General features: G+C 40.7%; 23 protein-coding genes, 1 long non-coding RNA gene and 1 other non-coding gene across 33 annotated transcripts; 16 read left to right on the top strand and 9 right to left on the bottom strand.

The window, feature by feature from the left end:
• The first annotated feature begins 1,521 nt into the window (after window positions 1–1,521).
• On the top strand, window positions 1,522–36,490 carry LOC133017886 (sodium channel protein type 4 subunit alpha B-like). Of its 2 annotated transcripts, none has more exons than XM_061084130.1 (26): window positions 1,522–1,788; window positions 3,035–3,153; window positions 4,190–4,279; window positions 5,826–5,954; window positions 7,547–7,638; window positions 7,725–7,967; window positions 8,385–8,448; window positions 14,379–14,520; window positions 15,781–15,978; window positions 16,086–16,271; window positions 16,356–16,727; window positions 16,890–17,001; window positions 18,015–18,253; window positions 19,458–19,631; window positions 19,918–20,274; window positions 23,165–23,575; window positions 28,172–28,289; window positions 28,392–28,546; window positions 29,296–29,469; window positions 31,282–31,404; window positions 32,335–32,607; window positions 32,763–32,816; window positions 32,900–33,041; window positions 33,679–33,779; window positions 33,991–34,261; window positions 35,268–36,490. In XM_061084130.1, the coding sequence occupies exons 1-26, from the start codon at window positions 1,522–1,524 to the stop codon at window positions 36,488–36,490; spliced, it is 5,829 nt and encodes a 1,942-aa protein (XP_060940113.1). The 2 variants fall into 2 exon arrangements, with proteins under 2 accessions (XP_060940113.1, XP_060940112.1); XM_061084129.1 differs by having other exon boundaries at window positions 16,872–17,001.
• A 6,183-nt stretch (window positions 36,491–42,673) lies between these two features.
• Window positions 42,674–46,624, top strand: LOC133017889 (zinc finger protein ZFMSA12A-like). The gene is made up of 6 exons (XM_061084135.1): window positions 42,674–42,873; window positions 44,210–44,302; window positions 44,391–44,483; window positions 44,590–44,700; window positions 44,806–44,938; window positions 45,112–46,624. The coding sequence occupies exons 1-6, from the start codon at window positions 42,724–42,726 to the stop codon at window positions 46,464–46,466; spliced, it is 1,935 nt and encodes a 644-aa protein (XP_060940118.1). The 5' UTR covers window positions 42,674–42,723; the 3' UTR covers window positions 46,467–46,624.
• A 536-nt stretch (window positions 46,625–47,160) lies between these two features.
• Window positions 47,161–52,058, top strand: LOC133017887 (zinc finger protein 420-like). The gene is made up of 7 exons (XM_061084131.1): window positions 47,161–47,280; window positions 48,361–48,563; window positions 48,676–48,768; window positions 49,014–49,109; window positions 49,305–49,415; window positions 49,497–49,626; window positions 49,726–52,058. Exons 1-7 carry the CDS (start codon window positions 47,268–47,270, stop codon window positions 51,600–51,602), a joined length of 2,523 nt encoding a protein of 840 aa, XP_060940114.1. The 5' UTR covers window positions 47,161–47,267; the 3' UTR covers window positions 51,603–52,058.
• A 2,371-nt stretch (window positions 52,059–54,429) lies between these two features.
• col6a1 (collagen, type VI, alpha 1) lies at window positions 54,430–78,284 on the top strand. The gene is made up of 35 exons (XM_061084502.1): window positions 54,430–54,712; window positions 55,427–55,556; window positions 56,109–56,309; window positions 56,406–56,565; window positions 60,212–60,325; window positions 60,410–60,430; window positions 60,824–60,844; window positions 60,940–60,984; window positions 61,106–61,159; window positions 61,291–61,335; window positions 62,311–62,337; window positions 62,436–62,462; window positions 62,583–62,627; window positions 62,738–62,791; window positions 63,335–63,397; window positions 63,486–63,548; window positions 63,636–63,689; window positions 63,772–63,807; window positions 63,907–63,969; window positions 64,215–64,277; window positions 65,736–65,798; window positions 66,901–66,963; window positions 67,101–67,151; window positions 67,246–67,281; window positions 67,485–67,547; window positions 71,492–71,557; window positions 73,791–73,826; window positions 74,177–74,213; window positions 74,438–74,446; window positions 74,554–74,687; window positions 75,094–75,194; window positions 75,687–75,873; window positions 75,960–76,131; window positions 76,247–76,276; window positions 76,414–78,284. Exons 1-35 carry the CDS (start codon window positions 54,628–54,630, stop codon window positions 77,016–77,018), a joined length of 3,024 nt encoding a protein of 1,007 aa, XP_060940485.1. The 5' UTR covers window positions 54,430–54,627; the 3' UTR covers window positions 77,019–78,284.
• A 5,348-nt stretch (window positions 78,285–83,632) lies between these two features.
• On the top strand, window positions 83,633–97,750 carry LOC133018183 (collagen alpha-2(VI) chain-like). Of its 2 annotated transcripts, XM_061084500.1 has the most exons (32): window positions 83,633–83,808; window positions 85,540–85,631; window positions 85,720–85,820; window positions 85,927–86,070; window positions 87,773–88,135; window positions 88,239–88,259; window positions 88,358–88,423; window positions 88,801–88,899; window positions 89,000–89,026; window positions 89,144–89,170; window positions 89,281–89,325; window positions 89,474–89,527; window positions 89,613–89,675; window positions 89,758–89,820; window positions 89,921–89,974; window positions 90,060–90,095; window positions 90,188–90,250; window positions 90,403–90,465; window positions 90,578–90,640; window positions 90,718–90,780; window positions 91,165–91,215; window positions 91,304–91,402; window positions 91,503–91,565; window positions 91,745–91,780; window positions 91,882–91,927; window positions 92,019–92,171; window positions 92,292–92,386; window positions 93,207–93,388; window positions 93,491–93,669; window positions 93,776–93,814; window positions 95,763–96,097; window positions 96,853–97,750. In XM_061084500.1, the coding sequence occupies exons 2-32, from the start codon at window positions 85,556–85,558 to the stop codon at window positions 97,120–97,122; spliced, it is 3,039 nt and encodes a 1,012-aa protein (XP_060940483.1). In that variant the 5' UTR covers window positions 83,633–83,808; window positions 85,540–85,555; the 3' UTR covers window positions 97,123–97,750. The 2 variants fall into 2 exon arrangements, with proteins under 2 accessions (XP_060940483.1, XP_060940484.1); XM_061084501.1 differs by lacking the exons at window positions 95,763–96,097; window positions 96,853–97,750 and adding an exon at window positions 94,372–95,664.
• An 861-nt stretch (window positions 97,751–98,611) lies between these two features.
• Window positions 98,612–104,450, top strand: zgc:162816 (uncharacterized protein LOC571260 homolog). 4 transcript variants are annotated; one of them, XM_061084694.1, is made up of 10 exons: window positions 98,612–98,728; window positions 99,854–100,010; window positions 100,102–100,231; window positions 101,500–101,650; window positions 101,725–101,905; window positions 102,412–102,530; window positions 102,977–103,103; window positions 103,632–103,694; window positions 103,778–103,883; window positions 103,998–104,450. In XM_061084694.1, exons 2-10 carry the CDS (start codon window positions 99,865–99,867, stop codon window positions 104,085–104,087), a joined length of 1,113 nt encoding a protein of 370 aa, XP_060940677.1. In that variant the 5' UTR covers window positions 98,612–98,728; window positions 99,854–99,864; the 3' UTR covers window positions 104,088–104,450. The 4 variants fall into 4 exon arrangements, with proteins under 4 accessions (XP_060940677.1, XP_060940678.1, XP_060940679.1 ...); XM_061084695.1 differs by having other exon boundaries at window positions 98,612–98,754; XM_061084696.1 differs by having other exon boundaries at window positions 98,612–98,764.
• A 736-nt stretch (window positions 104,451–105,186) lies between these two features.
• On the top strand, window positions 105,187–111,656 carry orc2 (origin recognition complex, subunit 2). The gene is made up of 16 exons (XM_061084368.1): window positions 105,187–105,252; window positions 106,481–106,552; window positions 106,652–106,804; window positions 107,561–107,647; window positions 107,765–107,854; window positions 107,952–107,983; window positions 108,092–108,149; window positions 108,508–108,815; window positions 108,909–109,018; window positions 109,117–109,249; window positions 109,408–109,504; window positions 110,301–110,447; window positions 110,530–110,701; window positions 110,792–110,853; window positions 111,133–111,251; window positions 111,341–111,656. Exons 2-16 carry the CDS (start codon window positions 106,483–106,485, stop codon window positions 111,422–111,424), a joined length of 1,722 nt encoding a protein of 573 aa, XP_060940351.1. The 5' UTR covers window positions 105,187–105,252; window positions 106,481–106,482; the 3' UTR covers window positions 111,425–111,656.
• A 55-nt stretch (window positions 111,657–111,711) lies between these two features.
• Window positions 111,712–114,550, bottom strand: cfap410 (cilia and flagella associated protein 410). Its single transcript, XM_061084367.1, has 7 exons — window positions 114,364–114,550; window positions 114,233–114,251; window positions 113,613–113,659; window positions 113,280–113,509; window positions 112,816–112,966; window positions 112,272–112,371; window positions 111,712–112,182 (listed from the first exon to the last, which is right to left on the bottom strand). The coding sequence occupies exons 1-7, from the start codon at window positions 114,438–114,440 to the stop codon at window positions 112,018–112,020; spliced, it is 789 nt and encodes a 262-aa protein (XP_060940350.1). The 5' UTR covers window positions 114,441–114,550; the 3' UTR covers window positions 111,712–112,017.
• Window positions 114,551–114,814: 264 nt separating this feature from the next.
• On the top strand, window positions 114,815–116,866 carry rpl37a (ribosomal protein L37a). The gene is made up of 4 exons (XM_061083996.1): window positions 114,815–114,851; window positions 115,513–115,641; window positions 116,033–116,115; window positions 116,700–116,866. Exons 1-4 carry the CDS (start codon window positions 114,849–114,851, stop codon window positions 116,761–116,763), a joined length of 279 nt encoding a protein of 92 aa, XP_060939979.1. The 5' UTR covers window positions 114,815–114,848; the 3' UTR covers window positions 116,764–116,866.
• Window positions 116,867–119,076: 2,210 nt separating this feature from the next.
• pecr (peroxisomal trans-2-enoyl-CoA reductase) lies at window positions 119,077–125,365 on the top strand. The gene is made up of 8 exons (XM_061084178.1): window positions 119,077–119,234; window positions 122,698–122,831; window positions 122,915–123,080; window positions 123,161–123,242; window positions 123,333–123,429; window positions 123,524–123,634; window positions 124,425–124,536; window positions 124,636–125,365. Exons 1-8 carry the CDS (start codon window positions 119,123–119,125, stop codon window positions 124,716–124,718), a joined length of 897 nt encoding a protein of 298 aa, XP_060940161.1. The 5' UTR covers window positions 119,077–119,122; the 3' UTR covers window positions 124,719–125,365.
• A 316-nt stretch (window positions 125,366–125,681) lies between these two features.
• On the top strand, window positions 125,682–128,773 carry ndufb3 (NADH:ubiquinone oxidoreductase subunit B3). The gene is made up of 3 exons (XM_061083779.1): window positions 125,682–125,747; window positions 128,314–128,442; window positions 128,539–128,773. Exons 2-3 carry the CDS (start codon window positions 128,315–128,317, stop codon window positions 128,687–128,689), a joined length of 279 nt encoding a protein of 92 aa, XP_060939762.1. The 5' UTR covers window positions 125,682–125,747; window position 128,314; the 3' UTR covers window positions 128,690–128,773.
• On the bottom strand, window positions 128,249–134,601 carry LOC133017643 (UDP-glucuronosyltransferase 1A1-like). The gene is made up of 9 exons (XM_061083778.1): window positions 133,928–134,601; window positions 133,407–133,470; window positions 132,962–133,110; window positions 130,924–131,051; window positions 130,646–130,739; window positions 129,697–129,822; window positions 129,517–129,604; window positions 129,208–129,427; window positions 128,249–129,097 (listed from the first exon to the last, which is right to left on the bottom strand). Exons 1-9 carry the CDS (start codon window positions 134,432–134,434, stop codon window positions 128,827–128,829), a joined length of 1,647 nt encoding a protein of 548 aa, XP_060939761.1. The 5' UTR covers window positions 134,435–134,601; the 3' UTR covers window positions 128,249–128,826.
• Window positions 134,602–144,867: 10,266 nt separating this feature from the next.
• On the top strand, window positions 144,868–146,559 carry LOC133018371 (C-X-C chemokine receptor type 4-like). The gene is made up of 4 exons (XM_061084727.1): window positions 144,868–144,905; window positions 145,020–145,234; window positions 145,346–145,629; window positions 145,740–146,559. The coding sequence occupies exons 1-4, from the start codon at window positions 144,891–144,893 to the stop codon at window positions 146,333–146,335; spliced, it is 1,110 nt and encodes a 369-aa protein (XP_060940710.1). The 5' UTR covers window positions 144,868–144,890; the 3' UTR covers window positions 146,336–146,559.
• Window positions 146,560–152,900: 6,341 nt separating this feature from the next.
• Window positions 152,901–159,926, top strand: mcm6 (minichromosome maintenance complex component 6). The gene is made up of 18 exons (XM_061084402.1): window positions 152,901–153,086; window positions 153,202–153,348; window positions 153,975–154,085; window positions 154,241–154,328; window positions 154,780–154,941; window positions 155,033–155,198; window positions 155,305–155,453; window positions 155,599–155,749; window positions 155,831–155,972; window positions 156,435–156,576; window positions 156,662–156,769; window positions 157,460–157,615; window positions 157,751–157,879; window positions 157,980–158,144; window positions 158,610–158,733; window positions 158,921–159,124; window positions 159,218–159,357; window positions 159,453–159,926. The coding sequence occupies exons 1-18, from the start codon at window positions 152,989–152,991 to the stop codon at window positions 159,561–159,563; spliced, it is 2,493 nt and encodes an 830-aa protein (XP_060940385.1). The 5' UTR covers window positions 152,901–152,988; the 3' UTR covers window positions 159,564–159,926.
• Window positions 159,927–160,983: 1,057 nt separating this feature from the next.
• Window positions 160,984–162,432, top strand: si:ch73-71c20.5 (DUF4748 domain-containing protein). Its single transcript, XM_061084409.1, has 3 exons — window positions 160,984–161,038; window positions 161,193–161,460; window positions 161,892–162,432. Exons 1-3 carry the CDS (start codon window positions 160,996–160,998, stop codon window positions 162,061–162,063), a joined length of 483 nt encoding a protein of 160 aa, XP_060940392.1. The 5' UTR covers window positions 160,984–160,995; the 3' UTR covers window positions 162,064–162,432.
• A 44-nt stretch (window positions 162,433–162,476) lies between these two features.
• Window positions 162,477–171,441, bottom strand: LOC133018101 (protein lifeguard 3-like). The gene is made up of 12 exons (XM_061084407.1): window positions 171,232–171,441; window positions 168,590–168,907; window positions 167,483–167,550; window positions 166,979–167,043; window positions 166,844–166,897; window positions 166,707–166,757; window positions 166,540–166,579; window positions 165,766–165,803; window positions 165,587–165,674; window positions 165,326–165,421; window positions 165,182–165,235; window positions 162,477–164,591 (listed from the first exon to the last, which is right to left on the bottom strand). Exons 2-12 carry the CDS (start codon window positions 168,900–168,902, stop codon window positions 164,442–164,444), a joined length of 1,017 nt encoding a protein of 338 aa, XP_060940390.1. The 5' UTR covers window positions 168,903–168,907; window positions 171,232–171,441; the 3' UTR covers window positions 162,477–164,441.
• Window positions 171,442–171,968: 527 nt separating this feature from the next.
• On the bottom strand, window positions 171,969–179,681 carry casp8 (caspase 8, apoptosis-related cysteine peptidase). The gene is made up of 12 exons (XM_061084406.1): window positions 179,515–179,681; window positions 177,833–177,992; window positions 176,605–176,780; window positions 176,357–176,462; window positions 175,463–175,592; window positions 175,328–175,383; window positions 175,180–175,237; window positions 174,967–175,031; window positions 174,749–174,860; window positions 174,482–174,609; window positions 173,633–174,024; window positions 171,969–172,781 (listed from the first exon to the last, which is right to left on the bottom strand). Exons 2-12 carry the CDS (start codon window positions 177,938–177,940, stop codon window positions 172,646–172,648), a joined length of 1,467 nt encoding a protein of 488 aa, XP_060940389.1. The 5' UTR covers window positions 177,941–177,992; window positions 179,515–179,681; the 3' UTR covers window positions 171,969–172,645.
• Window positions 179,682–180,522: 841 nt separating this feature from the next.
• catip (ciliogenesis associated TTC17 interacting protein) lies at window positions 180,523–184,339 on the bottom strand. Its single transcript, XM_061083819.1, has 9 exons — window positions 184,052–184,339; window positions 183,631–183,816; window positions 182,735–182,790; window positions 182,517–182,603; window positions 182,076–182,243; window positions 181,871–181,995; window positions 181,509–181,585; window positions 180,974–181,041; window positions 180,523–180,859 (listed from the first exon to the last, which is right to left on the bottom strand). Exons 1-9 carry the CDS (start codon window positions 184,155–184,157, stop codon window positions 180,671–180,673), a joined length of 1,062 nt encoding a protein of 353 aa, XP_060939802.1. The 5' UTR covers window positions 184,158–184,339; the 3' UTR covers window positions 180,523–180,670.
• Window positions 184,340–185,536: 1,197 nt separating this feature from the next.
• LOC133017673 (major histocompatibility complex class I-related gene protein-like) lies at window positions 185,537–191,910 on the top strand. Of its 3 annotated transcripts, none has more exons than XM_061083817.1 (8): window positions 185,537–185,650; window positions 187,673–187,933; window positions 188,356–188,634; window positions 188,919–189,221; window positions 190,328–190,429; window positions 190,766–190,783; window positions 191,278–191,316; window positions 191,736–191,910. In XM_061083817.1, exons 1-8 carry the CDS (start codon window positions 185,596–185,598, stop codon window positions 191,774–191,776), a joined length of 1,098 nt encoding a protein of 365 aa, XP_060939800.1. In that variant the 5' UTR covers window positions 185,537–185,595; the 3' UTR covers window positions 191,777–191,910. The 3 variants fall into 3 exon arrangements, with proteins under 3 accessions (XP_060939800.1, XP_060939798.1, XP_060939799.1); XM_061083815.1 differs by having other exon boundaries at window positions 191,278–191,340; XM_061083816.1 differs by having other exon boundaries at window positions 191,278–191,362.
• Window positions 191,911–195,047: 3,137 nt separating this feature from the next.
• casp20 (caspase 20, apoptosis-related cysteine peptidase) lies at window positions 195,048–198,020 on the bottom strand. The gene is made up of 6 exons (XM_061083814.1): window positions 197,957–198,020; window positions 197,001–197,341; window positions 196,853–196,887; window positions 196,230–196,335; window positions 195,575–196,124; window positions 195,048–195,450 (listed from the first exon to the last, which is right to left on the bottom strand). The coding sequence occupies exons 2-6, from the start codon at window positions 197,332–197,334 to the stop codon at window positions 195,303–195,305; spliced, it is 1,173 nt and encodes a 390-aa protein (XP_060939797.1). The 5' UTR covers window positions 197,335–197,341; window positions 197,957–198,020; the 3' UTR covers window positions 195,048–195,302.
• Window positions 198,021–198,230: 210 nt separating this feature from the next.
• trnae-cuc (transfer RNA glutamic acid (anticodon CUC)) lies at window positions 198,231–198,302 on the top strand. Its single transcript has one exon. It is a non-coding gene; the product is annotated as a tRNA-Glu (tRNA).
• A 185-nt stretch (window positions 198,303–198,487) lies between these two features.
• Window positions 198,488–206,833, top strand: LOC133017675 (interleukin-13 receptor subunit alpha-1-like). Its single transcript, XM_061083820.1, has 10 exons — window positions 198,488–198,536; window positions 199,093–199,157; window positions 200,013–200,065; window positions 200,158–200,321; window positions 200,504–200,679; window positions 201,353–201,468; window positions 202,564–202,705; window positions 202,863–202,974; window positions 206,102–206,183; window positions 206,297–206,833. Exons 2-10 carry the CDS (start codon window positions 199,103–199,105, stop codon window positions 206,378–206,380), a joined length of 984 nt encoding a protein of 327 aa, XP_060939803.1. The 5' UTR covers window positions 198,488–198,536; window positions 199,093–199,102; the 3' UTR covers window positions 206,381–206,833.
• On the bottom strand, window positions 203,745–204,422 carry LOC133018448 (uncharacterized). The gene is made up of 3 exons (XR_009682811.1): window positions 204,318–204,422; window positions 204,105–204,198; window positions 203,745–204,013 (listed from the first exon to the last, which is right to left on the bottom strand). It is a non-coding gene; the product is annotated as an uncharacterized LOC133018448 (long non-coding RNA).
• A 143-nt stretch (window positions 206,834–206,976) lies between the features above and the next one.
• LOC133018635 (SH2 domain-containing protein 1A-like) lies at window positions 206,977–210,769 on the bottom strand. Its single transcript, XM_061085045.1, has 4 exons — window positions 210,394–210,769; window positions 208,749–208,809; window positions 208,508–208,652; window positions 206,977–208,051 (listed from the first exon to the last, which is right to left on the bottom strand). The coding sequence occupies exons 1-4, from the start codon at window positions 210,630–210,632 to the stop codon at window positions 207,960–207,962; spliced, it is 537 nt and encodes a 178-aa protein (XP_060941028.1). The 5' UTR covers window positions 210,633–210,769; the 3' UTR covers window positions 206,977–207,959.
• An 838-nt stretch (window positions 210,770–211,607) lies between these two features.
• On the bottom strand, window positions 211,608–215,398 carry LOC133018634 (uncharacterized protein CXorf38 homolog). 2 transcript variants are annotated; one of them, XM_061085042.1, is made up of 6 exons: window positions 215,110–215,393; window positions 214,311–214,445; window positions 213,860–213,982; window positions 212,247–212,396; window positions 211,945–212,139; window positions 211,608–211,833 (listed from the first exon to the last, which is right to left on the bottom strand). In XM_061085042.1, the coding sequence occupies exons 1-6, from the start codon at window positions 215,308–215,310 to the stop codon at window positions 211,723–211,725; spliced, it is 915 nt and encodes a 304-aa protein (XP_060941025.1). In that variant the 5' UTR covers window positions 215,311–215,393; the 3' UTR covers window positions 211,608–211,722. The 2 variants fall into 2 exon arrangements, with proteins under 2 accessions (XP_060941025.1, XP_060941027.1); XM_061085044.1 differs by lacking the exon at window positions 212,247–212,396 and having other exon boundaries at window positions 215,110–215,398.
• Between the last annotated feature and the right edge of the window lie 15,845 nt (window positions 215,399–231,243).

Here is a 231,243-nt window from a genome sequence, read left to right as displayed (position 1 = left end):
GATCAAGTGATAACTAGCGTCTGGCTGGACGTGTGAAAGGATCAATGCATTTCAGGACAGGAGGAGATGGAAAAGTCCGAGCCTAGTCGATATGAAAAGGATACAGTGTTTTTTCTCTATTAAAGGGGGAACATAGCAATGTAATCCTCTCTTTGAAAAGCTTTTTCGCTTATTAAAATATCACTCCGTCACTGGCTAGATTGAGGGAGTGAATATTTGGTTGTGGAAATGCCTTTGGTATTGTCTTTATTTAGATTGTGGCTTTGGTCTCTGATCAGAATACCTGCTAACTGCCTTTATATTTTGATATAGTCCACATAAGGATAGTTTGAAAAGAAAAACAAATCAGATGTGCTCTTTTAGACAGATATCCGTCACATTGCATTTCTTTTCTTTTTTTAAACAAAATTTCTAAATGTTGTTGACTAAATTAAAATGCAGAAACAATAAATTATTTGTACAGCATAAGTTTCACAGTTTTTTTTTTTTTTTTTTTACTATTTGGTGAACTGAACATAGTGGAGCTTTGGGAGATGGTGGAGACCAAAACAGAGCTAAAAGGAGAATAAAGGTTGGACATTTCTCAGTTGGCTGAAACATGACTCCAAAATACTGGTAATCTGACCTCAGTTTGGCTTGATATCAAAATAGACAATTGGATGTGAATATGTTCACCATCCACAGCTTTTATAAGGCATTACAATTTCATTGTGGTATTTTCAGCTTGGTGCGCTGATTCGAAGTGGCTAGAGAACTGAAAGCCCAAAAGAAAATGTATGTTATTTTAAGTTCATCAGTATCATCAGCATGTCCTTCTATAATAAGAAAAAAAATAAAAAATAAAAAATAAATCTCCTTCTTCTTGCTGGTGATTTTGTCGTAGAGCTCACACGTTGGCTCACTTCACAGTTGAGATTTTAAAACCCTGGTTCATTGTTTTAGGACATCAACATAGGAACAGGGAGACATTTTGGCATTTGTGGTTGCTATTAAGGGGGACCATAGAGATCACAGAGTACTACTTTCAGGTTTTTTTGCAGGTTGACATCCAGGCCCGGCCGTTTCCCTCAGTTCAGCAGAGGCAAACAAGTGATCACCATGCTAAATCATGGCTGGTGAAAGCCGCTGGTCAGGGCCACAGACCTAATCCCTCTGATTCCGAGCTATGGCTGCCCTAGTTTGACAGAGTTGGATAACAGAAATCTAGTGGTCAGTGGGAAGGGTGAAGAATTCATATCTTGTCCTGCGGCCCCATCTTACAATAAGAAAATCCAGGTTTTGACTTTTGATATTGCAACTACACAATATTTGAAATAGAGAACATGAGCCATATTTTCAAACCTCCAAAGTGCTAACTTCAAGTTTGTATGTATGCAGCATAATAGATGAATGAGCACAACATTTTCATTGCTGTGAAATAGATATCTATTTTTCTCACACCTCCTTTCCTCTGTCATTTTCCCATGTCTTTGCTCCTGTAGCTGTAAATAAATTATAGTACAGGAGAATCAGGATGAAAAGATGGCAGCCATGCTGTTACCAACGGGTCCTGATGGCTTGCGGCGGTTCACTCGCGAATCCTTGGCTGCCATGGAGCAGCGGATTGCAGCGGAGCAGGCCAGGAACACCAAGGTTTGCCAGGAGGCTCACAGGAACGCAGAGCCACTCAAACCCAGGCCCGACCTGGAGGCAGGCAAGCAGCTGCCTCGCATCTTCGGTGAAATCCCTCCAAAACTTATCGGGATGCCACTGGAAGACATTGATCCGTTTTACTACAAGAACCAGAGGGTGAGAGTCTCCGTCTATGTGATCGAGTAGTAGCTACACATGTCTTACCATGGATGGGTTTATAGTTGTATTCACATACAATACATATATATACATTTGTACAAGTTGTTATATCAGGACAATAACTAACCACTATGTTATGTGTGTCTATTAGTATATCTTTCTTTTTTCTACACCATGAAACAAGTTACAAATTTAAAATCAATTATGACAAAGCGGCCATTTCCCCCCCTAACTTTATAAAGTGATCTTTGGTAGCTTGAAAGGCACTATATAAATTCAAGTTGTCATTATACAATTAAAGACAACATTATAGTCTCAGGGTACTTTTCTTGAAACTTTCTGGGTTAGGGTTAGTGAAATTCTCACATTCATCTTTTCAACCAAAAAGAACCAGAAGTTAAAGAAAAGTTGTTTTACTCAATTCGTGACATCGACAATTAAAATTGATATTAACTGTGATGCTCTTGCGTAAAGCGCTGTTCTTTCTCGTTCTAAACATACCACGGATTTGGACGAGCTGTATATTAAATGATAAATACAACTCTCATCTGTACTTGTAAACATGATATGGTAGCGATGTTTTCACTGGAGTGGTGTTTTAGAGCAGCTTGCTGAGGCGCAGCAGTGACTGCATCTCTTTAGATCTCTTGTGGATGCAGAAATAGGATTAGCAAGTTTTGATTTGCAGAGTTGGTAGATCAGGCTGCTACCCATTAATGGGCCGCTTATGGAGAGATGAAAAAGGTCGTGGCAGTCATTCTCAGGGTCTCTTTGTTTTGGCATGTGATGCGCTGCTGGATGGGAGGATTATCCAAAGAAGAAAAAATATTTAAATAAATGTCACATCTGTTGGGGAGAGGTTCAGCTTGCTTGGAGTTGCCTCCATTAACTCAACTGGCCTCGCGGGCTGTGCGTGTATCGGTGCTCGCCGCTTTCTTGGGAGCAGAAGTGCTTATGGTGGAAGGCAACACAGATGGTAGACAAAGATGCAGTCTCAACACAGAAGCTATAAAATCCTGGCTGCTGGGTAAAGAAAAAGGCCAAACTGCTGCTCTTAGCTGCTGTCGAGTTTCTCTGCAGATGTAACACAAATGTTCCTGTGATTGGACTATTGGTTTTGGAAAAATATATCTATAATTTTACAGGTCCTGTTATAATTTATTTTATGTACAAATTGTAAACACAAATATTGAAACATGTTTTTCCGATGAATGATTTCTGTTTGTTTCTCTCTCTTTTTCAGACTTTTATAGTAGTTAACAAAGGGAAGGTCATCTTCAGATTCAGTGCCACGTCTGCAGTTTACATATTTACTCCATTTCACTTCATCAGATCGATTGCCATGAAAATTTTGGTCCATTCATATCCTTTTGCCTTGCTTATGTTTATTGATGCCACAGCCATTTAAAATAACCATGGTTGGTTACTTCTACATTTGTGAGTTAGTTTGTGTTTTTAAGGGTGATGTAAAATCAAATTTGAAATGTAGCAATAATGGGTCAACATCTTCTTTGGGTAAAATGACTGACATATAAATAAAATTAATATATTTAATTATAATAATCTGTCAGTCTTTCCAGAACAAAATCCTGTGAAAAATGTCCACCAAAATATAAATTGAATGTCCTAGTTAATTCTCCTAACACACCTCTTTGCATCTCAAACTGGCACATAAGCCAATTTCTAATATTTACTGATTCCCCCCGCTAGATTTCTATTGGATTTTTCCATAGTCCCATTTTGGAAACAGCTTTGTATTGGTCATCTCTGGCTTCACAAAACAAATCCTCTCATATCCCTCTTTTAATCTCTGAAATGAAATAAGAGCAAGGCGATTTCACGGCATGTGACTGCTGCCTATTAGTTTCCAGATAGCTGATTTGCACTTTACATGCAGGGGGAGGTCTTTCCTCTGCATCTCATGCAATGTCATAGATTAAACAGCACCAATTGATCAAATGATCTGTTAATTATTCTCTTAAACATAATATAAATAACTAAAAGTTGCAATTAAATAGTCTAAGAGTCCAAATATCAAAACTGTATAATCGTTTTGCAATAAAATTCACATTGCGGAATTTAGTTTATGAAGGACAATTTGATTATTCTTATTAATTTCCAGTTATTTCTCCAGATTCAAAAGAACATATATGTTTTAAAGTTGGCTGTTTTTTATGGTTTTATTTATCCATAGGAGAGAATGATATCATTTTCTATAATCTGCTTGTCCTGTCGTTATAATGCCATTGGCACGCAAAGTATATCCTAATGGATGTGTGTCATAGGATTATGGCAAACATTGTGATTGTGTTACTGTGTTGGTGACAGTTACACATGTTTTTTAGTGACTGACTGTAAATGATTTTTTTTTGTAAACTTTCCTTAACTTCTCCTCCACATTGTTTAGCCTGTTCATAATGTTCACTATACTGACCAACTGTTGCTTCATGGCCATGTCCGACCCGGCACCATGGACCAAGCACCTAGAGTAAGTACATACAGTAAAGTCTGCTGTGAGTGTGGGACAGAAACTGTGATACGTGTTCTAATGTCGAGCTTTGCTGGGATTTGTTGCTTTAACAGCGATGACTGAAGAATCAGTTCACATGTAAGTAAGATGAAGCATGTAATATTTCCTGTAGCCCCCAAACAAAAGCATGAAATGTGGACTGACCTGTGAAAAGTCTCCAGGAATATTGTGCTTTGCATGATGTGGAAGGTGCAACTCATCGTCACCATCATCAGTGGGTCAGAGGAATGTATAGCATGTAGCATAGCATGCTATCTGCACTCACAAAGATTGTTTCTTTCTTTTAATTTTTGCATCAACGCAGCGTTAGTTTAGCTCAAAATGTGAAAAGAGCTCGCCCTGTTCTGTCTGAAGGTCACCATGAGGTTACCAACCAGCAAAGACTACAGGAAGTTCCTGATATAGATAAAGAAATACTGCCGCATATAAACCCCCATAAAACCATAAATGGTCTTTCACATCAGTTATAGTATATACAATTCAGATTGAATAAACAAGTTATACAATGTTCATTTTGAGCAGTAGAGGTCATACTCAGCAGATTTCTTTACCTTCAGAGCAAACTGGTTACTGACAGATTTATATTTTTACTATACCTGAGAAAGAAACTGTAAACAAGCACAAATCAGTTCATACTCTATGTTTTGGTATATGAATGAATCACTGGAGTCTTCACCATGTCCTTTTTGCCGTGCAAAGCTGAATTTTAACTAGTATATATATTTTTTAGGTTATAATATTATTTATATAGTCTGACTAATATGTTGTTTTTTCTGAGAGCTTATGCTAAAGATAAGAAATGTAATTAAGTTTTGGTATTTTGCAGTTGAACCATAAACTTTATATAAATAACTATACATTCTTATTCAGCTCTCTGTTCTGTCGTAATGCTTTTTACAGATTGGTAATATTGAGCCTGAAATGCATTTGCATGCAGTTTTTTTTTTAAGCCTAATACAAAGTGACCTGTCCCAGCTGAAATTCAGGCATAATTTTCCTTTTTGACACAAAGAACACTAAAGGCTGAGTCATGTCTCCTCTAAAGATGCTTTCTCCATCCTTTCTTATGGTGTGGTTAGAAAACATCTTAAGAATTACACAAAGGTAGATTAAATTGATCTCATATGTAAAACAGATATTGGCCAGATAAGTCAAAATTGCAATTTCAGAAACGTCTATGATTTGCCGAACTTCATCATTGAAATGTCTGTGAAATGATCGATTTGGCCGATAAATGAGTCGGGCTCTAGTTTTTTATGACAAACTGTTTTTAACCTTGAACATTTATGTCATGCACAGTCAGCGATACTTCTCAGTTATTCAATCCTACAAATCATTTGTATTATCCAATGAATTTTGAGTTGATAGTGTTTGTCTTCCATTGTCAATTCAGTTTAATTTCTCATAGTATGTTATGTTGTGGTTTATTTGAATGCTCAAATCTGTGCATCGTTGTACTGAGTGTTAACTTTGATTTGCTTCCTCCTCCATGAATATTCTCTAGGTATACGTTCACTGCCATTTACACCTTTGAGTCAGGGATAAAGATATTGGCTAGAGGATTCTGCTTGTTGCCGTTTACCTTCTTGAGAGACCCATGGAACTGGCTGGACTTCAGCGTCATTCTCATGGCGTAAGTAACAATGTCATAACTGATTGTTAATCTCATCTGACATTTATTTTCCATTAGCTGTGGCTACATTGTGCAGATGAGGGAAATCTAATTTAAAAAGTCATGTTTTGTGGGATAGTTTTTGTGCTGTAATATTATGCAGAACCAAAACCTGTCCCATCTTTCAGTGTTTTTTAGTAATGTCAAAGTGACCGTAGTCAGTCAGTCATCCTGAGTGCTGATTTGAAACACCATGAGCGATAAGCCTATTGTGGGGGTCGTAGGTAAGTGTGCCATGATCCCATGATGCAGGTAGACGATTAGACAGGTGACCTCTCCATGCTGCTGCATTGTCTGAGACCAATCATCCTGATAGGACGTTTGCTTTGTTTAGAAACAGGGAGACAAAATCACTTGTACTGGTTATTCTCTGAAAGCTGTCACTACCTGAAGTGATTAATCTGTTTTTGATTAATTATGGTTCATTCAGCTAATTCCTCTGTCATCTCCTCTCATAGATTCAGAGCACATGTTAATAAAAGTTAATAGCACTACTGTGCTGTTTGAACTCTCAATGATACTATAAACAATGTTTTTATCTTAACAATGGATCTCACAACTACATGCATGTGTAAAAAGTTGTTAGGTTATTATAGTTATCAACTAATAACCCTCTTACGACACGAGTAGCATTGTTTCCAACCACAGCCGTTATCTACTATTTGGCAAAAGCACATTAAATTAAGACATTTTCACTTTGTCCCTTGTACCAAACAAAAGTCAGACAAACAAAGAACCTTTTTGGTGAATTAAGCGTTACAAAAAAACTGAGCTAAAAGAAGAGTGAATATTGATCTTTGTCAAGAACATTTGCCAGGTGGATAGAGACATAATAGCAACTAAGTACTAATGTTCTGGATATATTAATAGGCCACTGTTAGCCTCATCAAATAATGTGTCAGTGTACTATTTACAGCTTGTTGCTTTTACCCTCAGTGTCGAGAAAAACATGGAAGATTAGTTGGTGTAGATTTATTTAAAGCCACCAACTCATTCTATAAGATCTTTACATTATTTGTGTATATATGTAAGTCAATGATTGATTGAAACCAAGACTTTAACCTCTTTTAAATCAAAAATGATACCCAGATTATTAAGAAGTAAACTGGGTAAAATGGGTGATTGACTCTTTTTCCATTACCAGGAGATGAGTTTACGTTTACGTTTTTTCCCCTTTGTGGGTTTTGTTTGACATCACGAGCGCACCAACAACTGATGTTCTCTCTTACCTTGTTGTCTTGCCAATGTAGCATATTCACCTGTGTGTCACATTTCCATCACCGCTGATCGGATACAAACCTGTGTCTACTGTTATCTTTTGACCCTGGACTGAATACAGATTGTATCCATTCCCATTGCAGACAAAAGCCAGATAATACTGGATGTTAATAGGTTATTTGATCATTGGAAAATAGGCTTTATTTATTTGATTGAAATGTATTGATGAAGATATGATGAAGTGTTTTAAAGATATGTTGTTATGCTGGTGTTGCTGCTGGTCATATAGAAGACCTTCTTTATTTAATCCTCTTACTGTTCAAACAAATTTACAGATATGTGACAGAATTTGTAGATCTTGGAAACGTCTCTGCATTGAGAACCTTCAGAGTTCTACGAGCTTTGAAAACCATCTCAGTTATCCCAGGTAAGATGCCCATCACATTAACCCTCCATGTTCCTGTGTCCGTTTAAAACCAAAGTTGAACATATTGTCTTGTGTCCTCCCTGAAGGTCTCAAGACCATCGTTGGTGCCCTGATCCAGTCTGTGAGGAAGCTGGCAGATGTGATGATCCTAACCGTCTTCTGTCTCAGCGTGTTCGCCCTCATTGGGCTGCAGCTCTTCATGGGGCTCTTGAAACAAAAATGTGTCCGTAATCTTGCACACTGCGTCAACTCCTCCTACAGCGCCAACACCTCCTTCTTCTGTAACAACAGAACCTGGAGCTCCAGGGATGACTTCCTTAGCAGTGAAGGTCAGCGGAAACAAAACACACATCAGACCTTTTCAGACAGAAAGTTTGCCTTTCAAATTTGAAGAAAGCAGCAGGAGATTGTACGGGTCAGACCCTTTCACAACTACAACATTCAGGGGAGGGGTGGAACTTGGGTAGATACCGCAGGGGGAAGGACATAATGTATAAATTCTGTTAATTTATTTTGTTGACAGCACATCCATACTTCCGTTAGCCCTTATAACCAAAAGCTCTTGAATCTTGCTTATTAGCATTGTCACATTTAACTCCTTTCAAAAATGTCTGGAGTTCAGTGCATGTCTGAAAGCAGCTTTATATTTCCCACATGTACAATGTGTAGTGCCAGTATTATCAAATTACGTTAAATGAAAAAAATTCTACTGTTTCTTTAAAGTTCCTATTTCCTTTTTTTTCTAGATAATTTCTACAAAGTTGAAGGAGAAAAGGATGCCTTAATATGTGGATATGGAAGTGATGCAGGGTAAGTGAGTGTCCTTCTTACTGCTTGTAAATCATCTGTGAGCTATCACGTAATATCACAATGTTTAACGTCTAATGGCTTTTTATACTACGCACGTCATGTGTACAATTGGATTTAGCAGCTTGAGCATCAGGCTCGGTGCTAAAATAGTTTTCACAGACCTACAAAAAACAGACACAACAACACATGATACACTTTCGGCCTCATATTTTCAATCTGGGACTTAATGTATAGAGCAATGATCCCACCAGAGGGAGGGGTGGGGGTAGCGTGAGAGAGGGCACACAAGACGACATGTGGTGTGGATAATCACCCAGTGGAACTGGAACCCTTTACTGAGAAACATGGAGTTGCCAGCTGGAGAGAGGGGGGGTCTGTAGAGATTTCGTAGTCTCAAAAGCTCTATGACATGATTAGGTGAAACAGGGCGAACTGGATCACTTCAGATTGATATTCTGTTATTGTTGAGAGGAGAGGGTGCACCCGTTTCTTCACGTTTAAAGCACCATAAACACTTGGACACTAACAAATTCTTAAAAGCTTTTCCTGATTAAAAAAAACTGATTTTAACAGAAGAAAGTTAAATATTAAGCCTCAGTATCTTTCTCAGATGCAGTGTCTGTAAATGTTCACATTTTATGTGTAAATTGTTGCACTTTGTTCCCAATCAAAGGCACAGTGTGGAACCATCCAAATATTGCTACTCAGCCTTACGCGCTGAATAATCCTATAAATCCAAATGCTTTTGAAACAAGCACAACAGGATGACTCTGCCCCTGCCAGGCCCAGTTCAAAGGTTATAGTGAACTAAATACCCATCTGTGTGAATCTGAAATCCTGCAGCTTCAACAAATGGCTTCCATTAGGTGCTCCAGTTAATGATACATGATAATGCCTCAATGACAGCAAAGGTAGTGGTGTTTTTGCAGGGATTTTATTCCTTCATTCTTAAAAGGTTGTTCTATATAGAACCTGATTATGTTTTTATATTTTGGTAAATAGTAACACCTACAAAATAATACATTACGGAAACATTTAACACAGTTAAACCCTGGGATTCTTTAAAAGCAGAGGGACAGTTATATTATATATTATAGTACCTAGTTTTAATAAATTAACAGAGAAGGTGAAGACACCGTGGAGGTTGTTACTTATTTTTATTGGCTTCACAGTGCGGCCAACCCTTTATTTTTTTTCATATCCCTCTGCAACCTGTCCTGCAAAAATACAGGGATTTAATCCACAAAGAGGTAAAAAAATTGGTTCAGTAATTTGTGTTCAACTCAGGGCAAAAGTGGATGCGCTCGTGGGCATTCAAGGAGAAACGATGTCATTACACTCCCTTAAATAGTGGGTCAGTAAGATTTTACCTGTACCAATATTACCTATCCAGCTGTCCCAGAGTTTACATACATGTCAATGTCATTTAATTTTAGATTTGTGGGATGTTTCTGTGTTCCTGCCAGTTCTCTAACTGGTGTGATAATTGTAATGACTGGGACACGGTTTGGACTTAGATGCATGACTCGAAAACAGATCAGTTTCACAAAATCACAGTCCACCAAACAATTTGGTAACAGGCAGGCAGTCAGCCCGAGAAAAAAACAAATTCAGAGTGCAGAGGCAAAAGGCAGAGTCCAAAAGATGAGCAAAGGTCAAAAACACACAAAGGAAGAATGCTCTAACTCGAGATACAAAGAAACCAAGATGTACTGGAGACAAACTGAGTAGCGACACAGACTGTGTCTAAAATCACTCACTAATCACTATATTGTGCACTATATAGTGAGTTCGCCATTTTGTATGGTGTCTGAATGCTAAGTGAACCCTATAGTGCCCTCATTGTTTCCCACAATGCATCATAAAAAGTAGTGCACAACCGGTGATCACTAACCGAGCAACACAAACCATCATGCATTGCACTCATGGTGGAGAGACGAGAGGAGTGAGAGCAGCAGGAACAACCGGACCTGTCGTATAAATGTAAATATAAGCAGTGCAGCACAGCAAAGCAGTGAGGCAAACAAGTTTATTTATACGTTTATATCTATGTTTTTTTTTTACCTTAAAGTATAAATAGTAAGTGCAAAATAAACACTTACAATTTAATGAGGGATTTTCATATGTCATAATCCTATGTCATTACTGGCGCAGAGAAAATGCACTGAGTTGTGTCCATATGCGTTTTCTTCTTTTCCCAATGAGCTCACTTTGTTGTGCTCTATATAGTTATCACTATATCATGGAGTAGGGAGTAGTGAATGAGTGGGGGAGTTTGGACACTGCTACAGAATATGTACTCTAGGAGCAGTTGAATACCAAGACACAGGTGTAGACAACTTGGGGCGGGGGAAAAAATCACAAAGGTGGGAAACACATGAGGACCAGAGGGGAAGTTATCTGAAACAAGAAGAGAGGTGAGGTACTTATCAAAATAAAACAGGAAGGGACAAAAACAGAAAAAAACATGACCTGATATTGGACAATATGTGATATTAATAGCTATTTAGATAATAAGAGAATGAGGATTTGTTTCATCATTGTTCTGTTGTGTCAAACAAAGTGGTATTTATTGCATTTATAGGGTTTTTCTTTTGAAATTCTTTGCCTTTGGCCAATTGATAAGAGCTCAAAACCCGGATGACGCAGAATGGCATTGCTGCCAGGTTAAAGGCCAAAGGAGCCATAGGGTAGCTTATGTTTTCGCTGTCAAAATGAGGCCGCCTTTTAACTTGAGTGACATTTCAGATGGAAGTTTCTGAGGCTGGCTGTGGAGATGGGCAAGATATTAAGCAGGTCAGGATGGAGGACGTAAAACATAGAGGATGCTTAATCTTTTGAGTGTATTCCAACAAGTAATCCCTGAGTAGATTTCCAAATTAAAGCTTTGGATACATTATGATGACACATACTCACACACAGTCACACAGATGCACACGAACACACCCAAGACACAAGTGGGGATGCATGCACACGCACATTTATGAAAAGATGTTTTGTGACTAGATGGTTAACAAGTTTGTGATAAATGATTTGCTCAAAGGTCCCAGCTGTTTCTCATTACGCCTACTGGGGAGTTCAGGCCAATACTGATCCCCTCACGTCTTAAAGCCACTGTGCATCCAGGATTATGACTGATTGTATAGACAGTTTCAACTTTTACCCTTTACTACTGTGGGCTTGGAAACCCTCCACCTCAGACCTTCCCAGGGTCGAAAGAAAACACTTTGTTGAGCTTGACAGATGTTGATTGTGCACTATTAAAGCATGAATACAATTATAAACATGTTAAAGAGCTTCAGTAGAGCTCACACAGACTGTGTTAGTTTGGTTACATAAGATGACCTTTATGGGTATGTCAACGATAATACTTTATTATTTGGCTATTTATATCTTTAACTCTCATAAGGCTGGACGATAAAGCCAACAATTATATTAACATAAACATTTTCATGTCAGTCAATCAATTGGTCGATTATCAGCATAAATTTCCTATTATTATTTCTGTAAACACAGATTTTTGGGTTGGGGTTTCAAAATCTTTGTGTTTTTAAATTCTTTTACCATTTTACAAATCTGAAGTAGAACAAATATGTGTTATACCTCCTCTCTAGGGCTTTGCAATTAACAGAAAATGTATTGAAACTGACATTTATAACCTAATCTTGCTCATGTTGGTTAATTCAGTTAAGACTTTGCCCAATATGTGCATTCATGAACTGTCGGGTTTCCACTACGTTCTGTGTCGTGTTCCTCTGCCACATGTCCTCCCTCCTCCCTCCCATGCTGACCAATACTTTTTTATATTGTTTTATCGTCCAGCCCTGTTTTAGTTTTTTTTACTTTGTGTTTTTGAGTGTTGATTTCAGTTCATTAATGTACAGTATGAAATGACTTAGCAAACTCTGTGTAACTTTTCTGGCTTGATTATTCTGTGTTTTTGTCAGTTACATTACAATTATGAGGCAATGCATTCAACAATGCACCAATTTGATGACTTAAGAACAGGTTCTAAGAGTCTGAGAACACAGTCTGAGTATTGGAGCTGACTGCATTCTGTAACTGCCACAATTAAACATCCTCCAGCTTGATAATGTAAAACAAAACAAAAGTTGTCTAAAACTGGCACCTGGAACTTGACAGTAAGTTGCATTTCAGTGCTATATTCCCAGCCACAAGACATTTGAACAAAGAATACTTGACATGTGGTAGAACAGGGAATTTACTACATGAATGTGCAGCCTTGCAGAAATTATGTAATGCAAACACGTTAACGTGGAGCAGATATTGTCCTCCTCTACGCCACAAAGAATTGATAATGTTTGAGAGCAGGACGTGCTCAGTATTAGTGTGGTGTAATAATATTTTTAGCGAGTGTAGTTTGTCTTATTTGTAGTTTCAGATTGAATTGGCTCAAATGAATTAATCCTGAGTGATACACATGTAGTATATATTATTCCGGGAACAATTTAATACACTGTGGGTGATGTTATGCATCCGTCACCGCTTGATGCTGTGGATGTTTTCAGTGTGGAGACTCATCAGATCCCACAGTGGGTTCATGCGGCTCAGCAGTTCTCCTTGACGACTGTTCTCAGGAAAAACCAATGCAGTCTCCAGGGCAGTTACCATAGAAACCTGTGAGACATTAGCCAAATGGGTGTTTGGTTTTTTACATCAGCATCTAATTGCTTGAGAAGGCTCAAGTTAATATAGTTGTTAAAGTGACAGCATTGGCTAACGAATAAGATTAGCAACCATGACGCTGGATGTATGCTTTATGTTTTCATTGCATGTTAGGCAGTCGAGGGTGAATTAATTTATGCCTGAGAGAATGAACTTAAACCCGACATTCTGAATAAAAGGAACAATAATGTTTAAAAAAGTGCAGAAAATAGGAAGTCGATTAAGGTTTAATGCTGTAGATAATCATTTTGAATTAAAGACTTAATTTAAACTGATCCCCATGCAGTCGTTGTTTTCCATTGGATAGCAATTATGTTGAACTCCTGAAGTTCAAGGTGACGTCACTTCTATAAGCTTTTTTGTTTATTGTAACATAGGACAAAAAGAAAAGCAGCAAATCCTCATAGCTGATGAGTTTGAACTAGAGGAGGTTGTTGTATTTGTTCATATTAAATTACTCTGTACGTTAATCAGTAAATGTGGGCAGATTATTACTCAGTTGATCAACTGAATATCAATCAATCTGGATGTGATTTTTGCCTAATGTTTTGTCATGTTGATTGAAAGAGGGGAACAGATAGATGACAGGCAGTGCTGCAAAGGGGAAGGGGGGGGGGGGTAGAGGGGGGTAGGGGGGGGGCAGCCTGACAGGAAGATGGCGCTGGCCTCACGCAGCCTCCTCTATCCTCACTCCTGCACATTACTGAGCATTCCCACTCAGCTGGCCGCTCGGTGAGATCTACAGCTGTTCCCACAGCAGCGCTCTCCTGTCCAGCTGTTTCCCAGCCATTATGAAATTATTCTGCACTCAGACTGACATGGCAGCCCAGCTTGTTCTCAGCTGTGGGACCAAAATATTTGCTGTAATGCCACTATGCTGACAATGAAGATCAGAAACGAAGGCATCGAGCTGAAATTTTTTAGAACTGCAATTTGATACCCATCTGGCTCGGTGTAATCCCTGTTTCCACCAGTGCATTATAGTGCTCCTGCCTGGAGTGAGTTTCAAGTGCCCTCTTCAGTTGGAGTAATGCTGATGGTGGCAGTGTATGTACTTACTGACTCATCCGCTTCTCTCTCCTGTGGAGTCAAATGCCACGGGGCTACATGTAGATACTGGAGATGTATTTAACTCTGGTAAAGCAGCCTGCACGCCACCACAGCCATATCTGTCCCAGTTTTTGTTTATCAGTCCTGTCTCAAAAGCATCTGTCTTCTGCATTTAAATTCTTTGTGCTTAACAGGAAGTGTCCTGATGGATTTGACTGCCTAAAAGTAGGAAGAAATCCAAACTATGGCTACACCAGTTTCGATTCCTTCGGCTGGGCTTTTCTGGCCCTGTTCCGACTAATGACGCAAGACTACTGGGAAAAACTCTTCCATCAGGTGCAATTCAGTTTTAATCTATGATATTCTGTGATGTTTTTTGCTTGCCTAGAAAAATAATGTATACATTTTTCATTGGCCCACAAGTTTTTACTCAACCATGTATAATGAATCTTGTTTCAAGGAAATGTCATGTTGTTTACCTGGTTAATTGGAGAGAAACAAATGGGACACAGCGGATTACCATAATCTTGCAGTGTAGTACATACAGGCAAACAACTCTCTAATCCAACCAGGCCATTTAAAGAAGCTACTGTAAGAGTGAACAAATGCAGAATTTCAAAGCTGATCTACTCATTATTTTTGAATATTTTGTGTGAGAAAATTCAATCCTAGTGACAAACCCACAGATAACTATCATCTGCAGGTGAGAGTTTTAGCATCTTGTTTTGAGTCAAAAGCTTTACTCTCTCATTAGGGTCTTTGTTTTGGCTGTAATGACCACAGGTTAGACATTTCAGCTAACTCTCACAGCTCTCAACCTCACCTCTAACAGTAGGAATCTGTTGCCAGCGAAAGGACGCAAATAGTTGAGGAACATAATGGAGAATTTAGCCAGATATTTTCCTCAAGAATTATTCAGGACCGAAAGTCTAAATAATTAAAGGTAAGGTTCGTAAATTTAACACTTCAACATTTTTTATCTTGTTTGTTGAAATACGGGATTGGTTGCATATTGTTGCCTACTCTTGCTATCTGTTGCAGGACTGGGATTAGGTATAGGCCACTACCCCTATCTTTAAGTGTTACATGACATTTTCACCATAATTACTTCAAATAGTAAATACTGTGAGAATGTTGAGTATACAGCTTTTTCCGCTGTGTCCAGGGATTAACTAAATAATCCAGCAGTTTAGGCATTAACTCTCTATACTTGTACAACATAGTACATGTACATTATGTTTGCCTGAGCAACACAGTCCAGCAAAATATAACAAGGTCCCAATATTATCTATATCACTTGCTGTAGCTGTAAAAATGTGTAAAGTTTTTAGCTTAACTCTCTGAATTCTAAATTGATAATTAAATTTAACATTGGCTATATCATATATTTTCTTCTAATACAGAATAACTAGTTCATATAAATATTGTAAAACTGGAGGATTTCTTTACCTTTAATTGTTAGTGTCTGAAATTATGGAGTAAACAGTTTTCCATCATAACCATACACTATATTGTGTCAACAAATATGTCAGCTTTTCAGAAGAATTGTATTTTCCTTTTCCTTCAGCTTGACTGACTTTATGTCTGTTTCCTCAGACCCTGCGCTCAGCAGGGAAGACCTATATGATTTTCTTTGTGCTGGTAATCTTCCTGGGGTCCTTCTACCTGGTCAACCTGATCCTGGCCGTGGTGGCAATGGCCTACGAGGAGCAGAATCAGGCAACCATCGCTGAGGCCTGGCTGAAAGAGAGAGAGTTTCAGCTGGCAATGGAGCACCTTCGACGAGAGCAAAGAGTCAGTGCATCACAACCAGTCACCAATTTCCTTGTTTATTTTCAACTTTGGACAAACAAAAACATACATTACAATATCCTCTAACACATTTCATTTTCTCTTTGCAGTTGGCGGCAAGGAGACAAGCCCAGGAGACGGATTCAGTGTTGTCCCCAGAGTTGTCTCCATTCTGTCTGAAGACAGGAAGTATACGACGAAACAGCAGCAGAAGAAGAAGATCACACAGGACCTTGTCAGAGGAAACAGAAGAGGAAGCTGCAGAGGAGAAGTTTGAACCAATGGACGAGCTAATGGTACCTCACTCAACACGCAGCACTCCTGATTGTCTTTTACATTTTTTGGACAATCGAGCTAATGTGTCCTCTGTGTCTCCTCAGCCACCTCTGTCTCCCGTGCCCGTCCACCCTCTGCTGGCCACGCTCTCATCTCACCCCCTCAGCACGAGGAGAGAAAGCCAGATCAGCATGTTCAGCACCTTCCGTGCACGCAACAACTCGGAGGCAGACTTTGGGGACGACGAGTATAGCATTCATGGGGAGGCCTTCAGGAGTCGGGCCGGTTCCACAGCAACACCCTGGAAGAAGAGAGCTGGCAGTGTGAGGAGTCACTGTTCACAAGTCTTCACCCCGAGCCTCACCATCAATGGTCGTCTCAACATTTCCCTGGACCAAAATGGAGTCACCGCTGTCGGCTTGCACACTCCCACCTCCATCCCTGCGTACAGCATGGAGAGGCTCAGAGAAGACACAGTGAGTGATAGATGCTAATGTGTAATTAGGACAACTCAATTAGCATTTTAAAACTTAACTTAACATTGATCTCAAATAACAGCTCACTAAATAAAAGGGAGATGGAGGCTTTGTGTAAAATGTTCTCTGTTCTCTGTGTGCCAGAAACCCACCAATGCAGAGGACCCAGTTCCCAGACATCTCCTCCAGCCTTCTCCAACTGTGGCTGAGCCTCCTCCAGTGCACAGGAAACGAGGCCTGAGCTCTGTCAGCTTCTTCAGTGATGCCATCGATGGTGAGTCCTTTTCAATATCAAGATAATTATTTGGCATCTGTGGAAATTACGCCTATTTGCTTTCTTGCTAGATGAGCAGATTGGTGTAGCACTCTCATAACTGTTTGTTAAATATGAGGCTCTAACCAGCAGTTTTCAGACATGCACTGAACTATGAACACTTAAATGAGAGAACGCAGCTGTCGGAGTCAGTTGCTCAGGACATTTCTCAGAACTTTTTCTGCCAGCCCTTTGGAAAAATGTCTGTGTGTGTGCCCATCTGAGAATACAGTAGGAACATGTTTGAAAATTCACAGTGAGGGAGTGGAGTTGTCGATGACCCCAACAAAAAGATGTCTACTTGGAAAGTCAATGAGATTCAAGAACTTTTGGCGATAAGGACGGCATTGGTAAAGATGTACTGTAAAGAAAGTGAACTCTGCAGTGGAATTTAAACATCCTACTCTGCCTACTGCATGCTCTACTCAGGTGCTACCCCTCACCTGAAGGTTATTGACAGTTCCCTGTTCAACGTTGTGAACTTACCAATCGCCTGCTGAATTCTCCATGTGTGAAAGGCAAACATTTTAAACTGTCCGGATCCAATTTTCCAGACATTTTCTGGAGTTCATGTCTGAAAATAGTAGCAAAAGTATCATTAGGTCAGCAAATACTGGGAAGGAATGGCAAGGTAATCAAATCCGCTCACCAGAACCCCTAAAGCCTAATAAATATTATTCTTGATTTTGTTATTTTAATTGTTTGTAGTATATAAACATCAGCCATAAAACTGGTATCATCTTCTCATCCAACTCTCCACAAGAACCCAAACTATTCCTTTAAACTTTGTTCTTTTGATTGTCACTAAGTTGAGACCCAGAGACCAATTACAGTTTGAGGCAAGTTGATGCTTGGGCTTCAGATCATGACCACTGGTATTTACAAATGAATTCAAATCAGCATTAGGGTAGGTTTTAGAGGAAATTTAACAAAAATTCTGAGGATGAAACCTTCATCTTGGTTTCTCTTTGCAGAGCTGGAGGTATCGAGGCAAAAGTGCCATCCCTGCTGGGTAAAGTTCGCTAAGAAATATCTGATATGGGACTGCTGCTCCTCGTGGCTGATGATGAAGGAGTGGGTGAAGTTCATGGTGATGGATCCTTTCCTGGATCTAGGCATCACCATTTGCATCGTGCTGAACACCCTCTTCATGGCCCTGGAGCACTACCCCATGACTGAAGAGTTCAACACCATGCTCTCAGTGGGCAATCTGGTAAGAGGGGCTTTTAATGATAGGGGCTGAAAGATATCCAGGTTTTAACACACCTAATGCTAAGTGTTGTGAGGTGTTAGATGAGCAGTCAAGAGGGCCGACTTATTATATTCAGATAATGTATTTCTATTTGAGACAGCTGTGTTTTTATAGCCTGTGACCCTGAGCTGGAAACATTCTGTCCCTTTGTCAAATGCTCTACTTGTGATTAACATCGGTAAGTGCAAGTATTTTTAGACGGAGGAGGGCTCCCTCATTGCTTTTTGTCATCTCCCCCTACTGGCAAATAATAGACCTTGCCATTGTCCAAGTTCACAAACTTACAAAAAGAAACATAGAATAAATACTTTGTATTTCTTTTCTTCCACCAAGCAGATTGTTTTTTCACTCCTGAATGCCTGTTTGTTAGCTTCTGCATTTCCTCAAAATCTGTTGACATCTGTTTCATGGATTTGGTCGGAAGTGATTACTTTTTGTTACTCAGTCAGGATATGTTTTGGTGTTTTGTTTTGATTTCCATCCAGCCATTTTCTGCTCTAGAGCTATCGAGATGCCACCTCCTCTCTCCTCCTGTTTTTTTTTTCCTTTTTATTGTCATAGGGATTGTTCCTTGGATTATTTTCATGAACTATTTGTTACATTAATCTGTTATGCAGTCAACCATCAGCCCAATTTTTCACTCTAGTGCTCTATAGTTTTATGCCTCTGCATTATGTGTCCAGGTTGTTTGTCCAGCTCTGCCTATTTTGTGAACAAAATATCTCAGGAATGCCTCAACGTTATTTCTTGGGTGAACCGTTTCAATTTTTGTAGTCAAAAATTACAGATCAAAGGTTGCTGTGATGTCACATACACAAACACTAATTAATGCAAATGTTCAAACAAATGTCTGATTGGATAATGTGACGAAGTGACATAATTTCATATCCAAAAGGCCAAAGGTCAACTCAGTCACATTTCAGTAAAATGAACTGTTGCTCAATATGTTCTTGTTCAAATTTTGATCCGATCTCCTCAGTTTCATTGTTTCAAATACACACAGTGACATAGAAACCCCACCATTACCTATCGTTTTAGTGGTGTAACTGCAGTGTGATACACACACACCAGTGCACAATTGTAAATGCTCACATCAGTGTAGGTCACTTGTTTAGTAGTCAGTCCTACACAGAAGTATAACCCAGAATTTATTTGTGTTTTACAGGTGTTTACAGGGATCTTTACAGCAGAGATGGTGCTGAAGCTGATCGCCATGGACCCTTACTACTATTTCCAACAGGGCTGGAACATCTTTGATGGCGTCATCGTTTGCCTCAGTCTGATGGAGCTCGGTCTTTCCAATGTTGAGGGGCTGTCTGTCCTCAGATCCTTTAGACTGGTAAAATAAGATTTTATATCTCACTAATGCATTAAAAAAACAGTTTTTAGCTCTTAAACATCTCAATTCGTATTTCTGTTATCAATATGTAATTTTCCTGTTTCTTTTTGCATTCGTTTTATAAAAAGGCTACATGAATTAATCATATTGTTAAGACTGAGGATTGGTTGAGAATTCAATAGGACTGAACTTTTGCACCTCTAAAACATTTTAAAATCAAGCATCAGACACAGTTTCCTGTAAAGATGCAACGTCATTCAACTTCTTCACCTTGTTTGCTTCTCAGTTACGGGTCTTTAAACTGGCAAAGTCCTGGCCCACTCTCAACACTCTCATCAAGATCATCGGAAACTCTGTGGGCGCTCTGGGAAACTTGACGTTGGTGTTGGCCATCATCGTCTTCATCTTCGCCGTGGTTGGCATGCAGCTGTTTGGCAAAAACTATCAGGATTTTGTGTGCAAGATCTCCATTGACTGTCAGTTGCCACGCTGGCACATGAAGGACTTCTTCCACTCGTTCCTAATCGTGTTCCGGGTTCTTTGCGGCGAGTGGATTGAAACCATGTGGGATTGTATGGAAGTGGCGGGGCAGCCCCTGTGCATCCTGGTCTTCATGTTGGTCATGGTCATTGGGAACTTGGTGGTGAGTATTAAATTGGATATTTTTATTGATTTAAGTTGTAATAACTAGGGCTTGGCAATAAAGCCAAAAAATATATAAGAAAAAAGTTGTCATATTAGTCGATATTGATACATTTCACAATAATTGACTGATTTTTTGCTACTGAGTGATGGTTGTAGTTTTAAACTCTTCTTTATGAGCTGAGAATGACAAATGCTTGATAAACAGAAAAATACTTAACAAATCTGATGTAAATGAATTATGTTTTACCTCTTCACTGTGTTTGCACAATACATAAGCATAATATAATGTTAACCTACAACTTTTGTTATATTGCTAAATTATTCTGCGATACTTATTGAACTGTTTTATTGTCCAGCCCTAGAAATGAGAATAAATCTGGTGATGAATTTTTCTCAATGTCAAAAAATCCCATGAAAAGACCAAAAACTTGTTTGATTTTGCATTGCCCCAGTGAGATCTGGTGATTCCATATAAGGACGATGGGACCTACTTAAAAGGTGTTTGGTGCCTCATTGTGACAAAACTTGCAAACCCTGCTACCGTGTAGCTACAATGGTTTTAAACACACACTAATCACAGAGGATGTGGTTATGTCACAGCATCATGCTAGATTAGCATTAGCAGACAGATCAAGTCTGGACGACATATAAACCATCTGTTGTCCCTTCTTAGTCATACATGTGTTATCTCGATTGTTGTCGTGCAAAGTTTAGCCACAATATACACATTGTACGTCAGCGGCAGTATTGCTGAAGTCTCATTTCAACAGGGCTGGATATTTTATCCACAGCACAAGAATTAAGCCTCTCAGGGTTAAATTGTGACATAAGTATTGTGGAAAAGATCAGCCAAGGTCACTGAGTGTTCTCAATGTAGCTCCAGGTATAGGTTTTTTATACACTGGACAAAACGCAGCCAGTACATCATTGCATGCAGCCATTTCTGTAAAAAAAAAAAAAGGATAAGAAAGAAAAAACGATTAATCTGTTTGACAATTCTGTTTGTACACAACAGCCGTCAATCAGTCACATAGCAAGGATACGTATTGGTCCACCCATATGGTGATTTGTTGTCCAGCTGTGTCATGTAAGCTAACGTTAATGAGAACAGATCCCGGAAGAGTCAGCGATTGCAGACTGTATTTAAAGTCAATGTCTTCTACTTCAAATGTGGCATTGTTTTAGCGCTCATTGATGAAATATATTAAATCACATATAGTAGGTTTTTATTTGAATATTGTTACTATCATTTTTGATAATTTCCTTTTGAATTAATTCAGATTTTTTTCTTTCTAACAGGAAATAGCCAGAGATTGATATGTGTAGTTTTGTACATTATCTAAATCCAAACAAGAGAAACATTAGAATACTACAATACACTGAAATATGAGCATTCTCTACACCACAATCAATTCAGTTCTAAAATCACGATCATTTCAACTCAGTTTTAAAACCTTGGTGGAGCAACAAGGCTTTGAGTGTGTAGTTAATGTCGGATATTGTTTAAACACCTGTTAGCAGGACAGCATGCCCTCGGCATATAAATGCTTAATATTTTGAATGGTCTTTGTGCAGATGATGACTGTCATTGTCTCGAATGCACATCTACTGACAGATATATTTGAACTGCAATGTGGAAGCAGAGAAGCGGGTTCTAATAGGTTCTGTATCTCCTGATAATTAGCAGCATATGGTAACAACATTTGGTGGTGGTGTCATATTACATTTTAGGTTTTCTTCCTCGCACACACACACACACACAAACACACACACATTAGCTCAACCCTATAGCTGAGACTGACTCATGATTGGTCGAGCACACGACAGGACCTCACTATCCCCCGATTGTTTCTGCGCAGTTTCTAGCTCCAAATGTGCAAGATGTGGCATTCGTATCCAGGTTGTTTTAGCTTAATTTCTGCAAAATGGCAGGAAGTGGAGATGCATTGTCCATCTTTATATGAGCAACAGTCATCTTTTCAGCTGACAACATCCATGTCCATTGTTTGAAAAATTACGTTAAATGTGTTACATCTCCCATTTTTTGTAAAAATGCGTTATGACTGATGTCAGGGCCTAAACTGGACAGGAGGAGCTGCAATCCCTAAAGTGATGGCACTTAGTGAATGGTGAAGTGGAATATCACCTTTCTACCTCCAGTACCACTGTAGATTTAACTTTAACTATCTTTTCAGCAGCAATGACAATTTAATGCGATGGGTGATGATATGACCTTAACAGCAGGTCTTGTTATACACCTGCATGACACAGACACATTCATTGACCGTATTGCCTTATTAGGGCAAACACCAGATCACAACAGTACTCCTTATGGAGTTAAAGGACAGAAACCTTCTCTGCACATGTATCGTGGGGAAGCTGTTTATCCAAGGGATTATCCAGGATGCTTAGGGGCGAGAAGGTCGGAGGGCATTCATCACTAATCATCTGCTCATGCTCTCCTTCTCTGACTGGCTCAGTGGCTAAAGATGATCCTTAGCAACTGTACCACATCACACATGCACACGGGTAATGAGCACACAGACCACACATATACAGAGTATCACATGGGAGTTGAAAACTGGAATACTTGATTTCATTGTCGCTGAAAGCACCAGTGTCACAGCTTGGTAGAATATCCTCTTGAATTTACAATGCAGGATTTTCTAGTGTTGACAAAACATGTGGGATATCATGTGAAGGTGTCATGCATTGGTGCACTTATACTTCAGACTATGGGTTAAACATTCTCAGTTTTGTGAAGAAAGGTGACTGTTGACATACGCCCAATGTTAACACAGTCAGATGAGGTGGTCATAAGTTATAACAATCATCTGATCATTCCTCCAAATCCAATGTAATGTAACAAAACATATGTCTGTAAACAGGTGCTGAATCTCTTTCTGGCCTTGCTGCTCAGCTCCTTCAGCTCCGACAACCTCTCTGCACCAGATGAAGATGGCGATTTGAATAACATCCAGATCGCCATCGCCCGTATCCATTCCGGTGTCTCCTGGCTGGCCACAAGTGTTGGCAGACTCTGTAACCGCAGCTCGAAGCGTGACAAGCAGAAGGATAGGGAAGCCAGTCAGGCCATCAAACTGGTTGGCAATCACGTGGAGAGCAATGGGGGAATTTTTGTATGCTATGGAGATAAATATATCATCCCAGAGGAGGACAGCTACATGACCAACCCAAACCTGACCGTCATTGTTCCCATCGCACCCGGAGAGTCAGATGTGGAGTTTCCTGAAGATGAGGAGATTTCTGAGTCGTCAGAAGATGAAGACAACAAGCCCGTGAGTTTTGTCACCTGTAGAACACATACTGGCTTTTGTAGGTTATCTATCAACACAGTCACAAGCTGCTCTACATGTTGCATTTCTGGATTGTGGCCACAGGTGCAACATGGACATACCATGTGTGTTTCCTTTGACCACTGATGTAAAACACATGCTGTGATATTACTGCTTTTGATGAGGCAATATAAGGCCTTCACAGAAATATCAACAGCAAGAGGAATCCAACTTTGAATGTCCTTGTTGTTTTTCATGTAGGTCTTCAAAAACTGGAAACTCAAAATAAACCTTGCCTCTCCTGCTTTCTGCCCAGAACCAGCTGCGATAATTCCATGTGCTGGCAACAACTACATAAATGATCAATTACTTATATATATATATATTTATATATATTTTTTCTAATAATTTAGTATTAATTATACGTTTCCTGAAAATGAATACTGTAGGTAAGGGATATGGTACGAATAGCATGAGAAATCCCTTAAAGAAACAACTACATCCAAACCAAGTAAATATTCCTTCCTTGTACGTTTATTAGTGGAAAGTTTATTTTTCATATATTTTAAATTAAAAGTTCCTTGCTGTGGATTTGCTAAAAAACTATCCCATTTAGAACCAAATGACATTTGACCTTTCATGAAATATCGAGGAAATTATTTGGTAGATATTAGAAAGCTATCGGCGTATAAAAGTGTTGAATAGTGTTTTGTGACTTGTTTGAGTGGCTGATGAGTGGTTTGTTTTTACAGCTGCACTGTAGCTACAGGGGATTTTTAAAGCAATGCAGTGTATTTTTAAGCTTAATTCTTTTAATTGTTATCGTGAACATGGTCACGGTACATGTATGTATCAAAAGAAAGGTAGCGCTGATTGTTTAAGAAATCTAACCCTAACCCTAACCCTTGTTGAGGACCCACATGGTATTAGAGACAGGTCGTTTACATCTCTGTGAAGATATTGTCAGAAGAAAGTTTTCTTAAAGGATTCATCAGTTCAGCTCTGTTTGTTTTGGCTCCTAGTCTTAAGTGAAATAACATCCAGCAACAATATCACCAGTTTCCAGTCCGCAGTATCTGATTGGCTGCTCCTCATGTCAATCAAAAGTGGAGCTTATTGAGGGGTTGATGAGATGACAGGGGGGAGGGACATTAGGTGTAGCAGGGGTGGGGGTGGGCTGTGAAGTGTACGCAGATGTGGAGGCTTTCCGGACGCATAAGCTGTTAATCTGTCAGGCAGACAAGGTGAACTCTGATGGAGACTAGTGCCCGGGTGGGACAAATAGAAGTTGGAAATCCAGATGTTTTATTTCAGTTTAAGTTATTAATAGTTAATGTAGCATCACGCATTGAACATCTGGCAACATTTTCTCAGAAAGCTGAATTATGTGGAGAAAGGATGACCATCGAACAAAATATAAGTTTAATATATTTGCAATTGTACTAACTGGCCAAACGATAGAGAGAATATTGTTTACATAAAATGCCTGGAGAAGATGATGTGGGGATGGTTCATCTGGAGTTATATAAACGTAATCATTGAAAAAGAAACCACCTTGAACCAGTTGTGGTCTCAGAGTCTCCTACCTCAGCTTTTTTGACAGTAATATCAAGTTATTACGCTGATCAAATGTTCAAGGAGGTGTTTCGCTGACTCAGAATTCATTCTGTGAACCCTGACTCGATCAAATAGTCTGACAAACGTGTAGATTAATGACTTCTTTATTAAAGATCTCTTTTTAGTGTAAACACTCAAATGATGGTTGAATTCCATTTCGCTGCTCCATGCTGGTGTTGTGCTTACAACCATGATTTACTGGGACTTTAAAGACACAGTAAATGTTAATCCTATTGTTAATGGTGCCTGTAGTATTCATGGAGTGGCAGGTTGGTCAGCACTTCTTCTAATCACAGTAACACACACGTTAACAGTGTAATTTATACAGAAGTCAGTCCAGCAAAGCTGGTTCTTCCCCACACACCTGTGAGAATATGTCTAAACCTGTGTAGGTGGACCATGGATGTATAAGGGCTATCAGGGGCTTGGGACCACAACACCAGTAATAATTAAGTATTATTTGTAGATTATTATTAGACATTTAGCTTACAGATGACCACTGGCGGAAACAACCTATAATTGACAATATAGAATTAAAATTGTGGATATTCATTTGTAAGATTATCTGGTAAGACCAGGAGATCTATTTTACTCTCATGTGCGTACTGTGAATATTAAGTTTATTTTAGCACAAACACAGGAAAGCACTTAGCTTTGCTCTGTGAACAGGAAACATAATCCACCCACCTCAGCTCTGAAGCTCTCTAATTAACATCTTATATCCTGTTTGTTAAATCTGTACTAAAATGGCCAAGTAAAAACAACAGGTTATGGTTTTGTGCTGGACTATGAGGCACAATTAGTCTGGTTGTCAAAGTCGGATTGTGTTGATATGTTGAGATAATTAGTGAACTTTACAGGCACAGCTGTATAAATATGAATGGTGCAATATGATTGGTTATGAGTATCAGATATAATTATCACCATAACCAGATTATAGGGGAACCTGTATGAGAACTCATTGGTGGAGGTAATGTTTTCCCTTATCTGTTTATTTGTTGGTTTATACATTTGTTTGTTTGTTTGTAAGTAAGATTACATTAAAACAACTGGACGGATTACCACAAAACCAGGTGGAGGGTGCAGTATGGGTCAGGGTAGAACACATCATATTTTGGTGCAGATCTAGGAATTTGTATCACTTTCTTTAACATTGTGAGATCTAGATGTTAAATTAGGAGCACATTGAATTTAAGTCTATGTGAGAATATACAATATAATTCTACGCGTAACGGAACTGAAGGAGGTCAGCCCCGCTCAGCAAACATCTTAGACCTTACAATCCCTCTGCCTTTCCTCCAAGTCATCCTTTATCAAACTCCCTGTTTCTCCCTCTTGCCTCACGCTCATCCCCCCCCCTCGTGTTTCTCCTGTATTGCTCCACCACTGGGTGTAGAGTCGGATGGGGCTTTATTGAGGTGGAGGGTGTGTTGCTCCTGTCCTCTCTGGCAGGAGGACAAGAGCAGGCCAGATGTGGAGCCAGGCCCTGCAGAGCAGATTAAACTGACATAGCTGAACAGAGCCAGGCAGGGCCAGGCTGAGATGAGCAGGCTGCAGTCTGGCGCTCTCCCTCCCTCTTTGCCTGCCATGCTCCACTCTACACCACACCAGAATTAGGCATCAGAGAAAATGGAAATGAAAAAAAAAAACCTCTCCTACAGCCCTCTATCAGCTTAACAGGACATCAACAGCTGCTCAGCAGTCTGGGAGGTTACATTTTACATTTGAAGAGCTTTAAACACAAGAAAAATGACAAGACTGTAATTATTATTTTGACAATTATTGCTCAATTTTATTACAGATATATTGAGCCACTTTACAGCAAAGAGTAATCAGCCGATTGTTTGCATGTGTTACAGTCACAAACATGGGGCAGGCACCAGTGATCCTGCTTTGATATTCTCTGATCAGTCATAACATTCTACCAGTTTTAATGTTGTTGCTGATCTTTGTTTAATCCTGACTCATCAAAATGTGCTGAGCGCCTGTTCTCTTCACTCTGTCTTTAAACACTAAGATGGTAATGCTGGTAATCTTGTTTCCAGTTCCCGCGAATGCTCTGTAATGCTGGATTAGACCTCATACCATTTAAAGGATTGAAACTGCACCTGCCGTCCTATGAATCATGTTAAATATGTTGCTGGTATAACATAAGAAAATCTCGTCAGAATTGTATTAAGGCTCAGGAGAGATTGAAAGGCAAATACAGAGGAGAACTAGAAGGACACGCTGAGAGCAGGTACCTCAGCTACGGCTAATGCTCATGTTAAAGGAAGTGAAAACAAAATCCTGTATCTGCCTGTTTATTGTGTTTATCTACTACAAAATTGAATAGTTTCTCTCTTGGCCCCACACCTCCACCAAATGTCCTAGAAATGTGTTCAATAGTTTTTTTTATTTATTCCTTAACAGACAAACAGCAATGCATGGTACTAAGGCCCAAGGCTCAACAGTCCCAATAGATTTAGCAAAGATGTCCCTTCCCTCAATATGTCTGATTGTTTTTCATCAAGACCCATGAATTATTCTCTAATGTTAAAGAAAGTAATTCCTGGATCGACCCCTTGTCCTGATCTATGCTAACATTTAGTGTTGTTGTTTTATTACCCATGTCCTATCCCTCCACCAAGTTTCATAGAAATCATTTCAGTGTTTTTTCGAAAATCCTGCAGACCAGACACAAAAAACAAAAATAAAAAAACAGAGGGTGAAAACATAATATCCTTGGCAGAGGTAAGAATGCTGCTGCACCGCTCAGCTCATGTGGAAACTTGAAAGCACATCGGACGTCTGGTAACAACCCAATCAGAGATGTCACAGCAGGTGTTTGTAGCTCTACATTTTGTGCTGTATGTGAATATCATCTTTGTATCGGTGCATAAACAATCTCCATGTGCAGCAGACAGGTCCAGTTGGGTATAGATAACAGATCTACTACTAAACAGAACATGGTTGGTAACAGTGAGACTTGTCATTTCTCAGGAGATGGTCAGCCTGTCAGAGGGCAGCACAGTGGACCTGAGGAAGCCTGGAGAAGAGAAAGACAACATATCAGAGCTGGCTGAGGAGAGCATGGAGCCAGAGGAGTGCTTCCCTGAATGTGAATATAACATTTTGTAACCATACGACAACTGCTAACATACTTTGCTGTGCTTTGGTGTTCACCTTCATGTGACTGGTTTGTTTTCACTCTAACCCTCAGTGTGCATGAGGTACTGTCAGTGCTGTGAGATCGACACCAGCCACGGTCTTGGCGAGGCCTGGTGCAAGCTGAGAAAGACCTGCTACCAGATCGTAGAACATAGCTGGTTTGAGACCTTCATCATCTTCATGATCCTGCTCAGCAGCGGAGCTTTGGTAAGGCTGATAGATAGACTAATAAAATTAACGTAAACTTTATGTATTTTCTTTTAATTCCAAGCACAGTTTTACAAAATGTGATATCCTTAAGATTTCAGGCCAGTTTGATAAGGCAGAACCAGCAGCTCCTGTTATCAACAGCAGGTTTTATACAACAAGTCCCAGAGTTGTGTAGGCAAACGCTCTTTGAGGAGCTACTTTGTCAGAAAGGGCGACTAGTGTATCTGTTTACAGTGCAGTTGTAACTCAATACATACTTTCATACAGCTGTATGAGGGTGGACAATAAAGTGAGGCTGTTATCAATGCCATGAAATGACAAACAGTAAAAATGGTGTATTCTGCCACTAACAATGAAAACTCTTATACTAAGAGATTATTACATATAGATGTAGACATTTTATAACTTTTGCTTGCATAATAAAAGCATATGATTGCTAACATATTAGTTGTTGATCTAAATCATAATAGTGCGCCCTTACTACTGAAGCTTTACAGCTGAGGTTTGATAACAACATTCCTGTAGTAGTCCCCTGCAGTAACTATTTTCAATGAGTGATATGGAAGTTGTATAACAACTGTAATACTAAGTTCATATATCTAAAATACATGACTTCTTAATCATCATTGCACTTAAAGATCAAAACACAAAACTTTCCAGACACATGTTTTTTTTTTATGTTAAACTAACAGCGATAGTGTATTGAAGTTGTGTTTTCTCACACTGCTCCTCCTGAACTGCTACAGGCCTTCGAGGACATCTACATCGAGAAGAGAAAAGTCGTGAAGGTGGTGCTGGAGTACGCTGACAAGGTCTTCTCCTACATCTTTGTGCTGGAGATGTTCCTCAAATGGATCGCGTACGGTTTCAAGAAATATTTCACCAACTACTGGTGTTGGCTCGACTTTCTCATCGTGGACGTAAGTGAACATTGATCTGTGCCTCCTGTGTTTTTTTTTGCACTACACGAGAAGAGGCCTTCGATGGAGAATCGCATGTTGAAAATTCAAGTTGAACTATAATCTGTGTCATTGTAGCAAAATAGTTTTCATGTTTGTAGGATTCAAGTGTCATCACATACAGGAAAGCACTTGACAGTTCATCTGTACTTTACAGAAACTGGCCATCTTTCTTTACTGATACTGTTCTAAACCCATCTCTTACTCCTACCGCTGAACCACCCAGACTAGAACATCACACACAAAACAGTTGTCAAATCGTACATTTGCTTTTATGCCAGGATTTTACTTGACATTTGAAAATTAATTTAAAAGTCATCAGAGTCACGTAACACTCTGGGAACATGTTTGGCTAAAATGGATGTGGCCCCGAAGCGTATAGTCATCCAAAGTGCCCGAGGCGCTCAGCCCGAGGCCTGACTTCTCCTCTGATCTCACCTGCTGTTACACAGATCGCCACTGACCGCTCTATTGTTAGGGTAAGTTCTAGTGAGCAGGTCTCAGGTGAGTATGGGCTGGAGTGGGGATTGGAAACTCGCATCTGCATCTCAATTGCTTTCTGTGTTTCTTCACTCGTAAATGCTTTCTGTTGTGATATCAGAAGCCACCGTCTTGATCCCAAACAAACGTGTATCTTATGAGATTTCTGTCTTTGAATCAGTTACTTCAGGACCTTGGCTTTTATATCAGAAACAAATGCAGTGCCATGTGCTCTGAGGTCTATCTACAGAAGATCTGGTGTAGCCTATTCCGTATATTGAACCTACAAATACATAATTTCTTATTTGCAATTTAGAAAAGCACTGGTTGAGTTTATGTCTTAAATTCTGTGTCTTATCCATGCACTGAGTGTTATTTGTTATGTCTGTTCTTAAAGAAATTATAGATCTTGTTGATTTTTGCAGCTACAGTATCTTTTCTTTTCTTACTTTCTTTTAATGTGCTTTTTGTATTTTTGCGTCTACCAGAGCCAAACACTTCTTTAGTCCTGAGAATAAACTTTGAGTATCTTCTTTAGATATATTGGACAAACACCTGTGTAAATAGACTTTTATAAAGAAATACAGACTATCGGGACCTTATTAGTCCAAATTGTTTTTTATGAACTTGTTGGATCAATCAGATGCAAATTGGGATATCAATTTGGCAAAGACAGATACAAATTCTTTATAAAACTCACTCTATTTGATATATATACATAGTTCATATGCATATATAGCTGAGTATGCCTGCATGGACTCCATTTGACCATGTGTGCATACTTGTCTGTGTTTTGTCATCATCGATCATGACATGGATTTCTCGTTTCTTCCATTTATATCATCTCATTTTCATTCATAGCTGTCACCCAAGGGTCATTCAACAGCGGAATACCATTTTGTTTTGTTTGTTTTGGATGTAGAATAGAGTGGAAATCTAAATTTGCGTAAAGATGATACAAGAACCATACCAAATCTAAACCTCAAAAGTAAAGTAGTTGTGTTCCAAACTGTGGAATGTCCCAAAATACAAAGACAATCAAATATGGCTCATGAAATGTTTTTTTAACTAGTCTTTTATTATCTTTTATCGAGCTTTCTTTTCTTTAAAATGTATATTACAGGTTAGAAAATATGTGCAGTTCCTTCGCTTATGCGTTCTACTGTGTTATGTACTGTAAAAAATATTGCGAAATTTTCTCCAAAGGTTTAAACCAGGATTATTAACATACACACACATTTATGTTCATTTTCTGATTCTCCCAGTCTACTTGTCTTCCTGTGCTCCCTGCAGGTGTCCTTGATTAGCCTGGTGGCAAACTCACTGGGATATTCCGACTTCACTGCCATCAAGTCCCTGAGGACCCTCCGGGCTCTGAGACCTCTCAGAGCTCTGTCCAGATTCGAGGGCATGAGGGTGAGAATTGTCACACATTCTATTTTCCGCAATGATTCGGTTGACTGCTGACTAACCCTGATTAATATCAGGAGTATTTCCTCCTCCAAAGAGGGTTTCATTTTATAATCTTCTTTAAACAATTCTCATTTAATAGGTTACACCAAGAATACGGAATTTCAACTGTACATACAGTCCATGATGGTGACACACCAACTTTAGCATTTAGCTTGAAACACCACAGAGGTGCTTAAATGGCTTAAGATTGGACTTGTTATGTCTTGGCTTGTAACTTAGAAACATAAGAAACAGCACACGTTGGACATGTAGCATGATTGTTTCTCTGTGACTGGAATCTTCCTTAAAATGTAGGTGATTTGTATTATTTCTTGAGTAAGTTTGACAAAAGTGGAGTCACATTTCAACGTTAAGGAACCCAGTTAACACAAAGCTATTACATTCATGCTTTAATCATAGATGTTTAATTATGTTATTGAGGTAAAATTGTGTTTCATTCAGTCAACAATCTTAAAATTAGCCCAATAAATAATATGGAAAGAGCTTGAGAATCAGACAGTATTTCCATGAATCACTAAAGAAATCAAAGATTTATCAAGTGATTCAGAGGTTGTGAAAAGGGTGAAAGGTAAGTGGCTATAGAATGAAGAGTACTCATGGGTAAGGCCAGTACCTGGAAGTGCTTATGGCTTTCAAACTTGAGACAATGGGGGTGGCGCTGGAGTCGAACCAGAGTCGAACAAACATACACAAATGGTGTTTTCACTTTTTGTGTGTATTTCAACCACAATATTGGTCTTAAATTTAACTTTAAGTGGTATTAAATGGTCTTAAAGTCTTAAATTAAAACTGTTTATGGCTGTAGACTCCCTGCAACTATTAGGATAACTCCTGCCTGTGCGCCTAAACTGCGTCTTGTCTGTTGCTCACCAGGTGGTCGTGAACGCTCTTATTGGAGCCATTCCCTCCATCATGAACGTGCTGCTCGTGTGTCTCATCTTCTGGCTCATCTTCAGCATCATGGGAGTTAACCTGTTCGCCGGCAAGTTCGGCAAGTGCGTGAACAGAACGGGCTTCATCCACAGTATCACCTTGGTCAACAACAAGTCCGAGTGCCTCGCCATGAACGACACCCAGTTCTACTGGACTAAAGTGAAGGTTAACTTCGACAATGTGGGACTCGGGTACCTGTCCCTGCTGCAAGTGGTGGGTTTCTCTGGTTTTTCATCAGGAATCATGTCAGTCAGAGTGACATTAATATAGGTTGAGTAGAGCATGTTGTTTTTCAATAGATAGAGGCAATGTTCCACAGTGTTAAGCAGTTCTAAAACCCTAACATTGTGTAATGTATTTCATTATAGGCCACGTTTAAAGGCTGGATGGAGATAATGCATGCAGCTGTTGACTCAAGAGGAGTAAGTGTATCTTTGTTATTGTACAGCTGACCGCATATCATCTAAATGTTGGTGTAATAACTTATACAACTGCTTGTTTTCAGGTGGAGGAGCAGCCCATCAGAGAAATCAACCTCTACATGTACCTTTACTTTGTCATCTTCATCATTTTCGGCTCCTTCTTCACCCTCAATCTCTTCATTGGTGTCATTATTGACAATTTCAATCAGCAGAAGAGAAAGATGAGTATTTACAACGCAGATGTTAGACCTGGATCACATGTTTTTTATGTTTACTTAATCAGGAATTCATTGAGTTTAGGAGACACCTCAGAGAAAGGAGAAAAGTTTTGTTAAAGTTGCTCAGGCCAATAGAAAAATATACAGACCAAAAAAATGACAATAGATGGAAATACAATACATAATTTAGGGTACAAGATTAAGAGTTTGTACAAAAAAATGTGTGTTATAATACAGTACATAAAAAGAAGTCAAGTAGGAAAGAAAACGGTATATACAATAATACAGTGTATACCATGGAAGATAACCTATTTTAAATAAAGTTTAATGTGCTGACAGGGTGAAATAAGTCTAGGGCTGTTCTATTGACTCAGTGTATTACACAGACCCATAGGGCATCCTCCAATTGAGAAAAGAGACACTGCAATTATACAAAACTTGGGACCTACTTCTGAAAGTAAAAATAATTCTTGACTTTTTTGTAGCCTGCACCACAAGTAATTCCTCTTCATCTGGCACAGGAATATTTACCACATAAACATAGCCTAGATCTGGATGCCACAGGTTGTTTTAACTAACTACATTGACCAATATAAAAGTTATTACTGTCAAAATAATGTACGTTTTTTTTGGTTTATACTTAGGTGGACAGGATATCTTCATGACTGAAGAACAGAAAAAGTACTATAACGCCATGAAGAAGTTGGGATCGAAAAAGCCACAAAAGCCAATACCAAGACCTGGGGTAAAATGACATAATCCTCAAAAAGAAATTAAATATTTTACTGTTTTTTGGATGTTTAGAACATATTTTGACTTCCATAATTAGTTTAATATTGTATATTACTTTAATAGCCCCTAACCCTGCACATCAACTTGTCCACTAACATTGTTGATAATGTATTAACGTTTCTATGTCCTCTGACTGAATCACTGTTTGTTTTTCTGATCCACAGAACGCTCTCCAAGCCTTCTTCTTCGATCTCGTTGCCAAGCAAGCCTTTGACATCATGATCATGATGCTCATTATCGTCAACATGGTGACCATGATGGTGGAAACAGATGAGCAGTCCGAGCGCACAGAGTCCATCCTCAACAAGATCAACCTGGGCTTCATTGTGATCTTCACCACCGAATGCCTGATCAAGATCTTTGCCCTCCGTTGTTATTTCTTCACAGTTGCATGGAACATCTTTGACTTTGTGGTGATCATTCTCTCTATTGTGGGTACGTATGAAAGTGAAAGAGGGCAGATCGTTTTTCAGTATCATTGGTTAAACTGTTTGCTGTGAGCAGAATATCATTTTAATATTTAGAGAAACTCTACGAGTTTTCTCGTGGAGTACATCTCAAAATATGTCAGAACATTTCCTGCTGTTTATATAACACATCATGAACTAGACTCAGAGCAGTGCATACTACTGCCAAGGCCCAAAAGTCCCCTTAAATTCAATCAAGCTGCACCAAATTCCACACTCGTAGATATCAGTTCCCCAAATAAGATTTTTGTGGTATTGATCTTGCTTTCAAACAAACAAACAAACAGACAGGGGTAAACGTTACCTCCTTAGCAGAGATTAAGATTAAAATCTTGCTCTTGTTCAACGAATGAAAGCTTTAGCACTTCATGGTTCAGGCCTTACCGATGAGTCCTCTTCATTCTAAAGCCACTTACATTTCCCCATATTCACAACCTATATTTCTATAGTGATACATGGAGAGACAGTCTCCGTTTTCATTAACTGCTAAAAGAAATATCTGGCTTTTAGGTTTTACTGCTTCATTATATTCATGAACCTGAGCACACTTTGTTTGTCTGTCGTTTAGTGCTGAACAGGAAGCCTACATCGGGTTATTAGAGCTTTTTCCATGAAAAATGAGAAAAGCAATTTTATAGTTGTGTTTAAGGAGGTTATGTTTGCATCTGCATTTGTTGTCTGCATTATAGATTTTTAACTAAAATGTTGAATAATGCCCTATCTGTCAATGTTAAGGAAAGTGGGAAATAATTCCCAGATCTGCTTCCTAATTTGGATCCGAACAGAAAATGTAATGGGTTCTTCCCTGACCCACAGCAAATCCTTCCACTAAATTCTGTGGTAATCCGTTGAGTAGTTATTGCGTAATCCAGCAAACAAATAGAAAAAAACAAATGCAGATGAAAAAAATAAACTCCTTGGTGGAGCTGTTAAGACAAACCTGATATTGTCTTTGTGTTTCTCTCTCCTTTCAGGGATTGTTCTTGCAGACATCATTGAGAAGTACTTTGTATCTCCGACCCTGTTTCGAGTCATCAGACTGGCGAGGATAGGACGCGTACTTCGACTTATACGTGCAGCCAAAGGAATACGAACTTTACTGTTTGCCTTAATGATGTCCATGCCAGCACTGTTCAACATTGGCCTCCTGCTTTTCCTCGTCATGTTCATCTATGCTATCTTCGGAATGGCAAACTTCGCCTATGTGAAAAAACAAGATGGGGTCGACGACATGTTTAATTTTGAGACTTTTGGAAATAGCATGATCTGCCTTTTTCAGATCAGCACCTCCGCAGGCTGGGACAACCTCCTGAGTCCGATCATGGCCAACTCGCCAGAAGAGTGTGACGTTAATTTTGTCAACACCGGCACCAACACCCGGGGAAACTGTGGCAGCCCGTCAGTGGGCATTGCCTTCTTTGTCAGTTACATTATCATCTCTTTCCTCATTGTGGTAAATATGTACATAGCTATTATTCTGGAGAACTTCAGTGTTGCCACGGAGGAAAGCACAGAGCCCCTGAGCGAGGACGACTTTGAGATGTTTTATGAGGTTTGGGAGAAGTTTGATTCTGAGGCGACACAGTTCATTGAGTTTTCGATGCTGTCAAGCTTCGCCGACAATTTGTCTGAGCCGCTGCGCATCGCCAAGCCCAACAGGATCAAGTTGATCTCCATGGACCTTCCCATGGTCAGCGGGGACAGGATCCACTGCCTGGACATCCTGTTCGCCTTCACGAAGCGTGTCCTCGGTGAGTCGGGCGAGATGGACGCGCTCAAGCAGCAAATGGAGGAGAAGTTCATGGTGACAAACCCTTCCAAGGTTTCCCACGAGCCCATCACCTCCACGCTGCGCCGCAAGCTGGAGGAGGTGTCTGTGATCATCATCCAGAGGTGTTACAGGAGGCACCTGGTCCGCCGGCATATCAAACAGGCGTCCTACCTCTACAGACAAGTAAACTACGAGACTGTGGTGGATGTGGAGAACGCTCCAGAAACAGAGGGGCTGATAGCCTCCATGATACAGCACTATGGGCTTGAGATTGTACAGACAACAGAGGACGCTCTCATGTCCTCACCACCATCATATGACAGCGTTACAATGGCAGCCAGCGACCTCTCGGAGGTCATCAGATCAATATCCAGAGACTCTGATCTTGTAGAGCCAGGTGAAAACTATGAAGAAACTTTTCTTTGAGACTCGACTGTGTGGAAAGAGATAGTGTGGTTTTATATAGCTCAAAATATCTCATGGTCAAAGAGATAACATTTTATATACACATATATTTATATGTCGAGGAAATAGGCTTTATTTTTAAGTAACTCGCAGCCTCTGTTTAAACTGAACAACCCACAATTACAGTTAATACCTTCATCCATTAAAGGAGAACAGCTCTATCCTCACTCACCAGAAAATAAAGAAATCTCTGTTTTTAATGTCTATTTATATTATACATGAATAACAGGGGATTACATACGTTACCTGCATATGGAGTATTTCCCCCTCTTTAGTCGAGAGTGTGGTCAGTAGGACTTTTTGATTTCATGTTCAGAGTTTGTAATACTTTATCTCAAAACCCTGCGCTCGCACTCAAATAGTCCCTGCTTCTACTCAGATTCACTCTGCTTGTGCTCAAACTTTGCGCATACACTCAGATTTCCTGTGCTCCAGCTTCAGCCCTTCCCCTCACGCTGCTTCAGTGCACGAGTGAGACGTTTGCTCTCAGAGCGATTTCTTTATATCTTTCCGTTGGTTTGTTGGTTGGTTTCTTTGTAAATAAGTTCGTTTGTAAGCAAGATTAAACAAAAACTACTGGAAACTTGGTGGAAGGACATGTTGTAGGTTAGGAAGAATCCATACAATTTTGGTGTGAATACAGATCAGAGGAAGGATCCAGAATTTTTGGTCACTTTCTTTGCAAGATCAGGTGAGTTTTAAAAGTTTTATTCATTTCTCTTAGAATAATTTATGCATCTTAAGCAGCAACAATGTATTATTCCTTTTGAATAACGCCCTATCTTCCAATGTTTATAATTCCTGAAACTGCCACCTGATCTGTATCAGCATAAACATATAATGGGTTCTTCCCTGATGCAAACTATGTCCTAGTTTAATGGAAATCTGTTCAGTCGTTTGTGTGTAATCTTGCTTACAAACAAACGAACATACGAACCAATCAAAAGACAGCGGTGAAAACATGACCTCCTTGGCAGAGGTAATGATAGAGACACGGGCTCAAAAGGATTAAATGTATTCATTCCATCACACAGAAACATGAACAAAACCTACTTTCCAGTTATTACTCAATATGTATCGCTCCATACATGAAGAAATTATATATATATTGAAAAGGTATAACTTGCCATTTTCTGGTCAAACATAGCACAAGTTTAGCTTTAACATATTTAATAAAATGAAAGGTTGTGTGAACTAATGATCCCTGAATTATGTGCCTGATATTGATTGTCGTCCGCACACTTCTCTCAACCTCTTAAGACCATTGAATTTGATCTGATGGATGTGGAGTGGAGAAGAATGAATGCACTGAAAGCTCATTTTGTTACTGACTGTATAAAGGGGCTGTGTAATGTACGTAAAGCTAATTTCTACCTGTTTTTTTGTAATGTATTTATATTGAAAGACAATGTCAGTGATTCATGATAACACAATATGATGAAATTATATAAATATACTGTGTTAATTTTGATATAAAAAACTTTCCTTCAGAACCGGATGGTCTGTATTTGTATTTAGATTGATCACTTCATGGGCTCTTTATTAAATGGTAAAAAAAACAGACTATTTTTTGGTTTTCCAACTGTCAATGTAGCTCAAATAGTTGATGTGTGGATTATTCTGAAAAGTAAAGTTAAGGATATTCATCTTAAAAATAACAAAGCGAGGCAAAACTGTGCATTGTCTCTCTCATTTTCACATGAGGAACCAGTTAGCTTATTTGACCTCATTACCAGGCAGGGCACCGTTAAATCTCTTTCTGAGTACATGTGTATAAAAAACAGGACAGATGTGCACAAACCTCTGCATCTCCATGGCTGTCTGTCCTTGCCCTTTAAAGGTTGAGTTTGTTTATAATGCCTGATCTGTGCCATTAATGAGTCCGTCTATTCCTTGAAATATTCATTGAAGATCAGGTGCTCACACACACACACACACACAGAGAGAGAGAGAGAGAGAGAGAGAGAGTATTACACAGTTATTCTGCTGCATGATCTATCACCAAAAACTCTACTGTAATCGTGGAAAATTGAAAAGTAGATAATGACCAGCCATTAAAGAATATAATAAATCTAAGGATTGGCAGATAAATATTTAGGACATTTGTGTGTATTGAGCAGGACTGTTGCTTTCTCTAACTTAATAGCTGAGCACTCCAACATTTTCAGTTTGGAAAAAAAAATCATCAAGGGTGCCAATTCGGATTTATCCCCAAAGAGATTTCCTCTCTCTGGTTGTCGGGGTGGTCAAATCCAACTCTGACCAGCTGGGATAGAGGGATAATCTGTGTGTAAAAAAAAAAAAATCACTTGTTTTAATTACACACTCTCAGACACACAAATGCACGCACTCTCTCTCTCTCTTTTACCCTCACCCACACACATGTACACACATGTCCATACATTTAACATGTGGTCATTCATGCATTAACACGGCTACTATGCCAACACGCACCACACTATGGTCATCCATCCCCACGGCAGGCAGATGCTTATTTAACTCGGTTTGTGAGGGTAGTGGCAGAAAAATGTGACTTGAATGAATGTGACTTGGTAATTGATCTGATTTTTAAGCGTTTGGACATGTGGTGGAGATTAAAGCTTCATCAGAGATAGAAACATTTTTTTAAAAGATTAACAAGGCACTATATCTAATTGTAAAATGCACCAGCACACAGTAAAACACAGGGCAATGTCAAAGTAATGCATTACAAACCGTCTTCATGTAATGTGGATATGGTGAACGCTAATACAAAAAGGTTTTTGATGAATTGCATGCTCCATATATGTATTAATTTATTCACATACCATTTAGTTAAATAAAGGTCATGAGTCACGTCTAGTCTCGTCGTCTGTCAGTCAGAGGACAGTGAGATTGTTATTTTTCAATACAATAGCATTTGTGTCTAATTTATTCATATATTTATATGGGCAGGTCATTTTTATGGAAGCCCATTTCTACCAAGAGAAGAAAATATAAATAATTACTATAACGTAAATCTAAATATGACAAAATCTTAATTCTGATGATTTTGTATGTCAAAATGTTTACTATTGTTTTGAGTTACACCTGCAATAACTTGGGGACAGTATTGCAGACCCATACAGACATTTTACAGAGTTTGAAATTTACCAAAGTGGTTGCAAAACAGTTGCACAACCAACAAAGCCCCATCATCATTCATTTTGAATCATGTGTCTGTGAAGAAGTCCAATATTCACTCTGCTCTTTGCTCCGTTTTGTTCTCCACCAACTCCAGAAAGGAAAGATCTGTCTCTTTAGCTGCTCAGTGCTTCACACTTTTCAGACAACCAGCTGCTATCATTGCCTTGTCTGCAGTTTGATGCTGTGTTCAAAGTCCACAGTGAGTTTTTAGAGCCGCACAGTCGAACAACTGCTGCCTTAAAGTCTGGTGCAGCTCCTGCTCAGCTCAGCTCAAATTCTTCTTGACTATGCTGGAAATTAACTGGTGTTTCTGCTTATTAAGTTTTTCCAATGGAATTAAAATGGTTATTGGGGCAAAATAAAACACTTTCACATTTTTAAAAAGGAGCCATAGAGGTTTTAAACATTCAAAATAAAAGGTAAACCTGGACAAGGTATTTGGCGGCTGGTTGCCTTGTTGTCATGACAACATAAAAACCGAGCCTGGCCTCACTCAAGGGCTGTGAATCCCAAAAAAAGGGGAGAAATAGGAAGCAGCCTTTTTAGGTACAAAAGGCAGCATCTGTCAATCACCATGCATTGCAGGGATTTACTTAGTCATGGTGGCTGACACTGCACAGATGGTCTGATGAGGCACTATCTAATTACTTCTGTAGTTCTGATGAATACTCAGCAGGCCATCGCGGTCAGAGATCCGTCACTGCCACCACCAGGGCTTTCATGCATATACAGATCAGTATATATATGGACTACGTCTACGTGTTTGCAGCAGGGGATTTTGTGCGAGTATGTAAATCAGGAGACGGAAGAAAATACGTCAGGGGCACAGAAAGGCCAACAGCATGTACTATTTATGTGTTAATGAAACACATGTGGTAAAGATTTCTTTGTTGATTTATTATCTCTAGGATTTCCCGTGTTTTATTCTTCCCCTTGAAGCTCAGGTTTAACATCAGGATGAAACGACAGACACTCCTAAAAACAAGCGTTTTTCCTAAGGTGCAAAATTAAAAATGTATGCCGCAACTACAACCAAGCATATGCAGTGATCACAACTTCAAAAGCTTTCATATGTTTTTTACACTGTTCCATTTGCTTCAACATGGGCATCATAATATGGAAAACATGGTTTGTAAAAACCAAGACTTGTGGAAAGCACCTTCAGAGGTTATATAAATCCAGTGCATTTATCATTTCACCAGGTTTCTGTCGATTCAGTGCAGGAAGACAACAGGTTGGTTAACTGGTATTTTGCAAAAAAATTGATGAGGAAAAGTATTTGTAGTGTGAAAACCAAAAGTAAAGGCTCTTTAGAGGGAAAGACACCAGAATCTGGAAGGTAATTGTGAGATATACCTTTGTTATGACAACCGTCTGGGAGTAGAATTTCATATTTAGTTTGAAAATAGGAATGTAAGCATTATGAATTACAGAGAGAGGTATCTGCCAAAGCTCTAATGAAACTGCCTATCCATGTTTAAATGATTTATTTTACACTAAGTGCGTTTTGAGGAACGTCCTGCCTTTGTTTGAGCAACATTTGTTCAGCCATGTTTGCCGTGTGCCATTTTTCTGTTTGTGCGCCACAGCATACTGGACGAAGTGTGGCAGTCACCTTGCTCCAGTAGAGGGCAGTGGTGCAGCAGTCTGGGTGCAACGCTGCCTTTTCCTCAGATGAAGAAGTGATGTCCAGCTGCATTTAGCATCGGGAAGAAAGTGTCGAGGAGTGAGAGTAAAACTTTGGTTTCTCTGCTGGTCGCTGCAGGAGGAAGATCTTTCTAATAAGGACACGCTCCTCTGTTGAAGCTCAGCTGGCACAGCTCCTCTTGAGGGAAATGGGTAAAGTTGAGTGTTTTCCTGATGTCACCATCGGTTTGTTCTGAAGATAGCATGCCTGCTAACATTACCGTTATAATATAATAATAATCATTATTACTGCAGGTTATTAATTAAGATATAAAAAATACATAATATGGTTTAAAAATATATATTTGGCTTTATAATAATATAAAATAAATAAATACAAGGAAAAAATTCCAGTAAAACAGTATTTTTAACAAAAAATAACGAAATAATACTGTTGACATCATAAGGATTTATTCCTACATTCATTTTATATCATATTGAGATGATTTCTGAAGATATCACCAAAGACTGCAAACATGCATCAACAGGTTCTCCCACTAAAAGAGAGAAAACTACACCCACACACTATCAAAATTAATCACTTTGCCTCTTTTCTTATATTTGGCCTATGACACGAACTATCTTGCAGAAAGGTGAGTCTTTTTACTTTGTCTCTGTGTTTGATGTGTAGTCTACAGTGGAGAATCAACAAAAAATTTTCATTGGAAAAATAAACAAGGACGATCTCATCTCCTGGAGTCTCACTCCTGGAACCCAAATCATGAAGTAATCTTATTATAAAACTATGCAACTCCTTCAAACAACACACAGATGTAACCAACGATTTACTGTCGCCCACTACCAAACATTTCCTCCTCCAAAAGAACGCCCTTTCCTGTGTCTGTTTGATTCTTTTCTTAAGAATAGGCGGTTTATTGCAGGAAAAATTCTGATACTTGTGATAATGTGGTGCTGATGTGTATTATGTTATTTGTGAGACCTTAAGTAAAGTAAATTAGGTTATAACCTAATGAAGTTACTCCACATTCCTCATTTTAATGCAGGCAACAGACTTTTTTATCATTATATTGCAACTTCTTTGATGTCTAATTGCAACTTTACTCACATGATATTACGACATTATTCTAGAAATCTAGCAATTGTTTTATTCAACTTTCCTCACATACCCAGTTGTAGTAATCCTTGTCACTGAAGGGAGCTCATGTTTTCTCCGCACAGCTTTGTGGCACTGATTATAATTTTTTTTGCTTCATTTTTTGTAACAGAGAGATGTGTGTGAATGGATCAGTTTAATGTTCTAATGCTGCCTCTGTCTCTCTCCCCTGGCAGTGGGTGCCCTGCCCCTGTCCTCACTGAGGCTCCTGGCTCCACCTCTGCGGGTGATGCTGGCTGTGATGTGGAAGGTGGTTCGTCAGAAGAGTGTAAAGCATTACATGAAGGTGGTGGAGTTTGTGTCCTTGGTAGCTGAGGCCATCCCTGACATATTGACTGACAGACAGAGGAGACTGCTCACTCTGGGATTAAGAGCAAAGGTAGGAAATACATATCCACTATACTGTTTATCATTAAAGGGTTAAGGTTTGGGTAAGGCTGATATCAGTCCAGTGTTATCTTCTAGTGATACAACTTATTTTGAAAGATTTCAACCAGATATCTGATATCCATCTTGTAGCTTTTCTTCTTTAATACACATCTTGGGAGAACAAAACTTTATTGAAAGAACACAAAGGTATTAACAGGAACATGTAAAATGTTGCAGAGGAGGGGAAATGTATTTACAGACAGTTTTTTTCAACCCAAAATAAAACATTAGAAAATGAAATAGTATTATGCTCTACCATACTAAAAGACACCATGACCAATGCGCATTTTGTTTTAGTGAGGAGTTTTCTGTTCAATCTAAAATGTGATCAAAGGGCGTTATCCTCACCACCATGGTTTATCAGTGATTTCATAAAAAAAAAAAAAAAAAAAGGTCAAGTGGAGTCAAGTTTCATTTTTTTATTAGTCAACATAACAGAATATATGTATTATTGTTGTTACAGATGTCAAAAAAACAGTTGCCTTGTGATTTTAACCTGCATTTAATAGTATAGTCCAGAAAATCTCCCAATTATCAGCTTCCTAGTCTACATCCGTCTTAGGTTTTCTCTTGTTAGAACTGTCCACAACAACTTTACATTGAAAGTTTAAACTGGTGTAAACTTCCTTAAAGATGTACAGTATCTGTAATTATCACCTTCATTGTTGATACATTCGGTGGATTAAAACCAAATCAATCATATATATACTAATTGAGTGGACCCTGAAGGCATTATCTATCACTATATTCTTTTGTCTGGCAGTTAAGGCCAATTTATGTCTCTCCGTTTTTTCTATTACGGACAGATAAGACCGCCCTATCCGTCATGGAACGCCCTCTCCGAGCGCCTCGGAGAGCTTTTCGTACACCTCTGATTTTTCTAACTGTCCGTGTTTATGTCGGAGAGCCCACGGACAGCTCTTGGCTGTGATTGGTCCGCGAACTACATCATTTCCGTATGACGTCATTTCCGTATTTTCCGGACCTCAAACTTCCTGGGAGACAAGCTAACAGAGGTAAACAGAGACACTTGGACTTCTTCTTCCCAAATGGGGTAGGCTTCTCTGAGCTCGTCTTCCGTTGCGCCACCTATGGGTTTGGCGGTGAATTTTTTTCGACGTACAGTGGTCGGAGAGGTAAAAATCTAAAAGACTCTTCGCCCTCCGTGGAGCCCTCTCCGAGAAACGGATACTCAGTAGCATACTGGAGCCTTAACGCTATCACTGGGCTGGTTGCAGCTACCGAGAAGGAGTATTTAGTTTATTTATTTTCAGTGTCTTTTCCAGATGACTTTACAGATGCTACGTTCTGAACAATCAGAAGATCTCAGACATGTTACAACACACTTAAACAGCCTCCTGCCAACCAGCTCAAAACAGGTGTGTGACGTCTTCCTTCGTGGACATTAAATATTGACTTGTTTTCTCTGGTCCTGCTTATTTTAAATATGCATATTGTACTTGACAGCTTCAGCCCCAAACTGAAGCCCTCGAAGACAACTTTGTCCGACTCATTCAGAGACTTCTAGATGACTCAAAGGGGAGAGAACACTTTCTCGAGGTACTTGTTTGCTTTAACATGAAAAGGGGCAGTTTTTTTGTTTGTTTGTCAAATGAGGCAGTGCTTTGAGACTTCATATATATGATTTAAATGTTCTGCCTGACAGAATGTGTTTCCCGTGGAGTACGGCCCCAACTTTGATACAGCACTGGAGACGATGGTTTGTGATTTCTTCACCCGGCTGGAAGAGCTTCTGCATATACCAAACTTTAAACAGGTAAAGAGACTAAATTCTGCTTTAAAAATGTATTAAATTCCCTAATGAATGTTCATATTTCCTGGTCCAGTCCCTCATAATAATAGTTTTATTAATTTGGTAAAGACCGCAGTATGGATCGGTGATACATCCTCTGTGCTAGAAGAGCACATGCAGTGTGTGACCACTACAGATGACCTCAAAGTTTTGCTCAGAAGCAAGGTGCATCATGGTGAAATGGCCAAGATGGATTCCATTGGTAAGTTTGTTTGATCATTTATAGACAAAATGGATCGATTGACAAAATATCATCAGCTCACTTTGTAATGACAGTAATTATTTGTTGCAGCTCTCGTGTCGATATGTTCCATCCCTTTGAAAAAGTAAATATACAAGCAGTAAAGTTGTTTTCTCTTTTCTGTTTTCAAAAAGGGCCCTCTCCGTCAGAGCAGCAGCTCTTCTTATCGTTATCTCTCCCTCCTTCACTGAGGGCAACCAAGGACATGGAATCAAAAACACAGACATTTGAAAACCAAAGAGAGTCTGAGGCGACTTCTCCTCAGGCGGTGGGAGACACGATGGAAAAGGATAGAAGATGGTCGTATGAGAATGAGACTCCGCAGAGCAGCACAGAACACACAACAGGAGAGAAATGCAGTGACCGGGTTCCTGATGTTCACATTGTGGAGCAGTGTGATGACAGAGCTACCTCTACATCTGCTCAGAGCCCTGTAATGTCTGGATCTTTAATCGGCCACCCTCGGCTCAGAGTTGCACAGAAATGCAGTCAGTGTGCGAAGTGCTTCATTTACCGTTATGAGCTCCTGGAGCATCAAAGACTGCACACTGGAGAAAACCCCTACAAGTGCTCTCAGTGCGGAAAGGCCTTCAGGAGGACGTCTGCCCTGTCCTCTCACAGACGGACACAGTGCACGAAGGCCGCTTATATTTGCATCAAATGTGGAAATAGCTTTCAGTCTATACAGGACCGATTTAGACACCAGTGTATTGAAAGTGTCCCGAAGTTTGACTGTTCTCAGTGTGGAAAAGGCTTTAAGAAAATGTACCTGCTGGATAAGCATGAGCTGACTCACAGCCAGGACCGCATCTTCAGGTGCAAACAGTGCAGTGAGGTGTACCCCAACATGGGCGAGCTGCGATCCCATCAGAGGAATCATCCTCCCAAGCTGTCCCATCAGTGCGTGCAGTGTGGGAAGGTCTTCAGCTCGGCTGCGTGTCTCACAGCTCACGAGCTGCGCCACAGACAGCAGAAAACGCAGATGTGCATGCGCTGCGGCAAGGCCTTTAAGAGCAAGCATGACCTGAGTCTGCACATGCGCAGTCACACAGGTGAGAGGCCTTTCCAGTGCACGTACTGTGGGAAATGTTTCTCGGTGTCCGGAAATCTCACCGTACACATTCGAACTCACACCGGAGAGAAACCATATCTGTGCTCTGACTGCGGAAAGGCGTTTGTTTCAACCGGCGAGCTGCAGATACACAGACGCACCCACACGGGGGAGAAGCCGTACAAGTGCACTGTGTGCGAAAGAGGATTCACCATGGCCAGTAAACTGACACTTCACATGCGTGTTCACACCAGGGAGCGCCCGTATGTCTGCTCTGTGTGTGGGAAAGGTTTTTCACGTGGCGGCGAACTGAAGAAACATACCATGAACCACACGGGGGTTAGACCCTACGCCTGTCAGCTTTGTGCAAAGACTTACACATGTCTCAATCACCTGAGGAGACACGTAAAGACTCACAGTGGGCTCCAGACCGCCTGATCATCATAAAGCATTTCTTTCAAATAAATGTTTTGACTTCATGCACTGTGCGGATTTTATGTATTGGCTTTATTATTTATCACACTTATTTATTCATCATTGGAGTGAACATCATTTGCAATCATATCTGCTGTTAAACAACAGTATTTTGAAGTAACCTATTTGTTCCTGACTTTCTGATTCAAATTATTATTATTAATTATTATTAATTATCAAATTAAAAATCTTGCAGTGGCCTTCACAATATCAGTATTGGAAGTGAGGGAAAAATGTATAATTTAAATAAATAAAAACTCATACATTTCAAAAATATGCATATGTATATCGTGTTTGAATTTTTTCTGAACGTTTCTGGAAAATAAATTTAGATTTTTTTTCTGAAATAAAATACAAATTTTGTACAGAAATGTTATTTCGTTTTCTCTTATTTTTAAATGAAGCCATCAACATTTATTTTAAACCTTTCATTTTTAAGTTCTCTGTATGATTAAAATCTCATGAGCCATCAGAAAATAGAGTTGATCAAGTAGCTGATCAGATTTAGTTATTTGATCGTCTGGCGAGGAGGTGCAACTTACATTGACATCAGATGAGACCGGAGTCCCTGTATCCGGGCTAACCCGCACAACAAAACGAGCGCTCCTGTTACTATCTGACACTGGCTGGACCAACGCTCTTATTATGAACAGCGTGTTTCAGGAAGAAGTTGGCGCCTGTAGCCCCGCCTGCTGCTAGCCTGCGAGCTAACGAGACATCTCGTTGTCACGCTTCATCTTCCCGTCGTTATTGAAGGGGAGCAGAATGAACGACATAGGTATGGATCAGCTCGCCAAGCCTTACACGAATATGTATTTTATTTGCTCCTTTTACAGCTAGCCGAATAGCTAGAGCAAAGGATTAGCTGTGGCTCAGCAGGCCTCGACTAATCCCTGGAACAAGAATTGTTTTGCCCAGTACTGAGCCGGTTCTCACACTAGCGACCTTGCAGCTAGTATCTTAACGTGGATGCTTTGTTGTGAGCACAACTCGTAGATAAAAGCTTTAAAATGTTATCAGACGCAGCGGAGCTGATGGGTGTTTTCAACAGACCGTAGCTTCATTTATAGTGAAGTGACTGATGTTATGCTAAATGCTAACGCTAGCAAACAGGTCACGTCCACGTCCCATCCGTGAATTGGCCCTTCGCTGGGACTCCTGTGCAATGCAACATCAGCACATATGCGTTCGTTTTAGTATACAACTATTCGAGCTGGAGACATTACTCGAGCAAGCTGCTCTGTGGGACGCCTGGTGCTTCAGAGAGCGGAACATCATCTGCTGTGTTTGTAGCGTTAGCATCACAGATGCAGTGTTTACCAGAGAGTGAAGGGTCACTCACTCCTAACCCCAGAGGATGGACTGGCTTTATAGAAAGGTGCTGTAGCAATAACATAATCCTGTCTGGTCTTCCACTAGCACTGGATTCTTCACCACTGTTCTCCTCAAAATAAATTCCATGTTTTGAAGAGTTGCAATGAAAGACGGTTCCTACATATAACATTTAATCCAGACTGCACTGTCAAAACATATTCCATCACCAGTGATCTCTGGGCTCGGGTTGTGTAGCTTTAAACATAAAAAGTTGTTCATTCTCTTTGAATGGACATGCATGTAAATATTTTCCAGTTTTTTGGGTTATATATTTTGCCTTTCACCTGATTCCGGATGTTTTTTTCTTCATTATACTGTATCAATCTAATATACCCCTTGTGATTTCAACATTTGTGAAGATTTTTCATTGTTGGGAAAAGATAATAAGTTATAAAAGCCTCTGGGTTTCTTCAACAGCAGCTGCACTGAACACGTTTCCGATATTGTTTAGTTGTGCTTAAGCCAATCTAATTTCTCTCTGAAGAATTCAGCGTCCCCCTGTCCTCACTGGCACTTCTGGTCCCACCGCTACGACTGATGTCAGCAGTGATGTGGGAAGTTGTTCGCCAGCGCAACATAAAGCACTATGGCAAACTGGAGGAGTTTGTGTCCATGGTAACAGATGCAGTTCCTGAGCTGATGAGTAAAAGAGAAGGGAGGCTGCTTTCACTGGGCCTGAGGGCTAGGGTAAGTCATTAGTGATGTATTTGTGTTTGATAAATCGTAAGTGAATAAGACTTCAGCAGTGTTGGAAACAATTTCATGTGAATTTTGAAAATGGAAATTGCATTTTCTACAGACAACTCTTGAACTGTTGCGTTCTGAACATCCTGAGGACCTCAAGGCTGTAGAGACCCACCTTAACAGAATCCGGTCTTCTTGCATTGAGGAGGTGAGCAAAGAATGTCTTTATTGACCAACTATTAAGTGATTAAGCAATTACCATAACACTTTAATAGATTGATAATTGTTTTAATACATTTATAAGAAACGATGGTAACAAGTTAACAGGTTCCAATTTGTGAGATTTCCTGATTTGCTGCTGTTTTGTCTCATGTGTTAGTTAATAAAACACTAAATTGATCAGCAAATTGGTGGTTTTATATTTTATTCTGACTGGTGTTTTTGTTTTCCCAGACAAATGATCCTATTATTGAAGCACCAGAGGCTAACTTTATGAAGCTGGTACAAGGGCTTATTGAAGACACTGACGGCAGAGAACATTTCCTCAAGGTAAGATTCATATTTGCCTTTTATTATTGTGTTGTAATAAAATGTATGATTCCCCCGAATTTCAAATCTCATAAGACGATTCATCTCAAATTTAAATATTTAAAATCTGAAATATGTAATTTTGATATTGTGTGACTGATCATTCCAATCACATCTTATTCTGAATGTGTAAAACTATATTCCCCCCCCCCACAGAACGTGTTTCCTGTGGAGTATGGCCCCGACTTTGACACAGCACTGGAGACTTTAGTTTGTGAATTCTTCACAAGACTCGAGGAGCTGCTGCCAATACCAGATTTCAAACAGGTAGAGAGAGGATCGCTACAAAGTGACCAAACTTTTTGAGTGCTTTGAATTTGAATTTCAAAATCTCTTACTTCTGTACAGACTGCCTCCTGGATAAGTGCTGCCCCCTCTGTCTTAGAGGAGTACATGCAGTGTGTCTCAAATGGAGATGACCTTAAGTTTCTCCTCCAGAGCAAACAGTGCCATGGAAAACTGGCAAAGAGCAGCATTGGTATGTGCACATCCACTATAAACTACTCAATGACAATGACATAAGCTGAAGAAATACGAGACCAATATGACTAATTCTCTTTTCTTATTTTCCACATAGCTCCGTTCCAGTCAGATGATCTGCTCATTCCCTCTCTGTCTCTCCCTCCATCGCTGGAAGTAGCCATCGCCTCCCACCCCGGTGCTTGTGACGATGAAAATAATGACGTTCCTCAGATTGTTATGTTCGATGAGGAATTGTCCACAAACCCTTCCACCTCAACGGACTTTCCTGAATCACCAAAACCGACTGACGTCCCATCGTCTCCTCACAGAAGACTGCAGTCCGCGATGCACAAATGCACCGAGTGTGACAAGTGTTTCAAGCATCACTCGGTCCTCATCGAGCACCAGCGAGTTCACACCGGGCTGCAGCCTTACAACTGCTCAGAGTGTGGGAGGGCTTTCAGGACCGCCACCCTGCTGGCCGGACACAGGCTGCGCAAATGCAAAAATGCTGCATATCTGTGTATTAAATGTGGGAACAGTTTTCCAACCTCGCTGGACAAATTCAGACACCACTGCCCAAAACGGGGCCGTAACTATGACTGTGGGCATTGTGGAAAGAGATTTCAAAAGTCCAACAGCTTGAAGGAGCATCTGCTGACTCACGTTCAAAACCGGCTTTTCAAGTGCAGCCATTGTGGGGTGGGGTTTTCAGGGATTGGTGACCTGAAGTATCATCAGCAGGTAGATCATGATAAGCCATACCAGTGTAAACAGTGCGGAAAGAGCTTCATCACCTCCAAGTGTCTGACCAAACATCAACAACGGCATCAAGAGGTTGTTGAAATGGAGACGGGCAAATTAACGAGTGGAGGTAAACATAGAAAAGGCGGCTCAGGTCATCGCTCTTCTTTAGCCTCTCTGTCGTCCAGGAAGACGTCCAACAAATCCGTCTACCCTCGCGGACGAGTCATCCATAACTGTCCTCTGTGTGGGAGGAGCTTTAAGTATCGCTTTGAATTCCTGGAACACCAGAGGTTCCACACGGCGGTGAAGCCATATAAATGCTCCCAGTGTGGCAAATCCTTCCGCACTGAGGTCCACCTGTCCGGTCACAGGAGGAGAAAGTGTAAAAATGCTGCCCACATCTGTACCAAATGTGGCTGTCAGTTCAGGTCTCTACACGATCGCCTCCGACACCAGTGTGTGCAGCTGCTGACAAAATACGAGTGTTCTCACTGCGGGAAGACGTTCAAGATGGCCCACCTGCTCAGGAACCATCAGATGAGTGATCACCAGCTTCCCTACAGTCCCAACCATCGCTTCAGGTGCAGATACTGTGAGGAGACTTTCCCTGGGATCAGCGAACTGAAGTACCATCAGAGAGTTGACCACGAGAAACCCTACCAGTGTCAGCAATGTGGCAAGTGTTTCCTGTCTGAAAAATGCCTAGCCAATCACGAGCTGCGCCACAACAATGACAGACCGGAGAGCTGCATGGTCTGTGGCCGCGGCTTTAGGAACCGCTATGACCTGAAGCAGCACATGCGCACCCACACAGGAGAGCGACCTTACCAGTGCACCCACTGTTCCCAGTGTTTCTCCACTGCAGGAGGACTGAGGAGTCACACCCGGGTTCACACGGGCGAGAAGCCGCACGTTTGTCCAGATTGTGGGAAGGGCTTCTCCCAGATTGGTGCAATGCGCACGCACAGGCTCACCCACACAGGTGAACGGCCATTCAAGTGCACGGTATGTGGCAAAGGTTTCACGATGGCACACAAGGTAACGGTTCACATGCGCGTCCATACTGGGGAGCGGCCGTACGTGTGCACTCAGTGCGGGAAAGCCTTCTCAGATGGAAGTGTGCTGAAGCAGCATATGCTGAACCACTCAGGAGTGAGACCGTACCACTGCCAGATCTGTCCCAAGACGTACACGTGTCTGAACCACCTGAGGAGGCATCTGAAAAGCCACTCCAACATGAACTGAGCCACACAAGAAGAAAAGCTGGAGCAGAATCCAATGACATTTTACAAATATACTGAAACACTGCCTTTGACCGGGTGGCTCATGAAACTGCAATGTACTGACGTACCCAACCAAGCAATACCTGAAGGACTATAAAGATGTTGTACAGTTTCTGTTCAAATTGACAAAAAGTTTCATTTTGCAGTTCTTGTCTAACTTTGACTGTTGAAAAGTATCACGTGAACAATTTGGCTCTGTGTAAATAAGATGATAGACAAATAATGTGAGTTCAAAGTTAAAATTGTGACACTGTCAATTCAAAATGACATCACTTTATTCCTCTTGGCCTTTTATATCCCAACTGTGGTTTGTGGATTTCAGATTAAATGACCTTGTTACACCTTGTGCATGTTAACTGATTTAATTAATTCAAGACAAAACACTGCAATAAAAAGTATTCATCCCTCTGAGTGGAAAGTGGAGGTGGAAGTTGCATTTTCAATCAGAATAAAACGTTTCACTAGAGGGCAGTAGGTGACCATTAACCATTTCCCCTTGATCCTCTATTAGGCGGAGCTGTGACCATCTCTGACGGTGACCTTAATTGAAACTTCATGCAGCAAATTACTGCTTATTTAAGTCATATGCTCTGTACTGCAGCCAAGTAGACAAAGGACCTTTGGGGACACGAGATTGATGAGGGACTAATGAAGCGGAAGTTAATCTGACTCATTTCCTGTCATTAAGTTTATTTTTGGCGTGGCTCGGGAATCTTGATTACGCTGCAATTTTCTTGTTTTTCCAGGCGCCCATCAGACTCCGGTTTAACTGATAATAAAGAGCCTTTACTTTAAAACAGTGTTTTTCCCCAACAGTGTGTAGACGCCACAAAAATACAGTAAATTCATCTAATTAAAAACCATAGAGTAAAAGTTCAGTTTTGTATTTTCAAAATTATGTTTTAAAATACAAATGCATAGTTTTTCTCACTATTACTTTGTTTTATTTACTGTAATTTGACAAAGGGTTTCGCGTTGTCAGTTGTTTTATACTTGTTTTTTATACAGTGGTTCTCTTTCCCATTTTTTGAAACCTGTTTGCAAGATTCCACTGAAGCTCAGATCCCTGAACCGTACAAACAAACTCTTGAGTCATAGTGTAACGGCCTCATTGGGATTAATCTCTTCCATCTGTGCTGACTTTTTTGTTTTTGCTGGAAAAGCGAAGCCTGTTCTTTTTTCTTTTCACCCAGTCTTTCCCATGTTTAACGCTCTTGTTTGGCTCACATGCTTAGGGACTATTGAATCAGATTCTCTGAAACAAACTTGAATCGTCTGCCATTTACCAGGGAAGCACAGCTCCAGAAATGAATGTGGTTGTTTGTCAAATGTTGAAACCCCCCCCACAAACTAATAATCCTCAGTCTGGACACTGGCTGCTCTCCGCAGTATTTCTTCAGTATTTCATCTGTGTCTCTGACTCAGAAATGCTGCTAATCTTCTCCAGCGAACATCAGAATCCTGCGGAAACTCCTGCTGCGTCCTGTCTGCCATCAGGCAGGGCCCGGGACATTATGCAGAACCCCTCTGTTGTAGAGACAGTCTGGGTTACTGCTGTTCTCTTGTCGTCGAGATCTGTTTTAAGTTGTCAAGGACATGACCTGTGTCTGTGTCTCCTCAGGCTGAAAGAATCTAACTTCTCAGTGATCTCAGGCCCACCTGCCTACACGATGTAAAAAGCTGTAAAAAAGTCCACTGCAGTAAAACTTAGTGGTGAACCTGAAAACACCTCCAGCTGCGTCTCCTGATGGAATCCCATACGACTTCAATGGAGTATGGAGCAATGTATTTGTGATTAAGGTTGCTATTGAGACATCTTGCAGAATGCATGTTTCTAGATTTAACACACCCGCACAGCTGCCAATAAGCCAACAGATTTACTATGAGAGCCTGCTAATAAACAGAGATCATTACCAGATGTACCCCCTCCTCATCCCTCCTCCCTCTCTCCAACACTGAAACAGTGATCTCACTGGAAACTCTGAGTCCAGGCCCAGAGCTTCCCTACAGCCAGGAGCACATGTCCACAGCAGCCTGCAGAAACATCCACCCCCATTTATACTTTGCCAGAATAGTGCACCTCCCTGCCTCGCACAAACTTCCAGACAACTCCTTTTCCCGAAGGCCTCTCCAAGAGCTGCACACAAGGAGCAGTAGATGGCACTGTGTCTCTTCCTGAGGAGAGGGGAGTGAAGACCCCCTCCACCTCCTCTTCCTCCCCCCTTCCCCTCCTCTTTTATGTTCACGTCTGAACACAGAAGTGGTCCAGATGTATTGAAATTCCACAGAAAAGCGATTTTCTACAGAAAAGAAAGAGGATACAAGAGTTGCCTCAGCTGCTTTTCATTAGGCCTGATGGAATTACTCCAGTTAGAATCTATTTTCATTGCTTAATTGTCTACATGGAAAAATTGAGATACAACTGTGAAAATGACACACAAGTAGCTTTTTTCTGGTTTCTGCAGACATTTTCTGAAATTATTAAAACACAGTCGAGATCCTTTGTGCATGTACTCTCTCCTGCAAAGAGACAAACATCATCTGTTCATGTCGGGGACTCATTTACTCTCAGGCTTGTTTATTCCTGTTGTTCCCCTCTTCCTCTCTCCCTTGGAGCCCTTTTAAGGAAGCAAACATATCTTGGGTTTTGTGTAAACTCCAGGTCCGTGCGCGCTCCCGTGTAGTATTCCTGCTCACCATCTCAGAGAATGCGCGTGAGCTTTTCCTCTTCCTCCTCCTCCCTCCCTCCCTCCCTCCCCCTCCCTCCCTCCTTCCCTCCCTCCCCTCAGCACCGCGCGCTCTGGTCCTCCTCTGCGCGCTCTGGGTCTCGCCTCGGAGAAACTGCGACGGAGAAGCTGGAATCGACAAAAAGTTTTTTTTTAAGAAGGAGCGGACTTTAGGGGGGTCCGGTGTGTTCGTGTTGTCGGGGGGAACTGGTTGGCTCTGCTGTGTATCGTTGAGTTCTCCGTTTTAATCTCAGTTTGATCATGGAGACTCTCAGGGTGCTCCTTGCGCTGCTCTGCGTCCTCCTGGCTGGAGCGCAGACGAATAACCAAAGAAACAGGTTTTCGGGTAAGTTTGCTTCACCTCTAATGTACCTTTAAGTGTGTTTTTTGTTTCTAGCATGTGGTGTTCATGTCATTTCTTTGCCCGTAAGGGGATCTGTGTGTGCTTGAATATACTGTAGTGATGTTTAATGCAAGAGCGCATCCAGATGTTCGTTGTCTTTGGGTTGCATAGTTGCAAATCAGCAGCAGAGCCGCAGCATTAGGATCAGGTATGATGTGATGATGACAGTAGCCTAGCCCACCCTGAGCAGGCCCAGGGTCTGTCCTGTGGTTTTTCCTAATGAACCTGAGTATAGAATAGTCTCTGGGTGTGATGCAGAAGAAAAAACAACGGTGTGGATGCCAAAAATTCATGTGGAGAAGAATCAAAGCAGCTTATGAAATGGCAGTCATGCATCCCCACTAAGGTGATGTTACAGTTCAAGTGTATATGCAACCTAACAGTGTACAGTCCTGCAATTGTCATAAACCTACATGTGTGAGGATGGATCAGGTAGAGCGAACCTATGACACCCACTGTAACTGTAGGGTGCTGTGGGCCTGTAGGCCTCCAATACTACAGTACTACAGCAGTGACACCCATGCTGACGTCACTTGAGTTGATGGGTAGACGGATGTGCACCCATTTTGGATTCACTGGTTCTTGAAGAGAAAAGAGATTTAAATTGATCAATGAATTTTGTTGACAGCCATCTTTGTGTGTTTCCTCTGTGAGCAGACTGTCCGGTGGATCTTTACTTCGTGTTGGACACGTCTGAGAGTGTTGCGCTCAGACAGAAACCTCCCAACTATTATATCGACCAGATCAAGAGTTTCACCAAGGACTTCATAGATCAACTCCAGGAAATGTAAGACATAAACACACACACACACACACACACACACACACACACACAAGTTTTTACTCTTCTAAATGTGAAGATCCTTTTTGGCATAAAGACCATAACCTTAACCATTAAAGTTAATTGCATAAAACCAACCCAAAGCTACTCCATTTCAAAGTCGGCAATTATTCAATCAATTAGTTAAATGATAACACCTCCATTCCTATTGTCCAGGTGCATTCTGGGACATCACTGATGATGACTATGACATTTAAACAGTATTTTTCAGCCTGGTGTAAAGTTAATACAAATTACAAATATGATCAGCGAAATACAAATGTACCCCGGTTAAAGGTACTCCCTGTACAGCAACACATCACAGCTGCTATGTGTTAAACCTTAATTTACAAAGTATTTAGTAACTGCAACTGTCAATTGTACTGGAGTGAAAGTGTATTAAGTAGTATTTGCCTCTGACATTACAACTACATGTACCATAGTACCTTAGATGGGGCCATGTTGCATAGTAATGTTGTATTAATGTGTTGACTGTACTTAATACTTCTATGTGTCCAGGCGCCACCGATGTGACCGAGTCCTGACTTGGAACTCAGGAGCGCTGCACTACAGTGACGAAGTCGTCATCGTGCGAGAGCTGAGTGAATTGGCCACGCATCGTCAGGCCTTGAAGAACGACATCGACACCATCAAATACATCGGCAAGGGCACGTACACCGACTGTGCCATCAAGAGAGGCCTGGCTGAGCTGCTCGTTGAGTAATAATAACACAAAATGGTACATTTTGGCAGATTAAATGACGAGAGCACAGATATCATCGTCAAGTGTTTTTTTGTGTGTGTTCCTGCATTCAGGGGCTCCCACCACTACGACAACAAGTACATTGTGGTGGTGACTGATGGTCATCCCATCACTGGGTACAAAGAGCCGTGTGGAGGCGTGCAGGAGGCGGCTAATGAAGCCAAGCAACATGGAGTCAAAGTGTTCGCTGTCGCCATCTCACCTGACCAGGAGGTAAAAACTTGCACCTTTGATTCTACCCTCATGAGGACCCACATACCCTCGGCCCCTAACCTCAGATTAACCAGCACAACTACATGCACAATTCCTGTAAACATTAAATGATAAGACCTGCTTTTATCAATCACTTTCTGAAAATGATTAATGGGTTCCTACTAGGGCTGGGCAACGATTAAAAAGTAGTGTATAGCGCAATTTTATTTTCAATGTTCTGCTATATGAACGAAAGTGCCATAACATTTGTTGTGCAAACACTTTTAACATCAGCATTTAATACAGTAGCAGTTAAATAAAATATTCAGTGTAAATCTCAACTTAACAATGTTATCAAAGCAAATACAAAATTAAAGGTCAATGCCACTGCCAGGGCATTAATGTTATCCTTTTCGTTATGAAAAATGTATACTCCTCCCTGCGTCTAACGTAGTCTGCCGAAGCTGTTTCGTTGAGTGATTTGCTGATATCAACTGTGTGTTTTGCATTTAGGTGATATTTTAGACTGGAAGTACTCCGGTGATAAGAAATTTCACCTTGGCAGTGGCTACAAATAACTTTGGTTCTGTCGACTCCGCCGTCTGGAAGAACTTTAAAATGAAAATGGCCATGTAAAAGCTCTGCACCCTTATCCATGGTTGTTTATCCGCCAATTATTTTCTTTTTTCCTGTTCCGCAGCAGTCAGCAACAGACTTTCACAAAATAAAAGCCTGACTTTCACAATAAAACAATAAATAATCAAACCTGAGTTAAAGGGACTCTTACCTTTGTTGCATTTTTACACTTTTTTTGGAGAAGGTTAAATTGGTATTAATAAGGTAATGACACTCTAAAATGCAAGACAGACCCACCAGGAGTAAAAACAAACAATTATTTCACTCTCATAATATTTAGTGAAAACTTCAACCAATAAAATTCTTCGGACCGAAGGACCTTATTGGCCGACAGACCTGTATGTTTGCTGCATGGACATGCAGGTTTTCCGTCTGCTTCTTGTGGCGCATTCGGGCCCGCGTCATCAAGGCATGTGAATGTAAATGTATATAACTTACCGAATCCATTGCTTTGGTAAACAAAAACTCACGTGCGTGCGCGGAGGCAGTAGCTTGTAAGTCTGCTTGTAAATAAAGTTTCTTCAAAAAAACAGCGCGGATGGGAACGAGGGGGTGGGGCATTGGAGGAAGGCGGGATGATTTGAATGTGCTGTAATTCTCAAATGCAACAAAGGTAAGAGTCCCTTTAATGCGAGATAAAATAATTAATCGAGTTAACTGAACATGAACTTGGTCATACAGTTGTGAGTTTTTTGCAGACAGAGTTCTGTCTTTGTTTTTCTTTTGACAAGGGTATGGTGATGTCATATACTTTCATGCATGAATCAGAAATCAGAATTTAATGACAGTTGATGGACTTTTCTAGGCGCAATCAAATGCGACCAAACCATAACCTACACAGTATGGCGGAAGTTGCTTTGCTGTATGGGAAAATTAACTCTTCATAAATAAAACCTTAGGATGTTCAGATGAGGTTATTATTATTTCATTTTGCCATCAAAGTTGACATATGAAGTTATTAGAAACTTTTAAGATTTGTATATACATATTACATTATCTGTTGTCTACTTGTGTTAATTGTCCAGAGTGGCTGGACAGTGGACACATTTAACCTGAATGTAAAAGATGTTGTACAAAGTCATGTGTAAAAATCTATTTCAAATTTCCGAAACACAAAGGCATTTCAAATAACTCAGCCCCCTGACAACCTATTATTTGCTTCAGCCAAACTTTGAAATGTATTTAGCAGTATATATATATTAGGGCTGTCAGTTTAACGCGTTATTAACGGCGTTAACGCAAACCCATTTTAACGCCGTCAATTGTTTTAACTCGAGTTAAAGCAGAGCTGCAGCTGCAGCTTCAGTATCTGTGTTCGCCTCCAGTCTGACCTGCTCTCGCTTTTTGTTTTAATATTTCGCCACCTAAAATATATATTTTAAAGCTATTGTAGCGTCCCACAGGACACGGAACTTCTTCGTGGTTTAGTAACTGGTATTTTCCTCTACACGAACATGTGCACCTCTCGCTGTTACTCCGTCTCTCGCAGACATCAACACTTCACTTCCTCATTGATCCCCGATCCCCCCATCCTATTGGTTAAAACAGTCACATGTCCCACCCAGACCCCTTCATGACCGTCAGACATCAGAGCGCTCCTTCAACAGTGTTTTACTGAGCATACGTCAAAACCAAACATAAACATAAACCCAGTCCGTTACACTATTAGGCTGCAGCTATATGTTTTTATTTATTTAAAAATAGGGTACTTCTTATTTCATACATTTTCCACAAATAAGGGGAGGACTCAAATAGCCCTACAAAGTTGTGTGTTTCATTTATTTCAAAGTAGGCCGACACCTGCCTGTGTATTTTGTTTGTTTGTTATTTGTTGCTTGTCTGTTTGAGTAGCTAGCTTAAAGCAAAGAAGTAGTAGGCTTACCTTTTATTGGTAACCTAACTGTTATGGTTCATTGTTTCTGAAATAAGAGGACTGACTGCTATGTTCACAGCAAACTTGAAAAAAAGAAAATATTAAGCCATGGTTTAACTGCACTATAGGGAGAGTCCTTGTTAACCTGAAATGTGCACTTTATAATTTTATTTTGTACCGCCCTGTTTGGCAATGTTGTTTTTCAATAATATAAAACATTTGCATAAAGCAAGCCAATCCACTTTTCCATGTTGATAAGAGCATTAAAACGAAAGTAAAATTATGGAAAAATAATAAATGAAGGAACATTCAGAATAGATACAAATTTGCGATTAATTGCGATTAATCGCGAGTTAACTATGACAAAATGCGATTAATCACGATTAAATATTTTAATCGTTTGACAGCTCTAATATATATATATATATATTGAACTAAACCAAATGTCAAACTGCCCTGTGAGTTGCAGTTCCCTGAAGGACAGCCATGTGTGGTGAAGTGCAGTGAGGCGATAAATAAATAAAGTAAATTGAAGTGCGATTATGTAAAGTGCAGTGTGAAGTGAGTTGACATTAAATGAAGTAAGTAACGGGAAATGTAGCTCTGTGAAGTGTAATGTAGTGAAGTGAGGTAACATTAAATTAAGTAAGCAAAGGAAAACGTAGTTATGTAAAGTGCAGTGAAGTGAGGCAGCATTGAATTAATTGAGTAAAGTCAAGTGCAGTGATGTGAAGTGAGGGGAGGTAGAAATTAAGTGAAAAACCTTCACTTTCCAAAATAAAACTTGATTTAAAGATTAAAGTATTGTTACAGTCATTGAAAATAATACAATATTTGAACACATTTAATGATTGTTGCTTATGTCTGAACTGAGGGAAAAAAAGGAGGTGATCTAAATTTTAGTCTGATGCTCAGAGAGCAACTAAACAATCACTGTTCTTGATGTTCTATGTGGAAATCTAACTATAAATAGTCCGTTATATCTAACACAAACAGGACTAGTGACAACATTGGCTGAAGCTAAGTGAGAACCTACAAAGAAATCTGTCACAGGATAAAGCTTTTAGAGATCAGTTTTAACAATCTGAAAACATAAACGTGTTGGTGTAGGTGCTACTTTTAGGCCAGTAGCTGATAGTATGTTTTGTGATCCACCAGGAAACCAGGCTGTCAATCATCGCCACAGACCAGGACTACAGACAGAACTTCACCGCTGCAGACGACTCCAGATCCACCAAGATGGAAACCATTCGAACCATCATCGATATGATTGTATGTATATTCTCTTCTCTCTTGTGGACAGAATTATTGTGTTTTTATTTTAAAGTAACCTTTATTTTCTTTCCTTCTTTTCAGACAAACAAGACAGAGGATGTGGTATGTGATTTTCACATGTTTCTAAGGAAATATTTTCATGTTTGTTTGCTTACTGCTGTTGAATATATAGTAGAATGTCCACAGTAATTGTGCGAACATAAAAATTATGGATTTTTTTTTTACAAGTCACAGGAAGCTGAAATTATCACTTAAACAAATTAAAAGTGCTGTGACGTTCAGGACTCTTGCTGCGTCCGAATCTCCCATGAAATTATTGCAGTTTGAAGTTAAATATTAGTCTTGTGGAATTATCCCTACTGTCATCTTTCTGCTGTTAGGTTCAGAAGACTCCACTGTCTCAGAAAACAGGATCGTCTCATGTTTCCTTCTTTGATTTCCAAGATAAAGACAATTTTCTGCGTTAATAATCTTTCTTTTCTATTTTTTTTCTAGTGTTGCTCTTTTGACTGCAATGTAAGTATGCCCTACTACATCTATGCAAATTCAAACCATTCTCGGAGCAATCAGAAATCGGGTCATTGGTTGTGTCTGCTCTGTTTTGTATGCAGGCTAAAGGAGGGGTCAAAGGACCAGCCGGACCTCTTGGCGGAAAGGTGTGATTATCATTTGAATGCATTTGATGTCAGAAACTCAAAACAGTCAGTGCATTCTGTTACACAGGTAAATATTGAAAACTCAATTAATAAACTCTTGTTTCCTTTATTTTCTCAAAAGGGAGAAACAGGTAGACCAGGAATGCCAGGAGAGAAAGGAGATATTGGTGCGAAGGTAAGTGATTTCCACAATTAGCCTCATACACAACACAAACACAAAGAAATACACAACAGTCACCATATCTGCTCGGATTTATCATGGAGCACAACCTCACGATAATGCTGAACTCTTCTGTTGTGTTACAGGGTAACTACGGAGATTCTGGTCCTCCCGGTTACAATGGAGAGAAGGTAACGTGCACTTCTACCACTAACACATCATGGGGTACATATCTGAAAGGATAGAATCATGAATGAATCATTGTATGCTAAGGAGATTTAGCAGTTGCATCTATCATGAAGCTGCGAGTAACAGATGATACAACATAATTATATCATGTCACAGTGGGATTTAATGGGGATATCGCACTGAATTTATCCAGCCAGGTGAATGGACTGACATGGTCGGCACTTAACCTGCAGGGGAACAGTGTCTTTGATTTATCATACCTGTGTCATGCATCCTATCTTATAGACAAGCAAATGTGTACTGACAGGTGTTTCACATTGATCATAATATGAAGTATGCAGAATTTTCACAAATGATTGTATATTGCTAATTACCCAACCCCCACAACCCAGAAAAATGCAACAACGTGGCAATGTAACTACATATTTTTATTATTAGCCAATTTAAGTTTATTTGGCAGGATTTTTTTGTGTGAATGATCGTAGGTATTGCATGAAACAATAACTACAATCTCAGGTTTCAGTGGAAAGAATGAACCTTACCCACACTCCCTCCCTATCTCCCCTAGGTCACAAACTGAAACTAGAGTGCCCACTTAAAAAATGTCTATTGACCCACAAGGTCACTTCATCCACACTTCATGTCAATGAGCGATAGAAAACCTATTGTGTGAATTTAAGCATTTGACGCCATCCCGGCAAGAAGCAGTTCTATGCAGCTGCCATGTCTCCATCCTCCACTGTGCCACAAATTTGAAAAAAGTTTTTTTTTAGCTTCACATATTTATTAGCCAGACATTTAAGAGTCCAATTGATTTATGTCTCCAAGGTCTGGTCACTCTGAATGTATTTCTGATTATTTGATGTTGTTTATCTCATGATGATCACGGACTCTTTGTCAGACTGTACTCACCTTATCAGTCACCACCATGCTATTTATTCTGATGATGGTAATAATGTGTGTATTTCTGTTAACAGGGAGACCGCGGTTCCATAGGATGGAAGGTACGAACACATCAAACTCAAATATTTACTCAAAGATTCAGTAAATGTTGGGTCCTGTATGATTCATGATTCACTAATGTGGTCTGTGTTTGTTGCAGGGTGATAGAGGAAACAAAGGCTACAAGGTGAGCTCTTCCTGATCAGCGGATCCTCAGATGGATACTCTTTCAAATGAATGGTTCATTTCTTCTTCCATCACTTTTATCCTCATTCATTCTGCTTCTGTTTTTGATTTTTCTTCTCAGGGAGACAAAGGTCATAGGGGAAATGATGGAGTAGATGGACGCAAGGTGAGTAACAAACCTCAACATCTGATCAGTGCAGCTCTTGCTATCAGTCTTTCTTTGGTAAAGTTAATGAGTTTCATTATCTTCCATGTTCCTGTGACTTTCGTCCTCAGGGTGAAGCTGGTTTCCCTGGTCTTGCCGGCTGTAAAGGATCTCCCGGATCAGACGTGAGTCATGTATCTCAAACAGAGGATAATCCCACTGTTATGGTCTTGCATTTTGTCTGAGACAGGAGTGACACTCACACCGTCACACAGTGTCGACAGTAAAACTCCAGATGGAAACCAGTCATTAGATGTTTACACAAATTGACATCAGGTTTAAGGGCTGCAAATATACAGTAATTCAGAGCTACAGGTGTTAGGAAACAAACTCACATTCTAATTTTGTGTCCTGATTTCTCTCTTGAACACCTCAGCACACTCAGACGAGTCACTTCTGTATCTGCCTCGGGCTCGTCTTCATTGTTTACACATAAGTCATTTGCCAAAGTTGCGGTGAGGCAGACAGACTGAGGCTCTGGCTCTTTAATCACCAGTTCGTTTACATTCTCTGCTGTCAGGTTGTTTAGATGAAGCCCTATAGTCACACTGTAAACAAACACACTCGCATACATGAGCATACATGCGCAGCGACCTCTGAGATGGAGTGTTGGGCTTCAGCTGGTTGCGATCGTGCACCAAAGCTGTTTCTGTGTTTTATGTTTGCAGGGTCTGCAAGGAGAGCCAGGACCAAAGGGAGACCCCGGTCCGTACGGACAGAAAGGAGGAAAGGTAAGATTAAGGAAAATCTTTGCACTGTCAATGATTGTTAGAATCTGCCTTTTGTGCTGTGTGATCAGACCTTTTGTGCTTATTTCAGGGAGATGGTGGAAAAGACGGCGAATCAGGAAGGCCTGGAAACTATGGACCTCTGGGAGCTCAGGTAAATCAGTGCAAAGACAAACAGAGGAAAATGACGGGCAGCTGAGAAGAGATATGACTCCAGTTTTCTATCTCTGTATTGTGACAGGGTGACCAGGGCCCTCGCGGAGCTGATGGGGACAAAGGAGAGCGTGGAGATGATGTAAGCAATTATTCTACCTGACAACATCAAAAAATCAGCCTTGTGACCTTTCATGACCCATCTAATATCTGGTGTGTTTCAGGGCGCGCCTGGAACGGATGGAACACGCGGCGAGAGAGTAAGTATGGAAGAAATGAATTAATATTGACTTTAAATGAATTTGTTTGTGTGTGAGAGCTGCCAAAGTATACATTTACATCTTTAAAATGTCTTGTAGGGACAAGTCGGAGAGAAGGGGGAGCAAGGTTCCCGTGGAAACAGAGGGACTAGAGGAGAAGCTGTAAGTGATGATACTGATGATGAGGAGGGAGGAAGAGTCTGTGGTCTTTCTAATTTCTGTTCCCTTCCTTAGAAATTCATGGGAAAAGCAGTTTGGCACTCGTACTGACTAGACTGCAACCACACTGTTCTTAATGGAACCCATACGATTGTTTTTTCTCTCGGCTCTTACTGAGCTCTGTGTGCGCTGCTCTGTCTGTTGTTGGACTTTTTGTCGCCTGAAACCTTTGGTGTTCTTCTTTCCAGGGGGAGCCAGGACCCCGTGGAGAGCAGGGAAGGGAGGGCTCAACTGGCCCTAACGGAGACCCTGTAAGACACACACACACAAATTTAAATATAACACACACAAATTTAAATAGGTACAAACAGGAGCTACGGCTTCCTGTTTCAAGACAGCCATGAAAACGACCCACCCACTTTTCTCTCTGGCAGCATCCTTTTTTCCAGTCGGAGAGGTAACGTGCACGCTGCATCCATACTTCATTTTGAGGGGTAGCACAGTGAGCAGAGGCGAACCTGGCCCGTGCCCCAGAATTACGCCCACTCCCAAATGCTCCAGCTCCCCTCTCCTCTCTTATTCTCATTTTTTTTACCTCACATGGGAACATCGACACTCACTCTTTCCCCTCTGACTCAGTTATTCTCTCCGTTCGCTGCAGCCAAAGCCTCAGTAGGGTTTTTCTTAATAAGGCTCCGAGCACTGTAATAATAATAATACGTTACAAGCGTTAGTTGTGGTAACCTCCGTGATGTCAGTGGTTTCAATGGCTCTTTTGTGCTCTCGACTGGGCCTCCGTTCCTCATCAGAACTGAATAGTACAGAAAACATGGAATAAGTGACTTGTTGGGTCGACCTCATACACTCAGGAAAAACTGTATCCTCACATGCACTTATAAACTACACATCGTTTGCTGTCATGCTTTTACTGCCATTAAAAAATAGCGCTTAATTGCAATTTGCCCGCAATTTTTCAAACTATCTTTGAAACTTTTGCAAACGTTAACTCTTTCTTTATTGCTGTGCCAGGCTCAGCTCGGTCCATCCAGGACATAGACAGGTCCGGCTGTGATTAAGCCTGGTTGTGCTCAAAAACAGGAAACAAAGAAACATTAACCCTCAGACAAAACAGAAAAAACATTCTCACAAGAGCTCCTTTACTTTGACCATAGCCAACAATACATTAATGAGATTTGTTCTGTTTCAGCAGTGTGCAAAGAGTGACCGTCGGACTGAGCTTCTACATGTAGCAGCTGGGTCCAGCTGTTGTCAGGACTTGGCAGCAATTCTATATAAAAATTCAGATCATAGGTCAAATTCACAAGATATATTGTGTAAATCAGGCACAATTGGATGTTTAAAAGAGATGCATAATTGCTTTTTTCCTGAGATTACTTCCACTTCTAACAGTTAAACCTTCTGTGTCCACTCTTTGTTTTGAGCGAGGCAACATCACTACAATAGAGCCGATCTAGCCATTATTCTTAAATGTTGGGGTTTTGCATTTATCTTTTACTAACTGTGTGAGATGAAATACTCTAAGCAGCCGCTGATAAGTGTCATTATGCTAGTTGCAGTACTTTGTGGACACTATTTTTTTTACTGAATCAGCATTTTACATTTTAGATGGAAGATTGCTATAAATACTTGAAAATAATTACTTTAACACAATGAGAATCACTTCAGATCATCAAATCTTAGCCATCACATTGACAGCGGAGGATTCAGTCAATGAAGAAACTTTAATTAACGTCATCACTGTTTTGCAGGGTGAGTCTGGCAGGGCCGGATCTCCTGGCTACAGAGGAGATGAAGGCGCCCCTGGACCTGAGGTGAGTCCAACAGCAAACCCACAAGTTAATGATTGGTGGCTTGTCTGGTCACTGTCAATCAAACTGTCCTGAGGAAGCAGTTCAAGGTTGGATTATTAAACTTTTCATGAATAATACCACTATATTAAATACCATTTTCTTATGTACTCCTAGATATTTATTAGTTCTATCATTATTAATAAATGTTTGTTTATTATAGAAAAAGGGACACTGTTCCTCTCCTCTTTTCTAATCACTCACACTTAGAACTGACGTTTATAAATAACCTGCTGAATTCATATTTATGTTCATGGATACATGGGGTGTTGCTTCTTCTGCAACAATAAAGTTCAAACACTGCATTGCGTCATAATCGGGGGAAAGAACATCTCTTCTGTCTGCAAGAGTGTGGGAGTGTGTGTTTGTGTGTCTGCCCGTCTCCGTCGGTCTTCACACAAACAAAAACGATCACGTTTATTTGAAGTCGGATCATGAATCCGGTCACTCTAACCCTGATGTCCTGACTGTGCACGTCACGTCTTTTTGTAAACTTCAGTACTGTACTTATCCATATAACTTCTAATAGGTGATGGTGTTAATTGTTAATGTGTGAAGTGGGCGCAGGTCAGCGGGGGGGGGGTGCAAGAGGACATGTAGCGGGGTAACACAGAACAGTACAAGGATACCGGATTCATAATGTGCGTCTGCCCTGATTGTGAGGCAGTGGTGGTAATAATGCTGCAAAATGATATAATTATGGCCTTTAGGGGACTTAAAACTATAAAGCAATTTAACCTGAAACCCACCGATTTAGCTCCATAGTGAATACAAAAGTAAAGTTTTGTGCATGAGTCACAGTCAAAAACCTATTATCATCATTATCCATGTATAATAAAAGAATAAGCAATCATTACTACAACATATTTAATTGGCTTATGCAGTGTAGTATTGCGTAAGGAGTTAAAAGTCAGTTTGCAACATTTAGAATTCAGTTTAGAGTTTTTATTCCCACACACGACACAGACACACACACACACACACACACACACACATGCTACTTTGACAACACATGTTGTGTAATATGTCATATGTTTCTAATCTTATCTTTCTTTTTGTCTTCAAGGGACCCAAAGGACCGAGAGGAATCAAAGGAGCTCCGGGAGACAGAGGCCAGCTGGGGGAGAGGGTGAGTGTGGGAGACAGAGAAGGGAACTGAGGAGAAGAGAGACAGATGTGTGTCATCCATCATAAGCCCTGTCATGAGGTTTGCATGTGTGTGTTTGTGCGATTGGATCTCTAAGTGTCTCTCTTTCTTTGTTTCAGGGAGAAGATGGTGTCGCAGGAAATGGCACTGCAGGTTGTCCTGGTTTCCAGGTGTGTGGTGGTAGTTAGTTAATGGTCTGTAGGTCTGTAGGTCATGTATGATACATTTACGATTTTACATGTTGAAAATGTTTGTCTCTTTTAGGGTTATCCTGGGCCTCGCGGAGATGCTGGTGAGCCGGTAGGTCATCTTAAAATTTCCTTAAACTTAGGAATCAAGCTGTTAATGAACTATAAGTAAAGATCAGACACTGAATATGGGCCTGTTTAGTACTGGTACTTAAGTGTAACATCAGGACTGAATATAAGTTTTCTTGCTATAAGTTAATTAAAACCAAGCTCATATTCCCTCATGACTCCTCACATTTTCTGTGTGACCTTCAGGGTGGCAAAGGAACCCCTGGACCCAAAGGAGATGACGGAGAGTCCGGAGACCCAGGCCCCGATGTGAGTCTCCATTTTGAGTTGCTCCTCTCATTTTATCTTTTCCTCACTCCGTTCTTGGCAGACAGCGCAGACAGGATGTGAATCACGTGTCTCGTTTTATTTGCACATTTACATATTTCATTTTTTTATGGTCTTTGTACTTGATGTAAAAAATAATCATATGTTTCTACTTTTAAATTCTGTCTTTCATTTTGTTTTTCGGTGTTAGACCCTCACATGCTTTACTGCTCTTTTTTTTTTTTATCCATGCTCTCACACTCTCCTTCTGTTCTGCAGCTGGAAATGCTTTCTTGAGTAGATCTGAACACATTTTGTGTGTGTGTGTGTGGGTGTGTGTGCGTGTGTGTGTGTGTTACTCGGGAAGAGGGCTGTGATGTGATGCAGCTGTGTATATGTCGTTGTCAAGGATACCAGGAAATGAGTACAGCGATGAAGGAACTGCATTACTCTCTCTTTTAATGTGTCCATGAGTGAATGTGTCCGTATGTGTGTGTGTGTATGTTTGTGTGCGTGCGTGCGTGCGTGCTTGCGTGCGTGTGTGTGTGCTTGCTTGCGTGCGTGTGTGTGTGGCGACAGTACTGTGTCCGTGCAGCGTGCCAACTCTAATTCTTTAACCCCCGGTTCAACTTGGTCGTGTTTATGTTAAAATTATTTGCGTTTCATGACTGAAACCTGAACCTGAGCTGATTCTACAGATGTGTGCTGCCATATCCCAAACTGAAAAGGTGTTGCATCATTTTTGAAGAAACTGTTTTGGAAACCTAAACCTTGATTTTAAACTTGTAAGAGAAACTTTTTTGTGACTTTTTCAAAGACTGGTTCTTTTAGTGAAATATAAATAATCAACACCAAGCCTTAATCAGTCTGCACACTTGGGGTAGTATTTGGGAAGTGGGTTGGCAGGAAAATGGACTAAAACTAAAAATATTATATTCAGCCAACTAACACCTTTAGAGCTAACATATTTAATTTATGTCTCAATAATCCTTGGAAAAAGAGTATTACGCAAGCAGCAGTTTTATGTGAGTGACTGTAGGTGCCAGACTATTCTCCTGGCTGGCAGCAGCAGTCACATTGGCCGAACTACAGACATAGTTTGTCAAAAACATCTCCATAAAACCGCAATTCTTCTTTTTTATATTAAAAATGTTGCACTGATTAAATTTGATAGACTTTATAGGGGGCCAGTCTAGGTTTGTCAGGTTGTGCCCAGTTTTTGTACAATGCTAAGCTAACCTGCTGCTAGCTATAGCCTCGTATTTAGCTGAGAGATATATATCTAATGCTTGGCAAGTAACTGAAAAAGCAAATAGCCCGAAATTGTTCTTAACTTCAGCTTTAAACATGATATCATTGTTCATCCTTCATCGGCTGCTGTTTCATTGTCCATAACCAAGCCTTAAACAAAAATACACAAAGCCATATTTAATGGATCTCTATGGAAAAAGTGAATCCATTACATTCCATGTATCCCTCATCTCTTGTCATATTTTTTTCTCTCAGAACAGTCGCTTGTTTGTTTCCACAGCTTTCACTCTGAGCCGTTCACTATTTTTGGACAGTTCAGTGGAATCAGTTTGGCTCAAGTTCACAAGAAATTAAACTGGTTAACAACGTTTTCAGAGAATAAAACTCGCCTCATTTTGATTTTTGAACAACTGGATGTCTAATTCAAATTGTTTGAAAATGTCACACTGTGCAGACATGTGTGTTTACACCTGTCCTGTCTCTCTCTGGCCAGAGGGGCATTGGGGAACACATCTGTGTGTCAGAGAAGATAATGGTGTTTGACTTGTTAACTAACATACTTAAGAATGATAATACACACAGTTACAAGGTTCGACTCTGACCTTTGGCTGCGATGTGAAATGAGACGCTGTGACATCAAGGTCATCACATGTGCGAATATAATGTGTATGTGTGTGTGTGTGTGTGTGTGTGTTTGTGTGTGTTTGTGTGTGTGTGTGTGTGTGTGTGTGGATGATATGACCCAGGTTTTTTACATCCTAGGGTTCGATGTTGAGTGTGCAGTAATTGGAAACGTGTGTGTTTGTAACTCTGTGTGTCTGTGCCTGCGTGCGTGTGAATGCGTGTGTGTGTATGGTTGACATTACCTTCGCTCTCTCTCCCACTCTATTCTATCTTCCACGTAGTTGAGCAGCAGAAGTGTAGATCTTCTCCTCAGCTTCCAACTGAAATGTCAGAGAAAGATTTATTTTTAGGATTTGTGTCCTCACTGCATCCAATTCTGTCTGACTGTAAAAAAAAAAAAGAATTATGAGACAACAAATCAGAATAAACTTGGAGCAGGTTAAAGTTGGTCAAATAATTTGAATTAGTAGTTTAAGACATTGGGCTCTACTTGAATGAAATTGGCACATGGTATAAAGTGCATGGAGAAAATGCATTTACGTCCATATCCATCCAACTTTGTTAGTTTAACAGCGGAAAAAAAGGTAATTTTACCAGGCGCATGGTTCACAAACGTTGTACTTCTCTGTACTTCTCTTAATCAATCATGGGTGTTTTTTGGGCGTGACATGCAATAAACCAATCAGAGTGCCAATGCCAATTCCCTATAAAAGCCAGGTGGCTATTATTAATAATGGAAAATTGAAATAGAGAATGTTTCTCTGCACAAGAAACACTTTAAATGTGCACAGTGGAGTGTACAATGCAGAATGTACTTAGAATGTACTTTGGATACCTGACTTTGTAGACTCATGTTAGTATCTAGTTAATACACCCTTGAAGTTTCATTTTCAGTGCATTCCTAACACTAGCAAGGGACCTCTGACATTCTTATGAAGAGATGAAGAGAATACATGCATTTAAAAACCAAGTCCTGAATGTGTCCGTTTGCATTACTTCTGAAATTCTCCAAAGCTGCCGACAGTCTTCCTCAAACCAAACTGCCCATATTAGTTAAAAGTGTGACACAGTATCTGTGGGAACAAGGACCTTAAAGATGAGATAATTCTCCTAAATTGATTTACAGTGTTACAGCACTTCATTTTCCATAGTTGTGGTCTGAGCTATAATCTCACTGTGATCAGCAGCAGGTCACAGAGGAGCAGCTGCAGGGGCTGTAGCTGCTCTCTGTTCCTGCAGCTGCATTGATGTGGCAGATAGCTGGACAGAAAAGAGTCAGATCTGGTAACTATTAAGATTTGAAATGGGTTTAGAGTCTTTCCACTGAATGGCTTTACATGTTGGCAATACCCCTTCAAAAATGTATATGTGTTGAGTGGGATGAAATACAGCAGGATATTGAGTGACATTTTATAAGTAAAAATACAAATAAATAAGTGTGAAATCCAGAGTAAAAGTTTTCATAGTGTTGAAAAGACGACTTTTCCAAATGTTTTTTCTTGGATGAGCTGAAAAAAAGACCAAACAGATCACTGTTTATTTGCAAAGTAATTTGGAAAGTAACTAAATGAAAATTATATTTTTTACATTATTATTCTATTCTTATTCTCCTCTCAAGCTCACCTTTAATTCATTTGAAAGCCTGATTACCATCTTATTCTTGCTTCTGTGTAATTCACAATGTCATATTATTTCCAATGGGAGTATATCAAGGCTCCATATTAAGGCAATTTGTTTCTAACTGTAGATGCTAGTTGGTAACCTCCTCAAATTTGATGTCGATTTTTATATTTTAATAAGTTTTCTCTAACCTATCATCCAGACTAGACTTCTGTGTCATTTGTTGTCTAGTATTCCAAATTCCATAGCTGCAGAAACTGTAATGTTGCCCAAAACACTGCAGCATCAATGCAAATCAGAATATATATATATTTTTTTTTTTCTGTCATATGTATAACTAACACATTTGTTTCTCCTGTAGTTTCAAAAAGTGTATCCATTTATTTAAGAAGAAAATTGTATACAGGCGTGGCCCCCTCTCTTAATCTCCATGTCATTTTCTCTTTTAACAGAACAACCAACCAGGACCTCCAGGATCCAAAGGGGCCAAAGGTCACAGAGGACCTGAGGGCAATCCGGTAAGAGTACCGTGTGTGTGTGTGTATGTGCATGAGTGCGTGTGTATGTATGTATGCGTGTGTCTGTATGCGTGCGTGTCTATGTATGTGTGTGTGTGTGTGTGTGTGTTAAAGGCTTGTCTCCAGATGTAAGCAAGCTAAGACACCGAATGTGCTGCAGCTCACATTCTGTATGAAAAGAATGTAAAGAAACCCCTGCCAGTAGTTTTTGCGGCACCAGGACATGAAATAGATTAAACCACAACGTCCTTTTGTTCTTGGTAATGAGGGAACATGTTACTTACTATGCTGTTGTGGCTCACTATTTGGCTGCAAATCAATTCATTGTCGACTTTGGTCTTTTTGGTGGATTTGTTGATGATAAGAAGAAGAAAAGAAAAGGAAAATCACCAAACTAATATTTTACAGGCCTTTGCCCATCAATACGAATAAACAGCACGAAATAGTGAATAGTTTGGTGCAGAATTTCAATGTGCCTGACTATTCACATAAAGGGCGATAAGATTTAGCTTAAAAATCAATCTCGATTTATTTGTTAATAGAGCATAGAAAGGAAATTGCATCTCGGAAAAAGAAAGATGTAATCTACATGAAGGGGTGATGGTTTGGTGCTCCTTTTACTAAATAACAAGAAAAAAGATGAAATACCTAGTTACACAATAAAGAAATTCCCAGCTTGGTTTAGAAGCATAAACTGTGCCACATCAGCCTCAGTCCATATTTCCGGATGTTCCTGAGAGAACTGCTGCAACAGCTGGAACCAAGATCATATTTTTTTTTTATATAATTTGAGGCAGATTCTGTTTTGGTTTTTCAACACTCCGAACTGTGCATATTTGGTTAATTTATTCTCTCCAACCTGAGTTGAGTTGCATGTTGCTTGAACCTAGCTTCAATCTGACTACATGTCATTTTAAAGACAAAAATAACAGGGAGCAGTGGCTAAAGACAAATGTGTTGAATAAAAAGACAAATAAACTTTACCAGACTGAGGAGGAAGTCTTTCTTCTTCTATTATACTGTACTGTACTATACTTCAATGTGACTTTGTCAACAACGGTTATCTGATTAGTTAGATGTGTACACGTCAGAAGTGAAACCTTGTGAAAATATGGCCTTGGTCTGAAAAAAAAAAGCTGCAATATCGCTCTGCAAAAGTCAGTCACTGATGTGAAAAATTGTAATGACTGGACGCATGTTTGAAAAAACTAATAACTTGAAAGATTATCGTAGGAAAAAAACGTGTCTAGTGTGCGAACGCCTTAACAGATTAGGCAAGGAAAACCTTGAGCACTGTATATTTCACTACTTGTGGGCAGAGGTTGCTTCAGATCCCATAGAGATCCAGTAACTGAGCTTAGATTACCACTCATCATAACAACAAACCACATGCCAAGACCTAACAAAATGGCATCCCTGTGTTTGGCTCAGTGTAAGAAGGAAAGATGGTGTAATTCACAAATTGGCAAGTGAAGCTTTTGGTATTGGATCGTGTGAAAAAATGAACAGAGAGAGGATCTAAATATAACTTGTGTATAAAGGCTTGTTCTCTGAGAATCAAACTCAACATCCGAACTCCCCCCCCTCCTCGTCCTCCTCCTCCTCCTCCTCCTCCTCCTCCGCCTCCTCCTCTTTCTCCTCCTCACCTCTTCTTTCTGTTCCTCTGTCTTAGATCTGTGCTGCATATTTTTTTATGAAAACTTTGCATCATATGATTCTCAGGACAGTTTCTCTCAGTCTACAATTAACGTCTATCCCTCTATTTTTCTCCCTCTCTTTCTTTCTTTTCTTTCTCTCCCTCTCTCTTATGCAAGCTACACTGGCGTCTTAGTCAAAGAAAAGAATGCTCTTAAACTGAGTTTAATGTCTGTTAAACCAAAACAGATGGTTTTCCTGCAGTTGAGCAAAAGAGAACTTTAATGCTGTGGCAATGAACTTTTGGAGGATCCACATGTTGTTGCAGAAAGATAGCGGCTAACACAGAATGTGTGGGTGTGGATGTGGGTTTTGTGACTGAGGGATTCTTGTTTGCAGTCAAAAGAGGAATAGTTTTCCAAAGAGTCACCATGTCTTCCCAGTTAAAATAAAAGACTCCAGGAGTCAGTCACCCTGAAGTCAGACCAGATCAACTTTTGTTTGGCCAGTATTTCCGCAAAAAGATAAACATGCACATCTATCAGGGAGATGAATCAGTTTCCCTTTGCTCATATGCATTCTCTCTCTCTCCATTCAGGGACCTTCTGGGCCTCCTGGACCACCAGGAACTGATGTGAGTATAAATGAATTAAATCAGTCTGTTAATCTGAACCCCTGCCCTCATTTGAGCCACAGACCCAAACCAGTTAATGCACGGCAGAATAAATTCCCCCTTTAGGTCGCGCTAGTTTTGAACCTGAAACTGATACTGTATGTTTAATCGAATGCAATTTCCTGGAACTGAAGCCCATAGCCACTCGTCAACCTGACGTCATAGTAAATCATCACCTCAGTCATAATCTCTTTTTCTTTTGGAGCAGCTTGAAACCGTCTGGGTCCGGGCTTTGTGTTGTCTTTGAAAGTTATGTAAGGTGATTTACCAGAGCTTTGCAATGGTCCAACGTTCTCCACCTCTCTCTGCAGGAATGTGAAATTCTGGATATCATCATGAAGCTCTGCTGTAAGTTAGACACTCACGCTTTAACAAACAAAGAAATAAAGCCACATGCAGCCTTCATTAAACGCTTTGCCCTCTTGATGGGCGATTAGCCAAACATGTAATCGCAACCAGAAGAATGTGAGGTTTAAGTAGGTGACTTCTTATTATGTCTTCCTTTTTTTTGGTATAGTCAATTAACTTTGATTTGTGATTTTTTTCCCCATCCTCTGCCAATCACTTGGCAGCTTGTTGTGGTAAGTTTGAACTTAATCTACAACACACTCATTATCACAATTATTGACTCTACTCCATGGCTAATCTGATCCTTTGTGATTTTATTTGTTTATTTCTCTCCTTTTAGAGTGTAAGTGTGCACCTCTGGACCTGGCGTTCATTGTGGACAGCTCAGAGAGTATCGGTTCCACAAACTTTGCTCTTGCCAAAGACTTCATCATCACAGTCATAGACAGACTGGTTAAAGACCAGCAAGTCAAGGTACAATAAATTCCTTCCCTGAATTTGTTCTGGTTCTTGACATTTGACTACGCCATATTCATCCCATATCTTTGCCTGACATCTGCAGGATAACCCATGTTTGACCCTGTGCACGGTGTCATTTACACAAATTGATATCAATGATGTTGCGAAAACTATTTTTCTGAGATGTTATGGAACTTCTCTCCTTGAGAACAGACCTCAAAATAGAAAGTGTGAATGAGAGAGATTGTCTCTGGTTTTGGAACTTACTTTAATGTCTGTCTTGTGACTCTTTTCTTCCAGTTTGGATATAATTAGTCAGGATGGGTGGGGACGCAGAAATGTTGACAGAAGAAAACACGTGGTTTTGGACATAACGCACAGACCAAAACACATGGTCACCATGCACTGTTTTTCTTTCCAGTTTACAGGCAACGAGTCCAGGGTGAGCGTAGTCCAGTACAGTGGATCAGACGCTCAAGAAGCTGTTACCACCGTCTCCAACAGCCTCGCCACATTTAAACAGTGAGTTCACTTGCATGCGGTCACAGTCCCATCTGCCTCAATGCTTTTGCTGTGGCTTGCTCTTTGAATGTTTAGCATAAAGGTGATTCATAATGAGTCAGCATAGCCACAGGTTTGGTGTTAATGTTTCAGTTCAGGCTAAATCCTCTCCAAATTCCAAAGACATAATTTTTAGAAATACATGATGCTCATAATCAGATGAATCTACCCCGCCATCTGAGATCCACAATTACAGGACGGGACACAGCACTGCGACATCTTGATGCCAGATCTTAGACCCAGAAACAGATATCACACGTGACAACCTAACCAAAATAGCTTAGCTTAGCACTACATCTAAGGCTGATTTCTTTCCCCAACAAGTTTCTCTTTCATTCTAGATAAGGCTGTAATTAAGCTTATTGTGTATGTTGGCGTGCTTGTTTTCAATGTCATGACTTTTCCCAAAAAATCGATTATTGTGACATCCAATGTCTCTCTGTATGTGCGCAGGAAGGTGAGAGAATTGAAGTGGCTGGCCGAGGCCACATACACAGGCGAGGCCCTTGATTATGCTCTGACCAACACAATCAAATTGATGAAGACAGAGAACCGAGTTGTTCTCGTCCTCACTGACGGACGCTCTGATACTTCCAGGGACAATGTTCCCCTTAACGTACTCTGTGGTAAAAACATCCAGGTGAGTAACTTGATAAACACTATGGATAACAGTGCCACATCCTTCGCCCTTGAATTGACCTAAGAACCTCCTTCCTCAACATCTAGGTGGGTGGTTTAGGAGTGAAGGACTACTCAGGTCGTCAGCCCAACAGTGAGCAGCTCGGATCTGTGATTTGTAAAAATGACCCCAAACCAGGCTTCTCTTTCGTCCTGGATAACTTTGCTGAGCTCCTAGATGACACTTTCTTGCAGAACCTTACATCCAGAATCTGTCAAGGTTAACCCACACACATATCTGCACACAAATGCACATCCTCAGAAATTTGCATCAACTGAATAGTTTGTAGCACCCCAAAATAAACTGACTAAATGTCTGTTGTTCCCTCATCCAGATAAGAAATGCCCAGACTACAAATGTCCCAGTAAGTCTGTTTTTCTTTAACAAGTGAATTGAAAATGTATTAATGCTATTTGGCTGTGTTGCACCTTGTTAGCTCTCTTGTCTGTCACTAACCAGCAGACACTGATATATCGTTGTCTGTTTGTGTGAATATTGCAGTCACTTTTGCTAAATCAGCTGAAATTTTGGTGATGATGGACAGCTCAGCCAGTGTGGGCCAGAAGAACTTCGAGACAAGCAAGACCTTTGTCCGTCGCCTGGCCGATCGTTTCCTGACCGCACAGAGAAACGCGGGTGCTACTGTCAGAGTGGCTGTGGCCCAGTATAGCCGAAGTGCCCGCATGGAGCAGGGGCTGACCAACAATTTCACCCTGCTGTCTCATAAAGTTGAAGAGGCCGCCTACCAAAGTGATGGCACCAATCTCTTAGAGGCCATGCAATTTGCTGTTAGGAGTTTACAAGGCCGTGGGGATGGATCGGGAGGCATCAAGAAGCTGGTGCTGTTCTCTGATGGCAGGTCTCAGGCCATCACCGGGCCTCAGCTGGAGAAGCGTGTCAAGGAGGTGGCAGACGCAGGGCTGGAGCTCTATGTTATTGCTGTTGGCAGCCAGGTCAATGAAGTCAACTTGCGCACACTGGCAAGCAGGGGGCGGCTGGACGACATCAGCTACGCCCAGCGCCACATGATCCGTGTCCCAGATTACCCCTCTCTGCTCCGGGGTGTCTTCGCCCAGACCGTCTCCCGCAGGGTGTCCATGCCCTAAATGCAGTGCCCCAAACAACAGGACCAACATTAGATTTTTAGTCCCATTACGAATAATCAGTCTCACTCATTTACTTTACACTGTGTTCAAGTACTAGAAAAATGTCACAAAGACAAATGATTGTGTGGCAGACAAATGGAAATGTCTTCATCAAATCTCCATGGGACTTTTTTACCCTGAGTTGAGCCTCCAGTGAAGACCATCTCAGGCCGTGTACCAATTCAACCATCTATGTTTAAATAATTATCCATAACCCTAGTGATTCTACGATTTAAGAGTTTTAGAGGTTGACATGACAACACACAGTTGAAGGGAACTATTGGGAGGTAAAGGTCAGGGTGAAAATGTCCCATAAAGGATTACTTCAGTCCTGAGGTCTCTCCAGGACTGGAGCTCCTTCCAATTGAAGGCTTGTGTTTAGGGTCTAATGTGGAGTTATTTTCGTGGCTCATACCACTCTTTCAAGAGGTGCCTGATGTGTAGTCTCACACTTTTCCATCTTAAGAACACAAATGAACGTAAAAAAATTCAAGATACAAATCCTTTGGTGAGTGACTGCTCTAACTAAATGTCAGCTATATTTTGGGTTTTGCTGTCATGAACCTTATGGACAGATGAGTTAGAAACGTCATGACATGGGTCACGACTGGGGAAACCGGATGTGACATCAGGCAGACACAAACAAAAAATCCATCAGAACTTCAACCAGGTAGTGATTAGGATGCAACAGCTGGATTCAACATGTGTGAGTCTGTTCGAGTGTGTGTCTGCGTGTGTGACATAGGTGTTTGGTGCTGAGGTGATTTTTTTATATGTAGCCCCGGGCGACTGTTCTATAAACAGTTGTGCAGGGGTCAATGGTTCAAAAGAGAGAATGACAGAAACCTGTTCTTTAGTTGTCTGTGCAACACATCAGCCTCTGTCAAACACACACACACGTACACACACATCTTAGTACTTAATCAGTAAGGTAGGAAAACATCTGTCATAGTTGTAGACTGGAAAACAAATCTAAATGGACTGATGCTGCGAGTCCCTCACACCCGCAAACACACACACACAATTTAGTTCCTCTAAACTGTAAATTCTAGACCTTAAAAGTTGTCATCAGCGGCCCAGGGCTGCTGTACTGTTGTTATTATCTGTGGTGCTATTAGTCTCAGTGTATCAACCTCTACCCATGATGTAAAAGAAGATATTTGTCCTGAGGATACATAGCCTCAGTAGTGTTGTAAGAGCTCCTTCAATAAAGGTTGCTACACCAAACTGTCTCGATTCACTTTTGTCCAAACTCACACGCATCAACACATTGAAATCTCCATTTTATAAACCCGTTTAAGTTCCATTTTCATGTGTACATAATGATCTCCCTTTGACATTGAGTTACTTTCTTTGATTCACTCTATGAATTGCTTCCTGTGGCAAATCGCAGCGTGGCTTTGCTTGGCCTTCAACTTAGGTGAACTTTGACCTGAGACTTTTGCTTCTCATTCATGCTCTTGTGGCGGGTACACACCAAACGCGAGGCAAGTTCTTCTCTTGATGGGATCATATACAAAGTCAATACAGAGACACAATCAAGTTGAAATACCTAAACACTAGCAAAAAACTTGTGTGATGCAATTTGTGAAAGCCAATCGGCGTCGAGAATGAAACTCACTTAAGACAGGTCCTGGCACCGATCCAAGCAAGCAAATGATCAAACTGCAGTAACTGCCAATGTTTCTTGTTAAATCAAAATCGATATTCAACTCTAGAAATATAAAATTTACGATTTTCACCTACAAACTAGAGCTAATCTAAGTGAGTTAACCTTTATAAAAACATCTGGCTTGACGACAAGTTAGCTTTAGGTCTCTATACTTATAGCCTCTTGGAAAATGTTTTCTATTTTCTAAAAATGTTCCTTTTACTGCTAAAAGATTAGTCTCAAGTAACCTTTTTCTCAGTATTATGATGCTCATGTAATTTATATGTAGCGTCATGTCTTTTTAAAAGAAAATGGATGTAGTTAATCATAGTACGATGAAGTCTGTAACTGGTGAGGTCATACACATCATTGTAACTTATATGTCTAACTTATGTTTCCTAATGGTCTTCACTGACTCCAAAGAGAAAACCCTTTTTTTTGTATAATTTCAAAAAAACATTACAATGTCAATTACCGCACGGAATATCTACTTTACTGGCATGTTGCTCCAACACCTCTAACATTAGATCATCAGAGGAAATTCATCTCGAGGTCCCAGCAACCTGAGAAGTGCTGCATGCTAAATCTGCCTTTTCACCTCTTGGAGCGCAAGCTTGGATTGAGCTGTAAATTCATTTTTAATTTATTATTATTTCATGATTTTTCTTTTTAGACTGTTTTGTCTGTTTGTCGAGCTTCAGGCACTTGTACTTTTATTTGAAACTATTTTATCTCATTTTCTGCCCATCCTGACTAGCGCACCCTGGCACAAGAGATATTGTATCTCAATGGGACCATCAATAAGGGATAAATAAAATAAAATAAAATACTATTAAAAGTTAGACCCTGGCTATAAAGAAAATCAATACTTTACATCATCGGGGAAATTCACTAGTGACAGCAGCAGGCAGGTAAAAATGAGGTAGATATTTTTCGAAGGTTATCTTGCCCCTTAAAACGAAGTCACAAGGGGAAGTGGTTGAAGTCTTCCCCTACGAATTGGGACAGTCATTCAAGAAGCCGTTACATCATGAGTAGTCCTCATGAAAACCCAACACTTCATCAGTGGACGTCGATGTTATCAGACGAGACAAAAGCTTTTGCCAGGGATGGCATTGTAATAACATTGTTGAGATCTTAAATAAACCAATGCTATTGTTTGCAGTTACTAAAGTGACGAACCTATAATATCCAAATAGCATCTATGCTAATGCGGGTGAATCAATGACATTTGAAGATTGGAAAGCTTGGATACTCTTCATTATTTCACATATGAATCAAAAGCACACCGGCTGCTAGCAGTGGTCTGTAGGCAACCATGCCAGGATGCTTTGCTATTAGCAGTTAAATTCAGTAACATCACTGCTGTACATAATTTGAATCAAGTGCATTGTGTTTCTTCAAAGAGGGGGGATGGGACATGAAATTATGTGAAAAGACGGGATTATCACGCAAACAAAGATCGCTAGCATGCTAGCGCTAGTGCGTTCTCAATGTTTTGTTTTACAGTTCTTGTGAAAAAAGTGACCATAATACATTGAAACTAAGATATTACAATCATTCTCGCAATTTTTAAATCCTTATTAAGGGAGAAAATAATATATTTGTGGGTCTCTCTCCCAGCTTTCCGGTGATTCGTAAGGCATTCCGGGTACCCCTAGGTTTGAGGTGTGTATAATCTTAGTTTTTGAAGGCTATAAAGCCCTACACCTTAGCCCTTCCCTTCCGTCCCAACAGGTATTGGGAAAACCTACTACTACACGTGAACGCACAAAACAAAGGGGAAGGGCTAAGCGGTAAGGTCAAAGGGTTATGTGAGTTGGACCGTAGTCTGTGACAGATATGGATGGAGCAGAGTGATTGTCTATAGACAGACTCCCTCCAACACATATCCCAAGTCCTACCCATTGTTTTTGCAAGAATCTGCCTGTTAACGTGCCCTTGAGCAACACTCGACCTGTACCAGTATCTGACATTTCACCTCGCTGATGAAGCCAGACAAGAGAAGAAAGAATTCCTCTGTCAGGGGTCAATGGTGTATCTCTACAAACATCTTTTTTATTGTATTTTACTCTTCATTAGTGCATGTATGAAACAATACACACAGTTCACGGACATGCAAAAGTTAAATTCTCTTCCTGTGCCTCAATGAGAGCCAGAGGTTTTATATTAAAGCTTCACACTCAGACTGCAGCTGAATTCAGTAGATCTGTCTCAGTTTAGAGTTTTTTTCCTCCTTTTTTTCCTTTGGTCCAGATTTTGAGTCACTGTTTAAATCTTGACTCAATGCATTTGTGTGTGCACGTACATGCACAATATTTGTCTGATGTATTTCTTCCTCTGTTTCAGCCATTTTTGAAGGTTGTGCATGTGTGTTTGTTTGTTTGTATATGTGTGCATGGGTGTGCCCGCTTGCATGGTGACGCATTTTTCCATGGATGATTTGCAGCATGTCGGTGTGTGGAGTGTGTGTCTAAATCTGTGAGATTTATGTGTGAGTGTGTGTGCGTGTGTGTGTGTGTGCATGTGTGTGTAGGAGACTCTTCGTACGAAATTTATCTTGGCTTTAGACTCTACTTCCTCCTTCCTCCTGTTTTTTGGAAACGCGGCAATCAGAACTTTCGCTGCCATCTTATTCTCAAACCTCAGCACAACATTTCCACCGAAATTCACTGGCAATGACATAACTTTCACACAAGGGCTTGACCATGTGTGTACATGACCTTGTGTGTGCATGTGTGTGTGAGTGTGTGTGTGCACATGTTCATGATGCACTGGAATAACTACTCCCAGCTGCCTTGTCTGAACACGGCGCACATCTGGTCAAAAGGAGGGAAAATAACTCCGAAAAGAAGCAAAGGAAAAGGGCAATTAATGTGAGCTTACGTTAAGTTTCATGCAATATCCTCTTTGTTCTTCAAAAAAGAATTTCTGATTCAGGAGCTGCACGTCAGAACATCTGGAAGAAGCAGATCTGTTGCACACAGTCACTGCGGTTAGCACAGCCTTGCAACTAACCTTCAGGGCCATGACTTTGCATACTTGCATGTTAAAGAAAGAATGAACATGAAATCTGCCGTTTGACGATGCTGATTGGTGCATTTACATCTGGATGCACACGCTTGATTTGCTTTTGTGTTTCCATTGTCATACAGTCTGTGTCTTTGTTTGCAGGTGAAGTTGACTGAGTCGTTTTCTGTGCGTTCACTGTGGAACACTGGGAGAAAGGCTGCAGCAATGTTGAGCTGTTTTTTATAATGGAACTGATTATGCGGAAATCCCCCCAGACTGAAAAACTCTTTTCGTCCATGTGAAAGAAGTACAGAAAAAAAAATAAAGTTAGAGAAAGTGTGTGTGAGAAAGAGAGAGGGAGGCAGAGACTGGTTTACTCTTATTGGGGAGGGATGTCATTCCGATTCTATGAGTCACAGTTTTAAGAGAGACCAGAACTCCCCCTGCTTGACTCCCTCCACCTCCACATCTCTCCATCACGTACACACACACAGAAAGAGAGAGAGAGGGGAGAGACATATTGCTACGCTCCTCTCTTCTTCTCTTTTTAAGGAAAAACTCTTTCCTGGCTAAGACAGAGCGAAGAACTCCACAGTAATAACTCTGGTCAGCAGCTGGCCTCCTCCTCTTCTTTTCTTTCTCATCCCCTCTCCTACTTGGTTCCCTAAGCAAAATGCTGATTGCTGCCTCATCCCCAACCACCTTTAGATGAAACGTAACCCCACTGTACCATCATATAAAGGGACGAAAACAATCTCTAATGACTGTAAAGGTCAGATCTGGGTTCTTAATTTTAGTAAGAAACCTTCTTGAGTTTCTTGAAGATATACTCGCAAATTGATCTATGGTCCATTTCTGGTCATTCACATCAACATCTTTCAGACTGGTCGACCCAAATGACCTCTTAATCTCCTTCTCCAACCTGATCCTATCATATAACGGATGTATACTTGGATGAAACCCCTGTTCCATGACATGGCCTCCTGTGTACTGGGCTGCATAACACATTAGTGACTGTGTTACTGATGAATGCACTGGGAGCTGTGCGAGCCCACTTCAGAAAATCTCAGCAAATCTGACTCTCTGATAAGTTCTCGTTGCTGCAGCTGCTGAGACAGGCGGAGTTCCACCAACAATGAAATTAAGTGAAACTGCTTTACATTGACAGGATAAAATATGGCTAAATATGAAATGCAGAAGTGTACTGGTAGATCCTCCGGAATGGAGACCTCCCACTATGTTGCACTGACTTTAACACATACAAATAGGCAAACGGGCGGCTGAGGCACCTACATGCATATAAACATTGTGAGCAGACTCATGGACAGCCTGTCCATGTTTACCCTGAGTATAAACTCCTCTTACTTGGCCTACTAATTGCAACCAGACCACCAGACCAAGCAAGGGCCTTTTGTGAGTGTGTGCGTGTGCGTGTGTGTGTGTGGGTGGGTGTATGTGTGTGTGTTGCTTTTCATCCTGTTCTTTTTCATTCTGGCTTAAAAAATGTAGGAGAATAACTGTAAAGCCTCCCAAATGTACTATCCCAGGGACATGAAAGCTCAGTGGGGCCCCCAGGCGTGGTGCCATGCATGTTGTTCTGCTGGGGGGGGGCCACATCCATACTATTGTCATGTCCTGATGCTAAACAGGCATTAAAATCTATTGGTGGGGTTTAAGGCGCCTCCGAGGGCTGGGTGAGTCAGTTCAAAACCCCAGCTGCGCTTTGGCATCTGTTTCCACTGGTGCATGGCATCAATACTGGTACAATACATTATCTGTGCACGCGCAAGCGCTTAAACACGGGTTCCGGCAGAACCACGGCGCCTCCAAGCGGACAGTGGTGGGCACTGGGGGTTCGCCCTGCGCGTACAGGAGGAGGGATCACAGAACTGCTGCTGGGGCTGGACCGGGACAGGACAGCGAGCGCACGGGTCTTCTGCTTGAAGTCAACGCGCATCCGAGGCTTTATTTCCCATTTTTCTCATCCCGGGTGCCCTTTTCTTCCTGTTCTGTCCCTCGTGCTGAGATGAGATAATCTGCACAACATCAACTGCCCACGAAGTGTTTCAGCTGTTGGAAAGAGTTGAGGTATGTACAGCTTTTACGCACAACTTTGCGCAGCAGTCTGTTCTCCGCTGTCCTTCGCATGTATCTCTCTCTCCGTCGTTCACTCTGTTTCTCCTCATTCTCTTTGCATGTCCTGAATCTAACTCTCATCCACTTTATTGGCGTTTTTTTCAGCCAAACCAAACTTTTGATGCATAAATTATTTTAAATCTAAAACTACTTGCTTATGGAGGTTGTGAATGCTACAAGTATGCCCATTATAGTGTGTGGGGGGGGGGGGGGTCAATACAACTTTTCATGATGTGAACCTGTGATGTGTTGCAATAAAAAACTATGGGGACTTGCCACTCAAATCTTCAGGCCTGGGCAGAGGTAGAAGAGTGGGGCAACTGCAGGAGCGACTCCACCGCAGATCACAGCTTTTTGTCCGCTAGAGGGAGCCACAGCAAACCAAAAGTTTGCCTTAATGGAGGACGTTTGGCATATGGTCCGGTGACATGTTGCCTGTAGTGTCAAGTGTTACCTGGGTGTAAGGGCAAGTCATCTGTTCTCCAGAGGCCTCCCCCCAAAGGCCTTGTATTCAATGTCAGTTGATTGTTTTTTGGTGATTTTATTGATTACACTTTTTTCTTGGGATACTCAAATGATAAATGGTCTAAGAGGCAAAGTACCAGAAATTACAAACATGGATAAATGCACTAAGACACTCCTTGTGGGATAATCGACCATGACGTCCAAGGAAACCTGGCGTAGTGTGAGTGCAGGGAAATCCTCTAGGGGGCAGCACTCTGTTGCCTTGTGAAATCTTGTGGCTTCAAACTGAGAGGTAAGACTAACTTCGTCCTGTCTGGGAAAACGTCATCATGCGCCAAAATGTCGTCATAGTCATTCTTTTATGTCATCAACCAGTAATATTTGAATAGAGGTGTTGTGTTATGTTTTGACAATTTGTCCCAGTTTTGGTCTTATACATTTTATTTGGTCAAACAGCAAGTCTGTTGATTACTCATGTATAGATTCATTGGTTGTGTTGAGTGTCTATAGTGGCTCATAGGCCTTTGTCCTGGTTTCAACATGAATAAGCTATAATGTAGCAGATGTCATGTATGTTGATATCGAGTCACTTATTCTACTTTCGTTGTTAACATTTGTACGCATGCTCCAAAAAAAAGGAGCCATGTTCGACTCATGGGATGGCCCCAAAACCCATTACGTAACTGTGGCAGCCATTTTGTTCCCTTGGCAACAGTCAGTAGACATTTGTTTTTATGTCTTCGCTCAACTGATGGCCGGTGCAGAATATAGATGAATGAATTTGTTATTTGGGAATTGTCTCAGAAGTTAACAAATGCTACATGACAGTAATAGTTGTTTTGCTTTATTTAATTTTTGGTGCATTATTATTTGCAATTGTACTGCATCTTTTTTCAGTTTGTATTACTATGAAGAACTTTGTATTTGTGTGTTGTTTTGGAGTAGTGCAAGATTATCAAAGTTAATCGTTTTTTTCTTCTTCTTCTTCTTCTTTTTCTATTATTTTTATATATTATCATTATTTCTTTTTATTATTGTAGGTGAAATGATGAGGAAATTCCCCAAGTCAGACTATATTACTGTATAAGGTTACAACAATAATGTTATTTTCTTGATTGATTTCCTTTCCATTTTTCTTTGACATTTCCCCACATTTAATAGAAAAACAAACAAAGTTATTGTTGGCTCAAGCATGACCTTGTTCCTTTTTTGTGTCAGACAGGAGAAGGGGAAGATGCTGGGGTTAGAGGTCATTGTGCTCTGTCTGCTGTTTGGAGAACTGGCTCACGGCCAGAAACCAGAGTGCAGCAGTAAGTGTCCCGAACCTGAACTGTAGTTTACAGACATAGTAACGTGTCAACACAACTTTATTGACATATGTGTGTGTGTTCCCTTCAGAAAAGAATGAATGTCCCATAGACGTGTACTTCACTATCGACACATCTGAGACTATCGCCCTGCAAGAGCCGCCCCCTGGATCACTAGTGGAGAGCATCAAGGTTACTCGTTTATTGAAATTTTATTGAACATCTACACAAAATATCCTGTTTGTGTTGGACCAAACTGTATTTGACTTGATGTGTAAGGCCTTGTGTCTTGTTGTAGCAATTCACAGAGCAGTTCGTTCAAGGTTTAGAAGATGCTGAGTTCAAAGGTGCCGTGCAGCTCAACTGGAATGTCGGCGGGCTGCACTTCTCCCAGAACCAGTCAATAATCAGTTCCATCGGACCCAAGAATGCTTTCATCACTGTGAGTGACGCACCATCACATACACATACTGTACATATCACATGCACCAAGGTCAGACTTAATTTTTAGTTCTATGTGCATAAATAAGTCATTAAGTACTCAAATAGAGGTATTTGAGTTTGACCAACATTTTTATCACTGGTTCATCTTGTGTTGGCAGCTCTTAATGGAGGGAAATGTTAAAATGACAAAACTCAATAACTACAGAGTTTTGCATCTTCTTGGATATTTATGAACTGTGACCCAATAACAGTCTGATAGGGGAAAATGTGTTGCCTTTGGGAAACTTTGCTTAACCACCGATTCCAAACTAAGAAGCTATATTTCTTTTTAAACTAGCAATAACAATTGACACGACTGTGGCTGGGTTCAACTACTGAGCGGCCCCGGGGCAAATATCTACAATTAGCTGTGGCTCCACTAAAATAAGTAATTTAAAACTATTACTACTAACAAATAGGGTCAAAGCTATTTGTACTGCAAGATGGACATATTGAGACAATCCTCAACTAGGCAGAGACTCAGTAGCAAAGGAAGCACGAGAGGCAGAAAAATAAAGTATTAAATAAAACTTTACTTAAACAGTCCAAAGCAACAAATCCATACAGGAAGCAGGCAGAAATCAAATGTCATAAATCCAGGCAGAGTCCAAAAACCAGGTAATCCAAACACGGAAGAAATCGCTGGAGAGCATGTACGCACACAGGAGACAATGACAATCTGGCAGAGGGTGAGGGGAAACACAGGGTATAAATAGGGAATGCTTAATGACAACAAGGTACAGGTGTGTCATATGTACAAACATATGTGTGATGAGAACTACAGGAAATGACACAGACTATCTTCTAAAAAAATTAATATTTAACTTGACCATAGTTTTGTCCATGTCCACCAACATGGAGGAGGCAAGGTTTGTGACCGACACTGCAGCCAGCCACCATAAGGGGGAACAAAATGATTTGGATTCCCCAAAAGTGAAGTACTTGTTGCCTAGTCGTTTAAGATGTGTACTATGAAACTGGAGGTTTCCCAATTTGATTCCATCTATGAACCTTCCCTCATCTAGTGTTTCTTGTCTCACTGCACTGGCTTCATTACTATAATCGTGACTAAAGACTCAGCCTCAAGCAAAATGTTTTGTACATGACAGCGTTAAGAAAATGCCGTTTACATTAATAAATTAGAATTACATTTTTCTTCAATATAGGTTTCAGACCATTTTTGGTCCTGGGAAAGGTACTGATGAGTAAATCAGTTCTCTTCTCAGAGCTGTCCATTTAGAATTAGTCTACAGCCACTAATGTTTAAAGGACAATATTGCATTTTATACAACTCTTTCTTTGCGGGGAGCAGTAATTTCCTAAAAAGTTCACATGTTGTTCTCTTGGCAACCGCACCCTGCCTGGAAATCATAATCTAGCACGCAGCCCCCTTCGAAAATGCAAATGTTTTTTTTGCACTTGGGATTTGTGTACAGATTAAAAAGGGTTGTGGTAGACAGGGTTCCTTTCCCGTAGACACAGCTAGGCTAGCTTTAGCCACTGTTTATGCTAGGATAAGCAAACCTGCTGCTGGCTATAGTCACATATTTCACAGACAGACATGTGTATTACTTCTCTCATCTATCTCCAATCATACAAGCATACTTCTCAACTTATAAGATATCCCGCCTTGAAGACAACTAATTTACCACTATTTCCAGGGTGTCAGAAATATCGTCTACCTGGGTAAAGGCACCTACATCGACTGTGCCCTCACCCGCATGACCAAGGAAATGCAAAGTCGAACCTCGGCCAACCCGTCTCTCCGATTTGCTGTGGTCATCACTGACGGCCATGTGACCGGAGAACTATGTGGAGGCATCAAGGTGGCAGCAGAGAGGGCACGTGACGAGCGTATCCGCTTATTTGTAGTAGCAGCCACGAAGAACGTTGATGAAACAGGTCTGAGGGAGATCGCCAACTCTCCTGCGACGGTCTACAGGAGGGACTTCATGGCCGTGGACCTGAGCCAGGGGAGAGCCATTATACATAAGGAAACCATCGACCGCATCATTAAGACTATGGTAACACACAGACACGCACACACACAAACACAAAGGCACACGGATAACTATTAAACATGATCTGTAACTCTATATTTAAGCCTTTTCTCTTTTTTCTTCACAGAAACAAATGGCCTATGCAGAGGTAAGACTGCAGTTTGAGCAAATAATCAGAATTGTGAATATTCATTTTTCAGACAGTTTCATTACAGACTGTTTCTCTTCATTACTTATTTAACACAGTGCTACAAAGTTCCTTGTCTGGAGACAGAAGGGCCTCCAGGTCCAGCAGGCCACAGTGGACAAAAAGTGAGTTTCATACACACACACACAAACACACACACACACATACTCGCACACACACACAACCTTGCACTTCTGTTTAGTGAAGATACTCATTGGCATAATGCATTCCCTAGCCCCTTACTCTAACCTTTATCATCACAACTTAATACATAACCCTTATTCCAACCCTAATCTAACCCTCAAATGGCCTACTGAAAAGGTGAGGACCGGCCATAATGTCTTCACTCCATAAATTCTAGGCTATGGTCCTCACAAAGATATTTGTACAAGTACACACATACACTCATATACACACACACAAACAGTCACCTCTGTGTTTTCTATGCATCAGTCGCTTTTGTCCTCACAGACATTTTCTCCTTTGAACTCATTGACTGCAGGGGGCTAAAGGAGACAACGGCGACCCAGGTCAGAAAGGACAGAGTGGTCGCCAAGGAGACCCAGGAATCGAGGGTCCAATTGGACAGCCCGGTGTCAAAGTAAGACTCAAAATTGTTACTAACCCACCATTCACTGCAAAACATGATGTATACATAAATAAATTGTGTTGAATTATTTTCCTTTTTTCCCTCTCTATAGGGAGAATCAGGTCTTAAAGGCGACAAGGTCAGACATCAATTCATGTTTATTTGGATCATCATTTGTCTTAGTAGCTGAGATTTTGATTAAATGACTTTGACTCATTGCACATGAAATGACTGTTGATCTTCTGTTTGCACACAGGGAGAGATAGGAGCTCAGGGTAAGAAGGTACGTCTTGTATTGTCTATGTCTAATTTACGAACAAATATGTCAGTTATCCCTCGTCCTGGATAGTGATTGTCTTTTCTGCTCTAATTGTCTCTTTCTTTGTTTTTTAGGGTGTGGCTGGTATCGGAGGACGCAACGGGACTGATGGACAGAAGGTAGGACATTTAAAAGACAGAATTTTGAAGACCAGCTTATGTTGAACAGTACTAATATTCTTATCTGAAATTCCAAACAGTGGATGTCTGATATTGACATCTAATTTCGGTTTTATGAACAAATCTTTCGCCTTTTCCTATTTTTTAGGGTAAAATTGGACGGATCGGTGCTCCCGGCTGCAAAGGAGACCCAGGCGACAGAGTATGACATTGAACCAAATTTAACATAATTGTTACATCCATACTGTGTCATGGCGTATTTATGATTTGTATTTGATGCTTTGCAGGGTCCTGATGGTCACCCCGGAGATGTTGGTGACCGCGGTCTTTCTGGAACTGATGGAGATAAGGTAAACTGTCTTGTCTCCACTCAAAACACAAACCATCATCTGTCCAACATATGATTCAATTGTGTTTGTGTCCTGTCTTCAGGGAGATCCCGGACGTCCTGGTAGACCTGGGCCTCTTGGCACGTCTGGAGAGCCTGGCCCAAAGGTAAACCAGATCCTTTCCTGTGACAGAGTAGAAGGCCAAAAGTCCTGTTTCGTTGTCAGTGGTGGACATAAAAGGCTAACATATGATCTTTCTTCTACAGGGGGAGAGGGGAAGTCCTGGATCACCTGGCATGCCTGGAAAGAAAGGAACCCCAGTAAGACTAAGTCCATCACAATGAACAGAAATATATCACACACGTTTGTATGTTGAGTGGCTCACCTGTGTGCATTATTCTTCAGGGAACAGGTGGAATTGCAGGAACCAAGGGAGAACCGGTAAGAAAACATGACTCACCCAAAGACCCATTCTTCTGTTTTTGTCTGTCTTTGTGTTGCCTGATTGTTCTCTGTTGGCTTTTCTGTTCTAGGGGAGGAGAGGGGACTATGGGCCAAAGGGTGGTCTAGGGCCAGATGGAACTTCAGGAGACAAGGTATAATTTCATGGACACAGTTACAGTCAGTGTAAACCTTTTCTGCACTGTGAAGTTTTTGCATTGGCTTAAATGATTTCTATTCAGATGTACTTGAAAAAAAACATGAATCCACCCCAAGAAGGCTCATTGCTCATTGTACTTTGTTTTAGGGTGAAATGGGGTCAGAGGGCTTGAGAGGGCTTGCAGGTGAATTAGGAAACAAAGGTACAAAGGTAAGAAGAATTAAATTACAATCTCTACAATCTGTATATGTTCATATGGATGTCATGATTTTTCCACCCTTCCACTGCTCATCTTGTCAATACTCTTCTCTGCTCTGAAAAGGGAGACAGTGGTCTGCCAGGCCCCAGAGGATCACCAGGAGCACCAGGAGAGTCTGGGAGAAATGTAGGTTAAAGATAACAGGTGGCCATCATATCCAAAAGTGCCTTAATTAACTTGTTTTAACACTGTTTGTATGGTAGGGTACCAGAGGTGACCCTGGTGATGCTGGCGCTAGAGGAGAGTCCGGACAGGCTGGACCGAAGGTGGGTTTCTGTGTTCAGCTCAGTTCAGTACTTTATTGTTCCGTTCGGGAAATTCAGCTTACAACATAGCCCAGATAAATCAATTACAATATTTGCATACACACATTACAGCAATAACACAGCAACAAATGGATGGATGGATATATACAGCAAAATGACATATGTGACAACACCAATTAAAAAAGTATATAGTGTGCAATAAAATAGTGCAGCATTCAAAAGTGCATTGTACAGGTGGCAGCAAGGTGTATAAATAAATTATTAAATGCTACCAAAGAATATGCCAAATCTTAAAGTGGGTATGTGTGGCAGTATGTTCCTTGGGCTGTTTTTTTTTTTATCTATTTGGCTCCAATTCTTAGTCTTTATTTCATCTCAATTCAGGGAGACAATGGAAGACCTGGCTTTAGCTATCCTGGAACGAGAGGACCATCGGTAACATACACACGCACTTCATCACCTTAAATTTTGCCATTTGAAATAACACATTTTGCTAACAAAGCTTCCCACTGCTCTTCTACAGGGTGACAGAGGAGAGAAGGGTAACCGTGGACCTCGCGGCGGCAGGGGAGATTGTGGCCAAAAAGGCGGGCCTGGAAGTAAAGCAGGTCCAGGAGAAGCAGTGAGTAATCTGATGTATTTTGATGTACTGTGTGTTATAACTTAAGGAAATATATGTGTTGGATTAGTTACATTTTTCTGAATGTCTTTGTATATAATAGGGTGAGCCAGGGGTCCAGGGTGAACCTGGAACGAGAGGACCAAGAGGACAGATTGGGCGTGACGTAAGTACTGCACATACTATGCATACATGTGCTTTCCCGCTCACTGACTGTCAAAAATCCAGTTGCATCCACACAGAAAAAAGCTGACTTGTTTGTATGTTTAAAGTCATGAGCATTATCAGTTTTCAGACATAAGCTGAGAGACAGGATGTGATTTTGTGTGTTCTCCTCCTCTACAGGGAGATCCCGGTCCTGAGGGAGACCCTGGCCTGACTGTGAGAACTTCTCCTCTAACCCCTGATTCATCACTGGCACATCAACAGAAACACAGAGATGATACAGTGAATATAATGATGTGTTTGGTTTTTCCCTGCAGGAATGTGACGTCATGAACTACATCAGGGAGACATGTGGCTGCTGTGGTGAGTTTATCCACCATTGTATTCCCACTCTTGATTTGAGCACATTCTGATAGGCCGACAGATATTTACAGTTTATGTTCCTTGTCTCCAGACTGTGAGAAACGCTGCGGAGCCTTGGACATTGTGTTTGTGATTGACAGCTCAGAGTCTGTGGGCCTCACCAACTTCACCCTGGAGAAGAACTTTGTCATCAACACCATCAACAGACTGGGATCTCTTGCCAAAGACCCTCAGTCAGACACAGGTGAGCACGCAACAATAATCATGAACATGTTCCCTTCCCTTTTATGTGGTATCAGAGTCTATCCTAAAACTGTCAAATTGGCTGCCAGCTCAAATGCGTAAACGTGGCTTGTGTTCCCAGGTACAAGAGTAGGAGTTGTTCAGTACAGTCACAATGGGACATTCCAGGCCATCCAACTCGATGACCCCAAGATCGACTCAATGTCTGCTTTCAAGGTCTCACACACAACAAGAACCCAACATACGCAAACAGCTTTGAAGTTTATTTTGAGGACGTATCACAGACTGTTCTTTCATCTCTTTTGTCCAGATGTTTCATAATCAATCAGGTCAGATCAGACCACATGTGCAGTCCTCACACATGAAGCAGATGGAAGTCATAGAAGTTGCATATGTGTCTGAATATATATTTCTTACATTTACGAAAATGTATAGGCTATGTAATCTGGGATGCAAAAGGTAGACCCAACTAGAAAGATAACTGGTGATTTTTCTAACTTTTTACTTACTTTTAAAGAAATATAAGCACATATAGGTTTATTTGGAATCTCCTACATTCTCTTTTTACTCAGGAGCAGAAAATGTGTATTAAGCCACTGATGAAAGTTCATATCTACCCTTTGCTTATTGGTATAAACTTTCTAAGTTAAATATGTTCTCTTACACTATGTTTAACCTTTTTTGCCAACAATGTATCTTTAATAGCTGGAAGACCATGTATGCTAGCCACAGGTATGCTAGCTACACAGCTATAGAACTATACATGTATGCTAGCTGTGTAGCTGCAAACCTGGTGAAATTAGAATGCTAACCAAGCTACTCACCATTTATATCTTTTTGGAGGCCAATAATGCTTACTGTAGCACATAGAAAGATTACCCTTTTCATGGAGTCTCTATGAAAAACAGCTGTTAGTTGTTGGTTGCTCCTCTTTCCCAACATATCCTGCTCTAGTTCGGGTCCACACTAGTTAATAACATGATATTAAAGCACACAGTGAACAAATCGCTCACTCACTGCCTTCTCCTCCATTCAGGATGCAGTGAAGCGTCTGGAGTGGATCGCTGGTGGAACGTGGACTCCATCTGCTCTGAAATTTGCCTACGACAGCCTGATCAGGGACGGCCGCAGAGCCAAAGCCAATGTCACTGTCGTGGTCATCACCGATGGACGCTTTGACCCTAGAGATGACGACTCACTGCTCACCTACCTCTGCAGGTGCCTGACATCTTGGCTGTAGCCTGTAATAGCATTTTTGGAGGAGACGAAAGTTTTTATCTCATTACTTATTTTATTTATATGTTGGGTGTATGTGAGCAGTGATGCCAGTATTGATGTGAGTGCCATCGGTATCGGAGACATGTTCGACCAGATCGAGGAGAATGAGAGTCTGAAGAGTATCGCCTGCCAGAGGAGTGGCAGGGTGATGGGCATGAAGCGCTTTGCAGACCTTGTGGCCGAGGAGTTCATTGACCAGATCGAACACTTGGTCTGCCCAGGTACTTTTTTAAGAAACACATTGTGCATTGAGTTCAGATTCATCTCGAGGACTTATTTTGGCTTTGACCCTATTGTCTGACATTGTGTCTCTGTCTTTGGTTTCAGAACCCACCATCGTGTGCCCTGATCTCCCGTGTAAATCAGGTAAGAGTTTGAATCATTGTCCATCCATACGTTTTGGCTTTGCTCTTCAAAGTTCATACACATTGCATCATAATTTTATGCCTGGTTTACCAGCATTATAATGGCGTCAGTATTCTTTAATCAAAGTGCTTGAAATCAGACAGTGTATGCACACTTAGGTATGTGGAAGTGAGAAAGGATTTAGGTTTTCTCTCTTTACACGACTTCTTCCATCACAACCAAGTGTATAAAGATGAACGAGTAAAGATTGTCTCCTCTTTTGTATGATTCATCACATCTTATCCCTCTCTATGATGGCAGGTAAAAATGTTTTGCCTTTATACATGTCCATCCATTTGAAGCATATGGATGCCTTTAATCCATGTTAAGTATTAGAAGCATTGCGTATTTAGCTGAGGTCAATATATCTAATCAATTATCCGGCTATAAAATCAACAGACACAATCACACTTGCCTTTTTGTGCACCTCGACATACGTTTGGCATCATAGTTGGCTGTGTTGATGCGTCGTGTCTGTGGGACCCCGCCCACAATGTTATTCCGCCCACTTGTTGCAGGAGGGGGCAGCACTGTGGGGCAAGCCCCTCCCCCCTGGAAGCCACTGGCCGAGGAAGGCAGCCCCTCGTTGGTCCCCACCTCTTTGGAGGGTGTGGCCAGCCTGCTGAGCGGCCTGAGCGAGCAGCAGTATGGGGTTGGCGTGGCGACCATGGCATACACAGCCCAGAGAGCCAAACTTTCCCAGGGAGCGGACAGGCAGGAGTGGACCCAGCTGTTCATCAAATCCTTCAAATATATCTACGGGGACATTATGGGAGATCCAGAGAAAGCAATAGGACTCTGCTAATGCTAATATGCTAACCATGCTACCTCGCAAAGATGGATGCCAATGACTAATAAGCTTAATGCTGGACATAGAATATATTTTATTAAAACTTTGGGCATTTCTTTTAACTCTGTGGGTGCAATACACACCTGGGCTAATGCAAAAATAATTGCATGATATGAAGCAGGCCTCATAACGCTATAAAGGAGCCGTATGTCTAGTTGCTCCAAATGATCGGCCAAAAGTCAAAATGTGGATTCAATATCTCCTCACCGAGTATTTCTCAATTAACTTACTGTACGTAGGTGGTGCTGTCTCTCAGAAAAGTAACTGTTAATTATATGATACATATCATTTCGTCCACCTTAGTGGATGAACATATTCCATTCACATGGAAAGCGGATGTCATCCATTTGTTGGAGACCAATTCCTCTATAGAGCCATTCATGTTGCTCCTGTAGAGAACAGTAGCTCTTTGATGAAACCTCATTTCCACTGTGAATCATCAGCTTCGCTGACTCACTCTTACTTTTTTTTGCTGTTTTGCACATATCCATGGTTACGGCCTCAATGTTTTTTTCTTGTGTTCTGTGAATGACTCATGTTGATGAAAAGGCCATTACATGTGGAAAATATCTGTTTTTATACATGTCACCGTATACTGTATATGAGTCAGAAGTTGGTATTTGTGGTTGGTTGGATGGTTAATTTACTTGGCACTGACAATGAAGGAACTATTGTATGTTATGCCCTAATTGGCGCATGTTTTGTTTCTTGCATGTGGCTTAGCTGGATAGTAAGGTGACTAGTGGAAAATTACTACAGAGCTGCCATAACCAAATATAAGCTCTTTGACTGCAACTTGCTGATGTGAATTCTATTTTCTTGTATAAAATGGAGTGTATTCTTGTACTGTTGTCTCAAGATAATAAAATGGCAGAACAAACCAAAAGAGCTTTCTTAATGAGACCACAAGAGACCTGAGAAATATAGTAATTCACTGGGACTAGCATGTTTGAAAGATTAGCATGTTTCATGATATTTTTGCTGACTTCTACTATTCCAGCTGTATCTCACTGAACAGTGTCTTTGATTTAAAAAATTTCATCCTTTTGTCTGTTCCAGAGCCTGCTGTGGCCAGCTGTGTTCAGAGACCAGTAGATGTGGTGTTCATGCTGGACGGTTCTGAGAGGATGGGACTGGAGAACCACCGCAGAGCCAAAGAGTTCATTGAAAACGTTGCCCGTCGCCTCACCCTGGCCAACGGCCCGTCCGATGAGAGGAACGCCCGCGTGGCTCTGCTGCAGTATGGCAACCCCACAGAACAGAGGGTGGAGTTCCCGCTCACACACAATCTCACTGTGATCTCTGATTCACTGGGATCTGTGACCTACATGGACTCCTCTTCTGCTCTGGGCAGCGCCATCATCCATGCTGTCAACAATGTGTTGATTTTACAGGTACGTGTATAACGAACACACTAGCACACAATCTAGCCTGGCTCTGTCCAAAAGTAAAAAATATATCCACACGAAACTCACAAATTTAAGTGTCATTTTGTTTTAACCAGACAAAAAATTATATGTTTAGAACTGATGAGTTAAGGATTTCTTGGGGATTTCATGTGGAATTATTTCTTGGCCAGACATAGGGACTTCCCACTAGTCCCTGCTATCAGCCAAGAATTACTGTGCATTTAAGTGCTACTCGGAAGGTCTTTGAAATACTTTGTCGGAATATAGAAAAAACATTGAATTGAACAACATCTTGACACAGCTTATCCAATTTGCATAATAATGAAAAGCAAATAACTTAATGTATACACGTTAAATATGAAAACGTCTGTATTGGCTAAACAGAATGGGGTAAGGGGCTGGTGAGAGCCAGACATTCAGTTTGTAGTGTAACATTTGACAAGTTAACATTAGAAGCTACACTTTAGCTTTTTAGTGTAGCTTAGTTAAGTTTAGCTTAGCTTAAAGATTGGAATCAGTTAGCATGTTCTCTCCAAACAGTTAGCATGTTCTCTCCAAAGTTCAAAAATACACCTATCAATACATTTCGTTACCTCACTGTATTTCTTTGTTTAATCTGTAAAAGTAAAATCACAGTTAGTAGTTCTGCTGCTATGTGTCTTGATTAAAAGAAAGAAAATAAGTGTAGTTTCTAAAAATGTTCTGACTTGTTCTATAAACATGGCATGTTGTGTTTGTAGAGGGGAGAGCGCAAGACTCGCCGCAACGCTGAGGTGGCCTTTGTGTTCATCACTGATGGCATCACATCAGCTGAGCAGCTGGATGAGGGCGTAACCGCCATGAGACGAGCGGAAGGCGTTCCAACGGTGATCGCCATGGGAACCGACACAGACGAAGAGGTGCTGCAGAAGGTGTCGCTAGGGGACATGTCGGCCGTCTTTAGAGGAGATGACTACACCATTATGAACAAGCCTACATTCTTTGAGCGCTTCATCCGCTGGATATGCTAGTGAGGAACTGTAATGCTCTTCACCATAGACTTAGAATCTATAGAGTGAAAGAAAGACCTTCAGTGTAAACACACACAGAGGCATCAAACAACCTCTGCCGTCATTATCAGGTTAATTTACTGAAGGCAAAACAATCCACGTAGGAGTAGCACACACAGAATCAAAAATATAGGCTTGCAATATCATTTGTAACTTGGTTGTATTTGTTCTTAAACCATGGTCAGCCTTCCGACCGAAGAGACTCATACGTATAGTGGAGAGGTGTATGATTATTGAATGTGTACGAAACAAATTGTATTCTTTATTTTGTAGTGATTTTCAGTTTGCAGAAAAGAGTCTCTCTTTCTTTCTCTCTCTCTCTCTCTCTCTCTCTCTCTCTCTCTTCACAGTAACATTATTTTCATTAAAGGTGCTAAAACAGAAAAAAGGACAAAGCCATCTGAAACTTTTTTTGTACATCATGTTAATGCTGTAATAACTGTAGTTTGTTCAGGGGAAACAAAAGCACACATTAATGCCACAAAGGAATCACACATAAACACACACATATAGTGTAGTTAATTAGACAAACAAAAGAACCCGTTCTGTAAAAATGAAGTCCAAATAAAGTCTAATGTGGTCACCCCAACACTGTGTTTTGTGTTTGCAAGATGTACATATGTATATGGGTTTTTGATCAATGTGCAATTTGTAATTTAATCACTGTAACATTCACAGCAAATATGTGCCTTTAGTAGTGACTTAAATCAAAGACATAAAAAAATAGAAAGAAAAAACGTAGGAAGAAATGCACATTTCCCGCTTTTCCTTGCTACGGTGTAATGTTTATCCTCTCCCCATTAGAGAAATATGTTTTTAAAATGTTGATCCCAGTAGAGATCTTTCCTTCAATGCTTCCTATAACGTTGGCACTCAGTAGATTGCTTACTTCTGCTAAGGCCCAACAGTCCCCTCAAATTCAATGAAGTTAAACTTAAATTCCATTTTCAGATCTCAGTTACCTAAATGTACCTGATGTTTTTTCTTCAAGATCCTCAATTATTCCCTCAGTATCGCAGTGAATCTGTTGACAAATTCCCTGTCTAACAATGTTTGGCACCCTCTGCTGGACAGAGGAATTCAAAACAGTGTGCTGACATGTCTGTTGCATTTAATTTAAACGCAAAGGAATGAACTAAAACAGGAACAGCTGGAGGTAAAATAAAGTGAGATAAAAACTTAAATTGAGTTGAGCTTTAGTTTTCCATATGTTACATGTACATGTTATGTGGCGTTATTGTGCTATATAAATGACCTAGATTTTAAATTAGATTTGACTTATTATTGCCATTGCTTTTTATGTTCTGTGCAATGTAATGCTCGTTTTACACTTCGTCCTTTTTGGTTGCTCCCAGCACCTGTACCGTAGCACATGTAATAGAGGAGCCTCGCATTTGAAGCGGCGGCTCATTTGTTTGACCACCATGACTCTGGCCCTTTATACAGTCTATGCTCTGGTCATAGGTTCAGTCTATGGTCCAGACCAGTTCAGACACGTGACTGCTCACTGGTTCACAGTCTGCAGCCTGTGCAGGGAAGCGAAGGAAAGAAGCAAGAGACAGTTACAGTGAGTAACTTAAACCCGCAGTGAAGGTCTTGTCGTGTGAGTCAATTAAGAAAAGTAAGAGCATTGTTTTAGTTCAAGTTGGGTTTGTATCCTTTGTGGGATTTTGGACTCCACCCCCTCAGCCGCCTGCAGACCACGTCGGCGGATCTTATCGAACGAGCAGTTTGTTTACTGTTTACTTTAGTTGTTATATTCTGCAATTAATTCATATTTCTGATAAGGTAAACAAATGCTCCATATATATATATATATATATATATATATAAATGGAATCAAATCAGAGTATTTATAGTGGGGTGTTACTTTGGGAGTATTTATATGGCATGTTGTGGTGACTGATATTTTGTAATGTAGCTTCACTCATAGTCTACTACAATATTAATGATTGCTAAAAGAAAGAAAGATCTAGACTAGACTAGAGCATTCAAAATCTGGTTTGTTTGTGGATACTTTTGTAACTTGCTCATTCTAATATAGTTTAAAGTAGGGCTGAGTGATATGGCCAAAAATATCAAGATAAAAATGTTCATATCAGTCGATATTGATAATTATCAGGATAAGTGTCACATTACCAATATTCCTTTTAAGTTTAAAGGCCGTTCTTTGCTCCTAAATGAAGGCTTGGGTTTTAAACTCTTCTTTATGAGCAGATGATGACAAACACTTGATAAACAACAAAACATTTTAGAAATCTGAGGTTGATTGTTTATGTGTTATACCTCCTTACATCACTATATATTGAACCTTTGTCATACCGCCATTGATGGAAATTACATCGAGATAATCATTGATATTGTTTCATTGCCCAGCCCTGGTTTAATTTTTTATTCTAATCTTTTTTGGTTACTTAATTGTTTATTTATGCCATTCAAAGGTTGTAAGTATGTGGTGAAAAATTCTTGAAAAATCTTGGTGGTTAGTATTCAAAGATTAAAGTTCTTACACAACCTAAAGCATTGCAATAGGACTATATATAAATGCTGATGATGAAACAGTGTATTTATTTATTCATGTTTGTTAATATAACAATAGTGTCATTATGGGACAAGGATAAGAGTTGAAGCCAGTCATGCACTCAAATTTAATTGCAAGAGAATTGTACTGTATTGTGTGTTTGTGCTCCAGTTGCTGCCAGTATGAATGGGGAGCCCCTCTCAGCCCTGTGTACCCCTGCTCTGGTGGTGGATGTGGACAAAGTGAAGAGAAATGCCCAGAGGATGATTGAAAGTTGTCAGAAGCTGGGGGTCCAGCTTCGGCCTCACATGAAGACTCACAAGACTCTGTACGTGTACACACTCTCACACTCATACAATACTTCATATAGCTCAGTCATATTGAGTCTTGAGTGTGTGTGGGTTTCTGTTCATGTCTAGTGAGTGTGCCGACATCATGACAGGCGGATCACGGAGGTGCATCGTGGTATCCACACTTGCAGAGGCCTGTTTCTATGCCGACCATGGATATGATGACATCCTATATGCTTACTCTGTTCCCTTTGATAAGGTTCTCTCAACTCGCCTAATATTACAACTATCATGTAGCACATCCTTTATATGTTGGATATAGAGATTGGAATTGGACACTGCAGACATTACTCATCATAGCAGGAGCACAGTTGTATGAGGTCTTTACCCCTATTTGTATTCAAGAGCATGGTCTTTCAGTGTGAGAGCCGGACTTCAGCTCCTCCCCTTGCGCTCCGGTTTTATTCTGTGCATGTGTGCAACGTCTTCTCTAGGATTTCTCTTCTGCTCTCTGATTTTTTCTGCAACATGTCTCTCAAAATGTCCCAACCTGTACAAAGCCAGGTGTAGTTTTCAAAAGTGAAATCGTCCTCCCCTCGTTGTGGTTGGGTTGCCTTTATGCCTTTGAGAGAGCCTGTAAGAGCAGCTACTTTAACTGGGTTCATGCACTTGCACACTCCACAGCTTTATTATTACATTGGCTTCCCATTGGTGCGCTTGAAGGTAGAAGGACGACACCTTCATGGAGCAGGAGTCCAGTAGGTCCCTGGTCATCCTGGGGCCGCAAAAAATCAAGGATCCTAATAAAAAAAAAGTTACATGATAGAAACCCTGTTGCTAGCAGCTTTAAAAGCAAAATAGATGCCACCCTGTGTTTTTATTTTACTCCTATATTTTATCGAAACAGGACCAACAGCAAAATTAACCAAAACAAGGGCGGGGCAATTTCATATACCTGGGATTCTATTACTCTGAATTCAAAATACTTTTTACCCCCAAAAAATCCAAAAGCAGAGGAAGAAAATCGCAAGAGCAGAAGTTTCAAGTGCGCACGGAAGCAGCATGAGCACGAGAAGAAGAGCTGAGGCTGGAGCACAGGAAATCTGTCCAAGCTCCAAAATATCTGAGTGAAAGCAGACTTTTAGTTTAAACATGAGCAAAGCATGTCTAAGCACAAGCAGAGTGTATTTGAGTGAAAACATGACAGAATCTGAATGTGAAATCAAGGAATCCTGCTTTCACACTGAAGGACCACGCTCTTGAATAAAGATGGGAAAGAACCCATACCGGGGGAACTATTGAATTTATTGAACTAAGCAACTATCAAAACTGCTGTTTTTTTCTGCCAATCAATCAGTCAATTATGTATATGAGTATCAACATGCAGGTCAGAGCAATCAACATTAGTTTGACAGAGTGTCTTATTATTATACTTGTTTATTGTAATGTTCTAGCCTTAGTCAAATTTCTTGTAATCGTAGTGATTAATGTGTGTGTGTGTGTGTGTGTGTGTGTGTGTGTGCGTAGGTAGAGCGTTGTGCGGCCCTGTCAGAGAGGCTGGAACTCTTCCAGGTTTTGCTGGATCACCCCGATGCTCTAGAAAAGCTCAGAGAGAGACCGCTGAAAGACGGTCGGCAGTGGCACGTCTGGCTGAAGCTGGACTGTGGCAATGGGAGAGGTAGGGGAACCACAACTCAGCCGGTCATCTTTGACTGAGCGCCTGCTGATTGTACTTTCGCTCTTTTGTCGTAGCTGGTGCACTGCACTCAGATCCCGCTGCGTTCAGATTGGCTCAGGCCATCGCTGAGACTGAGGGGGTGCAGCTAACAGGAGTGTACGCGCACTGTGGGAACACCTACTACTGCAGGGGAGAGGAGCAAATACAGGCTGTTGCCCGGGAAACCACCAGCTTGACTGTACAGTTTGTGGAAAAGTAAGAATCCTGTAAACTGGTGCTGATGTGTACCACTGTTTTTGAGGCATTTTTAGAAACAAGATATTATTTTTATTTATCTATAGAGACCTTTTTTGGCAGCATAGGTTGTAATGTCTCTGGGTGTTTTAGTTCCCTCTCAGTGATACAAATATTAGAAGCCTTTAATAAAACTACAAACAAGACCAATGTGGCACTCATGACAGTCTGCAAACACCCCGGTTATAATTTAATCTCAGTCCTCCTGGCTTGGCTGTCGTTTTAATAAAAATGAACATTTCAAGGATTACTCTCTACTAGGCTACTTCACTGTATTTTCAATTATCTCATTATTCCGACACCACATGATCGCACAATAAATGTTGTGTTTACAGCTTGTCGGGTCTAAATTGCATTACCTTGTGATAGTTATTGGCCTCAGTACTTATTTAGGTAAATACGTTTTTAGATTTATGCCTTATTGAATGCTGTATTGATACAATCATTAATGAGCTTGTTTCTGGCAGACTGAAGGCCATCGGCATCACCTGTAAATCCAGCATTGGCTCCACCCCCTCCTGCAGTCGCCCAATCAAAGACATGGCGCTGCTCAGTGAGGTGCATCCTGGAAACTACGTCTTCTTTGGTGTGTGGCTGGATCTAAACGTTGTTGTATCGGTGTACGAGTTCATTTTATGTAGGTTTCAAATTGAGATTACCATAATGACCAAAAAGAAGCTGCTCACAAACATGCAGTGAACCATTAATAATCTCCTGAAATCATCCAGAGGGTAAGTATGTGAGAACGTTGATGTCAGAGTCAGTTGCTCCGGACATTCTCTGGAGTTTTTCCTGCCAGTCACCTAGTGAAAACTCTGCCCCCTGAATGATATGCCCAGGTGCAACCCCTCGACTGAACAATCTGAAGATTTTCCTGTTCATAAGAATGTGTCTAACTTGGAGAATCACCTGCTGCATTCTGCATATGTGAAAGGCAACCTCCAGAAAATATCCAGGCAAAGAATTTCCAGAGCTCACATCTGAAAATGCTTAGTGTCACTAAACAGCAGTTGTCGTTTTGGTGTTTTTCAGATGTGCAGCAGTCTGTGATTGGCTCGTGCAGTCTGGAGGACGTGGCTGTGAGGGTTTTGACACGAGTCATTGGACACAGTCCTCACAGGAACCAGCTCCTGGTCGACTGTGGATGGTCTGGACTCAGGTACTGTCATTAGTATTGTTTACCCTGTTTGAATTTGAAGATTAAACAGATAAACCGTTAAATCATATAGAGTTGACAAAATAATTTGTGTAGATCAATAGTATCTATAGCAAGTGAAGCTAATACAGTCAATTGGAGCTACACTGGTCTAATCATGTGGCATGTCTCACCCCACACAATCTTCTAACACACACACCCTCCCAATTTCATGTTTTTTTTTTTAAGCTGCAAAGATTTCCCATCTCTGCCTATATGCTTGTCAATGCCTCTGCTGCCTTGTGCCAGTATTAATGTCCGTGGATTCATCCCCTCCACCACCCCAGCATCCACCTGTAGGTTTTGAGAGGGGGGTTAAACATTTTGGCACACCACTCCCTGTCATATCTATGTAATCATATCTGGGGGAATGATGAATTTAGAGCCTCGATGCCAAAACTCTAAACTTTAGTTAACTGAGTGTTAGCTCTGTATTTGATGAACATGTCAACATGACATGACCTTTCACCTGCTGTTTCCCACCACTCTCAGTCTGGATGGAGCTGGAAACCTTCCCACTGGATATGCTGTGATTGAAGGACATCCAAACCTCAAGTAATAATATCACTCTTACCTTTGATCTGAGCACTAAGCTAACGTGTGACTGAAGTTCTTACAAGGGACTTTTGTCCCTCCAGGTTGTTGTCTATGACCCAGGAGCACGGTAGAGTGGAGCCCATCTCAGGAGAGCTAGACTACAGCAAACACCCCCTCGGCTCGCTGCTCACGCTGATCCCCTACCATGTTAGTAGTGATTAATGGTTTTTGTTTACTGCTTTGACTTATTCTTATTGACTTATTCGACAGTTTGATTTGGGCCATTTTCTCTTGTCTGACCATCTCTGTTCATCTCTTTAGTCTTGTGCAACAGCCATGATGCACCCTGTGTACCACGTGCACTCTGAGGGCCGTCTGCTGCAGACGTGGACACCTACCCGTGGCTGGTGAACGACTTCTTGGATCAACTTGTGATACCTGTGTTTGAATTCACAACTAGTATATGACTGAAGAATATTCACCCCCTCTTTCTCTGCCCCTCTTGGGGTAATCGAGACATATGAGAAGTAGAATGTAATTCCTATTCCCCAGAAGTCTCTGAAGTGATGTGGGAGAAGAAATGTCTGAATAAATCAAGGCTTTAGGACGTATTGTCTCCTCATCATTCCATCAGTATAACTTTAAAGGATTCTTGAAGTGTGTTGGTTTGTGGATTTAAACAAAACATTGTGTTGTGGCAAGGACAGAGTATAATGCTCCGGCCATTTTGCTGCATGTTCCCACTTAATGTTGAATAAAAATAGTTAATGATCATGCAGTTTTATGTCTACTTCTTACATATTACTGATAACACCCTTAGTCATTTCACATACTTCTAATAGAAACCCTTTTTTCAGAAACAAGCTATTTTTTATTTAATGTTAATTTCTATTATTATTATTGCGGTTATTACCATTTATAATAATACCATGAAATGTTTCAATAATAGTAATTCTACTATTTTATTATTGTCATTATTAAGATTATTATCACTTAATATGATCTTACTCTTAGTATTATTGTTATTCTTATTAAGATTAAGAATAAAAACTAGAAGAGATTTTTTTCAAAGTATAAACAATAAATGGTAATCATCAAAAAGAATAGTAATAATTAGTATTATTTCTATCATTATTATTTATTATTATTAACTCGATAACTAATAATATTAATAACTACGCACTGTTTCGATTTTTTATGAATAAATGAAAGTTCATCAACAATAATTATTTCCATATTACTATTACTGTTTTATTATTATAAGTAGCAGTAGTAATAATGTTTTTATTTGTGTTTATATTGGTTTTGATAATAAAAGTGGATTTATTCTAAATTCGTTTGGAAAAAATCTCTGCAGTGAATAATGCTGGGCTGGCGCGTCTGCCGAAGAGCATTCTGGGAAATGCTGTTTCACCAAAGCGGCCGCTCTGATTGGCCGCCGGTTGACCTTTCACTGGGCACGTGGTTTAAAATCATCAGGAGGAGGCGCGGGAAGTTGTCACGTCGTCCTCCCGTGTCCCTGTCAGGCTGTGGAGCTTCTGTTGACGTTCCTCCGGACTGTTCCTGACATCCTCCAGTAAGTTTGATTACACTTCCGCATGTTCTATAGTTTACAGTCGCTGTGTTGTTGTTGTTGTTGACTGCTCACGGCTCCTCTCCCCTGAACACACTGTGTTACGATGTGCGGCCGCTTTCACAAACTCTCCCAGTAAACCTGACTGAGTCACTGCTTTTATACAGGGGATTCAGGTTCGTTTACTCGAGTCTGAGTTGAATTAAATAGAAGTGGAGATAAAAAAGCCCTCATCAATCGAACACAGACAACGTGTCATCATGGCAACCAGGGGGAGTCTGCAGCCTCCTTGTGGGATTTAGTTTTTTGCACAATGCACCTTATGACATGTTGGAGTAATATTCCTACTGTTTTACACCAAATACGTAAGTGTAGGCAAAAGACAGGCAAATAGAAAATGCCCTCTGTAAAAGTGTTTAAGGTGCTACAGGTGGATTATTTTGACATTATCGAAAATAAAAACACATTAACTACTTTAAAGTATTTACACTTGCAGGAAATAAAGACTTAAAAGAGAGAAATATGCATTTATGTGAGGTGATGGGTCAATCAGAAAGTGTTGTAGCATATCATGTCTCTGACTGCGAACATCACACCATAGATGTGTCTCAAATCAGGGGCTGCATCCTGAGACCGCCTCCTTCATGGGCCAAGTAGATCGAACCAAAATGAGATGGACTGGTCTACAGAGGATTTCCGTGGTCAGCTCGTTCTGCCCCAATTGCTGTTACTTTGTGTTGGACATGCCGAGAATGTTTTAATGCTCCTTTTTATGCTCTTGTATACCATGTGCTGTTCAGTTGAGTTGACGCATGATATTCAAGTGTTGGACGTCTCGTTGCTTACCAGCACCATTACCTCTTTGGAAAAAGGTTCTTCCCTGAAGTGCAATGAATCCCTGGATTAGTTAGGGTGGGAAGGATCCACCATTTGGAGCCATGATGCTGTGATGCATTTGTCAACCACATTTGTCAGCCGCATTTGAACGAGTCTTTGAAATAGGACAGTCTAGTGTGGCAATCGGTCTGAATTAGGATACTGCTTATATCGGACACCTCCTTCAGTCTGAATGCTGAGGAGAAATGGAAGGTTACTGCTAGAGAATGTTGCTATTGTAACTGACTCAGAGTTTGCATCAAACGGATAACATGATCAAATTAAAAAACCTTATAAGTTCTGGAGTGTGTGTTTGTTGTGTTCATAACACTGTGTACGTTGTGTGTCTCTACAGTCATGAGCGTGTTGGAGGTGAAGTTCATCGGGGATGGGGACGTTCTGGAGCACATTGTGGACAGACAGGAGGGTAAGGACAGCAGAGTCACCTCAGTGTGTTAGTTATTGATACGTTCAATGACTCCTCAGTCTCACTCACCTCCCTGTGTGTGTGTGTTGTAACTGTCAGGTGTTCAGAGTAATGGTGGCTCTGTGCAGAAGATGGTAACGTTTAAGAGCCCAGCAGGACGGCGGGCCAGAGTGGAAGAAGAAGAGGAGGATGAAAATGAAGTCTTTGACGAGCAGAATTATATTCACGCTTTAGGGGCAGACAATACAGAAGGTGAGTGAGACATTTGTAATCCACTGTTGGTGGTCAACCTTGCTGATAGGCAGCCCTTTTCAATTTGGAATATCCAAATATATTTGTTAGATGGATCACATATTTTCCCATAATATATATTAAACTTTTTACTGACTGGAGCCACATAATGCAAAATTCGAAGAGCAATGCCTCCTGCGAGGCTCAACAGCCCCCTTATAAAACCACATTTAAAGTCACTAGCTCTTGATTTTGATCTGTATCTGTTTTCATCAAGATCCATTAACTGCTCTCTGAGAAATCATTCCAAAGTGTTACAGAATCCCCTGCAATACCCAAGATCTTACCCCTGATTGGGATTCACACCATAATTTATTGAAATTGTATGTCATGGAAATTGGTTAAGTAATTTTAGCGTAATTCTGCCAGTTCCTGTCAGTATATAGGTATAGCCATAGACTGTATATAAAAAAAAAAGTAGTGTATTAGGTAAAACAGATACTTGTTGATATATGTAGTGGGGTAAAAGTGAAAATTAAAATATAAATCTCCTTAAGCAAAGTACAGATGCATGAAAAATATACTCATGCACAGGTAAAAAAGTAAAGTTTTTTTCCATCCCAGCACTGCATCAGAGGATAGAATATTATTATTACACACATGGTCAACTGCTGTACTTCTTTCTCCTGGTACAGCCTACATTAGCATGAGTGCTGCAGATGATAATATAAAAGTAGTGAATGTAAGTGATTCTGTATTTTTTTTCTTGGTTAACAGAGGAAGATGAGGGAATGTCAAGAGTGGCTGGATCCTCCATTTTCACCTTTAAGAAAGTCAAACGAGGACACAGCATGGCTCAGACTGGTGAGAATCTCCACTAGTCTCACACTCACTATATTGTGTAGCATCAACTAGATTCATCAGATGGTTATTAACCTGTTTTTATAGGCTTTACACAAGTTTTTGTGTTTTTAATCATAGCAAGCGAGTTGGCGCGGACTCCTGGAAAAGGCGTGACCTTCAGCAAGACCCCAAAAGTTGAACCCTCCACTCCCACGAGAAGAGGACGTAGTGAGTCCAGTTACCTATCAATCTGTGCACATCCTGTCTTTTGTCCATTTACACACAATCAAATCAAAATTCTTCCTCTCTCTCCCTTGCTGTGTAGACCACCGAGGTGAAAGCAGGACACCACAGAGGGTGAGACTCAAAGGCTCATATAGCTTTTTGGTCATTTGTCTCTCAGCTGTAGCTCTGCTGCTTTGTTGAAGATCTTTTTTTTCAGTGTGACCTTTGTTTGTATGACAGAACAAGAAGGTCCAGTTTGTCTCCACAACACCACACAGGCTCAGGAAGAGAATCACAAGTAAGTTTATGTTAAAATGAAAGTAGTTGATCTAGAACACTGCACTCTACTACTTTACTTTGAAACAGGTAGAGGAAGTGTTGAAAATATTTATGTTTGGACATTTTTTAAGGATAACCATAGAAAATAGGACAAACTCTGACTCTCTAGAAGAGGCTGATACACGCAGCTTATACAGGCAGTGCTGCAGCTCTAACCCGATATCATGGACGCCGAAATGAAAAGCAAGACTTTCCACGATGCAGACGCACCCCACACATCCAGTGTGGCCCGGGCGTTACTGATATACTAGTAATGTATGTTCACTGAGACTTTAGCTGTTATCCAAGTATGTTTTCATTTTTTCTGATAATTTTAGATCCAAGCCTTCGCTCTGAAAGCGACAGTGAGCTGTCGCCCTCAGACTCTGGGGAGGACGATGGCGATGAAGTGGAAGAAGAGCAGAAAGTGAAGAAAGAGGATAAGGAAAACGTGAAGACTCCACGAACACCAAGTAAAGGTTTATCTGCAGCTCTCTACAAGACTCCTGCCAAGAGGAGCAAGAACACGCCTGAGCCCGTCAACCAGGCTAGTATGGTTGAGGAGTATTTTGAGGCCCATGGTAGTTCAAAAGTCTTGACGTCAGACCGCACCCTCGAACGTTTACACACCCCTAAACTGGACAGGGTCAGTGCACGACAGCCTCTAGCCTACATGTTATTAAAGCTTCTGCTTTCCCAAATCTGTGATCTAAAATTTGTGATTATTTTGTGTTAATAGGAGATGTTGGTGCAGCTTTTAGAGGGAAAGCCATCGTGCTACGTGAAAGAGATCCAGCAGCTCCACAGCAAACATGAAAAGCACTTCAGCAAATGGATGTTACAGTTACAGTAAGTGGGATATTCTTTATTGAAAGCTTTTTCTGAGCTTAGTGGATTTTGCTGATGAGAACTGGTAGAAGACAAAATGTGTGTGTGTTTGCATGTAGGTTGGGCTTCAGTGTGCTCGTCTATGGTCTGGGGAGTAAAAAAGCTCTGCTGGAGGACTTCCGTGTGTCTCACTTGGCTCAAGAGATCCACCTTGTGGTTAATGGATTCTTCCCTTCCATTACTCTTAAATCGGTCAGTATCATAGTAAATGTCTGAATCATAAATTAAAGTCTTAAACTGGAGAAAGAGTGGAACAAAAGTCAAATTGTTGAAATTTCAAAGCAGAAACACTAAAACAATATTGATCATGTTGGATTATGTTGTTTTCTTTATCAATTCTTTCATTGCAGATCTTAAATGCTCTGACATGTGAGATTCTGGAGCACCAGGGAAATTTCCGAACACCTTCAGACCAGATCCAGTTTGTCACACAGACCCTTAAAGACAGTGAGTGTGATTCTGACAATTCTGAATGCACCTGAGTGCGACCTGGGATCCGATCACTCAGACCACATTCAGAGGTGGTCTGTGACTCTGACCCACTGCAGTTTCACAATGTGCTGAACGTGTTTTTATTCTTCTCAGTGCACACACATTGGTTTGTTTGTAGCCAGCACCAAAACAACACTGATAAGGGGGTAGAGTATTTATATGTAGCAGAACTGCACACAGCTCTTTGATTCATTCAGGCCCTCCTGACTCCTCTCTCTCTACTGCCGTCTCTCTCACATGCTGGCACCGACACAGACACTCACACACCCACTGTGACAAAGAAGATGTGTCTTTAATTAAGGTACTGCATCCTTCAGAGACTGCATTTAAAGGTTGAGCAGCGTGGGGGATCCTCCTTGGGCCAACGTGTCCCAGGATTCATTGTTCTTAAGTGACAAACCCTTTTTTGAAGACATCATGGTGCGGGCAGGAAAAGCCTGTTGTACACAAGTTAAAAACAAAGAGACATAAAAACGTTCTCATCGTGTCAGCATCCCCTGATGGAGACCACCCCTGAATTGGGGCACAGCTTCACAAATGCATCTGTAGACACACTTCACATCATTTGAACATCATGAATACAAATGGCGTCTATGATTATTTGCATATAGAGATTGGAAGTGATATCAATCCAGGTTGTCACAGGAGTCACATTTTGGACACATTTTAATAACTGGTGTGAAAAGGGTCTCTGTCATATAGCTTGTGTCACTTGGAATTGTGTACCTTACAATGAAGCATGTCCTCATAGGCCCAGATCTTCACGTGTACCTGCTAATCCATAATATCGATGGACCGATGATGCGTGGAGAAAAGATCCAGAGTGCACTGGGGCAGCTGGCATCCCTCCCCAACCTGCACCTAGTGGCTTCTTTAGACCACATCAACGCTCCATTGGGTGAGTGTTTGTTCGTGTGTATACTGCAGTGTAAATTATGTTGTGACTGATACTTGCAGCTGAATCTGTCATCTCTTTCCAGTGTGGGACCAGTTTAAGCAGAGTCAGTTTAACTGGCTGTGGTGGGAGTGTGTGACGTTCCAGCACTACTCAGAGGAGACGTCGTATGAAAACTCTCTCCTGGTGCAACAGACCGGCGCTCTTGCGCTGTCCTCCCTCACACACGTGCTCCGTAGCTTGACATCCAATGCCAGGTACCACATGCCTGATGATATAACGAGCTGTTAAATGGCTAATGCATTGTTTTTAGAGTTCTCATGGATGCATGCATTTTCTTTTTGCAGAGGAATTTTCAAACTGCTGGTGAAATTTCAACTGGAAAACAAAGACAATCCTTCATATACAGGTACACACACATTCAATTCTTGAAAATGCTGAATAGATTTTTTCCTGAAATGTATCTATAGCTGTTTTCAGATAATGAACCCTAGAGAATGTCTGCACACTTGGGTCTTGAGTTTTTAATGGGAGGAGGAACTTGAGAATGACCAGAGGCTCTCAATTGGACATTCATGTTCTCACATACAGCCCCGCTGGATAATTTCAGGAGTTTTTCTGGAGTTCAGTTCATGTCTGAAAGAATCTTATATTGATGATTTTAGTGTTTTCCTCTCGCTATGTGCAGGATTGTCATTCCAAGACTTCTACCAGCGTTGTCGAGAGGCGTTCTTGGTCAACTCCGATCTCACTCTGAGGACCCAGCTGACAGAGTTCAGAGACCACAAGCTGATCCGCACGCGCAAGGTGGAGCTCTGTTTAGTTTTCAACTTGGTGTTATAACCCTATTCAGACTCTAGTGTCCCCGACTTACATATATTTCCTTGATTTTCAAGGGTGCAGATGGAGTGGAGTACCTGATGGTCGCAGTGGATGCAAACACGTTGATGGACTTCCTGGAGAATGAGGAGGGCGACTGAAAAGAGGAAGCTTGAGACTCCTGTTAAATTGAGTTCATGAACTGGCTCTCCCAGCAGAGACACTTTGACTGGATCAGTCACTGATACAAAGGCTTAGTTACATCTAATACGAGACATGCACCCAGCTTACAGGCTCGGCACAGTTGAAGTCAAATGACTGATGAACTTAATGTCCCTTTTGTAGCATTGTGATATTCACTGTGTGTGAATGTGTATATGTTTTCTACCAACATCTGTGTAATTAAAATTAAACACTGAAAGTTAATGTATTGCAATTTATTCTCTCTCATTACAGAAATAGATTTACCTTTAGCAAAACATACATTCTTTTGTTCTTACAAGGCAGGCAGGCATGCTGCTCAAAAAAACAAAAAAAGCTGAGGAAATTATTCAGTTCTCTTCCTCATGTGACGTGCTTATTAGAATCAGAAAGAGCATGTGTGCATATGTGAGGGGGTTAGGAACATAGACTTTATATGGATGAGACGTCTGCAGCCAACCACCAGGAGGTGAAGAAGATACTTTGGCTTCACTTTTTAGGAAGCTGTCATGTCATCCATATTTATATACAGTACGATTCGGATCATGTTGTTTCAGTGTTGGATGTCAGTGGTTTTCTGTGACTGCAATGAATCTTTGAGTGTTTCTGGGTCCAGTGTGTACGTCGCGAGTCTGTTCTGCGTTGCTGTGTGCACAAAGCGAAGCTCCTCTTCGTCCAAATCATTCAGCAGCAGCAGCACCGCATCAAGGGTGTGTGTCTGAAAATATTATCAAAGCAATCAGTTAATGGCTGACATGTATAGAACATTTAACATACTTTGAGTTGTGTTAAGAGATGAGAGGCTACCTTTTTCATAGATAATTTGGTTTCTTTGGTTGATGGAGAGGACAGAGAGGAGAACTTGTCTCTGGAAAGAGGCTTCATCCCCAACCCTTGTCTGATTTTACTGAAAAAAAGAATGGAATATGTTATCTTAACATGTCAACATTAATCTGGCAGCATTTTCAGCCAAGGCCACTACAATTACCTCTGCTAAGAAGGTTATGTTTTCACCACTGTCTGATTGTTTGTAAGCAGGGTAACACAAACTTCTGAGCAGATTTCTGTTTAATTGATTGAAAGTATGTCTTATTGGTAACAAGCTATTCAATTTTAGTGCAGATCCAGGACTTTTTTACTTTCTTTAACATGGTGTGACTTTCACAGTTTTAACAGAGAATATTCAATGATACTGATGAAAAGAATCAGGCACATTGAGCGGACTGATATCTGTGAGTGTTTTTAATTTAGTGCAGCTTGATTGAATGAAAGGAGACAGTTGGGCCTTGGCAGAGGTATGAGCTCTCCTGAATGGTATTCTAGAGCATTTGTGTATACTGGTGATGTTTACTTGGTCTCTTCCATGTTGTAGTTGAGCGGGTCATTCTCTGTCTCTGCTTCTGGAAGTCCGTTTGTAGAAAGCTGGTTTGGGGCGCTGTCTGGCGGCATGGTGACCACATCACCCTCCATCATAGCAAGTGCCATCTCATCCTCTGTCACTACTTTATACACAATACATCATACACATCACAGGTGTGAGCTGTACAAAGATGCAGAACAGCTACGTAAAGTGCCATTGTTTTGTCAACTGCTGGTTTCAAGATCAAGAACGGACTTAAAACTTCAACTTTTAAGACAATATTATAATTTTTTGACTGACTTTATCTTTACTGAAGATCATGTCTGATCAGAATCTGAGGTAAAATTGCTTTGCCAACATACAGGTGTGCCTTAATACAATAATTGCTAACCTCATGACGGATATGTGTTTTATCCAAATCCCCTGGAATACATCACAGTCATCTGCACACTCACCCTGGTTGTCCAGCCTCTGGAGACGAGGCAGGCAGCGCAGCACAGTAAGCCGATACTGTCTGGACTCAGTTCCACAGCACGGGTTCTCGGCAAACCAGAGCACCCGGAGACGTGTCAACGGGCGCAGGTGAGAGAGCTCGGAGAGAGAGGGAATCATGTTCCTCCTCAGATAGAGCTCGCACAGAGACAGACAGTCAGCCAGAGGAGCAAGAGACGAGATGCTGTTGACACTGCAGAGAGAGGAAGAAGAACACCGCCAGGATTCAGTGTTCATGCGGAATAATTCAGTGTAGTAGTAACGTCAGTGTCAACAGTAATATGTGTCTGACCCACCTCAGTGTCAGCACCGTAATGTTGGGAATTTGAGAGAAGATTGAAATCTGGGAGGACAGAGTATAAAGGAGCATTTATATTATGAACAATAGAGAACAACAGTGCATGGTACTCCTGTCGATGTTTCAGGCTGGGCTCATTTGAACTACTTTATATACTGTTGTGTAGTTCAATCTACAGCAATCCTTCAAATTATATAGGATTATCACATCTGTGAGAAGCATACGTCTCAAGAGTCTCAACTTTTCTTGAGCTCATAAAAACAACCTGTTTTCAGCTTTGTGCTGATCATTTTCCAGCTGATTCAAGAGGCCTTTAAAAGAGTTAATTGAGAATGTTCTCAACACTTAAACGACCAGATCATCCTCCAGTTTGATCACAAGCATTCAGAATTAACACATATGGGGACACACGGTTACACTGACATCTGAAAACTATAGCTGTCAGACTAATGTAGTGCATGCAGTAGAAAGTATAAATGCAATTACTAATGAAAAGAACAAGCACCTCTAATATGTACTTAAGTACAGTATATGAGTAAATGTACTTAGTTACTGTCCACCAATGCATCAGAATAAATAAATATAATAATAATATCGATCTACTGTTTTAGTACTCACATCAGTAAGGTTGCATCCCCTGCAAAAAACAGAAAGTAACGTTACCATACCTATGATTTATACAAATAAAAGCTGGAGCTGTCATACAGTCATTGATACCGGAGGTGTGCTGCTCCGATGTAAACACGTACCAGCAGTTTAGTTTCTTTACGCTGTCCAGGTCGGAGGCCTTCGCCTTGGCGAGCACCAGTTTCCGTGTTAGCTTCATATCCGCTTACTAAGTCCACAATATATTACAGATCTAATGTTTTATATCTCCACTAACGACAAAAGCCGCATTATGACGAGCGGGCAAACATTTCAACTGAGTAGTGAGGATGTTGTCGTCCATGATATGAGTGCGCATGCGCGGATCGACCGAAGCGTCCCTAGTTACCAGTACATTCATTTCTGTTTTTGAATTCTCCAGAGACTTATTATTCATAATTGCACAAACTGAAAAGCAAAGCATGAATAACTCAGCTGCTTATTTTGAGTGAAGTTGTATCTTAATGTCTTACATTTAGTGCAGTGTTATCAAAAACACTCCATGTCCCACAATGCAGCGGAATGGAGGGGGTAAATCGCGCCTGCGCACTAAGCTCTCTCTCTTTGGACCCACGTCTCCACTGAAAAGATGGTGAGCGAAGAATGTCCGCGGTGAAATCCGCGTCAATCTTATGGTTTCTGTGCCATAAATGACACAGTGAAACATTCTGTACAATTGTCATGTTCCCTCGTTTACACCCGATCGTTTATTGTGTACGATGAGTGTTTGTGTTACCAGGAAAAACGATGTTTTCATTTCACATTGAGACAGAAATGGCCGCCACCATGGCCACTCTCCCCAGGTGTCAGTGCCGGGCGGGCTGTGAGCTGTACGGTGGCTAGTGTTAGCCAACATCGGAGCCGACGTTCAAAAATTAAGCGGAATATTCTAATCTATCTGGAGCCCGTCGTCCCCTGACTCGGCTCAGGGTTGTTGATCTGGATGTTAGCTATGTGGCTAACATGCTAACGAGAGCTTGTTTAGCATAGCTGGTTGCACTTCTGCGGAAGGAGCTGGTTCAGAATGTGTTCAGTAACACATTAAGTTACACCACATGGTGTTTGTCCCCGACACGTTCAGCTGTCATTATGTAACCCACACAATACTGACTTTTCCAGGGTTTCAATTTAGTTTTTATTAAAGAACTGTAAGACACGGTCCTGATGGGAAAAGAAATTACTTGTTTGGTGTATTACTATGTGCCCCTGCTATGTTACTCATTGTGTCCCTGTTACTATCTTCCTGTCCACAGGCCAAGCGCACTAAGAAGGTGGGGATCGTTGGTAAATACGGCACGCGTTATGGCGCGTCGCTGAGGAAGATGGTGAAGAAAATTGAGATCTCCCAGCACGCTAAATACACCTGCTCCTTCTGCGGCAAGGTAAGGAGGACTTCAGAGTTTGCTGTGCTAGTTGAAGTTGATGTTTTGGAGAAAGTGGTGTGAGTAACGCCCTCATTGAATGGGAAATAGATTGAATGTGCATATAACTTTTCTAGAGTTATGGACCATAAAACGCATTCACAGATTCATGCAGCACTTGTACACACAGCGAGTCCATTTAAACTCCATTCATACACTCAACTGTCGGTGTCTTAGTAAAAGTATCTTGTCCAACGACACTTGAGAATGGAGACTGGAGGAGCTGTGGATCGGACCATTAGATGGCACCGATCTTGATGTTTGAAGCTGACACCAATCTAGAAATTTGTATATTGAATCAGGACAATAAGATGTATTAATGTGTCATTAATCTGTTTACTTATATTCACAGACCAAGATGAAGAGGAGGGCTGTTGGTATCTGGCATTGTGGGTCCTGCAGGAAGACAGTGGCTGGAGGCGCCTGGACGTACAAGTAGGTTTCTTTTTAATTCAGTAGCTGTATATATCGTAAGTGTATGGAGAGAACTGTTAATTATACAGCATGAAGTTTAGTATAAATTATAAAACCATGTCCTTGCTAGACGCTAATATGGAAAATGAAGATTTAAAACAATTCAAATCCCATTAAATGGAATGAAACAGTATATTTAACATGTTCGAATAAAGCATCTCTTTGATTGCAGTCTTGTAGTTGTCATTTTAAGGAACTGCTGTTTGGAGACGTTCCTCAAAGCAGTATAACAAAGTTTGTCATGTTGAGAGCAAGAGGACTTTAGTTTAATCCTGTGTCCATAATGTAAACTTTGCATACCCTTGAGATTCAGCAGGACCGGGATGTAGAATGTCACATTTGTCATTTTCCATTTAAGGAAAAGGGAAAACATCCACACATCAGATTTCCCAAATAAAATTCAGGGTAGCCAGTTATTAAAAATCGTCAGTTTAAAGTTAAAGTTGGGTATGACAGGATATGCATTATAAAGCCTTTGGGTGTGGGGCTGGTCTATTCATTAAAATGAACCTTTTGTAAGTAATCTTTTATATATTTTTTTTCAGCACAACGTCCGCTGTCACAGTCAAGTCCGCCATCAGGAGACTGAAGGAGTTGAAGGACCAGTAATCCAGTGAATCAATCACTGGTGGATATGGGACTTAGTTTTCTATAAATTAACCGGCTGGACATGACAACGTCTCAAAATAAAGCGGTCTGGAGTGGAATCCCATGTTTGTCTCTTCGTTCATTTACTTTATAACGTAGCACTCTAATTACAACTTATAAGGGTGACATCACAGATGAAAGGATCTTCTTCTGTCCTGCATGTGGCTGGCAGGCAATACCTGCACTGGTCCTTTAGTGAATTTGGTGAGTAACCCACAGATTTAAGTGGCGTCACTCTGAGTTCAGATTGCTGTATATACCCAGTAACCTCTGGTCAATAAATCTGCTAGATCACTGACTCAGATCAAAAGGCTTGCCTATAAACTGCAATTAAAAGTGGTTGTTTGATGAACACCTGTATATCTTAAATGTGGAATACACATGATTTTAAATGTAGGTACTGGCTTTACAGATACGAGGTTTGACATCAGTAATGACTGCAGTAAATTGTACTTCTTGTACCAGTGTATTTCTTGTATGCTCTATTTATGCTACTTTAAGAGGCCAGTGTCAGTTCATTTTGACAGTTTATCGTAGAACAGCATAAAATGGGTTCACATGTGACTCAGTCTTTGATGGCACTTTAGTGTGAATACACAAACAAAACCTATTGCACTTAAACACCTCCAAATAAAATAAATAATTGTGCAAACTAAAATTCCAAATCATGGTGAAATTAGAAGCTAAAACTGGTAGGGGGGTGTATGGGGATTTTGACCAAATATAACATTATTTAATTCATCAACAGATCACAAAAGTAAATGCCTTCTGAGTATTTAGTTTAAAACTGATGAAAAACATTTCAACTATTGAAAGTAGAAAAAACATCAGCATTAAAACCCCAACAAAAGATTATGTATTCAGTGTGCAGGGGTAAAAGAAATATATTTAAAATTTGTGTATAAAGTCATCTAAACGTATGCTCCCTGTTGAGGAAAAATTAACATAGGTTGTAATTTGAATATCTTAAGATAGCAAAGTAACACAACAGACATCAATTGCCAGAAAACCTCTGACAGATGCCAGAGTGTCTGCCTGATGCACTGAAGATGGAGAAAGAGGAACTGGCAGAGGCTGCACAGCTCTTGGGAAATCTGTAGGTGGCAGGAACAAGTGATGCAGGACTCGCATTGTAAAATGTTGTGTTCCCCTTCAAAAATATTTCTTATTTGCCAAGTAGTACATTCTCAATGGAAGGAAAGCTGTTCAGAGTCGTTATGAAATTATTACGATATGCTTTATTGAATAAAGCACAACAGAATGTTTGATTGTTTTCAGTTTGTGTTTCGTTAATTTTTTTTTTCCACAAAGCTCTTGGTTATACATTTTGATTAAAGCAAGAAGATCAGAGAGCCATTTGTTATATTTTAAGATTAGTCTTTTATTGCCTCCTCACCAAGAGTAAATGTAGGTGTTTCAGCAGCACAAGGTGCGAAATAGCACAGGCAGTTAAAACCAAATGTGAAATCAATGTCGGGAAAGAATAAGTGCATAAAATAAATATGCACAAATCACAAGTCGAGCAATATACAAAAGTTAAAAAAACTATTTACAGTCTAAAAGTTAAATGAGCTGCTAATGTTGCAGCAAAGTATAGTAGATGGTACATTTTGATCTTAGTACTTTCTACTTTCGTGGCACAACAGAGGGGCTGGCTGTATATATCAATATAAATAGGCCTGTGGCTGAGGGGTAGAGTGGTCGTCCTCCAACCTGAAGGTCGGCGGTTCGATCCCCAGTCTGAACCATCTGCATGCCGAAGTGTCCTTGGGCAAGATGCTGAACCCTCAATAGCCCCCCATAGGATAACAAAGTGCTGCAAGTAGATGCACTGTATGAATGTGTGTGTGAATGGGTGAATGTGAAACTGTACTGTAAAGCGCTTTGAGTGGTCTTCATCGGACTAGAAAAGCGCTATATAAATACAAATCCATTTACCATTTAAATATAAGATGATAAGAACCATGACAATAAGCTGTTAATTATTTGAATAATGTGGTATTAACTTAACCATTCCTGCTGGTTACAGTTGAGGTAGCCACATCAGCTTAATGTGTCTGTCAAATGAAATACCCACAATTGTCACTTTTTCATATTTAATGAAAATTTATGTTGACAAAATAAATAAATAGCGAATATTTATTTAATAATAACACTGACTAACTATTATTCAACCCACAAATGCTTGACCGGAAGTATTTGCTCGATTTTATTTTATATTTTTTTAGTAGATTTCCGGTCCGGAGCCTTCACCGGAAGCGGCCTCACAGTGGAGCTCTGCAGCTAGGCTCACTCTTCCACAGCAGTGTCAGAAACAATTATGGCGGCCTCCAGTGTTTTCAGACCGGGCTTGTTTAACAACAAAGTCGCGATAGTAACGGGAGGAGGCACCGGTATCGGTAAAGCTATTTCTGCTGAGCTGCTGGAGCTGGGTGAGTGATGCGTGCAGGAGGCTCGGTCTTCTTCGTGTGTTGTTATCGGTGAAGTGAACAGAATCTGTCTGACTGTCAGCAACAGTCAAGTGAACTTCGACACACTTAGAAACAGTGGTGGGAAGTAACGAAGTAGAAATACTCTGTTACTGTACAGCCGTGGCCAAAAGTTTTGAGAGACACAAATATACATTTTCACAAAGTCTGCTGCCTCAGTTTTTATAATGGCAATTTGCATATACTCAAGAATGTTATGAAGAGTGATCAGATGAATTGCAATTAATTGCAAAGTCCCTCTTTGCCACGAAAATGAACTTAATCCCCAAAAAAACATTTCCACTGCATTTCAGCTCTGCTACAGAAGGACCAGCTGACATCATGTCAGTGATTCTCTTGTTAACACAGGGAAGAGTGTTGATGGGGACAAGTCTGGAGATCACTCTGTCATGCTGATTTAGACAGAACACCAGACTGGAAGCTTTAAAAGGAGGGTGGTGCTTGAAATCATTGTTCTTCCTCTGTTAACATGGTTACCTGCAAGGAAACACGTGCAGTCATCATTGTTTTGCCCAAAAAGGGCTTCAGAGGCCAGGATATTGCTGGCAGTAAGATTGCACCTGAATTTACCATTTATCGGATCATCAAGAACTTCAAGGAGAGAGGTTCAATTATTGTTAAAAAGGCTTCAGGGCGCCCAAGGAAGTCCAGCAAGCGCCAGGACCGTCTCCTAAAGTTGATTCAACTGCAGGATCGGGGCACCACTAGTGCAGAGGTTGGTCAGGAATGGCAGCAGGCAGGTGTGAGTGCATCTGCACGCACAGTGAGGCAAAGACTTTTGGATGATGGCCTGGTGTCAAGAAGGGCAGCAAAGAATCCATTTATCTCCAGGAAAAACATCAGGGACAGACTGATATTCTGTCAAAGGTATAGGGATTGGACTGCTGAGGACTAGGGAAAAGTAACAAAACATAAAAATCTCAAAACTTTTGGCCACGGCTGTACTTAAGTAGATTTTTCACATATCTGTACTTTACTTGAGTATTTATTCTCCTGACGACTTTTTACTTTTACTCGCTACATTTGAGCACAAATATCTGTACTTTCTACTTCTTACATTCTCAAAACTGGCCCGTTACTTGAGCAGCGGAGGTTGGCGGAACATGCACCTTTACACACGGCGCACCTCTCTCTCGCTCCTGCAGGAGCTGGGTTCAGTCTTTATTATTAGGGCCCGAGCGCTGACAGGCACTGACAGACGTGAGGCCCTATTGAAATTGTTGATTATTTTTCAGGCAAATGAATTGGCTTTTTGAGGGCTTTTATTAGGTGACTTTACATGATTTTTTTGAAGGTATTCCTTTTTTGATTCACATTTGTTTTCCCTTTCCTGCTTCGTGTCAACATCTGCACATAAATAAATAACTCGAAGCAGCAAGTGGTTAACTTGTCTTAAAGAAAATATTGGAAGTAGTTGGTTTAAACAAAAACTGTTGGCAAATAGACTATCATTGGTTGGCCGTGTCTACTTAGTCTTACACGTCCACGTAAACAAAACAAACAGATTTAAAACAAGTCAAGATGGAAAAACAAACAACACAACCAATTATATAAACAAACGCAAAAACATCTTTCAGCCAACCCAACCAAAAACAAACACTGTGTCGTGGACAACTCGCCAAATGGAACCCTGGGTAATCAGGCCCAGTTTTCCACTCACTATAATGCCAATATAATTTTTGCAAAGATATTATATATCTATATATTGCCAATTCCAATCCTCAGTCGCCCTTTGTGCTGACTCAACACAACTTAGAAGCTGTTGAGTCTTTATATATGTATTGTACAAACTGGCTAATGTGTACAACTTCAAGCAGGATTGTGTCTTCACTTTGCCGTCTCTACAGGCAAGAGACCCTACAGGTGTATTGTCATCCTACTGGAAACAAATGCAAACACAAACGCAGGCCCATTCAGTGAAGATAGTCTAATGATAAATAAACAGGCTTACGTGTAGATGTGTGGACAAGCTGGCGGGCAGATAAACAGGCAGTTACAAAATACAGCTAATAGACACAAAAGGTTAGTGTTGAAGTGCCGTCAGGCAAGACACTGATAATTTATAAACTTCAAAATAAAGTCACCAAAATACTGTAACCAAATTTGCACCTTAAGATATTCAATTGGATGTATTTTGGAGATGTAATTTAGCATTCAAAAAAACATTGGTCTTCAATTATTTATTTCCTTGTTCAGTCTGAAATTTGGCAGCAAAACGAAACTGTGTCCAGTGATTTTTCTTCTCTGTACTAGCACTGTCCAGAGAAACTATCTTATTTTGTTTGCCTAGTTTCCCTTTGCTGAGTTATCATAAGGGGCATTGTGTATTACTCCTGCTACTGATGGAAGGTCCATGTTTAGTTATATTTACAGACTTTTTTTAGTGGTTATACTTTGGTCTATTAGTGTTATTAGGTAGACTCAAGAGGCACTTGTTTATTCTGTTGTATTGATTCTTTGTTGTCTCTAGAAGTTCAGATGCACTTGTCCAATACTATTTTAACCTCAGCATCTCGGTTCAAAATTTGTAAAATTATACATTATATATATAGTGTTGTTATAATTTTTCAGTCAGTTTAAATAAATACTGAAGAGAACAATGTTGGGTTGTTTTGTGTCTCTATAGGCCTACTATAAAAAGCACTTAGCATTTTTAATTTTGGTACTTGTACTTTTACTTTTGAATGAGTAAAAATGGAAACATTGACTACACATGTCAGTTTAACAGACAGATCTTATTATGGTCAAAACAATGTTAATCACACATGTACTCCACCATTGTTATTGATGGATAAGTATAATTTTCACATGGTGATCTGAGATGATAACAAATCCACTGGAATGTCTTCTGTCATCCATCCAAAGAGACTGTGGTGGCTTCACTCCAGAATACAATCTCCTATTTGTCCCAGAGGTCAATTAAAGATCAATATGAGATTTCGATTATTTTCTCATAATTCTTAAACTCCTGACAAATAGCCTTCCTCTTGTCTCAGCCTGATCCTAAGTTTAACATTTGAATTGCTCCTGTTTCTATCTCCATCAGCCAATATAAAAAATTAAAAAAAAATACCTAAAAGCCTTCAAAATATCTGACATTTGTCTTAGTGATACAATTCAAACCCAAAGGAAACTCAGAGAAACCAATGAGCACAGCAGAAGAACTCCTGGTCATGAACTTTTGTCTGGTTTTTATCTTTCATCTCTTTGCTCCTCATTTATTCTTAGGGAGATTTAGGAGAAACAAATCAGAACTTAGTAATGTTCCAAAAAGAAGATGATACATTTCTTATGAGTCAAAGAAGAGACAATTGTGAGCTGCAAACTTTTCCTCTGGGTAATCACAACACGTCCTTATGATCAGCAGCTGCTTTTCTAGACAAACTGACTAGGTTTTTCACCTCAGGCTGCAGTGTGGTGATCTCCAGCAGAAAGGCAGAGAGGCTGGAGGTGGCAGCTCAGGAGATGAGACAAAAAATCCCTCCCTCCAGCCCGGCACGTGTCACCCCTATCACCTGCAACATCCGCAGCGAGGACGAGGTGAGCCTCCCTCCCACTGAGCCCCAGTGCGTGATCCCCTGGTTGTGAGGAATAATCTCTTTATTTCACTCTGTGTGCTGCAGGTGAAGGCTCTCATGTCCTCGGTTCTGAAGCAGTTTGGCCGAATAGACTATCTGGTGAACAATGGCGGAGGTCAGTTCAGCAGCCCAGCAGAGCACATGTCCTCCAAAGGCTGGAAGGCGGTGATAGACACCAACCTGACTGGAACATTCCACTGCTGCAAGGAGGGTGAGCTGCAGCCAGCGAACACCAAGTTACTGTGTTTTAAAGTTCTCTCTTGTGACCATGTTGCCGTCCTCTCCACACAGCCTACGCCGCATGGATGAAACAGCACGGAGGTGTGATTGTCAACATCATCGCTGACATGTGGAAGGGATTCCCAGGCATGGCGTAAGCACCACCTCCCTCCTGATTCACACACAAACACACAAACTGGCACACTCTTTTCCTCTTCTCCTGTAACACCTCTTCCCTGTGCAGCCACACAGGAGCCGCGAGGGCAGCGGTGGATAATCTAACCAAGAGTCTGGCCATCGAGTGGTCTCCAGCAGGGGTCCGAGTCAACGCTGTGGCACCAGTACGTACCGGTCATGAGTCGGGGCAGAATCAGTTTTGGAGTTTTTCCTTTGATTTGGGGTCAATTTCAAGCCTGTGCATTTGTCTGGTTGCAGGGTACAATCTTTTCCAAAACTGCAATGGAGAACTACAAGGAGCTTGGACCAACTCTCTTCAAGATGTCTGTTCCATTCAGCCCTGCGAAGAGACTGGGAGTACCAGAAGAGGTGTGTTACCACTGAATGACACAATAACTGCAACTTAGTAATGTTATCTATCTGTCGGTCTGTCTCTCTGAATGTCTGTCCGTCCGTCAGTCAGCAGCAGGTCTTTACCTGCCACTGCAGATCACTTTATCAGTTTCAGAAAGAAAGCTGCAACCTGCATTACCACAGACTAAACAAACAGCTCATTCCAAACAGGCATTACATTACATTACATCAAATTTCATTCAGCTGATGCTTTTATCCAAAGCGACTTACAATAAGTGCATTCAACCATGAGGGTAGAAACCCAGAACAACAAGAATCAATAAAGAACAATTTCTTCAAAAAAGCAAAACTAAAAAGTGCTATAAGTAAGTGCCATGTCAGTGCTAAATTGTTTAAAATTGTAATCAAGGTATAGTCGGAAGAGGTGTGTTTTCTAATGTTTAGCTCGCAGTGAGGGAGCAACGAGCTGATTGACAGATGCAGTGCGGAGTGAACGGGCTGGGGTGTAACGTTTGACCGTGTCCTTGATCTAGACTGGAATGATCTGATAAGGCCCTCTTATCTGCTTATAAGTTTATCAACATCTCTGAAAGTAACTGAACATCATGATACAGTTTGTGGCAGAGCTGTTGCATTGCCTTACATTTGAGTGTACAGGTGCACCTGATGAACAGTCAGTGGCCATTGACTGTATATGATAATTTGCTCTGTAAAGAATCAGCGTAATCACTGCTTATTAAAAACACCACACTGCAATAGCTGTTGTCTGGTCATGTAATATCCTCCTCACTGTGTTTCTCTGCAGATCTCATCAGCTGTGTGTTTCCTGCTCTCTCCCGCCGCCTCCTACATCTCTGGAGCCACTCTGAGGGTTGATGCAGGACAGAGTCTGTACAACTCCCCATGGGAGATACCAAGTATGAACACTTTTAAGATACCCACATCCACTCGTCTACACTTTGAGGTATGAATGCATATTTGCAGTATGTTCTAACTTCTTGTGTGTTTGTCTCCAGACCATAGTTCGTGGCCTGAAGCCCCAGAGGGGGAGAACCTGGATGCTCTGAACGACCTGCTCCACCCACAAAGCAAACTGTGAAGTGATACAGTCTGAGCCTAATACATTATGGCACAATAAGCCAATAGGCATCAGGGACGTTGAGTGTAAGACAGTTATTTTGATTATTACAGTTGTGTACATAATTGTTTGAAATTTTGTAGCAACATTAGTTAATTGTGTCTTGTCTAATGGTGTGTGACATAAATTATGAAGAGCAGTTTTCTTTCTCAAATAACTTTGTTATTTTGTTAGTAAACATACTGCTGTTTAAAACAATTGCTAAATTGTTGCAAAGTGCTTTGCAAATAAACAACACAACAGAAATGAACACGATTGTAATATTTGTAAATAATTTTGAAAAATAGTGAAGCTTTTGTTAATTTCAGTGATTTAGTGTCACTGAGACAGTTTCAAAAATAAGAGCTGTACAATGTTGAATCAAGATCATTTTTGTTTGATGCAGTTATTTTTTGTCTTTGGTAGATTCTTGATTTCTTAATGTTCCATCAGGAAAGGTTCAGTCATGTATGGAGAACAGAAGCCTTAATGAAATATGATGAAATGTTGAGCTGTTTTTCCTTTGTATTTTAACTTGAAGGGGATGAGGCAAATGTAAAATTATTTGTCATTCAAATAAAAAAAGATAACTAATTAAAATAATAAACAAAATATATTTTACCACAAAATGCCCATGAATGCAAATTACTTTTAGAAAAGCAAACCAGACGATTTATGGAATAAGTGTGTACATTAAACTTTTTGAGTTATCTCCTGGGATCCCGCATGTTGGTAACATCTTGGATACCATTAATTATAAATGTTTGTTATTAATATTTTGTTTTATTTTGTAATGCTCAAACAGCTTCTGCCTTATAATTTCCACAAATCGTCAAACTGATATTGCAACCGCAGTTTCCGAAAATCAATGGACGGGCTCTGCTGTGCCTCTCCGCGGAAAAAAAACGCGTTGGTATTTTGGTCCTGGCGCTCTGCCGTAGCACTCTCGTAAATTGTTGCTATCTGTCGCAACGTTTAGTCCAGCAGCAGAGGTCACAACAAACCGCTCAGGTTCGTGTGTTTTCTTCATACATGTGATTTCATGATGGCATCTGCTTCACTCTGTCACACTGGCTGATACAACATCTGTTCACACGGAGAACTACGTGAACTGAAGTGTCGGAGAGCCGTTGTATTCACGAAGCGAAGGATCGTAGCTAACTAGCATAATGCTGTCCAGCAAACGACGTTCGCCTCCGCCACACAAATTCGAGTTATCAACATTTCACGATGTATGAAATGATCATTTACTTTATTCAGCAGTTTACCCGAGAAATCAATGACAGGGATTGGTTTCAGAATTGATAACGTCAGCTTTGTGTCAGATGTTCAGTGACGACCCCCAGTGTCTGCATGTCAGGTTGGCTCATACAGACAGTGAGGGTCACAACAACAAGGATCCTAAGGATGTTATTTAAAATAAATATTTAATATGAGCAGGTTATGATTGAAATAATCCAAATGGAGCTAACTACACCCTTTAAATTACTATACTCTGCAGTCAAATCGTCTGAAACTTGACATACAGATAGTGGGGGTCACAATGAAAGAGGTGGAAGTGAAATATCTGCGTCAGCTCAATGATATTTAATATATAATATTTATATGAAAAAGGAGCCAACTATGCCTCTAATTTTCCAAAATATCACATAACATCACCTTTAAATAAATGAGTCACAGGTCCTTGCAGCAGTTTAACAAACTGACCAGAACATTTAACCCCCCACCTCTTTTTTTACAGTGTCACCTTCAGTTTGGAAGTTATATGTAATTTTGTTTAGTTTTCTGTCCTTCCTGCACATGTTTACACGTGTGTTAAGAGAAAATATCTCAACAAAGCATGGATGGACTTTCACCAAACTTGTTGGCATTATAACGTGGGAGGGTCTCTCCAAATGATTGACTTTTGGATTCAAATCATAATCGGTCAAAGGTCAACAAATATATGATCCAAAATACACATTTTCCTGAGCCTTGGAGATAATCTCAATTCTCAAGCCGAAATTGATGAAAAAATTATTCCCTTTTATATGGTAAGCGAGGTCATGAAGAAGTCAGAAAATGTTCTTGAGTATCTCTGCATAAGTATAGTTTAATAGACCTTATATATTAGTAATGCATAAACATTTGCAACCAATAATGTGACAATATGTTGTCAATATCATTATGCATTATTACAATGCAATTTTTTAAAGAAAGCAACAGGAGATTCTAAGCTCAAACGTGTCGACACAACCAAACAGAAATCTCCTGAGCATTCACGTGAGGGGCGGTGCAGCAGGCGTAACTTATAAATTCTACTGCGGAGGTCAAATGTTTTTATTTACAACCCATCAACACCAGTGCATGCAAGTATAATTCCCCTCTCAATGATGTGGTGGCTGAGGAAGCAAAAAACCTGGAGTCATGCCTTACTTCACACTTCCCATTGGAGATGATGTTTTTATGTTGGTCTGCAGTTCCCTGTCCTCCCAAATCCTGGGGAAGATTTTCCAAGTCGTTTTGTTGTGTGGTGTTTGTCAAGGTGCCCTGGTGGTGGTGCCATGGTGTACCTACCATGGTCTCTGTGCCAGGTCAATGATTTATGGATGATAGACTATTTGCAGACATTATTACAAGCTCCAATGATTCATTTGTATCATTTAGCTGCTATTATGAGCTTCTTTTGACCTCACTGAGCACTGGGTTTGGTCTGTGGTGGAACCCTCTTTGGAGTACTCCCACTTCTGGGCAGAGGAACTAAATCATCTCTGTTTACAGTTTGTCAGAGTGTGTAAAAGTAATTATCTAAAGTCATTGAGATAATTGCAAGTCTCCAGTTTAATTCAGATCTACACCTGTAAGTCTTCTGAGGTCTGTTTTTATGAGGCAGGGTTGTCATCAGTTCATAATTGTTATGGAATACAACCCCAAGATGTCTGAGTGTTTTTCAATGTGGTTTCAAACTCCCGACTTGGTTATGGTTATAGATGATGTTATTAGCCAACAGGTTCACATTCTTCTTCCAACCTACATTGAAAATATGTATCCAAGACAAGAACAATACAGTGTGTTATTGCGTTCGCCAAGGAGGTTATTTTTTGTCTGCCGTTGTTTGTCTATCTATTATTTAGCAGGATAACACAAAAACAAATAGCTTGATTCCCACAAAACTTTTTGGAAGGATGTGTTAGAGAAGAACACATAACAATTTGATGCAGATCTGCATCAGGGGGCAAATTTGGGGGGGCATGTTTCGGTGACTTATATTTATGACTCTGTGCAACTCGATGCAGATCATACAAATAAAAATCTGGATCCAGTGAATTTTAATGTAGTTTCATAAACAAACTGTTGATGGACGTATAATAGGAGTTCACTACTATAACTTGACATTATATCAGACCAGATTCATACACAGAAGTAGGTCATTCCAAAGCTTCACTTAGCTTAACATTTTACTGTCTCCATTGTATTTTCTGGTTGCATGAACTCATTGAAACATTTGAAAAGATAACATGAAAAGCACGAAATGAAAATCCAAGGGCTTATTTTTAATTAAAACCACTGACAAATTGCTGTTGTGTTTGTGTTTCAGAATGGGAGGTGACCACGGCCCCAGCAAAATGTCCCTGCCAGATTGGCGGCAGTGGAAGGTGGAGGGAACACCCCTGGAGTTCACAAAGGAGAGGCTGGCGGCCAGGGGCCTCAAGGACCCGTGGGCACGGTTAGTACTTTTACCTGCATGAGGTAAACGTGACGTTGTCGTGTACCCAGTACGATTCCTGACATTGCTCCCTGTCGTTCTCCCCTCTCTCTGCAGTAACGAGGCGTGGAGATACTCTGGCGGCTTCGCTCGTGCTGTGACTTTTTCAGAGGTGCTGCTGAAAGGATTCAAGTGGGGCTTCGCTGCCTTTACCGTGGCTCTGGCTGTAGAGTACGCCCTGTTCCCACCAAAGAAGGGTGGACACTAATGCTCATCGTAGTCCCTCAAAACCCGACCAAACTGGAGTGTGTTAATATTCTGTTTTCTTTATTAAATGTCTATTTGGTCCCCACATGACTTCACTTATTCTTCTCACACACTCTCCCACCTTTAAACCGTGAACATTTAGTCCAGTTTCGTTTTCCTGCTCAGTTTCCGGTAGCACAGTTTCATGCATTTTACCGTCAGTATTCCTAAAACTAGAGCTACAGTAACTAGAAGCAATATAACATCCAGGCAAAAGTACTGGATCCAGTTGAGCTTCTGGCCGGCTGATTTAAGATGTTTCGCCCCTTTGTGCCGCATCACATATTCTGTCCAGTACACCGCCAGGTCGAGAGGCTCAGTCGGCCGGTCTTTATGGAGAGCTGACAGCTTCTGTATATTTTCTCTATACCTGGACACATACACATGAAACAGGTTAGTTTAGGATCACAACACTGAAATAAACCAGTTAAAAGGAGACTGAAAAACTGGCAACCACATGGCGACCTCCTGACCCCTCACCTGATGTCATTTATGACCTCATTCAGTGCCTGAAGCAGAGTTTCTGCAGTGATAGAAGAAATATCCAACTCGACTCCCACTCCCCTGCTCGCCATTCTCTTAGCGTTGTCAGGTTGGTCCCCGCCTATCGGCAGCATCACCATGGGAACAGCGTGACACAGTCCCTCGTAGAGACCGTGTGATCCAGCGTGCGTGATGAAAGCCCGGGCTCCAGAATGTGCTAACATGAAAACATGCACAAGGTTAGTCAAGCAGGCCAAACATTGGAAGATGTCTGAAGTTATTTGATATGTAACTGCATCCACTCACCGAGCAGATCATTCTGAGGCACCCAGCTCATTATCTTCACGTTTCCTGGGACGTTGTCAGGAACCTGACCTGTATATCTCCATATCACCTGTCAAAAGAAGCAATGTGTCAATTATTTTTCTTACAATGACATAAAATGAGTGTTCAATTACAGTATATGTTTGTATGGACTTTATTCACTTTTTGTGGAATCTGCCTGAAAGCCTCTAAGAAGATAGATGCAATTTCTTCTGGGAGATCTGATATCATGGTGCCCAGAGTGAACACCACAAACCCGTGCTCCCCTGACACCCAGGATTCCAAATCCTGCAACAAAACAAAACAAATGAGCTCAATAAACCCACAATCAACTCTCACTCTTGTGAAAAAAATGATGTTTTCCTAAAAATTGTTAAAATGCACTTTAATGTTTTGTCAAATTAAAATGAGCATAAATTCAGATAATAAAATGTTAATTGACATGCTAATAACAGAAAATAAAATAGCAGGGCAAAACTTTGAAGGATATCCACAGAGCAATACTTTTTATAATACTTTTTAATTATATGTTAATTGTGCCAAAAATATAATTATTTTACAGATTCTCTGTTATTTAAAAAGATCACATTTATGATTTGATAAAATATGGTACATTAACATCAATATAAATGATAATCTTGAAGTAACAGAAATTCATCTAAAGAAATTTCTGATAATTTAAGATATTTTGATTAAATGTAAGACTTGCAGATTAATTTGGGTAATAATAGTAAAAAATATAATAAACTTTATTTATATAGCACTTTTAAAAAAGCAATACCAGTACAATTTACAAAATTGCATTTTTATATATTTTATAATGGATATTTATACAATTTTATATACATTTAAATTTAAATAATATATATATTAAATTATTTAAATACATCTGTATTAAGTATTTATTTGTACCATTGTAATGATAATAATGTTGTGTTTACATTCATCTTCTGTTTTTAGACAAATAGGAATAATTATTCCCTTAAATGCTGTTGCATTTGTTCAATATTTAAAAATAGACCTGTTAGCAATATTATATATATTTGTAGTATTTACGAAATTAATATGTAAAAAAATGTTTTGTCCCAAACAGAAACACAGGGAATCTTACCTCAGGGAGAGGAGCTCTCACATTGCAGTTGATGCCACCAACTAGTATTACATTTGGCATGAGAGGACGTGGGAACTCCAGTGTGAAGTCCAACCTATATTTGAACAGTGTGAGAAAATGTATCTGAATATGAGTCTGAGATCTATTTTTGACATTCAGTGGCATACACGTTCACAAGGAAAGTAGAGCCGCAGTAAAAGCTCCCTGTTTTGTGTTATATGTGACTGTCGTGTTGTTGTGTGTTCTTATCCAATCTATCAATAAAAAAAACAGGTTACCTCATAAGCCAGATATCAGCGTCTGACAGCACCTCGGCAACGCCCACCTCCTCTCCTAGGAACTCATAGGCTATTTTGTCAAAATGCCAGAACAGCAATCGGCAGAACAGCGGCTCCCACAAAGCTACCTGCAGGCGTCAGGACCATAAACACATGCACAAAGTAAGGTGTTGAAGATTGAAGGTGGAGTAAAATAAACTTTTACAGTGCTGAGCTTTCATAAATGTGAGGCATGTAGTTAATCAGTCCAAGTTTAACTCGGCCATCACTGACACCAAGGGCTTCTGCTGCTTTTAAACAAACCCATTGAAACCCATTGAATAAACCCAGGGCAGTTTGATAGTGGTACAGTAAATTAGTTGAGCCTATCTAGATAGATAGATAGATAGATAGAGTACTTCATTCATCCCCGAAGGGAAATTAAGTTGTCATAGCAGCCGGTATATTTGAATACAATAAAATACAATACAATACAATAGAATAAAATTAAAAATATTGAGGTAGAAAGAATAAAAAAACAGAAGCACAAGATAAAATACACTAAAATAGGTAGATAAGGTGCATTGACAAGATGATGGTAAAAGTACTGATGATATGATGGTAATGGTATTGTTAGACAGTATATAAGAATAGTACAGTATATATAGTATATAATATAACATAATATATATTTATATATGATAGTAATTATACCAGTATAAAAGCAGTATATGGTAATAATGGCAGCAACAGTATATATAATAATAATAGTAATGGTGATATAATAATAGTAATTATAACATGTACACATGTATAGATATGTGTATATAGACTTATGTAAACAAGAATATACAGAGAGTATGATATGATATATAGTAGAAGTATGAATATGAATATAAGTATTTGACTATACAATAGGTAATATAATATACTATGAGTCTAAGCATATGTAGACAGAGTGTGCAAAAGACAACATTATTTTATAAAATGATATATAATATCAATATGGTTTATATGAACACATATCACATATGATGTGAAGTAAGTGTATAAGGAGCGGAGTGTTGTACAGGTACACAGTGCAAGGAGACAGGTTTAGTGCAGTTCTGTGATGGTGGCTCTGACAGAGGTAGATGAGTTGAACAGTCTTATTGCGGTTGGGAGGAACGATTTCCTGTATCGTTCCTTCGAGCAGCGGGGTTGAATGAGTCTGTGGCTGAAGCTGCTCCTTAGCTTGTCCAGGGTTTTGTGGAGGGGGTGAGAGGGATGGTCCATGATTGCCAGCAGTTTTGCCAGCATCCTGTCCTCCACCACCTCCTCCAGGGTGACAAGCTTAGAGCCAACCACAGACTCTGCTTTCCTTATTAGTTTTTTCAGTCTGTTGGCGCCTTTGCCTTGATGCGTCCTTTGCCTTGATACGTCCTTTGCCTGGGCTATCTCTGGCCCAGGATGACACATGGAGTAAAATCGGAGAAAGATTATCTAAATCCACCACAATTATTTCTGTGCATGTTTACTTACTATTACTTTTACTTTATCTTATCTTCTACACAAAGTCTCATTCTACGTATTGATTAATAATAAACAATATTGCACCAGAGTAGGATGCTAGATAAAAGTGATTGTTTGCATTATTGAGGCACATGTGCAAGATGGCACAGGGTTTTTCTTCAGGATCAATAGTCTCATCTTATTTTGTTTTATTTTATCTTATATTATCTTATTTTATCTTATTTTAGCTCAAATACTGAGTCCCCTTTTCTCTATTGCTGTATACAATAGAGCAGTGGCAGATTTATTCAGGGGCCATACAGGGCCACAATTTACACAGAGGGGTTAATTATATCCAACATGAAGTCCACATTTAGGTAATTCCTTGTTTACTGTTAGCTCTATAGCTTTGATTTACAACCACACCATTAAAAATCCAGGGTTGAGTACGGAAGCTAAATAGATAACACCTGGAGGAAGGTTCAAAATATCACTGAGAGGACTATGAGGCGACAGATAGGGACGACACAGTTCAGCTGTATTTGTGAAACTGCCTACACATGCTCACCAAAGTGTTGACAACTCTCTGCTTAAAGTTCATTGTATCGGTATGTCCAGTCAAAAAGCGTGGCACATATGAAGGTGGGGCGGGGCAGCCAGAAGATTTTATATCCAAGGAACATGGAATTCCTCTCAGGACATTAACAGTGGGGATACCTGAAACGATTCAGTGATTAGCGGGGACCAAGCATGCAGACGTAGATAGATACGGACTTTATTAATCCCAAATTGGGAACTGATTGGGTTGTCAAGGACATGTCCAGGGCATTGCACAGAGAGCAAAGTAGCAATAAAACAGATACGAAGAATTAAAATAACTCAAAATACAATATAATAAACATTACATGTACTAAAAACTGTACACACTCCCTTAGTAAATGATACACAAGAAAGTACTAAGAGAATACAGTAATGTACGAGCACTGAGATAATGCAAGTGGGTCAAAACTCACCAAATTTCCGAGCCATCAGAGCGCCTGTGGGGACCATGGGGTCTGTCAACATGGCGTCGAAGCCCTGCAGAGTGAGGGGCCAGGATGATGGGTCAATGTTTTTTTATTGCATCTCAGTTCTCATTTAGAGCAAATATACTCATAATCATCTATAACTCATACAGCAGAAGGGAGGCATTGTGTGCATAAATCTCACGAAACTCAGCACTGCACTTTCTCAGGCAAATTACAATACAAAATTGTGAAGTCGATAATATAAATGGTTGGCGAGATATGTGTATATATACATATATATATATATATGTGTGCATATAGACAGATGTTTGTGGAGTTAGTAAGTAGATAAAGGGTTTCTCCTCAGTAACATAATCACATTATAATGCAATCTGATGCAGCAAGTAGTCCCAGAGTGGTAGCCCAGACAGAATCCCAATAAATGCTGAATTTGTGCAGTAAACATTGTTGTACTGGATTAAACTGTCGATCCAGAGGTTGCGTTCGGCCACTGTGTTTGCACTAACCTGCTGTTCCAGATGTGAGATGAGGCTGTCATTGAACAGTAGACTTTCTGCTGTGGTGTGGATGATTCCTACCACATTCTGGAGTCTTGAGAATCCTTTCTTCATCTTCTCCAGGAAAGGCTCTGCAGATTTTTGAATCATCTCTTTGTTCATGGACATCACAGAATCAACGTGAGCCTTGTCGTAGGGAACGGGATGAGTCACAGTGTCGTAGTGTTTCCCCGGACCCATCCGTATGCTGACCTCTGGTATAACCACGGTCACCCGGTGTCCACGGCGACCCATTTCTTGGGCAATGGCCTTCACGGTTACCCAGTGGCTCCCATCCATGGGTACAACTAGCAGCTTACCCGAGTATGCAGAGGAGGCAGCATGACTTGGGAAAATGCCGTCTGTCTGCTGCTGGTTCTCTAGCTTAGACGTTTCTGTCTCAGTCTTATCCAAATCACCAATCACCTGTATATCTGTGTGTAGAAGCACCAACATTAACGCTGCTGCCTTCCACATTGTTCTCGTTTCGTGTGTCCACACACCTCACTGTGTCAAACACAGATTTAAAATCAGAAAGTGAGAAAAAAAACAAGTCAAGACAACATTCCCTAAGCGGTGCTTTTGTTGTTCTTGTAACCTGATCCCTCTGCTTAAGTTCCTGTGTCTGGCTGTGGACTGTTGAAATTCCTGACAGATTGAGGTGTGTCCAAAGTCCTTGTTTGACAATCAATCAGAGTCCAGTCTCAAAGTTTGCTGCAATGCGAGCTGTATTGGTAATCTGGAATACTGTGAGCCTGCTGCAGAGTAAATTAGCAGGGCCCCTGCCAAATGACGGCAAGCAAATTTGTGAAGAGTTGCAGTGGAGAGGGGATCAGCCTGTATGCAAATGCAGCCATGATCCAAGGGGGTTCAGTCATTTACATTCATTGACAATCATGAAGAGTTACTGTGGAGAGGGGAGCAGCCTGTATGCAAATGCAGCCATGATCGAAGGGGGTTCAGTCATTTACATTCATAGAGCTTTTAGATGTAGAACTCCTGCAGACACCTTGGACTGGGTCTGAGAATCTTCACGGATATCTGTATATAAAACGTGTGGCGATAAATGAACAATACACCAGTTGGTCTAATCTCAATTACATTACATTTAATTTAGCTGACGCTTTTATTCAAAGCAACTCACAACAACAAAGTGCCATTTAAGTGCTACTAAATTGTTAGTTTCAAAAATTGTTAGTGTTTTTTTATTTTTATTCAAGGTATAGTCGGAAGAGGTATGTTTTTATTTTGCGGTGGAAGATGTGTAAACTTTTCAAACAAGTAATTTAAGTAATATCTCCTTTTAATTTGCCAATGTCCAACTTGTATTACAATTTAAAATCGTAATTGTCTTGATGTATGTACTTTTTTTTATAAAGTTGTTAAGAATACAAGTTTTGGATCAAACATCAGAGAAGTAAAGTTATACAACGAATCATGTTTTGAATGTTGGGTTCTTGCTATTCGGACGCCTGTCCAGCTGGGGGCGGTAGCGTCCCGCTAACTGCCCGCGGCAGAGCAGTAGAAGAAGAATTCTGATCCGCAGCGCGCGCACTTCCAGGAAAGTTGTTGTGGAAGAAAAAAGCTGAGGCTGAGCCCGCGAGCTTCTACAGGAAACAGTATGTACACAAACACTCAACATACTTTCAACTGAGTTATACTTACAGATTGGTTTAAACCGGTAAAGGTTACGTAAACTGTGAACGACACGAAGTCCATTTTAAAATCCCAGTAAACCGAGTTTCAGTGAAGATCAGCAACCAGTCAGATAGATTATTGTTTATTCTGGATCTTAGTCTTGCTAGTTTAGCCGGGATGCTAACGTGAGCTACTCAACACCAGTAGCAGTAGTTGTAGTATTAGTAGAAGTAGTAGTAGTAGTAGTGGTGGTAGTTACTGTAGTAACTGTTGGACGTTTTGAGTCCAGTGTTTGTAAAACCTGGATCCTCGTCAGTCCCGGGTCCATGATTCAGAATCACTTCACTTTGTTATGTAGCTTGAAATCCGTTGATGTATTGACAGTGTTTTTATTTAGAAAACTCAAAAGGAAAATCTGTCAAAAAACAATCATTAAAGCATATCCTCCACCTTTAAGCTAGGGTGGAGCTAATGGATTGTGGAGAGTAGTCATCATGAGAAGCAGACTATCATGAGATCAGTGGATGTTGTGCTTTAGTACATGGTGGCTGGAGCTCAAAGCTAAAGTACAATATTTAACAAGGTGCTGTATTTGTAATATCTTATGAAAGTGGTTTGTTGTCTTCAGATGAGCAGGCCAGCGTCTGACAGGGAATCTGAGGCAGATGACTTAGAGTCGCTCGTTCATTCGTTGTCTATAAGAGTAGAATATTACAGGTAGGACCCACATGAAACTAAATAAAGAAAATCAGCTTATGACTCCAGTGAATTACAATGTATATATTGTATGATGTTTATGATCACACAGCAATGCATAGCACTTTACAGGTGTGGTAATACAGATTGTCCCTTTTTCTCTCTGTCACAGGTCGTTTGAGTATTGTGTAAAGTGGGAAGAGTCCATGTATACCAGACGCTCCTCCAAGGCCTCCAAGCAGATCCCTCAGGGAAGTCCCAGCCCTAACGAGGATGACATGCAGCGCAAGTTGAACGGGAAGAAGAGGCAGAAGAAGAAGAAGACCGAAGCTGGCGACGTTGCACTTGATACAAATGAGTTGAGCAGCCGGGACCTCCTTGACATCATCAATGACACGCATGATGCCGAACCTCTGGCTGAGGAGGTTGAGGGAAAGTCTGTGGAGGTCGCTGATAAAGCAGTGGACGAGTCAGACGAAGACTGCGTCTCTGACAACAGCAGCGTCGCCTCCGGCCCCTCCACCTTTTGTCCCACCAACGTCAAGAGATGGAGTTCTTTACCGAGCTTGTGCTCGGCGTGTCAGAAGCTCTACCAGAGAGCAGAGAAGATGAAAGCACGAATCAAAGACAAAGACTTAGACAAGGGTGAGTGGATTCATTTCTTGTATATGAAACAAGATGGAATTGCGGTGAAGGGAAATTTGGTCACAGCAAGTACACAAGAAGGAATATTGTTAAGACAGTATACTTAACAAGATAGCATAGTGGGGTGTGCAGTGGTTTGTCACCGTCGCCTCACAACAAGTAGGTTCCTGGTTCAGCTGGGGTCTTTCTGTGTGGTGTTTGCATGTTCTCCCTGTGTTGGCGTGGGTTTTCTACCGGTACTCCAGCTTCCTCCCACAGTCAAAAGACTTGTGGATGGGTGTTAGGTAAATTTGAGACTAAATTGACCATGTGAATGTGAGAGGGATTGGTTGATTTTGTGGTTTATTTGGCATGTCATATTATTTGCCTGGGCAGAACAATGGCTCTCATTTGCGGTGGTCAAAGTCTCCACATAAATCAGCCTTAGCTGCAAATAACACTTTTTCATTTTGTGTAAACTACCCCTCAAAGTAGCTGCCTGAGAAAATAAGTACGGAATATTAAAAAATATTAGGGCACATATTGTACTGGTCTGTATTCAGTGCACAGATGGATTTTAACATCTTTGTGTTTCTTTCTTCAGATCCCAACTCTCTGACATGTGACCAGTGGGTCCTGATCAAACAGTGGAGACCCAGACGGCTGCCTAATGCACCAGGGTAAGACATCCCGAGTGTGTGTCCCCACTCAGACCTGGTACTAGCATCCGTCCTCAGTGATCCGATCACAAGCGCTCCGAGTGCAGGTGTGAACGCTCCCAAATGTGAGATCTGGTCCCCAATGAATGATCGAATACTCATTACTTCTTCTGCTACAGTTTCACTATGAAACAAGCATTTTTTTAATCCTTCTCAGAGTCCATATATCTGTTTGGTTCGCAGTCACAATTTCAACACTGATCATCACATAATGACCAATGCTTTCATTAAATTGGTAAAATCCTTCTTCATACCAGAGCTACACATCGTTTATTCAGCCCCCCGTCACTCTCCTCCTCTCGCTGGCTTTTGGCAACACAAACACACACATAAGAGTGGTGAGATCCGATCACAAGTGTTCACAGGAGACCCATTCAGGACCCATTTCAATGTCAGGTGTGAACAGATGGACTTAGATCTCTCAGGACGGATGTCAAACCAAGGTCTGAAGTTACGATTGCTGGTTTCCAGTGGCACATCAACAACCACGGTAACTCACGTGCTGCCTCTGTGTTGTCAGGAAGCTTTTGACCCATGTGAAGCTGGTTAAGAAAAGACTCAAGTCAGGTGTGAAGCAGAGTGAGATGTATGAGGCAGAGTCATCAGCCTGCTGGCGACCGCGCACTTTCCTACAGAGGTGAGGCTTCTGGACACATTTAACTCACATTGTCTACAGTATCAAAGCAGGTCAGTCTGTCAACATCAGAAATTACTTTCCTGTTGGTGTGTGTTTGTTCCAGGAACCTCCGGTGCTGTGTCAGAGTGCAAGCGAAGAAGGGGAGGAAGAAGAAGTCTAGGAGGAAGAGGGCAAGAGGTGACTCTCAGGGTTCTCGCGCTGCTAAGCAACAATGTCTCCACAGCAACAGTCCCCGCCAGCACCTCAGTAGAAGCTGTTCTCGTGGCAGCAGCCCTCAGCCAACCAGCAGTCTCAGCAGCAGTCTCAGCAGCAGTCCGGCTTTTGAGAGATGGGACGATCGAAAAGGCGACAATCAAGCAGACAAACACAAAACTGTTGAGGTGATTCCAAGCACAGTCAGTCTGGAAACCCTCAAAATGAAGGATGCTCCCCCTGAGAAGAAAATACCGAAGAAGAGTGGATTCGGAAAACTGCTTTCCCAGCTGCGTGGCAACAGCAGCATGATCGTCAGAGAAAAATGTTAGTCAGGGGGACTCCGCTTTGTTTTAAACTTCTCTTTAAAGGTTTTAAACAGCTACAGTGTTCAAGTGCTGATGTAGCTTGTTCTTGTGTTGCTCTGTAGGTTTTCAGTGGCCCCGTATAAGTGCGTGTGTGTTCACATCTGAATGTTCTGAAACCTGAATGTGTCTCCTGTGACCACTTGTGATCGGATCTCACTTCCCCGCTCTACATGCAAATTCGCACTAACCTCCAGTTAAGACCAAACAATGTTTTGATCCAGTCTCAGCCATGTGTGTGATGTCAATGTGTGTGTTTCTGTACTTCTATCTTTGTGAGGACCATTTTAAGCAGAGACCCTACAGAGAGGACATTTTTGGAAAGTGAGGACATTGTGACTGGTGCTCCCTTTTTAATGTGTTGTTTGAGGGTTAGGGTAAGGCATTTAGTTTAAATATAAGGTAAAGGTACGGGGCTAATGAATATATCATGTCAATGAGTGTCCTCACTAAGATAGAAGTACAAACGTGTATGTGTGTCGGCACGAGCGAAAATAAAGTTATAGAGGCGAGTCAGGTGACTGATCGAGCTGTGAAGGAAGATATACCGGGGTGCTTACGGGGCCGGATTCGTTCACACTGACTTATTTCTCTGAATGTGAATTTGTAAAAAACGTCTGCCAAAAGCCAAGACCGATTTCTCAGTTGGCCGATAATAAAGCCGATCTTTCTCAGATATCGGTATCTGTGTTTGCCGATATGTTAGGCTTTGTTTAACAGAATAAACAATGCAGAAAAGATGCACATTTATGTTTACATTCTACATAAACAATGTTTATCTTCTTAATTCAGGTTATTTATATGTGGTTGTATTCATGTTTTCTTTTTATTTATAGATATTTATAATAAAGTTTTTGTTAAACTGTAAAATACCAAGCCTCAATCACATTCCTTAGTTCTGTTTTATAATTTTGAGGATTAACTACTTTGATATATTCTATAAATCTTGGTGAGCAGGGTTTTTGTTTGTTGTTTCCACACAGAAAAAGTGACTAAAAAGCTAAACCAGAACAAACTGTTTGCAGACTAATAAACACTTGTTTTCTCAGTGATGATGGATGAACTGCCTTTTTTTCCGCACAATGCAATGCTCAGAGAAAACAGCAGCTTTAATTTGGAAAAAAAATACAATTTCTTATAAAACGTTAATGTGTAAACGGCTCTGGGAACATTAACAAAAGCCGAAATCTAGATATTTAAATGTATTACCTGCTTTGTGAACTGAACATGAAGGCTACAACAGCTTCTCTGTCATGTTTGGAAGGGGAGGGTGAGTTGAGGGGGATTCAGCTGCAACATCACCACTAGATGTGACTTAATTCTATACATTGATGAGCTGCAGGTTCTGGAAACCAGACTCATCCTCTAAAAGTCCACATAGTGGCGCTATTTCTCTTCACAATCACCTTGTTATTCAAGAGTATTTAACATAGATAGAATTGTTCTGGCTCCCATTAGCGCTCGTTGTGCTTCCACACAATGCCAAGAACAAACACACAGAACACTTCCACAGCACACACACGCACAGTGTTGCTGTTGCTATAAGTCAGTGCAGTTGTCAGCAGTGCAGTGACTCAGACCTGTTCCTCATTAACACACATCTCCACCTGTCTGCAGGAAAGACCAGGGGAGTGATCAGTAACATTAGCCATCATGTGGCATCCCACTGAGCCAGTGTGAACATGGTTTGTTTGTTTATTTTGACAGGGACAGTGCATATTAATAGACATTTCTGTAAATATGCCAGATTTAGCCAGAAGGTTAGTTTCCATCTGCAGTCCTTGGCCAGATGTAACAATAGGCTCCCTAAAAAGCAAATAAGCAAATAACAGAAAGAGTTTAAAAAAGAACATAGAAAAGCAACAGATAAAACATTAATTATAACCACATACAAGTATTCAGTAGTTCAAGCATTAAAATACATGAAGCATGCAGGACAAACAAGAGTCAGCATCAAACAAACACAAATTGAAAAGGTAGACTAGGACTTATAGAGGACATCTATATGTGTTAGACATCGAGGCAGTAGCCCACCAAAGCAGACAGTACATGCACAACAAACTAACAAAAAGTCGACATGACAATAGTACATGAAGCAGCACAGGAGAGACATAGAACGAGCTACAAAAAGCATACAAACAAGCAAGCATACAAAGTAAGTTGCAGGACAAATTCACAGACACGCTGACACAAGGAGGCAAGAGCAGGCGGGTCAAGTTTAGTGCTGGCAGATCATATTATCAAACAGCCACTGTTTCAGATTAGAACTAAATGACCGATATGTGTTTAGGTCTCTGATACATGTTGGGATGTTATTCCATTCACGTGAGGCTGCAACAGAGAAGGCTGACTGACTAAAGGTACTTTTCCTAAATGGAATAATGCAGTCCCATTTCATGACTCCTCTTGTGATCCGATGTTGGTTTGTTCTAATAGTTACAAATTCTCTAAGTGGAGGAGGGGCCATGCCATGTATGATTTTGTAAAAGAGACATGCATTTTTGTGCTTAATCATGTTTTCCCAGCTCACTAGATTGTGTTTTCTTAAAATTGCACAGTGATGGAATTGCCTTGGTTTTTTGTCCAGAACTTTCAGTGTTTGTTTATACAAAGACTGTAGTGGTTTTAGTGTTGTGTGATTAGCCTGAGACCAGCTCGTCAGACAGTAGCTCATGTGAGAGAATATCATTGAATGCATGTACATCATGGCTGCCTCGGTGGACATAGAGTTTCGTATAAATTTGAAATTGGCAAGATTGAATTTGATCCTTTTGCAGACAGTTTTTACATGTGCCCTGAAATTAAAGTTGGAGTCCAGAATAATGCCAAGGTATTTAAATTCCTTAACAATTTCTAATTTTTCTCCTGACACAAGAACATCTGGGTTTTCACTACAGTCATTTGTTTTGGAGAAGAACATACCAACAGTCTTAGACACATTTAGTTGGAGACAGCACTGATTGAGCCATGCTGTAATTTTCAGCATGGCCTTTGTGAGTTTGGCAGCAACTTCGGTTTTTGTCAATCCATGCACATACAGCACAGTATCATCAGCATACATTTGAATGTGGGCCTCTGGACACACAGACGGCAAGTCGTTGATATACAAACAAAATAAAAGTGGACCCAGTATGGATCCCTGTGGTACACCAGTGGACAAGGAGAGGGTGTCAGATTGCTGGTTATTTATTCGAACAGTTTGAGTTCGGTTAAAAAGGTATGATTCAACCCATTGACGTGCCTCAACAGAAAAATTAAAATTGGATAACTTGGATAATAGAACCTTGTGATTCACAGTGTCAAATGCTTTGCGGAGATCAAGAAAGACAGCACCGACAACGCCACGCTTATCCAACAGTGATTTAATTTTCTCAATGAAAAAACAATTAGCCGTCTCGGTTGAGTGGTTGGATCTGAAGCCAAATTGCATTGGATGAAGTGGGAATGAGCTGTTGTTCAGGTGGTGTATGATTTGCTCAGCTACACACTTTTCTGCTACTTTAGACATTATAGGGAGGATGCTGATCTGCCTATAGTTACAGGCGGAATGATGATCACCAGATTTGAAAATTGGCGTGACAATTGCAGATTTCCAAATACTTGGAAACTGCCCTTGGGATATTGAAAGATTAACAATTTTAGTGATGGGATTGGCTAATGATGAACCGATATCTTTAAGGTTCTGCTACATCTATAATCTCTATGCAGCAAACTGGAGCCAAACCCTCCATGCTCCATCCATTACAGCTTTATAACCAATTTGAACAATTATTTATTCACAAGTACCTTTAACCAAACTATTTCTCAATTATACATTTGTTTTATTATTTTACACATTTCCATCTACTTCTATCATTTTCTCCTTGAACTTATTTTCATTTCTTTTACCACTTTGAATCTCTTTACTTCTTTAATTTGTTTATTCTGCCTGAAATTGCTTTTTTAAACTGTGCTTACTGATTTTTAGTTTAAATGTAGTCTCTGTGTTGTTTTAAATGGCCCTGTACAGCACCATAAATCTACCTCTGAATTACATGTGCTTTATAAATGAAACTGCCTTGCCTTAGAAAAATATGCTGCAGTGAAATAGAATACTCTTGTAGCCTGACACTTTCTTGTCATACACTGTCACAATGTTGTTTATGAAAGACTTTGCAGAGTTACAGTATCTGGAGGATTTTGTAGAGGATAAAGCAGGTATGGCTCGTTTTTATAACACCAGTTATAGTGTTGGGGATTTGAGGAGCTTTACACACTAATGTTATTTCTGAGATCTTGGTGCTGATTCCAGTGAATGAGGAGGAAGGGTGGGGAAAAGGAGAAAGAGATAAGGGGCTGTTTACTTGTGGGATTAGTGTATTGTGAGAGGATGGATGGGGATTTACAGTTAGAACTTCCAAACTAGGAAACGTGTCTGCTTACTGATTCAGCATTACACACAAAGACTTTAATTCTAATCAATGATGGCATTGATTTATATCCATCCTCCATCCATGATCTATACTGCCCATGGGGCCTGAGCAAAACCTGACATTTAACACCTTTCAGTTCAGATTGAAATTGAAATGAACTGATGAAAATAAATACGTCATGTCTTTTAATGTTACCGCCCATCATGTTCCATCTCAAAGGGGCATTTGTTGATTTAATGTGAAGTGGAAACTGTGAATGTGAAAGCAGGAAACACTTTTGAGATGGAACGTGATAGATGGACTGTCTCGATAGTATGTTGAAAAACAGAAAAACAAGTTGTTTCAAAATCAGATCCTGATTCATTCAATACTGAATCAGGAAATAGAGTTATAACCAATATATAAATAGCTAAATGTGGTAACTTTTTTTATCTATTGTTAATTCAATTGTTACCTTTTTTAGCTATATTTTTGTATGTTTCTTTTATCCTTTTCTTTTTCAGTTATGATGTTACATCATTTTATCTGTTGTCTTTAATTTGAGACTTTGTATTACCAGGTCAGCGCCTGTTCTAAATCTGCCTGTTTGGAATGTTCTGTCCTGAGTTGATGCTCTGGGGATACTTCTGAATTATTCCTTGTCATTAGTGACTTCTCCTCAAACAGTTCTATAGATTTTATAGTCAATGTTTTTGAAACATGAAACTGATTAGCTTTACTACTGTTCACGTGTCTAACTTATATCACAAAGATGTTACAATTATTGAATACTTACTTTTTTACGTGACATTGTATTATTTTATTTTGTATATTTTACTTTAAATATTATTTTTATTATTTGTCCTCGTTGTGACGCACTTAGTTTTTTGGAAAGGTGCTAAACAAATAAACATATTATATACATATATATACATTTTTCAATTGCTATTTTAGTAATTCTTAAACTTCATATAAGTCTATAATTATTACAGGGTTAGGGTACAGAGTTCAGAGGGATGTTGATGACATCGGTGTTGAGACGAGACAGAAGTGAAGCTCTGAACACTCACACAAACACACACTAATGGTCCGTTGCCAGTGAAAGACAGTGTTCATGCCTACAGTGTACTCGCCTGCTGGAATCATATAAGACAGTGACGCAAACACAACCAGTGTGTTCACACTCTGCTGAGAGCTGCTTCTTGTCCTCATTCATCAGAGCAGGGAGATTGGAGACACACACACACACATTACACATTGTTTGATTCTCATTTTCATGCTTTTCTTTTGCCAATAGGTCCTGATTATCCCGAAGCAAAGGCCTCAGGGCCAAAACAATTCAAGCAGAGCACACACACACACCCACACACACACCCACACACACACACACACACACACACACACACACACACACACACACACACACACACACACACACACACACACACACACACACAAACACACACACACACACACACACACAACAGTGGGTATCCTGTGATAGAACCACTATCAGCACCTGACACCTCGAAAACAGGAAAAACGTTTCAGCAGGAACACAGATGTGCTGGAGTGTTTAGGGGAGGAGCATGAACACAGCTATAAAATGCCTCTGAACACGAGTCTGGCTCAACTCCGCTCGGCTGAGAAAGGAGAAGGACTGTCTCCATCATGTCGTACTATGAGGTAAGTCAAGCAAACTTTTATCTAAACACACAAATCTGTGTTTAGGATGCAATTTGTCCACCCTTCCCTTCCCTTTGTTCCCTCAATCATCATCATCCATCTTTCTGTCACCAGCACATCGTCTTCGACTACGACTTAAATGACACAGGCTCAGGTTCTGGTTCTGGCTCTGGAGAGCTCGGTGGGGATCTGGACGGGCCCTGCGAGGTGGAACACCTGATGACCACTGATCTTCAGCGGGTCTTCCTGCCCGTGGTCTACGCTCTGATCTTCATCCTGGGCATCACTGGAAACGGCCTGGTGGTCGTCGTGCTGGGCTGCCAACGCAGGTGAGAGAATGGGTGTAGGGTTGTAGGGCGATGACCTTTGACTTGTGTGAATTTCTTGGTATATTTGTGGTCTTGAAAGGATGGGAATGGACTGACCGATTTGATACACAGGTCAAAATGCAGCCTCACAGACCGGTATCGCCTCCACCTTTCAGCCGCAGACCTCCTGTTTGTTCTGGCGCTGCCGTTCTGGGCCGTGGACTCAGCCCTGGCTGACTGGCGCTTCGGGGAGGCCACCTGCATCGGCGTGCACGTCATTTACACAGTCAACCTGTACGGCAGCGTGCTCATCCTGGCGTTCATCAGCCTGGACCGCTACATGGCAGTCGTCCGCGCCACAGACACCAACACTGGTGGGCTGAGGCAGCTGCTGGCTCACAGACTGGTGTTTGTAGGTGAGTGTCCAAATGTTTTATACAACGTATCTTACATCTCCTCCTCTCGTGTCTTATCATGTCCTCTCATCCCACAGTCTCTCATGTATTTTCATGTCTTCCTCCCTCAGGTGCCTGGTTGCCTGCTGGCCTGCTGGCAGTGCCGGACTTGATTTTTGCGAGGACTCAGGAGGGAGGAGAGGGGGCCACTCTATGCCAGCGCTTCTACCCAGTAGACAACGGTCCTCTCTGGGTCGCGGTGTTCCGACTCCAGCTGGTCCTAGTCGGCCTGATCATCCCTGGCCTGGTCCTGCTGGTGTGCTACTGCGTCATTGTCAGCAGGCTGACCCGGGGTCCGCTGGGGGGCCAGAGGCAGAAGCGACGAGCGGTGAGGACCACCATCGCATTGGTGCTCTGCTTCTTTGTGTGTTGGCTGCCCTACGGAGCGGGCATCTCTGTGGACGCTCTGCTGCGCCTGGAGGTCCTGCCACGCAGCTGCAGGCTGGAGGCTGTTCTCGGCGTGTGGCTTGCAGTGGCTGAGCCCATGGCCTTCGCACACTGCTGCCTGAACCCACTGCTTTACGCTTTCCTGGGGGCCGGGTTCAAGAGTTCAGCCCGCAGAGCCCTCACTCTGAGCCGCGCGTCCAGTTTGAAGATTTTACCACGGAGAAGACCTGGGGCCTCTACGACCACTGAATCGGAGTCATCCAGTTTACATTCCAGCTAGTGTTGATTTGTGCTGTTGAGTGTGTGTGTCCTGTATATATTGTGTGTGCGTGTGTGTGCATGAGAAAGTTTACACAAAGTATCTGAGAAAGTAAGGAGCACACAGTCTGCTGGCTCATGACTCGTCCTCTCCCTCATCGTGGTGTTTTCTCTTGTAAATAGTGTTTTAAGAATGTTCTCAGTTTGTACTATTTTATACATGTTTGTAATAAATCAGAAAAACAAAACATATTTGTCAGGTGGCTTTCATTATGAACTACATTTCTTATTTCCTGCTTTCTAACCTCCTCTTAAAACTTGTGTGCTTTTAATTGTGAAATTCACCTATTCATATACCTAAATAAAAACCATTTTACAGTCATATATTGTATACTATTTTGAATATATATATAATTTTATACTCATATTCATTTCGTCCACCATATCTGCATATAAAATGCCTGGGATATATTTAGTTTTATCTTATCTAACCTCTGGCTTGCACATGAAACCACTCCATCACCACCACACTCTCATGTGGTCAAGTCATATTATTAGATACATTAGATATCATTAAAAGCCAAATTACTAGAATAATCCAGTCTTTAATCAAGCTAATGGCATTTTGCTTTATCACTGAAGCACATCGACAGGAAAGGTGTAATCGGAAGAGCAACAAGCCCAGAATAAATTAGTTTGATCTCACACAGGGTTTCATAGTCAAATAATCACTTTGTAGTGGAACACTTGTTGCACCTTGTCTTTGCATCAGCATCAGATCACATTCATAACCACTCAGCCGTCTGCCACCTGAATCCACTGATCCAGAGCATGAACATACTAAAATCTGTCTGAGAAATTAAACTGTGCCGAATGAAAATGTGCCGTGAGATAACCAGGTGTATGTGACTAACACTCACACACACGTTTGTGTGTGTGCACCTGTGTGTGTGAGTGTGTGTGTATGTGTGTGAGCGAGGGATTGTGTGTCGATGTGTCAAGTGTTTTGAGGCTGCAGGTAAAATTTGTGTTAATGATGTAAACAGTTTCTTCTCTTACGTGGGACAGAGGGGAACATGAGGGGGGTCAGGAGGTCCATTTTTCCAGTGCTTTAATGCATACACACACACATACACACACACACACAAACACACACACACACACACACACAAACACACACACAGACACACACAAAGTGCTTCCCACATACCTACTTCCACATGGAAGTGAGAGAAACAGAAGCTGGAAGTTTACTGTGTCTCGTTTCCTGGGGCTGAGAGGAGGATGAAGAGGAGAGTTGGGAGAGAGACTTTAAGGAAGAATACAGTGACTCACAACCACAATGAAGGGTATGACTGTTGCACTGTGACTAACTGTATCATCAGGGTCACTCATGTGGCTGTATGTGCAGAAATATTGAAAGAAAATGTAAAATAAAAACGTACCTGGAACCTGTTCTTTCTCTTTCCTTCAAACACACACACACACACCCACACACGCACACACGCACACACGCACACACGCACACACGCACACACACATACACAATTCTTGTCTATTCATAGTGTATTCAAAACAGGAAAGACTTCCTGCAGCTCATTTTAGGAAAAACAAGCAACTAAAACAATCAAACAGCAGAGAGGCTTCACACAGAGAGCTGCAATAAAGTAAATCACTCCAACAACTCTCAGGAGACATCGAAGGACACTACACACGGATCCAGCGTCACCAGTGACCAGGTACAAGGGAGATGTGTAAACATACAGTAAATCAGTACATTATTAAAAATTAGATTTTATGGAAAATTAAAACACAAAAAAAACTTCATTTAACTGACGCTCAATAAGATGTATTTGAGCAAAACCTACAGGCTTTGTGTTGTTCTTACTAAAACATAAGGCTAAAACTGATAATATATAATGGCTTGAAAAGACCTGTCCAAATGCTTTTATCTGTTGGGGAGGTCAGTCCACAACTTTGATGCAGAGTGAGATACTCACCAAAACTCTTTGACAGAATAATTTGTATAGATCCAGATGTTCAAGATCCCAGACCAAGACCTTGACCCTCAAACTCCCTGACTGTTCATCTGTGACCATATTTCTAACTTAAAAAATGGGACTGGTTGACATTATTTGAGGTACAAATGAATATATTCATGTTCCCCTATGGATTTGTAATATTAAGTCGTGATTCAGGATCAGAGAAATGTGACGTATGCGTACTCCCTTCTCTCGCTGATCTCATGGAACTGTCTGTCTCTATCTGCTGCACAACATTGCGTTAAGACAGACCGTCTTTGGAGCTGTTCCAGCTAACTATCCTGTCTTTCTGTGACTGGATGGCTTCATGTTTCTGAAACATGCTTGTTGTCTTTTTCCAATTCTTGACCCCACCATTCACAAATACCTCCACAAAAACATTTTTTTTGAAAATATCCAGCAAGCAAATCCTTTCTTCTCGTGATCAGTGATCCCTTCATTTTCTCTTTGTGCCATTGGATCAAATTTTCAATTCGTTCAAAATAACGGTTCAAACATGCAAAACTAATGACATCAGTTGTACTTTGTGTTAAGTGCTAATTAGGAAATGTCTGCAAGCTAAAGCAGTAAACTTCAGTGATGTACATGGTAAACATTACACCTGCTAAATATCATGTTAGCATGTTCATCATGTGATTTGGCGCTATACAAGCATTTAGCTCAAAGTACTGCTGTCCTAAGATACAGCCTGAAACATGGCTGACAACTGTTATCTTATCATTGAGATGATTTTGGATGAATCCAGCATTCAGAAGGGGTTTTCGTATATATATTTGTGTTGTGGTGAGGGGGGGAGGTGGCAAGTTGGAATAATACAAAAAAATCAATTTCAATCAAAATAGATAATGACACATTAGTATTAGCACAGGGACGTATTTCTATTCTTCTCTTAGACCTATTCCATAATTGTACCTAGATTTGATTAAAAGTATTTATAAGATTTAACTTTCAGGAGTATTTTTGGGAGAAATTACACAAACTTTATTAAACAGTGGGTAAACTTTTGGGTGTGATAAAATAATAGGTGAGAAGAAAAACTTAGGTTCCATGTTCAAGGTTAAGTTCCAATAGTTTGCTGTTGTCCTGCAGGTGATGCTCAGGCAGCTCTGTTTTACTACAGACCCAAACTGTGTTTCTGTGTAAAGTGCTGTATCTCCTGCTCTGTTGAGTCATTATGGACACGAGCCCCCATTAACCTCAATTCCCGCACCAACTCCTCAGTCACAGCTTCATTTCTGGTCCTGTGTACGTGAACGAACCACAAAAACAATGAAAACGTGTCATCGTCTGAATACAAATAAACCAGGGAACTACTCAACCATCTCTCCCCTCTTCTCTTTCATATCCTGTTGCTCTGTTTGTTCCCATCATCTTGTTTTCACCTGTTACCACCAACCTGACACCATCAAACTTTTCATTTCTCTGCACCAAGCCAGTTGGGTGCCTGCTGCATTATGTTACTACGGACCCTGTTTGGTCGTTTCCTGCTTTACGTGTTTGTGCAGATATGTATCACAAGTAGCAGTAGCACCGTTAATTGTGCAGTAAATATCTGTATATTTTTCCAATACTGCTTAAACCTCTTTATACTGTGAAGACTAATAATGAATCCCTCTACCCCAACCTTATGGCACTGAAGCTCAAAGGAGTGTGTATGTTTTAGGGATGCTGCGTGTGTGTGTGCACGTATGTGTGTGTGTGCTTACCTACAGATGGTCAGGTTCCCTCCGCACACTCAGACGAGCTGAGCTTCCTGCCGCTGAACAATCGTGGGAAAACCAGAGGTCAAGACAAAAGGAGAAATAAAGACTGGTCTGTGTCCAAATGGCCCAGGATAACTTCCTGCTCTGTTCCTGGTGGATTCATTCAGTGTGACAGGTGAAACCAATAGCCTGCCCCGAGTGTTTGTCCCGCACCTCAGCAGGTGGAGACGTGAGAATAATGTGGGAACAGAAATAGAAATGCATGGGATAACAGAGAGTGGGTGTTGCAGATGGTCCTGGGACTGGTTTCTGTTTGGAGGCCCATTCAGTGTTCTGCATGAATGTCCTTGAGGAGAAGAAGTCTCCTGCCCTCCTGCCATTGCCTGTGAGCAAGGCCTTGGAAGCTGAGTAGCCAACTGCAAACTGCTCCTAAATAGTGAAAATGGCTCATTCATAAAAAAATCTTTTATTTTATGCTTTTTATCTGTGTCCTTAGTTTTTGCAAGTAAAGAAAACGTCTAATAATACATAATAAATATATTTTGTATAAACAAAACTACGAATTTATATTTATATATAGATGACTAATATTTTCAAATACATTGACAACTATTATGTTACATTGACAATGACAATTATTATCAGTATTACACAGATATGGACTTTTTTGACAGGAGTTGACCAATTTATTAAAGTAAACAATTTGTTTTAAATATTATATCTGTTTATATCTATTTATCATGTATCTATTAATGTGTCACTTTCTATCCACTGCTCAGTGTTTTTACTATAATGGTAAAGCAATTTGTACTGTTATTTATTAATGGTCCTGGTGATTGTAGCCATTATGATCAGTATATAACTTGGGTGCATTGCTCATTTCCCCCCCCCTGATTACAGCAATCCCTAGTGGTCATTCAAAGTCACTACACCACATGTTATTTGATGCTTGTGTCTCAGACTGTGTGATGAGGCATGAGACTGACAAACTTTTGGGATTGCAAATTTCTTTTGATCCAGGACAAACTCCTAAAGAGAATATAGAATTGGTGAGTGTTCAAGTCTTGAATCTGTGTGACAGAATAGTCCACTTCTGTGCTGATCATCTTTATAGTCATTGTCTAACACACATGAAAAAAATACACACTTCTTAAGCTCCACTCAAAGGGCCTCAGCGTATTTATAGGAAATGTAATGTACTGAGAAATGGGTGATGCTGTTGGAGCCATATAAGAGTTTATCTATGGATGTTTAAATCAAAATCCACTATTATAGTATTACAGGAGGAGGATGTGTGACAGCCCAGCCAGTCACTGCACTAACCTGATTCCTCACTGGCCTCCCACTCACCAACTCTGCCCAATGATTCTGGAATAATGTTGTGGAATAACGTTTGTCCCTGAACCACATTGGTGTCTAAATTAATGTATTAGTATCTTAACTGAGTTATTATCTGGATGAATCTGATCAAGCTCATATTCTCACTGATTGTATCCCGGACATAAAATGCTGGATGAATCAAAACTTCATACAGCTTAATATTAATAAGACCAATTAATGACTATTGGCCCTGACGAAGTCAATATAACTACACATTAAGATCCTTGTGTTCTCTGTCCCACAACATAGGGTGAAAATTTGAAATCCTTGTCATCACTTTTCTTGACCTCACCTTAAATAATCATGTCAACACAGTTGTGTTTCTTGCAGTTCTCGAACATCAGCATGTTTTTACCCGGGAGAAACATTGAGATTGTCATTCCTGCTTTAATTTCCTTTCATTTGGATTACTGCACTTTTCTTTTCCTTTGCCTAAGACAACAGAATTAACATAGATTACGGTTGATCCGAGCCGCAGCAGCTCACCAAATCTTTCTTCTTTGGCTTCTAGTAACTGTTAGAATTGATTTTAAGATTTTATTGCTGACTTTTAAGTCCTGTTCTGGACTCGCTCCTAAGTACATTTCAGGTCTTTTGACATGTGCACCTGAGGTCCTTGGTGAAGACCCTGCTCTCCATTCAACTGAGGACCAAAGGTGACTGGGCCGTTTCCGTCAGGGCTCCCACTCTTTTGACCCATCTCCCCGAGGAGTTCAGTCTACGTGTAGCCAACGCTTCATTTTTGTATGTGTGCTTTCTAAAGACTTGGGATCTGAATTCACCTCCAAATTTGTATCTTTGTTTGCTTAGTCATTTATTCACTTTTAACCTAGCTCTGATCTTTTTGACAGTTTTAATCATGTTAAATTTTTACTCTTTTCTCATCTGTAGCATTGTTATTCTCATATTTGTGCTATTGTCATTATTGTAATTATTATTATTATAATTGGTAGTAGTAGTATTAGTAGCATTGTTAGTTGTAGAAGTATCTTAACTCCACTGGTCGATGGTTTAGCAGTTGAACTTAATGCATTGTATTGCTGGTGTTAACTGCCCTCTAGTGACCACAGTGAGAAACTACATAAACTACCAACGATAATTTATTAATATTTATACGTGAAACTCATTGTTATTCTAAATGCTTACAGACATTAAAAATATCAAAACCAGTAACATGAGTCAGTTTCATCGTGTGTAGACCATAGACTGTATATAGTGTAGACAGATGTGATGAGCTCACTGACTTTTTTCCACAAAACTTTATTGAACTTTGAAACAGGAAGTGTGTCGCGGGAAAAGAGCAGAAAGACTTTACCTCCTTCTACATCTCCACCCTCTGATTGGCTGCGAGCCCCATGATTATTTACATAGCGACACCGATAGGTCGGCGGCGTCGCGCCAAACGTCACGTGGTCTCCTTTTCGCGCGAAAGTCTCCTCTCTGTTGTGAGGACGTGATCGTGTGTCTGAGTTTCCGGAGAGAGGCTGAGCGCATCTGAGACTTATCGTCCGTTCCTGAACCCTTTTCTCGCACTTTCACGGGATTTCAACATGGACGTTGCCACAGCAAACGCGGAGAATGCCAGGGAGATGGTGAAGGACGAGTTGGCGGAGAAATGTCAGAAGTTGTTCCAGGCTTTCTTAGAGGAGTAAGTTCATCTCTGTCCTGTCGCTCCACGCGGCACACGAGCCGATCCACGTTCTTTGTCTGTTCTGTGTGTTGGTTCTCACTGGTTCTCACGGGTTTTCTGGTCTCCTGTGCAGGTTTCAGAGCGAGGACGGGGAGGTGAAGTACGTGCGTGAGGCCGAGGAGCTGATCCGGCCCGAGAGGAACACGCTGCTGGTCAGCTTCACAGACCTGGAGGGCTTCAACCAGGAGCTGGCCACCACCGTCCAGGAGGAGTACTACAGGTCAGACCCCCGAGTGTGGAGACAACGTGTTCCCATGCAGCTTTGTGTGTCTGACAAACCGTGATCTGGTCCCATTCATAAAGCTGGGGTGTATTTTTTGTTAGATTTGATATGAACTGAGGCCGTCGTGGGCAGAGAGTCCGCCTGCTCACCAAACGTCAGCTCTGCCATTCCTCGTAGTTTTGATCAGCCTTCCTCTGAGAGCCTCTTCTGTTTCCTCCCATCTGCTGCTTTCACAGCCTCCCAGTAAAATCCAGAAACAGCCTGAAAGAAAGTGCTAGTCAGTTTTAAGATCATGAGTGTGAAACAAAGAGATCTGAATTCTGAAGATATATTCTTCTGAACATGTTCCTACTAGTGAGTTTTTATGTTTGTTTTACCTGCTTGAAAAACTAACTTCCATCCCCTCTGCAGTCTATCATAGACCGTAGAAAGGTTTTTAAACTCTTGCCATCTTTGTAGCTTATCTTTTTATACACTTTTTACATTTCATATTGCTCTATAAGCTCCCTTGTATCTTGCTCCTAAATTGAGGAAGTTTTTTAAATCAAGTGCTCTAGGTATTTCTGGATAAGAGCCACACCGACTTCACCTGTGCAATAACCTGGGTCTTTCCATTCATCCAGAGTTTATCCCTTCCTGTGTCGGGCAGTGCGCAACTTTGCTCGGGATCATGGGAATGTTCCTCTCAACAAAGAGTTCTACGTCGCCATCGAGGATCTTCCCACCAGACACAAGTAAGACACTGAACAAGCTGCTGCTGGATTTCAGCTCATCTCCCTATTCTTAGTTGGCATGTATACTCTGAATTCACAAAGTTATATAGCAGTAAAATATGTAGCCATTCTTATTCTAGTTAATCTAAAGGCTATCTGTCAAATGTGTGATCTAGAATCCGTGAGCTGTCGTCCATGCGTATCGGCACCCTGGTGAGGATCAGTGCTCAGGTGGTGAGGACACACCCAGTACACCCTGAACTGGTAAGACACATTGCACCACACTCACCAGACTCCCAACAGTCCCATGCAATTTAATAAACCTGATTGAAAGAAGTTGTCTACATATTTTGGCTTTTATTCTTGTGAAGATCTGTGAATTATTTCCTGAAAATTTTGTGAAAATCAATGAAAGTTCCATCTCAAAATGTTAAAGAAAGTGTTGGGGGGGAGTCCTGCCTCCGCCCACTAATCCACACCAGAAGTTAGTTGTTTCTTCCTGGACCCACTCCACATGCTTCAACCAGGTTTTGTCAAGTAGTTTTTTTGTATATTTGCTTAAAAACAATCAAGCAAAGAACAGCACCAACAAACATGGTCTGGGGTGAAAACATATCCTCCTTAGCGGGTAATTAGGTAATTTAGAATCAACAGAATTAACGCTGTAATGCATAAAAAACACTGATGAGCTTGTGTGGCATCTCTGTGGTTCCAGGTGAGCGGCACTTTCCAGTGTATGGACTGCCAGGCGGTCATCAAAGACGTCCCTCAGCAGTTCAAATACTCTCCACCAACCATCTGCAGAAACCCCGTCTGCAACAACCGCGCCCGCTTCCACCTGGACACACACAAGTCCAAGTTCATTGACTTCCAGAAGGTATCTATTAGGACGTGTGTGTATAAGAAGACCGTTTAGAGACCGAAACATAGGCCTGGACGCTGGAGACTGAGTTTCTCTGTGTTTTCAGGTGCGTATCCAGGAGACGCAGGCGGAGCTTCCACGTGGTTCCATCCCTCGCTCCCTTGAGATCGTGCTGAGGGCCGAGGCTGTGGAGACGGCTCAGGCCGGAGACCGCTGTGACCTGACAGGGACCCTCATCGTCGTGCCGGACGTGTCTCAGCTCAGCACTCCTGGTACGGTTATGGCTACACTCTTTGAGACTCCAAATGATGACAAATGCACTTAAATTGTGTTAATTGTTTTTTTGAACTTGATTTCTATGGGTTTTTCCTCCTCCAGGTGTGCGATCAGAGTCCAGCAACCGAGTTGCAGGCGGACCCCAGAACTCCGAGTCTGAGGGTCTGAAGGGGCTGAAAGCTCTGGGAGTCAGAGAGCTGTCCTACAAACTGGCCTTCCTGGCCTGCAATGTGTCTGCAACTAACCCACGGGTAAGAGACACACAGTCTTGTATTTCCACTAAAGAATGCAAACCCTTTTACAGGAGTCAGTCGTACATCTTTGTTTAAACCTTTCTAGATAATAAAGAAACAAATTGGCAGTAGATTAATTAGAAATGTGTTGTCTTCGTTGTAGTTTGGTGGAAAGGAGCTGCGGGAGGAGGAGCAGACTGCAGAGAGCATCAAGAGCCAGATGACTGAGAGGGAGTGGGAGAAAGTGTTTGAGATGAGCCAGGACAAAAACCTGTACCACAACCTGTGCACCAGCCTCTTCCCCACCATCCACGGTCAGTGCTCGACCACTGAACCTTCAGAGATGCATTAAAAACTGTGAATTGTCATCTGACTGCTGACATTGTGATTGACAGGCAATGACGAGGTGAAGCGCGGCATCCTGCTGATGCTGTTCGGAGGCGTTCCCAAGACGACCATGGAGGGAACCTCGCTGAGGGGAGACATCAATGTCTGCATCGTCGGAGACCCGAGTACGGCCAAGAGCCAGTTCCTCAAGTAAGTAGCACAAGCACACAGGTTACTCACGAGTTGCCAGGGCAACCATTATATGAAAGGATATATCCAATGTGATTACTGCAAATTAACGTGTAGTCTTCTGTCACAATTTGCACTAACAAAAAGAAAATATCAAACTGAATGTATTTATTTTACTAAGCACAGATTCAAATCTTTATTAAATAAAATACAAAGAAACATTAAAAATAATAATATACAGTGCAGGCGATGGCAGAAAACAGTGAGCTTATTTTAAAGCCTCTACCCAAATATTGTTTAAATTTCACAAAATTAGAAAATACAAAATTGATATACAGACAATAATATGACAACCTATGACAGTTAGCCAATCAACATTGGTATGTGTAACAAATAAAAATACGAACATCAATAATTGAGTGTGTGTGTTTACAGTTGTTTAGAGCTGTTTAAATTAAATTGTGTGTGTTTGTGTCTGTTCAGGCATGTGGAGGAATTCAGTCCCCGAGCAGTGTACACCAGCGGCAAAGCCAGCACCGCCGCGGGTCTGACAGCCGCCGTGGTCCGAGACGAGGAGTCCCATGAGTTTGTCATCGAGGCCGGAGCTCTGATGCTGGCTGACAACGTGAGTGATGGGAGTTATAGAGGGTGAGGGAAGGACTTTATTACGTGTCTCATTTATTGGTATTAATTACTTTGTTTGTTGTCAGGGTGTGTGTTGCATTGATGAGTTTGACAAGATGGACGTGAAGGACCAGGTAGCCATTCATGAAGCCATGGAACAGCAGACCATCAGCATCACAAAGGCTGGAGTCAAGGTAACAGAGTCAAATCAACCTGACACTTTATCAAGACACCACACAGCTCAATTATAATGAAAGGAAATAACACACACTTAGAAATTAAAGGCTTTTATATGTTCGAGATCTAGGTTGGTAGGAATCTTTGTGTTAAGACATGACAGGCTTATGACATAGCAAAATCAATCAATTCCCAGAAAGTTCAGAGTGAATGAACATGATGCTCAGACTAATTTAATTTAATTAGATTATTAGAGGCCAGGGACAAAGTGAGCTGTGGGTTCTTACTGAGCTCCATGTGGTTCTTAACTTCCTGAATAAAGTCAATTATAAAATACACAATGGAAACATAACAGCTGCAAACTGAACATGTTTCTTAAGTCTGACAAGGTGCTTGTGATATTCTCTGTTTGGGAGATTAAACAAAAGGAAAAAAAAAATTTAAATTTAAGTCCCCAGATGCAACTGCAGAACCGTGGGGTGCTTTTTCTTTTTAAACCTAGCCAAACATTACTGTATCAATCGTTCCAGTTTTAAAATCTGGACTCAAGCGCCAAAAATAACTGAAGCCATGCCAATGAGTTACTGAATTTATTATATTTATTTTCTTCAAGTTGCACCATTCTGAGACAGATGTTTATATTACCCATAAGGCCTTTCAACCATCTCCAAAGTACAGTTACCCAGCCTTGTCTCTGTCTCTTCCAGGCCACGCTCAACGCTCGTACATCCATCCTGGCGGCTGCCAACCCCGTCGGTGGTCGCTACGACCGTAGCAAGAGTTTGAAACAGAACGTCAACCTGTCCGCCCCCATCATGAGCCGCTTTGACCTCTTCTTCATCCTGGTGGACGACTGCAACGAGGTACGAGACTCTGCATTTGTTCATTTGTCCTCTCTTCAGCTGTTTGGTCATTGTGTTTATTTCTTATCTGATATGTCTTTGATTTCTTCCATCCTGCTTGTAATGCTGACCTGGTTCAATACATCTGTATCCTAGGTGACAGATTACGCCATCGCCCGCCGCATCGTGGACCTGCACTCCCGTGTGGCCGAGTCCGTAGACAGACTCTACTCTCTGGACGAGGTCCGCAGATATCTTCTCTTTGCCAGGCAGTTCAAACCTAAGGTGAGTGTGTGTTCTAAGGTTTCTACCTGCACTCACATTGTTGTTGCAGGTTTTATTATGCTTTGTTATTTATTATTACAACTATACTGTACGTTCGCAGATCTCAAGCGAATCAGAAGAGTTCATCGTGGAGCAGTACAAGCGTCTCCGTCAGCGTGACGGCTCGGGCGGCGTGACCAAGTCTGCCTGGAGGATCACGGTGCGACAGCTGGAGAGCATGATCCGCCTGTCGGAGTCCATGGCGCGTATGCACTGCTGTGATGAGGTGTGTACACAAATTCTCTCCTGTTCAGCCGCCAGGGACTGTGGCACAGATTGTTTGACAGTAAACGTTTAACACACTGACCAAGAGTCTAAATGAAGCGCACAAAGTAACACTTCAGTAATACTTCATAAAGTAGTGACAGCAATCTGAAAGTCAGCTAATAAAATAAAAGTATATGTCAAACAAGAAAAGTTTTAAGAATAGATTTAAAAGGGACGAAGGATGTTTTCCTTTATGTTTGATTAAAAAGGCTCTAACAGCAAAGGCCTCGTCACTGTTGGTCACCAAACAGAATTCTGGGAATTACCAGCACATCTCCATTCATCAAAGTGTACAAAAGGCAAAAGTCCTTGATGTAGGCAGGAACGTGACCATTTATTGTGTTAATATTGACTAATGTAACTACTCAAAGTCATATCGTGTGATACATAATTGTGACCGTTGTCCTTATCTGTATTTCTCCAGGTGCAGCCCAAACATGTGAAGGAAGCGTTCCGTCTCCTGAACAAGTCCATCATCCGAGTGGAGACGCCCGACATCAACCTGGAGCAAGATGAGGATCTGGAGGAAGAGGAGCAGCAGGAGGAAGGTACGGTCCCACAGTAAACACACTTTCCTGGAGACGAACACACATGCATGCATGAACTCTGGCAAATGTCCCGATGTGGCCCCTCTGGATAATTACAGGAGACTTTCCAGAGCTCAGTATGTCTGAAGCAGCTTTAGGTTTTGTATCTAGTGAAAACAAATCATCTAATACAAATTTGTCTCTGCAGGAAACATCCCCAACGGAGTTAATGGAGTGAACGGTCACGGGGATGGCATTAACGGCCATGCTGATGGTATGAATGGCCATGGCAAGGGTGTGAACGGCCACGCTGAGACGGCCAGCCAGGCCAAACCCTCCCTCCGCCTGTCTTTCCCCGAGTACAGACGCATCTCCAACCTGCTCGTCCTGCATCTGCGCAGAGCAGAGGAGGGTAAGGAGTGTTCCCTTTCCTTGCTGTCTCCTTCATCTGTTTCAATAGAAGAGGTTTTTTTTTTTAATCTCTCATTTTCCCTGTTCTCTGCAGCTGAGGAAGAGGAGGAGCTGAAGAAGAGTGCGGTGGTGAACTGGTATCTGAAGGAGATCGAGTCAGAGATCGACTCTGAGGAGGAGCTGGTCAATCGGAAGGGGTTGATCGAGAAGGTCATTCACAGGCTGGTGCACTATGTGAGTTCACCCGTCAGTTCAACAACACAATCACTTTCTGATATTTTTAGTGTGTGTGTGTGGACATAACTGACGATGTGCATGTGTCTCCGCAGGATCACATCCTGATCGAGCTGTCTCAGACCGGATTGAAGGGCTCAGAGTCTGAGAGCTCAGAGGAGGAAGGTGTTCTGGTCGTCAACCCCAACTACAACCTGGATGATTAAACTGTTTTGCTTCCATAACTTCTGTTACTAAATCTTAACAATCTAAGTGATGTTCAAGGTGTTGAATATGAACGCTCATATGTAACACGTACATAATAGTAGCATTGGAGATGCTATTAGACTTGTTTTTGAGTTTATCATCTCTACTGTAAAAAGATACGTTTCTGGGGCTCTTAAAGAAAAAGTGTGACTTGTGTAAATATGCTGCTCCTTCCTCCCGTCGCTCTCTGGCTCCTGTTTGTCTGACTCCAAGTTGACGGACCTTCCCTGAATTGTGTTATTGCTGTTTGTTATTGTAACTGTATATTAAGGGCGTACGGTGCCCTCTGTGGTTTCATGATATGTGTGTTTGTAAAATGAAGATATGAATGAAAATGTTTAAATAAATAAAATATTGACTTAAACTGGTCTTTTTTTTTTCTCAACCATTTGTTAATTGAAAAATTATTTAAGAAAAAAGGAAAAGAACATGAGGGCTTATATAGGTAAACAGGTAGGTAGAATGTACAATGATGAATAGTATGTACAGTTGTAATAGCAGTTATACCCTAAATTACCATATCCTAGCAATTATTTTCTCAAACAAGTATTGTGATAGTTATTATACTAAAGACCTCATTGTTGCACTTAAATTAAATAATAAAATAAAAATTACAGCCTTAAGTAGTATCAGTTCCAACCAACTGCTTCACTCTTATTTTCTCTCAGGATGTTCCAGTTGATCCAAAACTTATTTACTTTATTATATGTGGAGAAAAATTACGATTTTGCTTTGCGGAGGACTGACACTGCTAAAATAAAATAAAAAAATAATAAAATGCCAAAATAAAAACTTTAATGCATAAATACGAATATAAATAAAATACACACAGTTGTAATGAAATCGGCCATAAATGTATTTCTAAATGTATATATTTGTTTTATTTCTACTTGTATTTATTTATTTATTTCTACATTTAGTATTTATATGTTTTTACATTTCCACATTTTATTCTGCAATTCTCCATATTTTAATTCTGTATATCTTTATATGTTAATCAGGAGGTGAACAGATTGACTGTATATTCTTGTCCCCACGCCAATCAACAAATATAAAAATGCTTAAATGCAGAAACATATAAATATACCTGGAATAATGTGAATAAATGTGGAAATAAATAAATAGATGTAAAAATACATAATTAGCAATATTCCTCGCCAAACTGTACATAGTATGTATAATTCACTTATTGACTTATTTATCTCTGCATCTGTTTGTTCTTGTTTGTCCGACGGAGTATTTTTTTTTTATGTTGTCACCTTCAGTCCTGATGCTTCTCGACTTTCCTTCATTTTCTGCAGCTCAGAGTGCAGCACTAATAGCGTCCAGTAGGGGCAGCAGTTTGGGGTTCAAATAGAACCTTACTGCGCATGTCCGAAACCTCCATCAAACATGGCGGCGGGTTACGTGCGAGCTCTCAGGTCAACAGTGAAAGGTAAAAGAGAAATTCGTTAATGTCGGACTTTACGTTAGGTTTCACTAGAGTAACATTGTGGACAGAGGCTCGTGGAAATGACGTCATGTTTGAAAAGTACAGGTTCTTGTCAGGTGAGCCGGAAGTCTCTGACAGATAACATGTCTCCTCTCAGGTTTACACCTTGATCCAGGCCGGCGGCTCCTCACACACAGCAGCCGGACCCCGGCCTTGTTGTGTCCGGGTGCCCCGCCGCCGGCTGCCCGGTGCCGGCTCCTCCACGTCTCCCCTGCCGCCTCCCTGAGCTCCAGCGCCAGGACGGAACCGCAGAGGAGCAGCCCCACCGAGGGCAGGAGAGCCGGGGAGGAAGAGGAGGAAGAGGGTCCTGAGGACATCCCGCACAGGAGGGCGAAGAACCCGATGGTTAACATCGGATACGCCTGGTGAGCCTCTTTAACAGCCCCAGCGAACACATGAGAACAGTGGAACTTAATGATCAACAGAGACAACAACACTAAATAACACAAGAGGAGATCAGTCAATTGTTGAAGTTGTAATTATTGCACTAGTTGTTGTTGTTGTAGCACAAACAACAGCTGTAATATTGTCAGCATCAGTATTGAACCTTATACTTTATTAATTTTCATTTCATGTATGAAACAAAACTCCCCCCCACAAGATCATTAAAAGCAGTGGTTCTCAGATGTGACCCAGGGGGGGTCAGTGAAAAGTTTCCACATTCATCTATTATATTTATGTGTGGGTTCTCTCTGTTGACATAGTGAAACCCCATTTTATCACTGTTTTATACTACTTGATGTATGCTCATGGAACGCGTTACTCAGTGACTTAAATATCTCTCGCCTGTGTCCAGGATGATCGGCCTCCCCACAGGCATCATCAGCTTCATCCTCGCCAAGAGAGAGGTGGACAAGAACCGCCTGAAGCAGCTGAAGGTTCGACAGAGGATGAGAATGTCCAATGAAGGAGAATATGAAGGCAGTCGCTACCACCGTCACTCAGAGGGGGTTAACGTGGAGCAGTAACGTTTTATGGGTGATTTGCACCATAGCCTGAATGTTGCTACTCCAGATGGTGATTCCTGCACCGCTCTAAGACTGATCACTGAGGAGATGTGGACTGTATGAGCTTCACTTTAAAACACCTAAAAGCTCGGAGACATTCAGGACCGAATATTTCTTCTGGTGTTGATGATGGGAGGCTGTGAAGGGACATGTCTGTGTCAAAGCCGGAAATCTGAACATTTTCTTCCTTATTCAAGTACAGAGATGGCTCATGATGTTAAGTGTGACCACTTTATTGAATTTGGAAAATCACCATGTATTTATTTGTCATCTCACTGATGTTCTGTAAGAAATTGTGGAAATAAATGAAACTGTATATTTGTCTATAAACCTGAGTTTTAGCTGCTATAGCTGCAAATGAACCACATCATAACTCAAATAAAACAGTTTTATTTAATATACGAAAAAGCAAACAGATTTTCTTTAGCACTGATGTGACATATTTACAAACCCAGCCGCACACTCAAAATGTTTCCCTTGTTACTTAAGAGTTGAGGGTTATATTTAACATTAGCCAGTGGTGTGTGGGTGTGTGTGGAGGAGCAGCTGGTTGGAGCGGATCATGTCAGAGATAGTGGACAAGCTGGAACGCCCCAAACGTCATTAGTGTTCCAGTAATTCAACACTGACAATGAATGATCTTTCCAGTGGAAAGACCCGCCCTGCTGACTCAGCGTCTGACCAAACTCTGTAATACATGAAGAGGCACATACAGTAGGGAACAATACTATTAAAGATTATTGAATATAACCAGGCACTTCTTAGAGTAAAACAAAAGTAGTCCTCTGTAACGTTGTTGTGGTGAAGGCACTAGTGATGTTGTATGTAAATGATAACATTAGAACAAGTGTGTGATTACTGAGCTGTACTTCAGAGGTGGGCATGTTAAGCTCCAAAGTATTGATACAACCAATAGGAAGTGTTTGCTTATCATTAGGAGTCAGTGGGATCAATACCATCCATAACATTGGTTCTATTTGTCAAAGAGTTCACTTTGATTTACCACCTGATTTTGACTCTTAACGTGTATATAATTAATACATTTTGAGAAACATGCTAATTTTGTGAAGATGACACAACTTGCAGTTAGCTTAGTATAGAGTGATGGTTGGAAGAGAGGGAGACCATGAGCCTGGCTCTCTCACAAGGAAAATAAATCCACCTACCAGCCTCCGACACTAATGTACACATCATGGATTACACAAACAAACTTCAGAGACACTGGTGAGAAGACCTTGTATATGTTGGTGTAAAAATATACATTTGTATTTTCAGGAGGTTATGTTCCACACTCCTTAAACCTATATATAGTTATAGTCGGACATAACACCCCCCCAGTTTGTATACAGATTTAACTAAAGATGTGTCACATTAGTTCTTGAGCATTAGAACTGCAGGTAGATTGATTTTGTTCTAATCATCGGACTGAGCCAGGCCAACTGTTTCCCTCTAATTACAGTTTTTATGCTAAAACCAATCTTAATGTCCATTGGCTGCAGACTTTTATATGAGAGAACTGACTTAAAATCTAAGAATGGAATTACTCATAAAATCTATCTCTCAGCAAGAAAGCAAAGAAGGTTTCCTCCCAACATGCTGAACTATCCCTTTAAATTAGTTTAAAAAAATCCTTTTAGAGTCAGGTTAAACTCTGAACATTTGGCACATTATCCAATGGTAAGTTAAACATATTTAGATGCAGCCTATTAATTATAAATTCTTGTCACAAATCAGGGCACATGTTTACATTTGTAACTTTTAATAATTAAAATGAATAATTCAAAGTCTGTATTGATATAACAGTCATGGCTCATGGCCCTGTTACTTGGTTTAGAAAGCAGTTGTTTGAATAATGCCCACCCCTACTGTACATCAGCCTGTAGGACAGAGAAAGCCTCGAAGTTGGCAAATCGGTCTGAAAATTAGAACAAACCTCTCAACATTTATACAGAGTAGATAACTTATAAGGAGAAGTACATGTTCATGGAGAGAAAAATGTCACGATCGAATTAACTGAAGTCCAGCAAGGATAAATAAACGTAGCAGCTTCCAATGTCAACCGGTATCTATACTGAAGTATCAATATTCTTGGCTAACCACTGGTAAGTTGTTTATGCAGATTCAGACAAATACCGATTTCAGAAAAAAAAGTGCATTTTTGTGTGCATGTGATGAGCCTACACTGACAAAATCTCAAATTCAGCCCTTCCTGTTCCCTGAAGTGCACCATGACTTCATACATGTGTTCGGATTCTGAGTGAAAACAAGGAGAGGTTTGAAAAAAGCATGGAATGGTTTTGCAGCTGGATGCTTGTTTGCACGGTGACGCCCTTGTGGACTTATCTGGACGCAACGCCAATGATCTGCAGCAGGAAGAGGAAGATCTGGACAATGTCGACGTAGAGAGAGAGAGCAGCGAACACGTATTCCTCTGGACTGATGGAGTGTTTCCTGTTGCCGATCAGCAGCTGTGTGTGGTAAGCTAGGAACTACAAGCACAAACAAAAACAAAAAATCATAAAACATGCTTTTTAAAATAATAGTAGAAGATAGTAATAGATCAACTTGGAATGGAGGTGTGACAAATAGTAGAAACTGTTTATAAAGCTTCTAAGTAGAATACTCACCATAGTGAGGGCAAATGCTAATGCTAGGATTGTTACTGGATCAGGAAATTGTAACCACACTGATTCTAGCTTCACTACATTGGCTTCCTTCATTGACGTTTAAGATTTTATTGATGACTCCTTATGAGCCTGCACGCTCTTAGATCAGCGGATCGTCTTCTGCAAGTTCCCAGATCCTGATTTGTGATTAAAGGCCCTTCTGCTTTTGCAGTACAGGCCCACCCCCAAACTCTGGAAAGACTTGGCAGCTGTGATCAGAAAAGCTTCATCTGTAACAGATTTTCTTTTCTCTTCAAACTAAATAATAAAATAAATACATTTATGTTGGTTTACTTTTATTCAATTTTAATCCTATATAATGTATCCTCTTTTGAAGCTCTTTGTTACTTTGTTAAGAAAAGTGTTATGCAAATAAAGGTTATTATTTATTACTTATTATGCTCAATACTCACCAAAGTGAAGACTATGGCTCCCATAGCTGCATAAAGCATGTGAAGCCAAGGAATCTGCAACAACAAACAGTTATTACAATGATGACATCTTGAATATGTTTTGTAAAGAACAGTGTTGTGTTGTACACATTAGCTTTAACTCACGTATTTGAAGGACAGCACAATGGTTGTAATGATGCCGCAGACAAATACTACGATCCCAAGGACACAGAAGAGACCCTGACACTTGGTGAAGTCGACCTTTGAGAAAGAGAAACAACCAACAGCCATGTTGATACTTAAAAAATACATTTACAGATAAAAAGTGCTCTCTTTCACACACACCCACACACACAAACACACACTCTCTCTTAAACTGTCACACACATCCTCACACGCACAGACACTCACTCACTCACACCTTACCTTTGTCTGGAAGCAGAATATGGTCACGGCAATGCAGACAACAGCGGTGATTCCAATTGCGAGAAACACTGCTTTTGTGTCATAGTAACTAAAAAGGAAAAAGAGCACCATGCAGTTAATACAGAAGGAAACTGTCCGGAAGTTGTCATACTTTCTGAACTGTTCAAGTTTATTTTTACCTGGATATGGTTCCAGTCAAGTAGGACAAAGCCAGTGTCTGTTTAAAAAATAAGCAAAGGTGAAGGTTTAATAGCAACAAGCCCGCTAATCAAACCAAAATCCAGTTCATTTACGAAAAGGAAAAAAACTCTGTAACTGACCCAAATAAGGTGCCCACAAATAAATACTTGTAACTAGATCATCCAAATATAGAATGTGGTAAAAAACTAAATCCTTCAGATTTTAATAAAACGTAGACTGAAATAGTTTAAGCGTTAAAAAAGTACCTAGCCCATAAATATTGACAAAACAAATGAATTGGTAATAAATATGGAATATATTATATTAAATCCAGCACTAATGTGTTTCATTAAAGTCGTATAATTTAGTTTACAGCTCAAAAAACACATTTAAGAGTCCAAACAATGGATCCAGCGTAGTGGAACATGTAGAAGTGAGTCAGCAGTATGTGTAATAATAACAAAGCTGAATAACATAAGTTAACCTCTACTGACTAAACTGAGCCATGAAGTAACACACGGAGCCATTTTGCTCTTAGAGCTGATCAAATGTAAACAACATATTAAAAGCAGTATGCCAACAGGCTGAGTCGAGTGTGGTGTTATTAAAATCAAACTTCTATCTCCAGGAAATACTAACAGAGACTAATGGTAATTTTTCCGTTGGGGAAAGGTTACATATTTCAGTCTGAGAATAGATTTGATCCAAGTCCAGGAAAGGGTCAGTAATTGTGTGTGTATAACTCCTGGTTCATAAATCTGATGATCACTTACAAAGATGAGCAGCAGGATGACGTTCCATGGGAACTTCCTCCTACAAAGACAGTGGGATTAGAAAACTCACAGCAGGGGTTTTCTATAAATACTATTTCTATTTCTAGTGTTCTTTATGTAAATATACTGTATACAATTATTCTTTGTAAAACTGAGCAATCACTCACCTGGGGCCTTTACAACAGACCAGTACAAGGTGGACGACGATATATATACCACTGAAAGAAATAATATCAACATTCAAAAACGTTCATTTTCATACATCATTGAAAAGAAACTGGTGTTACCACTGACAAAGACTCACTATGCTGTCCAGTAGAGAGCTTGGTTTTGCTGTATGAAAGATTTGACGGAGTCACTGTGGGAAACACAACATGGTTAAAGCATGATACACACAGACAAATAAACAAACAGCCCCTGAGACACACCCTCTACTCACACAAAGGTGAATAGAGCCACGATGGCTGTGGTGGTGAGGAGCTGAGCCGCCAAAACCAAATACACCTGAAAAAAACACAAAGAAACCAAAAGGGACATTACACCCTGGAGTTTTTTGACTGAGCATTCAAAGCCAACATGAGGCCCAGTTAGTCTGTGAAATTATTAATTGAATTTGTCAGAATAGTGTAGATACCGTGCACCTATATCAAGCCCAGACAGAATTAGAGTGTAGATATCGGAAACTGGAATAAAAGATAGTAATAATCCAACTGAATTGTAGATATCTATGAGAAACCTCTACACACATGAATAAAAGTAGTTTGAATCAAAATAGTCAAAATATGACTCTGTGTGACAGATAGACAAAATCTGTCATTTAGAAGAGTCCGTGGAAGGAAGGAATTTATCTTTCAGTACATCACATGCTTTGCTCTGACTTCAGTGTAAAGTGTCACAAACTGGTACTAAACCAGTAAAGGTTTGCATAGGCACAATACTTTACCTTTCTGATGAAGGCATGCCGAATACTCAGACTGTCCCAGTCGCTGTCGCGCGCTGCAAAACCATCACCTGTGACATCACCAGAACAGAGAGAGTATGAGCACTGACCAAATGTGCACTTTTGTTACTACATTTGCCAATTTCCCAGACCCCCTAGGTGACTTTCTGCAAAGACAACTTAGCAAAAAGAAACTTTTCAGAGAAGTCTTGAAAACGTTATGTAGCATATATTAATGCTATGGCAGGGTAATACAGCACAGTACGGAGTACCCAGGCCGCCATTGCTAAATAAACGTTGGAAAAAAACGACAGTTTGTGAATGCAATACACACTGGGGAAAGTATTAACTGAATTCCCCGACATAAGCAAGATTAAGTGGGTTTTTCTGTCCACTTTTCAGTATGTCATTAGTCTTACATCCATGCAGCAAGAAATCTGCTTCCCAAGCTTAAACGCTACAAACTGAAGCTTAAATGACGTATGTGTTCCTTCACTTTTGCTCAGTTCAAATTGGCTTGGTCTTATACAAAAGGTGCAATGTTCCAAGTTGTTCCACTCACACCTGGGATTCAAATGAGTTTCGTAACCACATTGTATCTAAATGTGATTTTGATCTGATAACATTTAAACTTGGTATCAATATGTGTCCACAGTGAGATTTGGTTGGGCATTGTGGTTATAATTTATGCACAGTGCACACGTGTTGAATGTTGACTGACAACAAAGTTGTATTTACATTTATTTTAAATGTAGTCACATGCATCACTGACCCCCTCCTGCTGGGTTTTGTCCGATCAGATCTCATCTTCTTCTCAATGTGTCATAGGTACATTTACACATGCAGTCGAGCTCTATCTGATGCAATCCTATTACCCAAAATGCATTTTAATTCCAGGTGTAAATGGGGTAATAGATGCTGTTTTGGTCTGATTGATTAAATAACGCATTGTAATTATTTGAATATGCCAGGATATAGTAACAAATATGCATGATCTTTTGTAATGTTGTCAAAAAGAAGAGAGTACTCTCAACATATTTCACTTTTGCTTTAAAAAAGGGATAGCTCCATTATAAAACACACAGACATGCCGGGTTGCCCTGCTCTTACCAGAGCTCAGGACATCTGATGGCATGGTAGGGGGCATCATAGGGGGCATGGGAGGTGGCATGGGGTAGCCTGCCCCTGGAGGCCCAGCGTTGTGAGGTTGTCCCGGGTATGGACCAGGAGGGTAGCCTCCTGGCTGGCCTGGGAACATAGGAGCGTTTGGTCCGGAGGGGTAGGGAGCAGACGGCTGGTCTGGCTGGAAACCACCATAAGCTGGAAAGCCATAGGCAGGGGGAGGTGGGTAAGGCCCGTCCTGAGGTACGTACAGCGGGCCACGAGAGTCATCATACCCTGGAGGGAAGTCTGACCTGGACATGATGTCTGTTAGGAGGGAAGCAGGAGAAAAAGCAGGACATATGTGTTACACACTTTTATGTACAAAAAGCGACGATGGTCTGTGGGATAAGCAGAGAACAACAATGAGAACCATTCATAGCCACGGCCAATATTATCCACAGACCTTAATCGAAACACATCCATTTGTAGACAGGCTTTTAACGTGTATCTAATTAATATTTATGCATTGCAAAACGGAGGAAATGACTTAATGTATGTATAAAAAAAAGGGTAGTACTGACAGAGTGTGTTTTTAAGCAGCTTTCAGTGAAAAAGGAACAACACTGTTAGCTGGCATGTTAGTCCTATGTGTCTGAGCCTGGGCCCATTAAAAACACAAGCTGGATTAATTAACAACAAATGGTGGTTCAGAAATGAGAAAGAAAATCTGACTTGATGTAGAAACAGTGTCCCATTACATAGAGAACTGGGAGATGGAAATATGAATTTAGTATTCAATGGGTTCAACTTTAAATCCTCTAGTTGACCGACAACCAAAGAAATACGAGATAAAGACGTTTTATCCAACACTTGGATTTAGCTGCCTGGGTGACAATCATACTTGAACTAAACTAATAAAATACATAGAAATCAAGCCATTGCATTATTATTTGTCTCACTTGCATGCTCAGTTTGTTCATTTACTTAGTTCCCATTTCACTAGGAATACACACACAGTAAAAGAATTCAAGAGCTGGCTCCACCTTGTGCTGCTGTAACATCACCCCAGCGCCAAGCAACAAGAAAGAAAACACTAAATGGAAAAAAGTGCTCAGAGTATCTGCAGTATACAGAAACATGCACAGAGGAGCTGGAGCAAATCCCTTTTTGGGTCGCAGCACGAAAATTACAAGATTTAAGTAGTTTAGCAGGTTGTAACTCGGCTCTAGACAAGTTGTGTCAGCCCTAGTTGTTGTAGGTACACACCCTGTTAACATCGGAATAGTTAACCTCCACAACATCGTATAACGCAACTAGGATTCCTCAAATAGAGAATCTGTTAACAGGTCACTGTGGCAATTGTGAAGTCTAGTTTCAGGGTGGACAGAATAACAAAGACTTTACAAGACAACACTCAGTAAGAACAGGTTTGGCAGAGATAACGTTTACGTTTTTGTTGAGACTGCTGTTGAGTAAATACAAGTCTTTTATTAAATTTCAGGAACTTCTCTCACTGCGTATCTCACCCCTGAAGTCTTCCTGTGTTTGTCCTTAGTCATCATGACATTTCTCTGTCATGCTGAAGTGTTAACAGCCTGAAAATGACCATTATGCTTAAAAACTGTGAAAAAATACAATGTTTTCACAGTTTTTAAGCATAATGGTCAGGCTGTTAACACTACGCACTAATCGTATCAAGAATTAATCGTATTTTATAATTACAGTACTATTGCAGAACATTGCTGCGTTCATCCACAGAAGAGTTGGACAGTGGGTGAAATTTAAATTGTTAGCAGAGAAGGGGAATCAGAAGACGTTGAGGGCATTGTATTTCTTCTCATATTTGTGTATTTTATTTCATTTATGACATATTATTAGATTTCAAAGAGGTAATATCTAAGAGCTACAACGTCGGTCAATCATTTGGTTAACAGAACATTTCTGATTGAACAACTGATCGATCAACTCAATCCAAAAAACGTGAAGGTACCAGTTTCTGAAATATTAAACCATGATTAACTGAATATCTCTGGGTTGTGGATGGTTGATCGAATAAAACATGACATCTGAATGAAATGATTTGCTCATCCCTGACAACAGAGTAGTTCACATGTGGGGAGACAGATGCATCAATTAATACACTAATGGTTCTATAATGTGATCATGGACCATATGACGGTGGATTGCGAATCAGAGATCGTGGATATGAGCTACAAAAAGAAAATTCGATTGATAGGTAACTCCCTTTGGGTTCCAGGATAACGACCGGATGGATGCTGACTCCCACCACGGTGGTAGTGACTTCACACGACAGCTGTCAAAATGTCTCCTCCGGGTTGAGAAGAAGATAACAAGCCAAAGTTTCATCCAGAGGGATCACCTCGGAGGGTTGCGCCCAGCAGAGCAACACAAGGCCGGGCAGTGGGACTCCAGTTCCACCCTGTCCACCGGAGATCAGCTAACAAGCAGCCCATTCAGGTGACTCACGGCCAGCAGCCATGAATAACACCCAGTCACAAACATCCCAGTCTCCACGGTGGGGGAGTTGGGGCCACGGCACCATGAGCACACTAACAACACACTGGTTTTAAAACGTGTTTCTGCGTTTTCCCATGGTTACAAACATGTTTAGAAGTAGCTCCACTTACCGACTGTGAGGTGTGAACGCAACAAGCACTTGTTTCGTCGCTGTTTCCCAAAATGTCAGAGCTTCCTGTCGTCAGCCCGAGCCACGCCCTTCGGCTTTTTCCAGAAACTACAAACTCCACCGAACACGGAGAGACGGGGACAACACTGTCAGCGTGTCCAGCAGCTGTCCTCTGTCGTCACGCCTGTCCCCGTGTGTGGGGGTGTGTGGAGCTGCAGCTGGAGATAACCAGAACATTTCCTGGAAGAGTGATAACAAGGGTGGAGTCCAGCTGAAGTGTGTGTGTGTGTGTGTGCGTTTGTGTACAGGGCATGTCACTCTCAGCTGACGGACGTTCCACCGGCACGTCTCACGTTACTGACGTTAAGTACCTAAGTACATATTTCATGTATCTGTCCTTTTCCCATTTTACTTTGTATCAGCAAATAGTTATTCCCTTATTCTCCATCGTGAGTTGCAAATGAATTGCTTTACATTTGTTTTATCTTTATATTTTTTTTTAAGTAATCAATAACGAGAGTGGAATTGATCCACTGATCCAATCAGAGCAGACAGGTAACATTAAACCCCGCCTCCTGCAGCAGCCACACTGGTAAAGAAGAAAACCCTGAAATGAATCCAGAGGATGAGATTCACCCAAAATGTCATTCACTCTTCAAATACTTTTACTTTTAATACTGAAAGTATATTTATTAGCAAGTACTTATTTTTACTCAAGTAGAAAAGTTCACAGGGTACTTCTTCATACTTTTTGGGTTTTATTTGATATTTTAAGTGTAATGTTTCAGTACCTCCTCCACCGATTCAAAGTATAACATAAGAAAATGATGACTGCAGCGGATGTAATTTCAAATACACAAATGTTGAAAAAAATCAAAGATGAGTGCAGAACTATAATTTATACACAACTCAACAACATTGGCTTTGTTAACTGTTGCTGTGCTCTATAATCAATCAAATCAATAATACTTCATTTGTAGAACCCATATTACCTATTTGCCTCATAGGACTTGTCAATCAATACAAGGCAGACAAACACAGAGACGTTAGGGAGAGACACAAGTGAGGGATCCCTTTCCCAGTGTGAATCTTTAAAACATTCAATGTACATTTACTAATGTAGTTATGGCAAAAGTTGACAATACAACCTCATCCCACATTGTTTCTTTATGTTACAAAAATTACTTTTCTACCGAAAGACTTTTATTTTTAAAAAAAAGCATTTTAATTTGCCAGAGTGATTTATTCTCTCTAGATATCAGCTTCTTAGGATAACAAAAAAGATGCATACATTTAAATCATCTACCATCTGTATAGTACAGAGACCATTCACATACAAACACCCCCCAAAAAAAACAAACAAATGCACGGATGAGGGAATCTGGCACATCTGCAGAAATGCACTTGATTGCAGCTCACACAAATTTGAGGACAAGCTTCCTGGTCAGAGTGTATTTGGGCTCCGGCATCTGTTTGTGGTTCAAATAATCTTTTTTGCTCACGTTCCTGTTCACACGTGTCAGAACAGTGAGTATGTCATCCTCCTTCCGGCTGCACAGAAACACAAAGACAAACGCATGACTAATTATAGGTCTTACAATTTGCTAGTGGTACCCAAACATTTTATTTTTAAAAGTGCATAGCAAAAAGCTACAGCGCAACAATGCTTTGACAACTTTCACGGCACGGAAACATAAAAAGTAATGTCAAAGAGTCTAAAAGTCTTACTTAAAATGCCTTATAACGCTTGAAAGTCATCTGTCGCATGTGCTCATATAGCTCATGCATCTGCCCATGCTCGTCTAGTGGGAGGGAATCAGGACAGAGCGCCTCCATCCCCACAATGTAAATGTTACACCTTCCCAGGTTGAGACTCAACGACAAACTATCTTTCTAGTGACACCCCTAATAAGGCTTTAAAGACAGATGTCCACGCTACTCTGGTGTTTTCCAGCACCTAAAACTGAGAAGTTTGGGAAACACTGCTGCCTCGGCTGCATTGTTGTCTGGGCAAACACAAAAAGAGACATTAGGAATTGATGGGAGAGTCTTTATCATTCGCTTCCTGATTGGCTGTTAGGAGGCATGACACTTATTGCTGATAACATTTTATGCTCCTACTTTAAATCACCGTAGTTTCTGGTTTGTAATATTTTCTGACTGCTGAGAGGACAATCTGCCTCCTTTTAACTACGGTATGCACATGCCCATTGCACATGATTGCTCTCATGAAATGCATTTTCATGCGTTTTAATATGGATTGGCATTAAAACTGATACAGAGCTAAACATTTTCATACATTACATATATAAATACTGTTTCAAAATAAACATGTATTGGTATGGAAGTCAAAGCTCAACCAACATCCTTCATCCTTCACTTTGTGTGGAGGACTCGCTCACCTTTCTGCTGATAGGGTCAGCTGACTGCACAGCTCCTGGATGTAGATGGAGCCTGTGATAGTGTTTCTAAACGATTTGCACTCAGGCACGGTGGCCATGCCTAGCAGGAAGTCAGCGCCCCAAGGCACCGTCTCGCCACGGATGGGGCCTGCGTCTTCCTCCAGGGGACTCGGTTTGACCTCCTCTTCCTGTCTCGGTGTCGGGGGACACGGCAGGGATCCTCCCTGATAGCCACCTCCCTGGCACGCCTGTATAAAGAACAGCTTGGGCTTCCCTGCCAGGGTCTGGGCTCTCCTGCTCGTGAAGGGCTCTGTCAGTTCTCGCAGTGACACCTCCTGCCCATCAATCCCATAGACACATCCCATTTCTCCGTGGGAGAGCACACAAACCACCTGAGATCACAAGTAAACATGTCTTTAAAGTTTTCAGTACATTCATTGAACTTTTGATTTTAGAGATGTTTCAGGATGAAACATAAGAAAACTTAGCTGGGGTTCAAATATGAGATAATTTTATATGCAAGGAATTACAATAAATACTATAACATGCTTTAAAGATTTCAGGGTGAGAGCAGGAGTTTTTGATTTCATGCTCGAAATCCAAGCGCAGAAAAAAAAAATCTAAGAGCAGACATTATGCAGGTGCAGCAGTAGCCTGAGTTTTAGACAAAAGGAGAAAACAGTTTGTCTGTCTGTACAGAGATGCAGCAATTTTTAATTTAAGATTTTATAGTTGCAGTGACACAGGAGTTAAAGTGCCAGACCATTTACAGTGTGAATAATTAAGTATTAACAGGCTTTCTTGAAGAAAATTGAACTTTCTTGATTCTTGTTGTATTCTATTACTCACCAAGGCATCATGATCAATAAAGTTCATTTTGCCCAGCTCCTTTAGCTCCTTTCGCATGGCGCCGGCAGTCATGTCATTCAGAATCACCAACTTGAAGCCAAGGCGGCCGAACACTGAATACAGAGCCTCTGAATCACAAAGAAATTAGACAAACTGAAGAATACCAGCAGGTTTGTGTTTCCATTGGATCACAGGTGATAATTATTAAGTATCAAGCACTAAATAACAGTACATACATAATTCCTGTTCAAATACAAAAATACGTACTTTCATCCTCCTGAGTTCCAGGTCTATTTCTCAGCTGTGATCCCTGGAAGTTCTCATTGTTTATGACCACACACAGACCACGAGGGTTATGTGTCAGAGGATAGTACTCAGCCTACAGGGAACAAGCACGACCACACAGACAAATCATTATCACTAATGTTTCACTAAATAAGAGGACTGAATGGATGAGAGAGATTTGTGCTCGTGTGAATGGTTACCTCGTCAGAAGGAGAGGACGGCTCTTCATTTGGTTCTGCATCAGAGTGAATTCCACCTCTGTCATCTGAAGAATAAAAACAGTTGAAAATGACACCTCTCGAGTGTGTCTGATGAAAATAATAGAGGTGTTGGTTATTTCTGAAGCTGGAGCATTTAGAGGTCATTGTTCAGTGGCTGTGTATGAATGAATGGGAAGAGTAATTCATTCTTACAACTGGGCTGAGACTCAGATATGGACAGTTGAGTTTGTAAAGACCTGTTGTCGACCGGCTGTGGACGAAAAGAGTCACACATTCAGTAAACTGTCTCACTGGAGGATTGACTGTTAAATAAACCCCACATTTACACACACACACACACCTGGTAATCCATACTGACATGAGGCTGTACTCTCGTCTGATTCTGTTGGTTTATCTCTGGAAAGAGAACAATCGTTTGATGAAATAAAACATGAACATTAAAAAGCACATGTGCTTGTGTGTGTGTTTCTCATACGGTCCATGTATTGCTGCAGAGTCGAGGCCAGTTGTTGATCCGTCTCCTGCAGTGCTTCGAGCAACTCGTGGAGATTTGTATTTGACAGTATACCGGTATTTTCCATTTTAATGAATAAATCCAGGGCTGTCTGCAAATTAGGAAAAGAAAACGGTTATATCTGTGTGTATCGAAGCTGGTAGAAGAAGTAAAGATGTCTGCATAAGAACAATCCATCATTTTCTTTTTTTAAATAATGACAAAGAAACAACGTGGCAAAGAAATTGAGGCAAAATGGCTACAGGTCACAACGGTATAAAATATGTACAGCTTTCAAATCATCCTAGCAAATCAAATGATGTTCATATTCGATTAACATCCATACAATAACATCTTATTAGAATTTGATATGTAACTGTTACACTATATGGCAAGACATTTGATGGCTCCATACAACATATAAATATAATAATTCTCTTTGGCCTATTGGAAACTACCCTTGGCAGGTCATGACTAAATATGTTGTATGCAAAAGATACATTTAACAGTATTTACTATGATAAAACATACATAACTGTATAAAATGCACAACATTGTCAAAAAACGTTTAGTTTTAACTTTACTGAACTAAGTTAAAAAAGTTTACACGGGTTATTTGTTGTTGACTGATAAAAACAAAAAGACGAAAATAGATTTCACTTAAATTGCAGTTTAAAATGCAATTTGGAAAATTATGTACGTTCATGTGAGGTGGATTCATGATGTCAGGCTTTTTACCGTCAAGAGAATTTAACTACAAGTTTAGTTCCTAATCTTGTGTAGAGGATTTTTCATTCCGACGCACAAAGTGAAATCAGCATGTCATCACTTCTTATATAACAGTGGGTGCTGCAGTGGTGGTGGGTGTGTTCTCACATCGCTGGCCTCTGTTTGTCTTCTGTATAACTTGGTGCTCAACAGAAACTTAATCTTCTCAAGATTCTCCTGAGTCATGTCGTTGTATATGTCGTACAGCATCACCCTGACAGAAAGAACAGATGAATGAAAAAGAGGGAAGAGACAGACAACAGAACACTCAAGATCTTGGGACTAATACCGACTGAAGTGTAATGGAGCCATATCCTCACCTCTTCCAGTGGTTGTAATATTCATACTGCTTTTACCTGTAAGTTGACAGGGTGGGACTTGCATCCGTTTCCTCTGGTGGCCTGCTGTCTGTCTCCAGGTAGCTGAGGAGATCTGTTCGACGGATAGTTTGGAGCAGCTGAGAAAGGAAAAAACTGTTTTCCAGCACACCCTTTTCTTCTAGTCTCGAGAACAGCTGTCTTGCATCTTTGATCTGTATGAGATCAAACCGAGAATCAGACAAAACAACAGTTAGCAACATTTTGAGAGGGTCAACATTGAATTTTAATTATTAATACAGATAGATGTTAAAAGAAAATGGGTAAAATAAAACAATATTTTGGAGGATGTAAGTAAAATGTCTCTATGGTAACAATCTGACTTTTTAGAAAAAGCCCTGTAGCAGTCAGTGGAAGTGGGGGTGTCCACCAACGTTTATAGAATCACCTCCTGTTTGGCAAGCTGTCTTCAAAGTAAAAGCACAACATTAATTTTGTTGCTGCAATGCTTCAGATTGAGCTGAATTACAGAGCTTTTATTGTGAAAATTTAACTAACTAACCTCTGAAATAGCTGAGGCAATGTATGAAAACACAACAGCAGCTCAGTAAATCCATCAAACTTGTATATAAACTGCACACATGTAACACAAAGTTCTGTCTGCACCATAGACTGTTTATAAAAAGCTCTCCAAACAACGTCCATCACTCAAACAATAAAAAAAAAAACATAAAAGAACTGTTTGAGGAGAGCTAACTCATGACAAGGAATAATAATAAAGTAGGCTCCAGTGCATTACCACAGGCCATTTTTATAAATAAAAATACTAATAATAAATACATTAAATAAAAGAAAACACAAATATGTAGAAATTCAATTAAGAAAATAAACATAATTTTAGATTTTCCAGTATAAACATGTATGTAAATCTATTCTGCACTGTTTATTCTGTTCAATGATGCTTTTTACTATCACAAAGTGGCAAACCTGAACACTGACGCTTACTCCTCTGTGAAAGGCTCATATTGCCTGATATCTAGGTAGGTCAGCCATCCAATCACGTCATCCGAGACAAAAAGGATCCTGGCCTACAGCTTCCACATATGACTTTTTCTTTTTCATTGTGTTGTTAGAGCTTTTTATGTAATCATTACCGGTACTCACAGGATGTAAAGAGGATTACAACAAAAACTGGTTCTGATATAGATTCCCTACCCTGTCCTTCAGACAAGTGCATAGGCAACAGTATGAGATGTGTGGTGCTCACCCCCTCCAGGCGTTTCTTGTTGACAACATCAAGACACAGGAAGCAGAGTGCTGCCACCTCAGAGGAGTCCAGCTCCTCGTCTATGCGTAACAGCTTCAGTCTATCCATCACAGGCCCAGTCCCACCCACACAGGCCAGGTGCTCTGCTCAAAGGTCAGTGCTGTCGGGAGGACAGAAGGAAATAAGCAAGAGGTTGGTTGGTTGGTTGGTTGGCTGACAGGTTGGTTAATGACAGACAGTTACGTTGACCAACCATTTCATTCTTGGTCGTGTTTATTACAGTCCTGTGATGCCGCAGGCTCCGGCTTTTTTTTCTGTCTATTTTCTCAGACGATTTGATGGATTGATGGCTATTGGGAAGTGAAGACGATTTCAACAAATAAGATAAAAAGATAATAACCGTTAAGATGTGACAATCAGTCCATTACACAATTCTTACAGGCGATCGTATCCGCTCAGCAAAAATACATGGTGCAGCAACAGGTGTTCAGGGTGAGGAGGAGGAATGAAAAAGGCTCCATTCTCCCTAATCAAAGTCAATGTAACATCAAACTAATTTAGAAGCTTCTATTTTACGGTTTACAAAGTTGCATAGAGTCGCTTTAATAAAGTAAATATACCAACGGATATCACAATAACATTCAAGTTACACTAAATAGCACCTCTACCAAAAAACTGTTGGATGTTGTCATAGCATGACACAATAGTTGACTGAGCATTTTAGTTTATATGATACTGTAGTGCATAGGGCACAAATAGGTGTGCCCAGTCTGGACCCAGACCGATTATAAGAATTTGACAGAGAGTTTCTATTTGACTTTTTAATACTAAGATGTCTTTTTCAGAAGACATTTATTTGTTTTTAAATGCAAACCTTATTTTACTTGAAACGAAAAAGGACATTTACTTTATTATAAGAGTACCCTCCAGTTCAATGTGAAAATTATTAATAAAGATTGTTGAAATACTATTGAATTGTACTTTCTTTATTTTAGTTTTAGACTTCGTACAGACATTGATTCAACTACCAGGCTACTTCAAAATATATGGCACTGAATCATAATGCATGTTAGACATTATGTTTCAGACCTTTGCTTGAGGAAATTCTCTCTCACTGGACCTCTTTCGATTTTAGTTCAATTCCCGAGTAGGGAACATTTGCATCTTTTAAATATCAGGTAATATTTTAATTATGGCATTATTATTTATGTACATCTGTCTGTATTTCCAACATTTGTTTCTTAATGTGAAGCACATTGTACTTTGTGATGAAAGCTGCTATATAAATTAAGTTATTATTATTCTAATTCTCAATTTTTCTTCTCACATTTTTGAGATCTCAACAGTTTTTATTTATATTCTTATGAATTTTACGAAACTAACCTTAACTAGTTTTATATAACAACGCGTCAGGATCACAGTGGTCTTCTTCTTATCACCAGTGACGTCACGTAAAGCTGAATTAGCATGGCACGCGGGTGTGACGTCCGATCTCACAACACGGAAACGTTTTAAAAGTCTAAAGTGTTTAAGTTTGTCTGACTGGAGTCTGGGCGGCGGAACAGTGAAGATGTTGTTGCGTTAAACCGGTTGAGCTTCCTAAGCGCTGCACAGGCAACAGTGTAACTTTTGATTTACTTCTCAAACTACAGGCATAGTAAACAAACAGTTCGGTGACTTACACGTATTCGCTGAGGCCTCGTCTGTCTCCGTCACTTCACCTTCACAGAGCGAAACACTTCGTCTCCTGCAGTTCGACAAAAGTCAACTTTTCACCAAAGTTTTACTTGAAGTTTCCCGGCGCATCTTTCTAGATGTTTCTGGGGTTTCACTTTCAGCGGAAGTAGAATTATCCTTTTACTGTCAGTGTGTTTTTTATCGCGTTCACGAATAGTCGTTTCCGCTTTCCTTCAAAATAAACTCCATGTTTACGGGAAATGAATATTCAGAGGCATTTAAAATACTAAACTCCAATTGTACCAACAGTCACAGTTGGGATTAGCAAAGTGGAAATGACTGGCCTACAACTCCATTTTGACACATGTAGTGAAGGTTATAGCACAACTGTCTTATGTTAAAACATTCACATTTGTAAGCTGACTAACTTTGACCTAGTTTTACAAGCAATGCAACTTTACATTTGCCTTGAACAGACACTTTGAGGGGCCTTTGCTCTAACCTGAAAAAAAGGTAACACTCCACACCCTAGTTGCCAGTGTAAGTTAACACAAAAGGCTTTATATTATATATATATATATATAGTTTGCTGTAAACTAGTTTAAGCAGTAAGATGATTTAGCACTTTGAGCTAAGCAATGTCATCTGTCTGACTGCGAACCACAATATTCAAACTTGAAAATAAACCTCTAAAAAGTGCATTGAAAATTAAAACACAGAGTCTGCGTCAGTTTGGACAGTGTCACATGATTAGGGGCAGGGGGCATCAATTCTACATCATTATCTTCAATCTTTATGACACGATGATATTGCTATGTAATTTGGTCAAACTAGCAACTATTTGGCTATTCATATTCATGCAGCTACAATAATGATAAAACATTTCTTCAATGTGGCAACTAAAGTCTAACTTTATCCCTCTACAATTCAGTCCATGAGAAAAACCAAGCTACAAACACTTTGAAACAAACCCACTTTATTCATAATTAATATTAATTGAATTGTCTCTTTTTTTTTGAAGTCTCATGATTAAAAGTAATTGTTCATTTCAACCATATTTCCTTTATAACCATCTAGTCGTCTATCACTCTGAAGAAAAGCAAAAGTGAAAGTGATAAATTAACAGCAAGTTATGAAATACAGTTTTGATCTTGTGAGCCTTCAGGACGATGAGGCTTCCAGGTTTGAGTCTGGAAGTGGCTGGGAAGCGAACGGGAGGAAGTAGTCTTTGGCAAAACGGAAGACGTCATCTGGTTTCCTCAGCAACAAGAACTGCATGAAGTCAGATATGATAGCACGGATCTCTGGGTGCTTTCTAAAGTACAAGCTATGGTCCGCCTTCAGCTCCTCCTGCCATATGGAGACATTCACACACATTAACATTCTGTTTTATTGAATAGGAGGAGATGTGTGAGAGACCTGATTATTCAGCTACTGCCTGAGTACATTTAAATCCACTCTCACCTTTCTGTCCAGGAACTTAGACCACATCTCCATGTCCTCTTCCCAAATAAGGGGGATTTTCTCAAAACCTATAATTTTAAAAACACACACAGACACGATCAGTCACTGATGGAGGTCCGAGGAACAGTTATTCATTATCAGTGTGAGGAAGAGAACAGACGGAGACATCAGAGACTTTCTCTGGATAAGCTATTAAGATAAAAAGGATACAAAAAGAAAAAGTCAACAAGGAGGCCATAACACACTAAATGTTTGAGGAGCGAAGTTCTGTTCTGTCCAGATCCTTCTCCCTTTTTTGCTTCCTCGGTCCCTTCCAACGTGCGTGTTCATATGTGTGGATAATGGACGTATGTGTTAGTCACCACTAGTTTCTTCAGCACAGCATCACAGACTCATTTCAACCACTTACTCAACAATATCAGTGTTTTTTATATAAACCAAGGGTTGCAATCCTTCCCAGCAACACTAACAGTTCACCCTAACCTAAACCTGAAACTAAATCATCACTGACTTTCATTAGAGAATCAGTAATTACCTTTTTCCGGCTGTGATGGCAGATGCAGAAGCTTTGCAGTGACTGGTGATCCCACGTGCACTCTACTGGCCAAGTGCCTGATCAGAAGAAAATTAATTCATCAAGTAGCACAAACAGTTTCTTTCTTTTTTTTAAATGCATGCATCGTCATTTAAAAAATCAGGTAACAAAATGTTTTGATATTTTATCACGCGGGCCTAATCAGCGGTTGACTTGCAAACACTAAAATAATTGAAATAGTGTCAAATCAACAGTTGTAGCCTACTTGATCCACTGTGTTGAGCAGTGAGAACGTGGGTAGGCACTGTGGTGGGCAGTGTCTACGAAGTTTCAGAACCTTAAGAGGCTGTCGTTGAACCTACCCGTCCTCCAGGAAGTAGCACAGCCAGGTGGCGGGGCTTTCCCCCACAGAGTGAATAGTCCTCTGCATTCCAAACACCTTCACCGTCTCACCCCCGATGTCCAGCTCCTTCACATCCAGCTCACTCTAAACACAGGCGCACGTATAATTAGAGTTCACTTTTCATGGGATTCATTGACAGAACAAGAAATTGTATAAACACTTACAAGGATGATTTGGGACATTTTTAACTCTTGGTTCAAGGAGATGAAGGTCATGTTCTGGGGCACCTTCTTCCTCAGAGCCATCAGGCGCATCAGCAGCAGGGTGGAGCCCTCAGTTACCAGCCCTCTTATGACAGATTTGGGATAAGAGATGCTCTCCTTCGTCACCTCCTGTACGCACGTTCCCACACAAAAAGGATGGATGGTAGAGTATTGAGTGAAACAAAAGTCATATCGCAATAATAACGGAGATATTGTTGTTTTGAACAGTCATTCAATCCCAGTTTTGCTAAATGGAAGCCGCTCTGTTGTTGGCTTTACGGCAAAGCCATAATACAGTAAAGCATCTGTTCATTACTATAGGTCTTGGGCTAATAGAACGTATTTGTTTTTTTTGTCAGGATTTTAGGCTGTTAACGCTCACTCTACACATTACTCTCTCACCTCTCCTACGGTGGTAACTTTATTAATCATCATCAGCCCATCGTGCTGCACCATGTGAAACCTCTTGTCCAAAGTTTGGCCTTCAAGCTGAAAAAAGGCATTTAAAGACAAAAAGTGCAAAATTAAACCAGAGAGATGTGGCACGACAATGTTGACCGACAAGGGCACACTGATTTCAGCTGACAAAGGTGTGTAGGTGAAAGCCCGCAATAACTTACCCTGACATACTCGTGGTAATCTTCCTCCAGCACCTCCAGGTTTGTAGTCAGGTAGGCTTAAAAATTGTCGACAATAAGACGTTATTTATGTAGCCCCCTTTCAAAACACAGTTACAAGGCTTTTTATAATTAAAAAGTTGTTGGCAAACAGTAGGAAACAGTTAAAAGCAAATTTGAAGATCGCACAAGATTACAGTAAAGGGCTTTAGATGAGAAAAGAGGTAAGACAAGACCAAATAAGACACTGTTAGATGATTAAAATAATTGGCAAGGTTAGAACAGAATTCAGAATTCATTCCTGAGAAAGCACACCTCTGAATACTAGCTTTAAAAGTCAGAAATAAAATCTTAAAATGTACTAGAAGCCAATGAAGAGAAGCTAAAATCAGAACACTGTGCTCCCTTTTACTAGATTTTGTGAGAAGTCTGGTTGCTGCGTTTTGGATTGTAATTTATTTTATTATTAAATTAATTACAATTAACAGTGTAGTTGGCCGAGAGACCCCAACACTAAAAATTAGGGGAAAAAGGCCAAATTAAGAAAACAACGTCATCCATGTGATGACACATGCGCTGCAAAATGTCACAACACAGGAAAATACAGAGACGCACTGCAAATTCCGAAAGATGTTTCCACGGGACCCAAAAAAAGTGATGAACCTGTTTGTAGTTCAAGGCTTTGTGAAGTTCCACCTCCACTGAAAAGTAGCAAACTTCAACAACTCCACAAATGTGTTTTCAAATTGATGAGGTTGTTTTCTTTAATTTGCACCAGTTTTTTTCTATTTGCATGTGTTTTCCTTAATTTCAGTGCGTTGAGCTCTCTGGGCCACCATACACGTGTATAATGTAACAAAACAATGGAGATCAGGAGTGGCCCCTGCCCCCCTCGTCACCTGTCACTGTTGTTCCGCAGGGGCAGTTGTCGATGGTTCCCTGGCTCTGAGCAAACAGCATCACACAGGGCTGCTGGATCCTGCGGGCAAACTCCAAAGTCACATTGAAGTCCCCCACATGTCTGCCGCCCTCTGACACAGTCACCAGAGAGTCTGCAAACACACACCTCAGCAGCTCCACAGGCTCTGCAGGGGACAGAGGGATCTTTAGGTTGGAGAATAAAGCCACAATGGGCAGCTTTTATTAAAGAAATGGTAAAGAAGACAAATGTCATTTCTGATCTTTGCTCACATGAAATGTACAAACTCTATGTCGCTGATATGTCAAAACCAGGTGGCGCTGACTCTCAGACATAGACAGGCTCTGTTTACTGTTGAGGCTCCAAACTCATCACAGAAAATAAACAGAAAATTATCTCACCAATGCTGGACATGAACGCGATGGCTTCAGCAGAGGCTTTCAGCTGGACTCCTTGCCTCATAGTGAAAGCTCCTGCAGGAGTCTTTTCCTCCACAGAGGCTTCCATCGTTTGTGCCTTTACCTCAGGTTGATAATCCAGGACGTCAAACAAGTCCCAGTGTGTGGATCAGCTCTAAGAGAAGGAACGTTGAGACACTGAGGTTGTTTTTATCATCTTTAGTGGTTTTTATCGTCGGTACTTGTTTCTACAGCCTCGTCGGGTACGAAACAGAAGACAAGCGCGTCCCAGTAGTCATGACAACGACGCTGCAGTACCATAGAGACGGTTGTACGTGCGCGGTCGAATCTGGAATAAATTACCGTAATACCTGTTCACATCATGCCACAAAACCCCTCTCCCATCCCAGGAACAAAGTTAGTCGTGACAAAAACAATATTTTAACTAGAGCTGCGAGGGGGGGGGGGGGGGGCGAAACGGCTCCATGCTGCGTGCGTTTTGTGCATCGCGGGAAGGAAAAACACTCCACTTCCTGCATCAGTGAGGCGGCGCTGGACCACGCCCACTACTCACTTATTACGGTCCACGCCATTACGTGGACACAACACGGTGAACATTAGATGTAAATCGAATTAGAGTTGTAAAACGATGCTTACCTCCTTTTTGCCACTTGGTGGTGCTATCACTATCACTACATACAGACTAATAGAATCTGTTCAGGTCAAAAACCCTGTCTTGTTTCTCTCCAGATCGAATTCATCTTTCACTTTTGCAACAGTCTAAGAAATCAAAGGAGTCTATGACCACTGACACTTTAACATTATAGCAAACTGACAACAAGGAATTCTTTGCTAAATGAATCCTTTGAAGTGTTAAATAGTAGGCTAAGTGGCAAACATTATTATTCTTTCAGCTTAACATATTCAGAGTGATCACCTGAACAACTAAACTCAACAGTGCAGTAAATCGAGGAAAAGACCATAATGGCACACGAGATGAATGACCAACAGCTGATCATTTGTCCGATGTACCTTGCAGGACTGAGGGCAAAGGAGAATGAAGAGAAGAGCAGACAAGAAATGCAGAAGATGAAAGAAATGTTCCTCATGTACGACCCTGAGTAAAATTTTGCAAGAGAAAACAACTGAGGTTGTGAGTGCTGTGTACAACTGGAGACGGTGAAAGAAAAGTTAAAACGGACGGAAGAGTTGTGTGAGTTTTTAAATAGAGTAAAAACTGGAGAAAACTTCAGGAGGGATACAATGAGGTCAAAGCAAAGCTGAACACGAGTTGTAGTTGTCACCAAGAACAACATGACTTAGATGTTGCAACACAGTTCGTTACTTTCACTTCTCCTGTTAAACCCCCCTAAGTTTCGACCAATTGTTTATGGTTTCGTTACATCCAGTTTTAATCGACGTAGAGGCTGATTCTACATTCCCATTTGCTCAGAGGATCTCCCCGCCTCACAGTTCGTCCATCTCTCTCTATAGCAAAGAGCTCATCTACCTTAAACGCAGCAAAGACGGATACACCACCGCTCACAATGTTCACTTTACTTTCCCTGCTTCTACTGGCAGGAGCACACAGCGCGACGGCACGTGAGTATAAGTCCACGTTTCTACTTTATTTTATTGCATTTGGTCGATTTGAAGTGAAAAGAAAAATGCTCCATGTTTTGTGTGGTTCCTTCGTTGCAGATTTTAGAAATTTAATAACGTTTCAAAGACATGATTCAAAAGTTCATGTTAGTGACTGTCATCGATCTCATGCAAGAAGGAAAGCTTATATTCTATTTCTGAAAAGATCAACTGAGCAGGGACTTTTCTTTCTTTTGATCCTGACCGTTATTTGATTTCTTACTTTGGTCAGAACCATTAAGATCGACACGGGCCGAGCGGGTTCTGGACAAAATGACGCAGCGATTCTGAAGCGAAAAAGTCCAACTGACTCCGATGAATCAGGGAACGAAGCCACATTTACACTCAGCGCATTATTAACTTTATTATTTCAGACTTAGTTGTTCATGACGTGTCATGTTTCATGTTGGTTTACAAAAAGTTGCGAAGAAATAACAGGTTCAGTCTGTTGATATGAATCAACACTGTTATTTACTTCTGGCAGGTCAGGGGTGAGATGGACGCAACCTAGTGTATAAACCGAGAAGTGCAATACTGTGGGCCATAGTCCATTACTTTACATTACATTTCATTTTGCTGACACTTTTAAGCGACTTACAATAAGTGCATTCAACCCCGAGGGTACAAACCCAGAAAAACATGAATCAAGAAAGTACAATTTCTTCAAAAATACAAAGTGCTATATGTAAGTGCCATTTAAGTGCTACTTAATTGTTAATTAAAAAAATTGTAAGTATTCTTCTGTGTTATAAATATTTTTTTTTTTTGTTGTTGGCCAATTAAAAATGAATGGCGGGCCGCAGTCTGCCCGAGGGCCGTAGTTTGGACACCCCTGGTGTAAACTGACAAATATGGCTAGGACTTTTTTTATTGTAGTCAGTAGATGGCGCTGTTTCCATAGTAACAGGATCCTGCTGAGGATAAACAGCTTCCAGGTTTGTTGGTACAATGTTCAACATCATTTAGGCTGATTAAAACCGTGAGTAACATTACAGACATGAGATATTACTAATTAATGATCTTTTATCAATGTGACCTCCTACTCCAATACAATCAACACACATTGTTACTAACAGAAAACACAAACTCATCTCTAATGAAGTCAGTGAAAAGAAAAAGGGAGACGAAGAATCAGGATGAGGCTGCCTCCATAATGAATAAATAACAGATGTCTGTTAATACTTTCTAATGTGATAACATCTGCACTGAAGCCTGACTGCTTGATATGAGTCTGTCACAGAAATGAAGGTATCAGCCTTTATGTTTGCACACATGCACCAATTGTCTTTTTACAGAATAAACAAAGAAGATTTGCATTTATCTTTACATTTAAAAAAAGGTATTAAAAACCATGCATTTATTTTCTTAATTCAAGTTCTGTTTGGACACATTATTACATTAATAGTTATTTATAATGAAGCTTACGTTGTTTCAATGTTTAACATTGAAACATCAAGTATCAATAACATGTCTTTGTCATAGGTATTAACATTGACATCTTAGAAATCAGTGCCAAACATACAGATTAATTATTTTCAGTCGATGGATCTGAATCAGAAATGTTAACAACCTAATGAACATGTATTTGACAACATTGTCATTGTTGTCAAACATTTTCTGAGTCTATACATTTAAAGAAAAGCTAAGCCCTTCCTGTAACAATGTCCCACTTTGTTTGGATAACTGGGTCCAGTATAAATTCATATGTGTATATATGGATAAATATATATTGATATATATATACAGAGACAAACCAACTATTTAAGGACTTTAAGAATGAAAGTCTCAAAGAGTAATTGGAAATTGAAGTAGTTTTCACTTCACATTAAATACTCTGCAGTAGAAAATATTATTTTCTAATATTAAACATTTGTAAACAATGTATTTTTGTGTTTGTTTACCTCGCAACAGCTGAAGATGTGTTGAATGTGCTTCATGTCTTCTTGACTCTTTACAAAACAGTCTAAAAACTTTTTCTTGCAGGGACTCACTCTTTGATATATTCCCTGACCGGATCCTCTCAAGTCCAAAACCTTCCAAAGTTTGCGGCTAATAGTGTGGTTGACGAAGTTCAGGTTACCCACTATGACAGCAAAATAATGAAAGCAGAACCAAGACAGGACTGGATATTAAAAACAACGGATTCACAGTACTGGGAGAGTCAGACTGAGATGGCTTTGATAGCACAGCAGATCTACAAAAACGACATTGACATCTTAAATGAACTCTTCAACCAAACTGGAGGTTTGTTTACATTTGAATCTCTAATAATAACACAACACACGCACACATACATACACACACAATCACACTCAGACACCAAAACATGCACACTCACACAAATGCGCACACACACAAACACACACTATCTACCTTGCACATTAACACATTCACGCACACACACAAATGCGCGCACACACACACACACACTCACACACACACACACACACACTAACACACCAAAACCTGCACACACAATCACACACATGCACACAAGCACGCACACACACAATCACCCTCACACACCAAAATACACGCACCCATCACACTCACACATAAACACACAGTCACACGCACGCTCACACACACGCACACACTAACGCTCTCTCGGTGTGTGTCTCTCTCTGTGTGTGTGATAACAGCTCAGATCTCTGTCTCTCTCTCAGATGTTCACATTTTCCAGTGGATATTCGGGTGTGAATGGGATGATGAGACTGGAGAAGTTAAAGGTTATGATGAGTTGGGTTATGATGGCAAATACTTCATATCATTGGACCTGGAGACAGAGACGTGGATCACTCAAACACCACAGGGAGTTATCAGCCATCGGAAGTGGGATCATGATAAAGCTCGACTCGCATATGATAAGACCTACCTCCTCCAGCTGTGTCCTTCCTGGCTGAAGAAGTTCCTGGAGCAGGGGAGGAGCTCTCTGCTGAGAACAGGTGACATCTCATAACCTCCATCAACTTAATCTTCCTCTTTCTTATTCCTACTCTGTGGCAGTGAACGTGAGCAAATACACAGACACCTGCTGGGACTCAGTTTTCTCTCATACATACACATTAAATCTTAGTTTTCTAGTTTACACTATCTATTCTATCGATCTAACTATCGATCTAACTATCCATCTAACTCTCTCTCTCTCTCTCTCTCTCTCTCTCTCTCTCTCTCTCTCTCTCTCTCTCTCTCTCTCTCTCTCTCTTCTGTCTTTCCTTTTCCTCCCCAGAACTTCCCAGGATTTCTCTCCTCCAGAAGTTTCCCTCCTCTCCAGTCAGTTGTTACGCTACAGGTTTCTACCCCGACAAAGCTGTGTTGTTCTGGAGGAAAGACGAGGAGGAGCTTCATGAGGACGTGTACATCGGAGAGGTCCTCCCCAACCATGACGGGACCTTTCAGATGAGCGCTGACCTGAAGGTTTCATCAATCTCCCCTGAAGACTGGAAGAGGTACGACTGTGTGTTCCAGATCTCTGGTGTGAAGGAGGACATCGTCACCAAACTGGACAAAGACTCAGTCGAGTCCAACAGAGGTGAGACTTGAATCAGTGATGCCGCTGGGAAACACACATTTCCTTTACAATAACAGTCCTGCAGCTCATGTTGGCTGATGTGTAGCAGGAGAGGTTTTCTTTCATCAATATATATATATATATACATTTAGATCAGTGTTAAACCAGTGCATGTGCCCCACCTTCACCATCATTTGACCCTGAAAAATTAAGTTAGTTTCAATGTGTCTGCAACAGTGTCTGAGGATTTTATTACTATTATTATTATCATTGATCAATGAGATTTACACATTTATAAATGTTTAAATTTACTTGTATGATTCTATGATTTTATGCCATGAAGTTTTTCTGCAGGTCAAAACTAGAGCCAGACTAATTTATCATTGGTCAGATGTGACCCATTCACAGACATATTGGGATCAGGGTGGGTTTTTGATATGAAAACTTTTATTCTACAGAATTAATGAAGCAGAAAAAACAAACAAATCTCTCGTCCTTTACCTGGGTAACAATAAACATTTAGGTACATTTCTTCAGCCAGTTTATAACCATTTCTCGGTCGCTGATTGATGCTATAAAAACAGGGTGAAATGTCATGATTGACAGCTCGTGATTGACAGCTTGTGATTGACAGCTCATGATTGACAGCTCATGATTGACAGAGCATGTGTATCTGCGGGTCCTCGTTACCGTGGCTCCATTCCTCTGTTCACTACTGCACAGAGTCCAAATGTGCAAGATGGCGGCGTTTGTATCCGGTATATTTTAGCTTCATATCTGGGAAGCGGGAGGAAGTGGAGACGTTTTGTCTTTGTTTATTTCCATTAGTCTATCATTTCAACATGTAAACATTATAGTCACTGTTAAGACTCGACTGCTGCTCTGTTGTAGAAGATTAGTTACTGGAAGTAAAATGTAAGACAAACCAGCATGAATTAAGCACAGATACAGTCATTATGTACAGATGCAAACGGAAAGTAGAAACAACAGCAGGACAAACTAAAACATTTAGTGTCTGGGTGTGTTTGTTGTCTCAGTACAGGATTGTGGTTCATGGAGATTCTTGTCGTCCAACCTGCTTCATCTGTTCAGGTTGTGATGCTTTGTTTTTTTATTACGCTCAACAGAGAAGCCCACTGGCGTGACCACCATCATCATCATCATCGTCATCATCACTGCAGTGGTCTCTCTCGCTGTCTTTGGATTCATTGTGTACAGGAGGAGGAAAAGTGAGAGACCAACACAGATGCTTTGTCCAATATTTTTCTGGTGTTTGGATTTTAGACTTTCTAATTAATGCTCGTTCAGATCAAACCTCATGAAACAAACCTCAGTTCCTCACACACCAAGAGCTGCAGGGTTCACACAAATTTTTCTAACTTCCCTCTGCACCATAGACTGTTTATAAAAAGCTCTGCACCGGGCAGCCAGCACACAAACGATAAAAAGTGACAGTATGTTGTTGATAGTTTGAGGAGGATTTCCACTACAGAAAAATATGACAAAATTCAATCTGTGTTTTTACTGTAATAACTGAAATCATTTGTTTTTTATTTTTATTTCAGCCCAATGTACCACACCTGGTAAGTAAAACTTCTATTTCTATTCTGTTTTCTTTTTATACTAATATGCTTTATGAGGATACCACGTCACGTTTGCACAGCAGCTGAAAGTACAAACATGTCCAGTTTTATAAAACACCCCCAACCCCTCTTTGGTCCACTCTTTACTGGTCCACACTGGCTACAGTCTGGGAGGCGTTATGTTTTCAGGCTGTTCATCCGTTCGTCCCCATCTTTTGAACACCATATCTCAGGAATGCCTTTAGGGAATTTCTTCAAATTTGCCACAAATGTTCACTCAGGCTTTGTCTTACTGGCCATATTTATTTCAATGGATACGAGGCTCCCCACAGGAACCTGACCCAGTGCAGGACTCTAGTAAACCTTCTGTAGATTAGATAGGGTTGCTTTTGTGCTGAAGAGTTTTCAGGATTGTTCCCTGCAGTGTTGGTTGTTTGTAATAAAAGTGTCTGATCAGAGGAGGATGCACTAACGAGGTGTTTCTGACGTCACAGCTGTAAAAGATCCAGGTGCCTCACAGCCGCTGAAATCAGGTGAACAAGGTTCCACTTCTCCAAGTGAGACGTCCTCCTGAACACAGTTAGTTGCTTCATCTGTTAAACAAAACTGCCTCAAGCTAAGCAAAGTAATATATGAGTGATCATGTGTAAAGTCTCTGTTTTTATTAGAAATAAAAAAATCTGCTGATAGCAAGGCACAGATCAGAAACCTTTACGTTAATAGGACAGTTTAATGTTGAATTAAACCAAATATCAGCAGTTACAATTTTTTTTTAAATGTTAATAAACCCAATATTAAGGGCTTATCAATTTAAGATTACAGATTTTTATGAGTAAATTTGAATACCCCTGCGAGAATCATGGAAATATGAGGTCTCAATACTGTAAATACATTAAATAGATGGCTTTGTGGAACTGAACATTTCATTTTTATTAATTTTTTCTCCCTTTAGGTTTATGGATAGGAAGCAGTGTCACCACAGTCTCCCCCTGATGCTGGGAATACATTGATTATTCATCACTCAAATCATAAACTGATATTCAGGGTCAGACATTGATTGAAATACAAACAACACAACTGACAAAAATGAAAAATAAATGGTGGCGTTGATTAAATATTACGTTTTAGTTAAAAATAAGAAATGTAAACTTCCTTCTGATAAATGTATGTTTAAATATTGGTAAATCAAATGAGGATTATTACTTTTCTTTACCTGTAGAGTGAAGTAAAACACATTCTCAAAAACAATGAAAGTATCACAACACTTTTGACATGCAGTTAATTTAAAGATCATCTTAGTTACAGTTTTATATTCCTGGTGTTTGGGCATCCTTGTTAAATCATTTAAATAATACAAATCTAAATATACATATATAGACACTCGTACATCCACATCTGAGGGGCTGGAAATATAATCTCACAGTCTCATGAGTCCATAAATCTGTTGGTATGTGACTCACGTATCTCAAGAACCGTTCCTCTTATCAGCTTCAGACTTGACCTGTGTGTTGTTAAGGGTCCAATGAAGTGCAGTGTTGAATCTGGTGTGATTTGGACAAGTGATGCAATCAATTTAAATAGAATTAAAATAACTTTATAAATTACACACAATAATGAGTTGTTGTCACACACGGACACACAACACGAGCATAAGTACGTAACTTGTTTTCCAGTTAATTATTCTGATTTTATTTTATTTCTAATTTGGCCTGACAAGAAATTAATTAGAGTTGCTTGTTTTCTTTTGTTTGGTTATATTCATGCTTTGCTGTGTTCTTAACCTTTAAAGTCAATTTTAGTGGAGATTATAAAAGGGTTGTGGGATGTTTTAAGTATCACATATGACATTTTCTGTTAATATTTTCTGTTAGTTTTTAGGGACAAGGAACTTTTCTGTTTTAGCCTTGTTAACATTTACATTGCAAAAATGAAAAGGTTCGAACAGCGCATTACTGAACTTATCTCTCGTAAGTTTAATAACTTCACATTTTCTTAAAGCTGCGAGTTCTAGTGTCCCTCCTCGTTAGGCTCCAGAATTTAAGAAGTTTATTTCACATGCAGACATGAAATTGATCAACCTGAGCAGTGATGTTCTCCATATGAACATTTTGATACATTTATATTGTCTTGTTGACCACTCAGACACTTTAGCGTACTCATTCAGTCACATTCACTCACTCAGTGTTATTCCTCTCACACGTCAATCACACACATTGTCCAGGAAGCTGTCAGGGGTAGTTTTAGCGTTCTGTGTCTTATTTGTGGACACTTGGGCATGTGGACTGGAGTAGCTGGGGATCGAACCTGTGCTCCTCCGGTTAGTGGACGATCCAACTCCTGAGCCAAAGCCGCTAAAATATGCAGCTGCAGAACCAGAATTTCTGTCCTGTATTCAACCTAAACACTCACATTTATGACGTTAGGTCACGTTTCCCGTGATGAGACATGAGACGTGTCATATCACAAACATACTATTTTGTGTTTTGCCCTTTTTACTTCAGCAACTTTACAAATTTAACTTAGTAAAGTTAGTTGAAGCAAATACTTTTGCAAATCCATATAATATTCTCTGTTGATTATATTTAGAAATCGCAGTAACACAATTTCAAGTTTTCATTTTTACAGTGTAGAAACTGAACATTTTCTTCTTGTGTTGGGTGTTTATAAATAAATGTTAAATTAAGCTGCTTTGCTGTTACATTCCTTTTGTACTTCTGTTTTTAATAAAGTCTCTGATATTCTCTGGGATTTCTGCCTCTTTGTGATTCAACGTGTAGAAAAGTTCAACACATCTGTTAAAGTTCAAATGTTCATTATTGTCCCAAAGAATAAACTAATGTGGATTTGACCTGTAAGAGCAGCAAGGAAAAAGCTATTTGGTCAAACCTGTGATCCACTGATATCTTGCTCACTCACTCAGATCAGAGCAGTGCTTTGCTTCTTCCTGGGAAAACTGAAATCTGCCTGGAAACTGATGACATCGGAACTGTTAAGGAATTCATTTTTAGGCTCAACTAGATGTAATTTAGGGAGTGGCTGCTGAGCTTTGAGTGGCGAGACATGTTTGACTTGATGCTCCGTGTGTACGAGGCGGAAGCAGCAAAGGAGGGTTGAGCACTCTCCTCTTCATCATCGTCAAGGACTATGATCTTATCCGCCATCGAGGCGGGAGCCACTGCGTTCCAAATCACTCGTTATTTCTGCTTTCAGGAAATACAAACAGGAGAATGTTGATCAAGGAAACCGATACTGCAGGATGTCGTAGAAGAAACAGACAGCTGGGACATTTAGATCAGACAGGAAATATAACAGCTTCTGTGATGATAGACTAATAACAGTAACACATAAAGAGCAAAATTACTTTTTCAGCACTCGCATTTCAATAAAACTAAACAAAGCAGCAACAATAAGTCTATCGATCTATTAGTCAAGATTAATCAGCAACTATTATCATAATCAAATACTTGTTCCTGGTCAAAGATGTTTTTTTCACCATTGTCAGGTCACTTGTATGATTGTAAGCAAGAACCCCAAAAAACTTGACTTTTGCGCAAAAATATATAATATGAAAATAGTTAAAACAGAATTGAATAAAGCTCAGGAAGGTGTCCAGCAAGATCTGTAGAAAAAAACACCCTCTTAAAAAAAATGTTCACATTGTTTCTTTCAGCTTAACATATTCAGAGTAATCCCCTGAACAACTAAACTAAACAGTGCCGAAAATCGTGGAAAAGATCATAATGGCAGACGTCACGAGATGAATGACCAACAGCTGATAATTTGTCTGCTGTACCTTGCAGGACTGAGGGCAAAGGAGAATGAAGAGAAGACCAGACAAGAACTGCAGAGGATGAAAGAAATGTTCATCATGTACAACTGGAGACGGTGAAATAAAATGTAAAACGGACAGAAGAGTTGTGTGAGTATTTAAATAGAAAAAAAACTATAGACAACTTCAGGAGATACAATGAATTTAAAGCAAAGCTGAACACCAGTTGTAGTTGTCACCAAGAACAACACGACTGGCAAAATGATATGTAATAATAATAATAATCACTTAAAAAGAAAGTACTGACGCCTATCAAATGTTTCCTCTATGTCAAAATGGATTAATATTCTATAATGTAATTTACAACCTCCATATAAATAAGTTAAAGCTTAGTTGGTCTTGTTTAATGCATTAATTACTCATCGATTGTTGCTCTCATGAAAAAGGTGCTGGAAAATAAAGAGACAGTATAAAACCTTGTTAAAACCACCACCAGTGAACTTTATTGTTTGACAAAAGTCTAGAAAAGTATAAATGGCAATCATTTTTACATGTGATTGAGATATAATTCAAAATGATAAACAATTATTGAGTACATTTAAGAAAACCCTTAAAATACATCATAAAATATAAACACTGTCCTCCTCCATGATTTCACAGGACATTATATTGATTTACATTGATTTTCTGGAGACGTACTCAAACCATAAACTAAGACAAAAAGAAAGCAGTTTGCATGACATCTGGAGATTAAGCTTCAGGTGGTGACAACACAAGTGTTTTCCTCAGGGTGAACCTGACTTCAGGCATCTGCTTTGCTGCTCCACATTGTTCAGGGCCTTCTTTCTGACTTACTTCATCATTCACACGGTGGAGGATGGTGGTGATATTATCATGCCTTGAATAAATATAACGTACAAAAACATTACTATAACCACCATGGCACAGATTATGATTAAATAGTGCACAGTGCATGATTATGGTCGAACTACATATTTAATTTAAAGTTATGTACTATTTACCTGAGACAGCCATCCTTTAGCTGCTGACACACTGATTGGATGAACCAGCTCCCGTAGGTTTTGTGTCTATATGATAGATGGTCCTCAACAGTAGCGAAAGCAACCAGAAAATCGGCCTCTTCAGGAATGAATAGTGGGGGTGAATCATCAGCCTCCAGGTCTTCAAACAACACTCCAGGATGTGTGTGCCGTCCCTGGCAGGCCTGGATCAGGAACACCTTGGGTTTGCCTGTGAGGGCCGACTGGTCGCTCGCCTTGAAAGTTTGAGTTATTTGTTTAATGGAGAGGGGCTTCCTATCCGTCCCGAAGACTACGCCCTGTAATCCGTGGCTCAGAATGCAGCAGATGAAGGCGTCTCCATGCTTCAGAGGAGTCTGCTGAGGTTCAGCGAACCCGCTGCCGATCCACTCCGTAACATTGAACTCCTGCAGCCTGGAGGGTTCGCTCAGAGAGGCAAAGTGCCTCAGCGCTTGCTCCATCTGGTCCTGGGTTTGGTCTTTACACATCAGGACTCTGAAGCGTAGCCAAGTGAACACCTCTGCCAAACATTCTGAAGGACATACAGGGATACAAAAAAAACAGCTAAGTTAACCCTCAAAGACTAACAAACGAGAGAATGGTGTGAAACAGTCCAGCCGTCTGTTATGTAACATACGAGCATCTTTATTGGTTCCACTTCTCATTGTGCCATCCATGAAGTTCTCATTGTTCATGATGACACAGAGGCCAACGGGCTGGCTCTTCAACAGGTACCGCTCCTCCTTAAAACAATGAAAACAATGGAACACAAACATAAAAATACTTATTATTAAGAGTTGAATTTTCCCTGGATTCAATTTTGTGTGGTATTATACTACTATATTACAAAGCAGATGTTCTGTGGTTAGTTTTACTTTCTTTATTCAAAAGTGGAGTCTTTCAGTTTCAGAGCAAGACTTATTGATTTGAGAAATCCAGGAGCCGAGGTTTCACAGGCAGCGAGAGCACCAGGAGAGCTGAGGAAGCTGGAGCGCAGGTGTATTAGAGTGCAAGCGCAGGGTTTCGAGTGAGAGCATTACAAAATCAATAAATCCTGCTTTTAAAACTGAAACATCACGTTTTTGAATGAAAAAAATCCCATAATATTTTATATGTTAATACAAAGCAATACACATCTGTCTGGAGACATAAAGAACCAGATATGACCTGGGATTATCTGAGGAAAATGTATACTTCGAAAGTACTACTCATGCATGGTCGCATATCATGTGCTATTTGAATATCAGGCAGAGATCTCACCCTCTTCAGCCTCTTGCTCTGTGGTGATGTAGCATCTGAGGAAACAAGAGTGAAACAGAGTTACATCTCCAAACATGAAACATTTTTTGGTGTAAGCTCCACACTGAACACACTATAGGCTCATATCAATCTGTGTATGTCAACATACCTGCTGACTCTTTGACGGGCAGGCAGTGGACCAGATGGCAGGTGTCATTCAGCTGCATGCTCTTCAGCTTAGGGTAAGTATTTATTATGTCCTCGTCGGTTTGCAGGAGGTCCATGAAATGTTGGCAGGAGTCCTCTCCTTTGTTCATGATCTTATCCATGAGCTCAACGGCGTGTCCCTCCACATCTTCCTTGTTGATGCTTTTCAGGTTGTTGTACTCCCGTTGGGTAATCAGGTTTTTCTCGTGAACTTTGTTGAGGATCAGCCTGTAGTCTGCACACAAAGCCGTCAAAATGGCTGTTTTATTGCACCGCAGAGTGTCTTTGGCTGACATGTTGAATCTGAGGTAACAACACAGAGCAAAACAAAATTATCCATGAGAACAGGTACACAAAAGTATCTTTATTTTGGTTCATATTGAAGTAGGGCTGAAAATGTATCGAAAAAGGGACTGATACAGTCCAGATTCATGATCTGCCCCTTGCCCTTATCTTAACTAAACTAAAACCCGAATGGGGGGAGACTGCCCTATACTGAGGTACATGGGTTTTTAGTTAAAGAGTAAAACTGTGAATGTACGGTTCTGCAACATATGCAGTACATATACAGTGTATGGTAGTACCATTGTAGTATCACTATATGACAAATGTTAATTACCGACTACTTCACACATGAGCGAGAACAACGTCTTCTGCCAACTTTGATTTAAAATCAATAGTTTGTGATCAAAACGAGATGATGTGGTTTTAAATTAATGTAAATGTTTAATAGCAAGTAGGAATCTGAACCATTTAAACTTTCTCCATTGTTAACATTCGTGCATCACGCAGTTATACAGAATTCAACTGAGCTGACTTAAACCAGTTTCTACGATCATCCAAAATATCTTAAATGAAGAACTGTAGTGTAAACTAATCGTAGTACAGAGTGATCAGACAAATGCTTTGTTTACCTACCATCAGGAAGTGTTCGAAGCTTTCCCTCCACTCACACTGCCTCCCGTCCAGAGGAGTCTCTCCGGCACGTGACCACCACCTAGCGGTCGAGGAGGGGGAACAACGGAGACAGGACAGATCGGAAGCTAAAGGGGAGGTCTGTTCTGTGTGTCCCCACCACGAGCCCCAGGGGCAGCAATGAGCCGTGATCTCACATGAAAGAGCGAAGTGAAAGAGAATGTAACTTTATCCTGGTGAAGAATAAGAAGAACGATTTCATAGAACAGCGCATCAGTCCCTGGTGGTCTAGTGGTTAGGATTCGGCGCTCTCACCGCCGCGGCCCGGGTTCGATTCCCGGTCAGGGAACTCACTTTTGGTTAACAATTCAACTGATACGATTTAGTGTTTTACTCGCTTGATCGAGGGTTATTTCCCATGAGCACATTGACATCCAGCAAACGGACCGAATAAGAGAGAGAGGGAGGTGGTCGGTTCCTGACGATCTGTACGGTATGTGACGTCAGACTTCTTCTTTCTCCAGAAATGTGTCAGTGTCTTCTGTCAGGGGGTGAAAGCGACAGGGTGGAAGGACAACAGACGGTAACAGCCTCTTTTAAATCATATTTCCAATAGCACTGTTATTCTAATAAAATATGTACTGTATAGGATTTGGTGTAACTTACCCATGAGTGAGACAATAGTTCACGAGTATGTTTGTTTATCCTTTCTGAGAGAGTGGTGAAGCTGAGTGTGTAAACAAATCACTGATAACTTCATTTATTTTGTATTTTATGAGGGGAAATGTAAAAGTTTCTGTTATTGTTGGTAATGTGTGCGTTGTTAACACTCACAATCAGATGTGACTTAGAGGAGATTGATATTAAGATTGTATTTGATGGGTCAATCCACCTCTACATGTGAGCTCTTGAGAAAGGGGAAGTCTAAAAAGCCAGGAAATTCATCAGTGTGGAGGAGTATGCCTGTTCTTTCTGTGACTCATTGCAGCTGATTGTTCATGCCTCTCTCTCACTGTGTGTGTGTGTGTGTGTGTGTGTGTGTGTGTGTGTGTGTGTGTGTGTGTGTGTGTGTGTGTGTGTGTGTGTGTGTGTGTGTGTGTGTGTGTGTGTGTGTGTGTGTCTGTGTTTAAAACCTGTAGGTTGGCTGTGATGCTGCTCTTTGTTCTCTGGTCCAGTTTCCTGGTTTTGTGGCCATCACAAGGCGGTGGGTGACTTTTTGACACTGCAGACCACAATGTCAACTGCTAATACAACTTCAGCGTTGGCAGGATTGAGTTATTTGTTTAATTGAGAGGGGATGACAGAGGAGGCGTTTTTGAACGTTGAGGCACAGTGTTTTCTGTGTAGTAGAGGAGCTCAGCTTTGCAGATGTTTTACATACACAAAAAACCTACTAGAGGAAATATGCAATTCGAAATGCACAATATGCAAAAATGCCCCCAGGAGATCACGTGGTATTAAAACAAATGTGCTCTCTTTGAGCTTAGACATTGGGTAGTAGCAATCACATTAGTATTCAGATTAGTAATCAGAATAGTTGGATGCAAAGAGTGTTCCATCAAGATGCATCCTCTAAAATGTGGAAGTGGCACAAGTAAGAAAGTCATAGCAGTGTTTAAATTAGAGGGCGTAGACAGGTTAGAGAGAGAAGCCGCTGTTGAGCCATTTTACTCATTATGACAAATGTGGTGCTAGAGGAAATATCAGGGGATAACCAGCTCACCAGTCATGAATATCTATCCTCTGGGGAGCATGAACGTCTGTAAAATATTTCATGGCAATGTGTCCAGTAAATGTTGAGGGATAAAATAAGAAAACACATGGCTGTCTTTTGAGGAGAGTCATATTCTTATTTTCTTAAGAATTGGATTTTAGAACCAGACAGTCAGAATGAGTTTAGTAGGCACTAAACTAAGGTAAAACTTGGTAGAAATGACATTTTTCAGAAACAAAAAAAAAAACTTGATACTCACATTATGTCTTGATGGACTTTACCTGCATGCTATCTATTGCAAGTCAGAACATGGCAATCTCAATGACCTGTGTGTTCTCTTAACAGCGATGGAAGGCAACAATCAGGAAGGCTGTCAGAGGGAAATGGTTACTGAGGAGGTAAGGATCGAAATCAAACACTACACATGCACGATAGAAGTTTGCTGCAAGTATAAAGATTTTTGTTGTTGTTGTTTGAAAAACTATTTCAGCTCCAAGTGCTTGACTTCACGAATTCTTCGCTCCTGGAACACTCTGTAGAGCTGACTGATGTACGTGAAACCTTCATCTGCCTCCTTTACCCAACAAATCTACTCAACTGCTCCTGGTCATTCCTCACATTAGAGAAGGATATGCAGCTCTCTGTCGGTATCAGGTACTCATATGGTTTTTATATTCTAGAATAGATAACACAATCATGTTACACAAACCATCAAATGTGTCATGTTTATAGTGGAAAACTGTTCAAGTTTAAGAGATGAAATATGAATTCATTTACAACAAAGGCAAGCTCATCTGTATCAGTTGCTTTGAAGGTTTCTCTGTGTGTTCATCCAGTGTCTGCCATGATACCACGACAGTTCAGTCTCTGAACCAATCGCTTGTTGACCGGGACGGATCAAGGTCTTTAGATCTGCAGGAGCATGAAGAGTTACATGTAATACTTCAATTTAACATGTCCCAGCACGACAAGTGGAGAGTCTACACCTACCAATACGACATGGCCACACTGGGTGAGACTCCTGAGTAAACTGATTTGTTTTTGAGTATTTGAGAATGTCAATTTGACAGATGGTCTTAATTAATGAATAATGCACAAGGTATCACTTAACTGTGATTCCACTTGACTCAGCAGTGGACAAATATATATTTAATATAATATGTGAACAGTGCAAATGGGAAGCATATTACCAATAAATGATCTTAACGATGCAAAAAATGCCCCCAGGAGGTCACGTGGTATTGAACAATTGTGCTGTCTTTTAGTTTAGACATTGGTTTACAGCTATCAGATTAGTATTCAGATAAGTAAACTGAATATTTGGATGCAAAGAGTGTTCCATTGAGATGCATCCTCTAAAAAGTGGAAGCTGCACAAGTAAGACAGTCATAGCAGTGTTTAAATTAAATGGCGTAGTAGACAGATTAGAGAGAGCGGTTGCTGTTTAGGCATTTTACTCATAACTACAAATGTCAACTTCCCTTTGGTGCTAGAGGAAATATCAGGGGATCACCAGGCCACCAGTCATGAATATCTATCCTCTGGGGAGCATGAACGTCTGTAAAATATTTCATGGAAATATGTTCTGTAAATGTTGAGGGATAAAATCATCATTCTAGTAAACTGAAGGTTTGTGTTAAGATAATCCACAGCAGAACTTTACAATGAATGATTTTGTGCCACAGAGGTCATGTCCCCACCCTCAAACATCTCTGCAGCATTCAAAGATGGAGACCTATTGGTGAAGTGGGCTCAATCACGCTCCAAGTGCCTTGAACACCAGCTAGACCTGGGTAACCAGGTACAGTACATGTCTGTCTGTGTGTGAGGATGACTGTGGAGGTTACATTACACCACCTTTCATGTCATTTAGCTGATGCTTTTATCCAAAGCGACTAACAATTACAAGAAGTACATTCAGCATCTATTTGAATTATTACCTCGACCAAGGAGGGGATGTTTTCATCTGCGTTATTTATTTATTTTTAGGATTACACAAAACAACTCAGTGGGTTGCCATGAAACATGAAAAGTATGTTGTTTGGGTCAAAGAAGAACCCATTGATCAATTTTGGTGTATGTCCGGTTAGGGGGCAGATCCAGGATATGTTTTGTAACTTTCTTTGAGATTGTGAGATAGGACTTTTTGTCCACATTTTCCTTAATTTCTCAGAGAATAATTCATGGATCTTGAATGAAATAAATCATATGGTGGTTTTTAAACAGAGATCTCAAGCACGTAGTTAAAGCTAATATCTATGACCAGGTGAAATTTGGTGTGGACATGGATAATGGTTTGGATTTTGTGAATCCATTGTTAGTAGGGGGTGATCTTTTTCAGATACTGAACGGTGACAAATAATCATTTCAGCTTTACCAGAGAATGATTATTTTACCTTTGTTTAGTGTGGGCAGGTTGAAGATTATTTGTGTGTGCATGGTATATATATATATCTGGTCTCAATATGCTGATCAAGAGGCCAATTAGCTTTGATGGAGGTATGTGCTCACAGAGTGTCCTTCTTTCTGCTAAGGAATATTTCCATCTTGTTTGTTTGTCTATTTTAAAGTTAGCAGGATAACGCAACAACCTTCACTTTCTACAACACTGTGAGATAGGGAATTTTACAACATTTCCATAGATTTCTTAGATAATAAAAACCATGGATCTTGATTCAAATGAATAAGGCATGTTTAGGGGACTGCTATTAATGAGTGTGTGCAATTTGGTGCAGATCCCCCCAAAAGTCTGGATATAGTGTTTTAAATGTGGTTTCATAAAGGGACTGTTGGGCCTTTGTATAGTTATGCGCTTTACTCTCTATTTGTTTGTGCTGAGGGAGGTTATGTTTTCATCTGTGTCGGTTTCTTGAGCTGATGAATATTTTCCTAACAGGAGCCTCCTAAACAGCTGAGATCCCAGCTGTCTTACACAGAGCTGAATGCGGATCCTACCTTCACCTACAGAGTGAGGATGAAGACGAGGAAGCTGGACTTGTGCACCGGATCTCAGTGGAGTGAATGGAGTCCCACTGTCAGTGAGTGATATCACCTCAAGTAGATATTTAACTAAAAACGAGTGTCCACTTATTGTTGACATCTTATTCATTTGTTGATAACTGGACACATGATTATGCAAAAGGTAACAGTTATTAACACAGGGATCCTAATACTTATGTGTGCATCTCTTTGTAGCGGTGGAACCGTCAGGTGAGCCAGACCAACTCAACACCTTGTCCATCATCTCGATTTCATTTGGAATACCCATGATCCTCCTGGCTTTGCTGCTGTTGCTGCGCTATCAGAGGTACACAAACACACAAACACACTGGTTCAGAAAAAATACAGCTTCTCACAGACTCCTCACAGCCTGATACAGAAAGTGTGTCCTCTATTTTAAATGTGAAACTGAACTGCGTGAGATCGAAGTCAAAGCTGACACTGACACAGTCAAGTTAGGTGAGAAAACAAAGGGCAGGAAGGAGAAGTCCAAGGGCTGTTTGGGTGAGGCAAGTGTTGTTATTCTATGATAAGCCACCGAAAAACTAACACTAAACACTAGACGAAAAGCAGTATTATTGTCACAGTGAACCTCTACGGACAGGCCTAATCCCCTGCTGTAACCAACTGTTTCCATGATGTTACCTCGGCGTTCGCCAGTGAAGACAAGGTGGGTCTATCGGCGTTTGCGAACCTTAAGGGGGATTTGGAGAACAAAGGAGAGAGCCGCGGGGGGGCTCGCTGAGCCTCGCGGACCGATCGCGACGTGTGATCTAATTAGCATATGAATCGGAGTCCAGCCGCTGGCTAGAACCTCTCTCTACTCACCATTGGAGGAAACCACAGACCCTTGAAACTAATGTCACTCGTGATTGGCTGGTAGAAGTGTTGCTACAGCATTCTTCACGTGGGGTAAGCCCCTCCCACACAATATTTATAATAAAAATGTATATATTAATATTTATTATTATTATATATTAAGTAAGCCTTTACCAAAAGCACTGCAGTTAATTAAAACTAAACATTCATGTGATGCTTGATGCTATAGGTGAACATATTGTACAGGGAACAAATGTGAACAAGGTATATGTGGAGTCAAAGCTTTATTTACATACAGCAAAAATATTGTACAAAAACTCAGATAAGGCTTGAAATGTTTCTCTGCAGCCTCTGGGTCATGACTTCTTTGTGGGACTCTGTCTGAATCTTCTCCAGTGTGTAGACGTCTGTGGTGTGTAGCTGTGAGATCAGTGTAGCTTTCAGTCTTATATGAAGTGTGGGACACAGGTCGGTGCGCTCCTGGCTGTGGAAGGATGGATCCATGTCATCTGTCCCGCTTCAATCAGCTGTAAACACATTCAGTAAAATTAGCACAGTTCAATGACAACATACACCTTTACATGTAACTGGAAAATTATTTAATGAATATAACCTTACCCTCTTTCTTCTCCGACAACTCCTCAATGCTGATGTAAGGTCTGGTCGGATCATACTGGCTCATAGTGTGTCTTTGTACGTCATGGACAGGCAGCTGGAAAACAACACATGTAACATGACTTTATTATTAATAAACGGAAATAGCCGCGCTGCATCACCGTTGGAAGATCCACAGCAAAAAAACACCAAAACAATTCATAAACAGTTACTTACATTCAATGGCTTAATTTTCTGCACTTTAAATCCGGACTTTCAGCGTCTCAGCCTAACGCCTCTTTGTTTGTGTGTGTGTGTGTGTGTGTGTGTGTGTGTGTGTGGGGGGGGGGGGCTGAGGCTGTGAAAACATACAGAAAAAAGTCACGTTGATGAAAAAACTTAACGAGAACAAACTGTTACATCTAAGTAATTCATACATATTTACACATGCACTAGATCTGCTCCAGCACTCGATGCTGTATTCGTATTTTAGCAACTTTCTCGCTATCCCAAAGAGTGGCGGACATGCTTTCAGATGTACCAGTTAGCTTAGTGGTTAGCATGGCGTCTCTAGCTTAGCTCTCACCGTAACTCAGGGACTGTGCGCCCGTCTTCTCCGCCTCGACTCGTCCACACCGGGCCCGCGGCTCTGCTTCCACACGCACTCATCTTCTCCTCCAGGGAACAGCGTCGTGTCGACTTCAGCAAGTTATTTACCCCGAAAACAGAGTCACTCGTACGGGACAAGCTAAACACGACCCGCTTCCTGTCTGCGGGACACTCGACGCTGCTGCACGGCGTTTACGAGGCTCTGATTGGACGAGTCCATCAGCTGATGACGCGAGCGGGTGACGTGAGCAGCGGTTACTTCATATGGGATAAGTATTTGACTGAGGCCAGGTTTATTTTTTGTGGTGTTTAGTACATTTACACACATGATTCACGCTGTTCTGTGTTCGTAACCTTATAGTTGAATGCACTTATTGTAAGTCGCTTTGGATAAAAGTGTTGACTGTTTTAATGGAATACTGAGAAAGTTTAATAACAACAATTAGACAATTGAAGTTCAAATTATGAAGGAATTTAAGCTCTATATTGTGTCTCCTTTATATTTAAAATAATAATCAAACTGAGTGGAGATGTATGTTGTATCCAAACAGCCGGCTGCTGTGTTTTGTCACTGTGCAGTCCATGGGGGATTAAATATTACACTGAAAAAATAAATCATTAAATCAATGATGTTTCATAGCAATTTTGAAAGTAGTGGTGAAAAGGTACCATTTATAATTCATGGAACAGCTTAGTTTGCCATTGACATGTGAATTTGATGCCAGTATTTTGGGAGGACAGATATTTTTATGGAAAGCCAGTAGAAGTTTGGAGCTTACAGGACACAGATGATCATACCCAGCACCATTTCTTTGCTGGTAGAGGTGTGGTTAACACTTCCTCTGTGCATTTAACCAGCACAATTGAAAAAGTGACTGTAATCATGCCACTCTGTACAGTTGTTGAGATTTAGGATTGTTTTGGATGACAATAAAAATTTGAAATAAAGTGCATTGTTTCATTTCTTTTGACTGCATTGACCTTTGTTCGTGGTATACAATATAATTCATTATAGCACACTTACTTACTTAAGAACAATTTAAAATTTCAGGTTTAATATTTATTTTAAGCCTGGTTTACTCAGCCAGATAGTTTGTTGGTGCCTCTTACACATTGGTGTTATCTGCTCTCAGGGAAACTGATTTGCATTTGTCAAGCTCAGAGCATTGTCATTTGCATGTGAAAGCGTCCTCTAGGAGTTGGAGCAGGGGGGGTCAAATCTCAACAGCTCACAGGCTTGACAACTGCAGGAACCCTGAGCGTTTCCTTTGCTGCCTGCAGATACGTGTGAAAGTCGTTAACCGAAGGATGTGCCAACACTTCTCTGCGACACAGATTGACACAAACGCTTCTTTTCATGCAGTGAAAGATACCTTGCAATATGTTTTTGTTTGTGTGTTTATGTGTTTTAGGGTGTCTAAACTTCTGTTTCCTCTGATTCCTCGCCCACCGCCTAAGTACATATATTACCTGGAAGACAATGACACTTTCAATGTAAGTTCACACCCATGCTGTACACACACATACTCATATCATGTCAGTCACTCACCAAGCCACATTCATGAACGAAGGGTGCCAGTGTTTTGCTTCCTCTGTTGTGTTTCCAGTTCTCCCATCCTGTGCAGCCTTCTAAGGCTGAAGAGGAGATCACCAAGGTGGAGGAAGAAGAGAACCCTTTAAAGACATTTTAAAAGTAATATGGGGAGGACACTTTCAAATTTAGAGTAATTACTCCGACCTAACACCAACAGCATTTCCCCTCAGCTCAAAAATGTGTTGAATGTATGCATATGAATGTAGGAGTGTATTTGTGTGGGAGGTGTGTTTTTTTGGGGGGGGGGTCTTGAGTTTTACAGCCTTATATTCAATGCTCTCAAGGTCAAGAGTGTTAGCTCAAGTTTACACTTTAATATGGTTCAATACTTGTTGGCCGCTTCGCTTGTCACACCTTAGCTTAGTGTAAACAAAACTGTGTGGATATGGTCAAATCTTCACACGCATTCGCATTTGTCTACACATGTATAAATCTCAATACACTTTCATTTCATAAACTTCAGAATGCATTTGTAGATTCTTTTATAGGCTTTTGAGAAACACACATACGCGCACGCAGACACACACATACACACACACACACACACACACACACACACACACACACACACACACACTCTGGATCTAGAGCTTTGACAAAAAATATGTACCTTTTTGTGTGTGTATAATAAAGTTTGGTAATGCATCATCTGCTCTTTTTAAAATCCAGTCATTCATTTATTAATTGATTCAACCTTTATTTGTACAGAATGTTCCAGTTTGCAGTCCCTATTATAGCAGGTCATTGTTTACAGAATGATAACAGCAAAAGCAAAAATCCAACATTAAGACAAACGTTGACGCTTACACCAGGTCCAAGGTCAATGAACGCCTGTCATTAATTTGTCTTTTCTAAAGTTCGACTTTTCCTGTAATTTCTGTTTATTGACAATAAAACACAATTATAAAAACTGTAAAAAAAATAAAAGACAGCATTAAAAAAAGTATGAAAACGATTGAATGGGATAAAGAATGAATCAAGGCGAAATGAAAAATAGGTCTGACATTTGCTAATTTGCTTTCTGGCAGAGCGTTAGATGAGACGATGATGAGAACACCACTGTTACAACATCTTTCCATTAAACATGAAACTACAGTTAGCTTAGCTTAACATAGCTACAAACTACATTGACTGCTTCCATATAAGGACTTTTGAAGTTCTTCTCACCCACCTCAAGGACAACCTACACTCTTCTACAGGATCTGAAGAAATGTCTTGATATTAATCTCATAAAGCTATTTGTTCTGTCTAACTAAGAGAGACGTGTGTCTAAAAAGTTGTTTGAAAGTTTGACTTTTTTTGGTTGGGACTTCCTCTATATATAATTAGAAAGATAAAAGGGTCTTCCAACAGACCAAAGTATCGATAGGGTAACCTCCATGGTTCAAAAGTGTAATAAACTGGACTTGTATGAGCCTAACAAACTGAACCAGGTTTAGCCACAGAGCAACAAATGCATATATTATCAATGAGATAAAGTATTACAGCAACAATGAACAGAATCACTGAAATATACAAAGCAAAAGAGAACATTTACAATTAGCTGATGCTAAAGTGACACGAATAAAGATAAAAAATGAAACACAGAAAATATGTGACAATATTCTGCATATCTCCTCTTCAGTTTTTCCGCCTGATTAACAGCGTTGGTCCACTCGTCTGAAGGCACAACCTTATCAGACGGACCTGCCGCTGCCGCTGCTGCTCCTGCCATTGCCGCTGCTACTGCTGCTGCCGCCGCTGCTGCTCATTTCCATGTAGACAAACTCTGTAGAGGAAACAGATGGAACTGTAAGATAACTGAGTGAGGAGGTCATGAGGGACAAACAACACTGCTGTGTCATGGGAATTTCTGTAAAATCGAGCTCAAAGTCCCCTGGGGTGAAATCCCAACACAAGATGTCCGAGACACCATCAAGTTTCAGGCACTCCCAGGCCATACAAGCAAAGTCCCTGGAGTGATTATCATAAACCTAACATTAACTCACAGCTGACCCATCCTCTACATGCATGTCTGTTCTTAAATTAATCATTACCCAAATTCAGAATTTTGCAGCAAAAGGAAACTTTGATTTACCACAAACACAAAAACACTTGTGTGTCTGTGTTTGTATCTGTTTGAGTTTTTATATACTTTTTGAATACTTTATATTGTAACATACTGAATAAAGTGTGTGTGTGTGTGTGTGTGTGTGTGTGTGTGTGTGTGTGTCTTTGTGTGTACCTTGTGCAGTACTGATGTACTGTAGCTGTGTTCTGTCCAGTGGATGTGTGAGGGGGACAGTTGTGACACCAGAGGCTGAACCTCCTCTGTAGTTCTCTATCAGTGTTTCCAGTGTCCCAAAGCTCTGCCGTCTGATGCCTGAACTCTGACAAACACAAACACACAAATCAAAAATAACCTCCTGGTTTATATGTCTGTAAAGTGTGTGACATGTGCGATCTGGATGCAGATGTTCGCTCACCTGAGGACCCCAGCCGTCGATGGAGTGTACAAGCCGGAAGGTGTGCACAAACGGTGCTTTCCTGCAAAACACACATTTCAGAGATTTGAATGGTTTACTGTGAAATCCGTAAAATGCGACTATATGTTCACATATGTTTGAATGGAGTGATGACATCTGAAAGAGATGGTTAATGAACCGGGAGCAGAGGTTGTACCTGATTTCAGTTTCATGTCCAACGCACACAAGGTGAAACAAACTTTAATTTACGCCTCACAAATCTTTCTAGAGCAGTGGCAGATTCAGGAAGGTGCACATTTAAATCATTCCTTGTTTACTTTTAGCTCTGTAGCTTTGAGAAAAGTCACATATCATTGATCCCTCACATGTGGCTCTCTCTGAGGTTTCTACATATTTTTACTCTGTTAACAGGTTTTTTTTGTAGTTTTTCCTTACTCTTGCTGAGGGTTTAGGACAGAGGATGTCACACCATGTTAAAGCCCTATGAGACGAATTGTGATTTGTGAATATGGGCTATACAAATAAAATTTGATTGATTGATTGATTGATCTTATTTTGAAAAAATATCCTTGTTCAAGCACATTTGTGAACTTCAAAAAAGCCTTGAAAGCAAACATTCTTAACAAAATAGTAATATACGAGTGACTAGTTCATCTAAATAAAAAAAGGACTACTGACAGAATAGGGCCACTTCAGAATTAGCTGGGGCCAGTGCAGTCAAAGGAGCATTGGAGATGAGATAAATGAACCTGATGTGCGAACAATCGATGTCGCAACATGAAGTTCCACTCTATTCCACCACGTGGCGCTATAAATGAACGGAATAATCCGGGGTTAATGTAGGTCAACAAAATATTTTTTAATCCAGTCACAGATTGTTTCAACAAATATGTAAAATTTAAAATGCAACAGCATTGATATCAGCAACTTAACACACACATGCCATCACAATGTGTTATACAGTACATTATGCTAATCAGCTTTTACAATCTCAGTTTACACTGGCATGATCAATGTAGTGTTGTTCTTATAGATTTCTGTTATAAAAATTTTATGTTTTTGTCAATTCATAAAAATCACCTGCGGTTAAAAGTTAAACATTTGAATATGTAATACATAATAAATATGAAACAACACAGCATTGCAAATTTCCCACAGTCGGCAAAAAAAGTCTTGCAGCTGGCAGGAAATTGTCATATAGTGTTTATGAGATTCTTTCTTATTTAGTACACAGATTGAAATGTAGCTCGTGTTTAAACATAAATCCTGTTTAAAAGGTATATTATTGAGAAGAATTACATAGATATTTCTTAAAGTGAGTAACATTTTGTGAAGTTTTTCCTGACAATACAGTATTAAGGTGCCGAGGAACAAGAAATTCAACCCAAGTATCCATTAGACTAGAAGATTATAACAACAAATATAATCCCAAAGAATTTTAAAGCTTTAAGACATTATATCAATGTCTATGCCAAATGTACAGGGATGAAAAGCTTTACTAATGACTTATATAATATTGTTTTAGCAGACTGACTTTCTCAGCTGGACTGTACACAACATATCAACTGTAAATCAATGAGGAATAAACTATTTAAATAAAGAATTATCCAACAAACCCTTAACTATCACAACCCTCCCATCTCACCTCACACACAGACAGTAGGCCCCCTGCATGGTGTCGCTGTCTCTCAGCAGAAAGCTGCCATCCCGTCCGAACCTCTCCAGCAGCCTCTCTGTGGCCTCACTCCCAATTCTCCCAAAGTAAATGGACCTAACCAGCTCCCCCTCCTGCTCCATGTCGCCTCTGAGGCCAGCACTCATGTGAGTGTAGAAAGGTGCAGGTGCAGCAGATAGTTGTGGCAACAGAGCGTGTGAAAGTATCATACGAGCGTCTCTGGTTTTCACACTTATCTGTCAAGCAGCTTGCAGCTCATGCCGTGCACTTTGTCTGAGGTAAAAAAAAAAGGTGGTCTGATAAAAAAAAATTTCACCTGACACGTCACAAAAAAGAAAAAATCGACTTAATCCTCCCTTCTTGTCCTCATCACTAGTTAACTTTCTGAAAACCTTTGTGTAAACATTTGTTTGTCACACTGTTTTATGGCAATACATGTGTATTTCAACAGTGTAACACATCAGACATTTTGACAATGTCAGTTTCCCACTGACAGCAGTGTAAACCTCATCAGGATGTGGTTTGCTGCAGACAAATCCTGTTGAGCTATAAAAATTTAAATGTGAAAATCAACTAGTTCACGCTCATAGTTTATTTTGTATTGGGATGATTTAGATGACAAACGTACAGTCATGTGTTTGATGAATCAATGGTGTCGGATCCTGTCTGTGTGTCGCTCTGCTCATTTTAACACCGAGTCATTTTCATGATGTTTAAATGCAGTCTCATAAACTCTGGAACAAATCAAACAAACACTAAGTGACTTCATGTACTGAGCAGGTCCTGATAACTAGTGGTGAGTGTTTATTAGTTACTGCAGCTTCTGCTCTGATCATGACACAGCTGATCTCTGAGCAGCATCTGTGTTTAACTTTTCTTCTTCAAGTCACTGACTGGCTGCCTCACGTGAACGAGCTCTGATCTCACTGCGTGTGTCGCTCTGAGCGTAGGCAGGTATGGGTACATGGAGCGGGTCATTCTACGCATAAATAAATTAACCATTCCGCGTAAACATGTAAATTCTGACAGCCCTAAATAAAATATATGCTGAACATTTTTCTTTTGGTCACTATTACTCTATAACTTTCTTTTGACATTGAGACATTATTATGCAGCTGTAAAAGGGTTTGAGAACATTTCTGTTTTCAGTTTTTATCACATACAAAGTAAACACTAGTCATTAGCATTTTTTATAAAATTTTATATACATGTTCATATACGGTGACAAATCTTCAACTTAAATTCAAATGAAATTAAAAAGGGTTCCAGTTGCTTCTCGTTCATCTTTTCTGGTCCTTCTTATTGTCTGGCCTGTAGTGAGTGGATGGCCTGAAGCTCTGCAGAAAACCTTTCCCCCAAATCTCTGTTTGCCTGCAGGAAACCACCAAGCCCTTTCAGCTGCTCAGTATCCTGATGAAGAGACAGTTCAAATTACATGCCATATTTACATGAATGTGTGTTAATGTCTTAGTTCATATTTATTTTTGTTCTAGTGTAAGCGTATATGTTTGCTCTTTGCACCTGTGTCTCAGTGTCTTCATCGTCAGTATGCAGTAACTCCTGCAGCTTCTCCTGGAGCAACTCAGCCTCCCATTGGCTGATTAAGTCGATCGTGGCTTCCGATTGGTGTATAGAATCACACACTAGACCGTCCGAGTCAACAGAGTCTAGTTGGTCCAGACCAGAGACAGATACGGACAAATCGACAGTCAGCATCTGTTCAAAACAAGCAAACAAGCTGTGAGGTACAAAAATAAGCGTGGTTCTCAAACTGGACATATTTTAACACACACACACACACACACGCACACGCACACGCACACCTCATCTATTTCTTGTCCAACTTTTGCCATCTGTGGTACGTGGCTGAACTGCCGCACAACGTGTTTCAGAGTTGTCTGGTATCTTCTTATCCATTCATCCTTGATACGCAACTCACAAGAATGCATTATCTCGTTCCTGTAGTGGATCACCTGGAATCACACACACACACACGCACGTTGGCACACACATCAGAACATTTGTATCAGAACAAAATCATCATAAATTCACTACCATTGATTTTACAAGTTAGTGTTAGTGTTGAAAAAAAAAATAATGTCAATTGTCAGCAATACTCTGCACCATTTCAAGATATGTAGACTCTAGTTTGTACATATCCCGCCCCTCCATCACTAAATCTCTCCATTCTGTAACCCATTCTCTCCATTAGCTGTTGGAGTGAAAATAAAGCATTTGAATATTAGAGAAAAGGCATTTACAATCTATATTTCTATAGTACTGCTGCCAAAATCTTAACGAAAACCAGCTCCTGGTATAGAAGACTTGGTTGCAGCTGAACTACAGCTATAACAAAAATGTAATTTAATACTTTTAATAACCTTTTTAATAATACTTTAATTTGAAAGTAAGACCAAACTTGCAATAGAAATACACACCAAAGTGAAAACACATTTATGTAATTTAGATTCCTCAGTTCATCAGTGGCTATAAACATCACAAGTTCTCTTCATTCTTGAGCCACATATCTGTTAACTTGCATGTTCATAGTGTTGAGGTATTTTTGAATATCCTCCAACATTACTTTACATGCCACTATATATGTTATGTATATTGATTATTACATTATATCTACACAGGAGAATAGTGCCTGTCTAAACTCCACAGTACCAAGGTCAGGTTATAGATAAAGATCAACCAACAGTACATTGTAGCATCTATGCTTAGGGACTTTCATATCTAACTCAGATGCACCAGACAGAGAGGCACCGACTTCAACTCTCACTGACTTCAACTCTCACTGACTTCAACTCTTTTGCATATTTCTCCAGGGACAAGACGTAAGGACACAATGTGAATCAGGAATGCATACTATAGGGTTAACTATCCAATATGATGCAATGAAAGTGACAGCAACCCTAGCCATTCATGGATGTGCTGTTAGAATGGGTGACACAAGTAGAAGGAGATACCGTATATGTGGATGCTGTTGGTAACATCTTCAGACTTGGGGGTGACACTTGCTCATTTTACTCTGTTAGCGTTTGTATATTGTTTCACCTCCTGGTCTCCTTGCTGCATCTAGTCTACATTAAAACCTTCTGCATAAGACATCAGCTGCTGCCTGAGCTCTAAATTCACCAGCTTACAGAAAACTTCCATAACACATAGCAAGCTGGCTAGAAGAGCATTAGACTAATACCTAAAACTTAACCAGAAACAGATCAACTAATAACACAAACTAATAGGTCCTCTTGATCAAGTTGGTGGGGAAGAGGGCATTTTCATGGGGACCTTTAGCAGTGATGTGCCTGAATCTAATCTGAATTTTTAAAAACACAAATATTTATCAAGGCCTTTCATTTGTTACATTGAATTTAACACATTTTATGACTTAAAAGCTTATCAATGAGTCCATTTTAGACTATACATTTACCTCTCTCACAAATGTTGGATCCACAGACTGGAAACAGTCACAGGAGCAGATGAGGCTGAGCAGAGCAGAGGCATCGCACTGATCCGCCCCCTTCACTTTCCCCTGACCTCGTGGCATATAGACCTACAGAGAGAGAGTTAGAGAGAGAGAGAGAGAGTTAGTTAGATCGATAGGATTGATAGTGTACGTAAATATATTCTATTCAGGCATTTTAAAAACAGTGTTATTGGCTGATATGCTGTGATATATTTGTCTTGACCATGTGATGACATAATCACAGAGCTTCTCAAGTTTCAGAAAACTAAGATCTGCAGTCTAATGTGTGTGTGTGTGTGTGTGTGTGTGTGTGTGTGTGTGTGTGTGTGTGTGTGTGTATGTATGTGTGGAGGTTGCAGCTCTAAGGAAATATAGTAATATGCTGGTTTGGAATAACTGCTCTAAATGTTGGTACCTTGGCCACTTCCCAGAAGTCTGTTCTCCAAGAGGGAGGGAAACAGTTCTCCCAGCACACGGCCCTTTTCGGCTGTCTCTGGTGTGCCATGATCTCCTTCTTCCACTCGCTACACGGCCTACATGCCAAGGAGAGCTACACACACATACGCAGTGAGAATACTTTGGTAATATCACATTTCAACCAAAATCCTTTAATCCCAGGAACCTTTCCAAATAACTTAATGCTTCCTGGAGATCTCCCCTGCTGCAAGCCCCACCCTGAAGGTCCCTGTACTTTCTTAAAGGTTTTAGCGTAAAATACAAATTCAACAAGGAACTCATTCAATCTAAATATACACAAATATCACAAGTGAGAATTAAAAAATAAACTAAAAATGTCAATTCAATTATATATCTGTATTATATAATATTTGTATATATAGTGGGGCTTTTACAAAAAAATGTTATGTGCTGCAAATGTACTGATTTCTCTCAACAAAGACTGGTAAGTGTAAAAATGACTTTCCTCCATTAAGATACTAATTGGGATTTTACTAAAGGTTAAAGCTGGCAAAAACAAGTTGTTATTTCATACTTTCTTTGATTGCCGCCCTTAGTAAGGATTTTATTTTGAAGGGTAAAAAGAGCTTTGTCTGGACATTATTCAGACCCCGGCTCCTGCAAAGTTTCCCAGATCCTGGAGAAAGTTCCAGCTGTGGAAACGTAACTTGCGTCCTGAGTGAGAACCAGTTGTAAAGGCCTACAATCCGGTGACACTTTAAAGCAGCAGTTGATCAGACATGACAGGCTGATCCCACCTGGTTGCCTCTGCAGGCATTGGTCTCACACGTCCTCCCGAGCTGCGGGCTGTGGGCGAGCAGATCCTTGTGGAAACCTCTCATCTGCTGGCTGGTGAAGAGATGGAGGCCACTCTTCAGTATGAGCAGACACCGTCCTGCCTTCAGCCAGTTCTTATACTCCCTGTCGTTGAGACGAAGCAGCAACTCCTCACTCACCATCTTGGCCCTCCTCACTCACTTCCTGAGAAACGAAACAAGTCCAATCACATTACTCTTACTTAGCTCCACCCACTCAGGTTAGGTAACACAGTGACCACTAGATGGCGCCATCGACTTGGTAAACTGCAGGATGTGACCTTCTGAAGTTTTCCTGCAGAGTTCTCCCAGATCTTCAGCACCTCTCAGGCTGAAAGTTGCTGCCCGACCCCTGCTAGTCCAGGGTGGTGTCACACTCTATGATCAGAGCTGCTTTGCCCCACAGAGCAGAGTCACAGATCCGTGACGTAAAGCGACATGCTGTATGACTAACAGTGTTTTGGCCTATACCTGCTTTTTTTTCCTCAGTAAACTGATTTTCCATTTTTTCCCTGGGGCTTCTCTGAACCCTGTAGAGCTGAGACGCTGGAAGGAAGCTGTTGAAGGAACCTTTCTTCTGCACACAGGTAAACGATAGAGCTCTACAGACTCATGATCGCTTCAGCTGAAACCTCATGACTCAGTCAATAGTACTCACTTCACTAATAGCACATGCAGGTATAGAGTCGATAACGAAGGTCTCACAAACAATAAAACTAAAAGCTGTGCAAGGTGCATTTGCCATACCAGCCTGAACTCAAATCAGACTATAATGGTTCTCATCGAGCATCCAACAGTCACTCAAGCTGCTACTAATTCCACACTCTTATTAGTATCAGTTCCCTACATGAGTCTGATCTTTTTCATCAAAATCCATGAGTTATTCCATGTTGAAAAATGACCTGTCTCACAATATTAAATAAGGGGGAAAATAAGTCCTCCTGAGGTAGAGCAGGTTGTCCAGAAGGTTGTTGGTCCGATCAGAGTCTCTGTGCTGAAGTGTCCTCTGATGGTTGTGAAAGAGAACATGCTACGCTCTAGATACACTGTATTAGTATGTGTGTGTGAATGGGTAAATGGCAAAACTGTACTGTAAAGACTTGTGAGTGGTCATCAGAGACTAGCAAAGCACGATATACAGTACATACAGGCCATTTACCTGAAAAAAAAAATGGACAAAGTTGAAGACATGACCTGCTGGTAATAAATGTGCAGCTTCATCAAGCAATGCAAGAATTTCATTTATGAATCTCCAAGCTTTAGAAAAATAAATAAAAGAGCCTTTCCCAGGTGACACTGGTCAAGAGATTGGGACACTCGACAGGTCGCCAGGGTATCGCCGGCCCAACAAACAGAGACAAACAACCATTCCAACTCAGATTCACACCTATGTTTGATTTGGATTCTCCTGGTAACCTAACCCTGGATGTCTTTGAACTGTCTGGGTATTCGTGCCCAGCTGGGATTCAAACTAGGAACCTTCTTGCTACTGTCCCCCTAAATAGTGTTCAGAGGTCTGTGGATGAATAACATATTATCACAGGTTGACATTGATATTTGTTAACACATTAACTGCTAGTTATCTATCAACATGACCAGCAGACATTTATGAGTTACATAACTTTTCAAATGAAGTTGTCTTGCCGGCCAGATAAGGACATCCAAGCCTCTTCTTGCTCTGTTTTGGTCTCCAGATATCAGGGCCTTCAAACTTTGAAATCCTCTGCTATAGGTGATAGCTGTTTTTTTGAGGTGTCTCACTGAAATGCCAGGTCAGATAATCACCACCTTTGCTGAACACATCAGAGTCCGTAACCGGCTGGAGTGCCTGGTGCCACCCTGCAGCAGCCTGTTATGAAAGGTGGCATCACCCAGCTGCTACATCTGCTGTTTGATGCGAGGAGGAGGGTCGGAAAAACCTAGAAGTGCCTGGTCGGCAGCTGCATGCGCTGACTTCCCTGAGGCTGTTGAAGGTGTTCATCAGGGAGGAACTGGAGTTTCTGACAGATACCATGTATCAACTGACACTGTAGGTGCTGGCAGAAGGAGAGAATTTACTAAAGCTCTTTCTATTTCAAGCCTGAGCAGTACGGACGGACATGTTGAGAGAAAACACACCGTAAAACATTTCAACTCAGACCACAGCCATTGACATTCCACCAACCATTCCCGGGTCTGTTGAGCTGCTGCGTGGCGTATTTTGTCCTCATTGCTGCAGAAATCTGTCCAAACTTATACAACAACAAGATATTTTTAGCATTGCCACAGAATTACACAGCAAAATCATCGGCTTCTTTCCAGAGCTGACAATTTACACTGAGCTACGATCATTAAAGGATTAATTATAAGGAGAGTGAGATGTCAGTTTATCACCCAATTGAATGAATACGTACGAAGATATAGGAGCTGGGGTTTATCGAAAGATTTACCGACATAAGGAATCTGTTACAGAAAGAGACATTGACTAGGAAGATGTCAAAATGTGTGCAACAACCTGCAGGATGTAGCAAACATCCCAGAGTGAAGATATGGGCCAGGAGTAGGCAGGTTCTTACAAGCTTTCACAGCAGTGTCTGTCGAGACGGAGAGGAAATAGCTCAATCACTATGAAGATTACCATTACATCTTCTTATTTTTGAATGTGCCCCTAATCATTCATTTAATTATAAAAAGCTGCCTTCTAACCAAAACCACTTCACTCCCAGTGCTGGAATACAAAGCCGGGACAAACCATAAACAGCCTTGGTACTGCCAAAAAAATTAGTTTTTCAGTTTATAGCTAAAGTAGTAGTAGCACGACCTTGGAGATGGTCAGATTATCATATTCAGTTAGCTGACAACGTTAAGTTATCTGCTACATGCAAAACGAATGCATTTTCTGTGTCCTGTGACCTAAGATGTTGAATGTTGTAAATATTATAACTACTAAAAACGTGTGAATTGTCATTGAGCATGTTAGCATTCTAGGGAACCATATTGCATTCACTTGAAAAAAAAATTGCTCGGTTTTGTGGGATTAACAAGGTTATTATGTCAAAATACAGAGAAGATTTAGTCTGCTTTGAGAGTGTTGAAGCAAACATGTCCCTCCTGTGCGATCACGTTTTATTTGGTTTGGGTTTGAGACATTGGGAGATACAGAATTTATGTTGTGTGGCACCTCAGGACATCAGGACCGTCCCGAAGTAAAAAGGATTTTGAGCTATGGTATTAATTTTCTTCACAGAGCTGCTTCCTTCACGACTTGCAGTGGAGGGTAGTATTGTTCAGTAAATATTGTTATTTAACATTTTTATATGTTCAAATATATATTGGCAGGAAATGAATCAGAGCTGTTAACTGGATTAAGTTGTTTTTCATTGAGTTGTTATTGTTCGCCTTCTTCTATCGCCTAATCTTACAGTCTGATATTTATAGAGTAATACTTCTGTATTTTTCAGCATATGGATGCAAAACAAATAACTCAATAACTCAATAACTCAATAACTAAATAACTTAATAACTCAATAACTCAAATAACTATTTGTTTGCTAGTGTTTTTTCTTAGCCCTGTGTTTGATTATCTTCTGCCCAGTTATACAATTGGACAAAGTCTGTCTCCCATGGCCCTAGTTTGGAATACAGACAGAATGATACGAGTGAATGTCAGAGTTTTGTGTGTTTTTAAACGACTGATTTTACTCTTGCTCCGGACTAGAGGTGCAGCCGAAATAGACAGTAACAGTCACAGGATTCCCGGTTAAAACATATTAAATTACAATTATGAAAATCAAAAGACATTTGTGTTGTATCAAATAATTTCATCTTTACATGAAAATTTAATTAGTCTTTTAGGATGCACAGAGAAAAACAAATATGCCTCTATCTTTGTAATTGGATCTCTATGGACGATAGTTAAAGTAGATTAGACGCCCTGGGTGAGTGTGTGAGTGTGCGTGTGTGTGTGTGCGTGTGTGTGTGCGTGTGTGTGCATGCTGATAGGTATGTGCGGGAGTGTGTGGATAAATACATATATGCATTTTTGTGTGTGCGTGTGTGCGTGTGTGTACCCGCAATCCCAGCAGGGTGTGTTTTTTTTAAGCAGAGCAGATCAAAGAGACATTAGTATTCTGAAATAAATCACATGCTCGGGCCTCACTGTGTTAGGTCCCCAAACACATACACAGGAGACACACGCACACTCTCAGTCTCATTCGCTCTATCTTCTCCTTTCTCTTTCCCCCAACCATCTCTCTCTTCAAAAGACACCACCAGCCCACACCTCCTCCTCCTCCTCCTCCGCCGCCACCCCTTCCCTCCACCTTTCTCCCCCCTCCTCCTCTACCCAGCCCCAAGCGGCCTTCAGAGCTATCTGCTTACTAGCTCCGAATCCTTTGTTGCATCCTTTCAGTTTCTCACGTTCCAACTTGAGCCTCGTCTCCTCCCTCCGTCTGCAAATAAGCAGGAAAATGCTTTGTCAGAGAAAACTGTTGTTCATCACCGCAAAAGTCAGAAACGCAAAGTAGGGGTTTTTGACAAGTGTATCCTTAGGGAAAGAGACCTCTTATTCTCTCTGCCTCTCTCCATCTTTCTCCTTTTTATTCTCCTATGGCCCCCTCCCTCTATCACACCTCTCTTTCACTCAGGCTCTCTTTCTGTCCAATTTCTGGGGGACCTTAATTTTTAATTTATTTAATTTCTTAGTTTTTAGTGTGTGAGAAGCATGAAGAATTATTGGACTTTCGACAAAAGCTGTTCTGCTTGGCGGCCGACATCAGCAGGACTCTGAAAGGTGGTCACTGCTTCTGCCGGCGGGAGAGGGAGGCTAATAGAGGAAGTGAAGGGAATGGAGTTGAAGAAAAAATGATTGACATGGTGTCGCTGGGAGAGGAAGAAGCTCATTTTCGGCCAAAGAATGAGAATGAGTAGAACATAAATTCCCGCTGTAGCTTCCTGACAGTAACCAAATCGATGAAGTCAGGGTTTTCTCGGAGCTCTGTTGTCGCTGTGTGTGTGTGTGTGTGTATGTTTGCATGCATGTAGGCATGTGGTAATGTGTGTGGGATGGATAAGTTTAGGTCAATGTCTACATGCATATACTTACTTATGTGCCTACATGTATCTGGGCATGATTACTTGTGTGTGTGTGTGTGTGTGTGTCATTTGGATAGCCACCCACATGAATATGCAGATCAGTTTTAGAGAGCGTATGTGCTCAGCATTAAAGCCCACTCTCCACCGCTGACCCAATTTCACACTGCAGTGTGTGTGTGTGTGTATGTGTGTGTGTGTGTATGCTTGCTTATCAATGCATTTCACCAAGCTTGGAAAACCGTGTGGTTAAAGCAGAGGCGTGTGTGTGTGTGTTTGCTTTTATAGTATTTATGAGGCAAAAAATGGAAGAGATAAGTCTCATCCAACACACGTCCATTCACCGTTGGCTGCGAATAACACACATTCACATGAATACATGCTGACCAAAGCACATGCCTCTACACACAGAACCACATCGCCACTCAGTCTCAATCTGTTATTCCTCTCACTGGTTCACAAACAGCAAGCGCATTCCTCACTTTGATCCGTGTCCTTCAAATGTTGTTTTAGAAATAAGTGAAAAGATTATTGAAATTAGTTTGACATTGTAGGACCCCCCCCCCCCCCCTTTTTTTATTATGGAATCCTTGCTTTGTGGCTTCTACCTGCTTCACCTGTGCATGCTAAGCTAATTAGCAAGCCTGGCTCGATTCATAGAAATTTTGACCATTTGGGAAAATCCTTCAAAATCGATTTGACTTGCGATTTTTTTATTCAAGGAATAGTTCAATGTTACGGAAAATATTTCACAACCAGGAGGAGGTAAGCTTAGCTCAGCATTGAAATTGAACACTTTGCTATATTTTTGCTCCGCTCAGACTCAACATCTCGTAACTTATAAATTCCTCAACTGAAACCATGTGCGTTTGTTTACAACACATCTACACCGGCATCGGCCAGTATCATGAGAAGCTCTCTTGATGTCTTTGGTGGCGTCTTCTACGTGGGAGGCACCGCTCATTCATCCAGAGATATTTGTATTCTTTTTGTTGTTTTCATTTTTTTGACTGTTAGAAATGTCATCACCACATCTACTCATTCCAGAGCTTTTACCAGATGGCCGACTGGGGAAACTCCGCACAAGGTTTAGAGCCTCTCACTCAGACATTTTACTGTCTCACTTAAAGCTCCTCCGGAGAATGTCAGGAGAAAAGACTTAATTCATTGATTTTACTTTGCTATTTGAAAAGAGTAAGCAAACGATTTATAATGTGATGATTAGAGATGTTTAGAGGAGCTGGAAGGCAGACTTTGGTTTAACCTTCGGACAAAGCAAGGCTAGGTGTCTCTGTTGGGTTTCTCCAAATAAGGATCCAGGACTTATATTTCTTCTGTTATCAGTGGATTTGGTGACTATCAAACCTACAAACAGGTCAAACAACAAACCTGCCACAACTTTACAGTTGACTTGACTTACAATAAGTGCATTCAACCATGAGGGTACAAACCCAGAACAACAAGATCAAGAAAGTACAATTTCTTTTAAAAAAAAAAGCAAAACTACAAAGTACTTTAAGTAAGTGCCATGTAAGTGCTTCTAGATTGTTAGTTTCAAAAATGTATTCAAGTGTTATAGCCTACAACTGCTCATCTTGTCCCTCGAAATGTGTTTACAGAGTCTGAATCTTTGAAGTCTCAAAACGCAATGCGGCATACTGAACTTCTTCCTTAGAAATTTGGGTTCAGACATTATAATAACAGACGTCCATGTTGTCAACTCAGCAGTGCCAGTCAGCAGAACAGTGCGGGGGGGAGCCTGCAGTTCATCGAGCCTCCAGTAGATGGAGACGTTGAGTGGAGGGAGGCCTCGTGGCAGAGCTGAGGTAATGGCTCTCTGGTCTATTGTTCCCTGTATTCATCCTCACCATCCACCCTCTGCTTTTGCCTTCCAGTCTAACCACCCCCCATATGGACTTCAAAGGAAAGGAAGGAACTAGAAAATAAGGTGAATTAATTTGCCCCCCCCCCACCCCCTATTCCATGCCTACATGTTGCAGCGGATATGCTTTTTAATTGCTTGTGCTAAATACATAACCTATTTTTGTATTCATAATAAAAGCCTAAATGATGATCTAGGTAGAATCTATGCAAATGCTAGAAGCCCTCATAAAACATTAATAATTAAACATTACCTCATGAGCGAAGAAGCACCTTGAAAACAAGTTGCCTCAATAAAAAAAGGACACCGCAAAGTACAGCTCGTCCAGCTTATGGCTTAATAAAATCTGGCACCCGGCGCTGCAAACTCTGACAGACATTCCTCGGCATCTTTAACCCTCAACCCAGAAGCCTCGGCACTGACTGAACTCTGTGAAGTAGATCAATGGGAGGATTATCGCAAGACCAAGATGCCAGTTATAGAGCAGCTCTGTGCTGCCTCAGTGAGGGGAGAAGATTGAGAGGCTTTCCTTTGATCTCGTGCTGGTGCATCTGAGAGGGCCCGCTGCTGATGATAATGATGCTGAGGCCCAGTGCAGACACCCAGGCCGGGGCTCTCACTCCCATTCCTATACTGGCGATATAAAAGGCGGGTCTGTCGAGGGTTGAATGGGACAAACAGATTTAGTTGGCCCGGCCGGATTGTGGATTCATGTGAATTTATTCCAACAAATGCTTTTTTTCTTTCCTGGAAAGGAATGTTATTGATGCAACAGTAGTGTGTTTGCCTCTGTGTGTGTGTGTGTGTGTGTCTGTGTGCCCCAGTTGTTTCCTCTGTCATATTAGATCCAGCTGAACACCTCTGTCCTCTTTCAAGGACACCCCTCCCTTCTGCATGTCTCCGTCCCTCAGCTTCCTTCCCTGTCTCTCTCTTTCTTGCTCACACGCGCACACACACACACACACACACTCACAGGCACACACACACACACACTCACAGGCACACACACAAGTACTTCAGACGTACACATCGACTTCACACACTCTCGCTCTTCCTCTCCCTCACTTTGTGTGACAGCCCATGGTGCTGGTGATGCCGGCTGACATTCTGGACAGTAAAAGGCTCAAGGTGGGGAGTGTGTGTGTGTGTGTGTGTGTGTGTGTGTGTGTGTGTGTGTGTGTGTGTGTGTGTGTGTGTGTGTGTGTGTGTGTGTGTGTGTGTGTGTGTGTGTGTGTGTGTGTGTGTGTGTGTGTGTGTGCGTGTGTGTGTGTGCGTGTGTGTGCGTCAAAGGCAGATGGAGAGATTGAGGGACCTCACAATTCTTCCTGCGGTGTATCTCTGCTTCTTATCTGAGGGATCTCTCTGTTGTCACACACACAGAGACCTCAACATCACACCAAAGTCTGATTCTGAACTCTTTCCATCATTTGATTGACTGCTTTGTGTTTGTCTGATTGATGGTTTACCAAAGCTTGATGATTATGATAATAGGATCTGAGGTCAATAATCTCTTAATTAGTGCTAAATGGGAATTAGATTAGGTTTTTGTTCATTTCAGAAACGGCTCTAGTTAACCAGATTAGCGCAGTGTGGATTAAGGCCCGTGGATGAGGACCGAGCGGCAGAGGTTGGAGAGGGAAAGGCTCATGTGTTGGACTCAGATCACATCCAGGAAGACCAGGAGGGCATTACCCAATTGGCGTTCAGGTCTGGGAGAAGTTAGTTGGATAGCCTATTGATTTACTGAGCTTGGACAACAGCGTGCTATTGGCTGGAGGTGAGCGGGTTCGATGATACACGGTTATACAATAGGAAATAGTTCAGTGAGGTTAGGTTTTCACTGCTCCTCGGGGACAGAGTCTACTGTATCTAACAACTCTCTCACACATAGTCACGCTCCCTTCCCTCCTCTGGTGTTCTGTTATTTCTTTACTCCTTCCTCTCTCATCCTTTTGCTCCTAAAGAGCTTTTCTGTTCAAACCGACCTCCTCTCCACTTCATTTGATGGGCCCCTGCTAAGAGGACTCCATCCCATTCTCTTTCTCCCGTCTCCCTCATCTTCCTCCCTCTCACTCCCTCTTTTCCCACCATCCTCTCTCTCTCTCTCTCTCTCTCTCTCTCTCTCTCTCTCTCTCTCTCTCTCTCTCTCTCTCTCTCTCTCTCTCTCTCTCTCTCTCTCTCTCTCTATCTCTCGCTCTCTCTCATCATCATCACCCTACCCGCCTTCCATCCCTCGCTACCCCCCGTCTATTCCATGGCCCAGCGTGGGTGGCTGAGTTTAATGAATTCTCTTTTCTCTCTGCAGCCAGGCACTGATTTCTGATTGTGAAGAGGTGTGTGTGCTTCAGGGGGGGGCATGCACACACACACACACATTTTACTTACTCACCCTCACCGCGATGGCTGTGATCATTTCCTAAGTCTAAATAAATCTCAACCTTTGTCCTGATCAAGGCTTCGTGTAGCACTTCCGTTTTTCTCAAAGGAGAATGTTGCCGACTCTCATCTTTAAAATAGATTTGCCCCAGGATTTGTCTGTTGTTGTGTACACCACCTGGTGTCTCCTGCAGCCAGAAACATGAGTCAAGAGTCTGATTGTCCTTTGCCTGTGATGTCTCACTAATGCAGTAAAATAGAAAAAACAATAAATAATTGTAAAAAGTGTCTGACAGGACCCCAGTTGCTTTGAGGTTGACCAGATTATGTCTTGTTTTTTTAGAAGAAACACAAGTTCGTTTGAGAGACGGAATACAGTACAAGTGTCAAAAAACAAATATTTGACTCTAACACACTCGGATTAAGGATGAGAGTGAGTGCTTTTACTTTAGCAGTAATAACTTGGATGAAGCATCAAAATGTGCTATGTAAGTGAAAGAGTCTTCATAGGTAGGGTTGGTCAAACTTTCATGAAACACTTGCTATCGTCTATATTTCGCTAGTTTTCATTCATGTGTTTTGGGGGCGCGGCTTCGATCAGAGGGCCGATATATCCAAGGTGTATCTTCTCCAGGATTACCAACCCTAGATCTAAATTTGCATGACTGAAGTTGTGTGGGATGACGAAGAACCGGACGGGATGAGCTGTTTGTTGATTGTTGCTTCTAAATGTATAGTTCCACTTTTTCATCCTGAGAGGTTTGTATTCCCTTTGATTTTTTCAGTTCTGCATCAATCACATGTTTGATCGTTATTAACATGCCCACTCGCTCACTGTGAATTCTGCAAAACATTATCCTGCAGTATTCTCACATGGGTCACTGGGACATTCTCCAGACATTTTACATGAGAGCTGGCATGAAAAACTCAGTAGAATCAGACTCCTAAGGAACTGACAATTTCAGGAGAATTACTGGAGTTCAGTGTATGTCTTAATGCAGCACTGGATCAACATGATTAGGTAAATGTTGCTACTGCACCAGGAGTGAGAGTCTCACCTGATACGTGAGGTGCAACAACTCATTCCTGCTAACTGTATTATTTCTGGTCCAGTTGGCTGACAGCAGGTCAAAACGACCCTCAGGCCATCGGGAAGTGTCCCAGCCGGAGATCTGCCACTGTCATGAGGCAGCGATGATTTGCTGTTGTTTCAGTGGCGAGTTAGTCATCTTTGGCCGTGTACTGTTGCTGTGTCCCTTTTTAATGAAAACAAAGATGCAGAAATTATTAATTATAAATCAAATTAAATAGTCTTTCCCACTCAGAATATCATGGAGAATGTAACTGAGTTTCACTGCACAAAAGTTGCTATAAAAAAAAGATTTAGTCCGTGAGGGGCTAGCCTGCATTTTCATCACTGTGACTAAAACAGATGTTAGTCAGCAATGTTATTTTAAATATTCTACAACACAAGCATACTTGGACTTTTGGTTTTGACTCAATTTAATGATGGAAACAGTTCAGATCAGAGGTTGAATCCCTTTGAGCCGTGGCAAGAGAAGATGTGCCGCTGGACTCAGTCCACAGAACTCTGAGGCTGTACCCCCACCGCTGCACAAAGAGGTGTTCACCAGTTTAATCCAAGCACAATCCTGACCTGGAGAATCAGTTGTCGTAGCTGTTGTCATGATCGACAGCCTCACTTCTGAATGTATTGTGTGTCCAAATCATACTTAATTCGACACTGCCCTTTATTGGGCCCGTCACCAATACACATGTGAAATTGGAGGCTGATAAGTTGAACGGTTCTCGAGATATGCAAGTCACATACAAACAGACAGAGTTTTCTAGACTTGTTATATAGATTTGTTCACTTTAGTTCAAAGATCTGTCTTCACTGATAATGTAGTTCACTCACTTATTTTGGTTGCATTTCATATCAAGTGAACCCCAGTATGAACAAGTGAAGGCATCATGATTCCTACAAAGTGGCTCTGACTGTCTTCAGTTCAGTATGGTGCACTGCACACAGGGCTGTTAGCTCAGCCGCCTGTTATCTGACAGAGTCGTCAGACTATGATTGTTTCTGTGGCTGTCACTGTCTTTTAATTAGCTTTTAACAAGAAAGTAACTCACTGTGAATCACTGACAACAGGGAGCAGCTCCAGTGCTGACGGTTGTTTCGGAGGCAACGTTGATTCAGTGACAGTTCAAAGATTCATTGTTAGAGGTTTGTCGGTACATGTGCTGCTGAACACCTCACTGAGATTCTCCAGTTTACAGATTGCTTGTCGTCTTTCACACAGTATCTGGTTAGATTAACTCCTTTTTTCTTCCATTTATAAACCACCCAATGTTCTTTCACCATGCCATTGTTTTGACTCTTTTTTCAGCACGACATTTGGGAAAAACAGCTAAGAGACAACACTTTTGATTGAGGTTGAAAATGACATCTTGATCCAGTCATGTGATTTGATCACGACAGCATGATCGGCGACTCTTGTTGGTATCAGTTTCTGTATTTCTGCTTTTTTAAAATTCAGTCCACCCTTTCTAAACCTGTGCAAAATCGTAAATAATTAACAGGAAATAATTCACACAGAAAATCACTGCTTTCCAAATGAGCCGCTAAGCCTTTAATAACTTAATCTGATTCAGACTGTGCTGGGTTTAACTCACCAAGGCTGACTGAAGTGAGTGATAGCTGTTTTTTTTTTAACCTCACTAAAACCACAATGCAATTGTTAAAAAGCTTAAGCCGAATGCAAAGCTTGGTACATCAAAACATGAGTGCATCAGCGTTGTTTATGGATTTTATTACCTTCGTCAAAGGGGTGATATAAACTAGATCACTGTAACTTGAAAATATGCTGTATAGGTCAAAGAAGAATCCATACAATTTTGTTTGGGATCCGGATTAGGGGGCAGATACAGGGATTTTTTTTAATCACTTTCTTTAAAGTGGAGGGGCATTTTCTGACATTTTAATGATTTGTCAGGGTAGCATTCCTGGATCTTGATAAACAATACGTTTTATTTGGGGAACTGATATTTATGTTCGTGTAAAATTCGGTACAGCTCGATGTAGGGGACTTGCACATATGCACTTTACTGAGTACCATTTCTACATATTTATGGAAGAGATCTAATAGATCTGCATATGTTAACATTTACCACTCATATAACATAAACTGTTAAACATTATTTACAATTCATTTGGGCAAAATTGTTAAGTTTTATGATTTATGAACCAGATTTTCACAAAACTTGGTGGAAGGATGGGACATGGGCCAAGAAAGGACCATTACATGTTGTCGTGGATCTGGACAAAGGGTCAGATCCAGAAATTTATTTTCACTTTCTTTAATATTGCAGGACAGTGTATATTTGACATGGTCACCAATTTCCCAGGTAATGATCCGTGAATATTGATTTTAAAAATCCTATTTAAGGATCTAATGTTGGAAATTTGGTGCAACTTGATTGATCATAAGGTTGTTGGAGGTAAGCAATCTACTGAGTGTAATTTTGTACCAGGTTATTATTTTGTAAATAATGTTTGTGACATCTGCTCCATTATTAGCAATAATTACTCTGGTATGAAGAGAAAGGAAAATATGATGTATTAGTCCAAACCTAATCTCCAGCTCAGAGGTTATAGGCTTACAGCTGAAAGAAACTAAGTGATGCTGTGGTGAATCTACTGCATGAAAGTCAAGCAGAACATTTATTTGGAAAGTGCCAGTAGCTTAATCAACTTTCCAAATAAAAGTAGAATCTTTGTAAACTAGGTTGTACTCTCCTTTTCATGCCAAAACTGAGACTTCAAAAGGATGAAACAATCCGCCTTCTAATCTGAGCAGCGCCCGTGAAAGTGGATCATCGGCACATCCCCACATCTGTCCGGGGTCACCGCTGGGGAGCAGGCGTTGGTGCCTCTGTCCTGCCTGCTGATTGGATAGATGGATTAGCTGCCTAACGAGGTGAATTTGTTTAATCTGATAATTGTGTCGACGATGAAAACATATTCAGTAATTCTCTATCGCCGCTGTTTTTTTCCTTTCCTCCTGATTAAAGACACTTTCATTCTGGCGCACACCCACTAACACACGGACACAGACAAATAATGGAACAGTTGTTGTTATGACCAGAAGACAATGCTCTGAGGTGCGCTGGCACACACACGCTCACACACATACAAAAATACACAATCCCTTGTGTGTAGGCCCCCCGTGGTATGGTAATGAGCTGCTAATCTCTCTGGTTTACACAGCCAGAAAGTGTGTGTGTGTGTGTGTGTGTGTGTGTGTGTGTGTGTGTGTGTGTGTGTGTGTGTGTGTTTGTGAGTTGTGCACATTAAGGTGCACTGTGAAAAAGCCTGAGGAATTCTCTTAGGCCGTCAACCTTCTGCTCTCACTTGGGCGCAGGCTGTCAACACATTAAATTGTGGAATCTATGCGTGTGTGTGTGTGTGTGTGCGCTTGTGTGTGACACAGGGAGAGAAATAGAAAGTGAAAACTCGACAATAACGCACCGTAAAGGCGAAAAAGAGAAGAAATTAAGCCGGAGTTGGGAAGCAACAGGGTGGAGGCAGCATCAGCACGTTTGTTTACTTCACTTGTAAATGTACGATTTCTTCATCTGATCTGGAAATCCTGACTCCCCATAACTCTCTCCTCTGTGTTCTTTTTTGTGTTTTGATGCTGTATTGGAATGCACAAGTGTGTGTGTGTGTGTGTATATGTGTGTGCGTGCATGTTTATTTATTATGCCGAAGTCACATCACTAATTAGTCCCTGGGAGAAGCCCGAGGCCATTTGCAAAATCCCACTGATTAAAAACAAGTCCAAATCCAACCTTGTGTCGCATGCATACACACACACACACACACACACACACACACACACACACACACACACACACACACAAATCTACACACTCAGACACTTTCGCAATTTGCACTCACACACATCCATGTATGCTGAGGAAAGCTACTTACTGTCAAGGCAGGAACATGTGTGGGCGAGTGTTTGCGAAACAGAGCACACACATGCATGTTGAACGGGTGCTAGAGAGCTGTCAGTTGTTAAGGCCAGTTTAATATTTAAACTCGCCATCTAAAGTTATCATGCCCCAGGGTGGCTGTCACATAGGAAACACACACACACACACACACAAACACAAACACACTCTCGGAAGTGCACGCTCAAAGCCTTCAGGAGCCACAGCTTGTCACAAATCACACTCAAGATGTCAAGGGCATCGTAGCATTAGCAAGTGTGACAGACAGAGGCAGGGAGACAGACGCATACGAAACATAATCACACACAGAGAGAGCAGTTCCAAAATATTTTTTTATCTTAATTTTGAATTTCTGTTTACATTTTGCACACTGCACAACCTACTGGAGCCAACGAATTAAAGCCGTGGCGATTAATCGCATTTGAATTTTAATTCAAGGGAAAAGAGGGGAGGGCGGATGGTGGAGGCAGAGGAGTAGAAGGAGGAGCAGAGAAGGAGGAAATAAGTGACAGCATGAGGAGAAGGTGAAGGGAGCGAGGGAAGATGGGAGACGGAAGGCGGGGGAGGAAGAGGAGGAGGGAGATTGTGATAAATTGCTTTGAACTTTAATGGACGTCTCAGATGCTCCTCCAGTGATGTGTTCGGACAATACACAACATTACTGGCACACGTGAGGTCTGATTGCAGCTGACAGCCAAAGAGGCCTGTCCCCATCGACCTAGAACAAACACACTCACACACACACAGATGTGCACACAGGCTGCATGATAGCTTTCCAAAAGTCAACTGAAGGAAGGAGGCAGGGAGGGTTGTAGACGATGCAGACGAGAAGGGGGTGAACAAACGAACTGTGGGTGACGAAGAAAAGTGGGGAGTAAAAGAGAGTGAGGAGAAGACTTGTTAAGTGCAGAGGGAGGTGCAGAGGAGGAAGAGGAGTAAGTGAGGGGTAGGTGTTGCCATATGGTCAGGGTTGGGTTCAGACAAATAAAATGTAGCCTTCTCTCCACAATGGTTAACTACACACAAATGAATCACTAATGGAGCACTCATTCACAGTGACAAACCCATACACACACTCACACACACACACACCGACACAGTGGCTGACATGTGAATGAAACTCAGAGACAGTCACACAGAAGGAGCAATAAATGTCGCTGGAGGTGGGCGGGCACGGCGGAGTGGGAAGTATGGAAGGTTGTTTGTGAGGTTGGAGCAGTTTGTGTGTGTGTGTGTGTGTGTGTGTGCGCATCAGTGTAACGTTGGAACCGCCCCACTTCCCTTCCACCCGGCTGCCTCTCTGTGAGTGTGTTAGTGTGTGTGTGTGCAGCGTTGTCTTTGTCTGCGCTTGAATGGGGGGTTTGTCCCTCAATCTGTGCCCCTCTACTTCGCCAGATTTCTAATGATTTTCAAATGATGATTTAAGTTGTGTGTGTGTGTGTGTGTGTGTGTGTGTGTGTGTGTGTGTGTGTGTGTGTGTGTTCGTGGTCACTCAACCCATCTCTCTCCATCCTCCAACCAGCTATTCTTCATGGTGCTGCTCTGTGGTTCTTTTCTTCCTATAGTGTGTTCCTCACTTTTACTCCAACACCTTACATACTTGTTTGGCATCTATCTATCTCTCTCTCTCTCTCTCTCTCTCTCTCTCTCTCTCTCTCTCTCTATCTATCTATCTATCTATCTATCTATCTATCTATCTATCTATCTATCTATCTATCTATCTATCT

Source organism: Limanda limanda, chromosome 13, assembly GCF_963576545.1.
Source record: "Limanda limanda chromosome 13, fLimLim1.1, whole genome shotgun sequence".
NCBI classification, from domain to species: Eukaryota; Metazoa; Chordata; class Actinopteri; order Pleuronectiformes; family Pleuronectidae; genus Limanda; species Limanda limanda.
This window is presented reverse-complemented; position numbering and strand designations above follow the sequence as displayed.

Bases quoted from the DNA above. Each gene is read 5' to 3' on its own strand.
- LOC133017675 (XM_061083820.1), top strand. From the start codon at position 199,103: ATGCTGCTCTTTGTTCTCTGGTCCAGTTTCCTGGTTTTGTGGCCATCA. The intron at 202,975-206,101 runs GTACACAAACAC...TATGTGTTTTAG, and splicing joins CTGTTGCTGCGCTATCAGAG to GGTGTCTAAACTTCTGTTTC. The intron at 206,184-206,296 runs GTAAGTTCACAC...TTGTGTTTCCAG, and splicing joins AAGACAATGACACTTTCAAT to TTCTCCCATCCTGTGCAGCC.
- casp8 (XM_061084406.1), bottom strand. From the start codon at position 177,940: ATGGATAGACTGAAGCTGTTACGCATAGACGAGGAGCTGGACTCCTCT. The intron at 175,384-175,462 runs GTATGAGAAACA...TTCTCTTTCCAG, and splicing joins TCTGCAGCAATACATGGACC to AGATAAACCAACAGAATCAG. The intron at 174,861-174,966 runs GTAACCATTCAC...TGTTCCCTGTAG, and splicing joins CGTCCTCTCCTTCTGACGAG to GCTGAGTACTATCCTCTGAC.
- LOC133017887 (XM_061084131.1), top strand. The intron at 48,564-48,675 runs GTAAGTCATTAG...CATTTTCTACAG, and splicing joins CACTGGGCCTGAGGGCTAGG to ACAACTCTTGAACTGTTGCG. The intron at 48,769-49,013 runs GTGAGCAAAGAA...TTGTTTTCCCAG, and splicing joins GGTCTTCTTGCATTGAGGAG to ACAAATGATCCTATTATTGA.
- LOC133018634 (XM_061085042.1), bottom strand. From the start codon at position 215,310: ATGGTGAGTGAGGAGTTGCTGCTTCGTCTCAACGACAGGGAGTATAAG. The intron at 213,983-214,310 runs GTACCAACATTT...CTCTCTCTGTAG, and splicing joins ACTTCTGGGAAGTGGCCAAG to GTCTATATGCCACGAGGTCA. The intron at 212,397-213,859 runs GTAAATGTATAG...GTGTGATTCCAG, and splicing joins ATCCAACATTTGTGAGAGAG to GTGATCCACTACAGGAACGA.
- rpl37a (XM_061083996.1), top strand. The intron at 115,642-116,032 runs GTAAGGAGGACT...TTATATTCACAG, and splicing joins CCTGCTCCTTCTGCGGCAAG to ACCAAGATGAAGAGGAGGGC. The intron at 116,116-116,699 runs GTAGGTTTCTTT...ATTTTTTTTCAG, and splicing joins GGAGGCGCCTGGACGTACAA to CACAACGTCCGCTGTCACAG.
- catip (XM_061083819.1), bottom strand. From the start codon at position 184,157: ATGGAAGCCTCTGTGGAGGAAAAGACTCCTGCAGGAGCTTTCACTATG. The intron at 182,604-182,734 runs GTAAGTTATTGC...GCCTTTTTTCAG, and splicing joins ATTACCACGAGTATGTCAGG to CTTGAAGGCCAAACTTTGGA. The intron at 180,860-180,973 runs GTGAGAGTGGAT...TCCATATGGCAG, and splicing joins CTAAGTTCCTGGACAGAAAG to GAGGAGCTGAAGGCGGACCA.
- cfap410 (XM_061084367.1), bottom strand. From the start codon at position 114,440: ATGAAGCTAACACGGAAACTGGTGCTCGCCAAGGCGAAGGCCTCCGAC. The intron at 113,510-113,612 runs GTGGGTCAGACA...CTCTCTCTGCAG, and splicing joins ATTACGGTGCTGACACTGAG to TGTCAACAGCATCTCGTCTC. The intron at 112,183-112,271 runs GTAGCCTCTCAT...TAATATTTTCAG, and splicing joins CCAAATTATCTATGAAAAAG to ACACACACCCTTGATGCGGT.
- zgc:162816 (XM_061084694.1), top strand. From the start codon at position 99,865: ATGAATGGGGAGCCCCTCTCAGCCCTGTGTACCCCTGCTCTGGTGGTG. The intron at 100,011-100,101 runs GTACGTGTACAC...GTTCATGTCTAG, and splicing joins ATGAAGACTCACAAGACTCT to TGAGTGTGCCGACATCATGA. The intron at 101,651-101,724 runs GTAGGGGAACCA...CTTTTGTCGTAG, and splicing joins GGACTGTGGCAATGGGAGAG to CTGGTGCACTGCACTCAGAT.
- si:ch73-71c20.5 (XM_061084409.1), top strand. From the start codon at position 160,996: ATGGCGGCGGGTTACGTGCGAGCTCTCAGGTCAACAGTGAAAG. The intron at 161,039-161,192 runs GTAAAAGAGAAA...GTCTCCTCTCAG, and splicing joins TCTCAGGTCAACAGTGAAAG to GTTTACACCTTGATCCAGGC. The intron at 161,461-161,891 runs GTGAGCCTCTTT...GCCTGTGTCCAG, and splicing joins GTTAACATCGGATACGCCTG to GATGATCGGCCTCCCCACAG.
- LOC133018183 (XM_061084500.1), top strand. From the start codon at position 85,556: ATGCTGGGGTTAGAGGTCATTGTGCTCTGTCTGCTGTTTGGAGAACTG. The intron at 85,632-85,719 runs GTAAGTGTCCCG...TGTTCCCTTCAG, and splicing joins CCAGAAACCAGAGTGCAGCA to AAAAGAATGAATGTCCCATA. The intron at 91,403-91,502 runs GTGAGTAATCTG...TGTATATAATAG, and splicing joins AAGCAGGTCCAGGAGAAGCA to GGTGAGCCAGGGGTCCAGGG.
- LOC133018635 (XM_061085045.1), bottom strand. From the start codon at position 210,632: ATGATACTTTCACACGCTCTGTTGCCACAACTATCTGCTGCACCTGCA. The intron at 208,653-208,748 runs GTGAGCGAACAT...TGTGTTTGTCAG, and splicing joins TCGACGGCTGGGGTCCTCAG to AGTTCAGGCATCAGACGGCA. The intron at 208,052-208,507 runs GTACACACAAAG...TTTCCTCTACAG, and splicing joins GTACATCAGTACTGCACAAG to AGTTTGTCTACATGGAAATG.
- LOC133018101 (XM_061084407.1), bottom strand. From the start codon at position 168,902: ATGTCCAGGTCAGACTTCCCTCCAGGGTATGATGACTCTCGTGGCCCG. The intron at 165,422-165,586 runs GTAAGGTGTGAG...TCTTTCTCAAAG, and splicing joins TATTCTGCTTCCAGACAAAG to GTCGACTTCACCAAGTGTCA. The intron at 165,236-165,325 runs GTGAGTTAAAGC...TTGTTGTTGCAG, and splicing joins TTGTGCTGTCCTTCAAATAC to ATTCCTTGGCTTCACATGCT.
- pecr (XM_061084178.1), top strand. From the start codon at position 119,123: ATGGCGGCCTCCAGTGTTTTCAGACCGGGCTTGTTTAACAACAAAGTC. The intron at 122,832-122,914 runs GTGAGCCTCCCT...TGTGTGCTGCAG, and splicing joins ACATCCGCAGCGAGGACGAG to GTGAAGGCTCTCATGTCCTC. The intron at 123,430-123,523 runs GTACGTACCGGT...GTCTGGTTGCAG, and splicing joins GAGTCAACGCTGTGGCACCA to GGTACAATCTTTTCCAAAAC.
- mcm6 (XM_061084402.1), top strand. From the start codon at position 152,989: ATGGACGTTGCCACAGCAAACGCGGAGAATGCCAGGGAGATGGTGAAG. The intron at 153,349-153,974 runs GTCAGACCCCCG...CCATTCATCCAG, and splicing joins GTCCAGGAGGAGTACTACAG to AGTTTATCCCTTCCTGTGTC. The intron at 154,942-155,032 runs GTATCTATTAGG...CTGTGTTTTCAG, and splicing joins AGTTCATTGACTTCCAGAAG to GTGCGTATCCAGGAGACGCA.
- LOC133017673 (XM_061083815.1), top strand. From the start codon at position 185,596: ATGTTCACTTTACTTTCCCTGCTTCTACTGGCAGGAGCACACAGCGCG. The intron at 189,222-190,327 runs GTGAGACTTGAA...TACGCTCAACAG, and splicing joins CTCAGTCGAGTCCAACAGAG to AGAAGCCCACTGGCGTGACC. The intron at 191,341-191,735 runs GTGAGACGTCCT...TTCTCCCTTTAG, and splicing joins ACAAGGTTCCACTTCTCCAA to GTTTATGGATAGGAAGCAGT.
- ndufb3 (XM_061083779.1), top strand. From the start codon at position 128,315: ATGGGAGGTGACCACGGCCCCAGCAAAATGTCCCTGCCAGATTGGCGG. The intron at 128,443-128,538 runs GTTAGTACTTTT...CTCTCTCTGCAG, and splicing joins CTCAAGGACCCGTGGGCACG to TAACGAGGCGTGGAGATACT.
- col6a1 (XM_061084502.1), top strand. From the start codon at position 54,628: ATGGAGACTCTCAGGGTGCTCCTTGCGCTGCTCTGCGTCCTCCTGGCT. The intron at 56,310-56,405 runs GTAATAATAACA...TCCTGCATTCAG, and splicing joins CTGGCTGAGCTGCTCGTTGA to GGGCTCCCACCACTACGACA. The intron at 66,964-67,100 runs GTGAGTGTGGGA...TCTTTGTTTCAG, and splicing joins GAGGCCAGCTGGGGGAGAGG to GGAGAAGATGGTGTCGCAGG.
- casp20 (XM_061083814.1), bottom strand. From the start codon at position 197,334: ATGTCAGCCAAAGACACTCTGCGGTGCAATAAAACAGCCATTTTGACG. The intron at 196,888-197,000 runs GTATGTTGACAT...TTGTTTCCTCAG, and splicing joins GCCCGTCAAAGAGTCAGCAG to ATGCTACATCACCACAGAGC. The intron at 196,336-196,852 runs GTGAGATCTCTG...CATTGTTTTAAG, and splicing joins AGAGCAAGAGGCTGAAGAGG to GAGGAGCGGTACCTGTTGAA.
- LOC133017886 (XM_061084129.1), top strand. From the start codon at position 1,522: ATGGCAGCCATGCTGTTACCAACGGGTCCTGATGGCTTGCGGCGGTTC. The intron at 8,449-14,378 runs GTAAGTGAGTGT...TGTGCTTAACAG, and splicing joins GGATATGGAAGTGATGCAGG to GAAGTGTCCTGATGGATTTG. The intron at 20,275-23,164 runs GTGAGTATTAAA...GTCTGTAAACAG, and splicing joins TGGTCATTGGGAACTTGGTG to GTGCTGAATCTCTTTCTGGC.
- LOC133018371 (XM_061084727.1), top strand. The intron at 145,235-145,345 runs GTGAGAGAATGG...TTTGATACACAG, and splicing joins GTGCTGGGCTGCCAACGCAG to GTCAAAATGCAGCCTCACAG. The intron at 145,630-145,739 runs GTGAGTGTCCAA...TTCCTCCCTCAG, and splicing joins TCACAGACTGGTGTTTGTAG to GTGCCTGGTTGCCTGCTGGC.
- LOC133017889 (XM_061084135.1), top strand. From the start codon at position 42,724: ATGCTGGCTGTGATGTGGAAGGTGGTTCGTCAGAAGAGTGTAAAGCAT. The intron at 44,303-44,390 runs GTGTGTGACGTC...TGTACTTGACAG, and splicing joins TGCCAACCAGCTCAAAACAG to CTTCAGCCCCAAACTGAAGC. The intron at 44,701-44,805 runs GTAAAGAGACTA...AATTTGGTAAAG, and splicing joins ATATACCAAACTTTAAACAG to ACCGCAGTATGGATCGGTGA.
- orc2 (XM_061084368.1), top strand. From the start codon at position 106,483: ATGAGCGTGTTGGAGGTGAAGTTCATCGGGGATGGGGACGTTCTGGAG. The intron at 106,553-106,651 runs GTAAGGACAGCA...TGTAACTGTCAG, and splicing joins CATTGTGGACAGACAGGAGG to GTGTTCAGAGTAATGGTGGC. The intron at 109,019-109,116 runs GTAAGTGGGATA...GTTTGCATGTAG, and splicing joins AAATGGATGTTACAGTTACA to GTTGGGCTTCAGTGTGCTCG.
- LOC133017643 (XM_061083778.1), bottom strand. From the start codon at position 134,434: ATGTGGAAGGCAGCAGCGTTAATGTTGGTGCTTCTACACACAGATATA. The intron at 131,052-132,961 runs GTGAGCATGTGT...TGACGCCTGCAG, and splicing joins AGAGAGTTGTCAACACTTTG to GTAGCTTTGTGGGAGCCGCT. The intron at 129,823-130,645 runs GTAAGATTCCCT...GTTTTGTTGCAG, and splicing joins TGAGAGCTCCTCTCCCTGAG to GATTTGGAATCCTGGGTGTC.